Genomic DNA, 241,824 nt, shown 5'->3' on the forward strand with positions numbered 1-241,824 from the left:
CGGGTGCCGGGCCGGGCCGGGCCGGCAGGGGGCGCCGGGAGCCGGGTGCGGTGCCGGGCCGGGCCGGGCCGGCAGGGGGCGCCGGGAGCCGGGTGCGGTGCCGGGCCGGGCCGGCAGGGGGCGCCGGGAGCCGGGTGCGGTGCCGGGCCGGGCCGGCAGGGGGCGCCGGGAGCCGGGTGCGGTTCCGGGCCGGGCCGGCGGGGGGCGCCGGGAGCCGGGTGCGGTGCCGGGCCGGGCCGGGCCGGCAGGGGGCGCCGGGAGCCGGGTGCGGTGCCGGGCCGGGCCGGCAGGGGGCGCCGGGAGCCGGGTGCGGTTCCGGGCCGGGCCGGCAGGGGGTGCGCGGCGCTGCAGCCGGGTCCAGGCGGGCGGTGGCGCCGGGCCCCTCCCCCTCATGTGACCGCGGCGCTGGGGCTCAGCATGGCGGAGGCGGCGGCCGCTCCTGCTGCGCCCGGGATCCGGAGCCCCCAGCGCTGAGCCCGGCCCGGCCCGGCCGCGCCTCCCCGTCCCCGACATGGCCGAGCCGGCAGGCGGGGGAGCCTGCTCCCTGCCCCGGGAGATCCGCGAGCAGCTGGCCGAGCTGGAGCTGGAGCTCTCCGAAGGTGGGGGGCGGCGGGGGGCGGCAGGAGTGGGGCTGGGGGCAGATTGTGGGGCCGGGAGGGGCTCGGGATAGGTGTGGGGCTGAGCGGTGGGGTGGAGGGGGATAGGTGTGGGGTAGGGTTATGGCTGGGGGGAGGAAGTTGGGGGTTGGGCTGTGGCTGGGGGGGGTAGGTGTGGGGCTGAGCACGGCGGGTAGGTGGGAGGTGAGTAGGTGTGGGGCTGGGAGGGGTTGGGGTAAGTGGGGGTGGGTGTATGGCTGGGGTTGGCTTAGGGGGCAGGGAGGGGCTCGGGATAGGTGTGGGGCTGAGCGGTGGGGTGGAGGGGGATAGGTGTGGGGTAGGGTTATGTCTGGGGGGAGGAAGTTGGGGGTTGGGCTGGGGCTGGGGGGCAGTCAGTGTGGGGCTGAGCACGGCGGGTAGGTGGGAGGTGAGTAGGTGTGGGGCTGGGAGGGGTTGGGGTAAGTGGGGGTGGGTGTATGGCTGGGGTTGGCTTAGGGGGCAGGGAGGGGCTCGGGATAGGTGTGGGGCTGAGCGGTGGGGTGGAGGGGGATAGGTGTGGGGTAGGGTTATGGCTGGGGGGAGGAAGTTGGGGGTTGGGCTGTGGCTGGGGGGCAGTCAGTGTGGGGCAGGGAGTCTTCTCTGGTCCCTTGCTTGGGGTGGGGAGGCTGGAGGCTCCCCTTACTGGCCCTTCTGTGTCCTTCTTCACTCCCCTCAATCTCCTTGCCATGCTCTTGCTGGCTGCGGGAGGAGCTAGTGGAGGGTGACTGGTCTGGGTTTTGGGGAGCCCCCAGGCTGTGGGGGCAGTGGATGGAAGTGTTGGGGGAGCCCCCAGGTGGCTAGGGATTGTGGGGGGTTAATTGGGATAAATCCCCTTCACATGCTAAAACCTGCTTGTGTCTGTTTTGGTGGGGTGGGCAAATATTTGTGAGCCTCCCTTCTGCCTTCTCACAGACAGGCTGTGTTGCGCGGGGGCGGGGGGTTTAGCTGGGCCTGTCTCCTTTATAGTGGGATGACCCAGTGTGTCCTTTTTTCTGGTGTTTGAATGTGCTCCTGTTGGTACTCTCAAGCTGTGTTTAATGGGGTGAATCCCAGTGGTACGCTCATCCCGCATGCATCTTTTTAGATTTCACCACCCAGGCTCCCCATGCTTGTAGCCTGTCTGTCCTCTAATTTCTCCCATGTACACAGCCAGCATGTGTGTTGTGGCCAGTTTTTGCAGCACCCTCACCTTTGAGATGTAGTCTAGCATCCCTTAAATGTTAGTCTCTTCGAGTCTGTGTCTAATGTTCCTGACTTACGGTGCTCTGCTGATTTTCCTGCAAAAGTCTGAGGGGAGCTGTGGGTAGCTTAGAAGATGATTTCATCCTTCCAAAGCCCTGGAGAGAAAACTTTAGGGAACAATCATGTGCAAGCCTCCAAGGATACATATGTGGAGTGCCCTATGGGTCTTATCTAAGCCCTAACTGATGATTGTTTATAGTTTGGGACTGACAATTCTCAGGTTTTCTTACAGATGTTTTTTTCTTCTTTGTTTGCTGCCCTCATGAATTTTAAAAGCTGTGTTAAGGATTTTGAGGGGAGTGGAGACTGGAGAAAATCAATGGTGGGGGAGGGGGAGAGAAGCTTTGGATAACAATGGAAAAAATACAGCATAATGTTCTCTCCATATGACCTGAGCAAGTTGTTTCATGCAGCCATAATCAGTTCACACAAAGTTCCTGTTTATATTGAAAACAAAACCTTAACTTGTGTTTGAGACATGAATGTGACATTTCCTCTTCCCTTTAAATGTACATAGGGTGTTTTCTGTGCCCTAGTATCTAGGTTGTTGCCATCAGTATGGCTGTGTTGTAAATTTCTTCTGCTAGATCTGTACTTTAATATTTCTGTCAGGCAAGAGAAATGTGTTGGAATCTGGGGTGGGTAGATGAATCTCGTGAAGGAAATGGCTATATTTTACAGATTGAAATGCTCTATCCATTGCAAGTTACTGGGTTCAATTCAGGTTTCAGAGTAACAGCCGTGTTAGTCTGTATTTGCAAAAAGAACAGGAGGACTTTTGGCACCTTAGAGACTAACCAATTTATTTGAGCGTAAGCTTTCGTGAGCTACAGCTCACTTCATCAGATGCACCGGTTCAATTCAGGAATTGCTAAGTAACATTTCTTGGCTGGCAGGAGGACTGACTAGATAGTCATAATGGTCCCTTCTGGCTTCAAGGTGCTGATCATCTTAAATGCACATAGACTTGGATGAGGGTTGGCACTCAGCATCTTGCAGGATGAAAAGTGTCCTGTAGCAGCATGAAGATAGCACTTCTCAGTTGAAGCTATTTGTTAGGAGCCTTTTAATGCTGGTTTTTGTTTTGCCAGGTACTGTTCAGAAACACTTTATTTAAGCATTTAACTAGAGTGGTAATCCTATCTGGTGTTAACGTTTATGGACTGTTTGACAGTGTGAAGTACTGAGGAATTGTCCTTTTTGATGCCCTTGGATATCTCATGTAGAAGAACTCTTAATTGCAGAATTTACTGGAACATTCTGCTGCTGGGAAAGCATTTGTGTTTTGTAGTGTGTGTAACTTATTTCTCATGATATTAAAGAAAAGGCTAACCCTCTGCATAGTGTAACTTTTTGATACATGCTGTCATGCTCTTCGAAAACCTTGTCCTGTTACTGTACTTTCTGATCTTGAGGCTGTTGAAACTGCAACACAAAGCAGCATGAAGCCTTAAGATGCTTGAATTGTTTGCATACATTTTTTATGGTTCTGCATACTTTGAATATTGGGTGTTTCTTTGCAGAATCTTTTGCTTGCCACTTACATCTTTGTGGCTGGCATTTAACTCATATTATATTTTGCTTGAAAATCTTCCTAAGGAGCACTCGCTTGCTGCTTTTTTTTTTAAGCATGAGAGTCTGATGTCTAAACAGTATATGTAGAGAAATAACATTCTGCATAAAGGGACAAGGTCAGACTAAAAACTGTCTTGGTTCAGTTACAATAGTACATTAAATGAAAGCCTGTCTCCTAAGTAACTCCCCCTTGCTCCCGCCCCCAAATTGTGGAACTAACATGTTTGATATTGCATTGTTTGCTCTGCGAGTGTGTTTTACCCCCTCCCCCACCCTGTGTCTGTCTTGTCTGTTTAGGTTGTCAATGGTTTGAGGCAGGGACTGTTTACTGTTGTGTTTGTACAGTGCCTAGCACAATGGGGCCCCATTCTTGGCCCTTAGGGTTTACTGTAATAAATACGATTATTAATAAGAATAACGCTAAATTTTAAGCAAGGAATTTTCAAAGAAGTCTAAAGGAGTTAGGTGCTTTGTCATTATGCACTAGACCAGTGCTGCGTACATTGCAGTTTAATATGAGGTTTGGCTTAATCACCACCTTTTTAACAGACTTTAAGGTCCTGATCCTGCAAACTTCTCCTCTCTCTGAAGCCAACAGGTGCAGTGGCCTGCCTGACAAAGCAGCCTAAAGCTTCTTGAAAATGTCCCTTAACTGATATCTTGTTTCTGAGACAATTGGGGCCTGACTTATACTGCCTATTGACTTGCTCAGCACTTTTGAAGGTGCTCAGCATCTCTTGAAAATAAGTCCCTCTGCTGAGTTAAGATTAGAGACTTTAATATGAGCTTCTCTGTTACTTTGATCTGCATAATCCTGGGTCTGTGTGCATAGTGAACACCATTGCATGTGAGAGCTGTATTAAAAAGGCAACATTAATAACTTTTGAGGGTAACCAGTCTGTCCTTGTGTAAACAAAAGGAATCCAGTTCTTTCTCCTTGCATCTGCTTTTATCTCTGCGTTTCATTGTGAGGTGGTGGTTGTTTACCTTCTGGGTGTTTCTAGTGGGGATTCTGAATAGGGCACCACAACAGGTTAACTCTCCCCATTTCTGAAAGGGGAGAGGAGCAGAACCTGTGGGGAGAGTGCATATGAACATCAAGTCATGCATGGGGGATGCGCAGCATTGTTTAATTCCTGGTATAATGTGTCATGGAGAGGTGTGGGACAATGTTGTGCTATTGTCACTGGGTTTCTTCAGGTCACCTCTTATGGCTTGTTTTTGCACAGTGTTAGGTAACTGTTAGCCTACATGGTATGGGGTATTTATAACTCTGACAAAGAAAATGCAATATTAAACCTAATCTGGCACCATGCATGGAAGAGATGCTGCATCAGCATGTGAGCTGCAAAATGGAACAGAAGAATTATTTTAAATACATACAGAAAATGGAAATTGTGGGCTTCCTTAAGGAACAGTCTGTGTGGCAAAAGCAATAGGACTAATTAAGCCTCTGTTCTCTGCAGATCATTTCTGACCAAACCTTGTGGTCAAAATGGAAAGGTCAGAAGCCCAATCCCTCAGTACACACACAACTTCTGGGCAAAGCACTAGAAGACATTTCATAGAGTAGCTCTGCGGTTGCCCCATGCCTTGTTGCAGAAGTATCTTCAAATATGTCATCAGTGCTTCTGATCTGCTTGTGGCAGTAGGAACTGCTGGTAGATCTGTTGTTGCTATGAATGTTACTAGAAATACTCTCCTTGTCAATGGCGGGAACAGCTTCTTTTGCCTTTTTTCATTTGTTTAGTATTTCATTGCACATCTCCTGTAAGTTCCTTGGAGAAGGGACCTGGTCTCCCCCATGTTAACCCGCTATGTTATAAACAATAAATGAACCATTATAAATGTAAAGGAGGACTTGTGGCACCTTAGAGACTAACCAATTATGCTCTAATAAATTGGTTAGTCTCTAAGGTGCCACAAGTCCTCCTTTTCTTTTTGCGAATACAGACTAACACGGCTGTTACTCTGAAACCTGTCATTATAAATGTGTCAGTGACCCATGGGTACTTACATCTTGTTCTTCCTTCTCTAACTCCTAATTTTTATCCACCTCTTACACCAGATCTATACTACAGACCTATATCTGTATAACAACATTGCTCTGGTGTGAAAAATCCATACCCTTGAGTGATGTAGTTACACTGAGCTAACCCTTTGTGTAGACAGCGCTATGCCAATGGGAGAAGCTCTCCCGTCAGTGTAGGAGTGTCTTCCATAAAGCACCACAGCAGTGCGTGGCTGTACGTGAAGACAAGCCCCCAGTAACACCTGTATTTCACATCAGTAATGATGTGAAGTACTACTTTGAATTTTCATCTACTGCTCTTTAATGAGATAAAATCCTCAGCACTTCAACTTAGACAAAAGCTATTGATCTGCTTCCCCATCCTTGACTGAAGCTCAAAAGAATGAACAGTTTCACGTTTCCATTAGAAATTGGCACGCTGTTTTACACTTCTGCCAGCTGAGGTGCTGCACCTGGAGTGTGTTTTCGGGGCCACTCTGGATGTTCGTACTTAAAATGTTCTCCTGGATTTCTGTGGAAAGTGCTCCCACTTCATCCCCTAATTAAGATCTCTTGCCCTCTGTAAGTTTGGCCTCAGTCAAATACAATGTTAGCAGAAGTGTCTCTTTGGCACTGAATTAGAATGTATTCAGTAGAAGAATACATCCTGAAAGAGCTCTGTGTATCTTAGGGTTTCTACAGTATCATTTGTTCCCTTAGCTCAGAGAATTGATAAAGGTGAAAGGCTCCGTATGCCATTAAGCTTGACCTGATCTCAGCAGCTGGAAACGGTTACTTTCTTTGGCGATGTGTGTTACCTGATCTATTAACTGTGTATTGATTATCTGAGACTTCCCAATTGACAGATTAATACTCTGAGGTTTGACAAGCTTCAGTTTCAAGAGTAGGCCCAGAGCTGTTAGAATTATGGTTAAATTGGAAACTCCAATGTGCATGGTTGGAACATACTTATGAAAAAAGCTTTTGAATTTGAATTTATTTGCACAATCAGTGAACACACAAAGTAATGCAATATTAGCTTTACATCCAGTGTTGTGCCATACACGTTCTCCCCCAGTTCTGATCTAGGAGTAAAGAGACAGGTGGAGTTCTATGAGAGTCCTGTCCTATCCCTGGCATGCCAAATGGCCGAAGTCTCAATGGACTAAACTGGGGTTAGGCCTGTTATAGTATCCAATGGCTTCCATGAATATTCGTAGGAGTATTTGGCCTCCTTTGCCCATAACTAACTTCCTCACCCTAATAATATTGGGGTGTCCTTATCCTATAGGCTAGTATATTAATTATCTCAAATTTATTAGCATATATGTCAGTTGGTTACTATAGCAATTTTGTGGTTGTCTGCTGATACTCCTATCCCAAAATACCCTAACCGGCATTAGCTGACTTCTTGAGGGTACCTGTCAGCATTTTATGCTGGACATCAGCAGAATTACGTATTGCAAAATTATATCGTATGCTGCTATCTTGTGACTTAGGGTCACTGTTGGTCAGCTTTCTTTTGCTAAGGCTTATAGGCCTAACTTCCTATGCTAACTGCTTAAGCTACTATCTTACATGCCTGTGGGCTTTGTACCTGTATCTTACTATATCTTAGCTTTATGCTTAAAATCTGACTTTAAACATGTAAGTAACCCATAAACTACATCTGTGTGGATTGAGTTGGTGCTGGTCCTGGCAGAGAGGAGCCCATGTTAGAAAGTCTCTCACACCCTTAGGCCCTCATATCCTTGCTCCTTTCTGCAGTGGTCCAGCCATATAGGACGGAGAGCCTGTCATGGACTCCCAGGTCTTATGGGAAGAGGGGATATCTTTTCTCCCCAAAAGGTGCCTTTCTGCAGAATTCCAGAGTCTGGACTGGCTAATCTGCTCAGTTGCTGGTACAGTCGAACCTCAGAATTACGAACACCTCGGGGATGGAGTTTGTTCGTAACTCCAAACAAAACATTATGGTGGTTCTTTCAAAAGTTTACAACTGAACATTGACTTAATTCAACTGTGAAACTTTACTATGAAGAAGACAAACACTGCTTTAACCATCTTTATTTAAACAAAACAAGCACAGAAAGTTTTCTTACCTTGTCAAATCTTTTTTTAAACTTCCCCCTTATTTTTTTAGTAGTCTACATTTAACACAGTACTGTACTGTATTTGTTTTTGTTTTGTGTCTGCTGCTGCCTGATTGCATGCTTCTGGTTCCAGATGAGGGGTGTGGTTGACTGGTCAGTTCGTATCTCTGGTGTTCATAACTCTGAGGTTCTACTGTATGTTCAGGAGCAGGTTGATGTATGACTTAGGAGGGAGAAGAATATATGGTGCATTAATTCCATTTTTAGATAAAAATGTTAGTGTTATAGCACTCTATCATTGAGGCTGGGGCTGTTCTTTCTAGGCAAAATTCTCTCGCACTACTTTTCATTCAGGCTCCATCCCAGCTGTATTAGAGGGACAAAGGGGGCAAGATATGAAGAGGCTAGGGCAGGGAAGAGGACACATTTTCAAAAGATCAGTGAGACGTAGTTACAGGGAAGCAGCTTCCTCCATCTGGAGCTCCAGAGGAGTTGGGTCAGCTGGAGAGGGAGGCCTGTGCTAGGCCTGTAATTATCATGCGCCTCAAGCAGATTCATGTCATATAATACAAGCTGCGAGGCTGTTGCACTGTTCCGTAATGTGGTTATAACATAGGCGAGGCTGAACTGTTAAACACCCCCCTGTGACGTGACGTAACTTGTAGCGTTTAAATGCAGGCCCAGAGTTCTCCTGCTTGCATATCGGACGTTACATGCTTCAGAACGTGGCCTGATATTCAGTGATGATGTACGCTTGCTGTGGGCGCTCAGCACCACTCAGAATCTTATTTAGGCCCCCAACTTCGCAAATGATGCCCAGTGCTTTCGTTCTGGGTGACCATGCCAAGTCACAGCTGTACTAGCTACAATTTTGTTGTAATAGAGTTGCTCTTAACCAAGCTTCCCTGACTAGTGTGGACAAGACAAGGCTAGCCCAAACTGCACACCAGCCCTCCCAGGCCTTGTCACACTTTTCTTCATGCTTCCCAATGGTGGGAATGCTAGTGTAGACAGACAGCTGGTCTTTTAACCCCCATGACAGCTACACCTGCTCTGTGCAGGGGTAGATGATGTAGTGGCGAATGTGCCAATGGCTGGTCTTCATTCCCACTCCCACTGTGTAAAATTCTAAGGAAAATGTAGAGACAGCCCTAGCAGTGCAAGGTGTCGTGTATAGCAGTTTTAAAACAAGACTTGGACAACAAGAAACCGCATCGTCTTGGTCACTGGTAGAACCTTGCTAGCAATAATGGTGTCTGAGCGTGAGTGTGGCCATCACAGACCGTGATTGCCAGTGCTACAAAACTGACCAGGTTTAAAGAACAGTAATTTGAGTCACTGTGGACTTCACTGCGTGCGTGGGATCCATTTGTGTTACAGCTAAGCTTAAGCCCCCTGTGCTCTTGGTTCAGTCATGGTCACACAGCAGTTCTCACCCCAGGCCCCTTAGACGTGGAACTATCCACTGCAAACTGAAATATGTGGTGAGCGCCTTTCAGCTATGTGGATGGATTTGGAGATATTCATTCCAGAGGCTGTCTTCAGCCTCTTCCTCTGTGACCTGTTGTCTTGAGCTGGCATTGCCATACGCCATTCCATATGGCTAGACAGAAGAGGGATGCTGGTAGGAGCAGGGGAGGGTCTCTGTTGGGTAAGGTAGCCAGATCTCTGTAAGAGCTCAGGAAGGTGGTGTGGTCATCAGCATGCTAAGGAATTCTGGGTTAGGGCTTCAGAGCGCACATAGGAGTAAGCGTTCAGGAGGCTGTAGGGGTATTTCCCTCTCGGTCTCTGAAGGGTTCTCACAATTGAGTGCCCCTTTGTACAGCACCCAGCACAAATAAATGGAAAATGACAGTCTCTGCCCCAAAGAGCTTGAAGTTTAAAAGGTGAGAACAGGTGGAGGAGACAAGCAAGAGGCTCTGGGTGGGGCTTGGAGAGAAGGGGTCATGCGTAATAGTGTGCGAATTCCCCTGTTAGAGATTCAGTGTGTGTCACTTTAATCTGATCTCATACTTGCTCTGAGCTGAGTGCTGCAGGGTCATTGTATCTTTGTGCTTGCTTCATGCTGTTGAAGGAGTTAAGGTTTCTGTTTACTTTTCTGGTTAAACATACATTTTGCTGTCTGGTCTGTAACTTCCAGTGTGGGTGTTTCTGTGAATGACTTCATGCACCTTTGTTTATTCCTCTTAGGGAGGGCTGTATCTTCCTGAGGAATCAAGAATGTACTTTTGCAGAGAAAGGTTTCATGTTAAATTTTTAGAGAGCAAGGTATAACAAGTGGTGCTGCAGGTCAGGATTGAGAGGTGTCAGGAGAGTGGTGGGGTTAGCCAGGGATGAGTTCTGCAGGGCGGGATGGAGATGTATTGATAGAACTGCATGGGAAACATAGGATGACTGTAGTTAATGGGATAGGGTCGTCATTTCCATTAGAATCAAAATTCGCTGCAAAATCTTGATTTTCTTCTCATCTAATAAATTGTATTTAGCAATTTTCATCCCTCAGTCTGAAAGGTGGGTGAAAATTATTTTACAGCTGGAGAAACTGTGGCATGGAGATTAAGTGATTTAGGCAAAGTCACACAGCGAGGCTCTGGTAGGGCTTGCAATAACTCAGATCTCCTGAATAATCTGTGTCCTAGTTATGGGGCCATACTGCTTTTATAATTCGTGTATGCAGTAACTGTGACATAGGTCTTGGGTTAGACAGAACTGGTTCAGTGGCGATTGTGATTAGCCCGCTTCTTTAATTTACCTGCAAGACTGACAATTGTTACTGAGTCTGCTGAGAACTCTGCATGCGGATTTGACGTGTCTGCAGCCTACAAAGGGACAGTTGTGAAGCAGTGGTTTGAAATGCTTAAACATCCTGTTTGAGTATGTCATGGGGGGTGTTATGCAAATCCAGAGAGCAGTATTCCCGCCTTTGTTGGTTTAAAGAAGATTCTGATAAGAGTCTGCAGTTCTGATTGTACTTTATTCTCTTGGGCCTTATAACCTGGGAAAGAGTGACACAGACATGGTTACACGTGGTTCTTAGCCAGTGTCAGTGGCTCAGCTGGAAAGAGGAAATACAGCCCAGAAATAATGCGCGATGGAGAAGCAAAGAAACAAAGGGTATGTGTACATTGCGAAGTTGTCGACAAAACTTTTGTCTTTCACAGGTACTTTAAAAAGCCCCCCCATGAAAGATAAAAGTTTTGCGGACCCAAATGGCAGTGTGAGCGTTTTGCCGACAAAGCTAACGCTGCTCGTGGGGCTGGAAGTATTTTGTCAGCAAAAGTGCCAACAAAGAGCATTTACACACGCTGACTTTTAGCAACAAGGCCATGTCGACACAGCCTTGTTGCTAAAATCTGTGTGGTGTAGACAAACCCAAATAGTCCCCATCACCAATGAATCAAACAGAAGGCCTGAAAGATCCCCTGAAAGTTATGCCATGCAGATGAGCAGAGCAATGAAAACCATTAGAGGACTGGAGAGAGTGATTTAAGAGTACAGATTGTAGATTGAAAGAACTAAATACATATAGCTTGGCTGGACTGTGGTTGTGGGGGAAATATTACTACCAACACATGTCTGAAGGGTGTAAACACCAAGGAGGAAAAGGGGGATCCAAGCTAGGGTGACTGAGAGTGGTGGGAGAAAATAAAGAATGCACCAGGTCTTTTAAATACTCAGCTGTACTGAAGTAGAGGAGAGAAGACTATTGAAACCTTTGCTGGGAGATTTTATGCAGCCCTCAAGGTTAAGGGGATATCCTGCACAGGCTGAGAGAACGGGGCTGAGGGTCCCTTCTTCTATGAACTCAACACATAAATGTCTTCTGGCACAGAAGAGGAGCCTGTCTGTAACCAAGCTTTTGACAGTCCCTTACAATAACTTTGTGTTACATCCTGGTCCTTACATGAACACAAACTCGCTTAATACCCCTTTCTGAATGCTTCACACTTCAAGTACCTTTCATCTGAGCATCTCTTCGTGCTCTGCAAACATTAAGTAATCCTCACAACATCTTTGTGAGGCCCTGGCTTATGCATGTGGGGATATGAGTCACAGAGAGATGGATGACGTGAGTTTCCAAAGGTTATGCAGTGAGTCAGTGGCAAAGTTGGTTATGGAAATCAGGAGTTCTTACTGCCCATTCCCTGAAGACTAAATAATCCCAGGCAGTGACTTCTTTTTGGTTTCACTTTTCTTTGTAGTGAACATCAGCGCTGTGATCTTAAACTGTGAATCTTGTGCTGATGAAAGATGTCAAAATGTCAGCCTTGGGGACTGAATCTTTCCTTCCCTCACCCCCTGAAAACATACAGCAATGGCTGGACAAGCCTCCCCAGAATGTACTCAGCATTCCTCACTCCCTGACGTGGAGGAGAGGGGAGCTTAGTCTCTATGGACCATTCAGTCCTTCTTGTGTCTGAGACTGCCAGCCGGAGGGCCGATTTGTGGTGGTATCCTTTGGCGATGTGGACACCTTTCCACTAAGAACTGGACGGAGAGCACAGATTCGCTCCAGGTAGGAGCCAGCAAGCAGTCATCAGATGATACCATCTCATGCTGGAAGTGGAAGGCATGATATCCCATTGCCATAGGTTTAGTAACTTGATCAGTTTGGGGGCGGGCGTGGGAATGTCTGGCTGTCTTCTCTGTCCAGCACGCTTGTTTGCTGTTTTCTTAGTTCTATATGTAGCGGTTTTTTTTAGGTTGGATAAAGGGGAAAATGACTGTTTTGTTTAGGCTGCCACTCTGACCATTTGCTCTGATGAGGAGTGGGAGGCTTTAAGGGGAGACTTCTCCCCATACCCCTCCTTTCTGGTGTGTTAATTTATAAATCCTTTCATTTTAGCAGCTTCAGATGATGTGAGTCAGGACTCTGCTTCTCTGGAGCCATATTGTAGCTAGAGCCAATCCCTCTCTCTTGAGAGGGGGGACATCTGGTAGCACTGATGATTCCTGGTTTGTCTTTGGGATCCTTACTGCCTCTAGCATGACTGGTACTTGCAGCTTGTCAGGATGCTCAGTCTGCATGGATGTGCTTGGAAGTCTTGCTAACTTGACTCACCTCTGTGTTTAAAGCCTGTCCCAGGGATGGCTGCCCTAGATAGCTGGGGTTTCAGTATCGGGGTTTCAAGAGTTCATCAATTTTCTGTTTTAAATTCTATCCCGCTGAGACTTTGAGACACAAGTGTGATGGATGTTAAAATTGTCTTATGGGGTCAGACTGCTGGTCTGTTGAACCCCATATCCTTCCTGTAGTCATGGACAATACCCAGAGTTTCATGAAAAGGTGTATGTGTGTATAGAGAGAGCCTATAGTGTTTCTAACTCACATGTAATGAGATAGAAAGGTTAAGAGGTTCCTTCCTGACCCCGTGTATCTGATTAGTTTATGCCCTGAAGTTTGCCATTTGATTGGCTTATCATGTTTGTTCAGAGTGACAAAGTTCCAGAAGTCAGATTCAGATCACTGTGAAAAGTCCCCGGGGTGTGAATAAAAGCTGAAGTGAACCAAGTTGCTTGTTTGGCTTGTGTCAAACTATAATATTCAAAGATATTGTCTTAACATGATTTTCCGTAAATTGTATCTCTGAAGGTAATAAAGAACATTCTCTGAAACTGACGGTAAATAGGCAATTGGTTATCAAATGCACAAGCACAAATATAAAATCCCGTTTTAAATTTGACTTTAATATTTAATAACAAAGCCACATACAAAAACATCCAGTTAATGTGCATAATTATTAGTAAGTGACTATGATAGTAATACATTTCTATCACTTGTCTTCTGGGTAATGGAATATGCACCATGTGAGACAAAACATTTTTTCATGTTAAATAGTCAAGACAGCAAATAATACCTAGCTTTGATATGTATTGTTAAATGTACTATTTTGACCATATGTAGAGATGAGATCTGTACTAACAGGTGCATTAGGAAAGGGTTAGTTTGAGAACTAGATGGATCTGGGTCTTGGCAATAGGCTTGTCACCTCTGGCTGCCAGTTTGAGCCCGGGTCAGGTTGGCAGCGACTTACAGGGTTGGTTTTCAAGGCACAGTTAACCTTGAGTTACAACTTGAGTGTTGCTTGCAACTTGAGGCCTGTCTGCACACATAAGCTTTTGGACTAATTGTCTGAATTGGGTCAGTTAAAGCAATTCCTAATTAGGGCTGACTGGAAATCCCAAATTGTTGGTAGGGTACAATGAATTAAGGAGGATCCATCAATCTAGGATAATGTCTCATTATAGTTGTATAATTAGAACAGAAAAATCTCCCTCCTATATGCACCATGTGTGAGGGAAGCACTGAATTCCAGCTAACGGATGCTCTGCAGACAGCAGCCTTCCATCTGCTACATGTTTTTTGCCACTACATTTTAATAAAGCAACATCAGCAGTGGTTGAAACTCCATGCCTGTAGTCCTCACTCTGAATAAAAGTCTGCAACTCCTGAATATTCTGAGAAACTAATCTGTTTCCACTCTCTTGAATATTTCCTATTTGATTAAAAAAGGCCTTTTAATACATGCGCATAATGCTTTTCCAAACTTAAAAGATCTGAGTTTCTGAGATGCTTAGATCTCCGCTATCTGTCTGCATCCTGTAGCAATGTTTACACCAAAGACAATCAGCAGGATAATAAATTTGGCGTGTCCTTATTTTTGCAAGGTTCTAGCCAGTGGGCACTTTTTTTTGTTCACTATTACCTTAGACTGTCTTTTTAAAAAACAAAACTGCTCATTGTTCAAAGCTGTCATGAGTCAATGGGATTTTTCACTTGCTGGAAATTTTTCTAATTTTTTTTCCCGCTAATTGGAGATTATAGACACTGGCATCAGGATCAGCAAATATCCTCTCTTTGAACTCTTGTGGGGGTGAGTGGGAGACTTGGGCAGCTTGGCATGCAGCCTTGCATTGTGGAAATCCAGCATATAAGTCACTGCATCAGTGATCAGTGTGGAGGCTTTCAGAAGAGTTCCCCAGCAATCAAGCAACCTACTTTCCCCAGTCCATGTCTCTAGGGAGGGAAAAACAACTAAAATAATTGTATCCCTGCCTGATAAAATTAGGCCCTCTGTAATCTCACTATCAGAATAGCCGGATGGCTAGCTGCCTTGAAGAACATATGTTTTAATGCAGGAATAATGCATTCCATTTAGGATGGCCATAGCTGTAGGGGCTGGGTGACTTAGTGGGTAAAAAGAAAAGGAGTACTTGTGGCACCTTAGAGACTAACCAATTTATTTGAGCATGAGCTTTCGTGAGCTACAGCTCACTTCATCAGAAGTGAGCTGTAGCTCACGAAAGCTCATGCTCAAATAAATTGGTTAGTCTCTAAGGTGCCACAAGTACTCCTTTTCTTTTTGCGAATACAGACTAACACGGCTGTTCCTCTGAAACCTGTCATTAGTGGGTAAAGTGCTCCCATTTTGCCTCTGGGATCAGGGCTAATATTAAGCATAGGGTCTATAGTGCAGCAATAAAAAGGCACTGGCTGGGACATTGTTCCTATCTGCTGTTCCTAACGAGGATGCTGTCCCTGTACTTCAGCCCTAGCAGCTTTCAAAAACTTTGATCTGTCCTGTTGTTGGAAAGAAACTTGGAGAGCAAAGGGAAGATTTACCACAAAAGTTCCAAATTGTGGATCTGTCTGCCTAAAGGAAACGTGTAACTATATCGGGGTCGTTGCATTTGTGTAATCCTTCAACGTAGACCTTCTGCTCTGGTGCAGCTTAATCTGGTAACAAACCTAAGTTGACTGCACTGGTGTCAGCCCCACTTCGTGCCCATGCAGCGCTTTTCCATTGGGGTTTGTACTCGGGAATGATATAAAATATCTTTATAACAGCAAAAATTTTCTTAGTGCAGACAGAACCTCTGGTGTATGGGGAGCTGGCTGGTCAAATGCTGTGGGTGGCTCCTCAGTTCCAGCTGCTAAATTTCATTACGAGGAGCTAAAAACACACAAGTGTTTTCTCAGTGTAACTTTTCCATGTGCAGTTGTGGTAGTCACCATGAGGGTGTTCTGGGGCTGAGTGGGTGCAGAGGTGGACTGTGCTGCTGTGAATAGGAAGGGAGGTGACCATGGGACAAGCTCTCTATTACGATGTGGTGCATACAATGGAAACGTATGAGGAGTGATGAGTTTAGAGCATGCCCCCAGGATAAATTGTGGCACAGCACCCTGCTGACCTTAAAGACTCTGGACTCAGTGGATGTGGTCTGGAGGATACAGCATTGGATTGGGAGTTGGGAGATTTGGATTTGGTTTCTGACTGTGTTACCATTGTCACTGTGTGGAACCGCAGGCAAATTGTTTCTCTTCTGTGCTCAGTTTTGCTGTCTGTAAAAGGGGGATAATGGCGCTTATCCTGCTTTTGAGCCTGTGATGGAGAGTGCTATATAAATGCTAAGTGTTGGTGGTAAGCGTATTTACTTGAATGTGGAGTTTACTGGTAAGAGGTTGTACAAAATTCATTGAGCTAAAATACACCTTTGATTGCAGGAGCGACTGTGACAGCGATGTCCTAGGGTTCTGAACATATTCTCCCACAATGTTTCCATGTCAGATTGGCTCAGTTGACAGGTCGGGATTTTTCTGCCAATGCTGCAAACTCCACCTGAGATTTGAAGCATCAAACTGTTCTGCCTCCCTCTCTCTGGCGCCATCCATGTTAAAGCTTCTATAGCCAGAAGTTTCCTGGGCCACATCAGAAAGGGCCCTTCACTCACTCCCTGTAGGAATTTGGATGTTGGGTAGAGGGAAACAAGAATTATATTTTAACATAGCAATTCAACCACCTCTTCTTTCCCACATCCCAAAGTAGGGTGAGGGAGCCCAGCCAGGCACATGCTGTTTTTTCAGCTAGATTTCACACTATCTTCCCTGGGGCGGTTGTTTTCGTCCTTTGCTCTAACCCTTTTTCCTTCAACTCACTCTCGTGTCCCTGGCATGATTAGTCTCTCCAGCTGCACCTGGCTTCCTACTGCCATTTCTCTCTGCCTGTTCCCAGTGTGTCGTCCCCTCCTTGAGGGTTCTGCCAGTCACTGCACTTTTTTTAGACACCTTTTTTCCCCATTGGCTAACTCCAAGACCCCAAAGCTTAGGGAGCCTTCAGATTTCTGTATTTCTCTCTTGCTTAAACAGACCCATTTGCCCTGTATGCTGCTGCTTGTTTAAACAGAGAAAGCTCACTGCGTATACAACTGCAATGCTAGTGAATCCTGCACAAGTAACCTCCCAATCTACCTGTAGTTGGCAACCAATCTGCTGTAAGCAACCCTCTCCAAGTATCTCTGGATTTTCATTATATCCCTTTATCTTTAAATAAAGATCACCTCTGCCATGCAACTGGTTTTTGCTGGTTCCTTGAGTGGCCACTTAAAGACTAGTTTTACTGTATATTTACTGCAGTGGATAACATGGGACTTTGCATTGATGGAATGTAAATTGTTGGGCGCTAACAGAAAACTTTTCCTTTCTGTCTCCACTATAATCAGACCTGTATGGAGTGATTGTTTGGGACAGGAGTAGTAGCCCACAATCCTCTTAGCCTCTGCTCCCTTTGGCTATTATGGGATCTCTTCACTTGTCTTGTAGATGAACATCTTTGAGGTTTTTTTTTAAGTCTGGGTTTACACTAGAGCTCAGGACAGACTCATGTTAGCTTTAAAGATGCTAAAAAGGTGCTGACTTTTCAGATCCCAAGTAGACAGGGCCAAGCCTTATGTTAGGTTAAGTATGGAAATAGTCTGTTGCAGGGTTTTGCAAGCCATTTAATTACATGTGTAGGCCCTATCTATGTTGACGAATGAAGTTGCATTCTAGCATGAGGCATGCCAACACATTTTCTGACAACCCAGTGGTGAAAGCACCAGTGTGTTGCTTGGACTAGCATAATCCCACCAATGCAGTGCTGTATCAGAGTGTGAGATTTCCCAAAGAGACCAGTGTACTGGAGGCCCTAGCTCCTGATGGCAGTATATCCAGAAAGCCACTAAGAACATGATTTGGTCTGTCTGGTAGCCACCATTCTTGAAAATGATGGGTCCAGACTGACTGTAGGGAAGGTTCCATTGGCCCCATCTATGCTGTTAATGCAGCCAGCCCTTCACTTCTGAGAGTGCCAAATTAACTGCACTCGGAAGTAGTTTCCTAATTAGAGGCCATTTGGGTAAGAAACTTTAACAGAAGAAAATGCATGCAATATGGACATCCTGATAAGACTGTTTTCTTTGCCTAGTCATTGTGTCCTTATTAGTACACTTCACTGTAATTCCCACTAGAAGCTTTGTATTCCTGTCTCACTGCTCTGGAAACAGGGAGCATTTTGATAAACTACTCTGACCAGCCAATAAAAATCCAAGAAGCACTGGGGGAGGCTGGGATGGCATGAACATTGCTGCTTACATCTCAGCAAAGTTGCACAGAACAGTTGTCGTAGTCATGTATGCTGTCTGATGGGAAAACAAAATCTGTAACTAGCACAGTCTTGTGTTGACTAGCAATGCTGAAATTCCTGTTTACAGTGTGCTTTGTCACTGTTGGGAGAAGAGCATGTAAGAGTTGCTCCTAAGGGTTGGGAAATAATCTTGGTGTCTTCCAGTACAAGTTTATGTGCTGTGCAATGGTGAGCGGATGGACAGAATGAGAGATAAGATTGTTACTTTAGGAGGAGCGAGGAGCAGGGATCTGAGTGAAAGCATAAACTGGGACCTTTTGCTTACTCAGTACATTTACAGTAGAATCCTTATTTTATGAATGAATTGGGGATTGATGAGTTGGTAAAATGGAACATCTCAAAATTAAAGTACAGTGCATAAGTTGCAGTATGGTGCACTGCATTGCTTTCTTCTTGCCCTTCAAACCACTGCAGAGTGATTTCCAGTTCAGTGAAGGCCTCAGAATATGAAGGGATGTCAACTTATTCTTAGTCAACATTACTTTCACTATGTGATTCCCTCCTCTTTCCCCCGCCCCCCCCCCCCAATTGGGAACAATAGTTCATATAACTGGTCATTCATAAGGTCAGTGTTCATAAATTTGAGGTTCTATTGTACAAAGTTTAGTTTAACTGAATATAGAAGGTAAGTACATCTTCAAAAGGCACTGTGTCTGGGGTTATCAAACATGCCCTGTCACAGTAATGGTATATATATGCTTACATCCTTGGCTCGTAAAAAATCATTTTGGAAAAAAAATTATTTCCATTTTACAGTTGGGAAAACCGAGGGGCACAGAGGTGAGATGACTTGCTCAAAGTTACACAAGTCAGTGGCAGAGCTGGGAATAGAATCCAAAACTTCTGATTCAGGCCTGTGTTCTGTATGGCGGACAACACTGTCTCTTTAATAAAACAGCTGACATGTAAGACATAATTTGACCAATTATCAAACAGGTGTATATGTTTAGGCTGTGTGTGCCATGGCTGTCTATCAGCTGCATTACATTTTCAGGTGGAACAAAGATTGATTATAAAGCTAAACATATAATTAGAATTCCACAAAGGGAGGCCTTCCAGGTGGAATTGCTACTGAGGGTAATTTTTGTCTAGTCTGTTTTTAAATTCTTAAGTGAGTCCCTTTTTATACTTCATGAAAGGCCATGTATTGCATGCAGAAAATGAAAGACAAAGCGAGTGAGATAATCTTTTATTGGACCAGCTTCTGTTGGTGAGAGAGACAGAGCTTTTCTTCAGGTTTGGGCAGATAAATATATTACCTCACTCACCTTGTCTCTCTAATATCATGGGATGGACACAGCTACAACTACACTGCATACATACAGAAAATGGTTAGGTTTTGAGCATCAAGGTGGATGAAGACAAAGCAAATGAGTCAGATGTAAATGATCCTACATTATGTCCTTGCTGCAACCACACCTAGAAACGTTAAATTAAACATTGGAGCAGTGTTTGTTATGCTTGCATTTGATACTTCGCTTGTTAAATCCTGTTTAAGTTTGCAGTACATCACAATGTTGTGTGGTTCATTTGCAAAGTAAGCTGTGAGTTGAACCACTGTTAAACATTTCATCGGAGTTGTGATTATCATCTTTGACCAGAGAGAGAGAGAAGTCAGTGGTAGAACATGATGAATGAGTTAATTTGCTGGTACTTTCTTCTAGGTCAGACTAATATAAACTTTTAGAGTTAATGCTGTTTTAAAATGCCAATAGTGGGGAAACAGACCACAGAAGAAACATGAAAATGTAATTGTGCTCTGAGGCTTGGGTATCAAAAGATCTTTCACTTAAGTCCCTGTGCATTTATGTATGAGGTTGTGTGTGCGATTTTTTGAGAGTACTTGGACAAAATATGGAGGGTGCAAGTAATGAGTTCCTAGGTTTTTGGTCTCACCCAAACTCCGATTGGATGCCCTAATGTATCAGATTTGAAACATCATGATTCCTGTCAGAGTGTATCTGTCCCTTTACTATTTCAGGATGGATAAGCTGGGTTCCAATAAACTTGAGTGTGGGTATTTTTCAAATGAGGCCTTAAAAACAGATTTTTCAGATGTGCTGAGCAGTCAAGCTTCCATTAAATAGGGCATTGAGGCCCTGCCTAGTCAGCTGGGGTGTTACTGTCTCCTTGTCCAAGCACCCCTCTCTCCTGGGCCCCCCTAAATTGCTCTGCAGTATGGTTTTGTCCTATCTGCTGCACTCTGGGCTTTGTGCATGGCTTGTGAAGTGTGATCTTCTAGCATGGAATGAGCTGTAGAGATTTCTCTTGTATGGAAGCTCCCCGGGTTACGCAAGACCCGATTTATGCAAATCTGCACTTACAGAAAAAGTTCCGTAAGCTAGAAAGAGGAGGGTTTGTTTTTATTTTGTTTGGTTTTTGCGTAACGGTCAGGTATATGTTTCCGACGTACGCAAAATTCGAGTTACACAAGGCGTTCCAGAACGGTTGCTTAAGTCAGGGAGTGTCTGTATGCACATTTATCTGCAGTAGTAATTCTTGTGCAATGTAATCCTGCTCAGTCTTTTGATACCATAGTATAATAGCGATGGTGCTGATAGCTCTTGAAAATAGAGCGGTGGGCAGCCTGGGCTGAGAAGGGGACTTCTTGTATTACACCTGGGTAGAGCAGCCTGTTATAAATAAAGGTTCGTACTCCGGCAGGTCTTTTGGAGCTTATTTCTACAGGCTCCCTCTGGTCTGTGTTGAGCCTGTAGCAAAGGTAGCTCTTTTTTCACATCTTAGAAATGGACACAACTGAGCATGACATTCCCTCTTCTACCAGGAACAATAGTTTATTTTTATATTGTATCCTTTTGGTGGGAGCGGTACAGAAGGCTTTATGATGAAAGATAGAATTGTGTGAGAGAGATGGACACACTGTACAATCCTGGTATACAGATTCCTCTACGAACGGAGGAAGAGCTATGTAGCAGAGAGGTAAAAGGAGAGAGTTAGAGATTTAAACTGGGGAAGGAGCAAGTAGCCTTAGAATAGGCTGGATAAATGTTCCAGGGATGGAAAAATGGAAAGAGGCAGCAATAAAGAGGAGGGATTGTCTGTCAGCTAAAGAAAAGAGTCATGAGAACTGGGTTCCTCGTTCTGCCACTGATTTGCAGTGTGTGGCCTTAGGCAAGTCATTTCCCCTGTCAGTTAGCTTCTCCATCTGTAAAATGTGGATAATGCTAACATGCATGTTTGAGTTTGTAAAGTGCCTTGGAATGCTTTGCTTGCAGGTGCTATATATATATAGAAGACCCAAGTACTATGAGAATAGAATGAGGAGGGGAAGCTGAGAGGCATTTCTTTTCTAGAAAGGAGAAACAATTTTGTCTCCCAGGACTAGACCTTTTTAGCATCAGTGCAGCAACCTGCCCATCAAAGCTGCTCTACCAGAAGTTGGGGACTGCAATGATCACCTTCTGTTTATATAGCACTGCTCTTCCGGAGGGCTCTGAAAGTGCTGTGCTAATTGCACACGTGAATTGCCTAAGCCACCTCTGGGTGAGATGTGACAGCTGTTCTCCGAGTAAGGCCCCAAGAGCTCAACATACAAGCGAATCAGTAGTGTTTAAAGCAGTTGCACAGGGTTCAAGGTGGGTCCCTGCTACCTCAATACATCCTGCCCCAGGCAATCCTAGGCAGCATCACTCCTCATGACTCACTAAGCCAGTTAATGTTTGAATATACTTTGAACATGCCCAATGCTATATACTGATAAATAAGCAGGAATGAAAGGGTCTCTTGGTATGTTGACTGTTCCAGGGAGTCACCATCATGAAGGAGAGAGGCTGTGTTTGATTCTCTGTGATATCCTTCTCGACCTCTGTGCAGGGTGCAGATTCAAAGTCATTTAACTTTATCTGTGCATGGAGAAACCTGTGAAAAGGAAAAAGGCAGCTAGGCTAGGGCAACTGGCTGGTTATGTAAAACCATTAAGACACTTGTTCAAGCCTAAAGGAAACTCGTGATCTAAAGGCTAGCTTGTTGGGCTCAATGGGTAGTGATCAATGGCTCCATGTCTAGTTGGCAGCCGGTATCAAGTAGAGTGCCCCAAGGGTCAGTCCTCGGGCCGGTTTTGTTCAATATCTTCATAAATGATCTGGAGGCTGGTGTGTATTGCACCCTCAGCAAGTTTGCAGATGACACTAAACTGGGAGGAGAGATAGATATGCTGGAGGGTAGGGATAGGATACAGAGGGACCTAGACAAATTGGAGGACGGGGCCAAAAGAAATTTGATGAGGTTCAACAAGGACAAGTGCAGAGTCCTGCACTTAGGACGGAAGAATCCCATGCCCCGCTACAGACTAGGGACCGAATGGCTCGGCAGCAGTTCTGCAGAAAAGGACCAAGGGGTTACAGTGGACGAGAAGCTGGCTATGAGTCAACAGTGTGCCCTTGTTGCCAAGAAGGCTAACTGCATTTTGGGCTGTATAAGTAAGAGCATTGCCAGCAGATTGAGGGATGTGATTATTCCCCTCTATTTGGCATTGGTGAGGCCTCATCTGGAGTACTGTGTCCAGTTTTGGGCCCCACACTACAAGAAGGATGTGGAAAAATTGGGAAGAGTCCAGCGAAGGGCAACAAAAATGATTAGGGGTCTGGAACACATGACTTATGAGGAGAGGCTGAGGGGACTGGGATTATTTAGTCTGTAGAAGAGAAGACTGAGGGGGGATTTGATAGCTGCTTTCAACTACCTGAGAGGTGGTTCCAGAGAGGATGGTTCTAGACTATTCTCAGTGGTAGGAGAGGACAGGACAAGGAGTAATGGTCTCAAGTTGCAGTGATGGAAGATTAGGTCGGATATTAGGATAAACTTTTTCACTAGGAGGGTGGTGAAACACTGGAATGGGTTACCTAGGGAGGTGGTGGAATCTCCTTCCTTTGAGGTTTTTAAGGTCAGGCTTGACAAAGCCCTGGCTGGGATGGTTTAGTTGGGGATTGGTCCTGCTTTGAGCAGGGGGCTGGACTAGATGACCTCCTGGGGTCCCTTCCAGCCCAGATAGTCTATGAAACCTGTGCCCATTGTAGGTACTAGCACAGCCCCAGGTGCTTTCTTGGCCCTGTAGAAAAGAAGGCGAAGGCAGTCATACGGAAATTATTGCACTTTTGTGTCAGTCTAGATTAAATCTACAGGCCTTGGTTGCTGCTGCTGTGTTTGAGTGGTCAGATCTTGGGCTCAGTTTTCAGTGTATTCATCTTCCAGGGCTCTTAGTTGGGCACTTCCTCCAGTACTAAACTCCAAGTCAAAAATAAAGCACCAGGAAAGTTGTTTAAGTCTGTGGGAAGGTGCACAAAACCACTCTGTCTTCACTGATCTCTGGAGTACTGTCTCTGTCCCCTGCTTCCTTACTGTGGTTAAATACATCTATTATGTTTATATACACAGAAATCATTAACTGAAACTGGACCCCAAATTACGGAACTTTACTAACTTTTACAAAATCTAAGACTAACGAAAATGTTTAATGACTTAATTCCAGTGGAAAATGGTTTTAAAAGAAATAATTCTCTACAGTGTCTGACGCGCCATTGCAACGCTGAGAATCTGAAAATGAGACTAAAAATAGAGAAGTGGAGTTGGCTTCACTGACTTTCATTGTTCAAGTTCAGTTGTGTATAGGATAAGAGCTGCCATACAGGGTCAGAGCAAAGGTCCATCTAGCCCAGTATCCTGTCTTCTGACAGTGGCCAGTGCCGGGCGCCTCAGCGGGAATGGACAGAACAGGGAATCATCAAGTGATCCATCCCCTTTCGCCCATTCTAAGCTTTGGCAAACAGAGGCTAGAGTCACCATCCCTGCCCATCCTGGCTAATAGCCATTGATGGATCTATCCTGTATGAATTTATCTAGTTCTTTTTTAAACCTTGTTATAGTCTTGGACATCACAACATCCTCTCACAAAGAGTTCCACAGGTTGATTGTGTGTTGTGTGAAGAAATACTTCCTTCTGTTTGTTTTAAACCTGCTGCCTATTAATTTCATTTGGTGATGCTTAGTTCTTGTATTATGAGAAGGGGTAAATAACCCTTCCTTATTTACTTTCTCCACATCAGTCATGATTTTATAGACCTGTATCTCATCCCCCCCCTTAATCGTCTCTTTTCCAAGCTGAAAAGCCCCAGTCTTATTAATCTCTCCTATATGGAAGCTGTTGGATACCCCCTAATAATTTTTGTTGCCCTTTCCTGAACCTTTTCCAATTCCAATATATCTTTTTTGAGATGGGGCGACCACATCTGCACTCCTTAGTCAAAATGTGGACATACTATGGATTTATATAGGGGCAATATGATATTTTTTGTCTTATCTATCCCTTTCATAATGATTCCCAACATTGTTTGTGTTTTTTTGACTGCTGCTGTACAGTGAGTGGATGTTTTCAGAGAACTAGTCATGATGACTCCAGGCTCTCTTTCTTGAATGGGAACTACTACTTTAGACCCCATCATTTTGTATTTATAGTTTGGAAAACATAATCCCATGTGTATTACCTTGCATTTATCCACATTGAATTTCATCTGCCATTTTGTTGCCCCGTCACCCAGTTTTGTGAGATCCCTTTGTAGCTCTTTGCAGTCTGCTTTGGACTTAACTGTCTTGAGTAGTTTTGTATCATCTGCAAATTCTGCCACCTCACTGTTTATCCCTTTTTCCAGATCATTTACGAATATGTTGAACAGTACTGGTCCCAGTACAGACTCCTGGGGGACACCACTATTTAACTCTCTCCATTCTGAAAATTGACCATTTATTCCTACCCTTTGTTTCCTTTTAACCAGTTACCAATCCATGAGAGCACCATCTGTCTTATCTCATGACAGTTTACTTTGCTTAAGAGCCTTTGGTGCGGGACCTTGTCAAAAGCTTTCTGAAAATTTAAGTACACTACATCCACTGAATCCCCCTTGTCCACGTGCTTGTTGACCCCCCTCAAAGAATTCTAGTAGATTGGTGAGGCATGATTTCCCTTTACATAAGGCATAAATGATTTTAAAAGGTGGATAATGTTGCCCAGCTTTCTAAAGTGCTCTAAGATCTGTGGATGAAAGTGCCAGATTATTGCTGTTAAAGCAAGGTGACACCTTCTTTTTCTTGTACGGGATAAATGGGGTGGGGTGCATTGTTTTGTTTCCTTCGTGTATGTGTATCTCCTATTGGGGGGAGAGTTATAGAACTATCTTAATAAATAGGTTAAACTACTGAGCGTTATGTAAGTAAGCAAACTGCTTAATGACAGATAAGGCAGGTGGTATTTGCAGCATTTTGTGAACCAAAGTTTAACAGAAGAAACTGTTTTATACAAGGTGAACAAAAGTGCTCTGCCAACACTATATTAAGTAAAGCAAAGAGATACAAACTACAAAATGCAGTAGTGATCTCTGTCTGGCACATGCTGGGGCCTGAAGTAGATTGGGTAGTGAATGATTTGTCCATTGCTAAGGAGGGCTGCTCCTCAAGCCCTGGTGGAGTGATTTGGGGAAGGAGAGGAGATATAGGTAGTAATTCTCTGCTGCTGATTACTAACAGGGGCACCATGAGAAAAGGAAAATGAGGAAGCAGGTAAGATAAAGCACCAGTGTCTCTGTTACGCAGAGGGAATTCTCAGGTGTCCTGTAGTTTGTTTAAAAAAAAAAAAAAAAGCACGGCCATTTATGCAGAATGCTGCGAGCGATGCGCATGAAACTTCCAAGGATTTCTCTAACCGTACAGAATGACGTTTGCCTGGTTATTAAATGCATGTCATTGCTTGCTCTCCCCGTTGAGCTGAAGTGAGAGTTCTGTGGGAAGCTGCTAGCAGTTTGACCTTTGAAATGGAGTGCAGTGTCACTTGGCTTGGACAAGAGTGTGTGGAGCATCGGAGACTACTGCAACTTTGCGTGTATAGTGTCTTGTTGCAGAAGCCCTTTTTAGGTAAGTATGTAACTTTGCTCTTGTAGTACTGTATTAGGGGAAAACCTTCGTTAGCATAAAGTAATCCCAGTTCATACGATAAATGATGCATTGTTGTGGAGGACTCAGTTGCAGCCTGGTTGTCCTTGGGTATGGTTAGAGTTGTTCCTTTTTGGGGTGGAGAAATGACCAGACAGTATGAATTGTACTAGAGCTGTTGACTTCTGCAATATTTGGGAACATGCTTAAAACATGTTTAAATCCTGTATACTCCGAAAGATTGAATCTTGCGTTAACCATTGTATAGGATTACCATGCAATCACTGGGCAAAAATTAATGTAAACTGGTGGGACCTTGCACTATGGCTCCTGTATTGCGTAACTATAACTTGTAGATTACATTTCTACTTTAGGGCCCATCTGTGCTGGTTTCTTACTGTATTTGTAATATGGACAGATGCACACATGGTCTATGTCCATGCACAATGCTGTTAACATGAATTCCAGCTCTGTGCATGGTACTACAATTATTAGGTTGGAACCAGGTTCCACACTGGTTCTGCCATGAAGATGTAACCACCAAACATCCTAACTCCAGCTTCCATGTGAAAATTGCTCTCTTCTTTGCCCTTGCAGAGGCAGCTGAGGTGGGATAGAACATCTGCCGAGGTTTTCCCAGAAGGCACTGATACAAAATATTGTGCAAGGTTGTAGTTGTGGGCAGGCCGAGGTGGTTTTGTTGTTGAGAAAAGCCGCACTGCGAATGTGCTGCACCATATTGGCTAAGAGCGTCTGAGTCTGATTCCCCTGAACATAATTCTAAATAGAATACAGTTTATTATTTGTGCTATGGTAGTACCTAGTTCTGGATCAGGGCCCTGTTGTGTAAGATGCAGCACAGGGCTGTATAAAGAGGGATTCCTATAATAATTAGGAGCCTCTTAAGTGGCTTGTTCAATCTGAAGGCAGCATAAACCCATGCCCATCCTCCGCATTCTGCCTCTTCCAGGACTTTAGTTAAATTACAGGCTTCCAATTTGGATTTTACTTTAATTTATCTCTCTTGGCAGAGTGTCTCATCTTTAATTAATGCTGTCAAAACGGCCTTAAACCCCCCTAAAAATTGTCTAGAGCGGTCTCTAGTATTTCAAATGACTATAAAAAGACCCTTTAAAAACATCTATAGTTGAAAGCAAGCCCTGTAGTTTATATAGTAATGTGTGAAGAAGATCGAAGCATCTCCCTGTCAGTATCTTACACTGATACACTAGTTTTATAAACATAGTAACAGGTTTCAGAGTAACAGCCATGTTAGTCTGTATTCGCAAAAAGAAAAGGAGGACTTGTGGCACCTTAGAGACTAACCAATTGATTTGAGCATAAGCTTTCGTGAGCTACAGCTCACTTCATCGGATGCATACTGTGGAAAGTGTAGAAGATCTTTTTATACACACAAAGCATGAAAAAATACCTCCCCCCACCCCACTCTCCTGCTGGTAATAGCTTTTTTAAAGTGATCACTCTGCTTACGATGTGTATGATGATCAAGTTGGGCCATTTCCAGCACAAATTCAGGTTTCCCCCCTCCCATATTCCTCTATATTCTGTAGATCAGGGCTCCAGAGGAGACCGCAGACTTGCAATAGTCAGATAAAAGGAGATGAAGGCCTGGAAGAGAGTTTCAGTCGACATTGAAATGAGTCAGTGTTGGACAAGATCATCAATCCAGTTGCTGCTGTAGGAAGGATATTCCCTGTACCACCTGTTTCTCCTGGAAGCATTTTTCCAGAACTTTGTGCCCGGTTGTTTTTACTTGATGGTTGCCAGATACTCTGCCTTCAGCAAAGGCAACAGATATGCCTCTCGTATACAAACAAGGAGAGTTGACACCTTGTTCATCAAGCTCTGACTGAGTGACTTAATGACTGAGTAGGCTCATGTCAGTAATGTTTTATCTTGAGTGTAAATAACCTTAAACATAGTTTGTTTCTCTTCACTTATCTATTGTGTTTTCTGATTGGGGGTGTAAATATTTTCCCAGAAGGCTTTTGGTTCAGTAAGTACCTTCGGTGTGCCATCCTTCTTATTGCTATGCTCTCAGTTGCATGATAAGATAATGGTTTAATTAATTAGTGCAACATTACTGCGGTAATCTTATCAGAGTACCTGTGACTAAGGCTTTGTTAGTCACAGCTAGTGCTGGAGTGTCAGATTCTGTCGCGCTGTTTCTGGGCAGTTTTGACGCAGGTTGGAATCCAGTTTATGGCAGATCCCAAGAAAGACAGTGAGGCCCTTGGCTCCTCCATCAATTTACATCTTTTATGCTCCTACATTTTATTTCATTCTGCATAAATAGGGCTTAATTAACAGTTAAAAATCATAACAGATTTGCTATGACAAATGCACAGTTCTCCCTTACACACTCCCAATTTTATATGGATAACTTAAAAGAATTCCTGCTAATCCAAGTAATAAAAACTGGAGTTCATCATGATTAATGTTGTTACCCACATTTCCTGTTGGTATTTAATTGTATGAAGATTAGATGGTTGTGAGGTAAGAGATTGTAAGAAGAAATTGCGCAGTAACAGTAACTCAAACCATCCCTGCATTAATTCCTTTATATAAGGAAGTGCAAGTGTGATTTTGTGGCCAATAAGGTGTCTAGTCACTGATGTTGACTAATTAAAATGTTTCCTTTGGAGTTTTCAGTTGTCGTAAATTGACAAGTCATTTCAGCTGTTGGTTTAGCCTTGGACCAGCCAAGCTTCGTAGTTACAACTTCGGGATTCTCCTGGAAGCAAATAGGAAGACAGTTAAAAATAAAATGTAGCAGTAGTGTTAGTAATGCAATTTCAAAAACAAAATTTCCGTGACGGAAGCATAAAGTTCAGCTCAGTCAAGGCACAAGTACATCCGTCTGTCTTGATGTGTCTGACCTTTCCTGCTATTGAGCTGAAGAAAAGTATTCACTCGGATATTTTAAGGAAAAGAAGAAAATGCATCCTACTTCTGTGTCTGCAAAAAAGCCCAGTACACTTGTAACCAGAATGATGGAAATGCCCTTGATGGAAAATGGGACTTTGAAAACATGGGTCCAGACCGCACATGCGCCCAGGTTTCTCAGCTTGTAATACTAAATATTGGTGCTACGCCTGTTCTGTGTTTGTCTTTCTGGCTGCTCCAGTTTTCATTAGCTGGTGTTACAACAATTAGCCATTGAAGAGTGGATTTTGCAACAGTTTTCCAGCAACCTACACTGCCATATTTTTTTTTCCTATTTATTCCCAATAGTATCTAGAATGTTTGTAGGTAAAAATGCATGCATGTGTGTGAAAAACCTTTCATCTCTTGCTTTGGGCACTACACAGAGCTTGAGTTTCCTGTGAGTTTCTGCGAGCCTAATCATTTCTGACAAAATATGAATTTTTAATTTAGGCTTTTTAAAGCTTTTAACATGTTTGGCAGGCTGTTCCTTCCTCCGTTGTGGTGGTGTATGTGAGGACAGCTTGGAGTGAACACAGCTTAACTTAGTCTCTGGCATGGGATTTTATTTATTTTGATTTACAATGGATGTAACTTTTAAGAAGCCTATCTTGGGCTCTACGTGCCTTTGCCATGAGTTAATCATAAAATAAAACCAGCAGCTTTGTGCTCCAGAGACTAACCAAGCAGAGATCAATTCAGACCCAAACAAGACCCCTTTTTGTCCACAAATAACAGTTCATATCATGCCCTTCCCTCACCAAAAGCCTTGGTAAATAGAAGGCAATGGGCCCCGGAGGTCAACAGATTTGTGTCTATTTTGGAGGGGTGGGGGGGAGGGAGGGAAGAGGGAGAGGAAGCAGTTTTCAAAGAAGCTGTATTGCCAGCCACTTCTCTGTCCCGTGCTTGCAGTGCAGCAGCGGAGGCAGACACCCTAAGTCTGGGAAAGCTTTGCCTTTGATCAAATCAATTCAAACTTGATTTAAATCTCCAGTAAGGACGACGTGGATCTCAGAAGCTCTGTAAGCACGCGTATGAGAACGATTGCTGCTGCAGGTCTTTCAGTATACATGGTGCAATCAGCTTTCGCATGTCTGGGACTAGACTGTGCTGGTTTATTTATATTGCTATTTTTTAGCAGTTTCATAAGTAATAAAGTGTATTCTGATCCTTAAGTTTTTCATAAAATTGTCTTCCTGAAGATTACCGCTGTTTGCACCAAAATGCCATAAATATTTACCAGCTGTGGAAGGAAAGAAAGAGTTCCCATTTTTCCACAATGAAGGTGCATGTCTTAGCTCAGATGGAAAACACAGAACAACAATGGGCCAGAGCCATTTCAATTAGTTGTCTTTAAAATAGATTTAAATACATGGAGTAATTAGGGAAAATTCTTGAGGACTGATCGAGCAAATACTTACTGTCATGAGTAGGCCCATTGCCTTCTATTGGACAGCTTGCAGTAGTAAGTGTTACACCCAGGTAGTAAGTTCAGGATCAGACCCTCAATTTGAGAAGTTTATACCTTTCATTCAGTTTGACTTTAACAGCCTGTCTTGTTCTAAGACACTCAAATATGCATCACCAGGTGTTTTGTAAAACCAGGCTACTGCGGTGGCTTGCATGAATCAAGATGGCAACAAAGGGGAAGTGCACTCAGTGTTTTGTTTCTGACAGAAGCCATGTTTGTTTTCCAATTGATGTTAATTTTTAAATGAAGAGCATCTATGCTGGAGCAGTTGATAAACTTTTTTTAAAGCATTTGTTGTTAATTATATCTTGTGGTCCTTTAACATTGAATTTAGTAACAGGAGTTTCACTTACCTGGTGAAATAAAAAAGCATAACTTATGCTTTATTTTTATGATAAGTAAAAAGACTGTATAACTTAAACTGAAGGGAGTTTTTTCCTGCTGTATTGAGGACCTGTGGGACTCAGTGTCAAAGAAACTCAGCAGAAACACCAGGATCAAATAGAGCATATTTGAAGCACAACTATATTTAAGAATCTGATAATCCAATAAAGCAATATTTACTTGCTGTCCTTATAGTGACCAAGTCCAAATGTAAAATCTGCTTCCTGGTCCATTGATGTTCGGTTGTTCTATGTAGTTAGAAGGTTGCTTAACACTGTCATATGTATTGCTTTTGTGTAAATCTCTTTTTCACCCTCTCCTGAGAAGGAGACCGTTTAGTTGGAACCTTCCTGAATTGAAGCTTCATGAGGTCTCTGCCAATGGGGCTGTTGGTTAGGCCTTGATCTTTATCATGCCAGTTGCTTGGCTTTTCCAGATGTGGTCCTTTCTTTGGACATCACTGGTCCATCAAGATAGTATCCTGCCTTCTGTACCGGGCAACATCTGATGCAACAAAGAAAAGTAACCTACCACGTGCTTCTCAGCTGTGCAGTTCTGAAAATTGAAGAACTTTATTATAGAAATACTGGTCCGTGTAGACCAGATCCTGGAGGGAGGAGTATGAGGAATTCAGATGAGATGTTTCTGCAGCTGTTCTGCTATGTAAACTGCTTCAAAGCTTTTAGTCATTACTTTTTTAAACAAAGCAGAGACTGTCCACATTAAAGTTTTGGCTGAATTGTCCTGTTGTCTTAGAATCATAGAATATCAGGGTTGGAAGGGACCTCAGGAGGTCATCTAGTCCAACCCCCTGCTCAAAGCAGGACCGATCCCCGACTAAATCATCCCAGCCAGGGCTTTGTCAAGCCTGACCTTAAAAACTTCTAGGGAAGGAGATTCCACCACCTCCCTAGGTAACGCATTCCAGTGTTTCACCACCCTCCTAGTGAAAAAGTTTTTCCTAATATCCAACCTAAATCTCCCCCACTGCACTTGAGACCATTACTCCTCGTTCTGTCATCTGCTACCATTGAGAACAGTCTAGATCCATCCTCTTTGGAACCCCCTTTCAGGTAGGTGAAAGCAGCTATCAAATCCCCCCTCATTCTTCTCTTCCGCAGACTAAACAAACCCAGTTCCCTCAGCCTCTCCTCATAAGTCATGTGTTCCAGTCCCCTAATTATTTTTGTTGCCCTCCGCTGGACTTTCCTATTTTTCCACATCCTTCTTGTAGTATGGGGCCCAAAACTGGACACAGTACTCCAGATGAGGCCTCACCAATGTCGAATAGAGGGGAACGATCACATCCCTCGATCTGCTGGCAATGCCCCTACTTATACAGCCCAAAATGCAGTTAGCCTTCTAGGCAACAAGGGCACACTGTTGACTCATATCCAGCTTCTCGCCCACTGTAACGCCTTGGTCCTTTTCTGCAGAACTGCTGCCGAGCCACTCGGTCCCTAGTCTGTAGCGGGTAATTGGGTTCTTTCGTCCTAAGGGCAGGACTCCCGCACTTGTCCTTGTTGAACCTCATCAAATTTCTTTTGGCCCCATCCTCCAATTTGTCTAGGTCCCTCTGTATCCTATCCCTTCCCTCCAGCGTATCTACCTCTCCTCCCAGGTTAGTGTCATCTGCAAACTTGCTGAGGGTGCAATCCACACCATCCTCCAGATCATTTATGAAGATATTGAACAAAACCGGCCCCAGGACCGACCCTTTGGGCACTCCACTTGATACCGGCTGCCAACTAGACATGGAGCCATTGATCACTACCCGTTGAGCCCGACAATCTAGCCAGCTTTCTATCCATCTTATAGTCCATTCATCCAGCCCATACTTCTTTAACTTGCTGACAAGAATACTGTGGGAGACAGTGTCAAAAGCTTTGCTAAAGTCAAGGAACAACACGTCCACTGCTTTCCCTTCATCCACAGAGCCCGTTATCTCGTCATAGAAGGCAATTAGATTAGTCAGGCATGACTTGCCCTTGGTGAATCCATGCTGACTGTTCCTGATCACTTTCCTCTCCTCTAAGTTCTTCAGAATTGATTCCTTGAGGACCTGCTCCATGATTTACAAAAAAAACTTCAAATCCAGACTCCAGCGAGAAACTGCTGAATTGGAATTCATTTGCAAATTGGATACTATTAATTTAGGTTTAAATAGAGACTGGGAGTGGCTAAGTCATTATGCAAGGTAGCCTATTTCCTCTTGTTTTTTCCTACACCCCCCCCCCCAGATGTTCTGGTTTAACTTGGATTTAAACTTGGAGAGTGGTCAGTTTGGATGAGCTATTACCAGAAGGAGAGTGAGTTTGTGTGTGTATGGGTGGGGGGGATGTGAGAAAACCTGGATTTGTGCTGGAAATGGCCCACCTTAATTATGCACATTGTAGGGAGAATGGTCACTTTGGATGAGCTATTACCAGCAGGATAGTGAGTTTGTGTGTGTGGTTTTTGGGAGGGGGGTAAGGGGGTGAGAGAACCTGGATTTGTGCAGGAAATGGCCCAACTTTATTATCATGCACATTGTGTAAAGAGTTGTCACTTTGGATGGGCTATCACCAGCAGGAGAGTGAATTTGTGTGGGGGGGTGGAGGGTGAGAAAACCTGGATTTGTGCTGGAAATGGCCCACCTGATGATCACTTTAGATAAGCTATTACCAGCTGGACAGTGGGGTGGGAGGAGGTATTTTTTCATATTCTCTGTGTATATATAAAGTCTGCTACAGTTTCCACGGCATGCATCCGATGAAGTGAGCTGTAGCTCACAAAAGCTCATGCTCAAATAAATTGGTTAGTCTCTAAGGTGCCACAAGTACTCCTTTTCTTTTTATGATTTTTCTAGGGACTGAGGTGAGGTTGACTGGCCTGTAGTTCCCAGGATCTTCCTTCTTCCCTTTTTTAAAGATGGGCACTATATTAGCCTTTTTCCAGTTGTCCGGGACTTCCCCCAATCGCCATGAGTTTTCAAAGATAATGGCCAATGGCTCTGCAATCACATCCGCCAACTCCTTTAGCACTCTTGGATGCAACGCATCCGGCCCCATGGACTTGTGCTCGTCCAGCTTTTCTAAATAGTCCCGAACCACTTCTTTCTCCACAGAGGGCTGGCCACCTCCTCCCCATGCTGTGCTGCTCAGTGCAGTAGTCTGGGAGCTGACCTTGTTCATGAAGACAGACGCAAAACATTGAGTACATTAGCTTTTTCCACATCCTCTGTCACTCGGTAGCCTCCCTCATTCAGTAAGGGGCCCACACTTTCCTTGACTTTCTTCTTGTTGCTAACATACCTGAAGAAACCCTTCTTGTTACTCTTAACATCTCTTGCTAGCTGCAACTCCAGGTGTGATTTGGCCTTCCTGATTTCACTCCTGCAAGCCCGAGCAATATTTTTATACTCATCCCTGGTCATTTGTCCAATCTTCCACTTCTTGTAAGTCTCTTTTTTGTATTTAAGAGAAGCAATAAGAGATTCTTATTGAATCTCTCTGTCCCCAACTTCCTATTAATTTTGCAGGAAGAAAGGTATGTTGGAATAATTTGATCTGTTGTTCACTCTTGTGCCCTGCATCACAAAGGCTATGTCTTCAGTTTGATTTTTGGCTGGTGAAAAATAAACAGGATGTAAGTTATATTTTGCAGGTTTTGTCCATTTGAATTTTTTTAGGTTGAGAAGTTTGCTTTCAAAAATCATTAGGTTGACTTTTAAAAAGTTTGTAGTGTCATATTTTAAAGTGCATTCAGAACACTGTTCCATTGCAGGTGTTCTTTCTGCTAATTAATTTGCTGTCAAAAATTTAACAATCAAACTAATCCCTGTCTTTAAATGGGTGGAACTTTTTTGTACCCTTTTGTATATTTGTTTCTTCTATTGGCAAATTGCTGACACTGTATTCTCAAATAATTTGAACTGTAACTTCCCCAAACTGCTTCCCCTCTACCAGTAAGTGGACGCTTCTCCTGAGAAGTGTGTGTATTTAAATCCCCCAAAGAGGCAATGTTGCTTCTTAGTATTGCAGACTACAGCAGGAAAAGCCAATATGCCCAAAGTAATAGTCGTGTTCCTTGTAGAATTTGTTAAACAGGAAATAAAACACACTTGTTTAGGTCTATATGTTTAGGTTCAGGGACCATTGGTGTTGGTGGAGAAAGGGTAATTGGTCCCATTCATCACAGTTGTGTGTCAGTGGTGACCTACTGATGGCAACAGAGGAGAAATTAATTCCCCCGGTGTCCTGTTAAGTGTGGGAGGCACAGGGATATCTAAACCAGACAAGCATTTATTCTGTGTATTAAAAGGGTAGGTTACTTCTATTCCAGGGCAGGCAAAATAAGAACTAATTGTAGCAACAGTTTTATTTAGACTGTTTTATTAAAGTATTTAAAAATTAGTGGAGACTTGCTGCTTTTGCATCAGATGCAGAATCTTCCTGTGAAGTAACCATATGGCATTTCTTCTGTACGTAGCGTAGCCCCGTGTGAAGATCTGGAATGTGAACCCAGGAACACGTCAGTGGGCAGATCCGCACTATGACCTTGTTACATTTTAACTTGTTTTGTAGCTTAACAAAGGCTAAGTAGTTTCCTGTAACAGTAATGTTCCTCGTCTAATGAAGAACCAATGAAGAACCAATGCGTACTTTACGTGCCTAGGTCATCTTTGCTACTAAACTGTATAATGAAATTAACTTGCTTATTTCTGCCTCTCCTACTTCTTGTTGTGGGCATTGTCATTATTAGGTTATTAGTAAGGTGTGTTTCAGACTCTCTTTCAGTTGGATGGCGTGTCATGCAGGAAATCGTTGACTAGCATGTGCTTTCACTTTTGCATCCAAGATGTGTCTATTAGTTTGTAGGGTTTAAGGCACTGGGAACTGGTGTACATATGGTAAGTGTACATATTGGAAGGCTGTGCATTGATCCTGACCTAGAGAAGTTTGGGGATTAGTTTTGTTGGCTATTTTTAAAATATTGATCTTGGATTAGCTGTTGCAAAATACCAGGGTGGACAAGGGTAGATACAGTTGCCTGCTTCCAAAATATCTTTTGGCTTTTGAGTAAAGTCTTGGTATTGTCTGTTGATTGACCACAACTGTTAAATCCAATCTTACATGCTTTAATTGTGCTGAAAACTCAGATTTTTTAAAAGAAACAAGCCAGCATACATATGATTCCATAAAGCCACAATGGAAGGTTAGCAGATACCGTAAATAGACCCCACCCCCTTGGAAAAAATGTCAGTGCTTGACTCAAAACCGCATAAATTAGAAACTCTATTCCCCAGTCTTAACATAGAAGAACCATCAACATGTCAGTTTCACCAGCAGTCACTCAGCATGACTGAGTATGACTAAGCTCCAGTATATCCAGTTTCAGGGCTCGCTACATCATCTCTGAGATGTCATTTCCCAGGCACTTTCCCTTTGTGGGAGTTGTGTCAGTGGGCACAGGGTGAACCGGACAGGGTTTTAATATGCTTTTTTGTTATCAACATTAATTGTATCTGCCCCTTGAGCAGTGAAGACTCTTGTTTACAATGGGTCTAAATAAAGTAGAGAAATAGTAAGGATAAAAACAAGGGGAGGGAGGCAAATCCATAAAGTAAACTGCGGTGGTTTTTTCCCAAATTGTGCCCAGCTTCCAGTGATTTGCAAAAGGGACAAAGGTACACTCAGTCTTGTATTAAGTAAATGTAGTAATGAGAGTAATGCACTTTTAAAATGGTGTTTCTATGCATTTCTCATGATTTCTGTTTCAAACAGCTTTTGTCTTAGAAAATGTATCCTGCAGTCCCTATGCGGGGCCTGGGACATAAGTGAAGAATTTTGATCTGCTGGGGGGAGGGGCTCCGCCCAGGCCCTGCTCCCACTCCACCCTTTCACCCAAGGCCCCACTCCCGCCCCCTCCCCGCCCAGTTCTGCCCCATCCCCCGAGCATGCTGTGCCCTCACTCCTCCCTCTCCCCCCCCCCAGCGCCTCCAGATGCTGGGAAACAGCTGATTGGTGCTGGGAGGCAGGGGGAGGTACTGATCAGTGGAGCCTGCTGGTGAACAGGAGGCGCTGGGAGGTGGGGGAGGTTGGTAGGGGGGCTTCTCCCCACCCATGTGCTGGCTCACCTCTCCACCTGCCTCCTCATGGAGCACGGGGCTCCCCAGAGCGCAGGGCCCCATTTGCTGTACCCTAGGGATGGCCCGGCCTGCAGTTCAGTGTCTGTGTGCTAGGTCTACAACCCACAGCTAAATTACTGAGCAATGTGTAGTTCTTTTAATGTTTACTGATGTCATTTATCTTGCCCATTGTCTTGATCTTAGCTTGCAGCTTAAAGGACTTCACAAAACAAGGCTCCTGCCGCATCCTGACATACAGCATTTAAACAAAGTGCTCCTGAAACTTTGAGACTTTGGCTCTTCTCCAGCGTTCCAAAAAAGGCCCAGAACAAAAGTCCTTCCTCTCGTGGTGATCTTGTAAAGAACAGGGTAGCTGACAGAATAATAGGGGTTTTTTAGCTTTGTTGGTTACGTGCCAGTATGGTTTCCTTAGCAGTGAGATTCCTCAAGAAGCAGTGGCTGCTGCTGTAAACATCGCTGAAAGCTTAATACTGGCTGCCCTGAGCACTGAGCCTGAAATCTGCTTCTTGTGAATACTGTGTGCTCACGCTGCGTTATGTGATGCATTGGGGCATATTGGATTACTTTTTCTCCTGCTTGTTTGATTTAAACCAAACTTACACTTTTTAGTGACTAAAAGTATGTTCAGTACTTTGTACGCCAAATAGGAATACATGATCCATGCCCGGAAGTGACTGCAGAAATAAGGGACCAGTCCTATAGCGTCCTATGCAGCTACTGCCAAGCATCCCATTGACTTCAGTGGGGTTCTGTGTCGATGCAGGGAACTGCATTAGCAGATCTGCCTGCAGGACTGGGGGCTAATTGTGGACTGACTTGATGGCAGAGAGGTGAGAGGTTGGTGTGGTAACATGTAGTTATCTATTAGGCCTGCACTCATCTTGGTGGTTAAGTTTCAAAAACAATTATTCACGTCTTATGGATACTGTGAAAGTGGGGGCGAGTTTTAAGGAGGCATTTGAATGAGGGAGAGTATTAGCTTATGGGATCAGAATTGGGACAGTATTTCATTGTGTGTGAGTGTGAGAGAGAGAGACCATGGTGCTGGTTTCGGAAGCAGTAAACACACAATGCCCTAAAACTGGCATCGTTGGCTGAAAGACTGAGATCAAGTACATCAAGTATATTTGCCTTCAAATTTCCTAGAAACTCAAACTATTTGCAAAACCTTCTCTTTGCACAATGCCTGTTTGCCATTGTCTGGTGTCTTGTATTTGTCCGAATCAGACAGTGAGCTGCCCAGGCCAGTGACAAGATCTTCTTGTCTGTCAGGTAACGTGTACTTGTCACTTAGGGTATGTCTACATTGCAGTTGAAGGTGTGACTGCAGCTTGGGTAGACATACCTGTGCTATTTGTAATCTAGCTAGCTTGGGTACCAAGTCATGGCAGTTTGGGCTGTACCAAGGTACCCTGGTATGAACTTGTGTTCCTAGCTCATGCTGAAGCCTGTGCTGCCATGGTTGCATTGCTGTTTTTAGCCACGCTGGCTAGATTAGGTATGTCTGTGAACTGCAATCACACCTCCAATTGTTGTGTAGACATACACTGGCAACGCACTGAGGGTAACAGGGTCACATTTAATGATTCCTGTTTTTGAGGTAGTAACTGTGTCTAAACAAGCTCTGAGACAGAAGTGATAGGGGAGATGTGTGCTTTTCAAATAATGTAATTTGCTAGTCCTTCCTGAGCAGTGAGAGGGTAGGGAGCCGCAGTGTTTCAGTACTTGAGGTGAAGGTGGATGAGATGATGAGGTGGCTGTTAGTTGTGTTCTTAACAGTAGGCTTATCCGAAGGCTGTAGCAAATAGGAGTGGGATGCTTTGAATACTATATAGTTACTGAGATTGCAAGGCATCATTATTCTAGTGCTTAAAACAGGGGACTGGGAGTCAAGACTCCTCGATAGTATTCCCAACTCCAGAGGGACTTGTCAAAGAACACCTTGAATATGTCTACACTCTGATAAAAGACCTGCGGCATGGCCACGGTTTGCCTGGGACAGCTGACTCTGGCTGCGGGGCTGTAAAATTAAAGTGTAGATGTTCGGGCATGGGCTGGAGTCCAGGCTCTGAGACCTTGTGAGGGGTAGGGTCTCAGAGCGCAGGCTCCAGCCTGAGCCTGAACATCTACACTTCAATTTTATAGCCCTCTGCATGAGTCCTGCAAGCCTGAGTCAGTTGACCTGGGCTCTGAGACTCAGTGCCGCGGGTGTTTTATCAGAGTATAGACGTAGCCCATGAGTCAGCAGCTGAATCAGGAATAAAACCCAGGACTCCTGTCTCGCAATTCCATGTTTAGTCTGCTGAACCACGGCTTCTCCATCAGACTTGTGTTCAGGATACATAATACAAAGAATCTCCTCCCACCCCCATCATATTTTAAACAGTAAGATTGTCACAGTTTGGTGTTTTCTCCTCAATGTTAGCTGTGCCTGAAACCCAGGTCCCTCTGGGGATGGTGATCGGCTTTGTGGACTGATGCGATGGATGTGTTTGTACAGTGCGTGGTGCAATGTGGTCCTGGCCCATGGCTGGGGCTCCCTGGACTGAGCTCAGTACAAATATCAATTGAATTCCTCTTTTGACAGGGGGAGAACTTAAACCCCTCCTGGATACAATATACTGAAGAATACTGAATATCGGTCTTCTGACAGTTAGAACTGGCAGGACCACCTCGGGCAGTGGTGAATGTAAAGTGCACTTTGTCGTCCATCCCCTCACACAGTCTCACCCCACCACCATACTCCTGAACCCCTGGGTGCCAAAGTCTGCTTTCCCTTTTCTCGTAGTAACTTAATCTCTTCTGCCACGATGCCTTAATTTCACAATCTGGATATTGCATAATGTGATCATACTTGTTGCACTTGCCTCTCCGCTTTGGAAGAGTTATTATTTTAAAATCTCCAGCAGTTATCTGTAATTATAATTCCTTAATTATTTTATGGAATGAACATCAGTTGCCATTCCCTTTTTATTAGCTAGCAAGGACTGGTGGCCTCAGACACTGAAGCATTGGTTCTTAGTTAGGTTTCAGAGGAACAGCCGTGTTAGTCTGTATTCGCAAAAAGAAAAGGAGTACTTTTTTTTTACACGGTAAACATCTGATGAAGTGAGCTGTAGCTCACGAAAGCTCATGCTCAAATAAATTGGTTAGTCTCTAAGGTGCCACAAGTACTCCTTTTCTTTTTGGTTCTTAGTTAGTTATTCTCCCTTATTAGCCATCTCCCGGTCAGAAGAAGCAGGAGGGAGGTGAGTCCCCAGGGGTAGATGGGTTCATTCTGAGCTGCTCTGCCTCACCCTGCACTCCTGGCACTTTTCCCAAGACACCCAAGGCACATTCTGGATGCTAGTAACATGTCTAATGAGGAGTGCACTGCCAGCTAAATGCAGGGTGTGCAAACAAGGCTTTTTTGCCCCAAATTTTCCACTGTTTCTACCAGTTCAGCTCCACCATTGGTAGCTACAGTGGGGAAACTAGTGTAGACCATGGCTCAGGTGATGGCCAGTATTTTAAATCCCCTGTTCTCTAACTCTGTTCAGAGCAGATTTAAAAGACACTGGGCTTGAAATACCCAGTAGCTGTTGGTGCCTGTTGACGCAAGAGTTCCCACCAGTGGAGCTGAACCAGCAGAAGCAACAATGGGACAACAGAGGCTTAGGGGCTATCTACACAGAGTTAATGTGGAGTAAACTAGGGTGTGATTTAAAGTGCACTAGCTATTCTGCACTAACTCCCCCAGTGGACACACTTACTGCATGATGAAAGTGCTTTTGTGTGTTTTAGCTTAATACACTTCAAAGTATGCTACTTTAAACGACTTGGAGAGCATTTTTAATGTACAGCTTGTTTCAATAGTATTATTGGATTGAATACTTCCTTCTCTCTTGATTGGTGGATAACATTTTTAATTTCTCTGACACTTTAACAAAAATAATTGCACATTTAATGTGTTCCCTTATACTTTGAAATAGTCTCAATTTTCTGTCCACCAAGCATGCTTCTTCAAAGAGTTCATTAAATGTACTTCTTGTTTGAAATCCTCCTATGAAGATCTCCCTGGCTATCTTCTCCCTGTAGTTTCCCATGTCTTGTACTGTTTGCCTGCATGAGACTGAGTGCTCTGCAGGGCAGAAACCATGCTTGGTGACTGAGAAGCACCACATGTATTCACTTTTGTTTTTCACCAATATCGTCTTTTTTGTTACCACTGTATTGATTTTGTAATTTATCATTGCTGATAAATCTGTTTTCACTCTGGGCCAACCAGTGAAACTTACCAACTTCATCCATGCCCACAAGTCACCATTATTGTGGTCCCTCCCTCACTGTATAGTTAGAATCCCTATGGAATTTTTGTGGCTTTCACTGCTTGTCCTCATTATGATACAATGTAACTGCAATAAGGGCATCCCCTAAGGTTACCAGCATCTGCTTCCTCCAATTGGAATTCCATCATCATCATATGAAAAGCAGTACTGTTTCACTATAAAGATACAACAGATATGATGACATAATGTAGCACTGTCAAGCTCTTCCTGATAGTTTAAAACCCATTCTGTTATGTTGCTAGGTCGGACTGCTCCTTTCTGAGCATGATAGGGAGATCAGGAAGATTGAACACGTGTGGGGAAACTAATTTCTTAGAGTGGTCCAGAATCTAGTTCCGCACCCCGCCTTTTAATATTGGCACTAAAGTGCATTTGTTTGTTCTTTTGCATTTTCAGTAAATATTCTAAGAATAAGGTGTCTCCTTTCCTTTTCTAATAGCTAGCCTGTAGTTTGTTTGTTCCTTCAGCTACTCCTATTTTCTTTCTGTGCCATGAGGAGCACAACTTTTATAAGAATAGCATAATTGTTCAATGAGTTTCACAGTTTAAGGGGATGCAAAATTAGGGGGCAGATCCTACTTGAAGGTGGTAGGCACTTCGGCTTCCCCTAATTCTGCAGCTCTTAGCCTTTTTGCACTAGCGCTCTTGAATTTTAATTCACTGGCCTGGCAAAGACTTGAATTGCAACAAAAGCAGTTTGCACATCACAAGTAGATAAGACCCCATATTGGTAGCCTTTTACCAGGTGTTGTGCTAGGTGGAGCAGTGGCTTCAGAATTTTTTTTAAAAACAGTTTTCAGAAGGTTGAATCTGACACCCAAGTGATTTCATGTTGTCCAGGATTTGACAAGAATTCCTGAGGTGAAACAGAGCTTCTCTTGTTTGCACTTGGCTTCCAAACAAATTAAGCTGAGAGATTGGGAAATGTAAAGCTGTGAAAAGGCAAACTTTCAGCATGTTTTTTGGGGGCCATTTATTTACTTAGGTCCTGGTTTGTGAGACTCTAAATATCAACCCTATGCACCTTTCAAGTATCAAATGGACTAGGAAAGATGAAACTTATGCCTAAAGGCCCAGCGACCTAGGTGGTGATTGGGGGTGGTGGGAAGGGGAAGGATTTTCAGAGAGTGTGAGTGAGTTCTGATGTAATTGAGTAGGTAGGATTTTCATAGGAGCTGAAGAGAGTTGCTAGCAAGTAAATTTTGACAAGAGCCAGCTGATCAATATCTGTCTTAAATCTCAAACCGGAAGAATAGAAATTCTGCGAGTGTTGCTGAGAGGTGAACTTAATGTAACTGGCATCATAAAACAATGCCTTGCTCTTTATATATTTGACTAAAGGAAACAAGCCTCTGGTAAACACGATTTGTTTATTCACTTGAAAACAGAGTGAGGCTGCTGCAGAGCCCATGGGAGGGGTAAAATGGAGATCTGGAAGATTGTGTCTCTCCTAGAATGAGCAGCAAGTGATATTCCTAACTCATCTTAGTTTGTTTTGTTTAGCTGCCAGGAGACTGCTGCTGAGGAAATCCCCAACTTCCCCTAGAGTAAAGAACAATTCTGGACATTTGTGAAAGTATTTTTTTGGCCACCAGGCTCTGAATAAGTGGCAATATCAGGGAAGGTAGAGGTTTGTTTGGACTACATACTAGCATTCCTTTAAAAAAAACACAAAAAAACCTAAATTCAGTGGGGGTTTCCAGGAGTTGGTCCCTTCTTCCTCTCTTCTTGCCAAGTTACTGGTGGAATTTGGTAGGAATTTCTGAGAGTTGATTCAGTGCTGCGGATTTCATATGGGACTTGGTTTGCTACAATTTTCAGGATAATTATGCTATAAATATTAAAGTGCCCAAAATAAACATTTGCTTGTGCTGTAGAATGACTCGTCTGATTTTGATAGTTTGCTTTTAATATCTGTGAATGCGGAGCAGTTAAATGCTGTGTTTGTGCTGTCTCAGGCCGCCAGTTTCTTCTCATGCCCCTGTCTGTGACTCTGGAGTGATGTCCTTGGCTGAACAATCTGGATGGAAGTCTGTGACAACCACTTTGTTCCTTCTGTTAATTGGGAGGCAAGGGGGCATTGTGGAAGGGAGCAGATGTCGCACCTTTGTAGCTTGCCAAATGTAATCTTAGGGCTTGTTTTGTCTTTGATTACCTTGGCTTTTTGGTGTCACTGCTTTTGTCTCGTAACTTTCCAGTGTTTGCCACTATTGGATCATGCTTGGCTGATTCAGCTGTGGTTGAACAGCATTTTCCCTCTGTAAATATTGTAATTATCTCAAGATATGTTCTGGTACCTCATCTGAGGGTACTGCCACTCTCCGCCCTGTGAGAGAAGGTGGAATGCCTGAGCTTCTGAACAGCATGTTTCCACATCTGGGTACTTTGCAGTGAGAAAAATCTTAGTTGCACAGTGTTTCAGGTTGGCTTTCTTTTGGTAGACGGGAGAATAAGTGCTGTGTAAGTTCTGTCTTCTACCACTCTATCCCCTTGCTGAAGGATCTCCAGATACTGATAAGTGTTTTAGCTATTTGTAGCCTAGCGGGACTGAAAGGAGTTAAACACCCAAGTTGCCTCCCTGTGGGTGATGAGCAGTTGGACAAATGTTGTCTGCCTTGCTCAGATTTCCTTTACAGAAGGGAAACAGAAGTCAAAAGCGACATCAGGTGTAATAGCCATTTAGAGCGCTGATAGGATGGGAGAAAGCCTTATTGCTGTTAATAAGGGCATTCCCCTTTCCACCCTAAAACATCAGGATACCTTGGGGGGGGTTCCTATTCCCCCTTTCCAAATGTAGTTATCCTGCCCTCCTCTTCTAGCCACTTGGGTGGTAGAATCCAGGGCTTCTCGAAAAGCCTCCATCCATATTGCTTTTCATCGCTGGTTGGGGTTCGTATACTGTGATGTAGTCTGATCTCTCGCCATTGCATGGAGGGAGGGAGCATGAGTACCGCAATGGTCTCCCCAGACTCTCAGAAACAGCAGCTGGCCATTCCCAAGCACAAAGCTATTCATAGCCCGAACCTTCTTCAATTCCAGTTGTCCAGTCTTTGGTAGAAGTCGCACCTTGACTTGCGCACCTCAGGTGAAGAGCCTGTCCTCCTGTTCCCAGTCCTTGGGTGCCTCACATTCTTGTTACATGGGCACCACCCTGACTTAGGCCCTGTGCACAGTGTTCTGGTCCCCTCAAGGAAAGTATTATGTAAGAGCTTGGTGTTAATATGAATTTTCTGGAAGTTTCTTGCCAGGTCTAAGAAGCCTAGTGGTGAAAGCACTGAAACAGTATACTGCATTACCTCTCTCCCCAGGCAAGAGTTAACTCCTCCTAGTCGTCGTCTTCTCTTCACTTGGACCCTACCCAGGCTTTCCAGGCTTTCAGCAGCTAACTCCTCAACTGTAGCCATATTACTGATAGAGTTAAATAATATTGCTAGTTTTGCTCTTGGAATATAAAAAATCAAATGCATACCAAGGATTTTTAGAAAGAATGCTAACTCTTTCTTTCTTGCTGCGTTAGCTGCAATCAGCTTAAAAACCACAGGAGTGGCACAGTTTGGAATGCCAGCACAAAGGTAGGTTGAAGCAGGTCCCATTGTGTCTTTTGCCCTGTGAAGACTGCTCTGAAGCCAACTTCAGCATTGGAACACCACGGAGTCTGTTGGAAGTTCTGCAAACGTGCCTGATGTTGGATCTGCAGAGTGCAGGCTACTAAACAAAGGACACCTTTGGCATCTGGCCGGTGTTGGAAACATTAAAACACGCTTCAGAGAGCTCTATTAATATTGTAAGTCCTAAACCCTGAAAGAGTGAGTGATAGAAGTCTCACAAAAGATGACAGCCATAGTCACTCCTTTGTTACTCTCTTCATAGGCTGACTTCTCTGGCTGTAGTACGGACCTTGTTTCCACAGGGTGAAATGTCAGCTGAGCTGTAGAATAGAAGAATTCAAGAACTTGATCAGGCTTCCATTTGAGTCAATTAAGAGAGGAGAAGCTAAACTGAGGGAAGAAACAACCTTGTCTAGAATTGAAGATGGATTACCTACTCCAACGGGAGACCGTCAGCAAAGGTGGTGTTTACTGTGAAGTGCCACAACTGCACCCCTGTAGCATTTCAAGTGTAGACAAGACCTTTTTCTTTTAATCTGGGGTGCAACCTCTTGAGGAAGAAATACGTGTGCTTCAGTCACGTGTGCTTCACTCCTGTAAATGGTACCATGAGGCACAAAAGTGTTTGATTTATCAGCAAGCCTTCAGATGACCAGCTGCTGTCGGGTAGTTGAGATGCTTGTAGCTCGTCTCTTCTCTTTTTAGCATTTTCATCAACTGTTTGACTAGAACCTTACTCATCCAGTGAGTTTTCTTGGAAACGTGTGAATTGAAAACCTTGCTCATTTGTTATGCTGTAAATTCCGCCATTGTGAGAGTTATGAAATCCGGGTTTCCCACCACAATAGAGTGATATCCTTGTGTTTCTGTCCCACTGGATGTAGGCATTCTTAAAGCATCATCAGAAATGAAGGATTTCTGGGGAGGGTGTTTGGGGTTTTTTGTGTGTTTTTTGTTTGTTTGTTTGTTTATTTGCATACTGGTATCTCTGAAACTTTGGGGGCAAACCCCATGTGGTTTAATTTCCTTGCATACTGCCTGTTCCACACACACCTTTTTATGAGACTATTTAAATATTTGAAACAAACGTCAAAATTATTTTAATATTTTCATAATCATTGGGTTATTAAAGTTTAACCTGCCCATATGCTCTTAGTATGTAATTTTTTCCAGAGTTACTAAGAAATGCTTCACTTTAAACATTTCATCCTGTTCTAACTTTTAAGGCCCCACAGTGTTTATCCAGCTTTAGTTATTTCTTGGCACTCTTGTATCCTGTTTTAATGTATGTGAAGGTGAAAGCAACAAATATTCAGCATCTTCACAGAGGAAGAATGGTCTTGTAGGTAAGACACTGCATTTGGGGCTTTCAGGAACTGAACCCAATCTTGTTTCTGCCACAGAGTTCCAACGCTTCTCTATGCTTTAATTCCCAGCCATAAAGGAAAAATACTACTTCCTTTTCCCTACCCTTTGTCTTATCTATTTTGACTGTAAGGCCTTCAGGGAAGGGGGACTGTCTCTTACTTTGTTTGTATACAGCTCCCTGATCTTGGTTTGGCTTGAAGGTGCTACCATAATGCAAATTAAATTATAATGCCTCAGGAATAAACCAAAGGCCGAAGCCTGCATGTGTCAAAGGAGGAACAAAGAAAAATGCTGTGATTCCAAGGTCAGTCTGTATATCTCTCCTATAGAGCTTCCTCAGGAAGTGTGAGGGAACTAACCAGGGTTGAGAAAAATAAAACCTAAAAGTTACCGTATGAACTCAGTCAATACTGGTTTTTCGCTAAGAAAGGGTCTTGGGGGAAGGCAAAGCCTAGTAATTTAAAAAAAAGATATCACGGGCTTCTTGTTACACATGGATAAATTGTAGGGATGGTTTAATTGACTAGGTACCGATCTGAATAACTTGCCCGTGAGATCTCTCAAGGAAACTGACTTTTGAGAACATGGAACCTCCTCTCCTCCTGCAGTATGTTTGCAAAATGATCTAGAGCTGTTTAAAACAGGCATGCTCTTATGGATAAGAACGTTACTGTCATAATGGTGCCTTCTCACAGGAGCTCTGTCACTTCCATTGGGAATCCCCATTTCCTGTAAGAAATTTGCTCTCAGCTGCAACCTGGCCTCAGTTTGAGCCTTGTTTTTGTTTTTTAAATCTCTAGGTGGTGGTGTTTTTAAAGTAGCACAAAGGATCCCAACCTTTCTGACTTATGCAATAAGCGCACTACAGAAAAATACTAAAATTTTGGAATCTGCAAAATTATATATATAGATATAGAATATATATGAAACCTGATATGAGAGGCACATGCTGTTTTGAGATATAAAAAAACCCAAGTGGTTAACATAGGTATTGGCTGCTCTGCAAACATAGGAACTTTCATACAGATGAGAATTTATGGAATAAAAGACAAATGGGGAATTCATTAAAATAATAATAAGTTCTTATATGGTGCTTTTCATACATAGCTCTTGAGGAGCACAATGAGGTGAAGTCACTTGCTCAGCACTCAAAAGGCCCATAGCAGACCCAGAAATTTTGCACTAGGCCATGCGGCCTAGTGTGAATCAGGTGTACATCTATTAATCTTTATGGGGGGGTGGTATTGAAATGACCAAAAATATTATTTTGTTGTGATAAATAAAATGAGCATTTGGTATTGTGTAGGTGACTATATAGATATTACACGTGTAATCTATATATAGATATAGATATTTTTAAACTGTCTTGGGAGACTGCGACTTTTGTAAAATGCAGGGTTCGATAATTAGGATTGTTCCCCTCATTTCAGTAGAGAGAGCCAGGCACTTCTGCAGTCAAGTCGAGGAGAGAGCTGCGTGTGCTTTCTGAGGGATGGGAATTAGTCTACAGTTAGTGACATCTTGGAGCAAACTAGTCTGAGTTAACTGAGGCTCAGTAAATGAGGGTTGTGTAATGGTTATTTAATGTCTCTGTATTTCCTTTATATTGGGAAGTCCGCTTCCTTTATCTCCAGTAGTTATATTGTAATTTTATTCATGTTTTTGGTAAGTGCACAGAATTTCTCTGACAGTTTACAGGTACCTTCAGTAATCATAGAATCATAGAATATCAGGGTTGGAAGGGACCTCAGGAGGTCATCTAGTCCAACCCCCTGCTCAAAGCAGGACCAATCCCCAATTAAATCATCCCAGCCAGGGCTTTGTCAAGCCTGACCTTAAAAACTTCTAAGGAAGGAGATTCCACCACCTCCCTAGGTAACGCATTCCAGTGTTTCACCACCCTCCTAGTGACAAAGTTTTTCCTAATATCCAACCTAAACCTCCCCCACTGCAACTTGAGACCATTACTCCTTGTCCTGTCCTCTCCTACCACTGAGAATAGTCTAGAACCATCCTCTCTGGAACCACCTCTCAGGTAGTTGAAAGCAGCTATCAAATCCCCCCTCATTCTTCTCTTCTGCAGACTAAACAATCCCAGTTCCCTCAGCCTCTCCTCATAAGTCATGTGTTCCAGACCCCTAATCATTTTTGTTGCCCTTCGCTGGACTCTCTCCAATTTATCCACATCCAGTATAGGAGCTTGGGAGCTTTAGTATAGTGGTTAAAGTTGAAGCAAAGGATGTTAACATACCTTGAGTTATTTCTAGTTAAACTAGAAATAATTACATTTTAAATCTAATTTTTCAGTCCATCCACTGACACCATCATTCCTACCTCACTCTCAGACACTAAAATAAAGAAACTCTGAGGTTAATTTAGAACCCTGTTGTTAGTTCACCAAATTGGGTGATTCAGCACATATGGCTTTTAAGATTACTACCCATAATACCTAGGCGTAATGGGGTGAATTAAGGACAGAATGTCAGCTGAGACTCTGAAATGCTTTTGTGGGATTAAGACAGACCCTCTTATTCTTCAGCATAGTTTTTAGTAGGTGAATTCATTGTAAGATAACTAAACACTATTTAAGACAGTGTAATCTACTAAGGTAAAGTATACTCTCTGGCCTTAATTATGGCCTTGATAGATCCAGTCAAGTACAACAGTTCGTGAAGCACTGAACATTTAGTAGATTAAATTTTGTGGCATAATCTCATCTTGGACGGCATACTTTTAAAATGGAAACATTGTGATTAGAAGAGTTTAAACTTGTTTATTACAAATCTCTAAATGTTCCATCTTATTTGTAGGGATTCCCATTATGTTTGCTATGCAGTGCTACAGATGCTTTCATAAGTCTGCACTGAGGATGCATGGCTGCGGCTCTGCTGAATTAAAATAGTTTGGTCATAATCTTCTTATGCTTTTAATACTGATAACACAGGCAATATAATGCTAATACTCAATGAGCAGGCCCTTGTAAGGCTGCTGCTGCACTCACTGACGTCCATGAGAGCTTTCCCATGGAATTCAATGGGAACACGATGATGCTTTTTAAAAGAAAACTGGAAAGCAAAACTGATTTGTTTCTGCACTTCGCTGTTTCTGTAGGATCTATATAGAGAGCCTCATTTTAAAAGAATGAAATAGCAGGCACTTTTTATTGGAGGACTCTCATCATAATTGGAGGACCTTGATGGTGACATCACAGCTCAAACCTGCAGGTCTCCCAGATGAAAGATGTGTGGGATTTTTAAGGCTGCATCAACAGAGGGCCTTTAACAGAGTTAGGGAATGATGTAAACTTGTTTTTTACACTGTTCGGCTGCTGTAGACCAGGACATGCTATGTTAGAGTGCTGTCTGATGTTGTTAAACATGCCTGTAGTTACAAGGCTGTCGTGGTTCTGGACATGGAACCCAGCAACATTGTGTTAGAAACAGAGTTTGTGGTCCCTGAGTTTGGTTAAAAGCTCATTGTTGATGGAAGTTGACTCTTTTTTCCCTCTCTGTCCTCAGTTGGGGACTGTGGGAACTGCAGCTCAGGTCTGAGCTTTGAGCTGTGATGTTGGCAACCAGGACTTGCAAAGGTAGCTGACGTTCTCCAGTAAAAAGAAGGAAGTAGAGACCTGTGTGTTTTTTAATCTTAAAAAAAGACCAAATAAATACATTAAAACACAGTAAAGAAAAATGAGGCTGCTATTCTGAATCATAAAGAAATAGTAAAGGTCACAAGCACAAGACTTTTAATATGCAGTTTACCTGCTGGGGACCATACCTAGCCCTGGAGGCCTTGTCTAGGCTAGATGAAAGGTATGGTGTTAGAGCTTGTTAACCAACATGTTCTAACTAACATGTAAAAAAATCTAGTGCAGACAAGGTACGCTGCCTTTAACACATGCTAAGCTGGTTGAATTGAAGCCTAAGCTTGAGGCTTTAACTCAACCAATTTAGCACATGTTAAAGACAGCATTCCTTCTTTACATTCAGCTTCTCATGTGTATTCTGTAAATCCTAATCTAGGCAAGGCCTAGAACTATTGGTTGCCTGCCAGGTATGTGTTGGGGCTTTAGCTCTGCCATTTGATTCAGCATCTTTCCTACCAAGGACAAGAAACTCGGTGTCAAATTGCAGCAAAACCAGACTTTATTTTGTATAGCCTCTTTGAAACAGACTGTGTCCCCAAAGTCTTTAGAACTAAATGACATTGTTTCAGGAGAGGTCGCAGAACGTTAGAGAGATAGGAGTGAAAAGCAGGGGCAGGTGCAGGCAAACAGAAATACGGTATGTCAAGGTAACTTACAAACGAGAGACCCCTGAGATATTGGTGCCATAGTATTAGTGATTCCTTCCTTTTTTTTTTTTTTTTATGGTAAGCCATTATGATATTTACTGTTAGAAGAGAACAGTTAAATTATCCTCATGGGCTCACAGATCCCTCAGACTGACTACAGTAACAAAGCATCTACAGGAATATACTTCACTGGAATCTGTAAATAAGCACTTAATATTGACATTTCTAAAATGCAGACAAGCCCATTAGAAGATTTAATATGTTACTGGACACATTAAGTGTTTGGAGTCTTTGTCTGGGGGATCTTCTGCCCTACGTGATTTTTTTCCTTAATTTTGCCATTGTAGTGATTGTGGTATTGTTAGACAGTGAATGATTCAGTGTTCTGATTCCGTGGGGGGAAGGGGAACGAGGATGTTGAAAGAAGCATTGTCTGAGCATAGCTGGATTAGCTGGTGTTACCACCTTGCACTGTTTGAGGACCGCTGTTTAGAATGGATCATTGAATCCCATTGCTAAAAAGTGGCCTTGAGTCACAGGGTGGTGTTAGTCGGGAAGTTGCAGGCTCCTATGTTTGCAGGATTTTGGTGTTGGTGTAACAATCACTTGTGACTCATTGGGCCAATCTCCACCCCGGTGTAAGTTCGTGCAGTTAAATTTTGATCCACAGAGTTGTGCATCTGCTCACACCAATGCTGAATTTGGTCTGTCTCTTTATCACAACCCTTCCCTGCTGTGCCCTAAACTGAGCCAGATCGTGCAGATGGATTTGTATAATGAAGGTTAATACCATTTTTCCTTGAAGGAATAGAAGAAAAATCCTATCAAAAGGAATTTTAAAAGCTGTTCTGCTTTAAAAAGATCCTTTAAAATGTATTTATAAATACTGTAAAAAGCAAAGTAAATGTGTCAGCTATTATATGATTATAACGAAGTGTATTCTAACTACTAAGAAACAAGGCTTAATGTTAAACCAATTGTTTTATAGCTATTAAGTTTTTCTTTCAGTTTTCAGTTAATTTCAATTAGACTTTATTGGCGTGACAAGCTATGCAAGATACATACCCACTTTTACCAGGCATCTGAGGGGTATCATTGATACCAATATAATTTTGATGAGAATATTTTTTTCTTGATTGTGTTCTTTTCCATATGATAAATATTGATTCTCCAAACCTAATCCAAATGCCCACTGTTCCAGTATTATAATGTGCTTCCTTTTTATTCCAGCAATAATTGAAATTCATGTAGCTCCCTGTCATGCCAAATGCTGTGTTGTGGGACGGGCTGCATCGGTGATGTCAGCGCACCCAGTGTTAGCAAGCCTCTGGCTGCAGAGCCAGCACAGCATTTGTTTTTGAGGGTCCCACTGTAATGGTGGTTATTAAAAATCCTGGCTCTACAGAGAGTTGGATTTTAAAAAACCCCAACTTTTAACACACACAGAATCCAAAGTCTTCTCTCATTAAATCGTAACTCCAACGGTGGTCTAAATTACTTATTTCCTTTTGGTTTATTACAGTTTATAATCAAGGATTTTCAACTCTAGAACCATAAACCCTTGAATAAACTCGAAATTTCCTTATATATTTACGGGTAGACTTTGCTCCAGGAAGGAAAGGAAACAAACTTTCTGAATTCAGATGCTTAGCTTGTGTTAGTGGTGGTGTATTTATCCACCAAGTTTAACATTTTACTAGGGAGTCCTAGGTTGTTTACATGTATGCGTGCCTAGTGGCACAATTTTAACAGATTAGCACCTCTTGGGTTATGTGGTGGAAATGACTGAACTCTCAGGAGACCAGCACGGAGCAAAATTCTTTCTCACTTTGACTAGATTAGAGGCAACCCTTACGTATACAAGTAGACCCTGCTCACCCAGGTAATCTCATAATGGGGCAGTGCTTAAGAGTAAGTATTTGCAGGATCATTTTTTTCTCCTGGAAAATGGAGATTTTTAACTTTTTAAGAAACAGCACTTATCTAGAGAGAGACCACCTGCAAGTCTTCTCGCATCAGTAAATCACCAGCTGGTGAAATTACCTGTTTCAGGTAGGTGAAGGAACAATTTAGCATTTGTTCATTTGGGATTTACTGGCTAGCTGTTGGGGTGGAAGAACATAGTACAGCTTCCATATCTAACTGTTTTGTGTAGCGTCTGTCCTACAAACCTTATGATATGCTTTGAAAAGTTTCATTTAAAACAAGGAAGTTGGCAGAGGTGGAAGAACGGGTGCATGAGCAAAGGGGGAACAGTGGTATCAAGAGATTTGGAATGATAGAAGTAGATTAGAGGGGGAAATGCAGAAAGAAGCTGCACAGGAAAAGGCTGTTTCTCCCCCACTGATGACAGTACAGAGGGGAAAAGGTGCCAGAGACCCAAATCTTTGGGGCCCACAAAACAGCTGTAAAAACAAGGAGGCCAATTTTGACTTGGCTGCTGAAATGTCTAGGGGTTCCTGAGGAGCTGAGGTCGGGGGAAGGATGCAGTTGAGTTTTTTTTGTGTATGTAAAGGTGGCCAGCAGCATTCTGCACATGGATGGAATGTGCAGAGCCGAAAGCCATGGCATCAGGGATTGACGACAGAGCTGGGAGTCTAGGGGGACTCTTTTCACTCATGGTCTAGTGTTGTGCTTACAGAGCCTGGATCCATAACTCTTTGGCGTGAATAGGAGTCTTTCTAGAGGCCTCAGTGTTCTTTGGATCAGGCCTACAAAGGCGAGGAGAAATCGTGAGACGGATGAGGAAAGAACGTTATATATGTGAATCCAGGAACCGCTTGATTGATTCTGGGGCTATGATTAGAGGCAAATGAAATACTTACTGTAATGGATTTGTTATGGATGGTTTGCTTTCTCCTGAGAAGGAAGGAAGGACTTTTCCCATCAGAGATGGAGGAAGCAAGGCTGTTGCTGACATGGAATATAAATAAATAGTAAGTGTTGTAGTTGGGAGGAAGGCCAAACGTATGCCTCAGCATTAAGGATTATTGTTGAACTTGTTTCCTAGGGATGTATGAGCATTTTTAAAGCTAAATTGTTTGTATTTATTTTTGTAAATACTTCCTCCTGAGTCTACTGTCTTGTTCTTGTGCAGATGGGAAAAGGGGTGGGGTTATTGAGGGCATCTAAATCATGTGAAAGAACTCCATGCTGTAAAAGGTTCAAAGCTTTGCAGTTTTACCAGTTCCCTTTGCATAAATCGCTGTCTTTCTGTGATGGAAGGGAACAGTTCTTGAGATTGCAATCTTATTGTCTTGCTCTCTTCCTGTTGCTGCAATTTATGACACATTCTGTGAGGAAATCCTTATTTATGTTCAGATCCAACTGTTTCCATTTCCTGCAGATCAGCAGAATGGGCAGGAGGGAGAAGGAGCACTTCTGTATTTTATTATTGTATCTTCAGCTTTGAATAGATTCAGATCCAGTTTGGATGTTTTAGGACTGAAGACAAGAGATTTCAGACAGTTGTAGGTAAATTGCTCCCATGTGATTTATCAGAGGGACTCTCACCCTGAGAACTAGTAACATCAATGCAGGCACAGTTCTTGTGTGGCTACAATAATTAAATCATAGTTCTATATCCCAACTCATGTTGCTTTTAGGAGCAGTTCTTTACTGGATTTACAGACTTTGCTCAGCTTTACAGAATTATTTGGGTGGGAAGCAAATGCTGTTAGAGGGCTTTCCCAAGCAGCAAAAGACCAGAAGTCCGAAGTGCAGATAATGTGATGTTTATTGGGGTTAGTTTCCAAGCAAGTGTATTCTGAAGCCCTTCACACCAATTGGGCTTATCTCTACCCTGCGTCCCCCTTCCCGGCTCTGATGCCGCAGAGCGTTTATCCTGCGTCCCCCTTCCCAGCTCTGATGCCGCAGAGCCTTGCCTGTGCCTCCCTAACATATTGTAACGTAATTCTCTAACCAATTATATCCCACTACCCTAATTAACTTACACCTAGCAAAATTAATTATGCAGCACACAGGAACAATTAGAGAACCAGACAGATTAACAATAGTAAAGTGGGGGCCATAAAGATAAAACAATACAGAAATGAGGGTTTCACAGCCACTGATAAGTGATTTCTTGCCAGACTGGATGCTATCAAACTAAGTTTCTTTAACCATTTTAAGATCTATTTCTTTATTTGGTGGTGATGGGCACTATGAGGACAAGATTGTCTTCCTAAATACCCAATACTACCTTATTTCAGTGTGAAATAAGGCCCATATACTGCTGGACTGATTTTGATTCTTTGTTTTTATACCCCTGTAACTAGCGAAGTGATAAAAATACACCTAAGTTCTTAAAGTATAGGCCTTTACGGGCAGGCCTGAATATCTGTATTCTAAAAAAAGGAGTACTTGTGGCACCTTAGAGACTAACAAATTTATTTGAGCATAAACTTTCGTGAACTACAGCTCACTTCATCGGAGGCTTATGCTCAAATAAATTTGTTAGTCTCTAAGGTGCCACAAGTACTCCTTTTCTTTTTGCGGATACAGACTAACACGGCTGCTTCTCTGAAACCTGTATTCTAAACGATGCTTGTGGGTTTATCACCCCCTATATACCATGTTGCTAAATCCTGTCTTATTCTGGAAGATACTTGAAAGGGATCTTGATCACTTGTGGGTAAATTGGTTCTGCACCTCTTTTTTTTAAGGCATTGCCCCGGTGTTGTGTCCAGATTCCTGTTTGGGTTCGTGACATTCTGCCTCTCTATATTCTCCTTGTAGCTTCAATTGCATACAGAATTGTTCTTCACTGCCTGTCCTAAATTCTTGTATAACGTTCCTGTGTGGTGTTAAACAGCTGCTGCATGCGTGTATTGCTAAAGTGATTTCTGAAAGATCCATTGTGGTGTTCAGTGCTAGTCACCATAGAGTTTAGTTGCTGAAACTATGTGATTTATTGAGTGCAGTGAGGTGAACAGCATATTAGAGCTTTAATATCACTCCACTGCTTTTTCTGTCTTTTCCCTTGAAACTTTTTAAATTATTTATGCATTTCTCAGATTCCTTAAAAGAGTCACTCATGTTTCAAATTTGCAAACTGTGACACGATTATATTTGTTGTTATAATGATGTTTATGATGCGTGCAGTGGAACACAAGAGTTTTCTGTTTCAATCTGGTAAAACGTGTGGCTCCCGTTGTCATCTTCACTATTTTAAGGCAATGAATTAATTGCTGTAGCTCATGTTCAGCAAACAAAAGGATTTCCCTAAAATACCCCAAATAAACTGCAAACAAAAGAGCCAATTTTAGTGGGTTTTTTAAATAAAATAAAAATTTATTTAATTCCAGATGATAAATCTGGAGCAGTTTTTAAAGTAATTTCTTAAATATTTAATTTCCCCAGTATCTCTTTACTGATCCTTGGTTTGCCTGCATGGTGTCTGTTAGAGACACAAGCTGAAATGAGGCCAAAATGCTATTGGAATCTTTCTGCAGTATTTCAGAAAGCTGCAAGATCAATCCAATGTCTTCTGTTGCTTTCCCCTCCCTTCCCCAGGGAGCATCATTCCAGAGCTTGACATTAACCTTTATGCATGTACTGAAATGGCAGCATTGAGCGCCAGTTGGATTTAAAATAAGTCTGGCTAGCAGCTCGCTTCAGAAAGGCAAACACTGTTGCCACAGCACAGAGGTGAGTAAGGATATAAGGAGAGGAAATCATTGAGATTTTCATTTCACCCCATTTGCCAGGGCACTTGGTGACTTAAAGCTCCCTGCTTGGAGACCCCGTAGTAGTACCAAGTTACAGCACCACAGGACAAGAATGGAGCATCTCGACCTTCTTTCTGCTTCCTAAATTTGATCAAGTTGGAACTTTTCCACTGTTTTAAACCTACCTTGCAAGAACCTACGCAGCTCTTCATTAGAATTGTTCTGTGAAGGGCAAGTAAAATAAAATCTTTCTCATGCTAGAGGTCAAGTTCATCTTGAACCTCGGATAGATCGTTTTTGACAGTTTCTGCAGTGCCGGTTTAGATTTTTTATTTTGTATGTTAGTCTGTTCTCAGCACTATCCAATCACCAAATAACCATATAGGTCCTCCAGATTGGTTGGTAATTAAACTTGCAGTTGGTTAATGCTGATGCCTGTCTGAGTTACCTTCATGTTTTTCAGTAGAAGTTCCCACCTTCTTCACATTTTTCTTGGCTGGTTTATTAACTGGAACTCTTAGTGTTCCAGTGAAGATGGTGAGAATTCCACTGACTCGCCATTAGTGAGAGTGAGCGATAATGCAAGCATCTTTTCCTGCCCAGATTTTAACAAGAAATTGGATCATTACAAATTGCCAAGCCTTAAATCAGGAGTGTTGGTATCAGAATGTGTGCTGGCTGCTCTGTGCTGCCCCCTCCCCATAGCAATTCCTGCAATCCGCAGCGGTGTTTTGTTACATGCAGTGTAAAACCGCTAACACAAAGGATACCCGTTAAATCTGGAATAGAAAAAACACCCTATTGCCAAATAGTGAATTACAAGCAAAAGCAAATGGGTTAGGTTTGGAGGGAAAAGATCTCTGTCCCTCTCTGTGCAGGAGTCCTGGTCTTCCAGTTAAGATAGGAATGGCAGCCTCTTCAGTCTCTCTTCCACCCAACAGATCCAGTAGGGGAGTCCCACGGTCACACAGAGGCTGGCCTCGAAAAATGTATAGATAAGAATCTCCTGGAAAACCTACAGTTGATCCCTTGTACTTGTAAAGTGGACGTTAACACAGTGCTGTCAGAGTGCTTTGGGCAGACCAGAATCCTGTAGCTGCATTTAAGCTCATTTGTCTCTGCTTCTGTTTTTGAAGGTGTAGTTTTGTTATACTAACATACCTTTCCCATGAGCTGGGTTAATTTAACCAGCTGCATATTGCAATCACGCTTATAAACTTGTACTTTGGTTGGCCTCTGTTTCATGAACATTTTAATTCTCTGTTGCTTGATTTGTTTGGACTTGTCGAGGCCTGGCTTAAATGCTATAAAAGAGAGAAGTTGAGATAAAATTTATTTTGTGTGTGTGTGTTTACCAGGCAGCATAAAGCAAGCACTGTGTTCAGCACTTAGTGTCCAGGTGCTTTTAAAAAAATGCACCTAGAATTGAGATTAACTCTCCAATGTAAATGAAGCGATCTTGTTCCATTTCATAGTGAACAGGTGCCCATGCCACAAAATCACCTTCCCAATTGATACTGATTGGCCCCTTTGGCTGCAATTTCAGCAGAGAGGACAGGGCCACAGAAACTGAACTTTTCATCACCTCTAAGGTGAGACCTTCCAAGTCAGAGCTGAAGGACATTAGTGGGAAAAGGTTGGGGAACCTTGCAGTACTGCTGCCCGTGCTATCCCTGTCCTATTGACGGTGTCTGACGATTTGCTGTTTTTGCAACAACAAATCACTGTAAAAAGAAAATGCTGTAAGTGATCAGTGGTTTCTCGATATGATATTGGCCTTGGTTCTGGCTATACTCCATAGTACCAAAGAATTCTGTTTTTCTCCCTGCTGTGTGTTTGATCACTTCCAACCTTTTGGCTCCTGAGAGATTGGGCCAAACTACAAAGAGGCTTGAAATGCTTCAGGGCTTTTTTGTTGTAATCCCTTCAAGGTTTCAGTCTTTTTTCTGCGGTTCAGATGTAATGCGAGAAATTAAAGTAAAAGACAGCAGCCAGATGGTACTTCTCATGGGTCAGACAGATTAGTATTTTTAGAAAAAGGTCTCTTATTTCTTTGCTCTCTGTATGGGGCCTTCTCTTTGTGAACCTTTAAGCACTTACATAGTACAGCACTCTTGAGAGGCAAGTAGTGGTATTATACCCATTAAATAGATAGGTAAATAGAGACCCTGTGAACTGCATTAGATATCAGTAGGGCAGAAGACACAATATAGTGTTGGTATATAAGACCCTAAGTACTGAGCTGTTGCCATTCACAATAAATGCTTGGTGATCTGCCCATCCTTGCTGGACAGTTCAGTCACCTGAGGTGGGTCTGTCTCTAAGTTTACTTTTGGATTAGGGTGAAGCATTTCCTTCTGGAATAGGCTGATCATAGTCCCTCATCAGCTCTCGTTAAGGTCCACTGCAAGCCTCTCTTTTGTTGGTTGGTTTATTGTGACTAAGCTCTGCATTTGCTATTGCCTTTCCCCTGTTCCCTTTAGCAGATGGGAATTGTTCCCTTTTGCTGGCGTCTGGTTGGGTGAGTTTGTCCTTGGGCCTTGTCCTGTGGTGCCTGAGCTAGCTGGTTTTCACTGTAGGTTTTTACAGTGTTGATCTCCTGCTAAGACAGTTCTGATTCAAATCACCCCATTGAAGGGGTATATATTAAACGGTTGCTTCCACGGAAGAGGTGAAAGCCCCATTGTTTAGCTGAATTAAAATTAAACCTGAGACCCTTAGAAAAATGCATAGTAGGGAACACTGGCTGAGGGTGTTGATCTAGCAGGGACCTAGTAGTCTGCTTCCATCTGTCACTTCTGTGAGTAAATCATAAGACTGCAATACCTTGACAAATACCTTGGTTCTTATAAGTCATTCCTGCTGCCCATATGGTGACACCTCACACAGCCCATTATTGTGCGGCAAGGCCATGCAGCTAAAATCCTCTTGCAACAGAGCACATCAAGGACAAGGTAACGTGACTTTCCTGTTTGATTTTAGGGGACATCACCCAGAAGGGGTATGAGAAGAAAAGGGCGAAGCTGCTGGCTCCGTACATCCCACAGACACATGGTAAGTACGGTCTCTCGGTCCAGATTAAGAGCTTTGATTTACTGCATCAGCCTTGTCATTAAAGGGGTCTTATAATGTGAAGATGGGGGCTGAGGGCTTGGATCACTTACCTGTCAACTCCAGATTGCCCTTGCCTCAGTTTAGTTTGCTTTAACTGTTTCACAGTTCCATTGTAGGGGGCCAGATGGCAGCAGTAGAGTCATAGGCAATAGAGCCTTTCACCTCTAGGTTGCTGGTTCATATCCAGGTCAGAAGTTCCTGAACGTTCCCACCAGGTGGGTGTTTGGCCTATATGAAGTTTCATGCGCCTCAAAGCATTTCCCAGTTGGGGCGTGTGATCTCACTGAAAAGTAAAACACCAGCACCGGCAGCTCTTTCTCCCTTACCAACTGAGAAGTTGAGGGCTTGAACTGGCCATGAAGTCCAAGCTCCCCTCTGATCCTCAGAGTATCCCTCTGGAGCAACGTGGAGGAAGCTTGCAGTGATGCCGCTTGTGCTGTACGTGTTCTGCAGATATATACAGCCCTTCTGTCTCCATGGCTGGTAATCCAACGTGTTCAGCAGCGTAAGCTTTGCAGCAAATCCACTTTTCTGGATAGGAGCTGGGCACCTTCCTGTTTTCCCCTCTGCTTGTATCAGGGGTGCGTGTGTGTGAGGGGTGGTGTGCCTGGGGAGGATGGGCGGGCGCTCTTGCATAAGAGAGCTAGAGCTACTTAGCCTGGGCTATTTCATCTCTCTTCCTAAGTCTGAGAGCTAAAAAACCTACTGTGGAAATGCTGGAATGGCAACTTGTCTACCTCAGAAGCAGAATGGACACTGGCTCGCTTGGAGGTTGACCCATGGGAAACTCATTTTCAGAGCACACTGGCTTGGCCTTGAATTATGAAATGTGGGATTCCTTTTTAAAATGTACAGGGCCAAATTTAACGTACAAGCCTCAGACCTGCAGCTGGACCCTTTACATCCATGAGGAGTCCCACTATTGTCCATGAGGTTCTGTATCGGTGCTAGGTTCTGCCTGTGTAGGTGGGATCGGGCCACAATTAGCACATTGGTATCTGAGCACCCCACAACTGTGCTGATGAGCACCATGGAAACACTTACCCTTATGACTAGGCTGTGGGTTTCCAGCTTCATCTGCTTTTATGGTCTGAGATGGTTACGGTCAAGTGAAGCAAAACATTATTTGGAGAAAAAAGGAAGTTTCCAAATGCAGAAGCTTTAACGAGCCCTTTGTCAAAATGTGGATTATAAAGAACAGTCTAAAAATTGTTTAACTAAGTTAATTTGCCAGTTCATAAGTCCTGCCCTACAAATGCTCTCTGAAGCCGTTCCTCATGTTTGCTAAAGAGGTACTGGTATCTTCATAATTGGCCGTGTTACCTTATTTACCAGACTCGCTGAATTCACTTGTCATTTTGTTTACATTAATTTTCTTTTATTCAGAGATCCTTAGCAGTGGGGCTGGCTCTGAATGTAGGATAATTAGAGATGGATAATTGTAAACTCCTCTCTAGGGCAAGGCCTAAAGCACCTCCAATAATTAATAGCAGGATACTTGTGCAAAAATAATTGCACTATTGATACACTGGAAAGTCTTTATTAAAAAAAATCAAATAAAGCTTCTTGGTTTTTGCTGTGGATCAGAAGTGAATTGGTATGACAGACAGAGTGCTCCATGACTTAACTGTTACTGTAATTGACGGATAGTGAACTAATGCCCAAAAGGGTAGAGGTTAAAGGGCTTTGATTTAATGTCAACTTGTCAGCACTGCTTTGACCAGATTGTGAATGTGCATGTGTTCATTTATTTATTTATTTTGAAATGGCGTTGATTCTTTTCACTTCTGATGGTATTCATCTGGAGCTCAAAACAAAAGAACTCTGTCATTGTCATGTGTAACATCTCTTTTGTATAGAATCTGCTCTCTCTCGTTAGATTTCTCACCTTTTCTTGGTTCATACAACAATAGCTCAAATATGCTCTCATCTGAAGGTCTGCTTCCCGGTATTAGTCACTGGAGTGACTTACTGCTGCAGTAAATATTTTAAATACAAAGGCTATGGAAATGGACAGAGTGTGCTGTTACCAACCTAATACATTGACGCAAGCAATATAAGCAAAAATCCTATTTTGACCTTGCATTTTGAAACTGTCATAGGCAGCTGAGGAGTGCCTGACTAGACAGCTGTTTGATAGAAATTTCTCTTAGATTTGATGAGGTGACAGTCAACTCTTATCATTATTGTATTAATGAAGAAATATAGAATGACATGTCTGGGTTTAACAGAGACTAATCCTTATAAGCAGGGATCCATCGAGCAGATCTTGCAAGCTCTGTTGACTCAAGGCATATTCTGGTGAAGTCTTTGGCCCTGAGGAAGTTGGGGTATGTGGGCTCCTTTCACACCTTCAAGCCACTTCTCTTCACAGATTTGCTCTTGGCTTGGAGTTCAGTATGCGGCAACCAGGACCAATAGCAGTAATTCCATAAGCTGCTCCGTATGCATTGATGTGGCCCTTTGTGCCTGTCACTTTACATGCATGTTTATTTTGGAAAATGTTTAATTAGGGGGGAAAATGTCTGGAGAGACTGTGCATGGTCCTGCTGCACTAATTGACATGCTTCTCAAGGCAGGGGAGCGAGTCAGAGCATTGGGCGAAACTAGGGCCAGATACCATGTCACTAATTAAGGTGGAATTCACTACTGCCATTCTGACAGTCTTGTGGCTCTTTTTGGGCCCAGTCCAGCAGTCTCTAGTCTGGCAAATCAGTGAGATTTACACATGCATAAGCAATGCAGGATCAGTCCCTTAGTTTAAAAGGGTCTGATGTTTTCCCCCTCTGATGGCATGAAGAGAATTGATTTTTCGTCTTCAGAAGAAAATTATAACAACCCTCAGCACTTAATTAGTGCATTACATTCTTAAAGCACTTTTCAAATGTTAACTAATGCTCAGGCACATCACTCTGTAAGATTTCAGAGTAGCACAGATGTGGGGGAAACGAGGCACAGAGCGATACAGTGATGTGCTGCAGCAAGTCAGTGGCAAAGTCAAGATCAGAATTTGGGAGACCTTTTCTCCTATCCTTGTGCCCAGTCCACTATGCCACACGGCCCCTGGGAGTTGCCTCCCTGTTTGAGGTAGGACAACAATGTTAGTCCTTTGAGAAATTCATTTTCCTAGTGTAACATCCATTTTTTCAAAAATTAACATACTGGAGCTGTGATCCTGGACTTACTCGCTGCTCTAAGTTTGCTGACAGCCGCTAAGTAGACTATGCGGAATCTTATTGTAACAGACGCCACAGTTCATACATATTAAAGGCTTGTCCACATGGGGCTATTTGGGAAAGTTAAGGCGGATCAACTAAAGTTATGAAGTCACCTTTAGTAGGATTGGCCTTAGCTTTCCTGACTGTACCTGTGTAGACATGACCTCAGAAACCCTATCTGTGAATGCTGCGGCGAATGCTGCATGGACCAAAATAGAGGGAAGGGGGACACCTCAATTCATATTTATACCACAGTTTGTGACTTAAAAAGGAACAGCTAGCCTGAGCCACAAACAGCCCTGTGAAATGAAAAGGGGCCTAACTGCTTTGTGGGTGTAGGGCTGACATTTGGACCTCCCATTGCTGAGGCAGAGCTGAGCCTTTGGCGGTGGCTGAATGCTTCTGTAGGACATTTTAAAAAGTACATTGCAGCTATGATAAACGTTCACCATAGGGGATGTGAGAACAATTGTGTCTTTCAGTTCCACTTCCATCTGTGGAGACAAGTGTCACCCAGAAGGCTCCAAGCCACCGAGTGAGCCTTGTTTGGCTTGATTAGGACCTTCATCTTTATAGGAGCTTGCTATTTGCTTGGATCGCTTATGTCTCATTGGCGTTAACCACCTCCTGCTTGGTAGATGCTGGAAAGGGAAAGGTTGTCAGGGATGTCATTTGCGAAGTGTGCACTCTTGCAGGAAGGGTAAAAGAGGCAGTTCAGATAAGGGACATTGACAATTCTCTTAGAGAACAGGAAGCACATGTTCACTTGAGGATAGAATGAACACAGCTGAATTTAGGTTGGCATGGTGGTAAGAAATTGGGGCCTAGTGGGGTGTGTCCTGATGCCCATTATTCTGGATGGGGTCAAGTGAGATGCACTGTCAGAAGTGCACAGGACACAAGAAAAACTGGTGTGATATCCTAGTAATCTGTATGTCGGAAAGTCACTTCTGCCGGGAGGATAACTGGAAGCCTCTGGATCCACGTGATGACCCAGTGGTATTGGATTTATTTCCATTAGTGGGTGACATGGATTTCTAAATACACATTATAAGCAAGGCAAATCCATTACATGGCTTAATGGGGTTTTCCTCTAGTATTATCCCTGTCAGTTGCAATATTTTGCAGAGTTCTTTAATAACCATGCTTATTGTTAGCATTGGGAGACCTGTAGATGAGACACGTAGCACCTCATGTATCACTTGAGTTTGATTCTCATTGTGGACTAGGATATATTTGCTTCCTCGCTTAATTTAATGAGCTACTGTCCTCCTCAGATCGCTGCAAACCTGGCAAAGTATATACAGCTCTTTGGCTCAGGGAGTGCAAATGCAAGAAAACCTTGTTGCCAAAATTAGCAACTCTTGCAACCAGACACACTGTTAGCTAACACTGTTTTCTTGCTATTGGAGATGATGCATTATGTAATCAGTTCCTAAGGATAGGACAAAAGAATCCTCTCCTTATGTATAAAGGAAATGATGTTCACCAAGCCCTGATTTACTGTCAGAACCTTTGTCTGCATCAGGGAGAGTTCTTACCCCCTCCTCACGTTAATAAGAAACTACATTATTGGGGATTGTCATGAAGACTTCCATTAAACATGCATCAAAGGCTTGCAGATCTTTCATGGGCAGTTTTTTTGGGGAACAAGGAATTCTGCAAACAAAACAGATGTCTGAATCTGCCAGAATTTTTGGTGCCTTCATGTTTCCAAATAATCCTTGTGCTGTAACGCTGCTGATCTTTGTTCTTTATTTTGGGCTTCTCTCCCTTCCCCTTGCACAATGTGCACATGCTTTCCTTTAGGACTCTGACTTGATCCCAGGTTTCTACAACATCTAGTGAGAGAGAACAGAGTGCGTATTGGTTTGCATGCAGTTAATATTCCTTCTGATAGTCCTTGAATCACACAAACATCTGAAAGTTAATGAACTAGTCCAAAATATTCCTTGTGAAAATTGCTGGAGGATTGGGCATGCAGGAATAACGTTCAATGAACATAGATCCTGTTGTTTTATGGCCAGTGGATTATAGGGTTTGTATATTTTTGGTTTGTGTGTTTGCTAGATTAGGAGCAAGGCAGAGTTTATCAAAGCTCTAAAATGCAAAACAGAAAGCAAAAAAGAATTTCTCTACAATTTGGAAGGTATTTTAAAATGCAGACTACTTTGTTTCAGGGGGAAAATAATCTTTGACTGTTCTGCACAAAGGCTTGGCTTTCTCACTCTCTGAAGTATACAAGAACATAGTCAAATTACCCTTGGTGCAGCTGACACTAACCACCTGTAGGTAAACAGCAAACAAATGAGGAAAGCCCTTATTATGTGCCCAGTGCTGAAAGAAATTACATGAGTTGGGTGTAGAGGGCCTTCAGCATCTCAGAGCCTGAGGCCTCTGGGAAGAATAATGTAATGATGAGTATAGAACACTGGTTTGGAGGGGTCGGAAAACATATGAAATGGAGTCTTGAGTGAGCTAAAATACCCACCCCTTCCTCCCTCTTTACCAAAGATAAACTTGGCTTTCCATTGCCTACCATTACAAGGATCGCCACTAGATAGGCACAGAAAAGACCAGTTAGGAATCAATCTCCTTCCACTGCCAGGGTGGGACATAGTATCCTGCTAGAGGCTATATTATTAATAATGAGCACAGGAGATGTGGTCTGTGCACAAGATGTAAGGAGAGACAGTTCCTCCCCCAAGGAGCTTATACCCCAGATACACAAACAATATGAGATGCAATGGGACACAAAGACGGTACTCCCCTAGTATCCTTTTATGTCTATAGTGGTGACAACTTTTGCTGGTCTCTTCTTCCATAAAGCACACAAAAAGCAGTAAGTTTCCCAGAGGGTTATGAATGGAGGGTGGGATAGGTAGGGTGTTCGACATGTAGGGTAGAATGGGAGAAGTAATGGGTATAGAAGTATGAGATTTAAACTGATACTACACAGCATTATCAACGTGGCATGAGCCTCTGGGATTTCTCTCCATTGCCGGTGTCCCCACCAACAACCATACCTCATTTATAAGAGTATATAAGGAAGGGTCACCCACGCAGGATAAATACATGTATTCATCGGTATTAAATTAATGACGAACAAAAAGTTTAATCCATAAAAATAAAGTGCTTTAGCTTCTTTCTGTTAATTGCCTGAAACAGCATCTTAGTCACTGTCCTGTCAGCGTAGACCAGCCTTGCAATGACTCCCATACTGATAGCCCTAAGCAAAAAATGTAAATATCCTGAAACATGCAACTAAAATGGTGTTTCAGACCTAATCCCCTTTCCTCTGTTTGTGCTGATCATTATCTCCTTTAATTCCGTGCAGTGATTCCTCGGCAGATTTGATATCAAAAGTTTGACAGATTGCAAAAATAAATCTGAGCTCAGTTGTTTGTGTGGGTCTGTGTTACAAGACTGTGTGTGTGTGTGTGTGGGGGGGGGGGGGGACACAACACTTTTTTTTTCTTTCTCTTTTTGTTTTTTTGAAAGGGTAATGTGACTGTTATTCTACAGAAATTGGCACGGGTAAGAACTTGTTGCCACAAGCTGAAACTACTTTTAGCAGATGCTTTAAATTGACTAAATTTCAAGTGGTCAGTGTCCTAATTGTCTTAACCATTATAGGACCAACTCAGATCACAAATACTCATAATTCCATGGGTGTGTATTATCATTTGGTCCAACAAGTTTCTGTACTTTTTACCCTAAAATTTTCCTTAGACCAGGGGTGGGCAAACTACGGCCCAGGGGCCGCATCCGGCTGCTCAGACGTTTTAATCTGGCCCTCGAGCTCCCGCCGGGGAGCAGGGTACAGGGCTTGCCCTGCTTTGGTGCTACAGCCGGGGAGCAGGGTCGGGGGCTTGCCCCGCTCTGCACATGATATGGCACCGCGTGGCTCCCAGAAGCAGCGGCATGTCCCCCTCCAGCTCTTACACGTAGGGACAGCCAGGGGGCTCCGCAAGTGCCACCCCTGCAGCTCCCATTGGCCTGGAACTGCGGCCAATGGGAACTGCAGGGGTGACACCTGTGGACAGGGTGGCGCGCAGAGCCACCTGTCTGCCCCTCTGTGTAGGAGCTGGAGGGGGACATGCCGCTGCTTCAGGGAGCTGCTTGAGGGAAGCGCCGCCCAGAGCCTGCATCCCTGACCCCCTCCTGTACCCTGATCCCCCTCCTGCCCTCTGAGCCCCTCAGGTCCCAGCCCGGAGCACCTGCCTGCACCCCCAACCCCTCATCCCCAGTGCCACCCCATAGCCCGCACCCCGAGCCAGACCCCCCTCCCTGCACCTCAACCCCCTACCCCAGCCCAGAGCCACCTCTCGTACCGTGATCTCCTCACTTTTAGCCCTACCCCAGAGCCCACACCCCTAGCTGGAGCCCTCACCCCCTCCTGCACCCCAACCCCCATTTTGTGAGCATTCATGGCCCGCCATACAATTTCCATACTCAGATTTTGCGCTCAGGCCAAAGAGTTTTCCCACCCCTGTCTTAGACTATTCATGTTCTTGCTTTACTAAGCATGATTTTCCCTCCCTCCATTCCCTGTGTGTGTGTTATAGGCTCACCTCTGTCTATGGTTTGTTCTGTTACAAGTCCCAGGTTAGCTTTTTTTTTTAAAGTTTTATATAAGATTCGGCTTTTCTACTTGTCACTTATTTCCTGTCTGAGTCCACAGTGCTCTCTCTCTCCATCCTGTGTCATGTGCCACCAATCAATCAGCAGGTCTGTGCTATAGGTGTTTTAACTAATCTTTTCCTTCAAATCTGCCACCATTGCACTGTTCCAAGTGGGAGCTTCCGTAGTAGACCAGTGATTTAACCAGTGCTTTGTCTAACCACGTAAATTAGACACGTGCATCAGGTTACAACATTGGTTTAAGGAGTTTCACCTGTTTATAAGATCTGACTGCAGCTGCCATAAATGGGGAATTATTTGCTCCCCTGATAAATTGGAGTGAGTTACAAAGGAAAAGCCAAAATTCTAATCCAGGACATGTGATTTTTTTTTTTTTTAAGCCCGTGCATGGCATCAGAATCTCACCCAGATGTAGATCAGCTAGCTTTCCCCATTAGGTCAAATAATTTTGTCCCTGCGCATAACTTGAGATTATTCTGATTGATGGCTCCTGCAGAAAGGCCAAAATGTTATGTCCAGTGAGTTCTTAGTCTTCCGGGTATGGAGGGGAAGGAGCAATAATAACAGACTGAACCTGATGCAACATGTCTGCTACTGAAAAAGGGCTCTCGCCCTGCATTCAGAAAATGGTGCCCAAACTGACCTGCAGACCCCTCATACAGACATTTGCTTTTCACACTGTTTTTATAGGTTTATAGCTGGACAATACTGCATCATTTTAAAGAATAGCCAGTCAAACATTAACACTTTTGTTCAATTCCTTACACAGACTAGCAGGCTAACCTGCTTTTCTGCTCCTCAGTTTGTTCTTTTGTCAAATGAATCCTATCCTGTCTTTGGCTTTATTGCTAATGTATGTATCCCTCATGGCTGCTGTGGCTTACTGATCACATATGAATTTTTTTATTGGCTCTTTTATGTAAAATCACTTTATAAAGTGTCCCTTCCCCTTACTGAGAGGGAGGGAGTGGGGGAGCAGCATGTTCAGCTAGAATCAAATGGCAATTAAAACATCAACTGCATCCTATAAAACCCATATAAAATACAACCATCATGGTGCTTGTGTGTATCCAGGTCCTGCCAGCAGAAACTGCAGCTTGTAGCAGGATTATTCTGAAGGGAATGCTAAATAAAGTCATCTAACATCTGCCAAGCTTAGCTCACTTCTGCTGCTTTGTCAGAGAGCTATGTAACTGTATATGATGTACTATAAATATGTGCTTCTTCCCAGATCTCTGAATCCTGCTTATGTGCTTTATATTAATTTATACTCGTACACCTTATTCTATAACAATATTTAAACAAAGAGCTAGATCTTGAGGTTTCATGTGAGTTAGGGATACATTTGATCCCTATGTAAATGAACGGTCATGACTACACTATGATGTCCTGTGGAATAAACAAAGCTTTTGCATCTTGGAAGCAAGAAATTAAAGTGTATTCAATAGTTCATTTTAAAGAACGGTGTTTAACTGTGCTGCTGACATCTAGTGGTTACTTACAGTCCTAAATAAATTGTCAAGTGAACAGGAGGAAACTTTAAGCTCCTTTGTTAGTTATTGAAGTTGTCTCTTCATTGGCTCTGAATAAAATCTCCCTGTACATGATGAAGACTCAAACATGGATAAGTTTTAAGCAAAAGTGCAGTTCTTCAGTGTGTCATTTAATGTAATTTGTATCTTGGACAAGAGGCGCTTGTTCAGATGGGTACACAAGGAAGATGTCTTTGACTGTCATTGGCATTCAGATTGCTTATTAATTTCTTTAAGACCAGATGATGTGCTTGTCACTGTACAAAGCATAAAAAGACAGTCTGTGCCTGAGGAGCTTACAGTTTAAGACTCTGGGTCTGTATTTATAATGGTCCACATCACAGATCCTTCTATGACTGCAGAGTCCCAATGGGGCTTCCCAGGAGTGTAAAAATCTACCACATGGATCCAGTTTCAGGACTGGGGACTGTGAAAAGGCTGGTAATGCACAGGTACATGTGCTTCTTTGGTGCTAATAAGGTTTGCAGCATAATCTAGTGACTTGTTCTAATCGATGGATTAAATTCTCTGCAGTAAGTATTCTCCCACTGACAGTCTAGGGTTTTCAGTATTTTCAGTGTTTAAACGTTTTTAAATCCATACCCTTTGCAGTTGGTGCTTTGTGAAAGATACCAAAGTAACGGTGCAGAAGGGTTTAAAAATCCTCCAAAGCGATTCAGCCCAAGCTGCAATGGTGCAAGCTTCCTCGCTCGTGTATCTCCATCCTGAGATGGAGAGTCCACTTCTCGGGCTGTGAGGGGTGAGTTCAGTCTTGATGGCACCCTTAATGAAACAAGCTGTATAGGGACAATTATTACTAGCTGGGAGTGTCTGGTGTGTACCACCTGGGAACTGAGAACTAGGCAAACCACCAGGTTCATTATACACCACTGAAAACTCATCAGATGGTAAAAACTTTTGAAGGCTACCAGCCTGGGCTGGAGAGTAACAGACTTGGGTCACTGTCCCTGTTAAGTAACATTCAGCTATGTTTTCAAAATGGTGACAGTGCTCATATTCACACACACAGTCCGCTGTTGCAGCTATTTTGTTACTTGTTTTGAATTGTAAATTATCTAAACATTTTAAATCAAGAATCTCTCCCAATCAGTTTACAAACACAAATGTTAATTAAAGTAGCCTTGTTATCCCTGAGATACAGCTGAATGCTCTGACCCCCTTTTGCAAATTGGTAGACTTGAAGCATGTTAAGTACAGAAGTTGCACAAATCCAGATTTAAATCCAGCTCTCTTGGCTCCCAGTCCTGTACCTTTACCCCAAGTCCATACTTCCTCCCTTTCCAGTCTGCTTATTGTTTATTGATGCTCTTAACCACTTGCTGGGTGTAAAGCTAAGTAACAATAAGACTTACCCCTTTAGTTAACTCTTTCATTTGAGGTGCTCAGGATGCCCCATGCACTTATTTAAGCCTCCTGCCACTCCTCTTATTTGGGAATATGAGTGTCCACACAAGGAGTTATACTGGTATGACTATAGCGATATAGTTCTGCCGGTACTAGATGTATAGACAAGCTCTAGATTCATACCACATCTTTAACCATGGTATTGAAGTGCCTGTGAGGGGTTACACAAATATACTGTCACTGATGTGCTGGTCTGCAAAATGGCAGGTAATAAGTGTCTTGGCTGCCTTGTCAGTTTCATCACTGCCACTAACTAGTTTGTGAAATTGGACCAGTCGCTTACCCTCTCTCGGTCTCGTTTTCCCCAGATGTACATTGAAAACTTGTCTACCTCATGGGGTGTGTGTGTGTGGGGGAGGGAGTTGCAGCTTTGTTTGTAAATTGCTTCAAAATCCTAACATGAAAGGCATTACTGAAGTATGATCTGTCATGGTACTCATTTGGTAACTGTGTTTTATTTCTGGTTAATGTAAATTCCTGGATGGAGGCTATACCTGAGTCCTTATTTTAACTTGTATAAAACTTATATTCTGTTTAGTAACAAAAATTGAAGTTGTGGATGAGTGACCCCAAAATTTTTGCTGCTCCTTAACTTTGATTCTTCCCAAAACTTTCACATCCAAATTCTGCAGACACTGACTGAACTACCATGTTACAAATAAATGTTATCTTTTGGGATTTCAGCTAATTTTGGAATCATGTTGTTTACTTGCTAAAGCAGTTTGATCTATTCTTGTAAATCCTCCTCTGTTCATGCAACATTGATCTGATACCCTCTCTGACTATTAATTAGTAGCTAAAACGACAGAAGAAAACTGTAATTACAGCACTGCATTCATGGACTGTTCAGTCTTGAGTAATTATGTTGGCACGTTCATGAGCAATATATGCTTGACATGCAAATTATCTACCCTGATGGTAGTTCTGGGCAAGAGGGGTCAAATAAGGAACTTCTTCTGAAATGTGCTGTCTTGCACTTACATATGATCCTTTATCATCCCCGTTGTACACATGGGGGAACCGAGGCACACAGAGGTGAGGTGACGTGCCTCTGATCTCACAGTGGGTCAATGGCAGGAGGAGGACTAAAACCCAGGATTCCTGATTCCCTGGGTGAAATCCTAGCCTCGTTAAAATCAATGGCAAAGCTCTCATTGACTTCAGTGGAACCAGAATTTCTCCCCAAGTTTCATTCTGTAAACACTGAACTATATTTTCAAGTCCTTCATGTTAATTCGAACAGTTTTGCTCTTTTTTAGCTCTACAAGACAAGCTGTCTCTGTGAAAGAATCAATTTCCTTCCTGTTTACTGTATGTGACCTATCAATAAAAATAGCTTACTTCGATCGCTTGTTCTTCACTCAGACTGCGTTCAGCTATTTTTAAAGAGGTTTTTTTTCCTCCTAAAGGAAGGGTACAATGCTGTGTTTAAAGCTCTTTTGTAACACATTTGCTTGTAGTGGAAAGTTTTTTCTCTTGTAAAATTGCAGGACTTATGCTGGAGAATTCCATGAATTATAGATAACATGCTGTAATTAGGACTTCTTAGCTAGTTTCTTCACTAATAACTGAAAACATTTTCTTTAAGTGTTATGAAAATTATGATGATAATAAAATGGTTGCAATAGATCAGACTATCTTGTATATAATTCTTTTCCAAAATTCATTCTTTAGATATCTGTCTTGGTGGAGAACTGTGTTTTTTTGTTTCCCCTAAGAAGCAGGTTTAAATCTCAAGAGAGATGTATAATTTGTTAAAAAGCACAATGTTATAGTACTGCTGGAACCAGGCTAAACTGCTCTGTTACAGATCACCCTACACCAGCGTAACTCATGGCCTATACTAGAGGTTTGCACCAGTGGCTAAATCCCAATTTAGAAAAGACCTTAAACATGATTATTGAACATTTCAGCAGGCAATCTTTAATTTCAGCAGCGCACTGTGCTAAACCTGTTTGTTCCCGGTGGATAACTTAGCAGGTGGTAATAGATTTTTAGTCCAAAAGCAGGTTGCTTTGGTTTTGTTTTTTTTAATCTCTGAAAGAGTTGTGGATTTGTTTTCCAGGGGTTGACCCAGCATTACAAAAGGAACCCAGAAATCAGACACCTGCTCCAGCAGCTACTTCAGCACCATCCTCATCCAAGTATCACCGAGCTCGATCTGGAGGAGCCAGAGATGAACGCTATCGGTCTGGTAAGGATATAACAAAGACCTTTGTCAGTGGGAGAATACAGGCCACGTGATCTGAGTGGTTCAGCCAGTTAGTGGTCTAATTGCTGAAAGGCCTGTCTTGCTCATAGTTTGTCTAGAAACCAGGGTGCTCAGGGGCCTGCGGTTCCTAATGAAAATCAAGGAACAAAGGATGCTGATCAGGGAGGGTAAATGACTCTTTGCCTCTTAGGTTCCTGGGAGGAGTTTAGCTGGTTCGTGGAGGAGAACTTCACTTGGCGCTAATCCATTTTAGCGAGCGACAAGAGGCAGATAAGCACAGTATAGAAGAGGAGTGGGCAAACTGCGGCCCATGGGCTGGATCCGGCCCGCGGGATTGCCCCCTGTGGTGGTGCAGGCCCTGCACCACTCCCAGAAGCGGCCGGCGCCACGTCCCTGCGGGTCGGGCGGGGGTGACCGAGGGCTCTGTGCGTTGCCCTTGCCTCCAGGCACCGCCCCCCGCAGCTCCCACTGGCTGGGAACGGGGAACCATGGCCAATGGGAGCTTTGGGGGAGGTACCTGGAGGCGTGGCAAGGGCAGCGTGGTGCCGGCCGCTTCCTGGCCCCGGTGCATGCTGCTGCCACGCCTGCACCCCCCCAACTCCCTGCCCTAAGCCCCCTGCCTGCACCCCGCACCCCAACCCCTGCCCTGAGCCTCCTCATACACCCCGCACCCCTCTTCTGCCCCAATCCCTTGCCCTGAGCCCGTTCCTGCACCCCGCACCCCCTCCCGCACCCCAATCCCCTGCCCCGGCCCTGCATACAATTTCCCCACCCAGATGTGGCCCTCGGCACAAAAAGTTTGCCCACCCCTGCTGTAGAAAGACTAAATTAACTGAAATGTCCAATGCCGCCTCCTAAAGGGAGCTCTCGAAAGTAGCCAGTTTCTCTTCTTCAGCTAGAGGGGTTCCAGCTCACCAGCAGGTTCACTGGAATCCCAGACTGACAGCCTCCTGGGAAGATGTGCCTAAGAACTGGTCTCCTTTGTGCTCACATGTTCCGAGCGCCTCCGAGGAGCTGGAAAAGTCAGACTCCTGTCCTGCTGATTTTCTCCACGGCTCAGGAGGGAGACGACTGGGGGTGGGATGTGTGTAGAAGCAGGAGGCAAGTTCCCACTCTCAGTCTGAAGCTGGACCTGTTGCTCAGGAAAATGCACACCCTTGAGCACCATAGCTGGGCCCATCTAACCCCCAGTGTAGACACAGCTAGGTCAATGGAACAGTGCTTCTGTAGACCTAGCTACCATCACATGGGGAGGTAAGAGTTCCTGCAGCAACAGAAAACCCCTTTCCCTTGCTGTAGTCTGCGTCTGTGCTGCAAGACTAAACAACATCGCTGCAGCTCTGTAGTGATGCCTCTGTGGCACCCATCATGTAGACATGGTCTAAGTCACTTCACCATCTGTGTGAGGGGAACATATTTCCCTCCTCGGGGGATTGTGAAACTTAATTCACTTGTGTCAACTGCTTTGAGCTTCTTGGACGGAAAGCCCTGGTAAAAGTGAAAAAATAGCACCAGCAGCAGTTTTTCTCGTGCAGTACTGTGCTGTGATTTATTTAGGGTTCTTACGGGCTGGTGCCAACAGCTAAATCCACTGTGTCCCCCACGGCAGGCTTTCCTCTCCCATAATACAATTCTGATTACCACTCCAGTGATGTGTGCCAAGAGAGCTGGCACCGGAGTCCCAAGGTCACTTTGGAACCATACATGTCTCCAGGATTCCAAAATTATTTTCCCTGCTACTTTTCTGAAATTATTCCCATAAAAGTACCCCCAAAAGAGTGAAGAATCTCTGATCTCCATCAGAGGATGGGTGAAAACAGTATTTCACTGGCTTTTGTTTTGTATTTAGAGTGATTTGTAGAAAAATAAATGCAGATAAACATCTGACTTTTTTAAAAAAATAAGTGCAGCTCTGACAGCTTCTGACTGACGTGTCTCTAATTTCCCTTTTATTTTCCTCTGAGGGCAACAAATTCTATTTGTTTTATTTCTTCTTCTTGTGTTGTGGTAAAATATTTGATTCCTAAACTTATGTTTGGTTTGGGGCGTGGACTGTTCCCTTGAATCCATAGGTTTGTTCCCTGACCGTGCCATTGAATGTCTGCAGTAATTCTTCTGAAGTTCTGTGTTAAAACTTTGGGCAGGCTGCTACTGAATGCTCAAAGCAGGGCAGGCTTGTTAAGTTAAAGGATCCATTGTATTCTAATGTTTAAAATTAAATGACTGTTTTGTTTCCAGCTGCCTTTGGTAGGATTTTTCTAACATAGCACAGTGGAAAATATTAAACTACATCAGATTTTTTTTTTAAAGGCTAAATGTGTCAGATCTTTTAAAATACTTCAAAGCTGATTAGTTCTATGGAACATTGGCACCTGTGCATTTTTATTATTTATTAACCAGTTATGGTATTGCTTGGTGGCCAAACAGTTTGGTAACCTACTGTGCCAAGTGCTGTACTAAGATGATATAGAAAAACACAGCACTCTGCACCAAAGCTTGTAGTCTGAAAGACAAGAGGTAACAGTTGCTTAAGACAGACAAGCAGGTTGGGATGGGAGGTTGGGGGGAAAAGGTTACAGAAATGCCATGTGCTACAAAATAGTTTCTAGAGAGACAAAGGGGTCTAATGGTTAGTGCAGGATACTTGGAACCCAAGTTCCTGACTCTTCCACCTGTTTACTCTGGATTGGCAAATCACTTAACCACTGTTTTCAATTTTACTGATAGGGAAAATAAATGTCATAGGTGGGGTGGCAAAGCTTAATTCATTGTTTTTGAAGGTGCTGTGAGGTCTTGGCTAGAAGGCACGAGGGCAGGGCGGTACGGTGGCTATAATATATGTGAATAACTCCTTTTTAAACAACTTATTTATTTATTTACATTCATTCATTCATTCATTCTTCCTAATAGGTTTTTACTTTTCCAAAACTAAGGGTGGTAATTTCCATTTTGCAGATATTCACACAGAGGCAGTTCAAGCAGCACTGGCAAAGCATAAAGAACAGAAGATGGCCCTGCCCATGCCAACTAAAAGACGGTCCACATTTGTACAATCGCCAGCTGATGCCTGCACGCCCCCAGGTTAGGAATACTCTTGCCAGTTGTGGTTCTGAGAGGGGTTGAAAAAAATCTCCTAACAGATTCCAAGCCAGGAGGCTGAAGTTATGCAAAGATTGTTAAATACCATGTTGCACTTTTATCTGGTAAATTATTTCCAAGGTTCCCTTGTCATATCTAAGTGGCTGGTGATTTGCATGTTCAGGGAATGTGTGTTCAGTAACCCTCCCTTGCAAAGCTGATATCTCAGCAGTGCTTTACAATAGGGGAAAATAATTCGTCCTCTGAGGCCTTTTAAAGCTCCAGGTGTGGAAGCTGAGGCACCTTCTTGGACTGAGAATTTCTCTTTTGCTTCCTGGATCCCTATTTCATACTTCATCCATAAGAAGTTAAAACAACATCGTGGGCTTGTGTTTTCCGAAGGGTAACACGCAGCATTCAAAAGCAGCCACTGGTTTTCCGAAGCTTAGTAATTTACAATGATGCATCTTTTTGAGGCATGGACTCAGAGACTTTCTGTGATCCCAGAATACTCAGGGCCTCTTCACTCCCTGCCTACTCACATGAAGTGGCTATCCTGAGCCTCCGCAATAAAGCTAGTCACATAATTTGTTGCAGGTCCTGGTAGGTTTTCATCAAATATTAATGAATAAACCTTTTTCCATTTTTCAAGCAGCTTTGTGCACGAGGTGATGGATTGTAAATACAGTTGCACAACCTCAGACCATTTGTGCTGATGGCAACAATACCGTAACCTCTGGGTGCTACAGTTTCACACATTGCTATGTAATCTCTGCTCATTCTATTTTTTATTTTTACACCAGTGCAATAAACCTGTTAGTATTTAAAAAAAACAAAACTCTCTTTTGAGACTGCAATTTATATAATCATGTAAGAATTATCCCAAGTTTATTATTGACTTGGTACATTCCAGCTGTGTTCATCACTATACAGAACATAGAATAAGAAACTGGTGTTGCACCAGGTGGCCTACAATTGAATGGATGCTGAGGGCCTGATCTAACTGGGGGAAGCCTTTCATTGACCTCTGCCCTGTGGATCTGTCCTTAATACTGATAATTATTTTCACTCTGCAAAGCCAGTAGGACAAGCCAAAGTAATAAACACAAGCCTGCTGCCTCTTTGCAGCATCAGATTTTAAGGGAAGGATCCTATATAACATTCAAGAGGCTCTTGTATAAAATGAGCCCATTGGCCCTGGGTAAAAGTCTGTAACTTCAAAATAATCTTACACTTGGTACCCTGTAGTGAATATAATTTCAACTCCTTAACAAAGTGAGTGTTCAGAGCCTCCATGTGAGAGTAGATTTGGGGAGTGGATGCATCTTTTTCCAAAGGTGGTGTCACTTTGTACATGCTCCCTTTCTCGGTTTGCTTTTTTTAAATGCTGTGTGGCTTGCTCTTTTCTGTGATATCTCATCTGAAGGAGTTTGCCTGTTAACCTCTGGATAGGTATTACCCTTCATTAAACCTGTGACGCTCCTGCTGCTATGCCTGTGAAATTCAACAATCTTTAAACCCCCAAAAACCTAACCAAGGCCTGGCAGCTGAGAGCCGTTAACGAACCTTCCTTTTAATATTTTTGGTCAAATGCATAAATTGTACTTTGTGCGGCAGGGGAATTTAAAGTGTTTAGCTTGGTCGAAGGCTCCTAAGCTCTTTGTCAGTTTGTGACCTAATTATGTGGATATTCAGATTCTTTTAGACAACTTGAATTACTGCCATCTCGTTTCTCTTTATGGCCTGAAATTATTCCCTAATGTCATGAGGTTATTACCTCAGTTTCCCCTTTTTAGGAGTTCTTTGTGCATAGATATTACTCATTCATGTGGATCAACGCACTGACAAAAACAGCAGTATGCACAGGAAGGGTTAAAATTCAGCGGGCTTTCCTCTCTGCCTTGAACCTGGCTGCATCTGTGCATATGCAGCGAGTACTGCACTATGCTCCTGCACCACGCATGGACCAAAGGAGTGGAATGACCTGGGGGAAAAGGAGTGACCATCTAACTCCAGCCGGTCTGATGGCAATGCTTGGTGCTCAATGGCAGGGATATGTATTTGTGGGCCAGAGCTCAGGCGCTGATTCACAGGCCTTGATGGTAGCTGGGTGTGAAGCAGAAGCAGCGTGTTCACAGCCTCTGGAAGGAAGGGGGACGTGTGTCTGCACAGTCAGTGACCTCTTCTGACTGAACTACTCTGGGGTTTAGCTCTTCTGAAAGACACCATGTTGCAGGCCAGTGGAGAGAATGAAAAGGAGAGAGTCTAAGGAGCTCAATGGTCCCCTTCCCATTTCTCTTTTGGAGAGGGAGGAATAGAAGAAACAGTGTACTCACTCGCACAGATGGACAGATTTTTTGATAGGCTTTATGAAATTAGTAGGAACTCAGTCCAGTTCCTGGTAGGTGTAGATATCCATATTGTCAAAAGCTACCACTGCTATCTCTAACTGGCCCCCTGCAGTCAAAGCAGAAGTATCAAGGACTGAGGATAGATCTTCTCTCTTGCCCCTACAGAGTGGGGTTTAGACACCAGTGTTATCAGCTTGTGGGTGAAGCTTCTCAGCTCTGCCCATGCTGAACCTGTGGTATGATTAGCTGGAAGAAATTAGTCTGCAGGGCTCCATCACCTTTCATCATCAGCAAGTTAATAGACTTCAGTCTTCTCTGCTAGTTCAGATGCTTGTGTAAGAGTTCCTCCTCCCAACAAGCAGATGGAGACAGTGCAGTCTCCTACTGCTCGTTTAAGGGTTTAGCAGCATAAAAATTTAGGTGAATACTTCCATACATAGACACTAGACCAACGACCTTATTTAGCAAGCCACCAACTTTAATGATAACTGTTACATCAACTAGAACCTTTCAAAAAACTGCAGAAGTCAACAGGAAGACGATACTTATGTGCACAGGAAGGAAGGCAGTCTGAGCTGGTGTAGAGGGTCTCAAACAATATTATGAGGGAATATTTTTCCCTGTATCTTTTTGTATAGCATCAGCAGTGACTTAGACTTCTGACAACACATTTTCCATACGGTACTAGGGACACTAATCTCTTGTGTAGAAAACAACAAGATTCTAAGTGCTCACCATTAAGAGGCTTGACACGGAGGCTGATAAACCAAACATTCTCTAAGTTTACAGAAGTCACTGGGCTGTCACAGAATTCATGGCATTCAGCGCTTAAGCACCTGCTTGGAGTTTTTGCAAGAAAGTATCTCCCATGCACTTGTTTTGGACAGTGCTGTGTTTGATTTTGAGTTTAAATGTTTTCTTTTTAGCGGAACAGGTTACGTACTCTTGTAAAAGATGCATGTTAAGTTAACTTTGCCAATGCCTCAAATTATTTAAGCATAATTTTCATATCACTTGTGACTTTTGCACGGTGAAAACAAACAGGAAGTGTTTTGTATTTGCAGTAATTCTATTCAGTTAAACACCAATCTTTGCTATAAGTGCTGGCTGGAAGAAATCTATTGAATCACATGGCTGGAAAATGTGTATTTGACACTGGTGCAAATGTCAAATACCAAATCCAGTGATGATGATGCAAAGCATTCTGGGCTTTAAATGCTTCCTGCTTGATTTTTACATTCAGAGGTTGCTTCTAAACTTTTTGGAGGATAGTGAATTCCCCACGATCAAATTGACTTAACATGAAACTTGTATGAACACTTGTGTATTTGGCAAATGTTTGGGTTTTGCACTGTTCAGAAATTTTTGCATGTGATTGTACCAGTGGACTGTCACTGTTTGCTTTAGATTGGGCCCTGACCAATGCTCCCCTGCACATCACTGATAAATGGGTTACAGTATGCTTATAGATCTCACATATTGCACTGTCAGAGCACATAGGCATATTTACATACACAGGGCATATTTAAAACATTCTTCCTGATCTGGGAAAAAGTCTGGAGCTGGCGAAGCAGCAAAACACTCCCTACACTGTAAATATATATACTAATGCATTTCATATGTATTTTGTGGTATAGTGACCTTTGTCTTGTATTCAGTGCGAACTCTACTCTTGTTGAAATACCTACTTAGCAGTGTCTAGTAGTATCACGAACAAAGGGAGATACTGAATTCCTCACTGATGACAGGTCTCCTAAGAACCAATTTTAACTCATTAAAAACTCTTTTTTAAGACTGGCAAATTGGGTAATTGAATTGAAACGATATACCTAATTGCATAATTGGTCCCATGGGGAAAAATAATGAAACAAATTGGCTACAAAACCCAATAACCCAAAACCAGTTTTGCTGCCTTTCTCAAATAAGTTATTTTAATTTCAGACATATACATATTAAGTTAAAACAAATTAAAATGGCTTTATGGAATCCATTTACAGCTGCAAGGGAGACTGTTCAATGTAGAGCCTTGAACTATGTATTTCTTTTGAAAAAACGTATTCCTTCAGCAGGTCTAAAGGCCTCCACTGTTTAATGAGTTATATTTTAGGTTTATTACACTGAATGTATTATTTTTGGCAGGTGAATTTCCAATTGCAGCGTTTCCTGTGGATAGGAAGACGCACCTGCCATATGGCAGGACACAGACGAGAGATCCAAAGGAGCAGCTACAGTTATACACTTGATGATTATATACTCTAGCTGTTTTATTCTGAGATTTATTCTTTTATCAATTATCTGCTGAGAGTTACGCTCGGTAACTGTTGGCACCTCTGGTAGTGCTCACTGCGTGGACCCAAAAGTGAACCATGTTCCCTGTTCGGGGTAGGGTCCAAAGCCCAATGAGACAGGTTTGACATCAATGAGCTTTGGATCAAGATCTCAATTACATATCCTATACAATCCCATGCTGAGATTCTGACTTGTTGCCTCATCTTGTCCCTGTTCTTGTCTCTTTGAATTTGACGTTGACCTCCTGATTTTGTGGTGATCTTTAAATGGGCAGTATGTAATACAAACCCAACAGCTGCCCACTTGCACCTTGGTATAAGAGTGGGGAATTGGCGCTAACCACTCCGTGGGTGTTGCCAGTGAACAAATGGGTTCATGGTCTTGCTGATAGGTACCCTAAAGCCCTTAATAATCTGGCCCCTATTTACCCTACACCTCTTTAAGGCCATGGAGGTGGCCTGGTTTATCACTTGTGGTTTTGAGATTCCATCTGGATTGGGAGGGCAAGCAGGATCCTTTTGACTGAGGGACTCAGTCTGTGGAATCTCCTTCCCCCCCGCCTCATATCTGTGGAGTTCACAACAGTTCTTTCTGTTAGACCAACTCCAACTTTGGCCATTTTTGACCTCTCTTTTGTTAGTCATCCCTGGTTTTTTCCTCATCCCATTGGTTGACTGGCTGCTCCCCTTGTCTGCATGGCTTCCTGCTTTATTTCAATTGTCCTTACTTTTGTACACGACCATGGGCCCATTGTGAGTCCTGGGTGCTGTATGAATACATTAGAACTTGCTATTGATTTGCAGCATTTGCCTCTTAACTGCAGACTCTTTCTCTAGATGGGGGCTGTATCTTGCCTTGGCTTGCAAGATAAGTCTGACTTATGGCTTTAGAGACTACTAAGGAGCAGGATTATTTCAGAACACTAAAATATTTAAAGCCAAAGTGTAAACTAGGTTTATATGTAGCACCATGCACATTTATGGCACTGAATAAATAATGCAAGATCTCTTATGATATCTATATTCTTAGTTCATGGGATCATAATAGAGGAAATATGGTCTCCTTGCACATGCAGGATGCAGACCCCCTGTTGTATGATTTTTTTCAAGTTACTATTTAAATATGTACAACAGCAAAGAGAATGCTATTCACACATGAATAGCTTTATTTGCTGGGGAGCATAAAGTTGCTGCTGTCTGCATGTATCCCTGCAAAATAGTTGTTGCATTATGGACATTTGTCCATGACTTCAAACAAACTTGCTCCTTCCAAAGGCTCAGCAATGACACAGGCTGATCCTCTGATACTTGGGTTTCCATTTCAGAATGACTGCTGCTGAGCAACACAGCAGACGGCTTAATAGAGAGTTTGAATGGTACAATTATGAGGGGTGAGGGAATGCACTAATGGGTCTCCCTATGACAGGTATAACTGTCTGACTAGTGTTAGATTATCTTTAAGTTTTTCTTTACAGGAGTAAATTGGTTCAAACTGGGGATGTTTGCTGCTTTAACAAATTTTATCTCCATTTTGGCCTATGTAACCTTGTTGACTCCAAGTCTCTAAAGAGCATCCTCCACGTTGGGAATGTGAAGCCTTTGTCAATAGTAGGTCATTGCCAAGGAGCATGCTAAACGCAATGTGCTTTCCAAAGAGGCTAGATTCTCTGTTTTGATTCCATACAGACACGTCTTCTGCGTCCGAGGATGAGGGGTCGCTAAGGCGCCAGGCTGCTCTTTCTGCTGCATTGCATCAGAGCTTACAGAATGCTGAGTCCTGGATCAACCGATCTGTTCAGGGCTCATCCACGTCTTCATCAGCATCTTCTACACTATCCCATGGAGAAGGCAAAGGGACCAGTGGGACACTAGCTGATGTATTTGCCAGTACTCGAATAGGTAGGAGCTGGGTATGAACAGCAAAACTAAAACTGCTTCAAGTTTAGATTCTGTTTTCACAAAGTTAGAATCCCCCATTGTATACAGAAAATTTGTAGTAAGGCATCATTCTTTCTCCACTGAGCTTGGCCCCAGAGTTTGGAAAAGTGCACTTGGTCAGAGGGAAATAGGAGCCTGCTGGTGTAGAAAAGATCCCAGGGATGCACTTACAATGTTGACATGCTCAGCTGCAGAGCTTTCTTTTTGCACGTAGGTGTTGCTAATGCTTGCGACTACCTGCAGCTGCTATTTGCATAAACAGTGCTGCCAAATGTAGGGGAGTGACTTGGGCCTTCATGTTCTGTGGCATGTCACAGCTGTATCTTTTCCTAAAACAAGTCAGGGGGTTGGAATACTTTGCTTTTTAAAAATTCTACTTGCGCTATTAGACTTTAATAATATGTTATCTTAGTATTTATTGTTTAAAAAAACAAAACCCCAGTGCACACAGCCATTCATGAGGGAATTGCAACATCACAAATGAAGATCTGACACAGATTTGAAGCCTTGACTATTTTCCAAGCTAGCTGTCCATGTTGCTGGGAAGGGGTGGGGGGAATTACAGATCTGGATACCCCAGGCTCTGTTTTTTGATGCTCTGAGGTGCTCCCTGCTGCTGTATGAAATTTCAGGGTTTGTTTTGCTCCATTGCTCATCTTTCCCTTTTATATGCTCTTAAGGTTATTACTGCAACCCAGGGGGATAGCTGTATCTGTGTGCTCTGTGCTTTGGCTTAATTGGTTTGGAGCAAGCAATGCATAGAAGAGTTGGTGATTTTACCAGCTTCACTTTACTCTGTTCCTTTGACATTTATATTGCTGATGGTTTTGTTTCTGTTTACTGGGATGCAAGTGGCTTTCTGAAATGGAAAACTGCACATAAAATGTAGTCAGTATAATTAATGCTTTATTGACGCACAGCGGCACTTTAAAAACTGGGGAATGCAAAAAAAAATTACAGTTGTGGAATCAGCATTCTGGTAATGAATGAGCGCTGCTCGCTGTTCAGCACTTGTGTAGTTACTGTCAAATTAATACCTAATTTTCTTAGCACTTGTTTTCAAATGATGCCCAATAAAATCTTGTGCATGAATTAGTTTAAAATAAATAAAAGCAATCTTTTCATCATAACTCTTTGCATTGGCAACATGAAATAGATATGTTATTCAGATGTCAATATCTAAAATGGTATGTATTAGAACTCTTGCATAAACAATTTTATATGAGAGCCCTTTGGAAAGAGGAGTTAAAAAGTTCCTTCCTGGTCACCATTGCACAAAGCACTACAGAACCAAGGTGCTTGTTTCCACTGAGCTTAGGAGAGCCATAGGGTGGGTACATCCCCCACCAGCATAGCTCTCAAGATGCACAGGAGTGATGCTCCTTTTCTGTATGCTTCCTCCTTTGCATGCCATAGGAGATGCACAGGTGTGGAGCTCCTGTCCTGCTGTCCTTAGGAAGTGGGTGACAGATTCCCCTCCTCTGCACTGCTGAGATCTGTAGGAAATGTGGGGGATCCCAGTGCCCCAGATCTGCTGGTACTATAGAAAAAGTCATTCACCAGCTGCATGGGAACTGCTGCTGTGTGCCTGGTGCAGTAGTAAGCTTTGTGCTTCTGTGCCAATCCAGTGCAAACCTGCAGGGCTCTTGATTTTTCTTTTAAGAAACACAACGTTATACCTTTTGTTCTTTGTTTCCGTTAGAAGCTGAAATAATTAATATAACCCTTTATGCAAAATGCATAACTTACAGCATTACCATCAATGAAATACTGTAAGCATTAAAGAAACAGGAAATGACCAGTCAAAGTAATGTTCGTTAATATTCTGGTGCCCTTACAGATCACATGTTTGCTTAATAACCACATTGGTGTGTGAAAAATTCATATTCCCATCATCTTAAACACAGGGATCCTTGTTCATGCTTATGAACTTTCAACTTATCTGTCTTACAGCTTTCATCACCCAGAATATTAGAGAAGTTGTGTAAGTAGTTTTACAGGCCAGTGTTAAGGTTGTTTTGTGAATCTTCATATATCAGTATTGACAAAGTGTGAATTACAAAAATAATGGGGTATTTATGAAAATTACCTTAATTTGGTTATTTCCAGTCTGTTCAATGCTTATATTCTTTTATAGTCATGCTCTAGTTGCTTTACATAAGAGTTATATTTCTTCAGTAATGTTAAAATCTGCTTTAACAAGGCATTTGTGTAGGACAGTAAATATTGTGAATATAATGCAGCCGCTTCTGAACTTTAACAATGCACTGCAACACAACGTGGCAGCTTAGGATAAAGTGAAAAATACCATATCCAATTAAACCCACAGAGGAGACTTAGCTAGACAAAATGCACTTAAGTGGAGCAGAGCCAGATTTAGCACTCCTGCTATTGCCCAAAGGAATTTGGAGTTTTGAAGGAATGCGAGTTGATCTCTATTTGACATCTCATCTGAAAGCCAGGACCTCCAGCAGCAAAATGCCCCCTAACTCAAGGCTCTCAGTACTGACAAACGGAAGGCCAGCATCACTTCATTGAGGCCTAGGTTTTTCTTGCAGGTCTATTATCAAACACTGTCCAGGTTCCACCCTGCTTAGCTATTGAAACTGAAGGGTACCACAACCCAGCATGATGTTTCTTTTCCAATCTCCTTCTAAGGATTACATCTATAACCAATGTTTTCCCTCTTGTTTAGTTTACAAATCTGTAACTCAGGAGGAAGTCATGCCTTGTGAGACATTATTACAGCTCAGGTTCTAGCAGGAGATAACACAGCAGCTTTCTGTTCTAGGAGTTTGACCATCAGAAGGCAAATTTTCATCTAAAAGTACTTTTTTTTGAAGTATCTAGTGTCTAGAGTTTGCATTTAGAAATCACCCTAAGATGCTTTCACAAAAGCCAGGATAGCAGGGCAAAGCATTATTTTGTTATAGAGGACAGTAGCTGTTGCGTAATTGACACCTTACTTGGCCATTGGATAGTTGAAGGTGCACGTTAAATTGAATATCAGTTTTCTCCCTTTTCAAGAGAATTTCTCCGTTCCCCCTGATGTCACTGCAACTACCTCCTCATCCTCTTCCTCAGCACGCCCAGCAACTATTGACCTTCCTCCATCAGGAATCGTGAAAGGCACGCACAAGGGATCCAATCGATCTAGTCTCATGGACACTGCTGATGGTATGGAACCTTTCTGAGTACCCACAAATGAGAGCATGGCGTGGGAGGAGCTGAACTTGGGGGTGGTGGGGTCAGTGACGTGTATGACTTTCAGAATGTGCTTATACTTGCTGTAGGTTCCTGAACCAATTCAGACTCACTACAAACACACTGTTAAGTTTAAGTGGCTGCAGTGTCAGCTGTTATATACCCCCAGACTGTGGACACTCCCTTTCCTGTCTACCCACTCAGGAAAAAAAATTTTGGAGAGCTGAATAGACTTCACCGCACACCCTAACCTCAACACACTTAGCTCTGTTGATTCCAGAAGTCCAAGACTTTTGGCGCCAAGATTTTTTGTAGGTCACTTGCTCAGAGTTCTCGAGAGCCTACCTTCAACAGCTATTTTAGAGAATAACAGTTGCTTGGTGGGATGAAGCAGTTTTAATACTTCCCCAAACGTGCCTGAAACTAGGTTATAATTGCCTTTCAGGGAGACTGAATGTCTCAGAGGATGGGAGCTCAGAAGCTTTCTCTTCTAGATTGCTGAACCTAGATTGCTGACTCAGTTCCTGCCCTGTGATTTACATTCAGTGCCATCAGATGGCCTCTGAAGGGAATTTTCTTATAGGAGGTTTCTTGGTCTAGTTCCTGATGGACAAACAAATGAAAACAACGAACACCAAGGGCAATCTGAACGGTAGCCAAGAATTGAATGGGCCCTTCCCACTGCTTCCTCAGATTGCTAGTGAGACAGATGCCGTGAGGGGATGTGTGGGGAGCTTGCACTGCTGATGTACTTTCAGGGCAGAATAGTTCAGTCCCCAGGGGTGCTGATGGAAAAATAACCTGGCACCTTCCAGTGCTAAATTTACTGATACTGTGGTAGGTAAATGTCAAGCATCGGGTACAGAGCTGAAGCTTATGAATAGTGTACTGAGAAGGAAAGGAAGGCCTGGATAGAACTCTTTGTGAGGAAGGAATTGATTTTTAAATGAACCCAACAAAGATTAGTCACACTTAGGAAAACTGTTACTCTTTGGGTTGGGTTTTCAAAGGAGCCTTTATCTCCCTGCAACATCTAACTTCATGTTGAAGGTGCAGCTAGTAAGTGAGGGTAGCATTTTCTGTCTCTCTCTTCAGCTTCTTGCCTTTTGGTAACAAAGTCCAGAATTTATATGTGGGTTTGTTGCTTTTAAAATGCTGTTGTGTTGGAAGCCACACAAACCGAGGAGAGACTAATGAAAATACAATTCTTAACTACAGTTTTGGTACTATAAAGCTGATGATACTGATCATAAACTGTTTGGTGTAAGTCTCTGAGGTAAAAGTGGTGTCAATGCTTGTAATTCTTACAACACCCTCTGCTGGTCAAGTCATGCAATGGCACTGGCAGTTATTCTGAAGACATGCTAAATTGCGTGCCACTTCACAGCCCATGTAACATACCAAAGACAGATGGGGATGAGACTTCAGAGAGGGAGGAGATAAGTTACTAACAATTTCTGCCCTCTTGGTTAAAATAGAACCAAGCCCAACAGTGTCAGTCTTAATTGGCCTTGGTGGTTAAGACTGTGCCTCTTGACAGGGCAAGTGGGCACATCAGGAGAAAATAATTTCTTGCGAAGGGAGGTAGGAAATTAATGTTGCTAGAGATGACAAGCTCATTGATTAGCTGAATTCTTTCCCTTCCCCTTTAGGTGTCCCTGTAAGTAGCAGAGTCTCCACAAAAATTCAACAGCTGCTCAACACCCTGAAACGACCAAAAAGGCCACCCCTGAAGGAATTTTTTGTGGATGATTTTGAAGAAATCGTGGAAGGTAACAACCAGCAAGAAATGCTCTTATTGCTTATGTGTTGTGAGCACAAACACATGATGTGTTTGTTATGCTGTTGTACAGAGTTGACTTAGAGATCGACTTCCTCTTTAAAGGTGATATGAGCGCCCGTGGACTGTCCGTGGCCAAGCTCCAGGGTAGACTGTAGTCATTAAAGTAATCCATTGCCCAGTGGATGGATGGATGGTGTAACTCTCCAGGGCTGTCAGTCCAGCCCCTTACACCCACACTATATTAATGCAAACTGCTTAGACTTTTTTACACAAAGTTTAAATTGGTTTTGAAAGCCTAATTTCTAAGGTCACCTGAACCCTAATAATTTCCCAAAGGAAAAGTGGGTTGTTGGTTTTAGGTTTTTTTGCATCAGTGACTTCAAAGCAACTTGTGGCTTGTTGGTTCAGTACGGAGGAATTCCATTCTATTTCATATAAGTTTTTACTGCCCTCATTACTGCAGTTTCTGAGTGCCTTTCAATCATGCATTAAGCAGCCTGACTAACGTGTCACATGTGGTTTGTTCTCTCTCTCATCCTCTCCCCAGGGGGAATGTTGTTTGTGCAGGGCAGTGTTTTGGTTTTGGCAGGGTTTCATTTGGGGTTTATAAATGTACAGGCTGCCTTGTGTTCTGTGTGGAACAGCATTTGTTTTCACTTCTCTTCCCTGCTTGTATGTGAGCTGGGACTAACTGGGTGGGGGGGGATTTAATTTTCTTTCAGTCCCGCAGCCTGACCCAAACCAGCCCAAACCAGAGGGGCGCCAGATGACACCTGTGAAGGGAGAGCCGCTCGGAGTCGTTTGTAATTGGCCTCCTGCCTTAGAAGCAGCACTGAAGCGCTGGGGGACCACACAGGCCAAATGCCCCTGTCTGACCGCACTGGATGTTACAGGAAAACCAGTCTATACCCTGACCTATGGTGAGTGGTATATTTCTGCTGCTGCATCGTTCTTACAGTGCTGGGGTGTGGTAGAGCACAAATTGACAGCTGGCAGCCAGATTGGAAAAATGTTTGCCCAAATTCCTGGGGTGCGAGAGGTTTGTAGACAAAACATTATAAATCCAGCATGAGAGGGGAGATTCTGCAGACATCTTATTGTAATGAGTTTTCCTGTCTCTGGTGGTCAGTCTCCTCCTTGTACTGACTTCACACTGATACAGCACTGTAAATGTGCAGGACACTTTACAGCACATAGCATATGACCAGATCCCTTCCCTCAAATAGATCAGGGGAGGGACATGTGAACACAGGTAGAGGGATTCTTGGAAGCAGTGGATTTGAAGGGAGGATATGGGAGGTGGCATGTGACCCTGTTTGAGACAAGGTTGGAGACCATTCCAAGTACAGGGGGAGCATGAAAGGCGGAGCCAAGCCAAGAGTTGGAGTTAACGCTGATGGGCGCTGTGAGGAGCACAGGAGGACATGGAGCAGGTACTGATGAAGTTTTCATTGTCTCTAGAAATAGTTGTAGATTCAACATCCACCTTTGCTCTTTGTTGCCGCTTAATTAAGAATCTGATCTGAGTCTGTGTGAAAACAGGAGACAGTGTTGCCTTCATGTCACTCTTGGATTTACCCAGTTTCTCTTTGTGATGATTAGCATAGCCAGGCAATAGCAAAACAGCTACTTGTGTCCTTTTTAAAGGGAAGCCTTAAATTTAATTTTTCTGAATCAAACTTGCATAAGGATTAAGTCCTGGGTATATCTAAAGGATTCTTGCAGGTTGGATTTGCCTTTGCACCTTCTTATTGTTACATGAAGTACTGCAGGGGGCTGGGCTTTGGATTTCTGGGTCCGTTCCCATTTCTGTCACTCATAGTCACCGTGGGCAAATCACTCAGCCTCTTCGTGCTTCCACTTCTGCAAAATAGGGCTTAGGATCCTTTAGCTGTTACTACTACTTAGGCTGTGATTGGTTGATGTGGAGTTGGCAAACTTCTTCCCTTTGTGTTTTAGGTAAATTGTGGAGCAGAAGCCTTAAGCTGGCCTACACGCTGCTTAATAAACTGGGGACCAAAAACGAACCCGTGTTAAAGCCTGGAGACAGGGTAATGAGCTTGGGAATGTTTGACTCTTCCTGTGAAATGGGAAGAGGGTGTTTTTGCATTGTCACTTGCCATGAACATTACAGTCTTGTCCTTTTTAATAAGGGCAAGTGCATGACTCTTATCCAAGGGGCCAGCTGTGTTTTAAAGAAATGTTTCCAGGCTGCATGGAAAGACCCCTGTCCAGCCCTCAGAAAGAGAACTCCTGGGCTGAGATTTTCAAAAGTGTCTGGAGGAGTCCCTAACTCCCCTTTGAAAATCTCTCCTACACGATCCTCTCTCTCTAGGAGCAATGCCTGCAAAATGTCAGAGGTCTTACCACGCTGCTCTTGATATTAGCGAAAAGGTTCAGTTCGCTCTTCTTCCCATTGTATGCATGTATATGTACAGAGATTAACTACAGCTGTATATGTATAGGAATATAAAAACACACACAGCCTTGTACATTGTGCAGAGCTCCCAAAGAGAAGACCTGTATGGGATGCTGTGCTAGAATCTGAACATGCATGACCAATGCACAGCTACAGACTAGGGACCGAATGGCTAGGCAGCAGTTCTGCGGAAAAGGACCTAGGGGTGACAGTGGACGAGAAGCTGGATATGAGTCAGCAGTGTGCCCTTGTTGCCAAGAAGGCCAATGGCATTTTGGGATGTATAAGTAGGGGCATAGCGAGCAGATCGAGGGACGTGATCGTTCCCCTCTATTCGACATTGGTGAGGCCTCATCTGGAGTACTGTGTCCAGTTTTGGGCCCCACACTTCAAGAAGGATGTGGATAAATTGGAGAGAGTCCAGCGAAGGGCAACAAAAATGATTAGGGGACTGGAACACATGAGTTATGAGGAGAGGCTGAGGGAGCTGGGATTGTTTAGCCTGCAGAAGAGAAGAATGAGGGGGGATTTGATAGCTGCTTTCAACTACCTGAAAGGGGGTTCCAAAGAGGATGGCTCTAGACTGTTCTCAATGGTAGCAGATGACAGAACGAGGAGTAATGGTCTCAAGTTGCAGTGGGGGAGGTTTAGATTGGATATTAGGAAAAACTTTTTCACTAAGAGGGTGGTGAAACACTGGAATGAGTTACCTAGGGAGGTGGTAGAATCTCCTTCCTTAGAGGTTTTTAAGGTCAGGCTTGACAAAGCCCTGGCTGGGATGATTTAACTGGGAATTGGTCCTGCTTTGAGCAGGGGGTTGGACTAGATGACCTTCTGGGGTCCCTTCCAACCCTGATATTCTATGATTCTATGACCTCCCTTTTAAAAATGCCTGAAAAGCTATGAAGTTTATCTTTGTCCCTTTCCCACCTCTGAAACTAAAATGCCAAAATTCCTCACTGGACCCTGATTCGAGGGTTGATGATCATGTCAGCATCATGCTAAAGAGGATATTTTACGATGGGCAAGTTGGTATTATTGTTCATTTTAATAGACCCCACTTAAAAAAGAATCTGTAAAGAGAATTTGTCCTAATAACCTACTCTGGAATATCATTACTGCCCTTTTTGAATCCATACCCATGGGAGGATCACTAAAAAGTAAACTTCTCACATGCAAAGATACAATGCAGTAGGAATTGGCCTGTCAGAGGGGAAAGCTGTGAAATGAGCGAACTGTAATAATAAAAATCTTGGGTTGGTTTTGTAGGAATAACATGGCAAGGGAGTAAACGCTTTATTGAAAGAGGTTCTGCATTACACGTTTCTACCATCTACAAATTTGCTCTAAACCGAGAATTTGATTTTCGTAAATTCTTAATTGCTAACCATAGTTTAATATTTCATGTGTTAGGACAAAACGGAGTTCAATGGATTTTTTGGCAACATTTTCACTTCATGGGCTGTAGATGGGATCAGCCATTGAGATGACTTTAATTCTTTTTTTTAATTAAACAGCGTAATCACTGAGTATGTAACAAACCCAACTTTAATGTTGTGCCTCATATCTTCTCTAACCAAATACTTCTGTGAATTGTAGGTAGCCCTTGTTTATCCCAACAATGACCCAGTCATGTTCATGGTGGCGTTTTATGGCTGTCTGCTAGCGGAAGTGATCCCAGTGCCTATAGAGGTACCTCTTACCAGAAAGGTAACGTTGATGCATCTTAGAGGAGTGGATCGGCTGATGTGGGATGAAAACCAAGTCAGACCATCAGCCTCTGATTTGATAGCATTTCATAATGATCCACGGCGCCTTTTAGCAGTTCTTCTTCTGTACCAGCTCAGTGTGTAAGAATTATAGGCACGTGCCATTGCAGAGTCTAAAACTGTGAAAATTCTTTGGCTGCCTAGAAGAATTTTGCTCAACAGCTGAGAGAACAATGGACTTCCTTAGACACTGTGATGGACACATGTCTATAACCTGTCCTTGTTAATCTCCCTGCAGCTCCCTTCTGACTTCAATGGGAGTTGTGGATGCTTAGCACATCTGAAAAATAGACCTTTATTCCCAGTCACTTCTTGCTGTATAATCCCTGCTCCCAGAAGAGGTTTTTCCTAACGTTGCTACATTATTGCCATTCTAAAAGCTGAGAAACAATAGAATTTCATGAGACGAAACCATGGTAGCATAATAATGGTAACCATACATCAAGAGTGGTGGTAATGAAATGGTCGGTAATGCTGTGGGTTTCTAGAGCTTTGCTTTGCAGCCTCAACATGACAACTGCTGTGGTAACCAAATGAAATTAAAGCTTCTACCAATATTTGGCCAGTCAAGTCACTTGATCAGCTACTCATTCCAGTGCTTTTATCTTTGTGCAATAGGGTTAGTCAGTTACAGGGGGACAGAGAGGGTATGTTTATTATTTTGATGTATTTCCATTTTCATTTTTTGATGCTTGTTTGAAGATTTAGTGCTTTCCCTAGTGAAAATAAACCATGTGAGTGCAATGGCTATATGCTGACATCCATATGAATAGGCCCATCTCATCACTGAAATCATCTGCCTTTCACCTCTGGCCATTAATGGTTATGCCAGTGCAACATTGTCTGTTTTTTTCCTTGAGAACCAGAAACTTTTCCCAGTCTTCCCACTTGCATCCCTGGACCTCAGGATTAAGTGAAGGGAACAGACTTGTTCTCAGAACATGAAGTTATCTTCCATATTTTTACAATAGGTTCTCATTTTTCTGTGGACTTTTATTTGCTCACAGAAATACATCTGTCACAGCTGCTCAGCCTGCCCTAGGGAACAAATTCTGTCAGCATGAGAGTCCCCATTACACCCAGCATGCCTTCATGATGCATATATTGTTTTCTAGAGCATGTTAACATATGACTGTATCCATATCCTCACTGCCAGACTGTGGTTGTCATTTGAGTTTCAAACCATTGCCAGACGTCCATGGGACAAATCAGATGAAACAGAACGTTGTTTTTTCCCAATGTGGTCCATAATGTTACCGATCCAGTTACCAAAGCATTACCATGCCTTGATTTTTGGTAAGGGTAAAGTTGGCTTCATACTCTCCCATCATCTGGAACTCACAGTGGCTATTTTCTTTTCCTTCAGGATGCTGGTGGTCAGCAGATTGGCTTCCTCTTGGGGAGCTGTGGCATCACTTTGGCTCTCACCACTGAGGTTTGTCTGAAGGGGCTGCCAAAAACCCAGAATGGAGAGATTGTGCAGTTTAAAGGTTAGTTCAGTCACACTTTTGTTTTGACCTGTTCGCCCCAGGGCTGAACTCTAAAACTAGCTGTTAGAAGTCAAAAACCATGTGCTGTTTTGCTCTTCTCTGGGTTGAGTGAGCAAGGTTTGCAGTGGGGTCGTTGCCTTGTTTGGGACTATGAATTGTATGCACCACTGAGGCACAAACTTATGCATGTCTCTGACAGAGCCAGTGCATTGCAGTGTAGATTAGGATGAGGCCACTTTAGAAACCAACATTCTGCTAGAACCAGTTCAGCAGTGTTTGGAGAGAGAAAAATCATGGTCTCTTTAATGTTACATCAGAGCTATATTTATAAACACTGCAGGGTCAATTTGTGAGTGGGCGAAAGAGCCCACCACCGCTTGCAAGCCCTAGATGTACTGGTTCATGGGAAGAGGGATGAGTTTGTCTAGCTAGTGATCTGCCTTGGGTTGATTTGTATGTTTGCAGTCATCTGATAATCCTAAACCAAGCATAGTTGCTCCCCTTGTCAAATGACATCAAATTATCAGCGCAAATTACACAGCGCGTCATTTTCTATCAAATGATCCTTGTGGTTCTGTCGGAAGTAAACCCAATCAAGTCCAAATCACGTTTGGTTTTAAAGCTATGCATTTCCTTCAAATTAATTTGCATTTTGCTTATTTAACTTTGCTGCTAGGAAAACAAGCCCTAAGTGATATGGGCAAATGATCACTTCTATATTTCAGATGAATATAGATTCTTTCAGCAGATACAGGTCTTAAGGTTGCCTTTGATTTCGGCTCTAGGTTGGCCCAGACTCAAATGGGTTGTGACAGACTCAAAGTATCTCTCCAAGTCACCAAAGGACTGGCAGCCCAACATCTCAACTGCAGGAACTGAGCCGGCATATATTGAGGTGGGTAGTGAATGATGGTCAGAAATGAGCTTCTCTGGATTGAATTTAATGCACAGAAGCCATCAAAATGGTAGCACTTTCAAGTGAGCTGTTCCAAACTTGCCAATTTCCTGCCAAAACAATACACTTTTCATCATGTACAACTTGCCATGATGCTTGTTTTTAGTCATATACCAGTTTGTGACTTTGTTTGCTGTTCAAAATGCAGAGGAAGACACAATCTCTGCTCCAAAGACAAGTGAAACAATTCATATACAGTGTGTGGGATGACTAGAGAGTGGCTTAATCTGACCGCACTGTAGGGTTGCTCACAGGAGTGTATCAGCACATCTTAGCTAAGGCTTAGTGCTGGGAGACTTGGTACAGTCCACCCTGTAGCTCGGGGGGGGGCTCTCCTGTGATCACCTTTTCATTCGGTCTGTTTAATTCTGTTAGTACTTGGTAACATTCAGATTTCTGCCTTTGTTTCACATGGCAACACTTTGGATTGTTCACTTCTCACGGTATGGCCTGTCTTCCTCTGTGCATCCCAGTAATACTAACTGGGAACTACTGCATCCTAAATAATATCAGTGTTTGGGTGTCATCTACCCTACAGACTGCTTTTTCAGTTTGCCTTTTGTATCTTGGAGTCATCGTGGATAGTTCTCTGAAAACATCCACGCAATGTGCAGCGGCAGTCAAAAAAGCTAACAGAATGTTGGGAATCATTAAGAAAGGGATCGATAGTAAGACAGAAAATATCATATTGCCCCTATATAAATCCATGGTACGCCCACATCTTGAATACTGCGTGCAGATGTGGTCACCCCATCTCAAAAAGGGTGTATTGGAATTGGAAAAGGTTCAGAAAAGGGCAACAAAAATGATTCAGGATATGGAACGGCTGCTATATGAGGAGAGATTAATAAGAATGGGACTTTTCAGCTTGAAAAAGGGACGACTGGGGTGGATATGACAGAGGTCTATAAAATCATGACTGGTGTGGAGAAAGTAAATAAGGAAGTCTTTACTTCTTCTTATAACACAAAAACTAGGGGTCACCAAATGAAATTAATAGGCAGCATGTTTAAAACAAATAAAAGGAAGTATTTCTCCACACAACACACATTCAGCCTGTGGAACTCCTTGCCAGAGGATGTTGTGAAGGCCAAGACTATAACAGCGTTCAAAAAGAACTAGATAAATTCATGGAGGATAGGTCCATCAATGGCTATTAGCCAGGATGGGTAGGGATGGTGTCCCTAGCCTCTGTTTGCCAGAAGTTGGGGAATGGGTGACGGGATGGATCACTTGGTAAGTACCTGTTCTGTTCATTCCCTCTGAGGCACCTGGCATTGGCCACTGTCAGAAAACAGGATACCGAGCTAGTATGGCCGTTCTTATGTTCTTATTATGTTTGTTGCTTTCCAGTACAAGACTAGTAAGGAAGGCAGTGTGATGGGGGTGACAGTGTCTCGTATTGCCATGCTGTCTCATTGTCAGGCTCTGTCTCAGGCTTGCAACTACTCAGAAGGTGAGTAGTGTCACATGGTGGATATGTGCACGAAGGGGTGAAAGCTCGGCTCGCTGCAAGATCATTCTTTCCAGTGCTCAGTCAGATGGATTTTAAAAGTTTAAACTATCTCAGAAATTAAAAATCTTAGCTTAAACGTAGACAAAGGTCAACCCATAATTATCTCCACCTCAGCCCACGCCCTGCCCAACAGGTTTAACAGAAAGGGACAAAAGGTGGGCTTTGCAGTGTGCATGGAGGTTTACAGATCCATGGCTTGGTGAACTGGGGGATGGGAGGAGCAAAATTGCACAAGCTCCAAACTTGAGGATCCTTTTTCAAAGAACATCATGCCACTAGCTCTCTTTCACTTGCATTGAAGGAGCTCCTGCTGGAATGCCTCTTCTCACCTCCATGCTGGCAATGCACACGCACCGTGGCCTCTCAGATAACCAGGTCCCAAACTAGTTTGAGCTTTACAGGTTAAATCCAGTTATGGAGAACAGAAATTACCAGTCATGATCTCAGAGCTCCTTTAATGAGTTGTATGTCATCATTTCTGTTTGACATGCAACTGTGTTCCTTTTGGGAGCCATTCCATTCATTTCCACTGCTCCTAAGGGTCAGTCTTCCAAGGCATTTGAATGATGGCTCTATAACCTCTTTCCACTCAACACCTCATGTATAAGGAGGCTAGGACACTCCAATATTACAGTGATGAATGTGGTATAAAAGCCTAGAGATGCCAGACGTTATATTCTTGCAGCTGTCTGTAAGGTGTTCCTTCCCTTAAATTCAGATTTTGTTTTATGTAGGTCTTCTGTGTCTTACCATTCTTTTTACTGTGCTCTGTGTATGCACCTGTGTGTACCTGTTTTGTATTATCCATAACAAGGAGCTTGGAATCTATTTAATAATGCATAAGAGGACAAATGGACTAGGCTAAACGCTTGCTGTTTGCATAATGCCGCCAGTATGTGCTGCCATGGAGAGGTGTTTGCATGGTGTCTAAGTACTGTATGAAACGCTTAAGAAATAATTGGCACTTTGAGTTTGCCAAGCTTAAGGGAAACAGTGATCTTTAAATGTTTGTAAAGAAAATGCCAAGGTGAAAAAACAAGAGTTGTGTCCTCCGCAGCTTCAAAGTTCCTGGCATCTGCCTGAAGGGAACCACTTAGCCTGCTGGTTTGGGAGCCCAGCAGGAGCTGCCTCAGGGAGCTAACTTGACTTTGCATTGGGAAAGGGGCAAGTTCCAATATCAGTAATACAGCCGCATCTTCCCAGTTATCTGCCAAATTTCTTATATCACAACTTTCCTCTTCCAGGTGAAACCATAGTGAATGTTCTGGATTTCAAGAAGGACGCAGGGCTCTGGCATGGCATGTTAACGGTGAGCTGGTGCTTCAGGGAGAAAACTGGCAGGATGGTTGTTCTGGGTATTTTACTGTCGTTCCTGATTACAATGTGAAGTAGTGTTTGAGGAGGAGAGTTGGGCTCAGTCCGCGCTCAGATCCAGCTTTACGCACTTCCTTTGGAGTCAGTGCAGATCTGCAGGCAGGAGCAATAATGTCTTCTGCCTAGTCATCATACTCTCTGTTCATTCAAATGAGGCTTTGAAATATTAACTGCAGGAAGTGCACAGGCTTTACCAGGCATTGGGAGGGAAAAGGGGACTCCCATCTCTGATTTATATTGGATATATTTTGTTGGCCCTTTCCCACAAATCTCTCTGCTTTCCAGAATGTAATGAACAAGCTGCACACCCTCAGCGTGCCCTACTCTGTGATGAAAACCTGCCCACTCTCCTGGGTGCAGAGAGTTCATACCCACAAAGGTAACAATGGCATTCCTTAAGATTCTAGCATGTGGCTTTCCAGACGAACATTTGTGGGGCACTGCACTTCTATTTAAAGCTTGGGAGCCTGCCTGATTGCTAGTCAGAATCCTACCAAGTGGCCCAAAACCCTGGATTCTTTTCAATGTGTGCATAGGGCAGGCCACAGAGAGCTTGATGCGGAATCCACAGGTTTGTATGTTGCAAGATGGTGCTGGTAGGCCAGGGGAATGGCATCAACATGCAGGGGCCGCTAACCCCAAGCCCTAGCTGAAACACATGGAGGGCCACAGTCACTCTGCCTAGTATGTAGTAGCAGTTTTGACCTGGTAGTGTGGGTGCCCTACCTTCACCTCCCGTATCAGAGGAGAATTCCATCCCTGCAACCTCTGTTACTTAACCTTCAAATGGGCAAAAGGATTTGCGTCTGTGAGCTGAAGATACTTGCCCTAATGGGAGGATACTGGTGTTAGGCCCCTGCAGCTTCACTGAAAAAAGCATTCAGCAAATGGTTTTATTTGTACTAACTTCATTTGCTCCCTTCGTTTGCAGCGAAGGTGGCTTTAGTGAAGTGTCGAGACTTGCACTGGGCCATGATGGCTCATCGGGACCAAAGAGATGTCAGCCTGAGTTCTCTGAGGATGCTGATTGTAACTGACGGTGCTAATCCCTGTGAGTATTCCCTCACACGGCTGCCATGAGAGAGGTTCCTCTGATCATGTTTTCAGTCACTTCCATGCATGGGTGGCAGGTGAACCCCTGTTTTGGGGAGGCAAGCCTGCTGGCCCCACCCCTTCTGCCCAGGGCCCCACCCCCAAACACCGGAGCCCCGAAACCCCCCTCCCACCCTGTAAAAGTAGAAGCCCTGACCCAGGGGGGCCCCGAGACTGGAGGAACCCCACCCGCCCGCCCCAGCCACATTGGGCCGAGCCGCCAACCTCCCCAAGCACTGGGCTGGCGAGCCACCGGCTCCCCCACCTGCCAGAGTCGGGCCGAGCTGCCAGCCTCTCCCAGAGCCAGGCAGGGCTGAGCCACCAGCCTCTCCCAGCGCCGGGCAGGACTGAATCTGCCGGCCCCTAGCACCAGCTCCTCCTGCCTCTGAAGGCCCCGCCAAGCCACTGGACCCAACACCTGAGGAGGAGGGACATGGCAAGCAGCAGGAACAAGGGTGTATGGAGTGCAGGAGGCGGTGGGGGTCACGGGGAAGGGCTGGGGCCACCGTGGCCCAGGTATCCAGCAGCAGGTCGGCGGCAGCGCCAGGGAAGGCAAGGCCTTCTCTGGCCTATTTTACCCGCCACTCACGCTTCCGTGTACTGGCTTCTATCAGGAGTAAACTGAGGCAGCTGTCTGACAGTCCAATAAGGCAGGCCTCAGTGCCCCAAGCACAAGGGTAAAGGATTTCAGGTTCCACACCCAACCCAGAGTTCCCCTGCCAGTTCTAGGCTTGTACAGTCACTTTTTCCTATTTTTAAAATGCTTCTCTCCAAGACCCATGCAAACAAGGGAAACTGCCTGACGCTACAGGGCAAACAGTGCAATTCATGATGTCAAGAGCCCTCAAAATCTTACCAACTGTGTCTCTCAAATACACAAACTGGGAATGTATACAGGGAATCCTTTTCCCTAAACTTTCAGTTACAGTAACTATAGATGAAAGGTGTTCAGACAGAAGGGTGATTTGTGTTAAGTTGTTGGTGTCCCTTCAAGTGTGAATCTTAAGGATGGTATTGCAAGAGGTGATAGGAACAGAGGACTTGGCCAGGCAGCAGGGACAGCTGGATGCTCTGGTATGTAATATAGAGTATTCTGGCAGAAAAAGATTAAAAGGTTAGTGCAGTGATTTGTCTAGTGGGCAAGAGAACAGGAATAGGCACATTAGCTGGCAATGGGGTGTGAGTGGTTCTAAATTGCACACAGGGGATGTGGGTTTTTTAAATGGTGTTGAAAGAAATGAGCAACAGATCTTCATGGCATGCTGGTGATTATGGGGCTTAATGAATGTCTGTCCAGATGGCACTGACTGGAGGAGTGAGATTTGAATACAGTTAAGGCTGTTTTGGATTTGTGCGGTGGAAGGAAATGGAGCCAGTGGACGTGCGTTAATATGGGGGAGATGGGGAAGATGTTTGTCATCCCTGAGTATCTCTATATGTACTAACTCTGGAACAGGCTGGGAGGAAGATTGTTTGGGCCTTAGCCAGCAAGGTGTTAGTTTGAAGTATGAAGTATCTTTCTGATTTGGTCAGTTCTATACCAAAACTGATCCCCTTACGGTAGGGTTAGGTGCATAAATGCATTAGCTTTCAAAAAAACCAACCTGGAAGTTGTTTAAAAGAATGTAGATGGAAAGTTGCCGTCTTTTTTTTAACCCATGCAGCAGTTGAGCCCCTTAAATCACAGCCTCCATTCTGAGGCTTTCCCGAATAATAGTATTTGTTGTCTTGTACATAATCTTTTGTACAATACTTCCCAAAAAAACTTTTTTAGGGATGTCCAGGATTACAGAAATACAGTACAACTTTATAATGAAATAGTGGCTGCTCTGAGAAAGACGTACTGGTGTCTTATTACTGTTATAGGTGACTGAAGTCTACTTAGGCCTTTTAAATATTCTACTTTAATGACTTAGAACCCCAAGTTCCATTGACTTTCAGTGACTCACTTAGGCTCCTTAGTGCCTAAGTTACTTTTGAAAAATGTGCCCTTAGTTAGAAATGAGATTGCAATTCACAAGATCCCTAAATAAAAATGTACTACTTACTTCCAGGTAATTTCTAAGCATAATTTTTTTTTTCAATTTCAAAAACTGTTTAAAATGTTGTCTTACCTTCTAGGGTCTGTTTCCTCATGCGATGCTTTCCTGAGCTTGTTTCAGAGCCATGGGCTGAAACCTGAGGCAATTTGTCCATGTGCCACATCTCCAGAAGCCATGACTGTAGCAATACGGAGGTACTGCGGTGCATTGCATCCTGCTAACCTATGTCCATATTAAAGGGACATGTTAAAAATATGTTTAAATAATTTCCTTTCCTATATTATAAGTAATTCCTGAGACTACTGAAACTGAGATAAATTTGAACTTTTTACTGTTTGTTTACTCTTTTGCATTTTCAGCTGAGGGCAGGAAATAAGGAATAGTCTGTTTCCATTTGTTGACAGTTTTTAGTTTCACTTTCAGGCCCTTGCAGGGCTTGAGCTGGAGGAATGTTTGAGGGGTTTTTTTGTTTTTGTTTAACTATTCCCACTGGAATAAATTAAAAAAAAAAAAAAAAAAGACAAGTCATGGAAATGTTTCTTTTGGTCCTAGCTTTTACTTTATTCAGCCTAAATATTTGGGTCATATAAGACCTGCCAGTGTCCCTTTAAATAATAGCAGTGGGTTTCCTTGTGTTGTGAATTGTGCTATATTAGGTGATCCCAACTAATGTTTGTTCACATGCATCCAGTGGGGCTTCTTACATGCTCATAGTGATACACGAACTGTAGTGCTTGCTTGAATCAGGGCCTTGAAGAATTTTCTCTCAAAGCTATGAGTCTTTGCTCTTCTTTGTCTAGTAGTTAAAAGCCAGTAGCAGAGTAGCTCCTGGGAGAAGCAGGCATTTATTTTCTCACTTTTGCCAGCAGTTGCTGGTGTGGGGCTGCACTTCTCTGCGATAGCGTTATACGTTGTTTTGGGGAAAGAAATCATTCTCATACTCTGTTCCTGTCCATTGCCCCTTCCTGCAGTAAACAAAGCAAGAATCAGCCAGCCTAGGAGGTGGCCCCTGCAATAGATTACCCTGAAGGCCAGATGGAAGAGCTGCTCCACAGGGCTTTTGGCTGGTTTTCGCAGTGCTTGTACTGGCCTAGGACTAAGCTTTTCCAACTCCCTTATCAGCATGGCTCTCTCAGCTGGTATCCCTTACTCTTCCCCAAATTAATTCAGTTGTGAAATGGGATTTCAGTATATGTCGCAAAATGATACACAGAAGAACCCAGAAAAGCATCCTTATGTCACTGTGTGTATGTGTTCCCTGTCAAGGCTTAATGATGTCATGTGTTTACTGATGTTTCAGCATGTCGGTTTGTTTCCTTCAAGGCCTGGTGTCCCTGGGGCACCCTTGCCCGGAAGAGCCATCCTGTCCATGAATGGGCTAAGTTATGGTGTCATTCGCGTAAACACTGAAGACAAAAACTCTGCTCTCACGGTACAGGATGTTGGCCATGTGATGCCGGGAGGTGAGCGTGCACAGGGCCTTGTATTTCCATAAACACCCTTTGGCAGATGGCATGGATGTAGCAGTTGGAGCTGGGGCTGAGAGTGAACCTCTGGGGCTGAGGCTTTCAAACCACCTAATGGGTTCTGGACATGCAATGCTCATTTAAAACAAACGGCAACTGAGCATTGAGATCCCCAAGACAGCTCTGAAAATCTCAGCCTTGGTTTCTGTTGTTGCCTCTGCTGACTTGTGAGTTGCTGGGACAGCTGCTTAGTTTTTCCTCACTTCATCTTACCCATCTGTGAAATGGACAGAATATTTCGCTCCTTCGCAGGGGGTTGGAGGGTCTAGTGTTTGTATAATATTGTAAGATGCTTGCATGGAAGTCCTGATCTTTAAAAGTAAGTTATTGCCCGGGGCTCAGGCAAATTCAGTAGCATATTCCTTTGTGTTATGCTCTATGGCAATGCAAACTTTGAAGCTGATCCACGTGGCACACAGGTTGGTAGTGAAGCCTTTAATTTAAGGAGCAGTACCCTGATGAAATGTCCATGCATGTTCAGCTCCAGGATTCACAACTTTTTCCTGCTTGCCACTACTTAATAAAAAGTTAACCATTCTTCACGCTTAAATGTGTCAGGTGGTTTTTAAAAAAAAAGGCCCCTGAGCACTGCGTGCTAAGTTGTGTAACAGAGTGTGCTTTGCTCTAGGAATGATGTGCATTGTGAAACCTGATGGATCTCCTCAGCTCTGTAAAACAGATGAGATTGGTGAAATCTGTGTCAGCTCCAAAACAGGAGGGATGATGTATTATGGGCTGGCCGGGGTGACAAAGAACACGTTTGAGGTCTGTATCATATGGTAGATTTTTGCCTTCTCTTGTGTCGCTGGCTTTCTCCTACTGCCTTCAGTGTGGAATTGATTTTCCTGCGGAGGCTTTTGATTTCTATAACAACTAATAGTGTTAATATTTGGGCTGTATATATGGGAAAACTTTCCCTAGAAGGCTTGTTACAATTAGAAATCACCTGCACTCCTTTTTTGCTAAGATTTCCCGCCATGCAGCAACAATGACAACAGTAAGAACTTCTATTGCAGATAAATGTACTAGCTTACTGCAAAAATGGGAGCATCAGACATCCAGTGTTTGCTCTACTCCAGTTCATGGCATTAGATAGTTTGCAAATAGAGTCCTCATCTGCATGTCAGAGAGAAATCGGTGTTTTATCCGGGCTTCTGGCAGCATAGTGATTTTTCTATCCCAGTTAATGTCAGAGGTAGGATTCAGTAAGTGAAGTTCACTCCGGGGGACACCATGCTATAGCTGGTCATTTGAGACTTTCCAGAGGAAAACCCAGTAGCAGGAGAGGATTTATTTCTCAAAATTCATTTGCATCTAGTGTGACTCTTGCTGCAGCACACTGATGTGGGAGGGGGGGTGTATATCCCAGGATGAGAGAATCAACTCCCTCAGTAGCCTGTCTTCTGTTTCAGGTTATTCCTGTCAACTCGGCTGGTTCTCCAGTGGGCGACCTGCCATTCGTCCGCTCAGGCTTGCTGGGGTTTGTTGGACCTGTACGTCATATAGCTTTTGTGCTTGGATTGATGGTTTTATCTTGATGTTAAAACTAATGGCTTGAAATGCCAAAAAGAAAAGCAGTTGGTGACCAAAGCAAACTGTTAACTTGCTGTGACTGTTGGGGCAGGTGCCTGAGATTGCTTGCCCCAGTAGTAACTTGTTTTTCCAATACATTACCCTAATACAACCTCATTGTAGGCATTGTGTGCCAAACCACTGAGCTTTACTGAGCCGGAGCAGGCAAAGTTTTTTCAAGTTTTTCACAATCCCATAGTTGTATCACTCAACTTCATGGCTCCGATTTTGGCCACGCCCACACTATTCAAGAGGGAATTTCAAAATATATTGTAAATACCTGTGACATGATTGTCTATTTATAAAAAATATTTCAAAATGTAATATGTTGTCATCTTGCAAGATAGTAATCAGCCCATAGTTCTTCATAAGCTAAACCAGACAAAACTTAGTTTCCCAATTCTAGCACAAAAGTGCTATAATGTTTGGGCTCTATAATTGATTCACACTTGTGCAGTTTTAGAATAATGTAGATGATTTTATCTAAATTCTCTTTCATAGAAGCCAGTCTAAAAAGAAAGTGCTGTTAAATCTATTTATAACAAATGCGTTTGAGCTAACAGTGCACAAAAGCAATCACTAAAGATGCATGAACTAGCAAAGGCATCTGAGTATCTGTGTCCTTTACCTTTCAGGGTAGCTTGGTGTTTGTGGTTGGAAAAATGGATGGCTTGCTGACAGTTAGTGGGCGCAGACACAATGCTGATGACATTGTTGCAACCGGATTAGCAGTTGAATCAATAAAGACAGTCTACAGAGGAAGGTTAGTGGTAATGAAACCCAGCTCTTTTTTCAGGCTTTGTCTGTGTCTCTTAATAAAACATGACAGGGTGGTTATGTTCTGTGCTGCCTGTTTTTTCTTAACTGGGTTACTTTTTTGACCTCAGTCATAGAAAATGTTTCCTTGACTGTTCAGTCTCCATGGCAGTGGCAACATTGGATCAGGCCTGGGGTCTGTCTAATTCAGTATCCTTTCTCTGACACTGTTTCAGCACAAGCTACTTCAGAGGGAGGTGCAAGAAACCCTGTAGTGGGGAGTTCTGGGATAACAGCCCCTAGGGAATGTTTCCTCCAGATCCCCAATAGTTAGTGGTTGGCTCATGGTCTGCAACCAGTTGGTTTGTATCTCTTTCCCAGAGATCTGGGATTTTATTTAATATTTGCTGTGGATAGTTTTCAAAAGGATGTCACATCCCAGTGACGGCCAGTGGGAGTTAGGCTGCTAGTTCACTTAAGTGCTTTGGAAAATTTTACCCTTCTCTATCCTGGCATGTTTAACATTTAGCAGAGGCTGGAATGGGCACATGATGGCTGGAGCCGGAGAATAGAGTGCTGGTGTGCATGTAGGAAGCTTCTCTGCGGAGTGGGAGTACTCACTTACCTGGCCAATATGATCTTTACCTTCCCTGTTTGCTGTGGTTTCAACTTCACCGTCTCCTTTCTCCCCTGCCCCTGGAGCTTTGAAGTTGTTCCCTAGCTAGTGCATAGTGTCAGTCTCTTTCCTTGGATCTCCAGGACTTCAGTGTTCCCAGGGAAGTGGGATGGTAATTCTTACCGATCCACATTCTTTCCCTCAGGATTGCTGTGTTTTCAGTCTCTGTGTTTTATGATGAGAGGATCGTGGTGGTGGCAGAGCAGCGGCCAGATGCTTCTGAAGAGGACAGTTTTCAGTGGATGAGCCGAGTGCTGCAGGTAAGAGCCCAGCTACCTGGGTGAGAGATTTGGGCTTGTGTGTGCACACCACCTCCCTTCCCCCACCCCCCTTCAGCACGTGGACAACTCAGATGACATTAGCGTGCCTCAGACGGATGCCACTTTCTGGCCATCATCATGATTCCTCTTGGCAGAAGATGGCAAGTTGGGTGTGTAATGTGCATTGGCTGTACTGACCGTGTGTCTTGGAGGTCCTGGAAAGGCAGCAGAGGCTCAAACTAATGCAATCCTTAATGAGGTAGATCAGCATTACCTTTGTTACACAGGCAAGGCACAGAAAAGTGAAACTGCCTTCTCAGTGCCCCAAAGCAGAACCTGGATTAGAACTCGGGGGTCTCTGGCTCCTAGCCCCATACATCATGCTGGTGCTCTAAGAACAATTCTTCTTTAAAGATGCACTTGTTATCAGCTGAGAAGCAATTGCAGCAGTAAGGTGTTGGGAACCATTTGATAACTGAAAATAGGTAAAACATCCAAAACAGTTGGCTCTTAAGAAAATGGTGTATGCAGGATGAGTGGCAAATCCTGGTTTTGGAGTTTTTGCTTGTGAGAGAGTAATTACAGGATGTTAGCTATATTCACTGATCTGAGTAATATGTTAAAATGTGTGAATACTGGCGAGAGGCAGAGGCTGATAGTTAATTCCAGGGCTGAAGAGTCTGCAAAATAAACCCTAAACTCACTAGAAACAGATGAGTCACCAGCTTTCGACAGATTGAGATTTGAGTCATTCATGACCAAAAGTTGGTGCTGTGGTTGGGATGGATTGTAAAGGAGGAGACACTAACAGGCTCTTACTCATTTCCTAGTATTCCACAGTGCCCATGTTTATAGTCTGGCTGGGGTAGTGTGCTCTTCCTGCCTTGTTGGTTTTGGAACCAGGGAAGGCACTCAGAGATTAGCCTGTTGCCTGCTCCATTCTGCCACTCTCTCCATGGGCTATTTACACTACAGCTATAGTACTTGCCCTCCAGGTAATGTATTCAAGGTGTGTTGCTGAAGGCAGAGGGCAGCGACTCCCTCCAGGTAGCCAGGAATTTGTCTTTAAAGCTCTGAGGGGCAGCAAGAAGACTTCTTTCAAACATCCATTTTACAGGTACTTGGTAAATCAGGCAAGCAGCCAACACTGCTGCTCTGAACAGCTGTGTACTGCCTTTGCCTGGCATTTGCTTATGGCCCATAAGTGAGTGACGTTTTATGTTCTGATTTTGTTTTTTACAAACAAGATGTTGTTTGTATGTATTGCAGTAGATGCTAGGATTCCCAGTCATGGCCCAGAACCCATTTGTGCCAAGCACTGTACAAATACAGAACAAAGTGATGGTCACTGCAGCTAATGAGCTTACAAATACAGGAAAAGCTCCTGGAATTTGTCAGGACACCCAATAATACTAGCTTCTGCCCAGTTGAGCAACTTCTTCTTTTCTGTCTCTAGGCAATTGACAGCATTCACCAAGTGGGCGTATATTGTCTTGCTCTGGTACCAGCCAACACTTTGCCAAAAACTCCTCTCGGAGGGATCCATATCTCTCAAACCAAACAGCACTTTTTGGAGGGCTCGCTGCACCCGTGTAACATCCTCATGTGCCCGCACACATGTGTGACCAACTTGCCAAAACCCAGGCAGAAACAACCAGGTAACTCGGAGTGTTTCTCTCCTGGCGAATGCTGGCAAGTGCTTGAATGCAAGGGGTAAACTCAGAACCTTTTTGCCTCAGGCCTAGAAAATTAGGCTAATGGCTTCACTTGTGTTCCCCTTGCTAAGATGTGTGTTAGCTGCTGGGGTTTGCAGTGAGACTCTTGCACCAGTGGCAGGCCTGGTAGGGTATCAGTTTGTCAGAAACTCATTTCAAACCCCATCCTAGGTAAGGCTCACTACCCTGATGAGCAGGAGGCCTCTGAAGTAGAGACTGGTAGCCCAGCAAGAAATCCCTTCTGCACTTCCAGGGTTCTCTTCAACCACCCTTGTGGCTGCCATGCTTCTCGAGGAGCCTGGTCTTGGGGGGCAGCCTTCCACTCTGCTCACTCATCCTCATTCCACTTGAGTGCACACCACATGCTTTACAGGAGGCTAAGGCTAGCATCACCTCCTTGTAGGTCAGGTTATATGCTGTAATTCTGGGCTGTTGGTGCAGCACTTAGCCTGTCTCACAGGGTCACCTAAAGCAAGGTAGCCCATGCCCTTTCATTTTAACCCCAATTATGCAGCCTTATTATCGTCTAAAATGCACATGACTCACTAGGATGTTTCCAGTTTCTGCATTCCTCCTTCCCCCAGCAGTTTGACCCCATAATGAAGTCACTTGGCATCTCCCCATGGGGGAAACCTGTGGGGTGGCGGTAGTTTTGTTAGCTCCAATTCTCAGGCAGGAGAAAATGAGTCTGTCCCAGGGTGAAGTGACTTGCCCAAGGTCATGCATTGAGTCATTGCCAGAGCTGGGAGCTCTGACGTCTTTTCCCTGCTTTAACCATTAGCCTGCACTGCACCCAGCAGACTGTAAAATATATCCAGTGTTTCTGAATGTTTCCATCCTTTGACAAGGCTGTGCGGCTATTCTTTGCCAACAGGTGTTGGCCCTGCCTCTGTGATGGTGGGGAACCTGGTTGCTGGGAAGCGCATTGCTCAGGCTGCTGGGAGGGACCTTGGACAAATAGAAGACAACGATTTGGTTAGAAAGGTAAATCCCTACAGCCAGACGGTTATTGTGGCCAGCATGTGGGAAAGCATTTCACGCCCCAGTTGAATAAAACACGGAGGAGTGATGTGAAATTGTCCTCTTCGGCACACTTGTGCTGACACTCACTACTGCCTCTCGTTGCAGCACCAGTTCCTGACGGAGGTGTTACAATGGAGAGCTCAAGCAACCCCTGATCACATGCTCTTCCTTCTGCTAAACGCCAAGGTACGGATTAGCATGTTTTGTTTTGTTCTTTCGTTGGGCTCAGTTTATCGTGCCTCTGGTTTGGCAGAGGCTATGATCCACACTTTGGTGTCCTACATTCAGTTTTGGGACCTCTACAGCCGTAACTGGAGCTTGCCACAGTCTAAGGCTGGGTTGGGTCTCAGGTGAGGGGGGTGCATCTTGGCCATCAGGATGGAAGTGTCGTCATGGCCACTGTAACTACAGAGGTAACATGACATTGATGTGGAAAGTTTTCATTAACTTCACAGCATCATCTCTTCGTGTTGTGTAACATCATAAATGTGCCATCATTAAATGACCAGAGTCAAGGTGCTGCTCCGCCTATGTTTTAAAGAACTTTTTTCAGAGGATCATTCAGGAGCCATGCCAAATTCTTGATCTCTTCTTCTCCCCGCTTCCTCCTCCCTGCATATATGCTGCAGAAATCTCTCCCTTTTCTGCCCCTGTGGAAGGGGCAGGGATTTGAGGGATTTGAAGCTCTACAATCAGAAGGATGTTTCAATAAACTTTCCTGGCTCATGCTCCTTCACATAATTCCCAGTGTGCGTGCGTGCACACACTCTGTGTGTGTGTGTGTGTGTGTGTGTGTGTGAGAGAGAGAGTTGAGGTCTCCAAGGTGAAGTGTATAAAACCTTAACATGCAACCTAAGGCTTTGGGTTAATTTTAAAGTTTAACTCTTCAGAACTGGAAGCCTTTTTCACCTGAAGATGTTAGAAGATACTGCTCATTCTTTAACAATTGCTGCACTTTGCTTTAAAACCGCCTGGAGACTGCAGGTCCCATCAGCCCTTGCACCACCTTAGAAGTTCAGTTTGTGTGTGTGTTGTCAGGGAGCTGCATAGCACAGTAAGTGCAGGAGAACCCTGCTGAATCAAGTCCCTGATAAGTGACATTTCCTAGGAGTAGGATCAGTTCAATGCATTTCGGTGACATTAAACACTGGATAAATGGCCCATCAGGCACCCACAGTCTATCCATGGTAGCTAATGGGTATGGATTGACTCTGACTGTATAAACTTCCGTCTGTGCTGCCCTTTGTGCAGCTGACTTGTGCTGTCCCAGCTCTTATTCAGTACATTTCTCTCTCCTTTCAAGGGAACTCCTGTGTGCACAGCCACATGCCTCCAGTTGCACAAGAGAGCAGAGAGAATTGCATCAGTTCTGTATGACAAGGGACATCTGAATGCAGGAGACAATGTGGTGCTACTCTATCCTCCTGGTAAGGTCATGTTGGTGCGGGCCAGAATCCATACTGGGAAAATGCACAACAACCCATTAATCCAACTTTCAAAACTTGTAAGACTCCCAGTGCGGATGCTGCTTTCATTGTTGAATGGTGATACCCGGAGTCGACCATGTAACTGGTCTGGTTTTAACACCAAGTAGTTATGTTTCATAGGGACTGGGGTGCATTAGGGGTCTCAGCATCAGGCTTGGCATCCCTAGGCTGTATTGAATCCTGGAAAGGCTGACTCAGTTTGATTTCATTCCGACAGATGCACTGAGTTCTGTGTATATTACTGTGTCTTGGCCTTTCAGATGAAATCTTAGAAGCTCAAGTCTTGTGCCTGTGGACATCAAAGATCCCACTGATACTGTCAAAGTTTTATTTGAAAATTCTTTTGTGGCCACATTGGATCTAATGGAGAACGGGGGTTGTCCGTACTCCAAGGGACTTCTGGGTCCTGTCTGTTCTGTGTGGACATATTGAGGCCTTGCTCCTGTGAGAATGTTCTGCATGCCATTTGGTGGCTACTCTCCACCACAGAGGTGGCTGTCTTTCAGTCGTCCCTAGCAGCACCCATGGAGTGGTGCCTTCATGGCTCTCAATATATGACCCTGCCGACCCAATGTGGGACCTCCTCAGTTCCTTCTTACCGCCAGTGACAGTCATTGGAACTGCGGTGACTTGTTTAGCAAGCTCTCCTTGTTTTCCCTAGCTTTCAGTTTAGTTTAGTTCACAGTTATTCCTAGCCTCTATGACAGGGTCAGGCCAGATGGCGATAGGAGAGTAATAGAAGGCAGATATATTAGCCCCAGGCTAAGTAGGTCCCTTTTCCCTGGGTAAGGTAACAGGGAAGGTTCCAGAACAATCAGGAACCTTCTGGAGACCATTAAGACAGGCTGATTAGAACACCTGCAGCCATTCAAGAAGCTGCTAGAATCAATTAAGGCAGGCTAATCAGGGCACCTGGGTTTTAAAAAGGAGCTCACTTCAGTTTGTGGTGTGTATGTGAGGAGTTGGGAGCAAGAGGCACTAGGAGCTGAGAGTGAGAACACGGACTATTGGAGGACTGAGGTGTACAAGCATGATCAGACACCAGGAGGAAGGTCCTATGGTGAGGATAAAGTGTTGGGAGGAGGCCATGGGGAAGTAGCTGCAGGGAGTTGTAGCTGTCACACAGCTGTTCCAGGAGGCACTCTAGACAGCTGCATTCCACAGGGCCCTGGGCTGGAACCCGGAGTAGGGGCCGGGCCCGGATTCCCCCCAAATCCTCCCAACTCCTGGTCAGACACAGGAGGAGTCAACCTGAACTGTGAATTCAGAAAAACGGCCAAGCTGAGTGCTGCCGGGAAGCTCCAAGGCGAGCAAATCCACCAATAAGCGCAAAACCCACCAAGGTAGAGCAGGAACTTTGTCACACCTCATTAAGTTTAGTTTTAGTGTTTTCGGTTACAGGAGATAGCTGTTGGAACTGGGCGGTCTTCCCCTTCACCCCAACCGCATTCCCCGTTGGGACTCAAGGTATACCTAAATCCCAAGGGTTCAAACCCTTCAAGTCCTTCAATAAGCCCATGCCAACGGGCGACCCCCACAATGCTTGCTTAAAGTGTCTGGGGGAAGCACACCAAGCGGACAAGTGCAGCCTTTGTAAAGGGTTTCATCCCAGAACAAAAAAAGAGCAAGACTTTTGCCTCAAGCAGTTCCTTGTGGAGACGGCACTTAGACTGCAACCTACATCAGCGCAGCAAGACTGAGCACTGAGCTCATCGGCGCGCAGCGCCCCGGCGGCAGTGATAGAAGGCACTGGAAGCAGGGGAGGAGTGGATCTTTGACTCAGAGACCCACCCCTTTGGAGCTGGCCAATGGGGTGCGTCCCACAGAAGAGCACCCAGGGCTGAAGACTTTGGAACGGGGACCGCTGAGTCCAGTGCCATTGGACTCCCCGAGCCAGGTCATTGAGGAGGTGGAATTGCTGTCCACCCTAGGCACCTTTGAGGCCATGAGGGACCTCATCACCATGATGGCACCGCAGTCCCCGGTCCTTCGAGCCAAGCCTCTGGTACCGCAAGATGTGTCACTGGCTCGAGGAAAACTGGTGAAGCTCCGTCCCTCAGCACTGCCAGTGAAGTCGCGGCGCTGCTCCTGATGGCGATGCTGATCCTCACGCCGATCCCCGTCGCGCAGCAGGTCCCACTCCCAGCACCGGTCAGCATCACCGCACAGATTCCGATTGCGGCACCACTCCAAATCGTGACACCGCTCCCCAACCTTGCGGCACTGCTCCCCAGTCCAGCTCTGTTCGGCACCGTCCTGGCCATTGCGGTCCCGGTCCCTGTCTTTGGACTTGAGAGACGGGGTCTACGTACTCAGAGTGGGGCCAACACTGGTCAGGCCTTGGAAGGCCTGACATGGGGGCAGGGCCATGGCCGGGGCAGTGGCTGAAACCAGCACAGTGGCCATTTTGAACCCCGTGGGCATACCACAAGGCCCAGGGCGCCCAATCCAAAGGTTCCTGTCCAGCAACTTCTGAACCGCAGGTCCCGGAGGCATCAGCCAGTCGCCCCACCCCTAGGGGTGCCGAGTACATACCGGTCACACTACCTCCCCTGGAACTAACCCCAGCTCCTGAGCCTGATCCAGGTGTGGTTTGCCCTGACAAAGAGACAGAACAGGAGGCCACTGGAGACCAAGAGGATCAGGAGGACCCTGTTCCCCCATTAGCCTCCTCGTCATCCTCCCCGGACGAGGCGGTTGCAGGCACTTCAGTCTCTGGACCGCTCCCCATAGACAGCCGTGCCCCCCAGGACCTCCTTCGCAGGGTGGCGCAAAATATGGGCTTGCGGGCCAAGGAGGTGGTGGAGTCGGAGGACCCGGTGGTCGACTTCCTGGCCCCAGAAGGCCCATCGGGGGTGGCTCTACCCCTCATCAAGACCATACAGGCCAATGCTAAGACCATTTGGCAGACCCTCTCCACACCCTTCGTGGTAAGAGGGATGGAGGCTGGGAAGTATTTCATCCCATCTAAGGGGTACGAATACCACTTCACACACCCGCAGCCTTGCTCGTTGGTGGTGGCTGCAGTAAATGAAAAGGAGCGGCAGGGACAACAAGCCCAGCAGCTGAGTGCAAGGACCCCAAGCGTCCTTATTTGGGTGCAAAGTGTATTCCATGGGGGGGTTGCAACTCAGGATTGCCAACCAGCAGGCAATTCTGAGTAGATACTGCTTCAGCTCCTGGAACTCGATGCTTAAGTTTAAGGAGCTGGTGCCAACAGAGTCCAGGGAGGAGTTTGGAGCGATAGTGGAGGAGGGAAAGGTGGTGGCACGGACCTTTTTACAGGCCTCAAAACTGGACGCTGCGGACTCGGCGGCGCACATCTTGTTCTCCAGCGTCGCCATGAGGTGTAGCTCATGGCTGCAGACCTTAGGACTCCCGCCTGAGGTTCAACAGACCATGCAGGACCTGCCTTTTGATGGGGCAGATCTGTTTATGGAGCAGACTGACTCTCGGCTGCATGGCCTAAAGGACTCCACGGCTACCATGAAGTCCTTCAATATGCACACCCCAGCAACCCAATGCAAACATTTCAAGTCTCAGCAGCAGCACTCCTATCCTCCTCGGCCAAGGCAGGACTTTTATAGAAGGGGCAGGAATGGCAGACGAAAGCCTTTGAGCCCCCTGCCTGGGCAGGGCCAGGGACCGATTAAACCATCGTCAGTTTTCCAAGCAGACCTTTTGAAGCTGTGCCTGAGGACAGCGCACCAGCCTCACTTCTGGATCCTTCCCCGTCTTTCTTGAATTGTCTGTCCCACATCTGCGATGCTTGGTCCCAGATAACTTCAGATTGCTGGGTTCTCTGTACAGTAGAAATGGGGTATTCTCTCCAATTCTGCTCCTATCTTCCCTCCTACCTCCCTTCCCCGTCCCTCTTCATGGACCGTTTCACGAGCAACTCCTTATCCAGGAGGTGCAGGCGCCCCTTGCCATGGGACCAGTGGAGGAGGTTCCTTGGGCAAGGGGGTCTATTCCTGATGCTTTCTAATCCCCAAAGCCAAGGGGAGGGGTCTCAGACCCATTCTAGATCTGCAAGGACTCAACAAGTTTGTGATAAAGTTGAAATTCTGCATGGTCTCCCTGGGCACAATTATTCCCTCTCTGGATCCGGGAGACTGGTACGCTGCCCTCGACATGAAAGACTTGTACTTCCATGTAGCTATTCGGCCTGCACACAGGCGAGTCCTACGCTTCATGTTCGACCACAAACATTATCAATTCACGGTCCTTCCATTTGGCCTCTCAATAGCCCCCCAAGTGTTCATCAATCAAGTGCATGTTGGTCATGGCTGCTTTCCTCCATTGGAGGCAGGTGCAGGTATACCCCTACCTCAATGACTGGCTGCTCAGGGGCCGCACCAGGGGGCAGGTGGAGTCTGAAGCCCAGTTGGTCAGATCTACATTCGAGAGACTGGGTCTCCTTCTCAACTTGAACAAGTCAACCTTAGTACCAACCCAAAGAACAGAATTAATCGGGGCAGTTTTAGATTCTGTTCAGGCAAGACCACTTTGGCCAGCGTCCCAATTCCAAGCCATGATGGATGTCCTTCAAGGCCTCCGGCAATACCCGACCACCACAGTAAGGGGATGCCTGAGTCTCCTCGGCCACATGACAGCCTGCACTGAGGCTCAGGCCTCTACACGCGAGGCTCGCTTCGGCCTATCGCCCGGGACGCAACAGCCTGAATTCAGTCATCACGGTGCCAGGGCAGGTGTTTGAGTCCCTTCAGTGGTGGCTTGACCCTCGGACAGTGTATGAAGGAGTCCCCTTCAGCAGCCCTCAGCCTTCCTTGTCACTGGTAATAGACGTGTCAACTCTGGGAGGGGTTGCACATTTGGGAGACCTCCAAATGCAGGGCTTGTGGTCGCAGGATGAGCTCTCTCTCCATATCAATATCAAGGAGCTGAGGGCAGTGCGACTAGCATGCCAGACCCTTCAGGCCCAACTACGAGGTCAGTATGTAGCAGTTCTGACGGACAACACCATGGCCGTGTTTTACATCAACAAGCAGGGTGGAGACTGGTCCTCTCCCCTATGTTGGGAAGCCCTCCAGCTATGGGAATTCTTCATAGCCCACTCCATTCACCTGGAAGCATCCTATCTACCAGGAGTTCAGAACACACTGGTGGACCGTCTCGGCAGGTCCTTCTGCAATCACAAGTGGTCCATCTTCCAAGGTGGGGGTTTTCCCAGTTCAAGCTGTTCACCACCCAGAGCAACAGAAGGTGCCCAATGTTCTGCTCCTTCCAGAGACACAGCCCAGACTCAATCATGGACGCACTCCTGCTACCCTGGGGAGGCCGCCTGCTCTACGCCTTTCCCCGGTCCCTCTCGTGCACAAGGTCCTACTTAAGGTTTGCAGGGATGGGGCAGAGATAATTCTGGTGGCACCAATGTGGCCTCGACAACATTGGTACACCACGCTCCTGGAACTGTCGGTGGATGCCCCGATCACGTTGCCTCTCCTCCCTGACCTGATCATTCACCTTCATCACCTCCACCTGCAGTCCCTCCACCTCATGAACTCTATGAACCCCATGGAGCTTCCGTGCTCAGTACAGGTAAGGGAGGTCCTCCTCGGCAGCAGGAAGCCCTCCACTAGAGCCACGTATCTGGCGAAGTGGAAAAGATGTACTTGGTGTGATCAGTGTCATATACCGCCTCTCCAGGCACCTCTGCCTCTCATCTTAGAGATTTCAGAGTAGCAGCCGTGTTAGTACCTTCTTACTAGTACTTCTTAGAGTACCTTCTGCACCTGAAACAGCAAGGCCTGGCAGCGTCCTCCATAAAGGTACACGTCGTTACTATCTCAGCCTTCCACCCGGGAGCGTCTGGACGCTCCAACTTCACCAACCCTATGGTTGGTCAGTTCCTCAAGGGTCTGGAACAGCTCCATCCCCAGATCAGACAGCCTGTCCCCACGTGGGACCTTAACCTGGTCCTCTCCAGACTGATGGGGGCCCCCATTTGAACCGCTGGCAACTTGCTCCCTTCTCTATCTGTCGTGGAAGGTAGGCTTTCTGGTTGCTATTACATCAGCTAGGAGGGTGTCTGAGTTAAAGGCTCTTACCTCTAACGCAACCTATACAGTTTTCCACAGGGATAAGGTGCAACTCGGACCTCACCCGGCCTTTCTTCCTAAGGGTGTGTCACTTCCACACTAGTCAGGACGTTTTCTTGCCTGTTTTTTATCCTAAGCTTCATGCCAGTAGCCGTGAGCAGAGGCTGTGCTCTCTCGATGTTAGCCAACACTAGCCTTTTACATTGAGCGCACTAAGCCATTCAGAAAGTCGAACCAGTTGTTTGTAGTGGGGGCAGACCAGATGAAAGGACTGCCAGTCTCATCTCAAAGGATACCTTCCTGGATCATGTCATGTATCCATATGTGCTACAGGCTGGCCAAAATACCAGACCCGGCTCTTATGGCACACTCCACGAGGGCTCAGGCCTCATCAGCGGTGTTCCTGGCCCAGATAACCGAAATCTGCAGGGCAGCAACTTGGTCCTCGATACATACATTCACCTCTCACTATGCCATCATCCAGCATGCCAGAGATGATGCAGCTTTCAGCAGAGCAGTGCTCCAATCAGCGATTCCGTGCCCCCCTTACCAGTAATGGAATCTGTCCCCCCCCCCCACATTGCTGCACAGCCAAGGCTGCTTCAGCAGAGGAGCTTGGGCTGAAGGCAGACCTGGGGGCAGAACTGGGGCGGGGGGAGGAGCTGGGACTCTAGGTGGAGTGGCCTGGAGACAGAGCAGCTGGGGGCGTGTCTGGGCTGGGGTCAGAGTGGGCACTCCCTTCTGGACCCCCCTGTGGGGGCTGACCCAGACTCTGCCATGCACCCCCGCCCCAAAATTCCTCCGTGCCCCCCTAGGGGGCATGGCCCACGGCTTGGGAACCACTGGAGTAGAGGTTAGTGTCACGAGGACATCAGTCAGCACTTGTGTGACAGCCTCTTGTGTTCTTGCAGGCATTGAACTAATCGCTGCGTTCTATGGCTGTTTGTATGCTGGCTGCATTCCTGTGACCGTTCGACCACCTCATGCTCAGAACCTCACTGCGACGCTGCCCACTGTGCGAATGATTGTAGATGTGAGTAATGGGAAGCTGCAACCTATGGGCCTGGCACCCATGGGGCACCATTATTCTGATGTTTGGATCTGGAGAGTAGTAAGAATGAAATCTCTTATGCTATCTTTCATGGCTGCAGTATATTAGAACACCCTCTTGGGTCAGAATGAACTGTCTCTAGCTGTATAACTTTTGTTTCATAAATGAGAATTCAGTATAACAAAGCGCTTCCTCTGGCTGTAACAGGGGTGACACAAGTTGCTGCAAAATACATGGTAACAGGAATAGGCTAACTTACATGACCCACAGTCTTGTTACCACCTAATAACTCATAAGAACACCCATACTGGATCAGACCAAAGGCAAAGCCCTGGCTGGGATGATTTAGTTGGGGATTGGTCCTGCTTTGAGCAGGGGATTGGACTAGATGTCCTCCTGATGTCCCTTCCAACCCTGATATTCTATGATTCCATCTAGCCCAGTATTCTGTCTTCCAACAGCGGCCAGTGCCAGGTGCTTCAGAGGGAATGAACAGAATAGGTAACCATCAAGTGATCCATTCCCTGTTGCCCATTCCCAGCTTCTGGCAAACACAGGCTAATAGCCATTGATGGACCTATCTTCCATGAATTTATCTAGTTCTTTTATGAACTCTGTTATAGTCTTGGCCTTCACAACATCCTCTGGCAAAGAGTTCCACAAGTTGACTGTGCATTGTGTGAAGAAATACTTCTTATTGTTTGTTTTTAAACCCACTGCCTATTCATTTCATTTGGTGACCCCCTAGCTCTTGTGTTATGAGAAGGAGTAAATAACACTTCCTTAGTGCAACACTGTACCTTTAAGTGACTACTAGACAAGTGCCAGTCTACAAGTTACCTACTAATTACAGTAACTGGCCTAGGTTGACTCTGTAGGTATGGAAGGAGAGCTACTGTCCAGTTGCTACCTGACATAACATCCCTACTCAGCCTGTCCAAAGATCTTGCCACTTTGCATTTTAGTCTGAATTTGGGGTCTTGGCTGAGCAGGGTGGTGTGTTTTGGAATAGCAAACAACCCACAGGTGGGGAAAGTGCATTGCACAAGCATACCCACAGCCTCCACTAGTTATGGGGCTTGAAAGGCCACATGTGTTTCTCTTTCACTTTCTAGCAATCATTGGTTGGTTATTTTTTTAGGTCAGCAAAGCTGCCTGCATTCTCACAACTCAGACCTTAATGAGACTACTGAAATCCAGAGAGGCAGCTGCTGCTGTGGATGTGAAAACCTGGCCAACCATCACTGACACAGGTGAGAGCTTCTCTTTGCCAAGTATTTCAAAGATTTTCAAAGCTGTGCGTGGGGATTCTGATTGACTCTGTAAGGGGTTCTGACGTTGCCAATACAGACATGATCTGACTGGCTGCTCTGGGGGCTTAAATGCTCAGAAAAAACATCTCAGAGAGACCGTGGTTCAGCTGCTCGCAGCTTTTACACCCTTATACAATTAAAAAAAAAGCGGAGAAGGTGGGGGCTGTGCAGACAGTCTCCTATTATGAGATTTGACATTTGTGAATGAGGAAAGCAATTTGTGGGAAGGATACAATGCCAGATGGAGCAGGGAGGGTGTCGCAAGATTTTCTAGCCCCTAGACTAAAAATGTTGAATGTTCTTGAATTAATTTGAACAAAGAGTGTTTAGAGACAAGGCTGGGATTTCCTTGTAATCTGACCCATGGTTGACCCTGGAAACTCTAATTGTTCCTTGTGCAGAGCTGAGCCCCATGTAGAATTATAGCATGGGGGTAAAATTGAAAGTTCAGTTGATGTTAGTGGAGTTAGTGGCCTCAGAACAGGTATCCATGTCATAGTTAGCACTGGCTTGACCCCCTTTTTGGCAGCTTCAGAAGAAGAGAGGACAAGCACTGAATGGCACATGACAAGTGTAATATCTTGATAGCATTTACGTATTTGATGCAGTGCCTCACAACATTGATTGAATCTCCCCACCCTTTACTCCTCAGAGTGGTATCAGAGCACCTTACAGTCCAAATGAATAGGGTTCTCACACACAGCTAGATTCTTTTCTCCTCGTTTCCAAGAGCAGACAGATTTTTTTTAATGGGAAAGCTTTGACCTAGAAATGGCCCTTGCACTTTCTCCTGAAAGCAGCGAGACATGTTGGTCACTCTTGTGGAAGGTAATTCCACAGTTAATTATCAAGAAGGCTTGCTTTTCTCCCGCATTCATATCATCCTAGTCATTGAAAATTCCACCATCCCTAAGAATCCCAATTCAGAAACAACAGAATCATAAGACTTTGTTTCTTACCCACACAGATGACTTGCCCAGGAAGCGGCTACCTCAGCTCTATAAACCACCCACACCAGAGATGTTGGCATACCTAGATTTTAGTGTGTCCACGACAGGCATGCTTACGGGAGTGAAGGTACAGGAACACTTGCTGGGAAAGAAGGTCTCATATAGTCTTTGTTTGGCTGAAACTTTTTTTCTTTTTAAGTGGGTCTTGTGATTTGATATAAAGATCACTTGTCCCAGCTAATAAACTGGGAGAGTAAAGCTACGTATTGGCAGATCCAAAAAAATGCAGCCTGGCTTCAGGCTGGTAAAGCAGCTCTGCCTTGTGCTGCCATGCAGGAAGACTGAGGTCAGAAGCAGCCTCAGGATTTCAGGTGCCCAGGCTGACGAAGAATCGCATATTTAGGTGGTCAGGGAATGATGATGGTGTCGCTTTGCAGTCTCGGCTAACAGTGAACTATTGGAAAAGCATTCGCTGGCCTCCACTGAAAGCAGAGAGTAGCTCTGGCAGTTGGTAACAGAGAAGAGGGTGTGAAAAAAACAGGCGTAAAAACTTAGCCCTTAGGCTCTGGTGTGGGGTGCTGGCTGGGCTCAGATGCTGTGGGAGGTGTACAGTGAGAAACTGAAGCTGCTGCTCCTTTTATAACATGCTTTAATGATCTAAGATAAACAGAGCTTTGTGTGGAAGATTCTACAATGTTTTGCACTCACCATGTGCGATAAGGGTAGTTAATTTGTGGAGTAGCATTGTTAGGAAACCAAGCCCATATCTCACCGTACCAGCTGACTCAGAGAAATCCTATTCCTATGTTCTTGGATTTCAACACTGTATCTCTCCCTTTCTTTTGTTACAGATGTCCCACGCAGCAGTGAATGCTCTTTGCAGGGCGATAAAGCTCCAGTGTGAGCTCTATTCCTCTCGGCAGATTGCCATTTGTCTTGATCCCTACTGCGGACTTGGCTTTACGCTCTGGTGCCTTTGCAGGTATGAGTTGGAATGAAAACAAAAGGGTAAGATATTGATCGGTGTTAAAACCGGAAATGGAGAGCTAGATGTTCAACTGGTATAAATTGACACAGCTCCATTGTCTTCAGTGGAATGATTCCAGTTTATACCAGCTCAGGATCTGGCTCTGGATGCTCAATAACATGACCCCCTTCCTTTCCAGTTTTAAGATCTATCCAGTGTGACTGTTTTTCTCTTAGTAACGTATAGATGCACTGCAAGAGATTACTAGCTCTAGAAAGTTTCTCCCATTTTTTTTTTTGTTGGTTTCATAGTATGATGGAATATATTTTGCAGAGCCTGCATTTCTCCTTCACATTGGCAATGGGAACTGTGTGCCCTACTTCTCAGTTACAAGGTGTTTTTATTATGAATAGAATGTTGCTGCACATTATAAAGGAGATGGGCACTAGTGTTGTCATCAAATTATCCCAGACATGGAATCCCATTACCTACGTTTGGGCCTAACATCCCTATGTATCGGTGACCAAAAATAACAAAAAACAGACTTAATGCTAACCAGCTTCTAGAGTAAAATTTTTCTCTCTAATCTTCTATGGCAGCGTGTATTCTGGTCACCAGTCCATCTTAATTCCTCCTATGGAGTTGGAATCCAATCTTTTCCTCTGGCTTTCCACGGTCAGTCAGTACAAAATAAGGGACACTTTCTGTTCCTATTCAGTCATGGAGTTGTGCACAAAGGGACTTGGAAATCAGGTCGAAATGTTAAAGGTAAGAACCTTTGTCAGTATCTTACACTGATTTTAAAAGTCGGTATCCAGTCTTGTGCTAAAGCAAATGGAGATGACTGTTAGAACAAACCTTAGAAGGGTGAGGCAGTAGCCGCAGCATCATGCTGCATGAATAGTCCGCTATATACCATCAGCCTGCTGAAGGGCTCTAGGCCAGCTGAAGATACAGCATATCTGCTGGCCAATCCATTAAGCAGCCGCACAACTCTCTGGAAGAGCAGGAGGAAAAAATAAATATGCTCAAGGTTTATGATTACTTCTTGCATCTGTTTTCCTAAAACTGGCTTTGTGCTTCCATCTACAAAGTCCCCACTCAATCGTGCACCACTGACTGTACAAAATGTTCTGAGGTTTCATACCTTGCATGATATCCCCAGTCACATAGGTTACTGTGAAGCTCTGCAAAGCTGGTAGTGCTGTCCATTGTTCTTTAATTATGAGGCAGCAGTGATGTCTTCCAGTGGTTAGAGCACATACCTGAGGGGTCTGTGCCCAGCTCTGCTGTAGCCTCAGTGTGACCTTCAGCAAGTCACTTCATCCTTTTGTGCCTCCATTTTTCCTCATCTTCTAAATGGGAGTGATGATCCTGAGCTACCCAGCAGGGGTGTGGTGAGGCTTAGTTAAATTCAGGGATGAGGTACTACAGAAATGCAGAAAGCTATATTCCTTATAGCTGGATAGGAAGCAGAATTGAAAATGCCATTATTCCATTTATGCTTTTTGGGCTGCCTGATCAGAGTCACATTTGATAGCCTGCCAACAGGGACACAGTAAGGTACATTTATCATGAGTGGAGTAATGGGAGGGTATCCTTCACTTCTGGAGCTGTTTAAGTGTGGAGGAGGGGGCAAACAGTCTTCTGTGGGACTCTGCTTCGTTTGTTAGAGGCAGAGCAGCAATTGTTTGCATTTATCATGGTTCTGCAGGCAAGAGGAATTAATCTGTCCTGTGTCCGGACCTGTGTGGTTGTTGCAGAAGAGCGGCCACGAATTTCTCTCACTCAGTCCTTCTCCAAGCTTTTCAAAGACATTGGCCTGTCATCCCGTGCTGTGAGCACCACCTTTGGGTCAAGAGTCAACGTAGCTATCTGTTTACAGGTATCAAAGGGGTATTTAATGTGGAAGACCATTATGTTGTCAGTGGCACCAGGTTTCCAGATTGCATTGAGCTCTGAATTGGCAAACTCTTCATAACCAACACATGCTGCTAAATTGTTAACTTCGCTTCTCAGACCAGAGTTTGAGCTCTCTCTGGTGCTCTGTGGAGAGCACCAAGGTGCATAGTGCAGGCAGTGCCTCCTTGTTTCCAGCTGCCAGATTGCATTAAAGAATCTAAAAACACCTGATATACTTCCAAACTTTCACATTTCTCTGTAAGCAATAACTGCAGTTGCCACAGTGATGTTAGTCATGAATGCAAGGGGTAGTGCCATGGGATAATTTCTCTCAAGGTGTGGCCTACTGTAAGGTTGTATCTATTCCAGCACTTTTTTTCCAGTTTCCCAGCATTGCCACTCCACAGGTAGGAGTGATGGTTGGAGCATTCAGAACAGACATATCGGCTGGCAGCCTGTCTATGCTAGCACTCCCTCTGGTGCAGCTGCTGGGGTGGGAAATGTGAAGATGAATTCTGGCATCTGTATGAGGCATAAGGAAACATTTGAGAGCTCCTGCCTTGGTATGGGCATGGATTAGCTTGTCTTTGTCAGTGCAATGGCTTTGAGCACCAGCCTTGTCATTGTTGTTTGATTTTTTTAAAAAATGAGACTTGAAACAGTTTGGTATTTTCTGAGTTTTTTCTTTGAAGAGTTACTAGAAAACAGAGTAAAGAGAAACAAACCCTAAAAGGAAGGGCCTGTGTATGATGATCTTTGAGCAGGAGACGGAGAGACTAACATGGGTGGGTGAGAAATGAGGGCACTTCTCCAGGTAGCCCAAACACACACAGTGCATTTATATAATCAAACAGCCCAGCTTGGACAATTCCCAGAATATCTCATGGGAGTCAGTGTCCGAAAAGTAATGCTCTTTGTGTGTGGGGAGTGGGGTGGGGAGGAAGGTGGTTGGTTGTTTGTGGGGGGTTTTATTCATATAACTGTCTGCTCTTCTGTATAGTTTTTACACTTTATATTAATTACCAGTGACTGTCATATAATTAGAAACAGAAAATATTAACATGTTCTTTAATGTTATCTTTTAGGGAACCTCTGGGCCTGACCCTACCACAGTGTATGTAGATCTGAAATCCTTAAGACATGACAGGTACATTGTATTTACATTTGTTTATTATTCATCCTCTACATAACCTCCTGGAGAATATTGTGTTGGCCATGAGATTCCTTCTTCGTAGATGGTAAATGAAGTTCTTGCTTTTCATCATCATGTTTTTTCCCTTCAGAGTGCGTTTGGTAGAGAGGGGAGCTCCACAGAGCCTGCTGCTTTCAGAATCTGGGAAGGTAATTTCACATCCCCTTCCTAATGGCTTGGCACGCAGAGCATGTGACCATGTGTGTTTATGTCCTTCAGAAACATTTTATATGTGAACTTGTAGTTCAGGGAGGCATCTGTATTAAGCCAATCATGCAGTATGGCATGGGAGAGATGACCATTGAACTAACTCCCTGGTGCAGAGAAACCTACTTACACTGGAGTCTTTTTTTCACTCTAATAGCAGCTTTGCTGTAACTTCAGTTGCAGTTTGCATATTGCAATGCACTGAAACAATGTGAGGGTGAGGGCTGTGGGGGTTGGTTCTATTCTACAGTAACTGTGTTCACTTTATCAGAGTTCTGTAAGCAGTCTGTTGTATCCTGGCTGGCAGCATGCGTTGGGATGTGCCGTGGCTGTTAGTCCTCTGCTTAAACGAAGTAACAGCAATAGAAACAGTTTTTCCAAGTGGTCTGGGCAGACTTCATTATGCAAACTCTCAAACATAATAGGAGTTAACCCCTGATGTCCTGAATTTACAGTCCCAGAATCCCTCATTTGCTTGGACCTTGAGAGTCATCAGTGCATTAGTCAGTTCTTAATATATTGTGTAGATGTGCACATAGAGCTGTACACGCATTCCACAGAAGGTGAAACCTATGCTCACAAAAATCAAGAGGTGAACTAACTGCTTTTGTATTTTGGACACTTACAGGCAGAAGTCCATGAATTGATTTACCGACTTTCCTTGTTATGTCCTTTAGATTTTGCCTGGAGTCAAAGTGATTATAGTCAATCCTGAGACCAAGGGGCCTGTTGGAGATTCTCATCTTGGGGAGGTAGCTGCTGGTTTAATTGCTGTTTTGGGAGTGTCTCTGTTTTTGTTTGCTGGCTGAGCTATATTATCTCCATTTGATTATTTTGAGGCTGCTGGTTGGCAGAGTTTATTTATACATAAGGGTTAATGCTGCTGGGTATTTAGAAATCTAAGTGCCTAGAGCTTGTGTGTGGGCATTATGTTTAATGTCAAAACTCAGGAAAGAGAAATAATTTTAGAAATGAAGGTTAACTCCATTGCAGATTTCATTTAGCTGTGGAGTACTGCACCTGGATTACTGTAACTGACAGTTGGATTCTAAAGAAACTGTCAAATTTGCAATTGAACTTGCATTCTGTTCTGATTATTTGATTGTAGTTAGACCTGTCTTGATAGATAAATAGAAACTGTTGTTTGAATTCACAAGCAGTAAAAACCTGCCGTTTATCCATCCTCTTCCTATTACAGGGGGAGGGCAGCTGGAAAGTGCATTTTAAAACTCTGTAGGATGTGTTTGGCCCTTGGGCTGCTCTTCAGGCACCCAGAGCTAGGCTGCCAAATAGTTACTGTGCCAACTAAATCTTCAATAAAGAGAACTTCCTTTTACAATTCAATCCTCAATGATTTCTTTGTGAAGTACAATGCATTTAATCCTTTTGCTTGAAGAAGGCTCCATTTCCATGGTGTGTGGGTCTCAGAACCATATTATCTCCTCTGTAGATTTGGGTGAACAGTCCCCACACGGCCAGTGGTTACTACACCATCTATGATAATGAATCCCTTCAAGCTGATCATTTCAACACTCGTCTGAGCTTTGGCGATGCTGCTCAGACACTTTGGGCTAGAACTGGATACCTTGGCTTTGTTCGCCGGACGGAGCTCACAGCTGCCAGTGGAGGTAAGATAAAAATGTGCACCTTTCTCCTTCTTTTTAGGGAAGATGGAGAATTTTCCATGGTTTCTGCTGTTAATGGAAATCTGCTCCAGGCCTCCCCTGCTCACTCACTAAAGCTGCTGCTATTGATTTTAATTCCTTCTCTAACACCAGGTATCTGGCACTTTGCAACGTCTTCCAGGCTGGAACAACACTGTCCAAAACACCCATGCCTTATTTTCCTAGTGTGTTCTGTGTCTGACCCTTCATTGGCCAGTAGGGATGAACTGAGCTTTCTTCAGGCCTCAGTTAACTGTACCCCTGGTTAGAGAAGAGGTGTCATTGGAGAGAGTTATGAGGCCTACTCTCCCCCACCAGCCTCAGGAAAGGCATACACCTAGCCTGGCATTTAGCATCATGGATGATTTATCATGACCTGTTTCTCGGGTCTGGGTAAGTGAATCGTTCCCTGACACTGCTGTGGCAAAGGACAGGTGATTTCGGGGAGGAGTCTTGTCTGTGACTGTAGCACTTTTTTCTATCCCTTTATTCCAGGCTATTTTCCTCTTATAACTTCAATTCTCTGGAGCATGTTATGCTGGTGGGAAGGAAGAGAGCAAACTCTTTGAACTTGTCTGCACTACAGAGGGTTTGCTGGTACAGCTATAGTGGTAACTCCCCTAGTGGAGACGCTGCTTGTGCCATCAAAAGGATGTTTTTGCTTGTATAACTGTGTCTACACTAGGGATTTTCGCTGGTATAAAAATATTGTAAAGAATCAGTCCCCTAACTAACATTATTATGCTAACAAAAGTTTCTAGTTTAAACCTGGCATTTGTCAATGCTGTTGTAGTTCTACCACTTGATTGACCACTAGGGAATACACCAAGATCACAATTTGTAATACTTTACTCACAGCATCACGTATCTTTTTCCATCCCCCATTTTAAAATGTGTGTATACAATTTTTCATTCCCTCAACCCCAGATCGCCATGATGCACTGTATGTCGTAGGAGCACTGGATGAAACTTTGGAGCTGAGGGGACTCCGTTATCATCCAATTGACATAGAGACTTCAGTATCTCGAACGCACAGGAGCATTGCTGAATGGTAAACTAGAACACTAGCTTAATATGCCTGAAAGAGAACAAACTGTCCGGGAGCTTTATGCTATGTGAACAATGGGATAATCCAGGATTTGTGCAGAGGAAAATGGGAGCAGTTGTTCCCAAATGTAGAAAGGACTGTGGCTGGGAATCCTGTTCCAAGTCAGAAGTGTAACTTTAATATGCAGCTCCTCAACACTTTCCCTCCCCCAGCATACTGCCAGCATCTCCTTGCTAAGATACTGGATGTGTAGTCTGCTCACAGATAAGTGTGAAGAGTTCAAACGTATGCTACATCATGTATGCATTATGCTAGAGCTGCCTTCCATGAACTGGGTACCTAAAAGTAATGAAACAACAGGGAAAGTTCTGGTATGTGCACTGTTTGTACATCATCATGCTGTCTGGGGACCTGAACAAAAGAGGAAGATATGGGAAGGGGGAATAAGATTTGTAACTTCATGTTTATACAAAATGTATGCATTAAGTATATATTTTTATTAAATTTCAGTGCTGTGTTCACATGGACCAACTTGCTGGTGGTAGTTGTGGAGCTGTGTGGCTGTGAACAGGAAGCCCTGGATTTAGTCCCTCTAGTTACCAATGTGGTTCTGGAAGAACATTACCTAATCGTGGGAGTTGTGGTGGTGGTGGATCCAGGAGTTATTCCCATCAATTCCAGAGGAGAAAAACAACGGATGCATCTCCGCGACAGTTTCCTGGCTGATCAGTTAGATCCCATCTATGTGGCTTATAACATGTAATGGGTTAGAGGGGATAATGTTCACAAACTTTGTAGGACCACTAAAATGATCAATGGTGGCTATAGAAATGAAGCTGGTGAAAAGTACTAATACTTGATGTCAAGTTTGTGATTGCCACCGTATTCCCTTCATTTCATCCTATGGGATTATGATCACATCAACAACTGAGGGTCAAGTGGAAATATGGTAGACAATGGAAAATGTTTGTAACAGTTTACTGAACATTAGCTTTATAGACAATGCAAAGTTGACAAGTGTGTGAGCTACAAAATTCCTAAGGCCTTTACAGTAGTGTTACTTTTTTCATCTGTTGTACATATTTGTATTTTTATCTAATACTGTTTTATGATTCTATAAGGGGAGGGTTTATTTACTTAAGATAATAAACTTATTAAGAAAAGAGTCATCAGAGTCCTGCAGTTCCCCAGTATATAATGTACTTTGCAACTATACTGTAGCTGTTCGTTCCATGGGATCTCACTGCTTATTTAAAATTGTGCCATGACCAAATCCAATAACCCCCTGAAAGTAAGAATTACTTATTCGTATAGATATTTCTTTAATTTAAAATGGATTTTGCCTATATTTTTAAAATGTAAATATTAATATACATAATTCACATAGAAAATTGGCTTAAGTAATGATGAGGACTGTAATTTGGTTAGACAACTAATGTGAAAATGCAAATCTTACAAAAGTTTTCTTAATTCAGTATGTATGTAGTCTTTTATTGCTGGCCAGAATGTCATAGTATGTAGAAGCCTATGTTTTTAAGGCACATCTTTCTAAATGAGGTTGAAGTATTTAAGCTTTTGAAACACTAAAAATAAAATAAAAATTTGATAGAAACTGCATTGCATCTCCAGAATGCTTAACTGAAATTTGTACGCTTGTGAGACAGCCTCGGCTTCCTCTCATTACAGAGCTTTGTGTTTAAAAAACGAAAAGCTAAGATTATGGCACAGATTGACAAAAATAATTAAATTTATTGCTGGGATTGTGGCTCCATCCTTAATTTATTCCACAGTGTGCCCACAGTTATAGCAGCAAATGTAATGTGTACATGGGCTTTATATGGAAAATGCCCTGAATTTCCTTGAGGCATTCACCAGAAAGAATTTGATGATTCTGGAAGGGAGTTGGCTGAAATCAGCAGTGTGATTTTTTTTTTTTTTTTTTTAAAAAAAACAAGAGGGACAAAGTGGCAACAGAAAGCAAGGAGAATGTTGTTCTAGTGCATGCATAGTGAAATATCTTCAAAAAAGTCAAGATTACAGCATCCCGAAAGAGCTGGTGAGTTTGCGGCCTTTATAAATGCTGAAAAGCAGAAGCCTTAAAGCATGCAAGAACACTAACCATTTGGAAGTTATTGTAGTTGTCTGGCACAGTGGGCTGAGGGAGAGACAAGGTTTCAGAAGCAACTATCTTTCTTTCATCTCACCTTTAACAGCATTTGAGCATAGTTGAATTTCTTGTTTTTTCCCTTATGTGATTAAGAAAACAAAACTTTGGAAGCATATAAGACCTGACAGCAGAAATTGTAACAGCTCTTTTGGGCCAATTATGGTCTGTTATGTAAATACATGCTTAAAATATTTTAATATGTATTATTTACCCCTGTAACAAGTATACAGTGTGTTTAGGTAATTTTTATAAATGTTTATAATGTAAACTTGTATAAATCCAAATCTATAACAGCTATATTAAGTGCTGCTGTGACAGCCATCTGTAAACAAGTCGTGGTTCTGTACTTGAAACCCCTTCCTCATGAATGCTTTATAACAGTTCTTCATTCGGGGCTGGAGTGTTAAAATTCAGATATAAAGCTCTGAATATATTCTCAAAATATTTAGGGTTAATTTGCCTGTCATAGAGGTGGAAGGATGTATCTTAATTGAGTATGGCAGGTCTAACAGAGGGAGAGAATTCTTTACACACAAGCAGCTTAAAAATTTACTTTTCTAAAGAGTTGATGTTAAATTCCTAGATTTTGAAATAAGACCCTCGTGGATATTTTAAAATAACAGTATTTCCACAGTCATACTGCTAGGTAGTTATAAAGTGTACAGAGCCTCCATATGAATGTGGTTTTAACAGATCCTCTACAGAAATTAGGAAATGGACAACTGTGTAGTTGTTGTTGATACAAATTAAATGCTAGTGTTGATCAGCTGGGTAACAGCATATAAATTGCCTATGACCAGCCCTGACCTCCTTGAGAGAATCTCCCCTTTTTATTACACACTTTCCTTGTATGGCAGGAATGATTTGCAATGCAGCTTCACTTTGTTCTCCTGACTGTTGAGAAGACAGTTCTGAAAGGCTTTTTTCATATCCTAGTTACTTAACTTTTTAGATGCATTGTTCTGAAAATATTAAATCCTTGTCCACTGAGGGAGAACCATAGCACAACTCTAGAAACTTTGATTGGGTTTCTCCATTTACATAATTTTGCATTAACAAAAATTCACAAATGACTTGTGATATGAATTTAATCAAGGATTGCTAATATGTGCAGTGCAGAGAGACTTTTAGAGTGGCATTTTGGAACTTTCAATCTAGAAGGCTGAAGTGTTCTCTCTAATACTGAAAAGCTCAGTAATTTTGATTTCTCCTCCCTCCACCTCAACTTGAATTTCTAGAAGCTGAATAATTTCGTTTATAAATATGTCTAGTTTAGTGTGATTCTAATCAACTGTATTCTGATCCATACATTTCTGTGACTAGGGAACTCATGGATTCAAATTGTAATCTACGGTCTTTTTGTCCCCTCAAATCTTGTTTTCTGATAAGTAGCATATAAAAATGGCCAACTTTGACATTACTGGTGCTTCTGAGAGTGTGTTCAGCATAACAGGAAAAAGCGTGTGTTAGCGGAATGAACATGGGCTGGGTGTCAGGAAGTCCTGGATTCTAATAACAGTTTTGCTGCTGACTTGCTGTGTAGCCTTGGGCAAGTTATTTCACTGCCTTAGTTGGCAAATCTATAGATGGGGATACAATCTAATCCTTATGACGTCCCTGTAAATAACTAGTTATTCAGCACTAAGTATCAGTCGCTGATGTCTCCTTGAGTTTGGGAGCACAGTGGCTCTTCCAAACTGATTAACAACTAATTTGATTCATTTTGGGAGAGCCTTGAGAGATGTAACCAATTCATCCAAAAATATTTTCTCATTGTAATAGGGAAGAATCCCCTAAGTGAATGACTCTTGACATTTAGATTAAGGAACCTGGCTGGCCACCAAAGGCTTTGACATTAGCTATTCCTGTTCAGAGCTGGATTTGCCTCTTCCCCCATCATAACCATGTATGGTACCCTTTTGAATCCAGCAATGAGTCCAAAGGGGCAAACCTACTCATGTTCAGCTCTCCACTCCAGTTTGGCTTTTTGCAGTTCATCCAGTTGCAGAAGCAAATAAACGTCCCAATAGTGTCCATGCCATGAATCTGAGTTGAGAGCTGCAGTGTACCCTGAGAACTGTTACCTCTGAACTAAAAAAAGTTCTTATACACCTGACTATTGTATGATTACTGCCCTAGCAAAAGTATTTGTGGCATAAAATTGCAGTACTTTACATAAGTCTGTCTGTTAACACTTACACTGCGCTTCTGATAACTCTGTAATTAAATTGGGTCATACTATTTGTCCTGGAGATAAAATTGTAAAAACAAGATTAAATTTTTAGCCTAAATGTAATTTTTCTTTAATTACTATCAACATATTTACCATTGTCAAATTCAGACTACAACATTATGTAATTATGTATAAAGGTTTTTTATTTATTTGAAATTAGAGTAGATACATTTTTAAATTTAACACCTGGCTGGACAGTGTTCCATCAACGCATTGATTGTGTTTCCTTTGTCTTGTATTAATAAATATTGATGCCTGATTGCTTTCCTAGTTCTTCATCTGCTGTCTCTCTAAACTTCTTCCTTGAGGAAACAAACATTGGGTGTTACTTGTTCTGGTGAATTTGGGAGCACGAATGCATTTTTCAAATGCATTAAATTGTTCGCATTCACTGATATATGCAAAACCTGCTGTATTGCGCAGTGCTAGCAACCTGAACCTGTGAGGAACTGAGCGCTCTCAACTTCCATCAAATCAAAGATGTGCAGACCTAAAGTACTGGGCCCCTCTATCATTTCAGATCAGATTATAGTTGAGATCCATTGGGTGAGGGAGGACTAATGTGCAATCAAAACATTACACACTTATTTTTAATATTTTACTTTGAACAGTGATTTGTTCTTAAATTGCTAAAAATAGACCATCACTTGGCTTTTGTTTAGTTTGTTTAATAATTTCTGATAAGTAGGTTATTGTAAAAAATTGCTATTGATCAATCTCAAAATATTTTACATTATGAATTGTTTGCATTAAGAAAAAAATTAAAGCTTTCACGTGGGATTTTAAAATACATTCAGCATTACACTTCAGTGGGCGCAGAGTTAGGCCACTGCTGAGTGCTTTCGAAAATCTCACACTCAAATATTTATCTTGTATAACTGAAGGTCCTATTCAGCAAAATGCTGAGCACCTTGCAAATCCCACTGAAACCACTGTGGGTTGAGGGCACTCAGCAAGTTACAGGATCCAGCCCTTACATGGTTTACTAAGGCTACTTTCTCCTGATATGATGTTTTCATATCCATAATACATTAATTTTGAAGTGAAACAATTTCAAAACAGGTTTCAGAGTAACAGCCGTGTTAGTCTGTATTCGCAAAAAACAGGAGGACTTGTGGCACCTTAGAGACTAACCAATTTATTTGAGCATAAGCTTTCGTGAGCTAAAGCTCACTGTATCATATGCATCTGATGAAGTGAGCTGTATGTAGCTCACGAAAGCTTATGCTCAAATAAATTGAATTTCAAAACAGGAATCACTTATCCTATCTGTGTTCAAGTTTACTATTATACTAAATTGTTTATCTAGAAAATATATACCAGTTGAACACAATTTACTGTACCATAACTGACCCGCTGAATTCTGATTGCCCTTGAACATGTGTGGTGCTTCAGCCAATTAGAAACCAGCCTATTCAAACAGCAAATAGTTTCATTTCACTTTGTGAATAAATTTGTGAAAGCTCAGCCGTCCTGCAATCTGGTTTAAAACAATGCAATTTGTGGTGTGACTTTTAGCAAAGTTACAAATTTGTCAGGGTGCTTTCACTACATGCACAGCACTGTTTGCTCACTCTACCATGTTCCACAAGATTTTGTCCATGATTTTAGGAAATGTGGACTTTTGAAATATAAATTCCTTTTTAACTAAGGTATATTATCTTTGTACTCTGGCATTAATATCAGTTAAACCATTTAAAGGTTTGACTTAATTTAAACACTGTACTGTTAATTGTTATGGACATTATTTGTATTATTGAACACTGTTTACATTGTCAGACATATTAAGTGTCTCTCTTGACCTTGGACTATACCTGTTGGCCCCATTTATTTATTGTCAGGGAACATTTTTATGCCATTTATCTCCTCTTTAATACACAGAGAGAGAGAACTGAAAACAACCATTGACATGTACAGGATAAAAATACCAGTAAAGTTGGAAAGAATGTTAGACTATTTTGTTATATTAAGTTTAAAACCTAGGAGGAAAAAACCCAACACTGTTAATATTCCCCACCCTTAAACTTTCTTTGGCCAGCTGTCATGGCAGAACAGCTACATTTGGTTTTCCACTGAGAGATGAGATAGGACATTTGGCATTATCTGAGATTCAACATTGAATAATCTGTGCTGTCAAAAACGAATGATAGAGATTGTGTTGAAGGAAATCTTATCTACTTCAAGTATCTGTAGATGTAAATAAATACTTTGGTAAAGTGAGATTATAATTTTTATTATCCAGCTCTCTGTGTATAAAATGTGTGTGTAGATCTATCCAAACAGGCTTTTCCGAAAACCCTAAATGGTAGGCCTACTGTGCTTTCCTTTTTTATATTAACACATTCCCTTTCCAGAAAGCCTTTTTCACACAGCTTAGCTTGATATAGAATAAAAATAAACAGTTGAAGGTGTATTTCTGTAATTTTCTGCTATTTCTAGGACACATAATGATTTATTCAATCTTGGTTGTGTGGGGGAACTATGTAAATATAAAAGGATAATTAATCTGACTAGAGAGTCTGGAATCATACAGGTATCCAGCATGAATGCAATGATCAGTGCTTTATTAGTTATGTTACTCTTTTTATTTTCTAATTCCTTTTATCATGCCTTTCAAGAAGTGGGCTTAGATTTCAATTACTAAATTTGTTGGGTGATTTGAGGACATTTTTTCAGTTTTGGTTACAACAGTACTATCAAGATATGCTTATAAGCTGGTGAGGATTTATAGCAATATATTGTAACTTTAGTACTTTACTTATTCCTCTGGCACAGTACTGCTCAAGAGTTGTCTTTGTCTAAACAGATTCTTGAGAATTTAGAGTTTGAGCTGTAGTTTCAAGAGGAATTTTAAAAAAATACCAAGGACATATTAACAAAGCATTTTTCTATTTGAAATATTTTACATATTATTCTTTTAAAAAAATCTCAAACTGTTACTCTGTGGCATTTGTCTCCTGTGTATACTAAAATGAGCCTGCAGTAGGACAGTGTGCCAAGATGTCTTGCAGTGAAGCAAGCTACTGCTTCCAAAGTGAAATGCATATCAAAATGGTGTTGGAGAAAGAGTTTGGCATTAACTGTCTGTATTTCACAGGCTCCCCATCAGCTAATTTCCTGGAAGGGGAGATATATTATTACTAGGATGTCTTAAGAAATTTAGATTCACAGTTGTAACTACATTACATTAAATGTAAGGGCAATCCTCCAAACCTCTTTGTAAACCTTTCATGATAGGGTTGTAGTATTCAGATGATGAAAATTTAGGTTTCTGTTGCTTGTCTTAGATGTCAGTCACATCTACAGCTATAATTCAGCCCCCTCACCAGCCACGTGGAGCAATGAGGTGTTTTATAATTGCTTTAACATAGAACTAGAAGTCTGAAACAAACCAAATACCCATTTGTTTTTTTCCTTGAATAGCAAACCTTTTACAAACAATTTTGTACACACTGAGGCAAAAGTCTTTTTGTACAATATTTTAATTTAAAGGGTCAATGTCAAGTCAAATTTATCCCCAAATTTACAGTTTGGAGGTGAAGAAATACCTTCTGTAAAACCTATACCCCCCAAAAAGTTATATTTTAAAATTAAACTAACAATTAAAATACTCCCTTTATTTGTAACACAACACGGCATAATGTTAGTGCAGGAAAGTAAAATTTACAACTAGAAACTAACGAAAAAAATGGGATTGGTTAGTCTAAGGGCATGGCTACACTGGAAACTTCAAAGTGCTGTCGTGGGAGCGCTCCTGCGGCAGCACTTTGAAGTGCGAGTGTGGTCGCACGCAAGGGCTGGGGGACAGGTCTCCCAGCACTCCTGGTAATCCACCTCCATGAGGGGATTAGCTCTGAGCACTGAGAGCATGGCTCCCAGCACTCGGAGCCTGTTTACACTAGCGCTTTAAAGCGCTCTGACTTGCTGTGCTCGGGGGGGGGGGTGATTTTTCACACCCCTAAGTCAGCAAGTTAGAGCGCTGTAAGTGTAGCCAAGCCCCTAGTGTCTGAGCTTCAGAACTAACAAATGAAATGTAAATGAAATATTTTAATCTATATTTTGTTTAAATCCCAAATTTACCAAGAATGATCATTTAAAAAAGAAAATAACTGGGAAGGGATTGATTTTAAAAGTCAATTACTGTTAAACTTTTAATACATAATAAAGATAAAACAAATATCCAACTAATGTAAATATTAAAAACCTAAAACACAGGAAAAAGGGTAAAGGTGACATGCCTCAAGGTTCTGATGACATCAGATCATGAACTTTGTCATAGTTACCATCTTGTCATCGGAACACTTGATCTGCGTGTTGCTGGCAGCTGTGGAGGGTGTGTGGCTTATGTATACACAAACTGAAAAGTATTTACATTCTATTCAATGTAATTACATTCTAGCCTTTGTGGGCCTGCTCCAACATTCATTGAAGTCAGTGGAAAGATTCCTCCTGAATTAAATTATATGTGGATCAAACTTGACACAGCTTCCATTACAGTAAATAGCTAAACTCTCTGTAATTGGGACCCTAAAGGTAGCTGTGAAAGAATCACTGTGAACAGAAAGGGAATGTTACTCATAATGTACTGTACTAACTACCACTTGCAACTTTTATTAATTTTTTTTTTAGATTATTTATGCAGATAAAAAAGGTAGCAATCTGTATGTATGTTTCAATCTTAGAGTAAGAATGTTGGCAAAAAGATAAGATTGCTACATACATTTACATGTTTGATCTCTGCTCTTAGTCTAAAGCCACCTTTACTATGCAATGAGGCTAAAGAGAAACCCAAGTCTATTTTCAGTGATGTAACTTCCTCTATTTTAAACTGTATTGAAACAATAGTGTTTTTAAAAAAGTCTAACAAGAATTGCTTAAAATTGCACATCATTGTATTACAGACATACTTATATTTAAAGGAAATATATTTTCTGGCATTGGTTTGTTACTGTATTTAAATTCTGATGGCTTAGATGTTAACCACCACTAAATTATCATAATTTTGTGGCAATATTTGATGTTTTGCTTTATTCATGTTTGATTGGCACATCTGATTCATTTTTTCATATTTCAGTTGCAAAATAAAATTAAATGCTTTTATTTTTGTTTTGGTATGAGTGATTTTTTGAATATGAAATGCAAAGGGTTCAAGCTGTACAGAAGGTCTCTAAACAAAGTCCATTGTAATTATTTGTATCAGGGCGTAGCTGTGTTAGTCTGTATCCACAAAAACAACAAGGAGTCCGGTGGCACCTTAAAGACTAACAGATTTATTTGAGCATAAGCTTTCGTGGGTAAAAACCCCACTTCTATTATTTGGTGTTACATTTAAATAATTATTTCTCGCTATTGGAGATTTTTCTTTCTTTCTTTCAGCAACCTGTCAGGCAAGTTGCATAGGCTTTTTCATGCTCTTGCGCAATCTGTTCGCACTGGCTACAGTGCATTAATTGAGCTTTATGTAAACCTAGAACTAAAGAACAATATTGCAGCTTTATGCTAGCAAGACATCAGCTGTAGGGCAGCGGCAAATTTGGAGAACCATCAGAAAGCATTGTTACAGATGCCAACTGTTAAGTAACATGTTAACACTGTCGTCATTGCATTGGCTTTCCACTTTCTCTTATTGAGACTTAATACATCATCACTAACAAACTGCAGTTAACCATGCTTGCGGTATTAAAGATTGTTGTTGTGTCACAGTGGTTTAATCCAGTGGTTCTCAACCAGGGGTATGTGTGCTCCTCAGGGTACACAGAGATCTTCCATGGGGTACATCAACTCATCTAGATATTTGCCTAGTTTTATAATAGGCTACATAAAAAACACTAAAGAAGTTAGTACAAACTAAAATTTCATAGACAATTGTTTGTTTATACTGCTCTGTATACTATCCACTGAAACGTAAGTACCATATGTACGTTTCAACTTATTTTATAATGTAAAAATTAAAAAGTAAGCAATTTTTTGGTAATAGTGTTCTGTCACACTTGTATTTGTATGTCTAATTTTGTAAGTTTTAAAGTGAGGTAAAACTTGGGGGTACACAAGATGCTTAAAAGGGGTACACAAGACTCTGGAAAGGTTGAGAGCCACTGGTTTAATCTTTATAAGAGGTAGTTTATAAAAATTTTCAATATTAAAATGTATGTAAAAAACTATAATAGAGGTATGTTGTAAATAAAATAACTATAATTTCCACTGATGACAGACTTAAAAATCAGGCTAGAGCAAAAGCTGGGGTTTTAGAGTCTCTTCTGCCACCAAAATGCTGAATGGTGCTGTGACATTTTGAAAGAAAACATGTCAACCGTAAACATAAGTACATATAAAAGAATTGCTTTGCCAACAACTGAAATTGAACCTTTGTGGTAGAAATGAGCAGCTGTTTAACAGTGCACAGCAACACTAAACAATTTAGTAGGAAAATGTATAATGATTCTTTTCTCCTAAATGAAGCTTTTATTTTGATTACTGACTGGCTTTAATTTGTTCCTCAAGCAGGGCCTTTTTATTAACACCTTGCTGATTATATCTCTCTGCTAATTGGGAAATGCTGGGATTACAGGGTTAGGACATTGCTTGGGTTCCATCGGTTTGTTTCTCAGTATTGTTTGAATGGTCTTTCTTTCAGTATCTCCCTATGCTCGTAGTTTACTTATCTGGAAGGAGTCTGAAAATTAAATTTGCTCACTATAAAAACAATCTCAAACTGAAGGAGGTTTTGAGGATTTAGCACGTTACTGTGTGGGAAGGAACAGGGAGGGGAGAGAGACACTTGAAGAATCTTCTGTGGGTGAGCTAATGTCCTGTTTTTGATTATAATGTAATACCTATAGGCTCCAATAATAAATTGGTACCTTACTGCACTACACCACACAATAAAGCTACACAAAAGACAACAGGTGGAGGGAGCACAAAGGAACAGGGTAATAGGTATAGGTAATAGGTAACAGTTTTCGCTACAACTACACTTCTCTAGAGTGCCTGACATGTTCTCGTGCAGCTTGAATGAGGTGTCAGGTGACATGATGTCCCACAAATTACTCTCCTTGCGGACTGGTAATGTTGTTTTGAACATCTGCAGGTTATGGCCATGTTTGTCCCAGGGTGCAATAGAACCTCATAGTTATGAACAACTTGAAAATGGAGGTGGTTCATAACTCTGAACAAAATGTTAGGGTGGTTCTTTCAAAAGTCTGCAACCAACCATTGACAGTCAAGCTTTGAAACTTTACAGAAGAAAAATGCTGCTTTTAACTATCTTAATTTAAATGAAACAAGTACAGAACTAGTTTCCTTACCTTGTCAAATCTCCCCCCTCCCCTTAAGTTTAACACTGTACTGTACAGTATTTGCTTTTAGGGTGGGGATCTCTGCTGCCTGATTGTGTACTCCTAGTTCCCCATGATGTGTGTCGTTGACCGGTCGGTTCATGATGCCAGTGTTCACAAGTTAGGTTCAACTTAGGTATTGGAAAGACGAGGTGGACGAGGTCCTCTCTTTCATGGGCCCCACTTCGGGGTGGAGACAATGCCCGGCGCTGGGGCCGCGGGTCTCACGCCACGGGGAGCAGTGTGGGTCCGTGAAGACCGGGCCGCCCCTCAGCGCTGGGGCCGCGGGTTTCACGCCACGGGGAGCAGTGTGGGTCCGTGAAGACCGGGCCGCCCCTCAGCGCTGGGGCCGCGGGTCTCACGCCACGGGGAGCAGTGTGGGTCCGTGAAGACCGGGCCGCCCCTCAGCGCTGGGGCCGCGGGTCTCACGCCACGGGGAGCAGTGTGGGTCCGTGAAGACCGGGCCGCCCCTCAGCGCTGGGGCCGCGGGTCTCACGCCACGGGGAGCAGTGTGGGTCCGTGAAGACCGGGCCGCCCCTCAGCGCTGGGGCCGCGGGTTTCACGCCACGGGGAGCAGTGTGGGTCCGTGAAGACCGGGCCGCCCCTCAGCGCTGGGGCCGCGGGTCTCACGCCACGGGGAGCAGTGTGGGTCCGTGAAGACCGGGCCGCCCCTCAGCGCTGGGGCCGCGGGTTTCACGCCACGGGGAGCAGTGTGGGTCCGTGAAGACCGGGCCGCCCCTCAGCGCTGGGGCCGCGGGTTTCACGCCACGGGGAGCAGTGTGGGTCCGTGAAGACCGGGCCGCCCCTCAGCGCTGGGGCCGCGGGTCTCACGCCACGGGGAGCAGTGTGGGTCCGTGAAGACCGGGCCGCCCCTCAGCGCTGGGGCCGCGGGTTTCACGCCACGGGGAGCAGTGTGGGTCCGTGAAGACCGGGCCGCCCCTCAGCGCTGGGGCCGCGGGTCTCACGCCACGGGGAGCAGTGTGGGTCCGTGAAGACCGGGCCGCCCCTCAGCGCTGGGGCCGCGGGTTTCACGCCACGGGCAGCCCCTCAGCACCGCTCTCTGGCAGGCGGCCGCCGACTCAGGGCTGACCCATGAACAGCACCGGGAGCTGGGCCGGTGAGCCCCGGGCGGGAGGGGTGAAGCCCTGTCCGCGCGCCGCGCCAGCGGGCTGAGGGCTGCGGCGTGGCCCTGTGAGCGGAGCAGGGACTGTCCCTCCCGCGGCACGAAGATGGCGGCTGCTGGGCCGATGCTCGGGCCTAGCAGCCCCGTCACCCTGGACAGCGGGGCCACCCCCGAGCTCGGCGGGAAGATTCGAGGGGGGGGGGGCGGTTGAGGAGGCCTCGGAGGGACGTCGACGTCACTTAGACCTCCGGAACTCTATGGCGCGTCCTCAGGGATGCCCTGAAAGGCGCTCTAGGCGGGGAACTCTATGGTCGGAATCTCTAGCCCAGGCCTCCGGTTGACTCTATGGTTGCAGCCCGCCCACCTCGAGCGTCCCGGCCGGGCCTGCTGTGTTTACGATGCCGGCGGCGCCGGTTTCCTGAGACGGAGACAGCGGCGGCGCGAGCGGCGGCTCTTCCCTCTGGGTGCTCGCGGGGCGAGGAGGGCGGCGCGGCCTCTGGGCCTCTGAGGTAAGAGCGGACGTGAACGACTCAATCAGGGCGCGAGCGGGAAGGGCGGCGGACGCGATCGAATCAAGGAGCGCGAAGGGGGGGAAGGGACTAGGAGACGCGGACGCTGAGGGAGCGCGCGACAGCCTCGCGCCCAGGGCTTGGGGGAGGGGAGCTCGCGGCTCGCTCGGGTCCCCTCCCCTGGGGGCGTGGGCGAGGCAGCTGCTCTGCCCCCTCCTCGCCGCGCTGGACTCGTTGCTCAGCCCCCGCCCTGTCTCCCCTCACGAGCCGCCCCGCGCGGCCTCGCCTGCGGCCCCTTGGCGCTGCCCCGGAGCCCACGAGCCCCCGAACGGGGCACGCGAGAACGTAGCCGGGCGGCGCCTGCGTTCCCCACGGCTCGTTCCCGCCTGCCCCGGCCAGGGCAGCAGGGCGAGCCCTGTCCGCGCCCCGCATCCCGCCCGGCCTGGCCCTGGGGCCCGCGTCGCCTCGCCACACAGCTGCCGTGCCTGCGCCCCCTCGCCCCGCGTCGCCTGGGGGGTCCGTACCCCGCGCCCCCTCGCCCCGCGTCACCTAGGGGGTCCGTACCCCGCGCCCCCTCGCCCCGCGTCGCCTGGGGGGTCCGTACCTCGCGCCCCCTCGCCCCGCGTCGCCTGGGGGGTCCGTACCCCACGCCCCCTCGCCCCGCGTCGCCTGGGGGGTCCGTACCCCGCGCCCCCTCGCCCCGCGTCACCTAGGGGGTCCGTACCCCGCGCCCCCTCGCCCCGCGTCGCCTGGGGGGTCCGTACCTCGCGCCCCCTCGCCCCGCGTCACCTAGGGGGTCCGTACCCCTCGCCCCACGCCCCCTCGCCCCGCGTCGCCTGGGGGGTCCGTACCCCGCGCCCCCTCGCCCCGCGTCGCCTGGGGGGTCCGTACCCCGCGCCCCCTCGCCCCGCGTCGCCTGGGGGGTCCGTACCCCTCGCCCCGCGTCACCTAGGGGGTCCGTGCCCCGCGCCCCCTCGCCCCGCGTCGCCTGGGGGGTCCGTGCCCCGCGTCCCGCGTCGCCTGGGGGGTCCGTGCCCCGCGTCCCGCGTCGCCTGGGGGGTCCGTGCCCCGCGTCCCGCGTCGCCTGGGGGGTCCGCGTCCCGCGTCGCCTGGGGGGTCCGTGCCCCGCGTCCCGCGTCACCTAGGGGGTCCGTGCCCCGCGCCCCCTCGCCCCGCGTCGCCTGGGGGGTCCGTACCCCTCGCCCCGCGTCGCCTGGGGGGTCCGTACCCCTCGTCCCGCGTCACCTAGGGGGTCTGTACCCCTCGCCCCGCGCCCCCCTCGCCCCGCGTCGCCTGGGGGGTCCGTACCCCTCGCCCCGCGTCGCCTGGGGGGTCCGTACCCCTCGCCCACCTCACGCCCCGCGCCCCCTCGCCCCGCGTCGCCTGGGGGATCCGTACCCCGCGACCCCTCGCCCCGCGTCGCCTGGGGGGTCCGTACCCCTCGCCCCGCGTCACCTAGGGGGTCTGTGCCCCTCGCCCCGCGTCACCTAGGGGGTCTGTGCCCCTCGCCCCTCGCCCCGCGTCGCCTGGGGTGTCCGTACCCCTCGCCCACCTCACGCCCTTCGCCCCCTCGCCCCGCGTCACCTGGGGGGTCTGTGCCCCTCGCCCCGCGTCGCCTGGGGTGTCCGTACCCCTCGCCCATCTCACGCCCTTCGCCCCCTCGCCCCGCGTCACCTGGGGGGTCCGTACCCCTCGCCCCGCGTCACCTGGGGGGTCCGTACCCCTCGCCCCGCGTCACCTGGGGGGTCCGTACCCCTCGCCCCGCGTCACCTGGGGGGTCTGTACCCCGCGCCCCCTCGCCCCGCGTCACCTAGGGTGTCCGTACCCCTCGCCCACCTCACGCCCTGCGCCCCCTTGCCCCGCGTCGCCTGGGGTGTCCGTACCCCTCGCCCATCTCACGCCCTGCGCCCCCTCGCCCCGCGTCGCCTGGGGTGTCCGTACCCCTCGCCCATCTCACGCCCTGCGCCCCCTCGCCCCGCGTCGCCTGGGGTGTCCGTACCCCTCGCCCATCTCACGCCCTGCGCCCCCTCGCCCCGCGTCGCCTGGGGTGTCCGTACCCCTCGCCCATCTCACGCCCTGTGCCCCCTCGCCCCGCGTCGCCTGGGGTGTCCGTACCCCTCGCCCATCTCACGCCCTGCGTCCCCTCACCCTGTGCCCCCTCGCACCAGCTTGTGATGCCCTGAATCGCCTGTAAGGTCGGCACACATCGCCCACCTCACACCCTGCGTCCCCTCGCACCAACTTGTGATGCCCTGAATCGCCTATCGTGTACGTACACATCGCCCACCCCTCGCCCTGCGTCCCCTCACCCTGTGTCCCCTCGCACCAGCTTGTGATGCCCTGCATCGCCTGAGAGGTAGGCATACATCGCCCATCTCACGCCCTTTGCCCCCTCGCCCCGCGTCACCTAGGGGGTCCGTACCCCTCGCCCCGCGTCACCTAGGGGGTCTGTACCCCTTGCCCCGCGCCCCCTCGCCCCGCGTCACCTAGGGTGTCCGTACACCTCGCTCATCTCACGCCCTGCGCCCCCTCGCCCCGCATCGCCTGTGGTGTCCGTACCCCTCGCCCATCTCACGCCCTTCGCCCCCTCGCCCCGCGTCGCCTGGGGTGTCCGTACCCCTCGCCCATCTCACGCCCTGCGCCCCCTCGCCCCGCGTCGCCTGAGGTGTCCGTACCCCTCGCCCATCTCACGCCCTGCGTCCCCTCACCCTGTGCCCCCTCGCACCAGCTTGTGATGCCCTGAATCGCCTGTAAGGTTGGCACACATCGCCCACCTCACGCCTGTGTCCCCTCGCACCATCTTGTGATGCCCTGAATCACCTATCGTGTACGTACACATCGCCCACCCCTCGCCCTGTGTCCCCTCACCCTGTGCCCCCTCGCACCAGCTTGTGATGCCCTGAATCGCCTGTAAGGTCGGCACACATTGCCCACCTCACACCCTGCGTCCCCTCGCACCAACTTGTGATGCCCTGAATCGCCTATCGTGTACGTACACATCGCCCACCCCTCGCCCTGCGTCCCCTCACCCTGTGTCCCCTCGCACCAGCTTGTGATGCCCTGCATCGCCTGAGAGGTAGGCATACATCGCCCACCTCACACCCTGCGTCCCCTCGCACCAGCTTGTGATGCCCTGCATCGCCTATCGTGTACGTACACATCGCCCACCCCTCGCCCTACGTCCCCTCATGCTGTGTCCCCTCGCACCAGCTTGTGATGCCGTGCATTGCCTATCTTGTACGTACGCATCGCTCACCTCACGTTCTGCGTCCCCTCACCCTGTGTCCCCTCACACCAGCTTCATGGTGCCCTGCATTGCTTATCGTGAACGTATGCATCACCCCCCCCCTCGCCCTGCATCCCATCAGGCTTGCCTCACGGGGTCCCACCTCACCTCACACCCAGCTGTCTTGCCCACATCCTGTGTCCCCTTGCACCAGCTTTGTGATGCCCTGAGTTGCCTATAACATAGGTATGCATCGCCCACCTCATGCGCTGCATCCCCTCACGCTGTGTTCCCTCACACCGGCTCTGTGATCCCCTGCATTGCCTATAATGTACACATGTATTGCTCGTGTGTCATTCATGCCCTGTATCCCCTCACTCCACCCTCATAAGCACTAAGAAAAGGAGGATTTGTGGCACCTTAGAGACTAACCAATTTATTTGAGCATAAGCTTTCCTGAGCTACAGCTCACTTCATCAAGTGATCACTTAAGGTTAGCTATTACCAGCAGGAGAGCAGGGGGGGAACCTTTTGTAGTGATAATCAAGGTGGGCCATTTCCAGTAGTTGACAAGAACATCTGAGGAACAGTGGGGGGCGGAGGGGGGGAATAAACATGGGGAAATAGTTTTACTTTGTGTAATGACCCATCCATTCCCAGTCTCTGTTCAAGCCTAAGTTAATTGTATCCAGTTTGCAAATTAATTCCAATTCAGCAGTCTCTCGTTGGAGTCTGTTTTTGAAGTTTTTTTGTTGAAGAATTGCAACTTTTAGGTCTGTAATCGAGTGACCAAAGAGATTGAAGTGTTCTCCAACTGGTTTTTGAATGTTATAATTCTTGATGTCTGATTTGTGTCCATTTATTCTTTTACATATGCGCTGCCCACATCTCTCTCACACCCTGTATCCCATCCCGGCATTCTGCATTACCCATAATGTACACATGTGATGCCCACATCTCACCCATGCCCAACATCATCTCATACCAGCCTTTTGGGGCCCTATGTCACACCCAGCATATACCCACACCAACCATATCTCACAAGTTCCCTGTATCCCTTTCCCTGCCTCACAGGGCCCCACATCATCTGCAACGCAAGGTTACGCAGCCCATTTGTCCAGAATACTCCTCGCAGCCACCTTGTGGGGGCCTCATGTTGTCCCAGTGCAGACTCTCACTAGGCTCAACACGTGTCCATATTCCTCCCTTGCACTAGCCAGGAGTGACTCCATATTACTCCTCAGCACAGGCCTATTCTGGGCCCATCACACACAGGACCCATATCTCCCCACAGTGTCTTCAGTCATCAGACACATCTGATGTACACACCTTAATTTCATTGATGCTCTTACTACTTGTTACTTCAGGATGCAGGCCAGAGGCCAGCATTTCTGACACATTCCCAGTATCCTCACCATGTTAACCCCGCTTTAACATACAATGCAGGCCCACACTGGGCCTTTTAGGGAGAATAAACTTTCTGAAACCTCAATGTCCTCATCTGAAAGTATTAAATATACATTATTTACTTGGAAGATTATAACAGGGAGAATTGGAGACTCACACTTTGGAGATCAGTTACATTAAGAGCATTACCAAGAAGAACCAATCAATCAGTGTCTACATTAATTTTGCGGGGCCAGTTCCTCCCCATATTATTTACTGATTTATATTAATTATTTGATAAAGTAATTTTTGTTGTCTAACAATTAATTCAATGGTAATTAAATGTTCAGTTATTCACTATTTAGTTTTCAGTATGCTTTCTCTGTATGTTGTTAACACCATGTTGGGGGGCGGGGGGGGGCTTGTTAATACTCTGTTCTTTTATATGTGAGTCCTTTATGCTCAATGTAACATAACCTTTTTTTGTGGATCAGCCTTAACAAATATAGGTCTATAGATGACTAATAAGGGAAATGAAGTATCAAGGAAGCTTAAAATCCTAATGTAGTTCTTTCTGGGCCCACCTAAACATCTCTAGAATAATTGGTCTGTGTCTAGAGCTATATTTCCTGTTTCTCTAAACCAGAATTCCTGTTGCTTTCAGACACATGTGGTCGACTATTATTCAGAGATAAGGAAAATTACCCCTTTGTGGTTTGTGCAATTTACTTCTTGCCCCAAACTTGACAATATCTTGATTATGGCCTTTGTTCTTTTATTGTTCCCTTGAAGATGCTGTTCTCAGTGGGTGGTCCCCAGAGGTTTTGGTTGCCTCGTTGTTTTCTTGTGTTCCACCTGTCTGTTTCATCCATCTGTTCTCTCTCATCTTCTGCTTAGATCTGTAAGCTCCTTAGGGCAGAGACTGTCTCTGCTGTGTGTTTATACAGCACCTAGCACAATATATCCGTGAACCATACCTGATACCCCTAGGCACTACTGTAATACAAATAAATAATAATTAATTGAACACTCCTCTCCTACTTCCTGGCTTGCATTTGCAAGGATATCCTGTCATAGCCCATCTATCTTTTACTGATTTCAAGGAAACTGTAGATCAGCCTTCTTTTGGGTTCAAGTACCTGTCACTGTCTGTTGGATGCCTGCTTTCTAGAAGCACCTAATATTCAAAAAAAGATAAGACTTTGATTAACTGCCCTTGCTTATGAAAAAGTTGTCTGTCAAGCTTACAGCTGGGAATTCAGGAATCTGTTTCCCTAAAACTTTCTTTACATATCTTCAATTTAATTTTGTAAAAGTTAAAGCTGCATAAAGTACCTTATTTATTTGTAGTTCATATACTGCAATTTACTTGAATCGCTTATGTAGAGTGACTTTGCATGCGCCTTACATTTTAAAAGAGCAGAAAAGCAAAACAAAGCTTTTTTTCTGGTTCTTTACCACCTATAAAAGTAATGCTTTATGCCTTGTTTGACACTTGTTACAGGCACTTTACAAACGTGTGTTAGGGGAGAGTCCCTTCCCCAAAGAAGTTACAGTATAAACAGATGGGACAGATAAAAGGTAGAAGAAAGGAAGTAGTATTTATCCCCGTTCTACAGATGGGGAGTTGCGACAGGCGAAGTAACTTGCCCAAGGCACACAAAAAGTCTGTGACATAGTGGAAATTGAACTCGGGTCTCCTGAGTTCCAGTCCATTGCCTTAATCACAAGACCAACCTTACTTTTGTTTTAACCCCCGCCACACACACACACATCATGTAAAATAAATTTCAATATATAAATGCATATATCAAAATGTATACATTAACTTTAGAATATACATAGAATGTACACTTTAATGGGCATGCTTTATCTTTTGATTTGTGGGGTTAAGAGTGTAAGCAAATATTTGGAAATCTATCTATTCATCTGCCCCAGTTGTCATCTAGCTGCAGTGCAAAGGCCTTTTCGGTGTTGCTGAAAGATATATTAACATTCTCATGTCATGTTTCTAACTAGACTCCCCAATCACCTTACCAAAAAGATTAAACTTTTTGGATACATTGACCCTGATGATGCTGCTCTTGGTTTGGCAGATTTGTTGCCACTTACCCATGAACTATGAGGTCGTAGAAGTTATGATCCAGAATCACTCAGTGAAACTATGTGGCCCATGTTATACAGGATGTCAGATGAGGATCATAAAGGTCTCTTCTTGCAGTACAATCTACTAATCTGTTTTCCTGGTCAATGTCTTTTGTGTAATTGATCGTTTAAAAAGACTATAACTAGGAAAGCAGTTTCTCTGCCTTAGACACATTATTCTGACTAGTTGATGGATTGCTAAACTCTTTCTTAGCAACAGTAAATAGCATACTTCATATTATAGATTTCTCTGAATTAATAACAAGTAGGTCTCTAAAGAAAAGTTTGGTGTCTGCTATTAGTACATTAGCATAATGAGATTTATTTTAAAAAGGCTTTAATTTTCTCTAGTGGTTCTGTGGACTTTGTTTTCAGATAGAATAAAATGTTTTCAGAGTAATAGCATAGTTTACTGGAGTTGTCAAGCTTTGGGGGAGGTTTTTTTGAGCGTTTAATTTCTTGGCTGATTTTTGACTATGCCTGCTAAGGACCCAATTATTCAAAGTGTTGAGCACTAGAGAGCTGCTGAGCAACCTTAACTTTCTTCTTTCAGGATTGAGCTCTGAGAGTTTTTCTCACTGCAGAAAGGTTGGTTCTTGTGTTGGAGATGCACTCAAAACAGAACAAAAATTTGAATTGATGTCATGCTAAGTTGCTGTCCCTGTGACTTGTGATTTGATGTCAGTATCATAGAATCACAGAATATCAGGGTTGGAAGGGACCCCAGGAGGTCATCTAGTCCAACCCCCTGCTCAAAGCAGGACCGATCCCCAATTAAAGCATCCCAGCCAGGGCTTTGTCAAGCCTGACCTTAAAAATATCTAAGGAAGGAGATTCCACCACCTCCCTAGGTAACGCATTCCAGTGCTTCACCACCCTCCTAGTGAAAAAGTTTTTCCTAATATGCAACCTAAATCTCCCCCACTGCAACTTGAGACCGTTACTACTTGTTCTGTCATCTGCTACCACTGAGAACAGTCTAGAGCCATCCTCTTTGGAACCCCCTTTCAGGTAGTTGAAAGCAGCTATCAAATCCCCCCTCATTCTTCTCTTCCGTAGACTAAACATCCCCAGTTCCCTCAGCCTCTCCTCATAAGTCATGTGTTCCAGTCCCCTAATCATTTTTGTTGCCCTCTGCTGGACTCTTTCCAATTTTTCCACATCCTTCTTGTAGTATGGGGCCCAAAACTGGACACAGTACTCCAGATGAGGCCTCACCAGTGTCGAATAGAGGGGAACGATCACGTCCCTCAATCTGCTGGCAGTGCCCCTACTTATACATCCCAAAATGCCATTGGCCTTCTTGGCAACAAGGGCACACTGTTGACTCATATCCAGCTTCTCGTCCACTGTAACCCCTAGATCCTTTTCTGCAGAACTGCTGCCGAGCCACTCGGTCCCTAGTCTGTAGCAGTGCATGGGATTCTTCCATCCTAAGTGCAGGACTCTGCACTTGTCCTTGTTGAACCTCATCAGATTTCTTTTGGCCCAGTCCTCTAATTTGTCTAGATCCCTCTGTATCCTATCCCTACACTCCAGCGTATCTACCTCTCGTCCCAGTTTAGTGTCATCTGCAAACTTGCTGAGGGTGCAGTCCAGGCCATCCTTCAGACCGTTAATGAAGATATTGAACAAAACTGGTCCCAGGACCAGCCTTGGAGCACTCCGCTTGATACGGGCTGCTAACTAGATATGGAGCCATTGATCACTACCCGTTGAGCCCGACAATCTAGCCAGCTTCCTATCCACCTTATAGTCCATTCATCCAGCCCATACTTCTTTAACTTGCTGGCAAGAATACTGTGGGAGACCGTGTCAAAAGCTTTGCTAAAGTCAAGGAACAACACGTCCACTGCTTTCCTTTCATCCACAGAACCAGTTATCTCGTCACAGAAGGCAATTAAGTGGAAGGCAATCAGTAGAATCCATCTGATTAATTACAGCTAATTAATATACAAAACATCTTTTCACAGAGGTATCTTTTCTACTTTTCTGTCAGAAATTATATGTTATCTGTCAATTAATAGCAAAATAAACATACTAGGAAAATAGCTACTGTATGTGCATAGTATCTTAACTGTACTTGTGCAACAACTTAGTATTTTAACATTCAATAAATAGGATAGCTTTTTAAATTTGAGACTAGAGATCATTTTTCTGTAAGGTCCATATTCTAGTTTATTTTTTAACTCATGTGTTAGTCTCCTTAGTACAACTCAAAATTTGAAGGCAATTTCAGATTTTGCTGTATGGTAATTCCAACTGAGGAATCTGGTTAGTTGAATGGAATGATTTTTAGTGATCCTCAGGCTCAGGATAATAAATTGAACCTGCCTATAGTCAGCTGTAAAGCATCATCTATGCTGAAAATGAAACACTGTTTGAGAGCAGAATAGTTTTTTTTTAAGTAATATGACTGGCCTATGTGAAGATTTAAACTGATTTCTAACAGTTTGGCAAAGACTGGCCTTTCAAAGCAAATCTATTCAGCACAGTGCTTAGAATACTGAGTCCTTACATTTAGACTGTAAAGGTCCTTCAGGCTGGTATGTGTGGTTTTTAATTTTTCTGTAAAACACCATTCCCGCCTACAGTGCTATAGAAATAATAAATAATTTGGAGTATTAGGAGACCCACATCCTCTGGCTAATGGGAACTCTGTAATGACTCTGAACTGCCTATTTTCAGCTCTCCCTGTGCCATATAAAATTTTTCTTCATCCCAAAAGTATGTACTTTGGCTTCTGCTAAACGTATGTTTTGTTGTTGTTGCAAGTGGTCAGCGCAGTGCTGTTAAAAACTGAAGTACTTACAAATTTTCCGTTTCGGTACACTGATCTCTCTTTTCAGAGTAGCAGCCGTGTTAGTAAGTGAGCTGTAGCTCACGAAAGCTTATGCTCAAATAAATTGGTTAGTCTCTAAGGTGCCGCAAGTACTCCTTTTCTTTTTGATCTCTCTTTGGCTGAGAAGTTGTGTCATCCAAGATTAACTTGAACTTTCTCACCTCTGATAGCGTCTTCCTGAAAGCTGAATAGATAGAAATCACTCTGTGTAAAACGTTAGCATGCCTCCCATAGACAATACATACTTTTTCAGCCGAGTATGTTACTTTTGAAAAATAGACGCTTGTAAAATTTTTGCACACTTAATTGTGCCATGCTGGATAGCATGTACTTCCTTACTGATTCATTGGATGACATAAGTGCTTCACATCTCTTTATTTACTTTGTGCATTCGAGAGTGATTTTCTGTTTAATCCGTTTCATTTTTTAATTACAGTCAGTTTCTCCTGTTCTTATTGTGACTCTCATGCAGCAACAGGAGAGAGAAACATTTTTAAAAATAAAAAAATGTGGTTGAAAACTACAGGAACTGCTGAGTACTTGGAGACTGGTGTCCTATCAGAAACTCCTTATTTTATTTTTTGCAGTTGAGTAAATTAGACAGTGTCCTGTTCACCAGTGATATTTGTCATATCTGAGTTGGCAAAAATACATAATATACATTTTTCCTTTGTAAGAATGTAGTTGATTTTCACCAGCTGTACCTTGCTTTCTTTTGTGTGCATTGTGTGACTCTAATAAACAAACTTGCATACTGCGTTTTTCAGTAATGCTGTTCTTTACCGTTGTAAGTAAATGTTATTTAAATTACTTCCGTTACCAATTTTGTCTCGTTTTAAAAATCTTTCTTTTAAATTTTCATGTACTGCAAAGCAACAGCTGCCGAGGAAAGAAAAATCACTGGGATTAAAACCCTGCCTTTCCTCCTGCACAGTAGCTGTTTTTGTTTTTGTTTGTTTTTTGCAAGCAGGGTAGTGTGAAATCGAGTAGCATGTCAATCTGGCTCCTCATCTGACTCTCACTGCTGCTGGTGCTATGGGGAAAACTACTGTGTAGGAGCATCAGCACCATGGTGATCTTAGCCAATGCTATAGGGGGTTTAGGTGGGGGTTTAAAAAAAAGTGGATGTATCGGAAGCAATGTACAGCTCTCACAGTCCCATTATTCTAAAGTGAAACCTCTATTTTGCTTGTATAGTATAACAAATTTTAAAGAATCCTAATACCTTATTTTGAGGGGTACAGCTTCCAATCTCACTATATCATTAATCTTCCCAGTTTTCTCACTACAAGACCATATTTTGCAACCTCCTTGAGGAGGAGTCTTCTTGACTTCAGAGTGACTCCTCACATAAGTAAGGATGGCAAGATCAGGCCCTGAGTCTTCATGTAAATTGACTTCTTGCCCTATGAGTATATGTCAAGCTGCAAGAGCTGTGGTTGATCGCAGTAGGGAAAAATCAATGACTCACATTTCCACAGAGAGAAATGTAGTTTCCAGTCTCATAGCAACTGTCCTTGCAACTGTTTCAACCCTTGTGTGACAAAATATTTAGCACTTACAGATCTTTTAATGTCTCCTTCCAGTCCACCCCCTCACCCTAAATGTGTCTACATTTTACATTACACTAAATCTCCTGATTTATGGTTTTAACCTTAAAATGATGTCAGATAATTAAATGTAAAAAGTGAAAATCTGAGAAAAGTTACCTTGACTTTATAATGAAAGGGTCTGGTTAATTTTATAGGGTCTTAAAATAATGACATCTTGGATCTGCTTATGTTTAATGTCTAAATACTAGCTATGCTGTTTACACTTAGGGAACAGCTGGATTTTAAATTCAAATTATTTAATTTTAACTGTTTTATGGTAATTATGGCTGGTGTCTTGGATAAACAGATTTTTAGAATCTGATATCTGTTAATTACTAATCTAGAGATGCAAACAAGATAACTATTTAGAGCACCCTGTTCTTTTAGTACACTAATACACATGCGTAGGGGTGATAACTTTAGTGTAGAAATTTTATAGGCAAATTTAACCCTTACCGACAACGGGTGCATCTGAACCAGTGCTGAAAATAGTTGAACTCCTAAAGTTGACAGAGTGAACCCATTTCAGAGTGTGTGATTGACGATTTAGTGGGCTCTTGGACAGCACTCAGGGACAGGACTTTGGAGTGGTCTTCTTGGCTTTCACACTGATTTGCTCTGTGGGTTTGGGCAAGTTGCTAATGTGTTTGTGCTTCAGTGCCCCATTTCTAAAAAGGGGATAGTAACACTTAACTATGTCAAAGGCAGATCGTGAATCTGATTAAAGAATGTTTGAGTGCTTTGCTATCTTCTGATGAAAAGTGGTGTCGAAGTGCACAGTACTAATGTTAATTATGTCTGGGATTTTCATATAGGCATAAAGAAGTTAGGCACCCAAAGCCCGTTGAAAGTTGATGGAAGTTGGGCATCTAACGTCCTTTGAAAACCCCATCCTACGATTTTGAAAAGCATTGTTAATTGAATTAACCCCCTATTTTTCTTGTAGTTGATTATGGAAGAGGTGCACAAGAATACCGGTAACAGTGCAGCCACACCGCCACAAACAGCGTCCATACAAGGTACACCACTACAGGCAGCTCATCTCTCTCACATTGCTCAACAGGTAAACTTTTTGAACTAGTTAAGAGAATTTTTTTGTGTTCAAACTCTATTCTACAGTTTTATCAAACATTCAGGGAGAATAAGAACCAGGAAATAGGGTGGCAGAGGTGTACAGTTTGTTTTTTAATTGACCCCACAAAATTAATTTCTTGGCTTGGATTCAAAATATCTAAATGTATCTGATATTAGTACAGTGCAGCACATTTGGCTCTCATTCTTGTTAAATTTTAGATCCTTTGCAATATTCACTCAGCCTGACAAATGGGAGTAGCTGAGCACTTGCAGCTCTCTTTGACAGCAGTCGTTGACGCTCAGCATCTCTGAAACACTTTCTTTTAAGCCATTTGGAATTGAGTAAATGAGTTAATTTTACAAAATAAAACGTACGTTGGAGATTTTTCTGTGACCAAGCTCCAGTGAACTCTGCTAAAGAACACTTAATTTGGGGAAAAAAACCATACTGATGCTTTGGAAATGTTTGTTATCTTTGTTTTTGATGAAAAACATTTAATGAGGGAACCGCATTTTTCAAGTTCAAAAGTGAATCGTTCAGGATGCAGCCACTTTAAGATTGTTGAATCTGCAAAATGAGTTTTCCTAGAGAATGTCTGCTCTGACTGTCCTTCTGTCCCTTTTCTGAGCTGTGCAAAATAATACTTTGGTAGATGATCCAGAGTTTGCCCCATGTAGGGAGTTCAGTTTTTAATGTAAAATTTAGCTACAGTTTAGTTATAATTGCTTGAAGCAATAACTGGATAGTGAAGGTGAACAAACATCCTGTTGTTTGATAACAGTCTAATTCTACAAAATATTTGTTTTCATTTGGCATGGGGTTGCCAAAAAAGTTAGTTTGTTTTGTGACACCAAAGTAAGTTTTGATTATGTAAGAACTTAGCTATTCGACTTTTATTAATATTTTTGTGTATATATAGGTTTTAATAATTAATCTTTTCTAAAATAAATATCTTCTATTCCAGATTAAGAGAAGTAGTGCAGAATTTAGGGGAGGAAACTGGTGATTTAACTTTGCACTTATTTGTACAGCTTTAGTAAATTTAAAAGTGCAAAGGCTCATTTGAGTTCAAAGTCATGAGTATAAACTTATCAGAATGTTAAAATTGTTGTATACGGAGATCACATTAATAGAAATTAGGTTCTGCTTATTCATCTTAGATTTAAGATAAAGCAATAACTGAGATTTTAATAATAAATATTGAAGACCAGATGTCTTAAGTCTTATATTGACAAAGGTCAGAAACCTTATTCTATAAAACTCTAAAATATATGCTGAATAATGCAATCAAATTGCCATAAAGAATGAGTGCTTGTTTGTCTCCTCCATGGTATCTTTAAATTCTAGCTACAGAGTTCTGTATAGTTCACCAGACCGCAAACTGAGCAGCACTGTGTTGTTTTCCTGGAATTTATCAGAGTGACAGCGATTGTTAGTGGAAGCCAGTTTCAACAACTTCTCTGACACCCTCCCTGTCCCACATGTATATATTGTTGGTGTAATTTTCAAGTCCTCTCTCTCTCCCCTCCATGTTACTGATGTTACTTAATCCTGCCAGATTTTCCAGTACACTCTCTCCAGAATCCATCACTTCTTCATGCTCATCAGTAAAATCCTAGCCATGCCTTGTTAGTCTCGCATCTTGATACAACAACACTCCTTTCTCTGACTTCTCACTTGTCTCCAGACCATAATTCAGCTGCAAAAATAATCTACTTTGCCTGACCATGCTCAGATCCTCCTTTCTTTTGCCTTCTGCATTGAATTCTATCTCCTCCTTGCTTTCCAGGCCCTGTAAAATTTGGCTCCTCTGCTGTTGTTTCTTTTTGCTCACCCTGAGGTGCCTGTCTAACTGTCCCACTATGTGTTGAATCCCTCCCTGAATTGGTCCAGCACGCCTCCATATTTACCTCCTTCAAAATACACTTCTAGTAGAAGGCCACTGAGCCATAGTCCTCCCCTGTTTAAAAGAAAAAAACCCTCGAAATGCACACATTAATTCACCCATGCTATTGCATTATCTTATTGTTGTTGTTCTGGTCCATTCTGACCCTCTGCTCAACTTTTATCTCACCCCTCTTGTTAATTTAATCTAATTTAAGGTCTGTTCTTGTGAAGTGCTGATTTTTCTGAACATCCGTGGATTTAAGTAGGAATTGAGGGTGCCCAGCATTTTATACAATCTGTCTTCTATTGGTCTAATTTAATACACCCATTACGATGGAATTAAAGCTTAAATAATAGGGCTTTGTCGTTATCTGTAAAGTGCCATGCACATATTATGGAGCTATACATATATAAGAAAATCATTCTCAGTGGAGGGCTCAGTGTTAATTTGGAAAAGTCTGCTTTACTACGTGAGGCATAACATTTTGTTACACATATTGCTAAAGCATTTGGCTTTCTCTCTAACCGAAGTCAAGTCAGTGACTGGTTTAGACTTTTTCATATGCAGCAGTGTATCAGAAAAACAGATTTAATTTTTAAAGACTTATTTTATGTCTCAACTTAAAACAAGCCTCTGTTAATGCCCATTCCCCACTAATTGTCATAGGCTTATCTGCATTTTCTAACTACATGGTACAAAGCATACATCTAATTTTGTTAATAAACTTTATATTTGTTTTAGATGTCTCTAAGAGGTCCTACTCCGTTGCCAGTTGTACAGCTTCCTGGAGAGCAAGTACAGGTCCAGGGAGTCATTCAGACAGCTCAGTCCTCTGTAATCCACTCACCCCAGGTGCAAACAGTGCAGGTAAAAAAAAACAGTAGGTTTTTTTTTTTTAACATACATGAAAAGACTTGTAAAGTCTTATCTGATTGATCTGAACCTACCACAGTACAGCCTCGCTGGCACCATTAGTAAAGTGTCTGTGAATTTTTCTAATGTAGGGATGACATCTAGGAAGCCAATTTGTAAATCCAAGCCCGAAAAATTTTTATTTTTAGGTACATCATTTTTATTTAATCACTGTTTAGATATTTCATGTTTTATATTGCTCAGAGGTGCCCTTAGAGTTAAGATTGCATTTTAAAACCCTATCTTAGGGTGTTATAATTTATATATAAAGATTTGATTGGAGCTGAAACTTTATGTATATAAGATCTCTGTCCACAGGCTACTATTTATTTATTTATTTATTTTTATAAAAATGTTGGACTTCTCAGATACTTTTGTGTGCTCCTTATAATTTATAAAGCTTCAAATTGATTAACGAAAATAATGTGTGAACTAGTTGCTTTTGATGTTTTGACAATTAGTGTATATGTAATTATTTGTTTCATAGTTATATTCCTAGTTAGCAAAATATATATCCTGACATGTGGCTGTGTTTTATAATTATATAATATAGATAGATAGATATAGGAGCCCCATATCTGAGGTGTCCTGAAGTTTTTTAATTAATAATAAAAATAGTGCAGTGGCAATAGATAGGTATGACAGAGACTAGATTTGGGGGAATACTGGCCAGATTACCAAGTTTATTTCCGAATCTTCACAGATTGCAGTGAGATCTTTAAATTGCACTACAGATGGACAGAAAGAACCTCTGGTTATTGTCTTTTTTGAAGAAAAGCACTGCTTACAGTTCATCATCCCATGTACTTTAATATCCAAATTAGAAATGAACCAAAACAATCCAGGGGTTAAGATGTGGGTCAAGTCAGCAGACATGAGTGGTGGTTCTTCTTTGTTGAGTGCCAACAGTATATTTATGCTGCACAGAATATAACATAAGACCTAGTTCTGCCCTAAGGGACCCGGATCTGCTTGCTCACTCACTGATTTTGAACAAGTCATTTAATTGGTTTGTGCCTCAATTTCCCCATCTGCTTTTAACAAACACAGTAGGTTTGCGTAATGGAGAATTTAGCTATCTTCACAAAGCATTTTGGTGAACTTCATGGCCTTCTAGAGACAAAAGAAACATGAGCAACTTTCTCTAAATGTTGATAGCAAACCCCTCTTTGCTGCGACAGCTAACTAAAAAGTACTTTCCTCAGAGTTACACACGTTCCTGCTGACCTTATGTTGCTGGTACAGAGATAAGTACAAATAAAGGAGCTTTGTTTGCTTGTGTTTAATTGGGATCATCAGATTAAAAATTGACACTTGGCAACTGGAAAAGGCTACAAATGGAATAAAAAGGAAATTACAGATGATAACCTCATATAAAATAAATACTGTTAAGTCCATTTGAGTAGTCTGTACAAATATTCTTGCCTATTTCTTCCATGATATGCTACTGCTTCTTTAAATGTGTTCATTGTCTTCAGTTGACTCTAATTATAAATACAGTACTCTGAGCAACCAAAATACAAAACTCCACACAGTCAATTTTTATTATTTGAAATTTCTTTTAAAACCCTCCTCCCTTCTTTTTCTTAAGTGGGGCTCCTTCTCCCATTCTCACCGTAACCATGTTTCTTTAAGTGAGGGTTGGTCATCCTTGTCCTCTGGTGTCCTATTCCTAAAACTCACTAGCTTGTGCCAGCATTGTAATATTCGTGCTCTGGTTGGTAGCGATAACTAAGGCTACGTTTTAGTCACAGCCTGTGACCTGTCTATGACTTTTATTAAAAATACCCATGTTTTTTATTAAAAATACCCAGGTGCCCTGAAGGAGCCATCCTGGCGGCACTGCAGGTGCTGGGGGAGGTGGCTGGGCCGCAGTGTGTGGCCTGGGACCCCCACCGGCGGGGGGCCTGGGCCCGCGGCCTGGGACCACCGCTGGTGCTTTGGGGGAGGGTTGGCAGGGCTGGCAGGAGCTTCCTAACTGGCTCCACGTTCCTTCAGCTCCTAGGCACTAGCACCAGCTGTGCAGCTCCCATTGGATGGGAACCGCAGCCAATGGGAGCTGTGGGGGTGGGGCCTGCAGGCGCAGAGCCCCCTGCCCCCTCTGCTGCCTAGAAGTTGCAGGGCCATGCCAGTGGGAGCCGGGGATCCCCCCACCCTGAGGTAAGCATTCCCCCCCTGGCACCTTCTGCCCCTAGCTATGAGCCCCCTCCCACACACCCAAACTGCTGCTGCTGGCCAGGGGCTGCCCAGCTCGGGCAGCCCCTGAGCCAGCACCAACCACTGCAGAAGTCACGGAGGTCATAGAAAGTCACGGAATCCATGACCTCCGTGACAGACTGACAGCCTTAGCAATAATGTATAAGCTTCCTCCAACACTGCTATGTGTGAAAGAAAGCATAGGATCAAATGAAGTAAAAATCTTCAGTGAACTTAATTGTAGCATAGAATCTCTATGGATAGTAATTCCATGCTCCAATAATAATATAGCAGTAGGGATATATTACCGACCACCTGACCAGGATGGTGATAGTGACTGAGGGAGATTAGAGAGGCTATGCAAATTAAAAACTCAATAATAATGGGGGATTTCAACTATCCCTGTATTGATTGGGTACATGTCATCTCAGGACGGGATGCAGAGATAAAGGGCTTAGCTACACTTGTGAGTTAGAGCGCATTAAAGCAGCCCCGGGCGCCCTAGCTTGCTACCCGTCCACACTGGCAAGGCACGTAGAGCACTCTGACTCCACGGCTAGAGTGCTCCTGGTACTCCACCTCGGCGAGAAAATTAACACTTTTTAAGAGCCTCCAGAAACATCCCATAATTCCCTTAAATCAAGTGGCCACTCTTCTTATGTTTTGAACTCCGCTGTAGGAATGCGGATATGCCCTTTGAAAGCTCCATTTCTGACAGCTGGCTTGCTTATCTGCTCTGAGACAAAGCAACCATTACTGTGGATTGCCGTGTGTGTGAGAGAGAGGCAGGGAGGAGCGGAGGTCTGCTGCTGTCTGAACTTACAAGACAGCATGCTGACATGCTTTCAGCCCCCCCCCCCCCAAAACCCACTCTCATTCCCCCTACATACAAACAACACACTCCCTGTCACACTCCACCCCCCCCCCCATTTGAAAAGCACATTGCAGCCACTTGCATGCTGGGATTGCTACCACAATGCACTGCTCTCTGTGGCCGTTGCAAGAGCTGCTAATGTGGCCACGCCAGTGCGCTTGTAGCTGTCAGTGTGGATAGATTGCAGCGCTTTTCCTACTGCGCTCTACGAAGCCTGGTTTAAGTCAAAGCGCTCTACACATGCAAGTGTAGCCATACCCAAAGTTTCTTGACACCTTAAATGCCTGCTTCTTGGAGTAGCTAGTTCTGGAACCCACAAGAGGAGAGGCAATTCTTGATTTAGTCCTAAGTGGAGCACGGCATCTGGTCCAAGAGGTGAATGTAGCTGGATTGCTTGGTAGTAGTGACCATAATATAATTAAATTTAACATCCCTGTGGCAGGGAAAACACCACAGCAGCCCAACAAGGTAGCATTTAATTTCAGAAAGGGGGACTACACAAAAATGAGGAAATTAGTTAAACAGAAATTAAGAGGTACAGTGCCAAAAGTGAAATCCCTGCAAGCTGCTTGGAAACTTTTTAAAGACACCGTAATAGAGGCTCAACTTAAATAAGCTTAGAGAACCAAAAAAGTGCTACTATGGCTAAACAACAAAGTAAAAGAAGCAGTGAGAGGCAAAATGGCAACCTTTAAAAAGTGGAAATTAAATCCCAGTGAGCAAAATAGAAAGGAGCATAAACTCTGGGAAATGAAGTGTAAAAATATAATTGGGAAGGCCAAAAAATTTTTTAAGAACGGCTAGCCAAAGACTAAAAGTAATAGCAAAACATTTTTTTTAAGGGTATCAGAAGCAGGAAGCCTGCTAAACAACCAGTGGGGCCACTGGACGATCAAGATGCTTAAGGAGTACTCAAGGACATTAAGGCCATTGTGGAAAAACTAAATGAATTCTTTGCTTCGGTCTTCAAAGCTGAGGATGTGAGGGAGATTTCCCAGACTTCAGCCATTCTTTTTAGGTGACAAATCTGAGGAACTGTCCCAGATTGAGGTGCCATTAGAGGAGGTTTTGGAACAAATTGACAAAACTAAACAGTAATAAATCACCAGGACCAGATAGTATTCACAGAAGGGTTCTGAAGGAACTCAAATATGAAATTGCAGAACTACTAACTGTGGGACGTAACCTAATGCTTAAATCATTGTCTGTACCAGTTGTCTGGAGGATATCTAATATAATGCCATTTTTAAAAAAGATTCCAGAAGCAATCCTGGCAATTACAGGCCAGTAAGCCTAACTTCAGTACCAGGTAAATTGGTTGAAACTAAAGTAAAGAACAAAATTATGAGACATATAGATGAACATAATTTGTTGGGGAAGAATCAACATGGTTTTTGTAAAGGGAAATCATGCCTCACCAATCTCCTAGAATTATTTGAGGGGGTCAACAAGCATGTGGTATAGGGGGATCCAGTAGATGTAGTGTACTTAGATTTTCAGAAAGCCTTTGACAAGGTCCCTCACCAAAGGCTCTTAAGCAAAGTTAGCCGTCATGGGATAAGAGGGAAGGTCCTCTCATGGATCGGTAACTGGTTAAAAGATAGGAAACAAAGGGTAGGAATAAATGGTCAGTTTTGAAAATGAAGAGAGGTAAATAGTGGTGTCTCCCAGGGGTCTGTACTGGGACTATTCAACATTTTCATAAATGATCTGGAAAAAGGGGTAAACAGTGAGGTGGTAAAATTTGCAGATGATAAAAAACTACTCAAGATAGTTAAGTCCCAAGCAGACTGCAAAGAGCTACAAAGGAATCTCACAAAACCGGGTGACTGGGCAACAAAATGGCAGATGAAATTCAATGTTGATAAATGCAAAGTAATGCACATTGGAAAACACAATCCCATAATCCCATAATCCCCTAAATTAGCTGTTACTACTACTCAAGAAAGAGATATTGGAGTCGTCATGGATAGTTCTCCGAAAACATCCACTCAATGTGCAGAGGCAGTCAAAAAAGCGAATAGAATGTTGAGAATCATTAAGAAAGGGATAGATAATAGGACAGAAAATATCATATTGCCTCTGTATAAATCCATGGTATGCCCACATCTTGAATGCTGCGTGCAGATGTGGTCGCCCCATCTCAAAACAGAAATATTGAAATTGGAAAAGATTCAGAAAAGGGCAACAAAAATGATAAGGGGTATGGAACGGCTTCCATGTGAGGAGAAGTTAATAAGACTGGGATTTTTCAGCTTGGAAAAGAAATGATTAAGGGGGAGATATGACACTCTTCATGTTGCTTCTGAACTTGAGTTCCAGGAGTCAGACCTAACATTATAGTATTTTTATGAAAGCCTTAAGCATTTTTACATGGTTGACAGTGCTGTTAGTAGCTTCCTGGGTTGATTGGTTCTACAGCATAGAACAGTTTGCGTGAAGTAATTGAAAGTTTTCAGATATTAATGTTATAAACCTTTTCCTGGGATATATTGATGTAAGGAACTAATAAAGGTGCATCCTTGTGTGGATGACTATAAACTGGTTTGCAGTAGTGAGTTAACATTTGCTTTCTCATGCTGGAGTAAGGATTACATAAGAACAGAAGGGTAGCCATATGGATCAGGCCAGTGGTTCATCTAGCCCAGTATCCTGTCTCTGACAGCAGCCAGTATTAGAGCTTTAGGAAGAGTGTACAGAATAGGGCAGTTTTGCAGTGATCCATCCCTGTCTTCTGGCAGTCAAAGGGTTACGGTCGACCCTACCATGGGATTGCATCCCTGACCATCTTGGTTAATAGTCATTGATAGACCTATCCTCCATTAATTTTTTTAAAATATATTTTATCTATTTTGCAACTTATGTATAAAGCAGGCAATCAATCGGGTATCGAAGATTGATGCTTAGCATTAAAAAGGCTTGCACTGATGTGCTTGTCACCTTGAGCTGTTGTATAGTCTAGTTCACCCAGCTCACTTGCTCTGTGCACAGATAGAGACAGAGAATATATAAAGATGCATATTTGACATTTTATTGTTGCTTTCTTGGGGCTTATAGCAGTGAAATTTCAGAGTAACAGCCGTGTTAGTCTGTATTCGCAAAAAGAAAAGGAGTACTTGTGGCACCTTAGAGACTAACCAATAAATCGTACGAAAGCTCATGCTCAAATAAATTGGTTAGTCTCTAAGGTTCCACAAGTACTCCTTTTCTTTTAGCAGTGAAATTATATCTCAGGAAAATTCATGGCAAAGGAGTTTATACATAGACTATTCTGATGTCTGTTTGTTCAATAGACTTCACAAAACTTTTTCCATAAATAAAAGAATGCCTGCTATCATGGAGACTCCAGAGAATTACTTGATTTTGCTTTTTCTGCCTGTCTCTTGCACAGTCTTCAGTAGAGACAGAACCAAGCCACAAATTTCCAGTGTTGATTTTGAACATCCCAGAGTTTGGGGGAGTTCAGATCAGGGAGTTTGGTTCATGTCCATCTTTAGTTTTTAAAGTAATTGTATTCTGGCTTCTGTTAAATGTCTTCCTAGTTTGTGCTCCTTAACTGTGGCAGTCTCTAAGAATTGCTCATCTTGTTGTAAAGATGTTTGGTAGAGAAATGTGAACTGTCTTGGGTACTTTTGTAGTGTACAGCACAGTGACATGGGATATGCTTTTTAGGTATCTTCTTTGTCAGAGAGTGAGGATTCTCAGGATTCATCAGATAGCATAGGTTCTTCGCAGAAGACCCGCGGTATCTTAGCACGGCGACCGTCTTACCGGTGAGTATCTTTGTGACATTCCCCAGGGTACAATCTGGACTTCCAAACAGCTGTTTCCCCGTAACTCTGTAGCCCGGGATGCCTCGTGCACTGCTTTGCTGGTGAACAACCACCTCAGGTTCTGCTCACACGCAGCCTCCTGCATGTAACTTGCTCCCAGCTACACAGTATTGAGTGCTATTAGCTAGCCACTCATAAATTACTTACAGGGAGACACCTGCATTTCCCCAGTCCCAGCCTTGTTCCTCAGAAACGTGTGTCTTACACTGCTCAGTATTCTCCTGGACAGTGTAAACTCATAGTACATCTGTCATTCCAACACTGGGTAATGATTATGCACCAGCCTTGTTGTCCTAAGTAGAGATTCCCAAACACTTCAATCCAAACACGCTTGTTTAGATAAAACAATAAAACAAGTCTATTAAATAGGGAAAGATACATGTTAAGAGATTTCAAGTGGTAAGTCATAAAAGTCAGAATTGATTACAAAAGAAATAAAAAGATATAAAACTGCAAGCAAATACCTAAATGAAGAGAGGGGTGATGTGGAGGTCATTGGCTCTTATTTTTATACCCTCCTCCTTTCTTTGAGGATTACCTCCCTTCCCGGGTTTAGACAAACAGTCCCCCCTGTGTATGTGAGATTCGAACCATCTCTGGGATGAAATGTAAATGTCTTGTTTATAGCTTCTCCCCTGCTGCTGGATGTCCAATTAAGCTGGTAATGGCCCTTTAGCACCTTGCTGCCATGATAGTGTCTCTGTCTCGGAGAAATTGGTTTGTGGGTATTACCTAGAACTATAACATATTTCAGTAACAATCATTTAGCAAAATCTCAAAATTGTACATGCAGTGATGTTACACACATTTCAACAGGATAATATTCAGCAGGTTGAGTTTTCAGATGATACCCCACAAGGCATACTTTGTTCAAAATATATCATAATCATATAAAAGTGGTGAACTTGGGGTACAGGGTGTCTCAACCTTACAGAAATTTATACTGTATTTTTTATTAGAAACTTTTAAAAACACTAACAAAAATCACAGCTTCCATCAGTTATCTCTAAATATTTCATCAGCCTTCTGAATTATTTTTTTATTCCCCTAAAATATGTATTGGATCTGCTTATACAAAAGTTATTTCTGCTTTTGGTGATACACAATAAACTGAATTAACTATTTAGATTTTATTTTTCCATAATGAAGAATTTTAAGTGAAAGCTAATAGCAAAACTAATGTTTTCTAACAGACTGGGCTAAATTCACTGCTGGTGTAAGAGAGTGATTTTATTTTTTTTTTACATAGAACATCTCTATGTGTTTGCTGTTGAAGCATAGATGTTTAGTGAGTTTAATTCTGTTGTGTGGAATCAGCTAAAGACCTGATTTTTGAAGCCAGTGTTCAACCAAAGTTTTCTCTCATTGACTATAAAGGGAGTTTTGCTTAAATAAGGACTGCAGGATCAGACTCCAGGATGATGATATATAGTGAAAAGTTGTTTTATCACTTTAACCATACTAGTTGTTGCCATTTTATTGAAAAGAGGAACTGAGTAAAACACTGTTATGTTTTCAAATGACATACAGCATAATTCCAGTTATCCAAAAATTCTAGTTGTCCAATTCCACAGTGTAGCCCTATTTTAGTTAATAGCACTTCCTTTTATCTGAATGCTTGGTTATTTCCAAGGTTCTGATGTTCCCTAGGTCATCTGGCTAAATGGGAGTGTTCTGTACTTTTCAAAGTGATACACCAAGAAATAAAAACATAATGCATCTTAAACTTTTATAGTTTTTACATGGATATTCTGAAAAAATTACAAATTAAAGCTTGCGAAGTTACCCCAAGGTCCCAAGGAGGGGCAGTTATTCCTACCTCCACCGGTGCTTCTCATTTTTTATTTTTTTACCCCCATTCTCTCTTCTATTTTCCTCTTAAATTAAATACCAAAATAAACTGTTTACATTAAACTATTTTTTTTTCAGTTCCGCACACAAAAAAGTCAGAGTGAAAAAAGAATGGTCAACAATTCTCACTTGAACACTTTATGGGAAAATACTAGGTGTGCACATAATTTAGGCGGAAGCGATACATAGCAGTGAGAGCATGGGATTGGAAGTCAAGAATTCTGCTTTCCTGTTGGACGGCCGCTAACTCGTTATGTGACCTTGGACAAGATGTATAAACTCTCTGTGCCTCCATTTCTTCTTCTGTTAAATGGGGAGCTTTTATTCTCATAGGGTATTGTGAGCTATATAGTGCACTAGGCGTTTGAAGAGCTGTACAAGAGTTAAGTATTTTTATTAAAAAGTTTTGAGATCCTTCGATGAAATGCACTATATAAGTGAAAAGTATTATTTTGTATCACAGAGCAAAAAACCTTAATGAATAAAAAAAAATTCCTAAAGCATCCCACTTGTTTCCACTTTATTCTAACAACAAAAATTGACAAATTGATTTTGATTAGAGTTAGAGAGAGACATAAATCCACAGTTTATTGTGAGAATCAGAGCATGAGGTTTTAAACTAGGAAGAACACTAACAGGCAAGTTATAAACCCCTGGAAAATGTTTATGGTGGAAACTCTGATGCACTCATTACTGAAGTGATGCAGCTGTACTTGCTAGAAACAATACAGAAAATCTGACATATGCACAAGTGCGTTTTATTTTGTCAAGCTGATTGGAAAGAAAAAAATTGCTTGAACCATTTTAAAACATCTATGTATGGGTTTCCAGCACAATGTTTTACTACAGGTTATTACAATGTATTGTAAGTTATGAAAATTGTCACTACAGAGGGCTTATTTCTAAAACATTTAAGGTTTTTAGAAGACAGTGATGGAAAATCTTACATTGCACTTGCATATACAAGTGGTTTAATACTGGTAGCTGCACTGAGTCACTCTTTGTAAGTAAAGTGGTTCAGATTTTTGAATGAGGAACAAGAAATAAGAAACTTGACTACAGAAATATGCAAAAAGAAAAGGAGTACTTGTGGCACCTTAGAGACTAACCAATTTATTTGAGCATGAGCTTTCGTGAGCTACAGCTCACTTCATCAGATGTAGCTCACGAAAGCTCATGCTCAAATAAATTGGTTAGTCTCTAAGGTGCCACAAGTACTCCTTTTCTTTTTGCGAATACAGACTAACACGGCTGTTCCTCTGAAACCTGTCATTATACAGAAATATGATTACTTGAAGTTTAGAGAAGGGAATTCCTTTATGCAATTTTTATTTCAAACTTTGCCTGCTTATTTACAGTCTTTATTACAAAAGTGTGATAGTTCTATTGATAATATATTTTATATTTTGTTTACTATATCTGCTAAGAATTATTGAGAACATCTGTTTAGTAGATATTGGCTTCTCTTAAAGTAAGCATCAGGATTTCTTGACCCTAGAATAATATTGACTGAAGTGAAGCCAATAATTACCCTGAAACACAACAAATTTTGATATTTATTTAAATATTAAGTCAATATGTGTTTGGTTAAATATAGTCATCAAAATGCCTAGAAATCTCTTAATTAAGGGCATGAATTGTTTAAAAAGTTAAACAAGCAGAAAAGTAGCTATTAATGCGTGGTGATTCAGTCAGGAAGCAGAGATGGGTACATGCTTTCTGATTGGCTCTTCCAGAGTAAACAATAGTAGTTTTGACCGAACACAGCTGCAGCCAGTAAAGATGTACATATTTGGGTCACACTTAATATTAAGGTTCCATTTATAAAGGGTTAATAAATTATTAATAGATATTATAAGCTTGTTACAGACATGAGTGTTCTAGATGGTTATAAGTAACCTGTTGATCTGTCAGACTCTATAGCAATCTATAACAATTGATTAGCCATTAAAAAAAATCGTAATTTATTAATCTTTTATAAGATATTATAAATGGAACCTAATGTGATCCCTATTTGCATATGCAGTCCAATTGGTTAACATGGATCCAAACTTCAGGATTGTTGACCTCTGAGGAGGTCATGTTATGTAAATATAAACGCAAATTACCTCTGAGGAGGTAACAGTACAAATTTACTGACTTGTGACCTGACTTTTTTTCAGCCAACCACAAGCTAGGATTTATCTTTTGTATGTAACAATGTGTGTAATGCTATTAAAGGTTATCAGCTTTGTGTGTTAGCAGCATGTTTCTGTAACTATGTTGGTTTTAGGTGCTCTATCTCTGTTACATTTGTAGTTTGATTAATTTAAAAATTGTCACCGGTGGAAAAGTATTTACCAGCAAAACTTGCCTGCAACATTGTTAAAATTTGTACTCAAAGGAGTAATTGCCAACCAGATTGCCATCTTTTTCTTTCACAAGTGCTAATGAAGAAATTTTTTTTCCATAGAAAAATCTTGAAAGATCTTTCGTCCGAAGACGCACGAGATAGAAAAGGAGATGATGAAAGTCCTGGTGTCTCTACTGTCACCTCTATGTCTGTTCCCACACCTATCTACCAGACCAGCAGTGGACAGTACAGTATGTTATATTAAATACACACCCAACTAGACATATTTCTGTTACACAAAACTATTTGGGGGAAAGTTTATATTGTATCTCATATATTTGACATGAAGATGAGCTTGTGGAAGGATTGGCAGTACAAATGATAGCTATTCCAGTTATCATTATTTGTTGGAATTATAGTAGTGGCTAGTTGCCCATGGTGAGATCAAGGCTCCATTGTACTAGGTGTTGTACATCCACATAGTAAGAGACGGACCATCCTTGTCCCAAAGAGCTTACCATATAAGTAGAATCAAAGAGTGGGAATAAGGTAGTAATATCCCTATTTTACGGATGGGGACGTGAGGCAGAGAGAGCTGAAGTGACTTGGCCTATGTCACATAGGAAGCTGATGGAAGAGCCAGGAATTTCACCCAGATTTCTTGACTCTCAGTTCAGTGCCTTAATCACAAGACCAACTTTCCTCTCCGATTAATTTCTTCCTTTCTAATATAACTTATTAAACTTTTTTAGTAATTGTCATGATTAATTGTTTGCTGTAGTGCTTTTCCTATAAGATCTGGAACTTGCATCCCTTTCAACTTGGTTCTCCTCCATGGTGCTTAGGTGTTTTCCTTATGCCCTCATCCTTGCAAATGGCACACCTTATTGGAAAGGACTCCTTTAGTCTGTGCTCTTCTGACTGAGAACTCAAAGTGGGTTGCAGCTCCAGACAGCCTTTCCTTCTTCTTGAAGGTATTCTCTCTGCCATGATATGCATGAAATGCCCCAAAACAATAGTCCAAGACTACAACTGATCTAATTAAAACAAGATTAAGTATAGCAAAAGTAAATAATATTTAAACAAAAGAAACAGTATACATAACATAGCTGTCGTGAAACTGCAAAAAGATTAGCTAGGCTTACCTTAACTTTAGCCATTAGCTGTAATAACAGAAGATACCTCCTCCTTCTAGAAAGACATTGTTCCTCACTGACCACCTTGGTCAGATTGCATCCAGGAGACACACCCTCCCCTGTCTGTGTCCCAGGAACTCCCCTTCTTGCAAGGCCGTGGTCATTTTTACCCTGTGATTACTTTAATCTCAAAGGTGGCAGATTATAGTATCAGGGTGGGAAGTTACATCAGCATTTCAACGAAGTATTATTTGATCAGCTTGGGGAAATAAATTAGTTGTTCCATACAATTGTTGTCCTCTGTTCCTGCTGTCATTCCCCCTTCTAGTTCTGGAAGGATCCTTTAACTTCCTTGCTCTAAATCTAACATTTCAAAGGCCATGTTGATCTTGTCTACCCATTAGCCAGCCTAACAAGTCAAAATGATTGAACGTGCTTTGCATGGCAGCTACTCCCAGCTAGAGATGTTAGAATGTGTCTGTATTCTTTTGTTGTTGGCCTTTTAACGTAACAATTCCCCATGTCTGTGCACCTACTGTGTATGAAGTGTAAACTGTTGGCAGAGACCAAATGATCTGCCCTATTACCCCAAACTGTGAACATATTTACTTGCAAACTAAATCTAGGATTACTAAAAGTAAGCATGCTGTTTTAAATTGAGTCCGATTCAAAACGTTTGCAAGTTAAAAATGAATTGAAATTCTGTAGTTAAAAAAAACAAACAAAATATATTTTTCCCTTTCTTTTTATATTGCATGCGATAAGCATGCAGTAGTTCCAGTGCAGTGTGTGACTGACATGGCTAGTTTCGATCTTCAGTTCATTGTCAAAGTACATGCTTCACTTCAAAAACGTATTTTGCTGCAGGGTAACAGTAGTCTAGGGGCAACTTATCCATTAAATGATTAAAACAGTAAAATGTCATATAAATCATAAATAAAGACATTTCTTTATAGTCTTGGATAATTTCTTTAATCAAATAAAGCTTGAATTTCCCCTTAAATGACATTGTAGAATTATAAACTTGTTTATTTATCCTGGAGAAAATTAATTAATACACTTAATTCTTGGAAAATATCTACTGGAAAATTTCAAGTAGTTTAGAATGTAAACAATTTGGGTAAATTAGTAAACTACATGGGGATTTAATATTTCATCTTGTTGTGATATCTATGTTAAAAATAGGAAAAGCTTTGTATGCAAGATTTTCAAAAGTGCAGAAGAATTCAGCTCCCATGTAAGCATTTAAATAAAGTGGCCTGATTTTCAAATGTGATCAGCACCCAGCAGCTTCCATTAAGAAAAAGACACTTCTCCTCCCATTAAGAATAACAGGAGTTGCTGGTTGATGGTTTTTTGGTTTTAATCAGGCCCCTGTGGTTTTTTAGGGGCTAAATTAAAATATAGGCAAATATGGAAATTTTCTGCATTTATTTTTAATTACAAAAATGTCCACATATAATAGTTACAACGTATGTTGCTTCTACCACCAACCTCTCCCAAAACCACTGTGTCACTCACCACTGATGTCACAATCTCACCACTTGACAATGTCACAATCTAGTCCGTCAACAGTGAGCTGTTCAGGCAGTCGCAGAGGGTGGGGAGGAGTGAAGGGAGCACTATTTCTACCAATAGTGAATTTTTCATGGGTGCAGGCCAGTCTATGTAAATGCATAAATATATATGCAAATAAGCCTCAGCCTTTTGGCTTGGCATGCCAGTGCAGCCTATAACTGGCATGGCTAGTTTAGTCTGTATGTTCTCTATTGCAGTGAAACTGAAAGTGTCAAATTTGGTCCAAAATTTAAAATGTGCATAAGCAAGGTTTTATAAAACCTGAGGCGAGTAGACATTTCCATGGCGTTGTGGGGGAGGAAGTGTAAAGCAATTTGTTAAACATTAAGTATTCCCTGAATGTTTGCAACCCAAACACTGCAACTTTGCACTTTTGCATGAGCCTGAAAGTGACCAGAAGCTGATGAGTCTCTTTTCAGTCTTCAAGCTATGTGAAATGCAAAACAGTAAACAAACCGCCCAAATCCTGGAAAATAAATTAGGTTGTTTACACTTTAATAGCCTACTGGATGTTAGTATCATATGTAAGGACATTTTGTTGTAAATATTTGGTTTTAACCCAACAGTGTCTCTGACTGCCCCATGACTGTCAAATCAGTCTTTAAAGATGGAACAAAATTGGCCTTCAAATCTTGGGGCTAATTTTTAAAGTACCAACTTAAGATAGGAGATTGCCTATTGGAAGTGAATGTACTCAGTACACAGAAGGAAAACCTTTTCTGTATATCTACCCTATTTTTTCTCTCTCTTTCATTGAAGTTACTATTGCCCCAAACGGAGCACTGCAGCTGGCCAGTTCAGGTACAGATGGTGTGCAGGGTCTGCAGACATTAACAATGACAAATGCTGGTGGCACTCAGCCTGGGACAACAATACTGCAGTATGCACAGACATCTGATGGTCAGCAGATACTTGTGCCCAGCAACCAGGTGGTAGTGCAGAGTGAGTATGTATTACAAAAAACTTTTGGAATACCGTCTCCCGTAAACGTGTAGCTTTCTAAGATTTTTTTTCCTTTTAATTTAATTTATTCTGCTGTCTTAACAGCTGCATCAGGAGACATGCAGACATATCAGATCCGCACCACGCCAACAACCACTTCCCTCCCACAGACTGTAGTGATGACATCTCCTGTCACCCTTACATCTCAGACAACCAAGACAGATGATCCACAGTTGAAACGAGAAATAAGGCTCATGAAGAACAGGTATGTAAGTTTCCATGTACTGTTATGTAACCAACTTCATAGCTGCAATCAGATTCTTAAACAGCATGCTAAATTATAACTTCAGATGGCAAATACATTAAAGGTATAGTCACCTTTGAAAATCACAATTCTGTCTGAAAATGATTTTTACCTGCTATAGCTGAGTAACATTTACGACTACTATACTATGAAAGACTAGAAGCTTCCTCTCTTTTCACTTAATTTTGTGTAATTAACAATGTAGTGTTGTTATAGCCATGTCAGTCCCAGAATATTAGAGAGACAAGTAACTGAGAAGAGCTCTGTGTAGCTCAAAAGCTTGTCTCTCTCACCAACAGAAGATGGTCCAATAAAAGATTCACCCACCTTGTCTCTCTAATGTTTTTCTTGGTTTTAGGTTGACAGTATTCCTTGATCTTTAGCGAAAACTAGAATTATGTATCCAAAATTCTGAATCCCACATAAGTTTAGTAATTGTGTCACCTATGTATTATTTATCCTACACCCAGTGTCACTAGAAAATGTCAGAAAGCTAGACCCAAACATACTAAAGATTTTGTCCCAGAAAAATTTGGGGAAAAGTGAACTTTTTTTCCTGTAAGCTAACCAGTTTTTGCTTAACCAAATATTTAACACATTCCTTGAACTGCCCTGTAGTTTTTCAGTTTGCTCTGCTAATGCCCGTAAGTAAACAAAACCTCCTCTTTATGAGTACCCTAACCTTAATTTTGTTAAATATTCAATTCAGACTACTCTTGTGTGTATATAGAGGATGTCTCATTTTAATTTTCTTTCTGCATATATAGTGACATATGTTTTCTTTCAATCTACTTGCTCTAGAGCAAAACTTCCAGTGCCATCTGCGTGCATTATCTAGGGTAGTACATGTCATTTAATTCTTGAGAAACATGAGACCCAGAACTTTCTGGAAACCAATGATTTTTGACCCCAGGGTTGCATTTTTGGTTTCTCATAGAGCCAGCTTTGTAAAGTTTCTGATGCTCATAGTAAAAAGGCCATTAACTTTAGAAAAACAAAATGTTTAGGGTTTTTTGCTTTGTTTTGATCATTTTCTTTGATCAGTCAATGCTTTCATGTGAGGTGAACAGAAAAATTAGTTTTCTGTAAAGATCTTCTTCTCCCCAGGTGTGAATGGTAGCTTCAGATGGAGTCAGTATTCAAAGCAAAACATGAGTGACTGAACACCTAATGATATACAGTAATTGACAACTTCTGCCTTTTGATTTCAGGGAAGCTGCTCGAGAATGCCGTAGAAAGAAGAAAGAATATGTTAAATGTCTGGAAAATCGAGTTGCGGTCCTGGAAAATCAAAACAAAACTCTAATTGAAGAGCTAAAAACTTTGAAAGATCTTTACTGCCATAAAAATGTGTAAGAAAAGGAGGCACAACTTTTTGTGGACTGTCTAAATTTCCATGGGGAATTTTTTATACCGAATTTTTTAAAATTAAATGAAAGGTCAAAAATGAAACTTTTCTACCTAGATTTCACAACTTAAAGACTATAAAGATTTTATTTACAACATGTTAGTGACAAACTACAAAAAGGAAACAAGAAAACCTCAACAAAACTCCTGCTGGCAGAACTGGAAACATCATTAAAATCAAGGTTACATCGGCAATAAAAGGACATGTACATTTTATCTGACAAGTAATTTGAATATCCTGAACTACAAATTAATTTGGTAACAACAGTAATATTCGATTACAGTTAAAATGTGGATAAGATGGAATCCTTGCCATTAGTTGAAAATTATTAGCAACATATATAACCAGTATAGGTTTTAATTTCTTACTGTTTTATGATCCTTATCTTTTCTTTCCGTTGTTTGTATGTAAATATTTTTATTTCAACCTGTAAATTCTAACTTTCAGGTGTAGAAGATAAAGAGAAGCTAATACTTTGCTAAAAGTATAAATTATGTTTACTTTTCTCAGCTGGCAATCTGTTTAAAGGTGGGGTTTTTTTTGTTCTGTTTTGTTTTTTTTTGTAAAATGTTTGTTGTGTTTGTTAAAGTTGGAGAGGTTTTGCAGAGGGCAATGGGAAAATTATTTTTCAGGCCTAACCCTGAAAGATGTCGAAGGCACATGAATAAGATGTTGACTTCTTACGAGTATTCAACACATTCAATTACTTTAAACCAACAGTTTGGCAGAATGGGTATAGCTGAACAAAAGTTGTCATGAGAATGCTTTTTTTTAAATAGTTTTGTTCTTGGTTACTGGGTGTGATAACCTATAATTGAAAAATAAATTGTGTGTTGATTATATATACAACTGAACATGCATTGCTTATTCTGTTTGGAGATCATATTATGCTTAATTAAAAAGTTTACAGACCAAAAAAAAGGAACAGTAAAATAAAAAGCTAAAGATACATACCAAAGGGTTTAATATGGTTCTAATATAGGGTTTATAAATTAAAAAAATAAAAGTGCACAATTACCAGACTGATTTTGTAAGGCAGGCAATATTTTGTGAAGTAATGGCATCTTTGTAAGAAAATGCTCTATTGAAAATAGTTAACGGCTGGTATATTTTTATAAGTAAACTATTACCTTTACAAATTCTAAAATGGAGTTTATATGCATATTTTAACAGTTTATACAGTTCCTTTTAGTAAACAAATAGATATTTTGTGTCTCAGATTGATTATATATTTTTATGGGTTAGCACAAAGTAAAATTAGATTCTCTTTGGAGTAGAAAATATTTGAATTACTTTTGTCTTTGTAAGCAACTGACCTGAAAAATAAACCCTAACGAATATTGTTGGGAAAAAGAAACAGATCAGCATTTTTTTCCATATTCAGTAAAAACTGCACGTGCTTGAACTTACTACAAAAATACTGTTGGGGATCCTAGTATGTATCGTTTTGACCCGTTTCTTTCCAGTAAAAGTTAAAGGATGTTTGACATGATCAGGACTCTTGAATATAAATAAAATATTGTGTAGACAATGATTATTGCATGAACAGTGAATATGTTATTTCCTGTAGTTAGGATTGGATACTGCTTCCATTATTTCAATGAGAATTGGGCCATGATCTGTGTTACTAAAATGTGGTAAGGCCACCAGTGAGTTGTACTAGCTCAGTCCTGAATGAAATTTAAAAATGTATTTGCTCCCCTTGTATGTTGTTTATATAAGGTCTATCAACATTTATTTTATTAATTAGTCTACTATATATATTGAGCTTCCTACTGAGCAGACTCTGAATTCCACAACTAAGTTGTTAGTGGGTTAGATAAATATTTTGTATTTGCAAAGTTTAATATAACATGTGGCTATTATGGGATATTGTTTGCTTTATAGTAGCTTTAAATAGAACTGAAATATACATTAGAATTCCTACTCGTGTCAAAAAATCTTTATGAAATGTTTCAAATGCATTTGTTGCCCAGCACTAGAAAAACTTGCATGCTTGCCACTCAACCCTGCTTGGGTAAAGACGACATCCTAGGAGGTTCTGAGTGCCTCAGAACTTCCATTAAGGTCAGTGGGAGTTCAGGATAATAAGCACCTCAGTAGCACTGGACTCGGTCAAACTCTGCCACTGAATATGTATGCACTATTCTCAATAACTTCAAAGGGAGACAGACTTGGGTCTGCAGGCAGAATCGGACCATCAATATTGAAGCTTTACGCAATGGCTTTCCTGTAAATGAAACTAACTTGAAATTCTTCTTTGTGGTATTTTGCTTCCAACTTTGTGCCATTGCTGTTCTTTTTAAAATTTCTTTTTTTGTGATAAAGGATTTTTTTTTTTTAAATGAAAGAACTGGCAAGTATCATTACAGTACAAAAAATGGTTGCTGATTCCTGCTCTGTTCTGCAGCTGAATGACTTTTATTACTGCCAGAGAGAAAAAATCCGTCAGTTTTACTCTATTGATGCAGTAGTGTTTGGAAAGAAGCAGCAAAGGTATATTCTTTATCGTGGAAGTATGAAGTGGTCACATTGGTTTGTTCCTTGAGTGATTACTTTTCAGGAGGAAGTTATTTTGGAAAGGGTGTAACATTGAATACTATTGGTCTAGTTACCTCCAGAGCTACATATTTCATATGAATTGTAAAGACTTGTTGAAATAAATAGGTGCTTGCAACTCTTGACCTCAATAATAAAGACCCCAAAATACAATTCTAATGTTCCTCATTTATTGAATCACAACTTATTTAGTTAAAGGGCTGCTTTTGAGTAACTTTGGTCCAAAATTTAATCACTCTTAAAATCACGATGTAGAGTTTCTTCTGTGGTCCAGCTCTTTTTTTTTTATATAACAAACCTCAACAGCTACCTGAAACTAGAAAATACTGTATGCTCTGCTGTTAGTGCTCCAGCAACTAGAAAATACTGTACACTCTGCTCCAGAAGAGGGAGCACAAGTTAACTGTAATAATCCCCTTCTATCTGTAAACACTCAACCTGCTGTTGTTAAAAATCAACACCTACAAGTACTGTAATTGAAAGAGATTGAGAAAAAAATTATTTTTTTCTGTTTACTTTTTGCATAGTTCCTGTGACACATACTGCAATCCTGTGCAGTATCTTTGGGGACCACTGTATTGAATTTATGAATGGTTTTGTCTTATTGTGTTCTGCTCTATCGGGGAGGGTTATCACAGCTCCTCCAGGAACTAAAAACAGTGGAGGGTAATTACCCTGGGGATTGTAAACCACACCAGAGAACCACCACCCCATGGGATGTTCGGATATACTGCTTAAAACTGGGTTTTCCAGAGAGATACTCAAAGAAATGGCTTTTGTATAAAAAGCTGAGCTTGAACTGACTCAGGGCCTTCACTTTGATTCAGCAAACAGAACCCTCTGTCTAAAAGAGGCCACAATCCTCATGGAGGAGTTGGAAAGACTTTGGCTTACAAGGGCCCCATAAAACTGATGGGTGACCTTTGGTAAGGTTTTAACATACATACAGGAACTATTATCCGTTTGTACATGTTTTCTCTGTATGCTTTTTTGTTCTTACAATAAATGTACTCTGCTGAGAAAGAGCTGTGTGGTACCTGGTAAAAATGCTGTGTCTGTCCTCAGAGAGATGGCACAGCACAGGTGCTGGCCTTTAGGCAGACTGACTTGCTGTGACTATCACAGTATATGATGGGAGTTTGCAGCCCTAAAACCCCCAATAAGAAGGAAGCTGGACAAGGGTCCCTGCCCAGAGACAGGGGACAGCTGGAGACCTGATTGGGCGTGCTTGGAGTGTACCATACAGGGGGGAAACAGGTGAAGTTCCCTTGAAAATTGGACTGTACCCATTGCGGTCTGTTAGACATTTCCCCCTGTTTGTGTCAGTCTCAGAAAGAACAAGTAATGGTCTCAAGTTGCAGTGGGGGAGGTTTAGGTTGGATATTAGGAAAAACTTTGTCACTAGGAGGGTGGTGAAGCACTGGAATGCGTTATCTAGGGAGGTGGTGGAATCTCCTTCCTTAGAGGTTTTTAAGGTCAGGCTTGTCAAAGCCCTGGCTGGGATGATTTAGTTGGGGATTGGTCCTGCTTTGAGCAGGGGGTTGGACTAGATGACCTCCTGAGGTCCCTTCCAACCCGGATAGTCTATTCTATGAAAACAGAAAAGTATGATTGTAAAATCACAAACACTTTTAGGGGACTTGGGCATATGTATTTACCTGAAACCACTTTTAACAATTTTTATTAGCTAGATTTCAAGTTGACGGGGGTGTCCTTTTATCCCAAAACTATTTCTATAGAACTGTACTGACAGTTCTATAGAAATGGTGCACAAACTATTCTGGTGCACAAACATGCCAGCACATGAAACAGTTAAATTGTTTTTTCCACAAACAAAACAAAATCTGTATCTATCTGGGTGGAAAATACATTTTATTTTAAAGATGCTAAGATGTTACAATATTAAACAATCACTTACATGACAACGTCCCTTTAAGCCTAGACTAGAATATACATTATGATTTTCTTAAATTATGAATTTTCTACTTTACCTTAACAAACAAGGGACCACTGTGCTGTGCCAGCCAACCACTGTAATGTACATTTTCTTTCATGGTCCTTCATTTAATGAACAACAACTATAACCTTATAACAACATGCTATAAAACAGGCTGGTTTTCATCATGCTTGTAAAGTTCAAGCCCCCTAGAATATACTCATGCAATTGTACAGCATCTTTCTCTATTGTGAATAGTTTTTACTTATGATACCTGTGATAATATTTTTAAAAAAATGCTTTATGGCAGGATGTGCACATGGGTGAGTTGGCTAGAGAAAAGGAAAAACCATATGCCTTTTACTAAACAAGGAGCATTTACCCACAGTCATTAAGGGTACGTATTTATAAAAAGCACGAGTGGCTGCCTGGTCATGCAGAGAATCTGAGAGAGGCCTCTCAAGTCTCTAGTGCAACCAAATGGCAGTGCGCTGTCCACCCCACCGTCAACAGAATCAGAGCAAGTGTAGTGCTCAGGGTCCTGGTGGCACTAATAAGATGAGCACTTATCCACTTTTTATATCGAGACACACGTACATAGATCCCAGGAAGTTTGGGTCGGCCACATCCAAATCCAAAACTGGTAATCCCTATCAGATAATATTTGCTGGTACCTAGGTGATAGCACACTAACGGTCCACCGCTATCTCCCTAACAAGACAAAAATGACACACACACACACCCCATATTGTTATTTCTAGTATTTTGAAATTCTAAGGCACAGAACATTAGAATTAAGATTATTATCTAACTTTTACTAATGGTAAAAAGAAAAAATTTATATCCCAAATATATGGATGAATCATGATAAATTTGCATCTGGTAACCTTAACCAGGCCAGACTATCATACCTACAACAGGTTTCTTATAGTCTATATTACTAAAGTTCTCAAAAATTTATCTCCTCCACAGGTCTACATTCTAGCATTCAGATCACCCTTAAGCTACATATCTACAAATTAATAACTGAATTCAAATTCAGTTATCTGAATTATGCATATATGCAAATAAATGCTGAGTTCCACTGTATAAACAGTAATGGCTTGATCAATTCCCAAATCACCTGTTCAAAGGAAGACTGCTGAAGAAGGTGGATAGGATGGTAGACAGAATGCTTGTGAATACACTATCATCTTTAATTATAGAAAATAAACTACCTGTCTTTCACATTAACGGGCCCAATATCTGCACTCTAAGGCCCAAACCTTGAAGTCCTATTGCAAATTCATGCCCTTTGACTTGAATACTGATGGTAAAACTAGCAAGAATCAAATCAAGTTAAATACAGCTTCCTCATTGAAGAAGTAAATAAGACAGTTCTACAGCCTCTACTGGTATGTGGTATGTCTTATTACTTCTACATTCCTTTGACTAAGTTTTACTATTAATGTCTTCCAGGTCCATTGTATCAGTTATGGCATGAACTGAATCGTAATCAGTGTTCTATGGCAGTAGCTTTCAAACTTTTTTACTGGTGACCCTTTTCACACAGCAAGTCTCTCAGTACAAACCCCCCCTTATAAATTAAAAACACGTTTTTATCTAACACCAGTATAAATGCTGGAGGCAAAGCAGGGCTTCGGGTGGAGGTTGACAGCTCGTGACCCCCATGTAATAACCTCACAACTCCCTGAGGGGTCCCGACCCCCACTTTGCGAACCCCTGTTCTATGGAGAGGTACTGCCATGCTACAAAGCTGCATGCTGTGTACTCCATGTGGAGAGCTGGTTACATAGCATGCTTGCAGTGTAAACAGATCAGTACAGTAAGGATCCTCCCTAAGACTAAGACTTTTCAGCTTGGAAAAGAGACGATTAAGGGGGGATATGATAGAGATCTATAAAATCATGACTGGTGTGGAGAAAGTAAATAAGTAGGGCCCTAACAAATTCACAGCCATGAAAAACTCATCACAGACCATGAAATCTGGTCTTTTGTGTACTTTACCCTATACTATACAGTTTTCACAGGGGAGACCAGCATTTCTCAAACTGGTGGTCCCAAACCAAAAGTGGGGTATGGGGTGGGGGGGTGTCTCAAGGCGATTCTAGGGGGGATTGCTATATTGCCACCTTTACTTCCGCGCTGCCTTCAGAGCTGGGCGGCTGGAAAGGGGCGGCTGCTGTGTGACAGCCCAGCTCTGAAGGCAGCACCACAGCAATAAAGGAGTACCGTACCATGCCATCCTTATTTCTGCACTGCTTCCTGCAGCTGGGGGAGGTTCCTGGAGGTGGGTCTGACCTGGCCCCAGGAGAGGCCCCTGCAGGTTAAAAGGAGGTCCCATCCCACACCAGCCCGTCCAGGACCAGCAGCTGGAGCCTGACATATGATAGGAGCCCTCAGGCAGGGTGCCTGCAGGCCTGCCCCTCCCTGGCTCTGGGCCCGGTGCTCAGGAGTTAAAGGTGCCTTGGGCTGGCTGTGTGTGTGGGAGAGGTGATCATGGAAACCCCCACGCACACCATGGTACCCTGGGCCGTCGCTCACCCATAGGGCCAGCCCCAAAAGTGAGGCCCCCCCCCGTGTCATGCCACCCTCACTTCTCCACTTCTGTTGGCGGTCGTGTTGCCTTCAGAGCCAAGCGCCCGGCCAGCAGCTGCAGATCTCTGGCTGCCCAGCGCTGAGGGCAGTGCCAGCAACAGCGCAGAAGTAAGGGCGGCAGTACTGCGACACCCTCCCATGATGTCCGTTTGGGTTGTGGCCCCCCCCACGGCTACAACACTCTGAACTTTCACATTTAAGTATCTGAAACCGTTACATTTATGATTTTTAAAATCCTATGACCATGAAATTGACCAAAAGCAACGGTGAATTTAGTAGGGCCCTATAAATAAGGAAGAACTAGGGGTCACCAAATGAAATTAATAGGCAGCAAGTTTAAAACAAACAAAAGGAACTGTTTCTTCACAAAACGCAGAGTCAGCCTGTGAACTCTTTGCCAGAAGATGTTGTGAAGACCAAGACTATAACGGTTCAAAATGAACTAGATAAGTTCATGGAGTTAAGTCCATCAATGGCTATTAGCCAGGATGGGGAGGGGTGCAAAACCATGCTCTGAAGTGTCCCTAGCCTCTCTTTGCCAGAAGCTGGGAATGGGTGACAGGGGATGGATCATTTCATGACTACCTGTTCTGTTCATTCCCTCTGAAGCACCTGGCATTGGCCACTGTTGGAGGACAGGATACTGGACTAGATGGACCTTTGGTCTAACCCCGTATGGCTATTCTTATTAAAATTATATAATACTAATGAGGAGTCTTGGTGACTCCACAATTGAGTGGAACTCCAATTGAGTGGAACTCCAACAGCTTATCATCAGACCACAAAATGTAATAATATCCTTTTATACTTGTTTGCTTATTTATTGCTTTAGTGTATAGTTTTGAAATTAGTAAATGGTGCAAGAGATTTCAATAGAATCTCTCAGTAAAGAGTAGGAGAAGTCAAAAATACTCAATTTTCTTGTTGTAATAATGATATTTAATAGCGTTATGACTTGGTTTTAGCAGCACTATGAAATGCTAGAGAGACAAGACAAGGTAATATCTTTTATTGCACCAACTTCTGTGGGTGACACAGTTGAGCTTTTGAGCTACATAAAGTTCTTCATCTAAGAGCTCTGTGTAAGCTCAAAAGCTCATCTGTCTCACCCACAGAAGTTGGTCCAATAAAGATATTACCTCACCTATCTTGTCTCTCTAATAATCTGCAAGCAACTCGGCTACAACACTGCATACAATTATGAAATTTTATCAGTTTGATGCCAAAATCATAGTATTAAGACTTTGAAACATCAGGGCAATACTGCTGTGAAAATCATCACTACACCCATAGTACACACAAAATTAATTATAAACAATGGTAAATTAGAAGGAAATTAATATATAAGGGGTTCTGGTGACTTAAAAGTGAATCCTAGATGTTCATTTTGTGCTAGTAACTTTTGTCTCATTTCCTCCTTTCCCTATTGCCTTTGCTGTATTTCGTCTTTATTCTCTAAGACACATTGACTAAACTGGGGCCATATATGCATAGGGCCAGATTTTCAAGAGAGCTCAGCAGCTAGCAGCTCCTACTGTTCTCAATGAGGGGGGGGGGTTGAAGGTTGGTGCGGTGAAGATTCTCCATTAATCTCAATGGGAGATGCTAAGATCTGAGCACTTCTGAAAGTCTTGCAACTAAACCACTTTGCTCACCAACATGTATAGGTACTTCTTGTCAAACACAAAGAAGCATGAACTTATATTAAATGCACAGATTTAGTGTGGATGTATGCTACACAGACACATTATATTTATATAATTACATATGTGCACCGTTTGTGCATATTTATACATATAAATAAAACCTTTTGTATTTTATTGTAATCATCTTTATGTCAAGCACTGCATAAATAAACAATTTGTCTTGTTTTTGTTCTTCCTTCTTTCTGTCAACTTGGTCTTTCCTTCTACTGTGTATCACTGTTTTTAAATTCAGATTATTTTTCTCTAAAATCATCATTCTTTCCTCTTGTTTGTCCGATACCTTTCACTCTTCTGACTTGACCATTGTTTTCTGTTTATTATTCCTACTGTATTAATGCCCAAAATCCTGGTCCCAATGAAGCCAATGAGAGTTCTGATGTCAGATTTCCATGGCAGAAGGCTGGGACAGTACATTTACAAATAGAAAATTCCAGTCTTACCTGACAGCTATCGATACCTCCAGATTCCAAGCCAGCACAAAACATATTATTATTAATCATCCCTGCATACCATTCAAAACCATTACAAATATCAGAAGGAATAATGTCTACTGGAGCTTCTTGTAATATAGGTGAGCCTTCACCTGTAATGGAACACAGAACATATAGAAGATGAACCATTTTGCTACTACAATTGTAGCATTTTTGTGCACATAATTTTCAGTTCAGTGCGACTACTTGCGCTGAAAATTAAGAACGTTTATGAATACGATTTGGCTTTAAGAAACTGCTTTATCATCGGTTTCAGAGTAGCAGTCGTGTTAGTCTGTATTCGCAAAAAGAAAGGGAGTACTTGTGGCACCTTAGAGACTAACAAATTTATTTGAGCATAAGCTTTTGTGAGCTACAGCTCACTTCACTGACTGCATTCGATGAAGTGAGCTGTAGCTCACAAACGCTTACCCTCAAATAAATTTGTTAGTCTCTAAGGTGCCACAAGTACTCCTTTTCTTTTTGCTTTATCACTGAATGTCTCAGTGTACCATTTGTGTCAAGGCTGTGTTACATATCTCCCAGACCTGGTACAATGGAGGAGAGTCTTTAAATCGTGTTGGTTGCCCATTCAAATGGGCCAATGGGCTGGCTGAAGCTAGGAGAACCAATTTTCTCTAACTTCTCTGCAGGGGTCTGAAGGAGTGGAATTTCCCCAAAAGCAGAACAAAAATAAAAGGTTTTAGCCATGGGTTTTAGAAAAAACAGAGCCTCAGAGTGAACTAACGTGAGGTAGGGAATGGTGTACAGGTTTTCTATTGTTTAGTCTGGATCTATATCGTTCTTGTCTTGTGCTATCTAATGTGTCTGTTTGCTTCCACTATCGTGTCCCTGAAGAGGTAAACTGTAAACCAGTTTCCTACAAGGTGGGACTCTGGAAAAGAGTGTGCTACGCTACTGGGGAGTCTGGGGGAGATGGCACTAGTCATGGAGCTGATGCAGTTAGACTGGGCGTTCAGCTCAGAAGTGATGTGAGACAGAGGATCTATACCCTACGTGTGGGCCTGCAGAGGTAGTACCTGGATTCTGTTCAGTCTCAAGAAGCTTAGAAGCACATGGGCCTGGAAGCCAAAGACAGTAGCCTGGTGTGTCCAGCAAGAGGATTTTTACCATGGCTGTGACAACATGCGCAAGTCATTGCAGGATTGGGGGTGAAGGTGTTATTTGACACATCTGCCTTTCTGACTCTGAAGAAACATGTGAGATACTAGTACTTAGAACTTTCAAAGCGCAGGGGCCATGTTGTGTCTCGCAGGCTCATCTGATCCCCGATGCCCTTGTATCTTCCCTTAGGGAGGCAGCTCCACTACGAAAGTTACTACACGCTGAGTCTGTGCTCATTGGTGTTTAGAGAGGAGAGGAGAGAATCCTGTGCAGACCTGCCAGCCCCCCTACTCATTTGGAGCCCTACATAGCCTCAAACTTTCTATATCTAATTTACTGTTGCTAAGTATAACGTTTTTCTAAGTGCTAATGTCTGGGAACTGAAACGAGAATCTAAAAGTCAAGTTCAGTTCTTCCTTCTTTTACATTATCCCTTGACTAAAGACTAAGGACCAAACTATGCCCTCAGTTACACTTGTTCAGCCCTGGGTTGCCTTCAGTGGGGGTATAACTGAATTTGACTTGCAGAATGATTTACAGGTGATGTACATGGAGATTTGAATCCAGCTTGACTTTCAGACCTTTTTGTGAGTTTGAGCTGCTGATGGGTAGAAAAAATAACTTTTTACTTGTAAACTGAAAATTGTATGTGAAAAAACACCTAACAGAGTTTCACAATATTAGCAGAACTGCACTTTAAGCAATCAAGTTTTGTGCTAAGCAGAGCTGATTCCTTTAAGTGGGCTCAGTCGCACTGAAAAATACTCTGTTCTCTTCATTTTGACTTTTTACCTAAAAAAAAGTCATTCCTAATCCTAATAACCTGAGGCCCATAGGTAGAGTTTTAATGGTATTGTTATTCCAGGTACTAAAACTTTCATGCTTCATCAAATTCTCTCTTTCTCTGTATAAAATGAAGGCAGTAGGAGTACATCATGGTTTTTGTAATTAAAAGGAGGATGCATTTGGAATAAAGCCAAGGAGAGCATGAATGGCAGCAGTATCTAGGAAAGAAATGCCAAAAATAACAGATGGTTTCAAAAAAGCTTCCCTTGAAGCTAAAACAGAACCACATCATTTAAATAATGCCTTCACAGCAAGTAAGCTTGTGTCATAAATATAAAGGGAAGGATAACCACCTTTCTGTATACAGTGCTATAAAATCCCTCCTGGCCAGAGGCAAAATCCTTTCACCTGTAAAGGGTTAAGAAGCTAAGGTACCCTCGCTGGCACCTGACCCAAAATGACCAATGAGGGGACAAGATACTTTCAAATCTGGAGGGGGGAAAAAGGTTTCTGTCTGTCTGTGTGATACCTTTGCTGGGAACAGATCAAGGATGCAAGCCCTCCAATTCCTGTAAAGTTAGTAAGTAATCTAGCTAGAAAATGCATTAGGTTTTCTTTGTTTTGGCTTGTAAATTCACCGTGCTGGAGGAAATGTGTATTCCTGTTTTTGTGTCTTTTTGTAACTTAAGGTTTTGCCTAGAGGGATTCTCTATGTTTTGAATCTGACTGCCTGTAAGATTATCTTCCATTCTGATCTTACAGAGTTGTTCTCCTATCTTTTTTTGTTCTTCTAGTAAAGTTCTGATTTTTTAGAATCTGATTGGGTTTTTTGGGTCTTAAAAATCCAAGGCTGGTTTGTGCTCATCTTATTTATTCTCAAGCCTCCCCAGGAAAGGGTGTGTAAGGACTTGGGGGGATATTTTGGGGAAACAGGAACTCCAAGTGGTCCTTTCCCTGTTCTTTGTCTAAATCACTTGGTAGTGGTAGCATACTGTTCAAGGACAAGGCAAAGTTTGTGCCTTGGGAAAGTTTTTAACCTAAGCTGGTAAAAATAAGCTTAGGAGGTCTTTCATGCGGGTCCCCACATCTGTACCCCAGAGTTCAGAGTGGGGAAGGAACCCTGATAGCTTGCATTACTTGAAATCAGCTCTCTCTTGGATTACCAGTTAGTTTAATTAATAAAAAAAAAAAATCAAGCAAATCTTTACCTTTCTCTGCAATACTTCCCCAACCACTTATGAAGCACTCTGTTTGGTTGTTGATGTTTAGATGAATGTGAACAAAGGGTAAGCAGATGGGCTGAATATAGTCATTGTAGTTTACAGATTTATATAGTTTAAATAATGCAATATCATTTTCAAATGTCTGTATTCTGAATTCTGAATGGACAAAAATCTCTCTCACGCTACTTTTCACAGTATGTCTCTCAGGTCTGGAAGTATCATGAAGGCCAATCACAACCCTCCAGTAGTATGGGTCCCTAAAAGAGAATCAACAATTAATTTCTTACATCTGTGGTACAATAAAGAAATTACTTGTTTGCATTCTTTAAAATTGGTTTTGTTTTGTTGGCAACTTACGCACATTTGACAACATGCTTTGAAAATCCCATATTAAATATTTTTGGGACAAGTTCATGAGAGATTGCCTCATATTTGGAAGGCAAATCCAGATCAATACTTTCAGTTAATATTCAGATTTGGCTGCCCAGCTATGCCTGTGGAGCTCAGTGGTGAGTTGTTTAGGAGAAAAGATACAAACAGATTTTTTTTTTTTAATATAGAAATGTTGAATGCTTAGTGAAAGAAGCATGGCATACTGACAGTAAAAGAAACAGGCTCTTTAATAAAGAAGTCTAGAGGTGAGATTCTAAGAGGTGCAGCTCAGTACTCACAGCAAAAGTGGCATTAAGCTATCTTTGCACCTTCTAGATTCTGGGCTGCTCTGGGGCTGGAGAGGTATGCATTGTAACTTAAGATAGCTCTGGGGACCTAAGGATGTGTAAGTAGATTAATAAGCCTCTTTTGAGGCGTTTATTACTGTACTGTAAAATGAAAGTTTAGCCTCTGATAGTCTTTTAGTATTTTCTAAATAAAGGTTTTACAACCTCATAGAAAAAAGAGATGAAGTACTGCTTTCTTTAGAAAAACTGAAAAATCCCCTGCAATGTTTGCTACCCAAATATTGCAACATTTTGCTAGTGCAGTACGTTACTGAACAGTAAAGCTGATTGGGGAAAAAATATTCCTGGAAGAAATTTCAACATTTAGTCAAAAACCTGAAAAATGTTGGCCGAAAACCTCAGTCTACTCTTAAGCCTGCCCTCTGTGTTGGCACTGTTGATGTGGAGCCCCATGCTGGGGATGCAGAGATCTCCAAACACCATTACTGTAGCTACAGACCCTCTGGTGGAGGGCTACTTATGGGCTTAAGTTGCACAGAATGTTTTAAGCTCCTCTGAGCCGAGTGGATGCCAACACTGGGGAATATTGGGACATAGGAGTCAGACGTTTACTGCTCAGTAATTGTTGTACAACCTTAGAACCCAATCCATGCGAGTCTGGCAAAACTTGCACTGATTTCCATAGTGTAGTATCTGGTCCTCCATTTTGCTCAAGGATAATGCTGATATGATTTAAAATTACACTATGGAAGTTATAGGTGATGCATTTCTGGTCAGTTATATCTTTCTCACACTTAACTTAACAGAAGAGGTTTAGAATTTAATACATACATATGTCCTCTAGTACAATGCGCTGCTGTCAGCACTGAATACTCATCAATTAAAGATCCACCGCACAGATGTTTAAATCCTATGCCATATTGGTAAACTTGGAGACTAACTTGCCACGGCCATGCTCCGAGCTGTGCATCATGTCCACCTACAATCCGAGGTCCTGATATCATATCCACCAGTACCCGCTCTCCACACTCTACAAAACAAAACACAGTAAGTTAAATTGTTCAGATTGCAATATGAAGATTTTTTGTGCATTTCTAGTGTTTTCTGCATGGGTTTTACAAAAGGTTTACCAATGTTATTACAACTAGTTTTTGCATTCCCATTTAGAGCCCTGGTTCAGCAAAGTGCTTGAGAGTGTGCTTAAGTCCATCACTTCATCTATGTTTAAGTGCTTTTGCTGAATAGGGCTCACTTTAAGCAAGTGGTTGAACTGCCTTTAAGAAATGTACAGAAAGTTGCACAGAGGTATGTATTGTAGTGGTGTCTTATACGATATTGTGCTTATATAACGTGACTGTACCAACAATTAATTAAAAAGTATTAATAAAAATAGTGCAAACTCTTCTTTAAAGCTATGCAAGAATTTTGAAATTATTTCACAGTGAAAAGTTTAAGTGAGTTTTAACATTATACTTTGCATTGATGTCCAAGGTCTTCAAAGAACTTTACAAAGGGTGGGTAGTATTATCTGAGGTGTGGTAAACAACATAACACAGCAGGTCAGCAGCAAGGCTGGCAACAGAACCCAGCTCATCTGCGTTTCCAGTTCCCTACTCTAAACACATGACATTCCTGCCTTCTGGACTCACAGTATTTACTCTGGTGATGAAGCATTTTATCATGTATTCGGAATTACCTTCAGGCTTGGCTTACAGAGTCAGCTACCCAGGATACCTATCTATCTTAGGTAGGTATGTGGCCCCCATGACCATAGTATCTGAGCACTGTAATGGATTTAGCATCATCCACAAGATAGGAAAGCACTATTATCCCCATTTTACAGCTAGTCTCTGAGTCGCAGCTCCCTAAGTGACTCGTGGATCACACATGAAGCCTATGGCACAGCGGGGAATTTAAGCGAGGGCTTGAATGGCCCAGGACAGCACCCTAACCACTCGACCACCCTTCTTTTCCATACCGATACCAAATGTAAGCATAGGTACTGGAACTAGGTGTCAGGGCGGGGGGCGCGGAACCCTCGGGCTTGAAGGGTTTTCTATCACATACATGGTTTACGCTTTAGTTCAACGGCTCTCAGTGCCCCTACTATACAAATTGTTCCAGCACCGCTGAATGGAAGGGGCTTCCAGCACATGTTGGGATTCCCCCCGAGACCTTTCCAGCGCAGCAGCCTAGCGAGAACACTTCATCCAGACCACGGGGCTCCAAAACCCGCAGAGTTTGACTCTGGATTTCACCCTGCAGGTTCCCTTATGTGGCATATGCAGCACCGCTCGGCTGAGGCGATCAGCAACTTCACCGTCCCGATCATGCCTGTGATGCCGTGGGCACTGCTCGTGGGGGCCTGACGAGGCCTGAAGTACTTGACATACTCCCAGGGGACAACCTCCTCCTCTCCCCCGGCCCTCCAGCCGCCGGCGCGGGCCAGGGGCGGAAGCTTCGCGGCCTGACGCTCTCGCTCCGTGTTACCGCGGCGCCCCCGGTGCAGCGCACGGGCGGCGGAGACAGCACCAAAGCTACCAGCCCCTCCCACGGCAGCGGGCGCCTGGGCCCTTCCCTCCCGCCCGTCCGCCCGCCCGCCCGCCCCTCAGGGCTCTGCCCAGCCGGCCCTGGAGAGACACGGGGAGGTTGGCGGGCAGCCTCATGGGCCGGGAAACTCGGGGGGGGACGGGGGTCACTTCTGCGCAAGCGCACTCGAGTCGCACCAAAGAGTAACGGAAAATTTGGTTCCGACAGTGGGCAGCGTGCGCACGCGCAGTGCGGGGCTTGGGGCTCTGCGGTGCCTCAGGCACGGCCCCCGCAAGCCGCTGCGACGGCCCCCGGCCTCTCGCAACTCCCAGCCGCGGGAACCTTACTGCTCGTGGAGCTCCGCGGGGCCAGGAGCCCGGCGCTGCGGCCCGCTCGCAGCAGCACCACCACCAGGGCGGCGGCACAGAGGCTCGGCCACATCGTCCTGGGAGCAAACAAAATGGCGGCTGGTTCTCGTCCAACGGTTATTCCCGCGCCGCTGGCGCGAGGCTGCTGGCCACGTGACCAGGGAGAGGCGCCTGGCCCTGGCCGCGTGCCTCCGCTGTGGCGGCCATGTAGAAAGGCGGGAGTGGGACATTAGGATCGGGCCTAGGGCAGAGTTTGGGGCAGGAGGGGGCTTGAGTCTGTCGGGGGAGAAGAGGGACCAGGGTTCAGCGTGGGGGCGGGCGGGGGACAAGGAGGCGCAGGGTCTGATGGAAAGGGGAGCAGCAGGGTGACTAGGCTTGGGAGACGGCAGGTCTGTGGGGAAGGGTGGTGTGAGGGGATGGGGGTCTCCTTAGCAATTGGGCGCAACAATTGACGTCTGTGGCTTGGGGGGGGCAGGAGAGGAAGAGGCAGGTAAAATTCTCCAGTTAAAAGAACAAAAACACACACTTGCAGTTTAAAAATTGCGTTTTAATTTAATTTCTCCAATAAATTGTTTCCGTCAACTACTCTAGTAACTTTTTTCCCCACTGAGAAACAATATGGTTCTATCGCAGAATAACATTGCTACAGGACCACAACTTTTTTCAACAACACACACCATTTTTTTTTTGCAAAAAGAAAAGGAGTACTTGTGGCACCTTAGAGACGAACCAATTTATTTGAGCATCTTTCGTACGATTTATTGGTTCGTCTCTAAGGTGCCACAAGTACTCCTTTTCTTTTTGCGAATACAGACTAACACGGCTGTTACTCTGAAACCTGTCATTTTTTTTTTTTGGCAAAGATATATCTACTGCTGAGAGGAATAAGGATTTCAGTCACTCATGCATCGCAAGAACTGGGCAGAGTAGCTACAGGTTAGTGTTTATCAGTAATGTTCTCAGTAATTGTAGAAGAGCAAAAAGTCTTAACAGAGATCAAGATCATGAGACACATGCTGCCAGAGCCCTGCACCTTTGCAGGGGTTTCAGTGATATTCTCCCATCCAAATATTAAGCAAGGCTTCCTGTTGCCTGTAAGATCTACTGCAATCATAATACAAAGGCGACATTGCTGCATATAGGGGGTGAAATCTTGGCCCCACTGAAGTCAGTGGGAAAAGAACCCATTGACTTTGTTAGGGATAGGATTTCACCCATGGAAAAATTGTACCTTTCTTTAGACCTCAGTTTTGTCAGTGTTGATTCACAGCATAATTTCTGAATCATTTGACTGGTTGGGTAATTAACAATATAAAAATATCACACCAAGTGGTAGACTTTGACACAGGCTTAAAAAATCTTCCAACATTCCAGGGCCGTAGCAAAGTTATAGTTAAATTGTTTATACTACAACCTCAGCTAGCTGAATGGCATGAGATATATTAAACTAGCTCGATAACTGTTACGAAAAGAGCAGGGAAGGATTAATATTAGCGAATGTTGCGTCCTCTAGCCAATACATTTTTGCAGCTGAGTGGAGGTTATATGTTATTAGGGTCAAGCACCTACCTACCAGCCTATGGTGCGTAAAAGCAAACTACTGATGCAAAACCAAGGCAGGAGAGAAAGAAGCAGGCCTTATAAGATAGAGGGTGGAAATAAAGATGTGACTTTATAGAAAGCAATTCCCACCACAAGCTTTATTTTCACAGTTGTGTCTCAATTGCCTTTTGGTGGTGAAAATAAACTAATGATTATCTGAAGGAACTTGTCAAGATAAAACAACATACTTAGGAAGCTATTTCCCTGAATAGTTAAAGAATAAGTATTCTTTCTTGGCTTTGACTACTCCAGTTGTTTATGTGATATTTCCCACTGTTGTGTTATCGGGGCAGCTCCACTGGTGATAACTGCTGTGGAAGCAGTAGTTTTCACCAGTATTTTTGCGTCTGTATTTAGACTTGCTTTCAGCAGGTTTGGATGAGACAGACTGGTAAAAATGCTAGTGACCTGTCTACACTAATGTACCTCCTTATTGCTATAAGTGGGGCAGTGCAACAGTGAGATAGACCTCTCAAAAAAGGCTAGTATAGACACAGCCTCTCTGAGACAATCTTTTCCGCAACATCATTGTTGGTAAAACTAAGAAGAAGGGTTTTCCAAATTTTTTTTTAGTGTCCACCATGCACAGTGGAAGGGACAATGGTATGAAATATGTGGCCCAGGCAGAATTCTGTTGTACTTCCATTCAAACTGGAACTTAATGTGTCCCAAATTATAGTAATTTACCTAAAAGAAAAGGAGTACTTGTGGCACCTTAGAGACTAACATCCGATGAAGTGAGCTCTAGCTCACAAAAGCTTATGCTCAAATAGATTGGTTAGTCTCTAAGGTGCCACAAGTACTCCTTTTCTTTTTGCGAATACAGACTAACACGGCTGTTACTCTGAAACCAGTAATTTACCTGCACACATCTATAGAATGTTTATTTCTAAAGACGTCTAGATACGGGCTTTGTTCCTTCTGGGATTGACTTCTGAATCAGAAATTTAAGGTGACTGAAGTATAGTCATGTTATTACTTGTACTGAGATCTCAGGATTAATGTACATCTTGCTCTTTGGTTAAGAGTGACCATTAATTACATGTGAGTAAATTAATTACAGTAACTCCTCGCTTAACGTTGTAATTATGTTCCTGAAAAATGCTACTTTAAGTGAAATGATGTTAAGCGAATCCAATTTCCCCACAAGAATTAATATAAAGCAGGGGAGTTAGGTTCCAGGGAAACGTTTTTCGCCAGACAAAAGACTATATTTTATATTTATATATATACACACACACACATATACACAGTATAAGTTTTAAACAAACAATTTAATACTGTACACAGCAATGATGATTTTGAAGCTTGGTTGAGGTGATGGAGTCAGAAGGTGGGCTATTTCCCATGGAATGCCTTACTGCTAAATGATGAACTAGCACTTGTCTGAGTCCTCAAGGGTTAACATGTCCTTAATGTAGCCTTACGCTCTACAAGGCAGCACGAATGGAGGGAGGAGACACAGCATGGAAGAGAGAGACAGAGACACACCATGTGTGTGAGAGAAAGATGCACATTTAAGTATGTTGACCCCACTCTTAAGTACACTGTCTTTTTAAGTAGATCAGCAAGTTGAGACAGCAGCTGCTGCCAGCAAGCTCCCTCCATCCTGAGCCCTGTGGTGTGTCCCCCTTGCTCTGTGGAGATAGGGTACAGGAGCAGGGGTGCTGGAGCGAGGGGAGGGGGTCTGTGATGAAGTGGGACTGTTCTTAATGTTTCCTCTGAATAATGTGGGGGTGCCTCAGTTTTCCCTATGCAGTTCTTAAGTATCTAGGTGGTGGGGTAAGGGTGTATGATCACTGCAGAGCCCTAAAGGGCAGGTGTGTGCAGGAATCTGGACACAGTTTCCTGGCAACTGATGGCCTGGGCCCTTCCCCCCTTCAAGGTGAGAGCTAAAGGGTTGGAGAACAAAGGAATCAGGTGACCTCCTGGCCTGGGAAAGGGACAAAGCCCAGAGGATGTGGGGCTGGAGAGAGTTTCAGTTTGGGGCTGGCTGGACACATGGAGTGAAGGGCAGACGTGGTTGTCTGGCTCACTGCCCCCCAAAATGGACCCAGCTGAGGGGTCCTGTTCTCTGTACCTGCAAGCTCTGTGTTAGACCATGTTCCTGTCATCTAATAAACCTCTGTTTTATTGGCTGGCTGAGAGTCACATCTGACTGCAAAGTTGGGGTACAGGACCCTCTGGCTTCCCCAGGAGCCCCACCGGAGTGGACTCGCTGTGGGAAGCGCACGGAGGGGCAGAGGAGGTCAGACCCAGGAAGGTGGAAGCTGTGTGAGCTGTGTGTCCTGAAGACAGGCTGCTCACAGAAAGGCGACTGCCCCAGAGTCCTGACTGGCTTCATGGGGAGCAGTTCCAGAGCATCGCCCAGGGACTCCGTGACAGGGACACCCTGACATTAGCACCCCACTTCCTCCCCCTCCGCCTGCACAGCAAACAGGAGGCTCCGGGGAGCAGCTCCAAGGCAGAGGGCAGGAGCAGCACAGGGCAGTGGGGGGTGGGACAGTTGAACTGCCTGGCAGTTGATAGCCTGCTGGGCGGCTGCCACACAGGGATCTTAGGGGAGCTGACAGGGGGGGCTGCTGGTCCACCCTGGTTTCAAGTCCCCATCAGGTAACGCTAACGGGCTGCTCTTTCTGCAAGCAGTGGACAAAGCAGGTGGCTGCCAAACAAGGTTATAAGGGGGTACTGCACAACTTTAAATGAGTATGTTCTCTAATTGATCAGTTAAGAGTTACTGTAGATGATTTGTTGCAGAGTGGTAGCCATGTTAGTCTGTATCAGCAAAAAGAACAAGGAGTACTTGTGGCACCTTAGAGACTAACAGATTTATAAAAGCTTACGCTCAAATAAATTTGTTAGTCTCTAAGGTGCCACAAGTACTCCTCATTCTTTTTGTAAATGATTTGTACAGAAGCAAACATTACAAAGTGCATACGTTACAGCACAGTGAGAATTATTTTATTGCATATCCGACGATATGAGACTGAACTGGAGCCCAGTATAATGGGACTTGTATGTGCCGTAACTTTATTTCTGAAAACTTGGCCTGTTCAAGGTTTTTCCAGGGCTCCTTTGTCAGGCAGCATCCATCAAACACAAGTTTCCAAGTTGGATAAAAGACTTGCTGCCAGAAATAGGTCCAGCTTGAAGGATCTGCAGCCACATGTTCTAAGAAATAAAATGCCCCACCCTGGGGGGAAAAAACAATTTAGAAATATTTTAGAAATGAAGGAACTGATATGCAGTTTGCATAATTTTTCTTTGTGTTCTTAAAACTCAGTTTCTGTTCTGCCTTTTCTCCCTCAGTAATTTATACACTTGGAATTGAGGCTTTCTTTGCATACATTTCAATAAGTATCAAAATACTCCCTCCCCTCCCAAGTTGCTCTTTTAATCCTGTACATTTTAAAATAAACAGAAAATTACATATTTTTGCAGAGGTGTTTAAAATCCATATCAATAAGTTCTAAAAAAGACAAAAAATGTGCTTGCTTAGGACCTGGTTTCTTTAACTCTATTTATCTTTCACAGTAATCAGTACTTTGTGTTTTTGTTCAGAGTAAAACTACTAGGATGTGGTTTTCAAAGGAGCCTGAGAGAGAGAGATATGCTTAAATCCCATTAAAATGAATTGGGAATACTTAGGTCCCTTTTAAAAATCCCACCATTAAGGTTGAAATTTCTGTAGAGGAATGGAGCAGTTGAGAATCAGGACCAGGGAGTTTTAACCTAGATGGAATGCTTTATAGAAAGTTATGAGCAAATAAAGAAAGGGAATGGAATTAAAGGAATGGTTATTTCAACCTTACGGTTTAGATCAGCCCTTATTTTTAGATGTTAAGTGATTTGTCCAAAATAACATAGCGAGTCTGTAGCAGAGCAGGAGTAGAACCTAGATCTCCTGACTAGCAGAACTGAGATCTCCTGTCCATTGGACCATGCTGTCTAGGAAAGCTCTAATATTTCACCTATAACATCCTAAAACTTTAAACTTCACTAACTTAATATTTTATCCATATCTGGTGTAGATGAAAATGACCAATCTTGATATCTCCCATGTAAAATTTAAATACTTTTTTTGGGTAGGGGGCTGTGTTAACTGACACAAGATGTTTCACCATGCTAGATTGAAAATTTGCTTTTTTCTAACAGAAAAATCCCTTGTAGGGAAAAAAATTAAAATTCTGCCTTAAATTGCATGTGTCCCAATTGCCATTGAAATTAGTGGGAGTTGAATGCACAAAACACAGTTGGCTTAAGACTAATGGGGCAAAGTGACCAGTATGCTCCTACTGCTTTGCATCTCTTTGATATGCAAAGTAGATACAAGTCCAGTTTAATTGGCCAGATAAACGAGATTTGTGGCAGCTTTGCATCTCCAGAGTGGCAAAAAGCTGAAGGTCACTGGTGAATCTGGTCCAGTGGCTGTAGAATAGGTAATAATAATATAGGAAATATCTTTTTTTAAATACTCACAGGCCTGAGTACTCTCAAAACTTCTTTCAAGACACCCTCTATGCTTTGCACTGAGCACAGGACCAAGGTGCAAACCACTGCATCCATAGAGCTGTCAGCCACTTGGTTCAAGTCCTCCCCTGGGGCCACCAGGAAGCGCTGAAACTGCAGGTGCTGGTTCTGTGCCATGCTCTTGGAGAGACTGCGCTGGAAGTTGAGGTTTGTGTCGGTGCAGGTAATTTTGCAGCCGGGTGGGTAGAATTGGAAGTTGGCGCCAGTGCCGGTCCCAATCTCCAGCAAAGTCAGTTCCCCCGCGGGGCCTGCAAACTCCTGCAGGTTGCCGAACAGCTCTTGTTTGTGCCCTGATGCCCTCCGGTTGTAACTTGCAGTTAACTTCTCTAATAAGAAAGGAAAGAATATCTTCTTACAGAATGGGTCCCACATGCCCAGGAATGATAGCAGGTATATGGGCAGGGCAAGCAGCTGAATGCTAACACGGAGAAACAGGACCACTGCCTTTTCCATTCCCGCTTCTCAGTAGGACCTGCCCTGAAAAGAGCCTGCTTGTTTAAAAATAAGATCCCTTGAAGTTTAGGCAGAATGCAGAGTGAGTATCAAGCAGCTCTGTTCACTCTTGGGATTATTTTCTGCTCTTTGTACTCATCTGCTAGGCGGCTTCTACAGCCAATTTCAAAATCCAGTGTAAAGGTCCTGGCTGAAACTTGAGCAAAAAAGACCAGCTGCTCTGTTAGGAACAACTGACGCAGTCTGGAAGCTGGTTGGTTATATGATGAACTGATACAGGCTGGCTCCTGCATTGTGGAACTTGATTGATGCAACATGCTGCAAATCCCAGAAGCTTAACGGTTAGCAAGTTTCAGATAACAATTTCCGGCCTCTCTCTTAAAGCAGCCCTGTCTCATTTTCAATGTTGTGGCTAAGGGTTTATCCAGAAGGTGAGAGACCCTGGGTCCAGACCCATGCTCCAACTTCTCTTTCATTATTTAGCCACAGGGGAACAGCTTCAACAGGAATTCCTGTTTTTCCCTAGTCTGTGAATCACTCTGGGGGTTAGGCGGGAAAGAGATGTCCTAGTGCTTAGAGTGAAGCAGAAACTTAGGTGGCTTGGGAACTTGTACTCTGAAAGCTTAGGTGCTGAGTGAGCTTAAGTACCTACAGCGTGTTAGGGTGCTCCCGAGACCTATTTCCACTTGGTTCCCAGAGAACTCTGTTTGACTCCAGTCTCAACACTCAGGTGCTTTTATTTGGCATACAGCCTCTATGTGGAGTTGATCAGGCTCAAATGTAGGAGGTGGGTATAGGGCGTACAACACATTCAAAGTTACACAGCAAGCCTCTTCCTTTATATACATTACACAATACAGTGCATCACATTTTTGGGGTTGGCTTGGTCATTTTGTAGGAACCAGTCCCTCTTCTACAGCATGTTCTGTCCATGCCCAACTTACTCTTCACTTCATCTTGTGTTCCAGTCTTCTCTTATCCATTGTTAGCTTGTTTTCAGTAAATGATTCTCTGTGTATTTTCCCTCTTATTTTAGCTAGCTCAGACATTCTGTCTTTCAGCTTAGTGACCTGTTTACTTATCTTAGTACAAACTTTCTGTTTTCAGCCTGCTGATCTAGTTACCTTCTTTATCCTGTCTTCCAAGAAATGAGGCTTCCCCCATCTTTAATTACTCGTGTTAAGCTAGGCTTTCACAGGGTTTGGCAAGAGTTTTGTGGATCACAGTGGAGCCAAAACTGGAACTTAGGTGCACCTAAGTTCCTTTGTGGAGTCTACCCCTTCTCTATACTCTGCATCAAGCACTGCACCAGGATTCAGCAGAGAACTTGGACTACCACAAAATCTCAATTTGGAGGTACTGATTCTCAGCGATTTTCCTGAAAAGAAACTTCTCAAAGTCGGGGTCTGTGCAGATCACTCGGCATCCCAACAGATAGAACTGGAAGCTGGCTCCAATGCCACAACTGATACCCAGCAGCACCAGCTCCTCTGTGGTGTTTGTAAACTCCTGCGAGCTGCTCAAGAGCTCCTGTTTCTGGTCAGAGGTCTTTCTGTTGTAAATGATGGTGAATCTTTCCATGACAGGTGGGAAAAATATCTTCTTGCTGCAGATGAGGTGTCTCAGTCTCAGGAACAAAAGCAGATATACAAGCAGGGCAAGGAACTGCTGTAGGAGCATAATTAGCAGCATTGCTGTCAGCAGAGAGGAGAGTTTGGACCTGACCAAGCTAACAGTGGTGTGGAAGAAATAGTCATGTCAGATGTTGGGGGAATTCTGTTGCTCTTTTGCATTTCTTACAAGCTGTAGTCATGGAGCTGTACCAAAATGTACTTGCCACACATCAAAGGAATCCAGCTTGAAGCAGCTATTGTGATAATGCCCTAACAGAAATTTCTTGGCTCCATTTTTATTCTGCAGGAGGTGCTATCCCAACCCCTTAAACTATAGAAGATATTGCTGCTGCCCCCAACATCAAGCATAACCTTTCCCTGCATGGAAACAGGTGTTATTTTTAGTAGGTTGCATTTTTTTCAATTCCCGCCCCCCAGACATTCTTGTTAAACCCTGGATTTGTGCTGGAAATGGCCCGCCTTGATTATCATACACATTGTAAGGAGAGTGATCACTTTGGATAAGCTATTACCAACAGGAGAGTGGGTTTGTGTGTGGGGGAGGGGGGGAGAAAACCTGGATTTGTGCTGGAAATGGCCCACCTTGATTATCATACACATTGTAAGGAGAATGATCACTTTACATAAGCTATTACCAGCAGGAGAGTGGGGTGGGGGGAGAGAAAACCTTTTGTAGTGATAAACACCCATTTTTTCATGGTCTGTGTGTATAAAAACATCTTCTGTATTTTCCACAGTATGCATCCGATGAAGTGAGCTGTAGCTCACAAAAGCTTATGCTCAAATAAATTGGTTAGTCTCTAAGGTGCCACAAGTCCTCCTTTTCTTCTTACTCTTCCTTGACTTTAGACTACAGTGAAACAAGATACAGCCTGGAGCTGCACAGACAAATAAATGAGAATTCAGGATAACTTACATTCCCATACACAGAGGGTTGTTTGTTTTTTGTTTTTTGTAGATGGTTTAATCATATGATCCAGGAGGCACTTTAGACTGTTTTAAGATGCTATGGATTTTGTTAATATGGGTTTTACAGAATCCTTCAATATGAAGACTTGCTACATAAGCAAAGTCTCTTCACTTCCATGAGAACATCAAATTATTAACGTACAGGCTGCAAGAAGCCAACTTTTGGTTCCTGGCAGGTAGAAAATCAGAACATTGCCCTGATTTCACAACACTTTAGTTGTCAAGTCTCTTAGATGCAGGGAGGCCATGCTGTAAGTGGGGATGTTTCTGCCTGTCCAGAGGGTGGGGAAGCAGTGGCAGGGCTTTCCCTCTAGCAGTGATATCACAGCATCCTGCATGGCCAATTAAATCTGACTAGGTCTCCTGGGAGAAATCATTTGCCAAAAAAATATATATATTTTCAGTAAATTGTATATGTAGCTGCCTGATTTTGCATCAAGTCAGTTCCATCATGCTCACCTCTATGAAGCGGACTGGTGTAACCAGCAAGTGGGAACAAGAGGAAAAGGGGGAAGATTTTGTTTTTGTGGTGTATGTAGCAATATAGCTGTGAGCTAGATTTTGTGATTCCATTTTCAGTGCCCTTCTCTTTACATGTAAGCAGCTTCTCTCCTGGGAGGAAGGGCTGTGTGTCAATTCAGGATGGCTTTTACAGAGCAAGTAACACATATACACCAAAAAGAAAAGGAGTACTTGTGGCACCTTAGAGACTAACCAATTTATTTGAGGATTAGCTTTCTTGAGCTACAGCTCACTTCATCGGATGCATACTGTGGAAAGTGTAGAAGATCTTTTATACACACAAAGCATGAAAAAATACCTCTCCCCACCCCACTCTCCTGCTGGCAATAGCTTATCTAAAGTGATCACTCTCCTTACAATGTGTATGATAATCAAGTTGGGACATTCCCAGCACAAATCCAGGTTTTCTCCAGAAAATCAGAAATCCTGGATTTGTGCTGGAAATGGCCCAACTTGATTATCATACACATTGTAAGGAGAGTGATCACTTTACATAAGCTATTACCAACAGGAGAGTGGGGTGGGAGGAGGTATTTTTTCATGCTTTGTGTGTATAAAAGATCTTCTACACTTTCCACAGTATGCATCCGATGAAGTGAGCTGTAGCTCACGAAAGCTTATGCTCAAATAAATTGGTTAGTCTCTAAGGTGCCACAAGTACTCCTTTTCTTTTTGCGAATACAGACTAAACACGGCTGTTACTCTGAAACCTGACATATACACCATGCTTTCATATAGACTTTTAAGTTTGAGCTTTGTTTTCCTTTAACTGTTTGTCTGCTCTAAAAGATAAATCAATACAAAATGGCACTTGGTGCCTCATTGCTACTAATAAAGGCGGGCCTGTCACACAAGGCCTTCAGTTACATCTCTGTAACCTGGTGTTTTACAATCATGCTGTGACGTTATGAGTGTAATATAATATCTCATTGAAAGGTGACACAGGGCCAGAAAGAGTTAATTAACTCACAGACTGACCTGACTGATGGCCCAACTTTAGAGGCTGGTTAGGAAGATATGTAAATGAATAGAGCTTTGAAATGCAAGCCTGCATTGTTAGAGATAGAAGGATAGATGTTTGCTCAGGTCTTGTGATGTAAGCAAACAAGTCTTGTCTATTGCTATGGCTTTGATTCAAAGATCAAAAAAGGAGTATTAATATTTAGGAAGACACTTGGGTGGAAAAGTATTATTGTCTATATGTCTTTTTGAAGGTTGTGGTAACCTGTATCTGAATTGTTTAATGAATAAATTACCCTATGCTAATTGCCATGATGTATGGGAGGAGGAAAGTTAAGCTTATTGTTTTCTCAGGCCAAAAGGCTGCTGGAAATTTGTAAAAACCTTGGGACACGATCCATCTTCATCTCAGATCTGCTTTGGGTTTCAAGAGTGGGAAACCTTAAGCCATAAGGATTGAGATCCCCAGTCACTGACTGGAGTCACCCTGAATATGGACATTGGACTATAACCTGTATACTGTTTCTAAAAGGACTTTTGGCAACTACAAGCTCATCTCTGCTATGTATCTGAACCTCAAGAAGTGTGGCTGCCTGATGATGCTGCCCATGGGAGCCAGCTGAGGTCACTCAATTAGGGTGAACTGCAAACAGAATGGGGCAGACAAATCCCCAAAGCTGGTGGATATTACAATACTTAGATTTACCAAGGCAGCACAAAACAACTTCTATATTACCTCATTGGTTGATCAGAAGTCTAAATAATGCAGTTCCCTTAAAGTGCCCAGCCTCAGGCCTCCATCCAGACACACCTGTCAGATATGATGATTACTGAAAATCTTATCTCATTATATAAAAGAAAAAGGTTCTTCCAATCCCAGAGGATCAGCCACACACCCAGGTCCAACTATAACTTAGATCCTACCCAAAATACACACCTATAGCCAATTCTTATTAACTAAACTAAAATTTATTAAAAAAGAAAGAGAGAGAGTTGGTTAAAAGATCAATATACATACAGACTTGAATTCACTTCTCGAGGAAGTAATAGGGCTGCTGGGACATGAAGCAGGGCAGCAACAGGCACTGAGCAGGGACCCAGAATGCCTTCTGCTCACCCACCCCCTTCCCACAAGACCTATCGAGAGAGCTGCACGGTGGGAGAGCTGCCCGACAGCGCTGCTCTCATCAGCGGTGGAGGTGCTGCTAGTGTAAACACTCTGACGCCTGAGGAATTGAGTGAGGACACAAACCAGCGCTTTACTTTCACCAGTTCCCTGTCACCGGTTCAACTTACAGCACAAAAACTCTACAAGTGTAGACATACCCTAAGAAAGTACCTTTTTCTGTTTGTTTATACACAGTAAAGTGCACATTATTCTACTCTGTGTCCTGCACTTGGTTATCAGTGTGATAGCACTTGAAACAGAAGCCTTAAACTAGTTAAAACCACCTGCTAATGGGCCAGATTTTTCAAAATGGATCAGGATTAGATTTTCAAATGCTCGAGTCGATGTTTGAGGCCAGATTTTTGCACCCCCCCCCAATATAATATCTCAGCACCAGCAATTCCCATTGTGACACTTATGTCCAGTTTTCAAAAGGGCTCAGCATCCTGAAAGGTCTTAGAAATCTGGCCCATATTATTTAGGGCTGAACTGATGGGTTACTTTATGGCTAATTAAACTTATCAACTAGCCCCGTCTAGTCTTATGGTTACTTGAAGAAGGAGGTGTTGCTAGAGCAATTGTATGGCAATGAATGTTTGAAAGAGCTTGGGAGGTGGAATGGAAGCTGCAGGTTAATATGCTTGATGTTCTTTGTCAGGTACTAGGTTCCCCAACAGAGACTAGGGAAGCATGGACAGTGTTCTTGCTGTGGAGCCAAGTGTAACCAAGAATTAGCCCAGGACTCCTTCACCAAAGTAAGTCATGTTGGTGTTAGCAGTTTGCAATTATGTGTGGTGGAGGGTGAGACCCAAGTGCAAGATGGACACCTGAGAGGCCTCTCATCTCTGTACATACAGGTGATGCATGTAGACCATTCCTGAAACAGGTTGTGTTCGGCTTTGTGTATTTGTCAGTTTTACATGTGATACTTGCTGAATTATGTAACTGCAGCCAAGGAAGGTGTGATCTGCAGCAAAGGAAGATGTTTAGGTATGGATTTTTTATCTCTTCCTTGCGGCTAGGCCCATGTGATTGCTGTTTTCGGTGAACCCTGTACGTGATTAAGTAGATGATGAATAAGTATTGGAATGAGAACTTGCCTTCAAAAGCTGCACTGTCCAGAGTGCAGATCATAGCCTGTTTCATTAGAGTGCATGTCTAAAGGGAAGTCTGCCCTGACTTCTGATCTGGTAGAAGAGGTCTAGAGATTAGATCATGGGACTGAAAGACAAGACTCATGGGGTACTATTCCACTCCTGCCACTGTCCTCCTGTGTGACCTTGGCTGAGTCACTTCATCTGTGCCTCAACTTCTCATCTCTAAACTATGGATAATATTAATCTTGCTAACTCCTTAATGAGAAGTACTAGGAAGTCTGTGGGATCAATATTTGTAAAATGCTTTGAGATCCTTGGTTGCAAGGTGCATAGTATTATAAAAGTGCATAGTATATTGATAGTCTGTCCCACCTGAAACTTTGATGCAAATTTGTTTAATTTCAGAAAATTTATTCAAGTTTGAGCGTATGGTCTTGTTCCTGTAGTTGCCTTTCTTTCTATCAATTACTGAGTGAAATCCATTTATTCCAGTATTGATCTCCTGGGTTAGACTTAGTGGGCCAAATTCTGAATTTCGCCTTATACTAATCTGGGAAAAAACACTCTACAGGGGCTAGTGTTTACAAAAATTAGTTACCTGCTCCCCCTATTGGTAACAGAGCAGAGGATATAATCAAAGTACAGTATTTTCAACTTTATTGAGAAGCCTATGTCTCTGAAGCAACACCGTGGTTCTGTAGCAATTACAAAAGACAAACAAAACAAAAGGAATTGTATCAAAAGTACTTCCAGTGCAGCCTGAGTGGATATGTCTGGTGCTTAGGTTTTTCCTTCTATTCTCTTTCAGTAGGATATGAGCTCCCTGCCACTTGGAGGCCCCAAGCTACTCTGTTGGCCTTAACTAGTGTTAATTACTCTGCTATAATAGGAGCATTTCGTTGTGCAGATTGCTGTTTCAAATCTGATTTAGACTGATGAGCCCGGATTCCCAAAGGAACATAGGCATTGCAAGCCCAAGCAACATGGTGCCCAGAAAGTCACAGGAACAACACTGAGATCCACAAAGCTTGACTTAGGCACCGAGGCTCTGTATGTGATGAACAGGGAATGATCAGTGCTTTAGAATGTGATCCACAAAAACTGGCAGGACAGTCAGTGAAAAATGCTGACCACTGTGATCAGAGCTTTGTCTAAAACCTGGGAGGAGCCTGACTGGCACATGGACAAACCTGACACCATAGTTAGGATAAGCTATGGATGCTCAGTAAATTTTCCCTGTTATTCTCATAAACCCAAGGCAATTTGGCTGGGCAGCTAATTGCTAAATAAGTATTGCTCTGACATTATAAGGCCGCTATTCAGGGGTAAATACCCTTAGGAATTGGAAGGAACCACAGTGCTGAAGTGACCTTGTTTCTCCGTGTATGGAGTTAGTTATTTCACAGCATATCCAATTATATGGGGACGAGTAGGGTTCCAGGACATGGGGGCGTCTATGTGCCGCAACTTCAGTTCCGAGAACCCTGCCTTCTCCAGGTCCTTCCAGGTCTCTCTGGTCAGGCAGCACCCGTCTCCCAAATATCTCCAGGTTGGGTTGTAGATCTGTTGCCAAAAGTAGCCCCAGCTGGAATGATCTGCAGCCACATGCTCCAAGAAATACAAAGCACCACCCTGGGAAACAAAGCAATCAAAATGCTTCAGGAACAAACAAAGGCTCTTAAAATCACCAACAACATCTCCCTTCCACTTTGGAGACACAACTCTTGGATCAAACTCCCCACATTCTGGCCATGTTTGGTTCAGGCTCACTTCTAACTATTATGTTTTCAGAAACTGCTACCCATTATCAATTATGCATGGAGGCCAGTCAGCATTCCACCATGTTCTCATTCTGTCTTATTTCACTCCTATGAGACTTTAAAAATACTATTTGGGGAAGCTACATGACTACAGAAAGGTTTGAGTTCAAGGTGGAAGGGGAAGGATGCTCTTGTGACTAAGAGTCAGGACTCTCAGATTCTGTTCCCAGCTCTGGCACTACTGCCTTAGGTTCCCTTGAGCAAATTACTTAACTTTCTGGTATTTCAGTTTTTCCATCTGTAAAATGGGGTTGATCAGAATACTTACCATACCCTCCAAGTGGTGAGGGTTAATTCACTGATGTTTATATAGCACGGTGAGGCAGGTGCCACTAGACAAGGATCAGGCATTCACTTCATTGGCAGTCTTGTGAGCTGCACAACTGCTTCACTGCATCCACTGCTGGAGAGCAGATCTGGTACAGCATATTCCAGTGATTAAAAACACTGGATAAGTAGCAGAGCTAGTGCTGAGAGCAAACCTATTCAGAACATTCAAGGCTGTTTTTAGTGGAGGCTGGTGTAAGAGTTACAGATTCTGATTTGAATTTTTCACCCCTTAGTGAGGAAGTTGCTGTACATGTTTTTTTCCCCACCTTGTAGTTTAGCTCCACAATGAAAACAATGTTTTGGATTGCCTTAATGAATGTTCTTTATAGTCACAACCAAGGCTAAGGCCTTGTCTGCATGGGAAACTTCTACCACTTACACAGGTTACCCACCCCCTCCCTTTGTGTGGACACTCCTTAGTAGCTTTTTTCAGTTGAGCTTAAACCTGTTCCCAGTGGTGAGCTGGAGCAGGTTCCCACCGGTTCGCTAGAACCGGTTGTTAAATTTAGAAGCCTTTTTAGAACCAGTTGTTCTGTGAGGGACAACCGGTTCTAAAAGGGCTTCTAAATTTAACCGGCCAAAAGTGGTGCCTTAGGCACCGACTCCATGGGTGCTCCAGGGCTGGAGCACCCAAGGGGAAAATTTGGTGGGTGCAGAGCATCCAACAGCAGCTCCCCGCCCCACCCCCGGCTGCAGCTCACCTCCGCTCCGCCTCCTTCCCTGAACACGCCGCCCCGCTCTGCTTCTCTGCCCCCCCCCGGCTTCCCACGAATCAGCTGTTCGCGCGGGAAGCCTGGGAGGGCTGAGAAGCAGGCGGCGGCTTTGCACTCAGGCCCAGGGAGGCGGAAGTGAGCTGGGACGGGGGGGGGGGGGGCGGAGGGGGCGCAAGGAGGGCTGCCTGTGCCGCAGCAGATAACCCGGGGGGGGGCGGGGCATGCAAGGGAACTGCTCCTCGCCCCAGCTCACCTCCGCCACCCTCAGCTTGAGTGTGAAGCCACCGCCTGCTTCTCAGCCCTCCTTGGCTTCCTGCCGAACAGCTGGTTCACGGGAAGCCGGGGGTGGGTGGATGGGTGGGTGAGGTGAACTGGGGCCAGGCGCAGGACCGGGAGCTGCCGGTGGGTGCTCTGCACCCACCAAATTTTCCCCATGGGTGCTCCAGTCCTGGAGCACGCACGGAGTCAGCGCCTAAGGCTCCACTTTTAATGTGATCAGTGGAGGGAGCAGCCGCTCCCCCTGCTCCTCCCCAGCTACGCTACTCCGCCCCTTGGAGCCAGAGGGACCTGCTGGATGCTTCCTGGGAGCTGCTCCAGGTAAGCATCACTGGGACTCCCCACCTCGCCCCCTGGCAGGTTCCTCTGGCTCTTAGGGGTGGGGTGGGCACCCACTACAGTGGCCCACGAGACCCTCCTGCCCAGTTTGGGGGGGGGGGTGTCAAGGAACGCAGGGGGTTGGATGGGGCAGGAGTCCTGGGGGACAGGGGGGGAAACGACCCCCTCGTGGGGTGAGGAGGGAACCAGTTGTTAAGATTTTGGCAGCTCATCACTGCCTGTTCCCAAGTGATATAAGCCAAACCAGTCGTTTTCAACCTTTTTTAATTTGTGGATCCCTAACACGTTTTGAACCCTAACCCTAACCCTTTGGAAATTTTAGACCTAGTCTGTAGACCCCAGGGGTCTGTGGAATACAGGTAGAAAACCACTGAGTTAAGCCAAAAAAGGCATTGTTACACCAGAATAAGAGTGTCATACTGGTATAATTATATCTATTTAAATTTACATCTTAAGTTATAATGAACAAAGTTGCCCATGTAGATGAGGTCCAAGGGTGAGATACTAAAAGCAATAAGCAATGAGGTTATCGGTGAATATACAGCATTAACTTAGTTTGACATAGATATTACAGGACACAGGATAGTGCAGTCCAAGGGATATCTACAAATACGTTAGTAATGCTGCAGGGTCCAGAGCATCTGGCAGGCATGTGCTGACAGGCAATATTGTTAGTAAAGAGAGAGAGTGAGTTTGGGGAGAAGAAAAGCTGGCAGTGAAAGAGGAGGAGTGCTGGGTAATTTAAACTAAACTTCCTGCTCAGCCTGGGATTCCACCCCCTCAAAATGCATAGCCACCCACCCCTCCATTCATTGTTCTACTCTGGACAGATGTGTCCTATGTTATCATGAAGTCCCTACCGCCTGCTTGAGAGTTCCTGAAATCACACAATCATGAGCTCTGTTTGAAGTGAGGGTGTTCCTTCAGAATTCCTCCTGAGTTCCCACCTTTTGCTGAACAAAGGTTCAGAGAACAGGAGTACTGGAAATTCTGGGCTATTGGATGAACAGTGAGCATTGCAGTAAGAACACTTGCGGGTAGGGCACCAGAACAGCCATCCAGTTTCCCTCTAACAAGTGGATTTCGTGCAACAAGGCTGCCAGCTGTTCTAGCCGTCAGGTTGTACTATAGTTCTGCCGCTCCTGCTCTGCATGGTGACAGAATTCAGTTGCCAGAACTACAAAGGCAAGGGCTTATTTTTAATTCCCTCTCACCTTAATTAGGAAAAATAGCAAAGGTTCAGCCAGGTAGAATTCCAGCCTCGGTTGCTGCTCAGCCTGCCAGGTAAGAGTGGGATAACTTTCATCTTAATGAGAAAGTTACTTGCAGTTTCACTTCCACATTCAGACAATGGCAATTGTATGAGCCCACTTCTTAGCTTTGTGTTATGAGATCCATGGACTAGAAAGATGGCACATTTGTGCTTGATTCTTAAGCTTAAAGGGGGGTGGGAAATAAAGGGTAACATTTTCAGAAGCACTGAAATAAGTTAGGTGTCTAAGTCTCATTTTTAAAAGAGGAACATAGGTCCTGAAGTCACTTAGGTGCTTCTGAATATTTGACACCAGGTCCATTAAGGGATATAGTTGGATAGTTTGGGCTTCAGATAAGATGCTTTATGAATAATTTGTAGCATGCTTGCATGTTTTAATTAAGCTAAACCATCTAGTGCTTTTGTGGCTTAAAAGAATTTTAAGCAAACAGCTGTTTGAATGTAACTATCCCCCTGCTATATAGGGTTTGCACTCCAATCATTGCAGCATTGTGATAGTGCATGTGAACCAAAATTTGAACTGCCTGTTAACAGGAGTGGAACAGATGAGCCTGTTTTCATTATCAGCATCACTGTGATTTTTTTAAAGTTGATTCAGTCATAGCTAAGCCTAAGCAACTCACTAGCTGGTCAGGTCTGTCTCCTTACAGGAACAAGGGAGAGAATGTTGTATTGGCTTTTATTTCGATGTTAGCCACATAAAGTAAGTCAAGGCAGCCCAACGATAGCCATCTTATAAGTGTGTGTGATAAACACTGAAATGGTGTTAAGTGACACAGCAAAGGAAATGAAGGTGCGTGGCTTGGTTCTGTCTGTTTTCCTTTTACTCCTTTCTGTTCAGAAAACTGCTGGCTTCCAGGCAAACACATACAAATAAATGCTGTAGGTGATGAAGGTTTGGATTGTGGCTAGCCCATCCAGTGGGCATTTGGAGTCTCTGCTCGTAGGGGAACACAGGGACTTCTCCCTCTCTCTATCCCTGCAGGATATATCTCCAAAGGGGGAGGGGAGAAGGTGGGTCATGGCTTTACCCCTGCACACTAGGCCACTCGGGGGAGGGATGCGTCTCTGGGTAGGTGGCTCCCCACACACTCCCACTAGGCATTTCTTTGCATGGCACAGCTTGGCCCATAAACAAAATAGCACCCCCCCAATGGTACTCATACTCACCAGCCTGAGCACTCGCAAGACTTCTCTCAGGACCTGCTCGATGCTGCGCACCGAGCACAGCACCAAGGTGCAAACCACCACATCCATGGAGTCGTCAGCCACTGGGAGCAGGTCCTCACCGGAGGCCACCATGAACCGTTGAAACCGGAGGTGTGGGCTGTCAGAAATGCTCTTGAGGAGGAACCCCTCAAAGTTGGGGTTGGGATCAGTGCATGTCACCTGGCATCCGGGTGGGTAGAACTGGAAGTTGGCGCCTGTGCCTGTGCCTATTTCCAGCAGCCTGAGCTCCCTCGAAGGGCCTGCAAACTCCCCCAGGTTGCTGAACAGGTCCTGTTTCTGTTGGAAGAGTTTGCGGTTGTAGATAGTGGAGCACTTGGCCATGAGATATGGGAAGATCTTCTTACAGAGGGGGTCCCATAAGCTCAGATAAGAGAGCAGGTAGACAGGCAGGGTGAGGAGCTGGATGCATCGCTGGAGGAGAGGGATCAGCACCATCAGTGCAAAGAGGAGAATGCAAGAATCCTCAATCCTGGCTGTAAACACCACCAAAGCCACTGCTGTGTTCCAACTTTACTGAGCATTTCCTTCTCGCTCTCCTGGCCAGCTGACTCATGCTGAACTGGTTATATCTGGTTTCTCCAGCTGGCTGTCCTCCTAATTCTATCTTAAAGAGACAGAGCATTGTTTAGTCATAATTCTTCCTACAAGCACAACTGAAGCGGGATGCAGTGAGGATAGAAATTGATTTGTTTGCTTACATAATGTTGGACTCAATCCTTCAAGGTCCTGGGTGCTGTGGCCTGGTGGAGCAAAGCACTTAAGTATATGCTTAACTTTAAACATAGGAGTCGTTCTACTGAAGCTAATGCTACTACTCACGAGTTGAAAGCTAAGCACGGGTTTAAGTGCTTTGCTGAAGTGGGCCAGAGCACTCACCACCTTGCAGGACTGAGCCCATTGTCAGTAAGAAGCAGCAATTCCAGACCTCAGGTACATTCTGGACAAGCCTGTATGGAGAGTGCTGTATTGTCATAACACTGCCTACTTTTAGAGCACCATTATATTGGATACACTGTGGCATGAGAACATAGTGTTCTTTGCTTAGTGGGGAAAGAGAGCACATGCAAAGTACTTAAAAAGGAAAAAATAAAAATGGAGAATAACTGTTTTAATTGTAATACTGCCGAAAAGGATCTGGGGGTTATAGTGGATCACAAATTGAATAGGAGCCGACAATGTGATGCAGCTGCAAAAAATGTTAATATTTTGGTGTGTATTCAAAGGAGTGTCATATGTAAGACATGGGAGGTAGTTGTCCTGCTCTACTTGATACTAGTGAGGCCTCAACTGGAGTGGTGTGTCCGTTCTGGGGGCCATGCTTTGGGAAAGATGTGGACAAATTGGAGAGAGTCCAGAGGAGAGCGACAAAAATGATAAAAGGTTAGAAAACCTAACCTGACCTATGAGAAGAGCTTAAAAAAGCTTGGCATATTTAGTTTGGAGAAAAGAAAATTGGGGATCTGATAAATCTACAAATATGTTAAGGGCTTCTATAAAGAACATTGTTCTCTGTGTCCATTGAAGGTCGGACAAGTAATGGGCTTAATCTGCAGCAAGGGTGATGTAGGTTAGAGATTAAGAAAAAGTTTCTAACTCTAAGGGTAGTAAAGCTCTGGAACAGACTTCCAAGAGAGGTTGTGGAATCCCCATCATTGGAAATTTTTAAAATCAAGTTGGACAAACACCTGCCAGGGATGGTCTAGGTTTTCTTGGTCCTGTCACCGCATAGGGGGCTGGACTTTGACTTCTTAATGTCCCTTCGAGCCCTACATTTCTATGATTCTATGCAGAGGTGACACATAACTGTTGATAGAGTGTGTGTGTGTGGGAAACATATTTTGAACCCACTCCCCCCAAATATATATATGAACCTTGACAGAAATTTGCAGGGAGGGGGTGTGACCCCATATGTTCCCCACCCCTCATGCATCGCCTCTGATCTATGAATACACCAATCCTCCTAGCCCCTCACATATGCTAGGTATCCTCATTTTATAGAGGGAGTGGAACGCACTATTTGATTAAATGACTGTTCCAAGGGCATATATGAAGTGTTGTTATAGCCATGTCAGTCCCAGGATATTAGCGAGACAAGGTGGGTGAGGTACTGTCTTTTATTGGACCAACATCTGTTGGTGAGAGAGGGAGAGAGAGAGAGAGAGAGAGAAGCTTTCGAGCTACACAGAGCTCTTCAGGTATAGAAAATGTACTCAGAATGTCACAGATAAATACAAGGTGGAATGGATTATTCAGCATAAGTGAATCAATCCATTAATTAATAGCATAAGTCAATCAATTAACACTTATGTCAAGGTACCATTCATGGTGAAGTGGCCTGTTAACACTTCTCCAGTCATGGGTGAGGTGGGACAGGCTGGTGGAGAGGTTTAAGTGGGTTACAGATCGTTGTAATGAGCCATAAATCCAGTGTCTCTGTTCAGTCCATGCTTCTTAGTATCTAGCAAAGTTACGAATTTAAGCTCTGTTGCGTGTCTGAGTTAATGATGACTCATGATTGTCGAATAACAGGCTCAATTGGAATTATTTAATCAAAGATTTGTACCGCACTATACAGAAAGAATAAATACATTACCATAATTTGTTGTAAGATCAAGAATTAGGTCTCTCTTCTTCACTGGAACTGGAGAGACGCGACAGTTTTCATTCCCCAACTAGGTTTCCACACCATTGTTATTACAGAGGGTTTTGAAACAAAGAAAGCGCTCTTTGCCAGAAGAAACATACGTTCTGATGTCATTTCTGTACATTCTCAGTATACCTGATGTATGTGTGAAGGCATGATTATTTACAGCTGAGAGGATTAAAAATTCTTCAAAGATTCTTCTTCAGTGGGTCTTCCTTACTCCATAATCATTCTGCCCTGTTGACTGCCCAACAGAAAACATCTGTTATAACAATAATCTCTTATCAGTTTCCCAGCTACATATATGTGCATGTGAATATTATATTTATATATTAAGGGGATGGTTTCCCAGATTATCTGGAGTTTTATAGACATGAAGATGCTATAGATTAATTTCTGAATAGGGTTACTTATTGGACAAGGACCAGTGTTCTGGGCCTTAGAATTCAACATACTCTTTTTTAATATAGCAATTCTAAAGAATAGTTAATATATAAATGAATCATAAATACAGAAAAAAGGACTAAGGGTTACCGTTTACTAACATAGTAACAGCTCCCATGCATGTCTTTTTAAGGTGTTGTGCAGGCTTCCTCTGCGGAAAGAGACTGTGAGGTCAGATACAGGGCACGTCTTCACTGGCAACGCTAAAGCCACGGCAGTGCTTTAACATGGCTTGTGTAGTCGCAGCACAGTACTGCGAGAGAGCTCTCCAAGCACTCTAATAAAATCACCTCCACGAGGGGCATGGCTCCCAGCGCTGGTGCACTGTCTGTACTGGCATGTGACAGGACTGACACTTGCAGCACTCAGGGGAGTGTTTTTTCACACCCCTGAGCGAGAAAGTTGCAGCGCTGTAAAGTGTCAGTGTATACAAGCCCATAGAGTGATTGCTTTGTGAAAAGTGTTCACCCACAGGTGATATGATGTGTTTTTATCTTTAATCATTTTTCTGTGTGAGTTCATTTGACAGCACTCAGCATGTCTGTATGAGGACTCGGAATTACACCCAGGAGTTCAAAGTGCTATTAGAAATCTGTTGGATTACAGCAATCTCTTCAGATATCTCTAGATTGTATAACCTGTCCAGCCATGAAATTTGCTATAGCTTCGCTTTTTCCAGCATCTGGCATGACTGTTGATAGGGGCCACTTTGTATCATCTTGTTGCTCATTAGACTTTCTCTTCATGGTCCAGTGACTTTCTCTGCTCTTCTTGTTTTGTGTATTTAGGAATGTAAGTGTCCCATAGGATTGGTCACTTGTAGTTCATGCAGTTCAGCTGCTGGACTCCAAAAGTGCCTTGTAACTGATGGGGAAACCACTTCCTTCTTTTTTTGCCATGAAGAGAGCTTTCTTTTTTACCCCTGCTGGTGACATGAACAGCTTTCAGTATTTCTGTAACTATCTCTTTAAATATATCATAGTCTTCTTTAGTTTTCATGGTCAAGTCTCTTTCTATGTGTTGCAGCATTTCTTTCTTGTCCACTTCTCCATTTTTATAACCCTCAATGTCTGTTTCATGCCTAGTTTTTCTTGCTTTGCTGACATTAAATCGTTCACATTAGTCTCTCCCCTCTCCGTTCCTCTGTATAAATTTGATGTGTCCATTCTCCCTGTGGAGAAAAATCAGATGTTCAGTTTGTGCTCCCATATTCCTCAACATCTCTCCTACCTTTAGGGTTAATGCAAGAGAGGTATCTAACCTTTCAAGAACACAGTTTTGGTATCATCCATTCCTTGACAAATCATAACAATAGCAAGGAGTTTCAAAATGATGAGAGATAATGTGTTGATGTTCCCCCATAAATGAGTCTCAAAGCAATGAAATTCACCCTCATGGTTAACTATGGAATTAAACAAAGCTAGCTTGTACAAACTAGGTTCAAGCTTGTATTGTTAGAGGGAACATTAGTATAAAAACTGGGGCAAATGCGCCCCCTAGTGGGAAATGAAGAAAACAATACACATGATGCAGCAGTGCTGATTATTTCCCCCAACTTTATAAGCACATTTTGTATGTCTGTAGCATCACCATATAAAATGTACCCAAGGGAATCTAAAAGAAAACAGGGGGAAAAAACGGCAAAATCTACTTTTGGTCCTGACAGAAAGCTGTTTAGGCTAAGGAAGTTGCAGTACATGAGAGCAACATATTTGAGAATGCACTATATAAGCATTTGTCATGGGACGTGACATTAGTAATATGAAATATTTGACAGTGATTTTTAACCATCAGAGCAAAGCAGGCAATTTATTATTCCATTTTTAAAGCTATGGAAACAGACACAGAAGTGAAGTGCCTTGCCTGAGATCACAAAGGTAGTCAGAGCTATTATGGGAACTCAGAAGTTCTGTACTCCTGGGACCGGAAGTTGGTGGAAAGATTTCCTTTAATTTCAGTGGGCAATGAATCAGGCCTGTGCTCCGACGACATCTGTAAAAGAGACTGGCATCCTTGCTGATGGCCAAGGATTGGATATGGTAATTGGCTTGTGTTCTGGATAAGGAAAAGACTTATATTCTCCAGGGCTGGCAATGCTGTAACTTTAAGTTCTCATCTTATTCATCTGGCACCCTTGTTACCATGAGCATCTGTAAGCCATTGGTGAGTATATGTCACAGGTCCCCATTTGGCTGGATCCCAGGCCAGAGCGTGTCAGCTGCAATAGTTCATGCTGAATTTTATAATTACACACAAGAAGTTACGACTCCTTTAGTGCGGGTGAGTTTGTGATGGAGACTTACAAAGTAGCACAAGCACATTATTCTTCATCTATTAGAATAAAATCGAATTAAACAGGGATGTGCAAACCTCAGGCAGGATGATATTTTCTCCCCTGAAGGCAATGGCTTCCTTTTTGATGATGGTTTTGGAGCCAAAACACTGGTCAGGTGATCGGGAGATGTGGTTCCAGTGTTTTGAGTCTGCATCATTTAGGGCATTTTGGTCCACATTGTAACAGGCAAAGGCTTAAACCTGTAAAAGTGACTAGTGATCTCGTGTGTGTGTGTGTGTCTGGTTTTGGCTGCTTAGTCTGAGGCTCCTTAAAGGAGCCAGGTTTTTGCAGACAGCAAAGAGCAGCCATCATTCTGAAAATTGGGCCATTTAAGGTGTCTTAATTTGGGCAACCAAAAACCGAAGCACCTAAAATCACTAGTCACTTCTAAAATTTTTGGTCGGAACCATTCCCATGAATTTCAAAGGGCAGTTTTAAGTTATCATTGTCTGTTTATTTTGGGCCAGATTTCCAAAGGAGCTGAACTCTCCCATGTTCTGAATGAAGCTGCCAAGTGCTGAGCTCTTCTGGAAAAGCTGGCCCTTAAATGCAAGATTTTTGGCCATTTTAGATGAATTATCATCCCCCTAAAATAAACCGCAAGGAATTAAAGTAACTTTTCAAGGTTGAATGGTGAGGAACTGAGAATATTCCCCTCCTCATAGCCTATCTCCAAGAAGACATTGACTGGCTTGAGTATTAGTAAAACTTCTTTCAGCATCTTCACTACACAGGCACTGAGGACAGCACCAGGATGCAGACCACTACAACTACAGAGCTATCAGCTGCATGGCACAGGTCATGAAAAGTGCTTAAACCTAAGGTGCCAATTCTCAGCAATACTGCTGATAAGAAACTTCTCAAAGTTGGGGTTGGGGTCAGTGCAGGGCACTGCTGGTGAGCAGGTAGAACTGGAGGCTGGCTCCAGTACCACAGCCAATCTCCAGCAGCGCCAGCTCCCCTGAGGGACCTGCCAACTCCTGCAGGCTACTGAAGAGCTCCCATTTTTTGTGGGCCATTTGTGGCTGGTCTTTGCATGAAGCAGATTAATTTTTTTTTGCATATTGAGTTCCACAAGCCCAGGTAAGACAGTAAGTATATGGGCCACCTGAGGACTTGGATACATGCGCCGAGGAGAAAGCTTGTCGCCCCCATCAGCCTGCACTGCAGGAGTTGCTCATGTTAGAATGATCCCTATGATGAGGCAGGTTTCTGCTGAGAGCTGTCATCATAAACTTCTTAAGGTGTCAAAGTCTAGTAACGCTCAGCCCCTATGCAGAAATGTGAGCAACTGTGATCTCCTTTGCCCTGGTGATCCTCCATTCAGCTCCAGCAAGGATTTCCCAGGTAGAACTATACTGCTTAGTTGATCTCCTGGTCATGCAAACCTGAACTCCAGTCATTTTCAGTGGGCATCATTAACTGCTGATGACTTTCTTGAAAAGGTTCTTGATGCTAAAGAAATTCAGCTGTGTAGTATGTTGATGCCCCTGCTCTATGGCCATGCATGCAGGAGGGTTAGGAATGATCTTCCAGGGCTATATTTGCCTCTAGAGAAGGTGGGCAGCAGTTTGGCCCACTATATAGGGCACTGGTCTGGGACTCAAATCTCTTCCTGCTATGTGACCTTTAGCAAATCACTTCTCCTTCCATGCTTTGTCTCTTTAGATTCTTAGTGGCAGGAATGGTGTCTAACTAGAGGAGTGTTACCCAGTGATTACGAAGGAGGCTTTTAAGCCCTACCATAATACAAATATAAAATATGAGTAATGACAGGGTCACGTGAAGGAGTCTGCAGTGCTACTGTCAACATTACACTTATTCTGGGTATAGAGAGAGGACTTGTATTCCAGTGGTACCTGGAGCCCCCAGCTGACTTCAGGACCCTATTGTTCTGGGTGCTGTACGTACATATAGTGAAGAACCATACCTGCCCTTACAGTTTAAGTAGACATGACAGAGAAAGGGTGGGAGAAAGGAAGAGCAATTATCCCAGTTTTCGCAAAAAGAAAAGGAGTACTTGTGACACCTTAGAGACTAACAAATTTATCTGAGCATAAACTTTCGTGAGCTACAGCTCACTTCATCAGATGCTCACGAAAGCTTATGCTCAAATCAATTTGTTAGTCTCTAAGGTGCCACAAGTACTCCTTTTCTTTTTGCAAAGACAGACTAACACGCTGCTACTCTGAAACCTATCCCAGTTCTGCAGATGTGGAACGTGACTGGCTCAGAGTCACACAGGGAGTCTGTGACTCAGCCAGGAACTGAACCCAGATCTCCTGAATCCCAGCCCAGATCATTAACCACATGAAACTCACAAATCATTGTGAATAGTGTGATTTTCTTTTAAAAAAAGATCAAATATAAATACCATAAATGGCTGAATGCTGCAAAACTTTCCTATGAGAAATCACTTGATGATTATTTTTTTAAATGTATTTACTTTTGCCCATACTGGTGTCCCCTTTTCTGTTCAGCTCCTGCAAATGTTAGCTTTGTTCATATAAATCTAAATGGACATAGGCACTGGTTATTCCTACAGTACCATAGACATAGGGTATAAATGACATGTCCCTGCCTACAGGAAATTATAAACTAAATTAGACTTAACTCCACATAAGAGGACAAAGGGTGTGGGGAAGGGAAATGAGGGTTATAACAATGAGATCAGAAGAGATGTTTGTTAGGGGTATTGCACATATTTGTTTGCACTGCCCAGCTGTGTGTTCCTTAAAGAGGTGATGCATCGTCAGCCACTTATTACACCAGATCAATAATTACAGCATTAGCTTTGTTCTGTTTCGTATGTAATTTTACTAGGGTAGTTTTTTCCCAACCTCTGTGATAACAGGTAGACGATTCAAAACCTAGACTGATACTGTGTGCCTGATGTCAGAGCTGGCAAGTGCATATGAAGTGACTGGCCTTGTCTGGAGTCAGAGCTGAGCTGGGCTGGACAGTGAATTAATCAATCCCGCTGCTGTGAGGTCACACAGGATTTAGCATAACTGATTCTTGATGTACCCTAACTCCGGTTCCTCAAGGCCTCTCTGATCAGGCAGCATCTAGCTCCCAATTATCTGCTGGCCAGATGATAGACTTACTGTCAAAATGACAGGTTTCAGAGTAACAGCCGTGTTAGTCTGTCTTTGCAAAAAGAAAAGGAGGACTTGTGGCACCTTAGAGACTAACCAATTTATTTGAGCATAAGCTTTCGTGAGCTACAGCTCACTTCATCGGATGCATACTGTGGAAACTGCAGTAGACATTATATACACACAGAGACCATGAAACAATACCCCCTCCCACCCCACTGTCCTGCTGGTAATAGCTTATCTAAAGTGATCATCAAGTTGGGCCATTTCCAGCACAAATCCAGGTTTTCTCACCCTCCGCCCCCCCCGCCCCCCCACAAACTCACTCTCCTGCTGGTAATAGCCCATCCAAAGTGACCACTCTCTTCACAATGTGTATGATAATCAAGGTGGGCCATTTCCTGCACAAATCCAGGTTCTCTCACCCCCCTCCAAAAACCACACACACAAACTCAATCTCCTGCTGGTAATAGCTCATCCAAAGTGACCACTCTCCCTACAATAAGAAAAGGAGTACTTGTGGCACCTTAGAGACTAACCAATTTATTTGAGCATGAGCTTTCGTGAGCTACAGCTCACTTCATCGGATGCATCAAATAAATTGGTTAGTCTCTAAGGTGCCACAAGTACTCCTTTTCTTTTTGCGAATACAGACTAACACGGCTGTTACTCTGAAATCTCCCTACAATGTGCATGGTAATCAAGGTGGGTCATTTCCAGCACAAATCCAGGTTTTCTCACATCCCCCCCACCCCCGGGGGAACACACACATAAACTCACTCTCCTCCTGGCAATAGCTCATCCAAACTGACCACTCTCCAAGTTTAAATCCAAGTTTAACCAGAACGTCGGGGGGGGGGGGGAGGAAAAAGCAAGGGGAAATAGGCTACCTTGCATAATGACTTAGCCACTCCCAGTCTCTATTTAAGCCTAAATTAATAGTATCCAATTTGCAAATGAATTCCAATTCAGCAGTTTTTCGCTGGAGTCTGGATTTGAAGTTTTTTTGTTTTAAGATAGTGACCTTCATGTCGGTGATTGTGTGACCAGAGAGATTGAAGTGTTTTCCGACTGGTTTATGAATGTTATAATTCTTGACATCTGATTTGTGTCCATTTATTTTACGTAGAGGCTGTCCAGTTTGACCAATGTAAATGGCAGAGGGGCATTGCTGGCACATGATGGCATATATCACATTGGTGGATGTGCAGGTGAACGAGCCTCTGATAGTGTGGCTGATGTTATTAGGCCCTGTGATGGTGTCCCCTGAATAGATATGTGGGCACAGTTGGCAATGGGCTTTGTTGCAAGGATAGGTTCCTGGGCTAGTGGTTCTGTTGTGTGGTATGTGGTTGTTGGTGAGTATTTGCTTCAGGTTGCGGGGCTGTCTGTAGGCAAGGACTGGCCTGTCTCCCAAGATTTGTGAGAGTGTTGGGTCATCCTTCAGGATAGGTTGTAGATCCTTAATAATGCGTTGGAGGGGTTTTAGTTGGGGGCTGAAGGTGATGGCTAGTGGCGTTCTGTTATTTTCTTTGTTAGGCCTATCCTGTAGTAGGTGACTTCTGGGAACTCTTCTGGCTCTATCAATCTGTTTCTTCACTTCCGCAGGTGGGTACTGTAGTTGTAAGAAAGCTTGATAGAGATCTTGTAGGTGTTTGTCTCTGTCTGAGGGGTTGGAGCAAATGCGGTTGTATCGCAGAGCTTGGCTGTAGACGATGGATCGTGTGGTGTGGTCAGGGTGAAAGCTGGAGGCATGTAGGTAGGAATGGCGGTCAGTAGGTTTCTGGTATAGGGTGGTGTTTATGTGACCATTTCAGAGTAACAGCCGTGTTAGTCTGTATTTGCAAAAAGAAAAGGAGTACTTGTGGCAACTTAGAGACTAACCAATTTATTTGAGCATGAGCTTTCGTGAGCTACAGCTCACTTCATCGGATGCATGCCGTGGAAACTGTAGCAGACTTTATATATACACAGAGAATATGAAAAAATACCTCCTCCCACCCCACTGTCCAGCTGGTAATAGCTTATCTAAAGTGATCATCAGGTGGGCCATTTCCAGCACAAATCCAGGTTTTCTCACCCTCCACCCCCCCACACAAATTCACTCTCCTGCTGGTGATACCCCATCCAAAGTGACAACTCTTTACACAATGTGCATGATAATAAAGTTGGGCCATTTCCTGCACAAATCCAGGTTCTCTCACCCCCTTACCCCCCTCCCAAAAACCACACACACAAACTCACTATCCTGCTGGTAATAGCTCATCCAAAGTGACCATTCTCCCTACAATGTGCATAATTAAGGTGGGCCATTTCCAGCACAAATCCAGGTTTTCTCACATCCCCCCCACCCCCATACACACACAAACTCACTCTCCTGCTGGTAATAGCTCATCCAAACTGACCACTCTCCAAGTTTAAATCCAAGTTAAACCAGAACATCGGGGGGAGGGGGGGGTAGGAAAAAACAAGAGGAAATAGGCTACCTTGCATAATGACTTAGCCACTCCCAGTCTCTATTTAAGCCTAAATTAATAGTATCCAATTTGCAAATGAATTCCAATTCAGCAGTTTCTCGCTGAAGTCTGGATTTGAAGTTTTTTTGTTTTAAGATAGCGACCTTCATGTCTGTGATTGCGTGACCAGAGAGATTGAAGTGTTCTCCAACTGGTTTATGAATGTTATAATTCTTGACATCTGATTTGTGTCCATTTATTCTTTTACGTAGAGACTGTCCAGTTTGACCAATGTACATGGCAGAGGGGCATTGCTGGCACATGATGCCATATATCACATTGGTGGATGTGCAGGTATACGAGCCTCTGATAGTGTGGCTGATGTTATTAGGCCCTATGATGGTGTCCACTGAATAGATATGTGGGCACAATTGGCAACGGGCTTTGTTGCAAGGATAAGTTCCTGGGTTAGTGGTTCTGTTGTATGGTATGTGGTTGTTGGTGAGTATTTGCTTCAGGTTGCGGGGCTGTCTGTAGGCAAGGACTGGCCTGTCTCCCAAAATTTGTGAGAGTGTTGGGTCATCCTTTAGGATAGGTTGTAGATCCTTAATAATGCGTTGGAGGGGTTTTAGTTGGGGGCTGAAGGTGACGGCTAGTGGCATTCTGTTATTTTCTTTGTTAGGCCTATCCTGTAGTAGGTAACTTCTGGGAACTCTTCTGGCTCTATCAATCTGTTTCTTTACTTCTGCAGGTGGGTACTGTAGTTGTAAGAAAGCTTGACAGAGATCTTGTAGGTGTTTGTCTCTGTCTGAGGGGTTGGAGCAAATGCGGTTGTATCGCAGAGCTTGGCTGTAGACGATGGATCGTGTGGTGTGGTCAGGGTGAAAGCTGGAGGCATGCAGGTAGGAATAGCGGTCAGTAGGTTTCCGGTATAGGGTGGTGTTTATGTGACCATTGTTTATTAGCACTGTAGTGTCCAGGAAGTGGATTTCTTGTGTGGACTGGACCAGGCTGAGGTTGGTGGTGGGATGGAAATTGTTGAAATCATGGTGGAATTCCTCAAGGGCTTCTTTTCCATGGGTCCAGATGATGAAGATGTCATCAATATAGCGCAAGTAGAGTAGGGGCTTTAGGGGACGAGAGCTGAGGAAGCGTTGTTCTAAATCAGCCATAAAAATGTTGGCATACTGTGGGGCCATGCGGGTACCCATAGCAGTGCCGCTGATCTGAAGGTATACATTGTCCCCAAATGTGAAATAGTTATGGGTAAGGACAAAGTCACAAAGTTCAGCCACCAGGTTAGCCGTGACATTATCGGGGATAGTGTTCCTGACGGCTTGTAGTCCATCTTTGTGTGGAATGTTGGTGTAGAGGGCTTCTATATCCATAGTGGCCAGGATGGTGTTATCAGGAAGATCACCGATGGATTGAAGTTTCCTTAGGAAGTCAGTGGTGTCTCGAAGGTAGCTGGGAGTGCTGGTAGCGTAGGGCCTGAGGTGGGAGTCTACATAGCCAGACAATCCTGCTGTCAGGGTGCCAATGCCTGAGATGATGGGGCGCCCAGGATTTCCAGGTTTATGGATCTTGGGTAGTAGATAGAATATCCCAGGTCGGGGTTCCAGGGGTGTGTCTGTGCGGATTTGATCTTGTGCTTTTTCAGGAAGTTTCTTGAGCAAATGCTGTAGTTGCTTTTGGTAACTTTTTGTGACCATTGTCTATTAGCACTGTAGTGTCCAGGAAGTGGGTCTCTTGTGCGGACTGGACCAGGCTGAGGTTGATGCTGGGATGGAAATTGTTGAAATCATGGTGGAATTCCTCAAGGGCTTCTTTTCCATGGGTCCAGATGATGAAGATGTCATCAATATAGCGCAAGTAGAGTAGGGGCTTTAGGGGACGAGAGCTGAGGAAGTGTTGTTCTAAATCAGCCATAAAAATGTTGGCATACTGTGGGGCCATGCGGGTACCCATAGCAGTGCCGCTGATCTGAAGGTATACATTGTCCCCAAATGTAAAATAGTTATGGGTAAGGACAAAGTCACATTGATTACCATGCACATTGTAGGGAGAGTGGTCACTTTGGATGAGCTATTACCAGCAGGAGAGTGAGTTTGTGTGTGTATGGGGGTGGGGGGGGGGTGAGAAAACCTGGATTTATGCTGGAAATGGCCCACCTTGATTATCATGCACATTGTGAAGAGAGTGGTCACTTTGGATGGGCTATTACTAGCAGGAGAGTGAGTTTGTGGGGGGGGGGCGGGGGGGGCGGAGGGTGAGAAAACCTGGATTTGTGCTGGAAATGGCCCAACTTGATGATCACTTTAGATAAGCTATTACCAGCAGGACAGTGGGGTGGGAGGGGGTATTGTTTCATGGTCTCTGTGTGTATATAATGTCTACTGCAGTTTCCACGGTATGCATCCGATGAAGTGAGCTGTAGCTCACGAAAGCTCATGCTCAAATAAATTGGTTAGTCTCTAAGTTGCCACAAGTACTCCTTTTCCTTTTACTGTCAAAAGTTGTCCCAGTGGCTACAATCTGCAGCCACAAGCTCCAAGAAAGAGAGAGGCACCACCCTAGGAAATAATTGGATTTGTAGCAGACATGCTAGTTCATCGCTGGGTGCTTTTACCACCCAGTGCAACATGCAGCGGTAAGAGGGCTCCATAATCCCGCCAGCACAGAAGAGGGAAGTGCTGTCAGGGTTCTGAGAGGACCAGGTTCAGGAGGGAGCCAGAGGCTGTGTGAGATCAGGTGTAGCAGGTCATAGATGGAATGGAGAGCCTGAGAGCATGACAATGACATGCCTTGTAGCTGCAGGGAGCCAGCACTAGCTGCAGCTGGAGCGCAGGAGGACTGTGCAGAGTGGTGTCACTGGTATTTCATGCCCCTGGAATGATTGTGACTGTTAAAGCCAAGTGTGCTGTGAGAGTGTTTGCACTATTTATTTCTGGTAGCCCCCATACAAAGGAACCCTCTGTCACACAAAGTGTGTGAGCCGTGTTTTGGGGCATATGAAGGGCTTAGTGCTTGAAGCACCTCCAGCCCTAGCCTCCGAGCTTATGGCACACCCAGCACATTACCACACCCCCTGAGGACTGGCGTGCCATGGCGTGGGTGCTCCGCAGCCGCCGATGCATCCCTTTGCAACAGGGGCGGTTACAATACCAAGCCATTTAGGGTCATGGACGCTGCTGTCAGTGCAAAGAGGCTGTTTGTTCAGCATTAGGGTTTGATGGTTTAAACTTCGATTTTTGGAATTTTTAAAATTCTTTCTCTGGGAGCTGATGCCTGATACTGAGCAGCAGGTTAAAACCATTTTAATCAATATTTTGCTATCTTCATTCCCTCTTTATTTCAAATCCCACAAGAATTTAAGCTAGAGAGAGACCCAAGCTGCAAAAGGTCACGCTTTCTCAACATCTGGGCATTTCCCATTTAGGGTTTTAGTTTGGGTGACTGCTTATTTAAAATGAGTGTGATGGTGTATACTTCTGCACTGAAGCATCTAAATTCTAGAGGCCAAATCTCCCCTTACGTTACAATAGGGCAGCCCCACAGAAGTCAGCAGTATAACATGATGGCAGATTTAGTTCATGTGTCTGTTTCAAAGCAAGATAAATGAGCCATCATGTGTAATACTCTGTGTCCCAGTGGTTTGTCTGCTCAGCACATAGATTTCCTAAAGCTGCAGCCAGAGGACAAGGATTCAAAATCCCGAGGAGAGGACACTTCTGCAAGGTGCATATTTTTAAAAATAGTAATATAAAAGGGTATTTCAGGTTGTCGTCTCAGCAGGTACTTTCCATAGACACAATCCTGTTGTTGAGGATTTACACAAATCAAAAAATCTTAAGGTTTAGGCTAACAACTCAAATAATCAGAGTAAAACATTCTTTAATAGAGATGGGTAACTTGGATCAATTACTATTACTCTCACTTTGTTTCAGGTTCACTTATTTGACTGGGAAATGCAATTCTGCACCCAGAGGTGTATGGTAGTGATGGCCCCAGTACAAGACCCTGAGGTAGATCATAGTCCATGTGATGAACTTCTGGGGCTTGGTTTCAGAAGTTCTTAGCACCCAGCAGCTTTCAGTGGGGGGCAGCTTGAAAACTCCATTGTTCGTAGCTCACACTGATAGGTGATGACAAGTACTCCTTTTCTTTTTTCTGAGCCCCTAGTTTCCCTAAACTTCACAGCTGCTTTTCTGCAGAGCTTGAGAACTTCTGGATGGTGGATTTATTTTCTCAGAAGTAATAAATTATTGTTGATTTCAAAGGGAACGTTAGCCATCACATAAGTAAAAAGATTTTTCATTTGCGTAAAGTGTCTTTCTCATCTTGTGAGGAAAACATAATCCTCATGGATAGAGCAGGAAGTGAAAACATTTCCTCATTTCTCTTCCAAAATCCTCACTGGCCTGAGCCTTTCTGTCACGGCTCTCTCTGCTTTCCGCACAGTGCAAACCCCTATGACTGCCAAGGCATTTGCATCCTAGTGTATGTTCTTTCCTGAGGTTACCACGAAGCACTCAAATTGGAGGAGCTGATTTGCAGCAATGCCCATGAGGGCGAGCTTCTCAAAGTTGGGATAAGAGTGGATGTGTGTTTCTGCAGCTTGGTGAGGAGAACTGGAAGTTGGCGCCAGCATCGTATCTGATATCCACCACTGCTGGGTCACAGGAAGGGCCAGTGAACTCCTGCCTGGGGTTGAAGAGCTCTGTTTTGTGTCAGACATTTCTTCTTCTGTGATGGAGTGTACTTATACACAGAACATCTTGAATAAGCTCCAGGGAGATGGGCAACTCTTCTGAGAGGTATTAACAAAGCCATCATCAGCATGGAGCACAGGAATGCTCACCAGCAACATGACTAGCTGTAGAACTCTCCTAGGGACAAGATTGGTTTTGCTCACTGCTGTTGGCCTCATAATTTTTTTTTATCAAGTTAGCTAAAGTCAGGTAGAAAACTTAATGAGCTTTGGCACAGAAAAAAATGCAAGGTGACCACTTTTATCCTGATACTGGCATCAGAACTCTGCCTCTGCACTGGCCCCCTGGTTACATATCCCAGTGTAACCTGCGTCACCTCCTAAACTAAGACTGTGATTCCTGTAATCCCTAAAGCTGCATGCGCCATTCTAAGAAGAGGATATTTCCAGCTAGAGAATTTAATGTTAAGGTTTCCTGATATTCTGGGGAACTCACCTCCTCAGTGTAGACATGTGCTAGCTCAAGTTATCTACACTTAAGTCAACTCCTCTTAAGTTAGCCTTACTCAAATGAGAGTCTCTGCACTGTGAAATAACACTCAAGCAACACATAGCGGTTGTGTTAGCAGATGATGAGTTGTGCTAACTCGGGCTGTAGCCTGTACCCCCTCATTGACCAGCCAACTCAAGGGAAAGCATCACTACACTCAGATTAAGGGTTTTTGCATATGGAAAAGATTCAGGTTATAACTAGAGTTAACTTTGCAGTGGGGACAAGCTCTTAACACCTTTCAGAAACAGGATTAGACCTTGTGCTTATGCCTTCAGTGCCAAAAAGAGGTGAGGCTTTATAGTGAGATAGCAAACATGTGTTAGCTATCTCACTGTAAAATCCTAGTGGAGACAAGGCTCAGGTAAATTTTACCGTAATGTAACAAAATGATGTCAATCTCAGAGGCGGGTTGTATTGTTGACCTTGCCTAGGTACATCACAATAAAAACTACTTGTGCCTTATCTTCAGTAGGATTTAACGAATGCCCATTAGCTGTCTTGATGTTCAAAAAAAAAAAATGTCAGTGAAGATGTAACCTCTTGTCATTGGATTCATGGCTATAGCAGTGCGACCGTGTTCAGGCCCTCAGCAGTGTTCATGATACTCAGATACCATAGAATCTGGGGGGAGCAAGAGGGATATCTCAGTGGCCTGCTAAACCCAGAGTTGTAAATTCAATCCTTGAGGGGGCCATTTAGGGATCTGGGGCAAAAATTGGGGATTGTTCCTGCTTTGATTGAGCAGGGGGTTGAACTAGATGACCTCCTGAGGTCCCTTCCAACCCTGATATTCTATGATTTTAATAGGGGCACCATAAATACTGGAATGGAATGGCTGAAACAAGGTGATGTCCCTTTGACAGTGAAGGAAGGAATAAAAGTTTATCAATGTCTGGAAACAACCAGATCTCCCAGTACAGTAATATCTGTAGTGTAGAAAGCAATCTCTAAGTCAATTTGGCCTGCATGTCATGGTCTATTCATTCAGGCATTCACCTTTGATTGTGTGCATCTGGGGGAATAATTTTGAGCCTTTTTTGGGATGGACGGTCAATTTAGCTTAACATAATAAGCTGACTATTGTTTCTTATCTTTGTACTGGCATTGGGAGTTTGTTGGATTAGCATATAAAAAAAAAAATCCTCACGTCTGGACAAAGCACTGTCCTTGCAGCTTTTTGTCAGCAAACAGTCCTGCATTTCCAGGCAAATGGGGAATATTAGTGGATTTCAACGTTTTCAGACTGTGACCCCATATTACAACCAAAAAAGGTTTCAGAACCCTTCCCCGCACCGCCATTCCTATCCAATAAAGAAAGGGAGGGAGATTGTAACCCTAAGTTTGAGAGCTCATGGACCCTATTATTATTATTTGATGATCAAAGAGGACTTTTCTCCATCTCTAAATTTGGTCCACTGAATAGGGTCATGGGAGCTGGGAGTCCTGGGTTCTATTCCCAGCTCTGTCACTGCCTCCTGAATTTTGAGTGAGAATTTTGAGCGAGTCAATTCTCTGCCTCAGTTTTTCCATCTGTAACATGGAAATAATGATACTGACCTATCTCTGCTGAGCATTTTTAACACATTCTCTTCATGTGTCTATCTTAAGTATTTTATTACTTACAGCAACCTGGCATTGTAATGTCTTAAGTATCATATTTGACTAGGTTTGGCAGCCTTCCTTAAAAAGGGAAGGTTTTGGCAGCCTTCCTTGACCCCTGTTACAGAACATTGTGTAACCTCTGAATAGTTAAGCACTTCTAAAGCACTGTAATTTACCACCAGCATTGCTGAGCTGAGTAAACTGCTGTGCTGGCTATACCATTGTGCCAGAGTTAAAAGATTTGCATAAATATCTCTGGTGTACAGTGCTCGTGGCTTCCGTTTTCAGGCAGAGAGCCCTCATTACTTACAAGGCATGTGGTAAACTTGCTAACTTTCATATTTTCTGAAGATCATTTATAGTTCGCTTTTCTTGAGGAAACTAGATTCTGGGATGTATAAAAGCTCTCTCAGGCTTTACTGAATTCACTTTCTTTAATCTATTATTTATGTGTATGTGCAGCCTACGTTCTCTTCCACTAACCTGCTTGCTTGCTTATTTATTTATTTAAATATTTATTTATTCTACAACTGGCTACAAGTGGCTGTCCTTGTTTGTGATTACACCTGCAGTGGTACTGGTGATCCATTTACTATGTTGCTGGGATTTTATGTGAGAAATTAGGTGGCTGGTATAATATGTAGACAGCAGAATGATCAGCAGCAGCCAAGTGTTTTAACAGCAGAGAAACAGGCACTACAAATACTTGGATTTTATTCTTCCCTTGATACTTGCATATAACACTCACCATAATCCTAATGGGAACTTCACACTTTCAGCAAGAGGAAACACTCTGCCCCTTGATTAATTAGATACTCAAAAAGGGAATGAGAGAAAATGTGTAGCAGCTGGCATGGTTACAAATCTACCAAAGTGATTTTTCCCCATGCGATGGAGGGATTTCTTTTTTTTTTTTTAATTATCACCCAGGAAGGGTGCCAGGTTGATGTCACTGGAGACAGACGTCCTCTCCCTACCCATGGAGCAGGCAAGGAGGGCAGGTCAGGAGGGTTACCATAACCCCCCTGAGTTATTATCTGTGTTGCGGTAGCACCAAGGTGCCCCAGACATGGACCAGAACCCCACTGTGCTAGATGCTGTACAAATACAACACAAAAAGATGGGCTCTGCACTAAAGAGCTTCCAGTCTAACTATAAGCCAGGGGGAAAGTGCAGACAGACAGACAGATGGGGGTGCACAAGGAAACAGAGACCATGTTGGTCAGCATGGTAGACTGCAGTCTCAGCACACCAGCTGCCTAGCTCCTGTAAAGTGTTTTGTAGGCATCATGACAAAGGAGAGTTTTCAGAAGGAATTTGAGGGAAGACAATTGAGTAGCTTTGTGTGTGTTAATGGGGAGCTTCTCCCAAGTGTGAAGGGCAGCATGGGAGAAAGCATGAAGGTGTTTGCTTAAAATGTTGCCTGTTGGGCTTTGCAGATGCCTAACCTGGCAGACAAAAGAAACGGGATGGGGGTTTAGCGTGGAACTGTGCTTAGTCTGGGCAGCTGACCTAACTCCACAAGAGCAGAGGTGTTTATGAGGATGCAGTGAGCCATAAAGGAATGAAGTTCAGTGTTCTGGGCATGCTCTCGCATAGTTGTAGCACGTGTCTATCTGTGCCAAGGGGGAGGGTTCTCCTTTCAATGCACCTGGTGGGGGAAGCATGCTGCTCACATGCTGCCACTATCTAGGCTGCATCTCCTCTACTGGGCCCACCTGTCTTCCCCAGAACAGCTCCTTGAAAACTTCAATAAATCTCGCTGCCATCTGTCCCTTGTCCATGCTGAATTGGCAATTTTGGGAAGAACATCTCATAAATCCACCTTTGCCATCTTGGATCTTACTGTGCTTTTCAAGATGTTCCCTTTTTAAATCCCTCCCCACTGTGCATGCACCCAACCCCCATCCAGAACAAAAATTCTAGCTTTCTTTCTAATAGGGCTGTAGCTCTTTCTTCTGTCCCTTTATAGTGGAGTGGGAAAAAAGCTGGTGTTACGTGATCAGTATTATAATGAATTGGCTAGTTGTGTGGGTAAAATCAGCGTTGCTCAGCTATGAGTCCTAGGCCCTATACTGCTGTCAGGTAATGGTGATTCTTCATAAGCTTGAGTGGCAGGAGTCTGTGATTTGGTAGCAAGAAGATCCAAATTCTGTCTTTACTCTGTATGAAGCTCCAAGTAGTCATTGCATGTATTTTGTTGTTTACATTACAGTAGGTCCTAGAGGCCTTGTCTAAGCTCAGGGCCCCATTGTGCTGGGCTCAGCACAGACACATAGTGAGAGACTGTCCCTGCCACAAAGAACTTATAGTCATAATAGACAAGACAGATAAAGGGTGGGAGGGGGAATAGAGGCACAGCGGGTGAAGCAACTTGCCCAAATTGACACAGCAAGTCAATAACAGAGCTGGGAACAGAATCCAGGACTTCCAACTCTCCATTCAATGCTCTATCCCAGGGGCGGGCAAACTTTTTGGCCTGAGGGCCGCATCAGGTTTTGGAAATTGTATGGAGGGCCGGTTAGGGGAGGGGGTCATGGCCCGGCCCCACCTCCTATCCACCCCCTCCCTGGGACTCCTGCCCCATCCAACCCTCCCATTCCCTGACGGCCCCCCCGGGACCCCTGCCCCATTCACACAACCCCGCTCCCTGTCCCCTGACCGCCCCCAGACCCCTGCCCCTAACTGCCCCCCGCTGCCCCATTAAACCCCTCCTCCCTGACTGCCCCTCCGGAACCCCTGCCCCATCCAACCACCCCTTCTCCCTGTCCCCTGACTGCCCCCGGAACCTCTGCCCCTGATTGCCCCCTGCCACCTCACCCAACCCCCCCTCCTTCCTCACTGTCCCCCACAGGACCCCTGCCCCCATTCAACCCCGTTCCCACCCTGACCCCTATCCACACCCTTCCCTCTGACCACCACCCCGAACTCCCCTGCCCTCTGTCCAACCCCCCTCTACTCCATGCCCCCTGACCACGCTGCCTGGAGCAGCAGTAGCTGGTGATGCTAGAGCCGGGCCACACCACCGCGCAGCACAGAGCACCGAGTCAGGCCAGGCTCTGCAGCTGCGCTGCCCCAGGAGCTCACAGCCCCGCTGCCCAGAGCATTGCGCTGGCAGCCAGCTGAGGTTGCAGGGAACGGGGGACAGCTTCCCTGGCCAGGAGCTCAGGGGCCAGGCAGGAGGGTCCTGCGGGCCACAGTTTGCCCACCTCTGCTGTATCCCCTAGTCCGTGTTTTCTCTCATTCAGTTGGATTGCAAATTCTCTGGGGCAGGGATTGATTCCTGAATGATGATGATGATGATTTATTATTTTAGGTTAAGGCAGGGGTCAGCAACCTTTCAGAAGTGGTGTGCCGAGTCTTCATTTATACACTCTTAATTTAAGGTTTCGCGTGCCAGTAATACATTTTAACGTTTTTAGAAGGTCTCTTTCTAGAAGTCTAGAATATAGAACTAAACTATTGTTGTATGTAAAGTAAATAAGGTTTTTAAAATGTTTAAGAAGCTTCATTTAAAATTAAATTAAAATGCAGAGCCCCCCGGACTGGTGGCCAGGATCCAGGCAGTGTGAGTGGCACTGAAAATCAGCTTGTGTGCCGCCTTTGGCACACGTGCCATAGGTTGCCTACCCCTGGGTTAAAGGAAAACAAAATAAAAAAGGAACTAAAGTAAAATCTTCATGAGAGAGAGCACAGTGAATGTGTTCCCTGCATAACAGTCTGTATCGAACAGAACGCAACATAGCAGCTATTTCCTGTTGACTAGAAATTTAGAGATGAAGTACCCAGAAATCAGAATCCTAATGAAAGCTTCTTTGCAGGAAGAGGGTTGGTACTGAGGAGGAATATGAAGTAGGAGAGAGAAATGGTGTGGCATCCGTGGTCGAGGAGGGAAACACTAGGGATAGATGAAGTTTTTATGCAGAATTAGTTAAGTACACCATGTGGGATAAACTAACAATTTTCATTGAACATGTTATTTTATTATTTCTATTACATTAGTTCTACAGGCAGAAACTGAGATCAGGGTCCCATTGTGCTGGGCACTGCCCATGCACATATTAAGAGGTGGTCCCTGCCCTGAGGAGCTTTCAATCTAAATAGAGAGACAAAGGGTGGCAGAGGGAAAGAGAAGCACAAAGAGGCAAATTTACTTGTCCAAGGTCACACAGCAGAGCTAGAAATAGAGCCCAAATCTCCTGCTTCCCAGGCCAGTGTTTTTGTCCTCTCCATATAACATTTCCTCTCCATATAACATGCTGCCTGACCACTGTCTCAGGCATGGTGAACTGTGCCAGGCCACCAGATCTCTCCATCCATCTGACAGGCATTTATGAATGCATTTTAATCCCATACTGCCTTATAGAAGTGAATTCACTCTCCTTGTTTCCTGCCCCAACCCTTGCTGGAGGACCTTGGAAAAGGCTCTCTTGGGAGTCCCATCAATGCTCAGTCTGATCTGCTGGCAATGGCTCTTTTGAGCTTCTTGAGGATTGTGCTTGGACTCAGGAGCAATAAGTCAACCCCTGGATTTGAAATCTGACCTGCTGGTGCTACTATTTCTGGCATTGCTGCTAGCCCGTAGATAGAGACATGTCCCAGACATTACATTGCTACCTGAAAGAAAGGCCACTTGTCTCCATTTCACTACTTTAAAATAATTTTCAATGAGTTAGACTTTTCAACACAACATTTGTATTGCAGCAGCACCTACAGGTGCCAGCTGAGTTCATGACCCCATTGTGCTCGGTGCTGCACAGAAATGTGGTGAGAGATAATCCATGTCCTTAAGAACTATAGTCTAAATAGACCAACAAAGGGTGGGAGGAAAAAAAAATTAAAATCAAACTTTCTGAATAGGTATGATGTGCTGTTACAAGTAACATCTCAGATTCCAACAACTGAAAGAGATTGGGGGAGGCGATAATTTATTTCTTTTTCAGTTTATTTATTGTGTAATTTGCTAGCTAACAACAAAAAAGGCTCCATTGGTGATGACCGCTGTACTTACAAATAAATTTCCACCTCTCTCCTGTTAACACAAGTTAATGTTCTTGAGATGGACATTACTGTGTGGTGAAGTAGTTCTCTGTATGACAGCTTGGTGTGCCTGTGAAACTGGTGTGCTTGGAAACTGGGCTTCATTGGCAAGGCATGTCCATAAATAATATATTAGGTTTGAAATTGGGTTGTGGAATCTATTTTGAAGATGCACTGAATTATACATAGACAAATAAATTCCATAACTCTTAGAATCCTGGGGAGTGAAAGCTTGTCCTTGGATTGCAGCATATACTATGCTTTATACCTTTCTTCCAAGGATCTGGGTGTCCTGTAAACACTGAGCTGCCTTAGGTCTGTGAAGAGGGAAGGATTGTGTCAGTTTTATAACTGGGCAAAGTGAGTCACAGAGAAGCTCAGTGACCGAGTCAAAATCTCATTGGCCATGTTGGGAGTAGAAGCATACAAATCCCAATCTATTGATCCCACTCCTCTCATTTGAGGCAAACCCAAGATTGAGAAGTTGGCACTAAGATGACAGGCCACTGAGAACAGGCACAGACTTACCCCCAGAGGACTTGGGGTCAAATCCTGCCAAGTGCTGAGAACCTCCTGATTGGGGCTGAGTCCCTTCAACTCACAATGAAGTCAGTGGGTGCTCCACACCTTAGAGGTTTAAGGTGAAATCCTAAGTCATGGGAATTTTGCCATGGGAATTTTGTCATGGGAATTTTGCCAGTCTTCAATAGAGCCAGGATTTCACCTTTGATCCTTTAGCCAGGAGGTACCTGAACTTGGGGACCTCCTTCAAAAGGGGACTTGGGTGCCAAGGCCCTGACCCTGCAAATGCCCATGCTTATCTTCACTCATGTGAGTAGTCCTATGGAATTCAGTGATAAGTAGCTGAGTGTTTGCAGGACAGGGCCTGAGGGTGCTTGGCAGCTGGCAGTATTTATTAGCGCTGGCGAAAGGTGTCTTTCACACACTGGGAGCTCTCCTTTGATTCATTACTTTTATAATACAGTTATCAGTGTTTATTTTTCTCTCTCTAAACTGGCTGTGATTCAGAGAGGTATCATGTCTGAGAAACAAAGCCATGCTGGTATCTTTTAGAGCAGTGGTTCTCAACTTTGGTCCACCGCTTGTTCAGGGAAAGCCCCTGGTGCGCCGGGCCAGTTTCTTTACCTGCCGCGTCCGCAGGTTCGGCCGATCGCGGCTCCCACTGGCTGCAGTTCACCACTCCAGGCCAATGGGGGCTGCAGGAAGGGCGGCCAGCACATCCCTCGTCCCGCGCCGCTTCCTGCAGCTCCAATTGGCCGGGCACAGCGAACCGCAGCCAGTGGGAGCCGCGATTGGCCGAACCAGCAGATGCGGCAGGTAAACAAACCGGCCCGGCACACCAGGGGCTTTCCCTGAGCAAGTGGTGGACCACAGTTGAGAACCACTGTTTTAGAGAAACCCCTCCTCTTCTGCTACCCCACCTAACATTTATTCCTGTGCATTGTGGAGTTTTTAAAAACAGGCCTTCAAAAAACAGTTTAGCCCTGTGTCTCCATTTAATTTAATTTTATACCTATTAGGGTTGGGTTTAGAGGTGCTCAGGAATTTTTCAGTGAAATGCATTTTCTGTTGGAAAATGCTAATTTGTCAAAACAGAAACTGGGAAAGGGCCAATTTTGACAAATTTCCCATATCAAAATTTTTTTTTTGAAATCACCAAAAGATCCTGTTTCAACACTTTAAAAATATTTTTTTTGTTCAAACTGACTTCATTTCAAAATTTGTTAATTTATAGTAAACAAACAATATATATCCAAAATGTTTTCAGATTTTAGGTTCGTGAAAATATTTGAGATTTTGACTTTTCATCTCAATTTGGGATGGGAATTTTTTTGGGTTGAAATCTTGAAAATTCTCATGGGTGGGAAAGCTGAGACCTTCCTGCGGGGGCAGATTATCCCACATGCCTACTGTGGGGTTTCTTGCACCTTCCTGTGAAGCATCTAGTGCTAGTCTCTGAAATTCCTATGTACTTGAGGTAAAAGGGCTGGATTTTAAATTGGAATAATCTCCAAGGCGTATGTGGGGTGGGGTGGGGATTTTAGCAACCAGGTCTATTCAGTTTTGGGTATCTCCACTGGGACCAACGATAGTATTGATTAGATCCAGTTGTCTTGACGGGTGGATGCTAGAAGTTATTCTTTGTGGATTGTGGTGGAATTGGGGGAAAAATGGCCAAGGTATTAGTGTGCCAAATTACTGTGGATATTTTATGACACCATTTTAAGATTGGCATCAAGTTGCAGTTTGTAAAAATAATAAAAAAACAAAGAAAACGTCATGCTCTTCAGGGCAGAGATCATGTCTACTTCTGTCTGTGCAGTGCCTAGCACAACTGAGCCCGGTTCCTGACTGCATCTTCTGAGCACCACCACTATAGAAGTCTTTAATAATAATAATAGTGAATGGATTGGCTCTTTTCTTGAGCCAACAAAACAAAATGAATTTAGTACTTCTCCAGACCCTGGTGGACAAATATAAATGTTAAGTAATACTAAAAATATCACAAAAACATCTTCCCCAACTGACCTTAATTGCCATCATCACTACTAGTTATGAGATTGCTCTATAGAAGAGAGATGTCTGTATATATGTAGATAGTTAATAGACAGTGATACATATGGCACTTTATAAGTTAGTAGGTTCAAAGTTTAGTCTAATGGAAATCATATAGGATTTAAGGTCAAAAGTCACGTAGTAGCTTTTGAAAATTTAACTCTTTAGTTTTAGAGAGTAACTTAAACAACAACCCAGACCTGACCTTTCTAAGGATATGTCTACACTACGAAATTAGGTAGATTTTATAGAAGTCGATTTTTAGAAATTGATTTTATACAGTTGATTGCGTATGTCCACACTAAGTGCATTAAGTCAGCGGAGTGCATCCTCACTACCGTGGCTAGCATCGACTTACGGAGCAGGCACTGTGGGTAGCTATCCCACAATTCCTGCAGTCTCTGCCGCCCATTGGAATTTTGGGTTAAGCTCCCAATGCCTGATGGGGCATAAACATTGTCGCGGGTGATTTTGGGTACATGTCGTCAGTCACCCCTCCCTCAATGAAAGCAACGGCAGACAATTGTTTTGCGCCTTTTTCCGTGCAGATGCCATATCACGGCAAGCATGGAGCCCGCTCAGCTCAGCTCACCGTCACCACTGCTGTTTGTGTCCTGGGTACTGCTGTCAGTAGATGATGCAGTACAACTGCTAACCATTATCATCCACCACTTCTGCTGAACTCTGCTCTCCTGCTCTTGTAAATGAGCTCAGTCTCAATAGCAAATTTCTCCATGTTGTAGTCATCCACTGCTTCCGCTGCAACTCTGCTCTCCTGTTGCCATGAATCCACCTTGCAGGACCTCTCGTCGTTCTGTATAAATATCTATTCTCGTGGCATCCATCGTCATCCACCGCTTCTGCTGCAACTCTGCTCTCCTGCAGATGCCATACCACGGCAAGCATGGAGCCCGCTCAGCTCACTGCTGCTGTTGTGAGCATTGTAAACACCTTGCGCATTATCCTGGAGTATATGCAGAACCGGGCTAAGAGACGCCAGCATGAGGACGATTTTGATGAGGATGTGGACACAGATGTTCCTGAAAGCACGGGCTGTGGCAATTGGGAAATCGTGGTGGCAGTGGGGCTGGTTGACACAGTGGAACGCCAATTCTGGGCCCGGCAAACAAGCACAGACTGGTGGGACCACATAGTGTTGCAGGTATGGGATGATGCACAGTGGCTGCAAAACTTTCGCATGCTAAGGCCACTTTCCTGGAACACTGTGAGTTACTTTCCCCTGCCCAAGATGAGAGCTGACCTGACAGTTGAGAAGCGAGTGGCGATAGCCCTGTGGAAGCTTGCTACGCCTGACTGCTACCGGTCAGTCAGGAATCAATTTGGAGTGGGCAAATCTACTGTGGGGGCTGCTGTCATCCAAGTAGCCAGTGCAATCATTGGCGTTCTGTTATTAAGGGTAGTGACTCTGGGAAATGTGCAGGTCATAGTCGATGGCTTTGCTGCAATGGGTTTCCTTAACTGTGGTGGGGTGATAGATATCCCTATCTTGGTACCGGACCACCTTCCCAACCAGTATGTAAACCGCAAGGGGTACTTCTCAATGGTGCTGCAAGACACCAGACACCAGGGTGATTAGAAGAGCACAGCAAGGCGCGCTGCGCATCAGAGAGGCTTTGAAAACCAGTTTCATAACTGGCCAGACTTCAGTGTGACAGTTGTGTGTATTTCTCCTTGATGCAAACCCGCCCCCTTCGTTGATTTTAATTCCCTGTAGGCCAACCACCCTTCCCCCTTTGAAATAAAGTAACTGTTGTTTTGAAACCATGCATTCTTTCTTTATTAATTAAAAAAAAGGAAGATAACTGACAAGGTAGCCTGGGTGGGGTGGGGTGGGGGAGGAGGGAAGGACAAGGCCAAATTGCTTATTATAGCCACTCTACAAATCAAACTGTCTGAATGACAGCCTTCTGTTGCTTGGGCCACCCTGTGGAGTGGAGTGGCTGAGTGCCCGGCACCTCTCCCCCTCACCCCCCGTGTTCTTGAGCGTCTGGGTGAGGAGGACGTCTTACCAGAAGTCTTTAAAATTGAGAATGGGTGTCTTTCTGAAAGATCTAGGTCATCCAGAAGTCACTAGCTGAAGTTCTATGGCCACTGTTATGCTGGAGGTCAGACTAGATTATCATCCTGGTATCTTCTAACTCCAAAATCCATCAGTGAATCATAGAAATGTAGAACTGGAAGGGACCTTGATAGGTCATCTAGTCCAGTCCTCTGCACTGAGGCAGGACTAAATATTATCTAGACTATCCCTGACAGGTGTTTTAATCTGTTCTTAAAAACCCCCAGTGACAGAGGTTCCAGAACCTCCCTAAGTAATTTGTTCCAGTGCTTACTTATCCTTACAGTTAGGAAGTTTTTCCTAATGTCCGACCTAAATTTCCCCTGCTGCAATTTAAGCCCATTGCTGCTTGTCCTGCCCTCAGTGGTTAAGGAGAACAGTTGATCACCCTCCTCGTTATAACAACCTCTTACGTACTTGAAGGCAGTTATCTTGTAACCGTCAGTCTCCGCTTCTCCAGACTAAACAAACCCAGTTTTTTCAACCTTTCTATATAGGTCATGTTTTCTAGACCTTTAATCATTTTTTGTTGCTCTCATCTGGACTTTCTCCAGTTTTTCCACAACTTTCCGGAAGTGTGGTGCCCAGATTCCAGTTGAGGCCTTATCAGTGCTGAGTAGAAGAATTACTTCTTGTGTCTTTCTTACAATACACCTGCTAAGACATTACAGAATGATGCTTGCTTTTTTTGCAATATTACATAGAATCATAGAATATCAGGGTTGGAAGGGACCTCAGGAGGTCATCTAGTCCAACTCCCTACTCAAAGCAGGACCAATCCACATCTAAATCATCCCAGCCAGGGCTTTGTCAAGCCTGACCTTAAAAATATCTAAGGAAGGAGATTCCACCACCTTCCTAGGTAACGCATTCCAGTGTTTTACCACCCTCCTAGTGACAAAGTTTTTCCTAATATCCAACCTAAACCTCCCCCACTGCAACTTGAGACCATTACTCCTTGTTCTGTCATCAGCTACCACTGAGAACAATCTAGATCTGTCCTCTTTGGAACCCCCTTTCAGGTAGTTGAAAGCCCCTATCAAATCCCCCCTCATTCTTCTCTTCCGCAGACTAAACAATCCCAGTTCCCTCAGCCTCTCCTCATAACTCATGTGTTCCAGTCCCCTAACCATTTTTGTTGCCTTCCGCTGGATGTTTTCCAATTTTTCCACATCCTTCTTGTAGTGTGGGGCCCAAAACTGGACACAGTACTCCAGATGAGGCCTCACCAATGTCGAATAGAGGGGAACGATCATGTCCCTCGATCTGCTGGCAATGTCCCTATGTATACATCCCAAAATGCCATTGGCCTTCTTGGCAACAAGGGCACACTGCTGACTCATATCCAGCTTCTCGTCCACTGTAACCCCTAGGTCCTTTTCTGCAGAACTGCTGCCGAGCCATTCAGTCCCTAGTCTGTAGCGGTGCATTGGATTCTTCCGTCCTAAGTGCAGGACTCTGCACTTGTCCTTGTTGAACCTCATCAGATTTCTTTTGGCCCAATCCTCTAATTTGTCTAGGTCCCTCTGTATCCTATCCCTACCCTCCAGCGTATCTACCTCTCCTCCCAGTTTAGTGTCATCTGCAAACTTGCTGAGGGTGCAATCCACACCATCCTCCAGATCATTTATGAAGATATTGAACAAAACCGGCCCGAGGACCGACCCTTTGGGCACTCCACTTGATACCGGCTGCCAAATAGACATGGAGCCATTGATCACTACCCGTTGAGCCCGACAATCTAGCCAGCTTTCTATCCACCTTATAGTCCATTCATCCAGCCCATACTTCTTTAACTTGCTGGCAAGAATACTGTGGGAGACCGTGTCAAAAGCTTTGCTGAAGTCAAGGAACAACATGTCCACTGCTTTCCCCTCATCCACAGAGCCAGTTATCTCATCGTAGAAGGCAATTAGATTAGTCAGGCATGACTTGCCCTTGGTGAATCCATGCTGACTGTTTCTGCTCACTTTCCTCTCCTCTAAGTGCTTCAGAATTGATTCCTTGAGGACCTGCTCCATGATTTTTCCAGGGACTGAGGTGAGGCTGACTGGCCTGTAGTTCCCAGGGTCCTCCTTCTTCCCTTTTTTAAAGATGGGCACTACATTAGCCTTTTTCCAGTCATCTGGGACTTCCGCGGATCGCCATGACTTTTCAAAGATAATGGCCAATGGCTCTGCAATCACATCTGCCAACTCCTTTAGCACTCTTGGATGCAGCGCCTCCGTCCCCATGGACTTGTGTTCGTCCAGCTTTTCTAAATAGTCCTGAACCACTTCTTTCTCCACAGAGGGCTGGTCACCTCCTCCCCAGGCTGTGCTGCCCAGTGCAGTAGTCTGGGAGCTGACCTTGTTTGTGAAGACAGAGGCAAAAAAAGCATTGGAGTACGTGTGGCACCTTAGAGACTAACCAATTTATTTGAGCATAAGCTTTCGTGAGCTACAGCTCACTTCATCGGATGCATACTGTGGAAAGTACACAAGATCTTTTTATACACACAAAGCATGAAAAAAATGCATGTTTACCACTACAAAAGGTTTTCTCTCCCCCACCCCACTCTCCTGTTGGTAATAGCTTATCTAAAGTGATCACTCTCCTTACAATGTGTATGATAATCAAGGTGGGCCATTTCCAGCACAAATCCAGGTTTTCTCCCCCCCCCCCCCCCCGACACACACAAACCCACTCTCCTGTTGGTAATAGCTTATCTAAAGTGATCACTCTCCTTACAATGTGTATGATAATCAAGATGGGCCATTTCCAGCACAAATCCAGCCACACTATCAGAGGCTCGTTCACCTGCACATCCACCAATGTGATATATGCCATCATGTGCCAGCAATGCCCCTCTGCCATGTACATTGGTCAAACTGGACAGTCTCTATGTAAAAGAATAAATGGACACAAATCAGATGTCAAGAATTATAACATTCATAAACCAGTCGGAGAACACTTCAATCTCTCTGGTCACGCGATTACAGACATGAAAGTTGCGATATTACAACAAAAAAACTTCAAAACCAGACTCCAGGGAGAGACTGTTGAATTGGAATTCATTTGAAAATTGGATACAATTAACTTAGGCTTGAATAGAGACTGGGAGTGGCTAAGTCATTATGCAAGGTAACCTATTTCCCCTTGTTTTTTCCTACCCGCGTTTCCCCCACCCCCAGTTCCTCAGACGTTCTTGTTAAACCCTGGATTTGTGCTGGAAATGGCCCACCTTGATTATCATACAAACATTGTAAGGAGAGTGATCACTTTAGATAAGCTATTACCAGCAGGAGAGTGGGGTGGGGGGAGAGAAAACCTTTTGTAGTGGTAAATACCCATTTTTTCATGCTTTTCATGCTTTAAAAAGATCTTGTGTACTTTCCACAGTATGCATCCGATGAAGTGAGCTGTAGCTCACAAAAGCTTATGCTCAGATAAATTGGTTAGTCTCTAAGGTGCCACAAGTACTCCTTTTCTTTTTGCGAATACAGACTAACACGGCTGTTACTCTGAAAAAAAGCATTGAGTACATTAGCTTTTTCCACATCCTCTGTCACTAGGTTGCCTCCCTCATTCAGTAGGGGGCCCACACTTTCCTTGACTTTCTTCTTGTTGCTAACATACCTGAAGAAACCCTTCTTGTTACTCTTAACATCTCTTGCTAGCTGCAACTCCAGGTGTGATTTGGCCTTCCTGATTTCACTCCTGCATCCCTGAGCAATTTTTTTATACTCTTCCCTGGTCATTTGTCCAATCTTCCAGTTCTTGCAAGCTTCTTTTTTGTGTTCAAGATCAGCAAGGATTTCACTGTTAAGCCAAGCTGGTCGCCTGCCATATTTACTATTCTTTCTACACATCGGGATGGTTTGTCCCTGTAACCTCAATAAGGATTCTTTAAAATACAGCCAGCTCTCCTGGGCTCCTTTCCTCCTCATGTTGTTCTCCCAGGGGATCTTGCCCATCAGTTCCCTGAGGGAGTCAAAGTCTGCTTTTCTGAAGTCCAGGGTCCGTATTCTGCAGCTCTCCTTTCTTCCCTGTGTCAGGATCCTGAACTCAACCATCTCATGGTCACTGCCTCCCAGGTTCCCATCCACTTTAGCTTCCCCTACTAATTCTTCCCAGTTTGTGAGCAGCAGGTCAAGAAGAGCTCTGCCCCTAGTTGGTTCCTCCAGCACTTGCACCAGGAAATTGTCCCCTACACTTTCCAAAAACTTCCTGGATTGTGTGTGCACTGCTGTATTGCTCTCCCAGCAGATATCAGGGTGATTGAAGTCTCCCATGAGAACCAGGGCCTGCGATCTAGTAACTTCCGTGTGTTGCCGGAAGAAAGCCTCGTCCACCTCATCCTCCTGGTCCGGGGGTCTATAGCAGACTCCCACCACGACATCACCCTTGTTGCTCACGCTTCTAAACTTAATCCAGAGACTCTCAGGTTTTTCTGCAGTTTCATACTGGAGCTCTGAGCAGTCATACTGCTCCCTTACATACAGTGCAACTTCCCCTCCTTTTCTGCCCTGCCTGTCCTTCCTGAACAGTTTATACCCATCCATGACAGTACTCCAGTCATGTGAGTTATCCCACCAAGTCTCTGTTATTCCAATCACATCATAATTCCTTGACTGTGCCAGGACTTCCAGTTCTCCCTGCTTGTTTCCCAGGCTTCTTGCATTTGTGTATAGGCACTTGAGATAACTTGCTGATTGTCCCTCTTTCTCAGTGTGAGGCAGGACCCCTTCCCTCTCGCGCGCTCCTGCTTGTGCTTCCTCCTGGTATCCCACTTCCCCACTTATCTCAGGGCTTTGGTCTCCTTCCCCCGGTGAATCTAGTTTAAAGCCCTCCTCACTAGGTTAGCCAGCCTGCTTGCGAAGATGCTCTTCCCTCTCTTCGTTGTTGTCTTATATTTAGTTTTGTGATCCACTATAACTAAGGCTGGGATTCTTTCATGGAGGTTGTGGAAGTCACAGATTCCGTGACTTTCCATGACTTCTGCAGCAGCTGGTGCAGCTGACTTCAGGGCAGCTGGAGTAAAGATTTAGTCATGGGTATTTCTGGTAAAAGTCATGGACAAATCATGGGCCGTGAATTTTTATTTATTGCCTGTGACTTGTCCATGACTTTTACCAAAAATACCCGTGTATAAATCTTAACCTTAATTATAACCCCCAGATCCTTTTGTGCAGTACTCCTTGCTAGACAGTCATTTCCCATTTTGTATGTGTGCAATTGATTATTCTTTCCTAAGTGTAGTACTTTGCATTTGACTTATTGAATTTAATCCTATTTATTTCAGATTATTTCTCTGATTTGTCAGAATCACTTTGAATTCTAATCCTGTTTTCCAAAATGCTTGCAACCCATACCATCTTATAGTCCATAAACTCTATAAGTGTTCTCTCTATGATATTATCCAAATCATTTATGAAGATTTTGAATAAAAATGGACCCAGAACAGATCCCTGTGCTACCCCATTCAATGTGCCCTTCCAGGTTGACTATGAACCATTGGTAACTACTCTGAGTATAGTTTTGCACCCAGTTGTGCCTCCATCTTATAGTAGGTTTGTCTCTAGGCTATATTTCCCTAGTTTGTTTATGAGAAGGTTACCTAAGACAGTATCAAAAGCTTTACTTAAAGTCAAAATATATCACATCTGCCTCCCCCGCTTCCCCCCACCCGAAAAAAAGTTTGTTACCCTGTCAAAGAAAGATATTAGGTTGGTTTGACATGATTTGTTCTTGACAAATCCATGTTGACTGTTCCTTTTCACCTTATTATCTTCTAGGTGCTTGTAAATTGATTGTTTGATTATTTGCTCCATTATCTTTCCAGGTATTGAAGTTAAGTTGACTGGTCTATAATTCCCTGTGCTGTCCTTATTCCCCTTTTTGTAGATAGGTACTATATTTGCCCTTTTCCAGCCCTCTGGGATCTCTTCCATCCTTCACGATTTCTCAGAGATAATCACTAATGGTTCAGAGATCTCTTCAGACAGTTCCTTAAGTATTCTAGGATGCATTTCATCAGACCCTGCCAGCGGGAAGACATCTACCTTTTCTAAGGCTATGTCTACACAGCACTTTTGTTGGTAAAACTTTTGTCAGGCAGGGATGTGAAAAAAACACATCCCTGACAGACATAGGTTACACTGACAAAAGTGCCAGTGTGTACAGCGCTAGGTTGGTGGGAGATGCTCTCCTGCCTACATAGCAACTGCTGCTCATTGGGGGTGAACTAATTATGTCGATGGGAGAGCTCTCTCCTGTCGGCATAGAGTGGCTACACGGGAGCTATTACAGCAGCGCAGGTTCGTCGGTACAACCACTGTGCTGCGGTAAGGTCTCTCGTGTAGACATAGCCTAAGTAATTCATAACTTGTTCTACCCCTGTTTTAGCTTCAGATCCTACCCCATGTACACTGATGTTCACTGTGTTGGTCATCCAGTCACTGCTAGCCATTTTGCTGGAACAAACAAAGGCATTTGACACTTCGGCCATTGCTGCACTTTCTGTTGTCTTTTCCTCCTCCATGAGTAATGAGTCTACCCTGACCTTGAATGTATGTATATCTGGTTAGAACCAGGGTTAATATAAAGGGATGAATCCCGCTCATTTTACTCTCTGAAGTTTTGCATGATAATACGAGAAGCAGGATTTGTGGGAAAGGTGAGAAACTGGGAGAGTTTTTCAACCAAGTATGAAAAGCACAGTTCTGCTTTCTAGATAGGCCAGGGGAGGGATTCCATTGGCCTTTGTCAGTTAGTATGTGCACACCAGCTGCACATGGGACACAGTGAGGGAGATTCTGACAGGCACAAATTGGGGTAGGTGCCCCACTCCCATTGACTTTCAATGAGTACTGGCACCTAATTTCCTTTTCTGACTTTGCAGAGCTCCTTCCAATACTGTTAATAAAGCAATCCAATTTTTCTTAGTGTAGCACTGAGCCCCAGATCCAAAGTGTGAGTGTGCATACATGGTGCATGTTTTGTACAAGCGCATGCCATGTGTGCACTGCTGTTTTTGGGAGCCACAATGCTTATACAGCTCCACTCCAGTCTGGCTTGCCCACACTTTCCAGCCATGAGGCATGAGCCCTGTATGTCTACACTGCAGCTGAGAGCATGCCTCCCAACCTGTGTAAACAGACACATGCTAGCTCTGCTCAAACTACCATGCTAAAAATAGCAATGTGGACATTGCAGCGTGGGCTAGCTGCTGAATTATAACCTACCCCCACCTATCCCCTAGTCTGTACTTGGGTGGCTAGCCCATGCCTTGGCTTCCACACTGTTTTTAGTGCACTAGCTTGAGCAGAACAAATGCGTGTCTGTTTACGCAACCTGGAAGGCATGCTCTGGCTGCAGTGTAGACATATCCCAAGAGGCTCCACTTCTTGCACCACCAGCAGCACTGTTATGGGGAGGAAAGGCAGTGAAATCTGTGTGGGCGTTGTGGGGGGGGCATGCACGTTTGTTACGTTGCTATGGGGATGGCCAGGACCCGTTCATCATGGTGGAGGGATGGGATTTGTCTTGATGTGGAAGGGGAGGTTAGGGACACCTTTGAGGTAGAGTTTGGTTTGTTCAGCCATCTTGATGTCTGTGAGGGTGAAAGCCACACCTGGCCAGAAAGGGCTAGAAAATGTAGCTCCCTTCCTGTCAGAGGGTGACAGCCTCAGAAGGAGAATGTTCGTTCTGATCTGGGAACTGATTGGGAGATCTCTTGGAAGTGAAATATTATAGGGTTATGAAGGGTTTGGGTTGGTAGGAGGTCCTGTTTGGGTTGGTCTGGTGGTGCTGGGATTAGGTTGGTCTGTTTAGTGTGGTGTGGGAAGGTTAATGCAATTGAAGATGAATTTTGCAACCTGCCCTGGAGGTCCCTATTTCGGTGCCCAGATTCATCTCTTTAATGGTTGTACTTAAGGTGGCTGAAAAGGTAGCATGGTGCAGGGCCACTTAGGCAGAACTGCAGGTTCTTAATGTGTAGATGAGACAATGGTATTTGGAGGAGGGATTTAAGCTTATTAGGAACCGAGGAACCTTTCTGGAAAAGAGGAGCTTATGCAGGAAGGATGGCCTCCACCTATACCAAAATGGAACCAAATTGCTGGCATATAAAATTAAAAAGATCAGAGAAGAGTTTTTAAACTAAGGGCTGAAGGAGAGTCAACAGATGCAGAGGTGCACCCAGTTCAGACAGACACATCCTGTAGGAGAAGATTTATTAAAGGGGATCCCCTTTATCCTGCTAAAAAGAAGAGGCTAGAAGTCTGATAAAGTACTGGTAGGAGCTGAAGAGAAACAATCAAATGGAAGAGTCCCATTAAATTACATCACATGAAGGCAAACAACTAAATATTGACATTTTATACGTGCTTATAGACAAATGCAAGAAGTCTAAATACTAATATGGGTGAATTTCAGTGCCTGGTATTAAATGAGGATATTGATATAATCGGTATTGTAGAAATTTGGTGAACAATGATAATTAATGGGACATCATGTTGCCAGTACAAAGTATGTAAGAATGGTAAAGTAGGTTGCATTGATGGGGAAATAGCACTATATGTGAAAGAAAGCAGAGTCAAATTTAGTAAAAATCTTAAATGAATAAGTTAGTACCACAGAATCTCTTATGGATAGAAATTCCATGCTTGAATAATAAGAGTATAGCAGTAGGAATATATGATTGACCATCTGACCAGGATGGTGATGGTGACTGTGAAAAGCTAAAGGAATTTAGAGAGGCTACAAAAACAGAAAACCCAATAATAATGGGGGATTTCAACTATCCCCATATTGACTGGGAACATGTTACCTTAGGACAGGATGCAGAGAGAAAATTTCTTGACACCAGTAATGACTGCTTCTTGGAGCAGCTAGTCCTGGAACCCACAAGGTGAGGGACAATTCTTGATTCAGTTTTAAGTGGTGCACAGGATTGGGTCCAAGCGGTGAAAGTAGCTGAACTGCATACATGGTGCATGTTTTGTACAAGCATGCATGTATGTAACAGTGACCATAATGTAATTAAATTGAAAATCCTTCGGGGGGGGATACCAAAGGAACCCACCACAGTAGCATTTAACTTCAGAAAGGGGAACTACACTAAAATGAGGGGGGTAGTTAAACAGAAATTAAAAGGAACATTCACAAGAGTGGAGTGGCTACAAGCTGCTTGGAAACTATTTAAAAACATAATAGAAGCTTTAACTATATGTATACCCCAAATTAAAACAAACAAACAGTAAAGGACCAAAAAAAGGCCACCATGGCTAAACACAGAATAAAAGGTGGTTAGAGACAAACAGACATTTTTTAAAAATTGGAAATCAAATCCTACTGATTTCAGAGTAGCAGCCATGTTAGTCTGTATCCGTAAAAAGAAAAGAAGTACTTGTGGCACCGTAGAGACTAACAAATTTATTAGAGCATAAGCTTTCATGAGCTACAGCTCACTTCATTGGATGCATACAGTGGAAAATATAGTGAGGAGATTTTATATACACAGAGAACATGAAACAATGGGTGTTACCATACAG

At 43.6% G+C, this 241,824-nt stretch overlaps 5 protein-coding genes across 12 annotated transcripts; 2 read left to right on the top strand and 3 right to left on the bottom strand.

Moving 5' to 3' along the window:
• Window positions 1-396: 396 nt before the first annotated feature.
• On the top strand, window positions 397-134,466 carry DIP2B (disco interacting protein 2 homolog B). Of its 8 annotated transcripts, none has more exons than XM_073319096.1 (38): window positions 397-599; window positions 59,134-59,205; window positions 72,150-72,278; window positions 75,252-75,377; window positions 81,700-81,912; window positions 84,979-85,128; window positions 86,808-86,927; window positions 87,661-87,858; window positions 88,898-88,989; window positions 90,957-91,067; window positions 92,493-92,616; window positions 93,342-93,511; window positions 94,925-95,027; window positions 96,332-96,396; window positions 96,747-96,840; window positions 97,393-97,512; window positions 99,675-99,789; window positions 100,919-101,058; window positions 101,750-101,886; window positions 102,534-102,614; window positions 103,329-103,456; window positions 104,271-104,385; window positions 105,842-106,043; window positions 106,975-107,084; window positions 107,229-107,309; window positions 108,427-108,550; window positions 115,584-115,705; window positions 116,865-116,976; window positions 118,004-118,113; window positions 118,838-118,968; window positions 119,553-119,721; window positions 120,668-120,838; window positions 121,941-122,002; window positions 122,139-122,196; window positions 122,932-123,006; window positions 123,705-123,882; window positions 124,846-124,969; window positions 125,477-134,466. In XM_073319096.1, the coding sequence occupies exons 1-38, from the start codon at window positions 512-514 to the stop codon at window positions 125,727-125,729; spliced, it is 4,773 nt and encodes a 1,590-aa protein (XP_073175197.1). In that variant the 5' UTR covers window positions 397-511; the 3' UTR covers window positions 125,730-134,466. The 8 variants fall into 8 exon arrangements, with proteins under 8 accessions (XP_073175197.1, XP_073175200.1, XP_073175199.1 ...); XM_073319099.1 differs by having other exon boundaries at window positions 93,402-93,511; XM_073319098.1 differs by having other exon boundaries at window positions 90,957-91,049.
• Window positions 134,467-138,019: 3,553 nt separating this feature from the next.
• Window positions 138,020-170,945, top strand: ATF1 (activating transcription factor 1). Its single transcript, XM_073319105.1, has 8 exons — window positions 138,020-138,332; window positions 150,470-150,586; window positions 153,228-153,353; window positions 160,141-160,241; window positions 164,605-164,735; window positions 167,958-168,140; window positions 168,246-168,405; window positions 169,656-170,945. The coding sequence occupies exons 2-8, from the start codon at window positions 150,476-150,478 to the stop codon at window positions 169,798-169,800; spliced, it is 957 nt and encodes a 318-aa protein (XP_073175206.1). The 5' UTR covers window positions 138,020-138,332; window positions 150,470-150,475; the 3' UTR covers window positions 169,801-170,945.
• A 3,299-nt stretch (window positions 170,946-174,244) lies between these two features.
• On the bottom strand, window positions 174,245-185,957 carry TMPRSS12 (transmembrane serine protease 12). The gene is given in 5 exon segments (XM_073319106.1): window positions 174,245-175,058; window positions 179,092-179,234; window positions 182,241-182,512; window positions 183,767-183,965; window positions 185,662-185,957. Coding segments are annotated over 5 exon segments (1,137 nt in total). The 5' UTR covers window positions 185,906-185,957; the 3' UTR covers window positions 174,245-174,779.
• Window positions 185,958-188,689: 2,732 nt separating this feature from the next.
• LOC140900974 (thiol S-methyltransferase TMT1A-like) lies at window positions 188,690-192,795 on the bottom strand. Its single transcript, XM_073319061.1, has 2 exons — window positions 191,914-192,795; window positions 188,690-190,627 (listed from the first exon to the last, which is right to left on the bottom strand). The coding sequence occupies exons 1-2, from the start codon at window positions 192,415-192,417 to the stop codon at window positions 190,391-190,393; spliced, it is 741 nt and encodes a 246-aa protein (XP_073175162.1). The 5' UTR covers window positions 192,418-192,795; the 3' UTR covers window positions 188,690-190,390.
• Window positions 192,796-199,407: 6,612 nt separating this feature from the next.
• Window positions 199,408-205,307, bottom strand: LOC140900975 (thiol S-methyltransferase TMT1A-like). Its single transcript, XM_073319062.1, has 2 exons — window positions 204,689-205,307; window positions 199,408-200,399 (listed from the first exon to the last, which is right to left on the bottom strand). Exons 1-2 carry the CDS (start codon window positions 205,181-205,183, stop codon window positions 200,163-200,165), a joined length of 732 nt encoding a protein of 243 aa, XP_073175163.1. The 5' UTR covers window positions 205,184-205,307; the 3' UTR covers window positions 199,408-200,162.
• Between the last annotated feature and the right edge of the window lie 36,517 nt (window positions 205,308-241,824).

This window comes from Lepidochelys kempii, chromosome 20 (assembly GCF_965140265.1).
Source record: "Lepidochelys kempii isolate rLepKem1 chromosome 20, rLepKem1.hap2, whole genome shotgun sequence".
Classification (NCBI taxonomy): Eukaryota; Metazoa; Chordata; order Testudines; family Cheloniidae; genus Lepidochelys; species Lepidochelys kempii.

What these genes read in the sequence shown, in the direction of transcription:
- DIP2B (XM_073319096.1), top strand. Translation starts at nt 512, where the DNA reads ATGGCCGAGCCGGCAGGCGGGGGAGCCTGCTCCCTGCCCCGGGAGATC. An exon ending in AGGTACCTCTTACCAGAAAG is followed by an intron (nt 91,068 to 92,492) that starts GTAACGTTGATG and finishes CTTTTCCTTCAG; the next exon opens with GATGCTGGTGGTCAGCAGAT. An exon ending in AACTGACGGTGCTAATCCCT is followed by an intron (nt 97,513 to 99,674) that starts GTGAGTATTCCC and finishes CTTACCTTCTAG; the next exon opens with GGTCTGTTTCCTCATGCGAT.
- ATF1 (XM_073319105.1), top strand. Translation starts at nt 150,476, where the DNA reads ATGGAAGAGGTGCACAAGAATACCGGTAACAGTGCAGCCACACCGCCA. An exon ending in CCCAGGTGCAAACAGTGCAG is followed by an intron (nt 153,354 to 160,140) that starts GTAAAAAAAAAC and finishes TATGCTTTTTAG; the next exon opens with GTATCTTCTTTGTCAGAGAG. An exon ending in ATAAGGCTCATGAAGAACAG is followed by an intron (nt 168,406 to 169,655) that starts GTATGTAAGTTT and finishes TTTTGATTTCAG; the next exon opens with GGAAGCTGCTCGAGAATGCC.
- LOC140900974 (XM_073319061.1), bottom strand. Translation starts at nt 192,417, where the DNA reads ATGGAAAAGGCAGTGGTCCTGTTTCTCCGTGTTAGCATTCAGCTGCTT. An exon ending in TTTTGAGAGTACTCAGGCCT is followed by an intron (nt 190,628 to 191,913) that starts GTGAGTATTTAA and finishes TTTTCCCCCCAG; the next exon opens with GGTGGGGCATTTTATTTCTT.
- LOC140900975 (XM_073319062.1), bottom strand. Translation starts at nt 205,183, where the DNA reads ATGGTGCTGATCCCTCTCCTCCAGCGATGCATCCAGCTCCTCACCCTG. An exon ending in TCTTGCGAGTGCTCAGGCTG is followed by an intron (nt 200,400 to 204,688) that starts GTGAGTATGAGT and finishes TTTGTTTCCCAG; the next exon opens with GGTGGTGCTTTGTATTTCTT.